At 52.4% G+C, this 264,051-nt stretch overlaps 6 protein-coding genes across 12 annotated transcripts; 4 read left to right on the top strand and 2 right to left on the bottom strand.

Annotated features, from left to right (window-relative positions):
* The first annotated feature begins 3,135 nt into the window (after positions 1 to 3,135).
* On the top strand, positions 3,136 to 8,230 carry ELF3 (E74 like ETS transcription factor 3). Of its 2 annotated transcripts, none has more exons than XM_019431472.2 (9): positions 3,136 to 3,284; positions 3,729 to 3,895; positions 4,235 to 4,456; positions 4,662 to 4,748; positions 4,947 to 5,066; positions 5,260 to 5,349; positions 5,519 to 5,635; positions 6,535 to 6,730; positions 7,418 to 8,230. In XM_019431472.2, the coding sequence occupies exons 2-9, from the start codon at positions 3,733 to 3,735 to the stop codon at positions 7,530 to 7,532; spliced, it is 1,110 nt and encodes a 369-aa protein (XP_019287017.1). In that variant the 5' UTR covers positions 3,136 to 3,284; positions 3,729 to 3,732; the 3' UTR covers positions 7,533 to 8,230. The 2 variants fall into 2 exon arrangements, with proteins under 2 accessions (XP_019287017.1, XP_053765040.1); XM_053909065.1 differs by having other exon boundaries at positions 3,633 to 3,895.
* A 77,619-nt stretch (positions 8,231 to 85,849) lies between these two features.
* GPR37L1 (G protein-coupled receptor 37 like 1) lies at positions 85,850 to 92,765 on the top strand. The gene is made up of 2 exons (XM_019431496.2): positions 85,850 to 86,612; positions 89,389 to 92,765. Exons 1-2 carry the CDS (start codon positions 85,983 to 85,985, stop codon positions 90,199 to 90,201), a joined length of 1,443 nt encoding a protein of 480 aa, XP_019287041.1. The 5' UTR covers positions 85,850 to 85,982; the 3' UTR covers positions 90,202 to 92,765.
* Positions 92,766 to 94,528: 1,763 nt separating this feature from the next.
* ARL8A (ADP ribosylation factor like GTPase 8A) lies at positions 94,529 to 103,383 on the bottom strand. Of its 3 annotated transcripts, none has more exons than XM_053909062.1 (7): positions 103,071 to 103,383; positions 98,491 to 98,571; positions 98,052 to 98,125; positions 96,733 to 96,826; positions 96,503 to 96,570; positions 96,190 to 96,283; positions 94,529 to 95,644 (listed from the first exon to the last, which is right to left on the bottom strand). In XM_053909062.1, the coding sequence occupies exons 1-7, from the start codon at positions 103,191 to 103,193 to the stop codon at positions 95,417 to 95,419; spliced, it is 762 nt and encodes a 253-aa protein (XP_053765037.1). In that variant the 5' UTR covers positions 103,194 to 103,383; the 3' UTR covers positions 94,529 to 95,416. The 3 variants fall into 3 exon arrangements, with proteins under 3 accessions (XP_053765037.1, XP_053765038.1, XP_053765039.1); XM_053909064.1 differs by having other exon boundaries at positions 95,388 to 95,644; positions 96,190 to 96,260; positions 103,071 to 103,382; XM_053909063.1 differs by lacking the exons at positions 98,052 to 98,125; positions 98,491 to 98,571; positions 103,071 to 103,383 and adding an exon at positions 96,934 to 97,171 and having other exon boundaries at positions 96,733 to 96,862.
* A 1,223-nt stretch (positions 103,384 to 104,606) lies between these two features.
* PTPN7 (protein tyrosine phosphatase non-receptor type 7) lies at positions 104,607 to 117,938 on the bottom strand. Its single transcript, XM_053909486.1, has 13 exons — positions 117,830 to 117,938; positions 117,542 to 117,599; positions 115,651 to 115,678; positions 115,107 to 115,178; positions 114,837 to 114,994; positions 114,126 to 114,309; positions 113,742 to 113,823; positions 111,971 to 112,047; positions 110,623 to 110,760; positions 110,133 to 110,243; positions 109,261 to 109,418; positions 107,271 to 107,384; positions 104,607 to 106,364 (listed from the first exon to the last, which is right to left on the bottom strand). Exons 1-13 carry the CDS (start codon positions 117,936 to 117,938, stop codon positions 106,271 to 106,273), a joined length of 1,383 nt encoding a protein of 460 aa, XP_053765461.1. The 3' UTR covers positions 104,607 to 106,270.
* Positions 117,939 to 118,940: 1,002 nt separating this feature from the next.
* LOC109256344 (receptor-type tyrosine-protein phosphatase V-like) lies at positions 118,941 to 140,391 on the top strand. Its single transcript, XM_053909060.1, has 36 exons — positions 118,941 to 120,067; positions 120,476 to 120,566; positions 121,596 to 121,748; positions 122,211 to 122,275; positions 122,625 to 122,673; positions 122,852 to 123,124; positions 123,333 to 123,602; positions 123,798 to 124,061; positions 124,921 to 125,175; positions 125,277 to 125,522; positions 125,687 to 125,962; positions 126,944 to 127,212; positions 129,005 to 129,272; positions 129,471 to 129,737; positions 130,056 to 130,337; positions 130,669 to 130,809; positions 131,092 to 131,302; positions 131,772 to 131,839; positions 132,794 to 132,920; positions 133,042 to 133,089; positions 133,734 to 133,827; positions 134,008 to 134,098; positions 134,207 to 134,283; positions 135,273 to 135,407; positions 136,422 to 136,544; positions 137,111 to 137,271; positions 137,361 to 137,496; positions 137,882 to 137,949; positions 138,112 to 138,199; positions 138,316 to 138,394; positions 138,486 to 138,562; positions 138,701 to 138,829; positions 139,048 to 139,158; positions 139,265 to 139,425; positions 139,799 to 139,934; positions 140,157 to 140,391. The coding sequence occupies exons 4-36, from the start codon at positions 122,219 to 122,221 to the stop codon at positions 140,214 to 140,216; spliced, it is 5,097 nt and encodes a 1,698-aa protein (XP_053765035.1). The 5' UTR covers positions 118,941 to 120,067; positions 120,476 to 120,566; positions 121,596 to 121,748; positions 122,211 to 122,218; the 3' UTR covers positions 140,217 to 140,391.
* Positions 140,392 to 142,871: 2,480 nt separating this feature from the next.
* On the top strand, positions 142,872 to 261,852 carry LGR6 (leucine rich repeat containing G protein-coupled receptor 6). Of its 4 annotated transcripts, none has more exons than XM_019431590.2 (18): positions 142,873 to 143,428; positions 170,478 to 170,549; positions 174,180 to 174,251; positions 182,520 to 182,591; positions 220,118 to 220,333; positions 225,196 to 225,267; positions 243,390 to 243,458; positions 245,517 to 245,588; positions 245,785 to 245,856; positions 247,159 to 247,227; positions 248,484 to 248,555; positions 249,718 to 249,783; positions 250,889 to 250,960; positions 251,345 to 251,416; positions 253,027 to 253,152; positions 254,145 to 254,305; positions 257,878 to 257,958; positions 260,499 to 261,852. In XM_019431590.2, exons 1-18 carry the CDS (start codon positions 143,217 to 143,219, stop codon positions 261,752 to 261,754), a joined length of 2,904 nt encoding a protein of 967 aa, XP_019287135.2. In that variant the 5' UTR covers positions 142,873 to 143,216; the 3' UTR covers positions 261,755 to 261,852. The 4 variants fall into 4 exon arrangements, with proteins under 4 accessions (XP_053765030.1, XP_019287135.2, XP_053765031.1 ...); XM_053909056.1 differs by lacking the exon at positions 142,873 to 143,428 and adding an exon at positions 160,206 to 160,426; XM_053909057.1 differs by lacking the exon at positions 142,873 to 143,428 and adding an exon at positions 160,545 to 160,661.
* Positions 261,853 to 264,051: the final 2,199 nt, after the last annotated feature.

Here is a 264,051-nt window from a genome sequence, read left to right as displayed (position 1 = left end):
TTCCTGTTCATCCATTCCATTGCTTAAAAAATGTGTATTATAGTGATTTTTCTCCGGCCTTCTCACAGTCCCTGGGGCTTCACCGGGACTCCCCTGCTTTTGATCCTGGATAAGTATTTTAATGATGTGGTAATAAATAGAGTCTGCCCAGAACTTTGGCACTAAGTTCTGCTTTCCTGGTTTCAACATGGGGATCTAAGCAGTTAGCAGCTTGGATTTGGGGTGTGGGATGAGGGGAGAGGCGTGAAAAAATATTTAAATATATTGAAGCTGCCTTTCAGGCACAGGAATATAAGGCACTCCTGACCATTGTGGCTGTGTCCTTGGCTTTGAGGTTGTCCATTCGGGCCTCCCTTCCCTGCACAGGGGTTGGGAAAGAAAACACAGCGTAGCCACTGCAATAGATTTGTTCTTGCTCTTAACCAGAGTGAGGGAATGGTGGTGACCAGGTGGCGGGCCAGTGAGGCCTCTGTCCCCTGGCACACCCAGAGCTTCACCAGCAGAGAGAGAACTTTGGGTCTGAGGAGAGGGATTTGGAGGCCCAGGACTGTCAGAGCTCTGGTAGGCCCTGACACTTTGATGGCAGACTGTCTCCATGGTTCTTTCGAGGCTGTTCCTGGTGCTATGCTATCGGCAAGGATGATTTTAGGGCCATCCAGATGCCCCCCTTACCCCCCAGCTCGGAGTCTGCTTTACCAGCTCTGAGACCAGTGGCTGTCTTTCCTAGTTTGCACAAGAACGTATGGCATGATAGTAATGGCAAAGAGTCTCCGTGGAAGCAGAAGGCTGGAAAGGTCTTCCTCTGATGGCTGCTCTTTGACCCCACTAACTTTGTGAGCCCTCACATTGCACAGCATGGGGATCCTGACTTGTGTCGCCTGCCCTGCTCACCACCTTTGCCACTCAGCGGTCCTGCCGGATGTGCCTGTCCTTTTATAGGGCTGCGAGGCAATGCTCTGGCCATCCCGTGTCCGAGAGATGAGGCAGTGCCATTGTCCCTGCAAGCTCACGGGGAGGGGTCTTCTTGCCATTGGCAGGGAAGGCCTCTGCCTCCTACTCCAGGGCTCCTCTGACCACTATCCTAGAACCTTCTCCCACTCCACCTCCAAGGCACTGACCTCAAGCTGCAGTCTTTTCCCCCTACCATCCGCAATAACATCACCTGCTATTGGGCTATTGAAGGCATTCGTACTTGGAGATAAGGCGCTAGCCTATAGAGATTCCTTATCTCAGCCCCATTTCTTTTGTGAAGCCCTGGGAAGGCAAAGGAGCTGATATCCTTTCTTATTCTCTCCACATCCTTCTCATCCCACCCTCTGGAGCCTTAGCCAGGTGTCCTCCAGGGCAGGGGAGCATGTGAGCAGTCCTGGGGCTAGAAGCCGGTTCTCCCACATTCCAGGGTGACTGGGTGGAGGGTGTGCCCGCCCCCGGCTCCTTGGGGGAGGCCCCCTGAAGGGCCGGGGAAAAATCCTACCACCAGAGCCCCAGGCTTTCCTGCCACCCCTGGCCTACTGGAGGGGGCCCTGGACCCTGAGCCCCTCTCCTAGGTGCCCAGCAGTTTCGGACAAAGAGGAGAAGATTCCTGGAGATGGACTTCTGAGTCCTCTGGCTGTAGAGTCAAAGAAGGGGCAGCTCTGGAGGTGGAGCCACCATTTGTTTGAGTAACCATTTCACCCACTGAGGCCGAGCTTGGTCACCAACCACCCAGGGTTGTGGCATTAACAAAGGAAGTGGGGAAAGAGATACTCCTATCCCTACACTTTAGATGCATAAAAAACTAGAACTGGAAGAAATCTTAGGGATTATGAAGTCCAAAAAGCCTTGTCTTTACACGTGGGGAGACCAGCAGAGTCGCACAGCTGGGGAGTCACCTGAACACAAGTCTCCTGCTTCCTGCCCATCCTATACTGCCCGTGCTCAGGCTCTCCAGTGGGGTTTGCATTCACAGACGGGACCACAGACATGAAGGACTCACTGTGCCCGTAGGGAGGGCAAGGGTCTGGCCGAGCAGCTGAGCGGGAGGACCCTGAAGCCAGGATACACACGGTATCTGGAAAGAGCCCCAGCCGGTGGGTGACTGACTCAGCCCCACCACTTAACCAGCTCTGTGTGGCCTGGGCAAGTCATGAAACCCCTGTGAGCTACGATTTGCTCATCCACAAAATGGGAACGATCATACATTCCTTACAGCGTTTCTGTGAGGAATAAGTGGAGACTATGTTACAAGTGCCTTGCAAATGGTAAATACTGAGCGGTCCCTTCATGGAATGCCGTGACCCAGGGAGCCAGACCTCTGGCCACTAGAGGGTAGCAGACAGGTACTAGTCAACTGGACCGAGGGTGTGGAGCCCAGGAGACTGGACGGAGGAATAATAAACAGGGCCACGAGGATTCCAGCACCTGCAGCAGCCCCGAGGCTCCAGGGACTCCGGCAGGGGCTTAGGGACAGCCAGGCCTCTCCAGAAGTGGCTGCAGCGACCCTGATGATTGCATGGGGCCCAGGTAGGCAAAGCAAGCCAAGACTTTACCACCAAAGGAGATGCCCGTAGGGTGGGTCCGACGGGAACTTTGGGGACAATGGGGCCCTGAGGCTAGGCTGGCAGTCGCGGCCCCCACCCGGTATGAGCCCATGAATATTGCCTAGGCCTGGAGAGGCTTCCTGCCCTAATCCTGTGTGTTGTAGGAAAATTCCCTAAACCACACAATTTGCTCTCCCTGCTAGGCACCCTTGTCCACAGCTCTCCACCCATTTGGGGGACCAGCAGCCTTCCGACCCAGTTCTACCAGGTTCCCCTCCCCCTTCCCCTCATAGCCCATCCCTGGCCTGGCCCCCCTGAGGAATTTCCTGCGCCAGGGGATGGCCGAAAGTACAGATGCCCACCCCAGCAACTCTCCTGCCACCCGCCCAGGCCAGTGCCCTGTGCCCAACCCCAGAGGGTGCGACATGACAGACTCTGACAATCATTAAACCAGCCGGGCCTGATTTCCCAGCACCGCCTGCTAGGATCCGGGCCAAGTGGCACAAAATATGCAAATCACCTGGGGCCAGAAGCCCAGTCTAAAGGCCAGGAAATCCCCTCCGTCCAATGAGCCACCAGCTCAGGTTACCGCCAGGCGAGCTATAAGGGCCCGGCTCGGGGAGGAGCTCCCACTCGCCTCTATTTAGGGCGGGTGGGGGAGTGCGGGCCAGACCTACCTGGTGCAGCTTTTAGCCTCCTGGATTTCTCGCCGGCCCGCTGTCCCTTAATCCTGCCTGCCTGCCACACCCACACCCCACCACTCAGGTAGGACCCCCCACCTGTCGTATTCCCCAGCCTGGGTCCTGAGAGGTCAAGTGGATGGTTAGTTCTAAACCCACCCACTGCAGCTCCGCATTATAGAGCCCCCCTGAGCAGGAGTGTAGGGCAGTGGGGGTGTCCTGAAGGTCGCCGAGGCACCGTCTCTGGGAGGGACAGAGTGGCCCTGACTCTGCCAGTCCCACTCAGGGACCCAGGTGGGCCGAGGCGGGGCGGGGGGGGGGGGGGTTGCCCAGCAGGCGGCCCAGTGCCCACACCGTGCTCTGAAATCTTGAAGCCCTCTTGAAGAGATGGTGTCCAAAGAGATACTGACCCTCACGTCCCCCCCGCCCCTAGGGGCTCCTTCTGCCCCAGGCTTGGCTAGAACAGAAGAGCTAGAGGGGAAAGGGAGGACCCTGGTCCTCACCAGCCTCGGCCTCTCTCCCCGGGTAGCCTCATGGCTGCAACCTGTGAGATTAGCAACGTCTTCAGCAACTACTTCAGTACTATGTACAGCCCGGAGGAACCCGCCCTGGCTTCTGTTCCCGCTGCGGCCACCTTTGGGGCTGAGGACCTGGTGCTGACCCTGAGCAACCCCCAGATGCCACTGGAGGGCCCAGGTGGGTCTCAGCAGGTGGGATGGGGAGAGACAGAGACATCCCTCTAAGAACCTGTTAGATAAATGGAGACTTCAGGCGGGGAGGAGGGTCCCCCCAGCAAATTCCAGCGCTAGGGGTGGCTTGTAAGAGGCCGAGGTGTTGGGGTTGAGGGGCAGTGCCCGGCTAAGTGAGGTGCTGGGCGAGGGTGCTGCGAACCCCATCTCCCGGCCCTCCTCCTGGGAGGCTCCTCTGAGAGGTGGGGGTGGGGGGTCCACACAGAAACCCAGATGGGCACCAGAAATGGGCTGTGAGGGGCCGGGTGGCTCGAGCTGACCTGACGCTGTGCCCGGCCTCTTGCAGAGAAGGCCAGCTGGTCGGGGAAGCAGCCCCAGTTCTGGTCAAAGGCCCAGGTTCTGGACTGGATCAGCTACCAAGTGGAGAAGAACAAATACGACGCCAGTTCCATTGACTTCTCACGGTGCGACATGGACGGGGCCACGCTCTGCAACTGTGCCCCCGAGGAGCTGCGTCTGGTCTTTGGGCCTCTGGGGGACCAACTCTACTCCCAGCTGTGGGACCTCAGTGAGTCCAGGCCTCCTCCTGCCCTTGCCTCCCTCTCGGTTGGGAGGCTGCTCTAGGGACCGGCCCACACCCTAGGCTGAGGTCAGCATGGCTGTGGGAAGGACCCGGAGCCCCAGGCCAGCGGGCACAGATAAAGAACCGCTGAGGGGCGAGGGGATCGTGCGATGCCAGCCTGGGCTCTGACCCCTCCTCCCTTCCTCATCAGCTTCCAGCTTTCCCGATGAACTCAGCTGGATCATTGAGTTGCTGGAGAAGGACAGCATGGCCTTCCAGGAGACGCTGGGCCCCTTCGGTGAGAAGCCATTTTCTCACTCCTTCCCCTAGCTTGTCCCATCCCGTCTCTGCCTCTCCCTAGAGCACTGGAGCTGACCCTCTGTCACCAGACCTCTGTCTCCCCTGGCTAGAAAAGCAGCAGGTCATTAGACCTCTGGGGAGCTCAGTGTCCCTGCCTGTTCCTCCGAGCTCTGTCTGAACCCTGACCTCTTCCCAGACCAGGGAAGTCCCTTCAGCCAAGAGGTGCTTGAGGAGGGCCGGCAGACCAGCCCCTACTTCCCCGGCAGCTACGGCACCGGGGCCCCCTCCCCCGGCAGCTCCGATGTCTCCACTGCAGGTAAGCACCCTCGTCTGGGCCACAGCCTCCCTTTCCCCCAAACACTCCTGAGCCCTTGGTTCCCGCCACTAGAGCCCAGGCTTTCTGGGGCAAGTAGGAGCTGGCTGGGTAGCGTGTCCTGAGACCCTCAGTGGCCCATCCCCCGGCAGGCGTGGGCTGGCAAGGGGACTCACTGTGACCCCGCCTCCCCTAGGGACTGGTACTTCCCAGAGCCCCCACTCCTCAGACTCCGGTGGAAGTGATGTGGATCTGGATCTCACCGACAGCAAACTCTTCTCCAGGGGTGAGTGGAGGGAGCCTCCTGGTCCCCGGGAGAGTGTCCCAATGGGCAGTGCCCACGGGGCCCGTCCTTGCCCTCTTCCCTGCTCTCCTGTAGGGTTTTCCTCCGCAGAAGAGCTGCCCCTGAGAGCCCCAGTTCCCTGCCCTCTGACCTTCCACCTCCCCTCTCTTAGACGGCTTTCCTGACTATAAGAAAGGGGATCCTAAGCACGGGAAGCGGAAACGGGGTCGGCCCCGAAAGCTGAGCAAAGAGTCTCGGGAGTGTCTGGAGGGCAAGAGGAGCAAGCACGGTGAGCTTCTGGGGTCACCCCCTTTGTGGTGAGGCCTGGGGGGCGGGGTGGGGGGGCGCTGCTGGTGCTTTTTTCTCCCGTGATGGCTGGCCGTCCACGCTTCTCCTCCCTCCCGCCGTCATGGCTGTGCGCAGGCCCAGGGCTGTGTGGCACCTAATGGCAGGGCCTAGGTTGGTGGTCCTGGATAGGAGGGGGAAACTGAGGCTCCTGGAGGAAGGCCCATAGGACCAGAGCCCAGGTCACCTGCCCACCCACTCCAGTTCTCTCTGCACTTGGCTCTGTCCTGCCTGCTGGGACACCCTTGGTGGTGTGAGGAGGCAGCTGGTGGGTGTTGGGAGGGCCCAAAGGGCCCCAGGGGGCTCAAGCAGAGGACTGTGCCCCGTCTGCAGGCTGGACGCGTGGGCCTCAGGCACAACTGGGTGATGGCCCCGAGCTCCTTCTTGCCTCTGTGCTTTCGCGCATGCAGTCAGTCTCCCCCTATGCGCTAGGCCTGGCTTGCTTCTTGTCTTCAGGGAGCTATTTTTTCCCGGGAAGCTGTCCCCTTGTCCCCCGGGCTGGGGCCGGCTCCCCGGTCCTGTCCTCACCAAGTTCTCACCACCTGTTGGCGTGTTTGCTTTTTAACGGCGGCCCCCACTGAACCGTGGGCTCCTCAAGGGCAGTAGTGCGTCTCAGTCACTCTCCCATCCCAGCCAGATGTTTGATCAATATTTGAGCGAGTAAGACATCTGTGCTGTGTGAGACGTGCTCCCCGTCTGGTGGGGGGGGGGGAGGGAGGGAACCAGCCCTTACACTACACAGGCATCAGGAGGCTGTGTGCCGGGACAGACAGGGCCCCCCGGCCTCGGAGGAGAGGGGTCACCCCCTGGACTGCTGACTGATGGATGCGTCTGGCCTTGTAGCCCCCAGAGGCACCCACCTGTGGGAGTTTATCCGGGACATCCTCCTCCACCCGGAACTCAATGAAGGCCTCATGAAGTGGGAGAACCGGCAAGAGGGTGTCTTCAAGTTCCTGCGATCAGAGGCCGTGGCCCAGCTTTGGGGCCAGAAGAAGAGGAACAACAGCATGACTTACGAGAAGCTGAGCAGAGCCATGAGGTGAGCAGATGGCCGGGGTCCTCGTGACCCAGCCAGACCCTGGGGGACCTGCTGAGGCTGCCGGGGACAGCTAACCTGTGCTCCCACGGCCCGCTCTCCGACCACTGCCATAGTCTGGCAGGTTTGCGTCCTGTAGAATGAGGATAAGAGCAGTGTCCGCCGCTGTCACGGACTAAAGGAGGGCATGGAGAAAGTAGGCTGGTGCAGCAAACACCAGAAACTCTCTGCGACAACATTTCTTTGCGCTCTCTGCAAGCTTGTCCTGAGAAAAGCTCTCCGTGGTGAAAAGAGCGTGAGCTGAGGCCCACACCAAGACCTGGCTCTCCTTAAGTTGCCTGTCCAGACCTCGGTTTCCCCCTGAATTGTCACTAAGGGCGCTTCCAGCCCTAAAACCATGTGGTTCCATGATCAGCCCTGGGACCCAGCCATAAGATCTAAACGAGCAAGGGTAAGGCCAGGTGCTTCGGACACCATTCTAGGCCAGAGTGCCACGATGGAGCAGAACGGCTCCTTCTTGCAGGAGGGAAGGAAAGAAAAGCTACAGGAAGTGGATCAGACTCCTGTTGCTGGGGCTGGAGCCCAGGGGGACAGGTCACCTGAGGATAGCTGGGCCAGGTGGAGGAAGGTATCCGCAGTCCAAGACGGCTCCCCACCCGGGTACCTCTGACCACCCTTCTTCCCGCCCAGGTACTACTACAAACGGGAAATCCTAGAGCGGGTGGATGGCCGGCGGCTGGTCTACAAGTTTGGCAAAAACTCTAGCGGCTGGAAGGAGGAAGAAGTTGCCGGGAGTCGGAACTGAGGGTCGGAACGAGACCCAGGACCAAACGCAAGGACTCGAGGCCTGCAGCCCCTCCTGGGAAGACCAGCAGGTCCCAGCATCTGGGCAATGCTCCGGCTGTGCTGCGGAGAGAAGCTGTGAGGCTCTGGTATCCTGTCAGCCACCGTCCTCGGATCCGGGGCTTGTGGCCTCTCCTCTCTGCCCTCTTCTTGGAATTACAAGCCCTGGGGTTTGAGGTGACTCGTCTTGCTGACTTGTCCGCAAGTGTAGCTTCTTTTACCTGGTGCCTCCTCAGACCCAACCCAGACACCGGCTACGGACAGCACCTTCCTCCTCCAGATGCCCGGACTGAGCCGAGGAGGCCAAGGGAAGCACCAGGAGTGCTGTGAGAGGGGACAGGACGGGGTCCTCCTGAACCTGCTTTCTGGACTGCCTTCCACCTCCGTGCTTGGACTCTGCAGGCAGGGGTCAGAGCACTCCCTAATTTATGTGCTATAAATACGTCAGATGTACATAGAGATCTATTTTTTCTAAGACATTCCCCTCCCCGCTCCTCTCCCACCACGTGTTAGTGGCCAGACTGACTGACTGTTTTGGCCCTTGGCCGGGCCGATGAGGGGCAGGGAGATGCCGGGCCCCTGAGGATGGGGCTCCTGGCTCCTTTTTCCTGTGAATGGAGGTAGAGACCTCCAATAAAGTGTCTTCTGGGCTTTTTCTAACCTTTGTTTTAGCTGCCTGTGTACTGAAATTTGGGCCTCTGGATTGGATAAGGTCATGGGGTTGAAGGAGAGGAGCCAGGACAGGAGGTCTACAGGGCTAGAGGTGAAGGCAGAAGCAGACTTGCAAGATAAGGATGGATTTCCTAGATCGGGAGGGTTGGGTTTACAGACCAGCTGCCTGGGGGCTGGGAGGAAAGCAAGGGAAGCAGGCCAGGCCGTTGAGGGCTGAGAAAGCTTCGCAGGATTTCTGCAAGCTAGGGCGTGAGCTCAGCCTGCTGAACACTGGGCCAGTCGTACTGCAGTGACTCGTTCCCCCAGTGACCTTGGCCATGTCAGCCCCCTGGGCTCACTTGCTTGCTATAAATCTGGGGTTTGGCCCCCGGTGCTCTCTAAGAAGTCTAAAATTGCATATCCAGCCTTGTGGGATAGATGCTTCAGCATTCTGGGCAAGTTGGCCACAAACTGGGAAAACAAAATGAATCCTTGATGAGGAAGAATGGGGGAAGGAATAGACATTTGCCAGCCTCGTGTATGCCAGGCACTGAGCCAGACAGCACTTTATCGCACCTAATCTTGCCCACTCCCCGCCCCAAATGAGATTTGTCATTCCCACTTTACAGATGCAGAAGGTGGGGTCCAATAGGGCCAGTGTCTCGGCCAAGGTCACTAGGACAGTACTTTGGTGCCATAGTAGTAGCCTGTCCTTGGGAGCATCGTCAGGGTTCGGGCTCTGCTGACGTAATCCTCAGTAGATTCCAGAACTGTGTTACTCTGTCTCCACAGTGATATTGCAGCAGGTTTTAGAGAGGACGTTTTACTGATAGGTGTATGTATGGTTCCTTATAAAGATTATCTTCCAGTGGAAATTTCCTTAAGTCTGAGGCTTCAAATTCCACAGAGCACAACAAAAAGGCATTTTGTAAGTTTGAAATGCTGTTTAGTTGCCTTCGAAATAACCGGTTATTAGCTGAAGGATGCGGGTAAGGAAGGGAACTTAGAAAACCGGACGTGTGTGTGCGTGTGTATGTGTGTGTGTGAGTGGGGCTTGCTCTGGAGGAACAAGGAATAGTAGAAAGGAAAGCGGAGAAGTTGGCTGGAGAAAGTAGTGGGGTCCTTAAAGAAGCTGGACTCTTCTGGAGCCATTTTGGACAAAAATTTTCCTTTTGCTGTGCCAGCAAGTTAGTCGAAGAGAGTAAGGGGAAGGATTAGCCTGAAACCGACCTGGCTTCCGTGCTGGCCAGGCCACTTCTCAGCCGGGGAGCCTTTGGCAATGTCGCTTAATAATCTCATTTCTTGGAGAGAACGATGCTCATCGTGCTAACTTCACCCGTGTTATCTTGAGGGTCCTCACACCCTAAAGAGAGGTGACTCTGGTTGCCTAAAGCCACCTAGCCCAGAGTGGAAGATGACCTTTAGGAACCTAGAGCACACGGCCCCGATCCTCAGTTTCTTCAGCTCTAAAAAAGGAAACACTGATGGTGGGTGCTCACCCGTGGGTGGGTCTGAGTTGGGGAGGGGAGCTTGGAACTATGGGGGGGGGGCTGTTTGGAGGAGGGGAGCTGGGATGGAGCTGGGACTATGAGGCCAAGCCCCTTCATCCTCTGCCAAAGGGCTGGGAGGCGGCTATGGGCCCAGCACTACACTCTGACCTTTGTCCTGCTGTTTTCGGTTTATGAGGTGCTTTCCTCACCCCATTATCTCATTTGATCCGCAGCCACAGCCCTTTGAGGAGACTGGGCGTCCCCATGTGCCTGATGAGGCTAGAAGCTGGTCCAAGGTCACCCCGCCTGGTGAGCAGAGACCAGAACCCAGGGCCCCTGCCTCCAGGCAGTTCTCCCGGGGAACCCAGGAGAGGCAGGGAGAGTTCCTCTGCTCCACATGAGGGACATGTTTCTTTCTTCTTCTTCTTCTTTTTCTTTTTTTAATGTGTATGTATTTACTCGAGCGGGGGAGTGGCAAAGAGAGGGAGACGCCGAATCCGAAGCAGGTTCCAGGCTCTGAGCTGTCAGCACATGGGATTCGAACCCACGAACTGCGAGCTCATGATTTGAGTGGAAGCCAGGCACTTAACTGACCAAGCCACCCAGGCGCCCCAAGGGACATGTTTCTTATTCAAGAGGTCTTGGCCCCAAAATTGCTCTCCACCTTCTTTCCCTTCAGGACATGCAGAGCCCAGGCATAGGCCCCAAGCCTGGCCTCTCTCATTCCCCCCTCCTTGGTGTCCTCTCTGTCAGGGGTCAACCACCCTCGCTCCCAACTCTCACCAGCTCCGGACTACCCCCTCCCCCAGAGATGGGCCCCGTCTCTGCCCAGGGCTTTGGGTCTCCTGGGGTGGGGCCGGGCTGTTTAGGTCCTGCCCCGGGCTGCTGGTCACCTCTTATCTGCGTCTGTGGGATCGGGTGTGCTGCCGGGCAGGTCGGAGGGAGGTCACCCCTCCCATGTTTGGGTGTGTCTGCTGGGGGCGGGGGGTGGAGGTGCTGGGCCTTGGCCCTGAGCCTCCCTGGGAGAGTTCCCGGATTCTCCCCACGGCCACCCCCTCCCCCAGTTCAGGGGAAGTCTGACTTCACCTGCCCTCCTGGGTGAAGCCGATAAAGTGGTTGTATTTGCGTGAAGGGTTTATTTCAGTCTGCTCTTTCCTTCCAGTTACCGGTTTCTAAGTCTCTCTCCCCTACTGGGTTGTGAGGGCCTGTGGGCAGGGACCGGGCTTACTCATCTCAGCACCGTGCACAGCGCCTGGCACACAGAAGGTGCTCGATAAATATTTGTTAAACTGCCCGGTGACTCTCCCTGCCTCTCCCTGCCCTGGCCACCACCTCCCCCTATGCACACACTGTCACATACACGGAACACGGGCGCACACAAACATACACACTCGCCCAAGCTGGCATACGCTGAACACTGACACCCCACGCCCCACACACGTTCTCCAAACCCCCAGGCTCGCCCTGCCGAGGCCTGTGTTTACACTGCTCATCTCTTCCCTCACGGACAACTGAACCCCTTTGGGGAGCATTTCCTGCCCTCCTTTCTTTTTCAACGTTTTTTATTTATTTTTGGGACAGAGAGAGACAGAGCATGAACGGGGGAGGGGCAGAGAGAGAGGGAGACACAGAATCGGAAACAGGCTCCAGGCTCCGAGCCATCAGCCCAGAGCCTGACGCGGGGCTCGAACTCACGGACCGCGAGATCGTGACCTGGCTGAAGTCGGACGCTTAACCGACTGCGCCACCCAGGCGCCCCTCCTGCCCTCCTTTCTGCCCTCTCTCCCCACCAGGTGGGCTCCGATCTTCCCACCAGTCAGGACCAGTTGCAAAATTTGCAGGGCCCAGCGCAAAATGAAAACTTGGACCCTTGTTAAAAATTAGTACCAATCCCGAAACAGCCAGAGCAGGGCGTGGAAGCAGGCGTGGGGCCTTTCCTAGCGAGGCCCTCTGAACCACCGCACAGGTCCCCTGCCCATGCCTCTGTGCCCCACTGGTCTTTCAGCGCTCCACTGAATTACCAGCTGTGCAGCAATCAGAAACACATGAATAAGTGGCCAAGTTTTTGCCATCGGGAAAGTTCTCACAGAATAACTCGGATTTCTGGCTTCTCTTAAGAGATCAGAGCATCTGGGGACGCCTGGGTGGCTCAATTGGTTAAGCGGCCGACTTCGGCTCAGGTCATGATCTCGCGGTCCGTTAGTTGGAGCCCCACGTCGGGCTCTGTGCTGACAGCTCAGAGCCTGGAGCCTGTTTCAGATTCTGTGTCTCCCTCTCTCTGACCCTCCCCCGTTCATGCTCTGTCTCTGTCTCAAAAATAAATAAACGTTAAAAAAAAGATCAGAGCATCTGGCAGAGCTAAGACAGCTCCCCCACTGGACCACAGTCTGCAGAAGCAAATCATGCCTTCCCCTATATGTTCTCAAGTTCACCACTATTGCCACCGCAAAGTACCCATGTGGACCCAGAGGCAAGGAGTTTATAACCCCTGGTTGAAAATATCTAGGGTGCCTGGGTGGCTCAGTCGGTTAAGCATCTGACTTTGGCTCAGGTCATGATCTCATGGTTCAGGAGTTCAAGCCCCGCTTTGGTAAGCTTGAGTCCTGCTTCAGGTAAGCCCCGCTTCTCTCTCTCTCTCTCTCTCTCTCTCTCTCTCTGTGCCTCTAGCTCACTCGAGCCCTCTCTCTCTCAAAAGAAAAAAAAAGGAAGAAAGAAAATATCTATGCCTGCCCCCCCCCCCTTATTGGTCCCAGACTAGGAGCTCATTCTAGGAGCTCATTCTGTACCCCTTCTACCTGGCAAAATGATGGCTTCTTGCAGATGTCGGTAAGTAAATGGATGATGGCAGTGGGTGTGGATGGGGAGAGTAGTCATCCTCACAAGTTTGGAAAGCAAGCCAGCTCCTACTATGAGAGCCTGGGGTGGGGACAAGAGCCCTCCGAGACTTGCTAGGAGGTATCCCATTTTCTCACCTCCAAGAACATTTTCAGTCCAGTCCAGTGCATGGCATATAATGGGCACTTGTGCACACTGGAATATCAGCGCCTGACCCTCTGGGCTGGGCATGGCTGCTTCATCCAGAGTGCCCCCAAATGCCAGGACTGCCCAGCAGTCTTGACCCATCCAGGTATCCTTCTCCCTGCTGAGAGAGAAGGAGACCTGGCAAAGCGTCCTTTTCTTTTCCTTCCATCTCTTTTCAGGAAGAACATGCCCTATATCAGTCCCCACATCATAACCATGTACCAGTGATTTGTAGAGTAGAGCATAAGATCCAGATGGACAAAGCCCCATCTTATAGGTGAGGAAACTGAGGCTCAAAGAAGGAAGGTGGCTTGCTCAAAGCCACACAGCTTGCTGGTGCAGAACCTGAGATCAAGGTCGACAGCTGACCCCTTATGAGTTACCTACCAGGCGCCAAGCAGTGGGTCACGTTCGTGCTTAGCATACCACATTCATTCATTCTCCCGGTGAGTGCTCACTGAGTGCTGTGTGCCTGGCTGCATGCTGAGACACCCAGCTGGGAAGAGGTCACCCAGGGAACGGGAAGCCTGGGCTGCAGCCTCAGAGATCCCAAAGTCGTGTACATAAGCCTCCCAACAAGTCTGCAAGGCAGGACGAGCCCCTCATTTCACAGATGAGAAACTGAGGCTCTAGAGAAAGAAGTTTTCAGAGCCAGTAAGTTTAGGGTATCAGGATTTGAACCCTGACTTCCTGACCCTCTTCTCTCAATCCCACAAGTGACTCTGTTTTGAGAGGTGCTGAGCGATGCAAATGTCTCACTGCTCACCCGAGCCTGAAATCCTACCATCAGACGCACACTTCCAGAAGTGCTCTACTGACACACAAACACGCCGTGGGGGTGGGGTGGGGTGTGGATTCAGTTAGGGTTGCTTTTCAGGAACTGCTTGATCCCGTGGGAAGGATGGAGAGTGAGTTTTCAGGTTTTCCAAAACATTTTTTTAACGTTTATTTTATTTATTTAGAGAGAGAGAAGAGTGTGTGTGAGCAGGGGAGGAGCAGAGACAGAGGGAGAGAAAATCCGAAGCAGGCTCCACGCCCCCAGTGCAGAGCCTGACAGGGGCTCAAACCCGAGATCCATGGGGTTACCACCTGAGCTGAAATCAAGAATCAGACGCTTAACCGACTGAGCCAACCAGGCGCCCCAAGTTTTCAGTTTCTGAGATCCTCATGGGGCCCCCTCTTGGGAGTGTTGCAATCCTCATTCTTGGGCCCTCCTCCTCCTGCTCCTCCTCACCCTCCTCCTGCTCCGTGCAGGGCCGGGCTCAGGCAACAGCAATTAGCCCAGCTCGGCTGCCCGTTACTGGAAGCTTTGTGTCAACTCTGGAGCCCATCCAGGAAACCATGCCCAGTGTCCTGCATGACTCAGCCTCACCTGCCCACCTCCACACCTGCGCCAGCCTCAGTGACCCAGGCTATGACACTGGGGGGAAAGTCCCGGCATCCTTCGGTCCATCCCTCCCTTACGCTAGGTGTTTGCAAGGCACACTGGGATTTAGTCTTTGTAACACAAGCGTGGTTCCCTGGCTGATTTCTAGCCAAGATGAAATGCTCCAGGCAAGGCCAATAGTGGGGTTCGGGAAACTGGAATCTATGGAGACAGAAGCATTTATACCCTTCTCTATCATTGTTTGATACGAGAGCAGCTTAAGAACATGGAAGATACTCCCTTTCATATGTCAAACTGGCAAAGAATAATAAGAACGTTCCTGATGTCTAGAGCTGGTGAGGATGTAAGGAAACTCAAGCTTGCCATAAACCGTCGGTCTAGGTGTGAATTAGGAGACACTTTCTTTTTTTTTTTTTAAGCTTATTTATTTATTTTGAGAGAGAGAGAGTATGAGCAAGGGAGGGGCAGAGAGAGGGAGAGAGAGAATCCCAAGCTCAGTCTCACAAACTGTGAGATCATGACCTGAACTGAAATCAAGAGTCTGACGCCCAGCCGACTGAGCCACCCAGGCGCCGCGCTGTGTCCATTTCTTAATTTCTACCATTCCTCTTTGACTCTTACAACTTTCCTCTCTCTGATGAAATTCCCTATCTCTTCCTGCGTGTCGCTCACCTTCTCTACTAGAGCCTTTAATTTAACATTTGGGTTATCTATGAATCTGGTTCTATTGGTTACATTGTTTCTTGAGAGTGGGATTTTTTTTCTTTGATACTTTTGTATGTTTCGTAATTTTTTCTTAAATGCTGGGCATCTGTGTAGAACAGGAGAGACTGAGATAAATAGTCTCTCCATATCGCTGGGAGTGGGTAGGCCTCCTCCTCTGCTAGGCGATTGGCGTGTGTGTGTCTGTCTACATGGAGGCATTGAGTCAACCTGGTCAGGGGCTTAGTTTAGCTTGAGCTCTGCTGTTGCTCCTGTTGGTTGTCTTCCATGTACCACCGGCTTCATGTTCCTCCAGCATTACCTTGCTCTGGGTGCTGTGTTTTCTCAATATTTCTGCCCAACCCTCAACTTTCAGCCTTCCCTATGCACCTGTGCCCAGGAGGGCTCTCTCTCCGTACTCTCTTACCATCCCCAATAGTAGACTGCTATTGTTTGTTACTGCAGACCTGTTAGCCTGGTGGCATGGAGACGAGAGGGGGCAGGAGGGTTTTGTTGTCCTAGCCTAGTCTCCATGTTAAGCAGGCCGTGTGTGTCTGAGTCTCATAGGTGGGAATTTTTCAACCATCCTGTCTCTCCTTCCTGTGGCAGCCAAACTCTGCCTTGTGTCTGTGGCAGATCTCGTATGGGGAGGAATTTTCTGCCTCTCCTTCCGCGGTGGGAGACTGTAATACAGGGCTTCTTAACCTTGACACTATCTACATTGTGAGCTAGATAACTCTTTGTTTTGGGGGGCTGTCCTGGGCATTGTAGGAAGTTCAGCAGTGTCTCTGACCTCTTCCTACCAAATACCCATCCCTTCTCCCCAAGTTGTGACAACCCAAACTGTCTCTAGATAGCCAAATGTCCCCTTGGGGCAGGGGGCAAAATTCCCTCCCCCAGAATGGCTGCTTTAACAGGATTCTGTTCCTTATCAATATCATGCCTTTTCACAAGATGAATAGTTGTTTCTTTTACACTTCCCTTCCTGTGCCCTGGGGGCAACAGAATTGCTGCTGCTTCCTCAATAGCCGAAGGTTCTTTTCCACTTCCTCTTATTTCCCTTCCTCCCTCCCCCATCTCCTCTTCTCCTTTTTCTGCTTCTTCTTGGGGAAGGGTCTGGGTGGGGCTTCCTGCCTTCCCTTAGTGCCAGGCCTCCTTCCCACCACTGAGGGAGGCTCTCTCCAGTCTCTTGCCTGCCCCCACTCTCTCCCCTGAGCCCCTGGGGAGGTCTGTGAAGAGCCCACAGAGAGAGCTAACACTTGTGGATGTGCAGCTCCCAGGGACACTATCATGTCCCTCACTCGGCCCTCACTCGGCCCTCAACAATTTGTTAAAAAGATCAGCAATGTTCTTCCCCACCAGTGTGGACTGGTGTGTGTTCCCACTCGCTGTGCCTCAGACTAGTCTGTTCTCACATCCCATCTCTCCTTGGACGGGCCCATCCCTCCTTGGGTTCTATGTTACTTGGTGGCCCTGTGTCCCTAGCTCTCTGGTACGTTCAAGAAAAGTTCTGATTTTGTAGCTGATCTGTTTGTCTTTAGGGTGGGAGCAATGCCCTTTTCAGCTTTCTAAATCCTGCATGGAAACACAACCTCCCCACTCATTCTTTATCCATATTGAGGTGGCCCTGTATCATATGCTGTGCGTATTGGTTCTTTGAGGGGGGTTTTAGACTTCTTTGATAGTGTTAAGAAGAAAAATCCTTTTCCCACCCCCACCCCAAAATGCACACGTTCATGTAGTCTTGCCTACCGGTGAATCCTCCCCAATGGACTCACGAGCATCTTTGTTGTTACTGTTGTTTTTTAAATGTTTACTTATTTATGTTTGAGAGAGAGAGAGTGCAAGTGGGAAAGGGGCAGAGAGAGAGGGAGAGAGAAAATCTCAAGCAGGCTCCACACTATCAGCATGGAGCCCGATGTGGGGCTCGAACTCACAAACCGTGAGATCAGGACCTGAGCCGAAATTAAGGGTCAGACGCTTAACCAACTGAGCTAGCCAGGTGCCCCCCATGAACATCTTTATTTCATTTCTAGTGACTCATCCTCCAGGTAAACTCCCATGTTGATCCAAGGATAATCGCTGCAGAATTGGGGGGAAAATAATAAAATACTGGAAACAAAAAAATAAGTCATTTTACGGAGCGGCTATCACATGTCAGATGTTCTCAGTGTTTTACATGTGCAAACTCTCTAAATCTTCCCAACCACCTTTTGGGGTGGGTCTATATCATCCCCACTTTATTGATGAGAAAACTAAGGTGCAGAGAACTAAGGCCAATTACTCAAGGTTTCTCGGCCATTTTGAAAGCAGTACTCAAACTCAACAATGGATTCCAGAGCTTAAGCTCTTAAGCATATCTACGTGTCTGGTAGGAGTGTACCGGTTAGATAGATCAAACTGAATTAAAAAGAATACAGACATTTATGTGGACCAATTTCCAAAACAGATTAAGTGGAAAAAGCAGATAAAAGCAGATAATCATGTGTACAATTTGTTATCGTGCGTTTGGGTGTGTGTGTGCTTGTGTGTGCACGCACGCGTGTGTGGAAGAAAGAGAATGAGGGAAAGAATCTCTGGAAGGACACAAAATGAGCCGGTAACTTGCGTTACTTTTGGAATAGGGATGGGGGTCAGTGTGGATGGGAAGGAGACTTTATTTTATTTTTTTAAAATATTTATTTATTTATTCTGAGAGAGAGAGAGAGAGCGTGAGAGGGAGGGATAGAGAGAGAGAGGGAGAGAGAGAATCCAATCCTCTGGGCTGGAACTCATGAACTATGATATCATTACCTGGACTGAAACCAAGAGTCAAACACTTAACCGACTGAGCCACCCAGGTGCCCTAAGGAGACTTTTTATATTACTTATTGCACTATTTGAATATTTAACTGTATATAAGTATCCTTTTTAAAATGCTTTTAACACTGTTTTTGTTTGTTTATTTTGTTTTAGTAATCTCTACACCCAACATGGAGCTCGAACTCATGACCCCAAGATCAAGAGTCACATCCTCTTCTGACTTGAGCCAGCCAGGTGCCGCCCTTTGTTTAAAGCACAATATCTCATTAACCTCACAATAGTCATATGACTTAGGAATTATGATTTCCAATTCACAATTGAGTAAACCAAGATTTAATAAAGCTAAGTGACTAGTCTCTGATTGTACAAACATTAGGTAATGGAACCAAGATTTGAACCCAGTGTGTCAGACCCAAGTCCACAGCTTATCCTGTATGGGGTTATCTCCACGCGTCTATCTTCACTCACCTATTCCTTTTTAATTTTTTTTTAATGTTTATTTTTTTTTGAGAGAGAGACAGAGACAGAATGCAGGTGGGTTAGGGGTAGAGAGAGAGGGAGACACAGAATCCGAAGCAGGTTCCAGGCTCTGAGCCATCAGCACAGAGCCCAACGCGGGGCTCAAACTCACAAGCTGTGAGATCATGACCTGAGCCAAAGTCGGCCTCTCAACCAACTGAGCCACCCAGGCGCCCCATTCACTCACCTATTCTTTTATTCCTAAAATACTTATTAAGCACCTACAGTGCGATTATCTGGGGAGTTCCTGGCTTCAGCCTGATTAATATTCTCTCAAAGAGAAAAAAACATTGCTCCCTCCATCCCAAGTTAGCAAAGAGGAAACTTACCATAATGCACAATATTGGCCAGGATATGGGGAGATTGGCAGTATCGTACATTCCTGTTGAAGTACAACATTGTCCAATCCTCCCAAAGAACAATTGGGCCAAAGCACTAAAAATATACAAGACTCACCCCAACTATTCAACTTCAAGGAATATACTTTATTATTATTTTTTTAATGTTTATTTTTGAGAGAGAGAGAGAGTGTACACACAGGAGGGGCAAAGAGAGAGGCGGGCAGAGGAGAGGCGGTGGACAGAAGATGCATAGTGGGCTCTGTGCTGACAGTAGAAAGCACGATGCAGGGCTTGAACTCACGAACTGCAAGATCATGACTGGAGCCAAAATCGGATGCTAAACCAACTGAGCCACCCAGGCAACCCAAAGAATATATTTTAAACAAATAATCAGATAAGTATACAAAGATGTGTCTGTAAGGAGGTTCATGGTATCTTGATAACAACCAAAATGCCCATAGACAGGGAATTTGTTAAATAAATGGTCATATGTGGGGGCACCTGGGTGGCTCAGTCGGTTAAGTGTCCGAATCCAGCTCAGGTCATGATCTCACGGTTCGTGAGTTCGAGCCCCGCATTGCGCTCTGTGCTGACAGCTCAGAGACTGAAGCCTGCTTTGGATTCTGTGTCCCCACCCCCCCCCACCCCTCCCCCACTTGTACTCTGTCTCTGTCTCTCTCTCTCTCAAAGATAAATAAACATTAAAATTAAAAAAAAAAATAAATTGTCATATACATACAATGAAGCACTATGCAGTCACGAAAGCCTGATATATGAATATTTAATAATATGGAATTTTGTTCATCTTGTTCATGTTTTACTGTTAAGTAATTTGTTATAAAATAATATGGACAATGTATCTCAATTTTGTTTTTTAAATGTAGAGATAAGTCTAGGGTATGCCTGCATAGAAAACAGCTTGGAAGTAGGTACATCTGCTTGATAACAAAGGCTACCTTTGGATGGTTAGATTAGGCATGACTTTTCCTTTTGTTTTTACACTTTCCTGAACTGGTTGGATTTTCTTTTCCAATAAGCCTGCATTGCTCCAAAAATAAAATAGGAGACAAATGCCTTTTCCATTTTGAAAAATAAACATTAGTAATTAAAAAAAAAAAAAAGTAAAACAACACATCTAATATATGGGATAAGTTCACTGAAGTATGACTCATCTATTTACAATCTAAAATACTATGCCTCCATTAAAAATGATGATTCATTGAAGAATCTGCTGTGTGCCAGACATTGATGATATAAAGGAAGCAAGGACGAGGTCAGCACTCTCCTCCCGTCACGAAGTCATATGAGTAAGCAGGTGTTTACCACACATTGGGATTCCTAGTGTGATGAAAGTACTCACCAAGTGATATTGAAACCACAGAGCAGAGCACAGAATCTGGAACTAGGTGTGAGTGGGAAGAAGAGCGGGAATTTGCCAGGGCACAGACATGGGGCTCATCCAGGCTAAAAGAACATCATGTGCAAAGGTAAAGGTGCACGACATGGTCCCATTTATACAGAGACTGGTAAGAAATTAGGTAGGATTGGAGCAGAGTATTCCAGGCAGGCTTGGCCAAAAAATGAGGCGCAGAGGTTTGTAGATGATGAAATCCTTTGTTAGATCCTGAGGGTAATGGTAGTTACTGAGGGGGTTGAGGGATTTGTAAAGGGTGACGGAGTCATAATTGCTTTATGAAAACATCCCAGCAAGAGTGGTGTAAGGGGTAGATTGATGGGGTAGTATTGAAGACAAGGACACCAGGTGCATGGGATCAGGAGATCCATGGACGTCTACTGTGCAGGACCATGAGTGATGAATATAGGAGAGCAGAGTTGAGATAACACAAAGGATCTGACTTAAAGGATGGGTGGATGGGGCTGCCATTCTTCAGCACAAAGAGCCGATGGGCTGGGGAAGGCACTGATCTGACCCCTGCACTTGTTAGTTTGAGCGACTTGAGATGTTCAACGGGCAGATGGGCAGGCTCAACATTCTTGAGCCAAGAATACAGGTTTTAGGGTCATCAAACATACACATGATAGTTAAAGCTAAGGGTTTGGGTATCACTCAGGGAAAATGTGTAGAAAATAGAGAAGAAAAAAGTCCAAGGATAGAGTTTCTGGATACTTAAAGTCCAGATGGAAATGGAGGAGAGGCACCTGGGTCATTCAGTTAAGTGTCTGACTTCGGCTCAGGTCATGATTTTACAGTTTGTGAGTTCAAGCCCCACATTGGGCTCACTGCTGTCAGCACAGAGCCCACTTAGGATCCTGTCTCCCTCTCTCTCTCTGCCCCTCCTGCACACGAGTGTGCACTCTCTCTCTCTTTCAAAAATAAATAAACATTAAAAAAAAAAAAAAAGAAAAGACCAGATGGAGGAAGAAGGGCTGCTTGACTGAAGAGGTGCGATCAGCAAGGTAGGAAGAAAAAAAACCAGGAGAGGATAGTGTCACAGGAGCCCCAGGAGTAGAAACGTCAAGGTAGAAATGGTCAACTGTATCAAATGTCAAAGGAAGCTTAAGTAACATTTTATCAGAAAAGTGCTTCTGGTTTGGAAATATGGGTGAAGAGTGGTTTCATTGGAGCTGTTGCGATTACAGTAGTTAAGAAGGAAACAACATGAGGAAATGAAATCGGGGAGTGTTTGTTCATTCAACGAAGGTTTATTGGGCATCTTCTAGGAGTTGGACACTGTTCTGGGTACTGGGAATATGTAGGCTGTGAACAAGACAGAGAAGAAGGCTACTGTACTCATACAGTGCACAGTCTGTTTCTTCAAGCTCTTCAAGGATGTGGACTTCTCTAGTACACTTATGGTGATGAACACTGAGTAATGTCTAGAATTGTTCAATCACTACCTTATACACCTGAAACTCATATGACACTGTACGTTAATTATACTGGAATTTTTTTAAGCATAAAAACAAGAACATGGACTGCTCTTAGAGAAGTTGAATGTCACTATGCATGAGAATATAGATAGGTTTTAATTTTTAAGATAGGGACATTGGACATGTCTATAGATTAAAAAGAAAAACTCAGGGGATAATAATATGGAGCATTTCCATATGTATGAGAGATTGGGTTTTCCCAACCAAATTCTGAGAAATAAAATTCACATTTTACAAGAGCAAGGCAGATGGAAGGGCAAAATATCATATGTATTCCTGATAAGTCTGAAATTGGAGAATATGCATTTTATCTGTAGGCAGAAATACTGAGCTCACAATTAGACAGACCCATGCATGCAATCCTGGAGGCAGCAGACACTCTCTCCTCCACACCCCAACCGTGTTGAGGCCTTGCCCCATAAAAATTAGACATATAAAAGCAAAACAAGGCTTGTACTCTCTCACTCCAGAGGGAAAGAGGGAGGAAGGGTCTGGGCTACGTGTATTCTGTTCATGCTCCCCAATTTACCAAACACTCCATCTTGCCAGGAAAAGTGAATGAGAGGCACAGAAAGGTCAGGAATGTTACCCTCCAAAAGAAACAGCAGGGATAGGGAATAGGTATTCCCCTTAAGTCCAGGTACTCTACTCATGGATAATCTGATTTAAACCTCCACAACCCTATGAAGCTGGGATTACCATCATCCACATTTTACAAATGGGAAAATGAAGCCTAGGTAGGTTAACTGCCTGGTATCCAGAGCCAAGTAGGTGACAGGACCAGGCTCTGGACCCAAGTATCCTGAACTCCAGAAACCTGAGTCTTAGCTCCTAAGCATTAATGTCATGGCGCCTTGGTCTTTCAGGGGATAGAGAGGGTAAAGAATGGCTGATAGATCAGGACTGTATGAGAAGGAAAGAGTATGGAGTTAGAGGACTGATGGAGGTGTAGCTGTGGGGCAGGACTCAGGCACCCTCTCACTGACTGAGGCAGGAGGGGAGGGTACAGATGGAGGAATTGGAGGGCCTTCTCTTTTGATGGCTTGTTTCTCAGCTAAGTGAGAGGCTGGGTGCAATTGTTCGAAAACATGTGTTGTTCCGGTAACAATCAGATCTTAGTAATTCTACTGAAGAGAATGCAGTGGAAGAGACTCTGTGTCTTCTGAAGCTGGATCATAAAAGGCAATAGAGTTCTGGGCTGGTTCATTTGCTTGGACACTTGCTCCTAGGACCCAGCCACCATGCTGTGAGAAAGCCCAAGTCGCATGGGGTGGCCACAAGTAGGTGTTCTGTCCAAAAGCCCCATCTGAGGTCCCAGACAACAACTGACATCAAAGGCCAGACATATGAGTAAGGGAAGAGTTCAAGATGGCTCCAGCCACAGCCACCATGTAATTGCAACTGTATGAGAAACCCTAAGTGAGAACCACCTGGCTGAGTTCAGTCAACCCCAAGAACGATGAAAGGTACTAATAATAAAGTGGTTGTTGTTGTTTTAAGTCACTAAGTTGGGGGGGGGGGTTATCAGATAACCAGAACAGAATTGGAGGTATGGAGCTATTGTAAAAACAACAGCCTTAAACCACAAGCCATTGGCTCTAGGACCAGGTTGTGGGTAGAAGCTAAAAGAACACTGAGGAGACTTTTTTGAGAGAGAAAGAGAGAGAGAGGGCGGGGCAGTGAGAGAGAGAGGGAGAGAGAATTCCAAGCAGGCTCCATGCTGTCAGCGAAGAGCCCAACATGGGGCTCAACTCTATAAACCGCGATATCATGACCTGAGCCTAAATCAAGAGACAGTCACCTAACCGACTGATTCACCCAGGTGCCCCAAGAATAGTGAGGAGACTCTTAATGAGCATCTAAAAGGTGGTAAAGACACTGTTAGTAGTAGCCCAATGGTCCTCTCTGTTCTCTCTCCCCTCTTTACCCAGATGAAATTCCACGATCGGTCATTAACATCACTCTCCTTCAGAGACCCTTGACTCTCTGCCCTCCTTTTACTTATTTATTCTCCTTACTTGGCAAAAACACAATCTTGATTTAATTCAACTCTCAGCCACTCCAAGTCAGCATTTATGCTGATTAACACCCTCACTGTTCTCAGTCTCTGTCTGTGGTTCTTCATCGGAGCCAATTTTACTTCCCCCACCCCCACTCCCACCCTGGGGTCATTTGGCAATGTCTGGAGACATACTGATTGTCACAACTGGAGAGAGGTGTGCTGGCATCTAATGGGTAGAAGCCAAGTATGCTAAGTATCCTATCCAGTAATATCCAAGACTGCTTCCCACAGCCAACTTAGCAAGCCTAAAATGTCAATAATGCTGACGTAGAAACTCTAGCCTCAATTCCTGATCATGCATCTCAAGTGGGCCTTGGGGTTACCAGACAATCATACTGCCTTTCCTGAGTTGGCTCATCCTCCTGTTCTCTTAGAGGTTCAGCTCACACCTTCAGTCATGTCAAACCTCCACCTCCTTTCCCACTCCTCACTCTCATCTGAGGACCCTGTCTCCTGTGTCAGCGAGAGAAGGAAAACAATCAGAAGAGAACCCCCTGCCCTTCCACCTCTCACCACATCCACCACGAACCACCGTCCATGCCTACACCCTCTGCCTTCTCTCCCGTTACGTCAGATGAACTGTCTGGGCTCCTGGTTGAGGACAATCCCTCCACTCATGCACTCAATCCCCTCTCATCTCACCTACTCAAAGACATGCTCCAACAAATCCCTCTACCCTCCTCAAAATTTCCTTGTTACTTGATTATCCCCACTGGCATATAAATGTGCTTGAATTTCTTCCATCTTAAAACAACAACAACAACGACACAACATTCTCTCTTGACCCACATTCTCATCCAGCTACTGCCTATTTCCTTGCTCCCCTTCACGGCAAAGAGCTATCTACATTTGTGGTCTCAACTCAGGCTTTGGGAACACCCACTGACAATGCTCTTACCAATGTTAGCAGTGACCTTCGTCATATTAAATCCAAGTCTCAATCCTGATTCCTTCGATCTAGTAGTGGACGTGATGTCCCTGATCATGTCCTCCTCGAGACACTGTCTTCACTTGGACACCACCTCAGGGACCACCCTTCTCAGACTCCTTTCCCAGTGCTTCCTTATCTCCTTGACCTCAGTGCTGGAGTGCCCAGAGCTCAGTGCTTGCTCTTTTCTATCTTCACTTCCTGTCCAATGATCTTCCTTAGCTCCATAGCATCACATTGCCGTCCATGCACTGATGGCTCCCCTGGCCTCCAGACTCGCAGTTCCAACTGCCTCCATGATGTCTCTAATTGCAACTCCAACAAGATATGCTCCAACCCAACTCCCAACCTCCCTCTACACCCTTCTCCCATAATAAATGGAAACTTGTTTCTTCTAGTTGTTCAAGCCAAATACCTTGCAGTCATCTTTGACTCCTCTCTTTCTCTCATGCTTCCTATCCTATCTGGACTCAATCCTGTTGTCTTTACATTCAACATATACCGAGAATACCCCCATGCCACCCATCTCCTCTGCTACCAACCAGGTCTCTTATTTTTTTTTTTAAATTTTTTTTAACGTTTATTTATTTTTGAGACAGAGAGAGACAGAGCATGAACGGGGGAGGGTCAGAGAGAGGGAGACACAGAATCTGAAACAGGCTCCAGGCTCCGAGCTGTCAGCACAGAGCCCGACGCGGGGCTCGAACTCACGGACCGCGAGATCATGACCTGAGCTGAAGTCGGAGGCTTAACCGACTGAGCCACCCAGGTGCCCCCAGGTCTCTTATCTTAACACAAGTCTCCTAATTGTTCTTCTGCCCTTGGGATCACGTCAGTCCTTTGCTCAGAGGTGTCTAAAGCTTCCCTCCCATTCAGAGGAGAAGCTGAGGTCTTCCCAGTGGTACGTCAGGCCTGACTCCCTCTGTTCCCTCCCCTCTCTGGCTGTACTTACTGCTTTCTGCTCCGCTCGAGACACCGACCTCACTACTCTGGAACATCCTGCACCCTCAGAGCTTTTGAACTACCACTTCTTTCTGCCTAGAGTCCTTTCCGTAGCTAAATGCTTTCATCTCTCCCATCCTGTCTTTGTTTAAATATTACCTCCTCTGTGAAGTCCCCCCATCTCCCAAATTAAAATTGCAACCCCTTCCCTACTTCAGCCTTGCCAGCACTCCTCATCTGCTCTCCCTGCTTTATTTTTCTCCATTGTATTAATCATGACGAGACTCACCAATGTGTTTATTTATTTATTTTTGTTAATTGTCCTTCCCCAGTGAACTTGCATGCTCCCCAGTGAACTTGTATGTTTGGGTGTGGCGTCACAATGCCCATCACATAGAAGACATCCAATAGATAATTCATTGAATAAATGAATGGACCCACTTCATACTTCATAAAGAAATTAATGGCCATTAGTTATCACCTTTGACCTTTCCCCCTTACTGGTGACCTCTGGCAAGGCTGAGGACCTTTAGCTTTAACCAGTGAGCAGAAGGTTGGCGTCTTTGCTGTTGATGGACTTTTGTTGCGTCCTCGGGAGGGATGGGGAAACTGTGTGAATCAGCTCATCACAGGCCTTCCTCTCGGAACTGACAGGGGTTGGGGTTTGCCAGGGATCAGCAAAGTATGAAAAGGCAGAGGGAGTGGGAGGGGAGGGCATGGAAGCCAGGCTAGGGGAGCAGACAGAGGGGGAGGACCACTGGGGGTACCAGGCAAGATGGCAGCGGGATTCAGAGCCCTAGAGCCAGCCTGGCTGTGTCGGAGTCCTCAGTCAGTCTTGTTGCTGTGCGGTCCTGGTGTCCGTGCTGCTGGCTCCATGTCTCAACTTTCTGGCCTTAAAAATATGGCTAAGACTCATACCCACCTCCTGGGGTTGTTCTGAAGATTAAATAGGATCATCAGTGTAAATCACCTGGCACATGCCAGGGACTTACAAGCAGAGACAGGAGGCGGAGGAATTTAGGGTCTGTCCTCACTGGGGAACAAGGATATGGAGTTATCCAGTGGGGCATGGGGTGTGGTATGGGGGAGCCGGGACTAAGCATCTGCAGACTCCGAATGCAGGCCTTTCTCCACATTTCCTGTGCTGTCTCCAACTGTAAAGTCTCTTGCCCTGCCACACAGCCTGCCCCCCACCACCGAGGCCCCTCACAGTAGGTGGGAGGGCTCTTCTAGATTCTCTTTCCCTTAGTCCCCGGTTCCTCTTGCTGCACCCAGACCTGGGGCTGGGTTTATGGGAGGGGGTTTCACGAGACAGCCGGGGTGGGGGGAAGGGGTGACTTGAGTCTGGAATGTGCCCTTAGTTCAAGAAAGCGCCCCTTGTTCCCCACCCACTCGAATCCTGGCCAGGGCAGCGGCCTCAGTAAGGGTCAGGGTGACATCAGCCCTGTCATGCAGGCTGGGCTGGTCTGCGGGCAGGTACTCAGCTCTCCTGAGTGAGCTCGGATTACCTCATCCGGAGCAGAGCAAATTGTTAACCAGAGTCAGTTGGAAACAGAGGGCCAGCGGCCAGGACACGCACAGCCTGAAAGACTGGCCTGGGCGGCACGTCCATAGGACAGGGGACAGAGGAGACCCCTCGGCCAGAGCTGGGTATGTGACAGCCCTGTTTTATTATCTGCATGACTGCTTCTGAGTATTATAAACATTTGACCACGGTACCTATAAATATACATATGATACAGAAGGTTTCCTGATGGCAAACCACACTTTACGTTTTGCCTAAGCTGAGGTAGATTTTTATACATCTAGCATTGTTCAAACAGTATATATCTGCATCTACTCCGTGTAGGATATATCATTTAAAAAATACTTTTTACCACCTAAGATCTCAACACCGTCTTCGGCTTGTCATTCTTTAGATTTTCCATGACACCAAAAATACTCCCACTCCACAAGTAGACCCAGGCATTGAAATAAAATATTGAAATAGGATTAGCAACCTGGAGCAGAAAGTTCTTGACTGGGGGGGAAAAAATGCAATTTCTTTCATGAAGAAATACCGTTCCCACAAGAGGAAGGTTGCATAGAAAGGAATTTGGCATTTGGCAGGATCTCCACCCCCCTCTCCTCCCCCCGCCCCCCACCGTGATGACTCCATTCGCATTTGAATTGTGTCCTTTTTCAAAAGAAGATTTCTTAGGATTCTTGTAAATTTTAAAAAGAAACTATCCTGTGGTTGTTAAGTGGCCTCTGTTTTCAGAGGTGGATGTACTGACTGTAGGAATCGGTACGTGGTCCTCTGGCAATGTAGACGCAAATTATATTTTAGAAAGCTAATTTTTTTCCTCAAGAAATATCACAAGGTTCTGGATGCTTACAAAGCCAGATATATAAAGCTAACAAGTTATATGTTTACACAAACATACACACTTTACATATATACACACATATGTGTTGCATACATACTTTTATATCTTTATAGATAATATATGTCAATATAGTATATATCTTTTAAAGAACACTGGAGAAAGACGGAAATTCAATAAAAGATATCAGAGCTGATGATCATGTATCCCGCAGGTGTTTAATGAGCTACCATTATCTATCTATATATATATATATTGAGTCCTGTGCTAGACAGAGGGTACAATGAAGGAAGAGAACAGAGGTTATCCCTTCTCTCAAGGGTTTATAGCCTGTGGAATAAGGAATAATATCCTATAAACCGCACAGCTGGGTGAGGCCTGGCTGCTAGTTAGAGCTAATGTGAGTCAGAAACTGATCAGCTTGCACAGAGGTACCCAAACCACAGACGAAGCAGTCGTACCTCCCATAGATGTGAGTGCACATACCTACTCAGCACAAAACACCTTATAGCATACACGTTATAATTTATTCAGAAAATTCCAGGCGGTGGATGTGTTTTTCCGAAAGAAATCACACTCCCTGAGGTTTCTGGTTCATCGGGCCATGGTGCTAGGAGTTTGCCCACTCTGACCTTGGGTCTGGACTCTGCCGGGACCCCAATCCTCAGGGAAGAATTAGCCTCCCTCTCCATTCTGAAAATGCTTTCATTTGTTTTAATCTCAGAAGTCTAGTCCCTGGGAATTTCCCAGCCTGTCTTCTTTCTGCTCGGGTTCTGCCCTAAGTATTCTCTCCTCTACTAACTCAGATCCTTGAGATATGTGTCATCCAGTCGTTGGTTTCCACTTGGTTTCTTGGACATACGTGGGTTAGCAGCAGTTCGAGGTCTCTTGGATGCCGTTGCTTGGGTCCTGCCCAGTTAGATAGGTGGGAAAAAATGGTACCAGAAAGCCTAGAGTGGAGCCAGATGTAACCTGTAGACTGGGCCATCTAGCAGCTGCCCGGCAGACATTCAGAGTGGACAGCCAATCCCAAGGCCATGGGATTAAAAAGTCCCCCAGAATATCCAAGTGATACCTGGCTGATTCTTTGGATGAGGAGTTTACACTTGACTCCTTTTCTGCTTCCTTCACTGCCTCCTCTTCCTCATGTCCCCGACATGTTTCCTGCACATCTGGGCATAGCAGATGTAGTTCTGGCTTCTTCCCAGAAGACAGGAGGAGTGAGAAGTCCTCTGCCCTCCCAGCCTGACAATTTCCCAACTGACTCACCCCCATGCCATTGCCACATCTGCAGACCAACTAAACTATGTATGATTTATTCTGATATTTTCCTCTACTTTAAATAAGCTCCCCTTGACAATATAATTGAAAGAAGCCAGACAGAAAAGGAAACGTACTGAATGACTCCATGATATGAGGTACCTAGAATAGTCAAATGCATAGAGACAGAAGGTAGAATGATAGTAACCAGGGGCTGAGGGGAGGGAGGATGGGAGTCACTGTTTAATGGGGACAGAGTTTCAGTTGGGTTGGTGAAGAAGTTCTACAGAGGGACAGTTTGATGGTTACAAAATTATGTGAATGTACTTAATACCACTGAACTCTACACTTGAAACTGGTAGAATGGTCAATTTTGTTTGTAGATCTTACCAAAATTAAGAAAAAAAAAAACCCAGTTGATAGACATAACATTTTTATGTGATACCTGGAAGAGTTTAATTAAAAGGGGATTGAAGGGCACCTAGATGTCTCAGTCTGTTAGGCATCCCACGTCAGCTCAAGTCATGATCTCGTTCGAGCCCCGTGTAGGGCTCTGTGCTGACAGCTCAGAGCCTGGAGCCTGCTTCGGATTCTGTGCCTCCCTCTCTCTGCCTCTCTCCAACTCATGCTCTGTGTCTCAAAAATAACATTTTTAAGAAAGGGGGGGTGGATTGAGACCTTGAAAACAGGCTCCCACTTTTATCTAAATGAATCTAATTCAGAAGGAAATGTTACACTTCTGTGTCTCATCAAAGGCTTGACGGGCTAGTTACCATTTTCCTAGCATACCGTAAAATGAGTTCACATCTACTGAATTTTTAGAAATGCTTGTCCTTGTACCACCCAGGGTGACCGTGTGAATGACAGTGAATCAGCAGCAGTATGCTTGCCCACACCTCGGGATATCTTGCCTTTCGGAAGGCAACCTGGGGTACAAGACAGTGCTCACTGTGGAGGTCTTGCAGACCCTTGGATCCCCTTCTGACATTGCCATGGAGGAGCTATGTATGTAGTCTTGAGCAAGTGGCTGAACTTCTCTGAGCCTTAATTTCCTTACCTGTCAAATGGGGAGGCTAAGAGTTCGTACCTCGTGCGATCAGTGAGAAGATTCGCTGATGTAATACAGGTAAAGCAGGCAGTGCAGGACGGGGCATCTCTCCTAAGCTTCTACTACTGTTATAACTGAACAGAAGAAGGAACAATATTTGGTCACCTTTTACAGGAAACCTTCACTGACACCCTCCACCACGGACGGCCCTGACTGGGTTAGGTACTCCTCTGTGCTCCCTAAACTCTTTTTTTAAATCTTTTTTTTTTTTTTTTAACGTTTATTTATTTTTGAGACAGAGACAGAGCATGAACGGGGGAGGGTCAGAGAGAGAGGGAGACACAGAATCTGAAATAGGCCCCAGGCTCCGAGCTGTCAACACAGAGCCCGACGCGGGGCTCGAACTCACGGACCGCGAGATCGTGACCTGAGCCGAAGTCGGCCGCTTAACCGACGGAGCCACCCAGGCACCCCTGTTCTCCCTAAATTCTTTGGGAATGTCTCCATCATAACATCGGTATCCAGTAGCAGTTAGGGGGAAGTTATTGGTATGGTTGCCCAGAGGGATGTCTACACTGGGGTGACACTAGGGTGACCAGTGGCCTTAGGGAAATGTGCAATGGGTGTCTCTGTCACTACTGCAGGGTGGCAGGTGTGTACGTACAGTGAGCAACGCAGATCCAACAGGTGAGGGATCTTTAGCATCGGGGGCTGTAGGAGAAGTTCACTTCCGGTCACTCATTGGGGTCAGCACAGCAGGCCCCCACCCCCAGCCAAGGGCAGCAGAGAGAGAGGACCTGGCAAACCGCAACCCGAGGGCCTTTCCAACAAGCCCCAGACTGTTGGCTCAGAGATAGCAGTTTCCCATTTTCCCAGTGCAGGGTGAGCCCTCAGTATCCCTTCAACGTCTGGAAGGAAGCTCAGAGATCTTTCCAGTACACCATGTCCTAGCTCACCTCCAGCTGGGCAGACCTGCCTAGGGAAGAACAAGAACAACAAATCCTAGCATCGGAGTTGGGTTTTACCATTTACGAAACAGCTTCATGTTCATCACCTACCTAGGTCTTCACGCGACAGTTCTCAGGTAGTCAAAGCAACTGTCATTATCCCCACTTTATCATGAAAGAATAAAAACCCAACAGCTAAGTGAAATAAGCCAGATGCAGGACAAGTACTCGATGATTCCATGCACATCAGTTACCCGGAGTAGTCAAATCAGGAGAGAGAGAAAGTAGAAAGGTCGTTCCTGGGGCCCGGGGGTGGGAGAGTGGGGTGTTAGTGTTTAACGGACACAGAGTTTCAGTTCAGGAAGATGGGAGGGTTCTGCAGATGGATGGTGGCAATGGCTGCATGACAGTGCAAATGTACTTAATGCCCTTGAACTGTGTGTTTTAAAATGGTTAAAATGGGGGCGGGGGTGTGTGCCTGGGTGGCTCAGTCAGTTAAGTGTCCCACTCCTGATCTCGGCTCAGGTCATCGCCTCATGGTTCATGAATTCGAGCCCCACGTCAGGCTCCGGGTTGACAGCGTGGAGCCTGCTTGGGATCCTCTGTCTCCCTTTCTCTGCCCCTTTCAAAAATAAATAAATACACATTAAAAAAATAAAATGGTAAATTGTATGCTACGTATATTGTGCAATTTGAAAAAATTTTAAATGGCTAACATTTAATAATAATATGCATGTTATTATTATAATAACATATTGCCACGCAAGCTCACCCTTTGAGGCCTTGTGTACCCTCTTTGCTATGTCCCCGTGCTGTCCCCGCAGGATTCACCAGGATGGTTCCCTCACTGTCTTCAAGTCTTTACTCAACCTCTTCTGGAGGCTGCCCTGGCACCCTGTCCCCACACCTCTCTGCTACGTCGCTCTCCACAGCGCTTACGATTTTCGAATGTACGATATACTGATGTGTTCCTCTTTGATGTCTATTGTCCCATGAGAGTGGAGACGAACGTGGACAGGTAGGGTCTGTGTTCTGTCTGCTGATATATCCTGGCACCTAGAAGAGAGCCTGACCATGGCACGTAGTCAATCAATGTCTGTTGAATGCATGGAATTTTTCTGAATTTCCTATGGCCCCAGTGCTCACAAGCATCTGAGATGGATTCACCTTGGGAAGTAGGTAGCACTATTAACCTCTCTCTGTCTGGGCTCCTGGCTGATTATTGCTGAGGCCCTTCAGGAGGTCCTCAGCCTTCTGTCTTCCTCCTCCTCTCAACTCCTTGGAGGGGGGAACTGAAATCTAAAGGGCCTTCTTGCCTCGGGGCAGGCCACGTGGCAAACCAGTGACTCAGCGCCTGTCTAGCCGTGTCCTGGCCATAGGCTGTGCGGTAGGGCCTCGGCTGAGGCTGAGGCTGAGGCTGAGACGATGGGAGGACCGGTGGGCCAAGGGCAGCCCAGGAGAGGGGAAGGGGGAGTGGGGGAGGGAGAGTGAGGACAGCTCCTGGCACTGCGTGCTGCCCCTTGGTGGGCAGGGCCCCAGGTCTCTGGTGCCAGGCCCCCCTGGGGTGTGCTGTGAGCAGCCTCTGGGCTGAGAGAGACTCAAACAAAAGACCCGGGTTGCCTTTGTCCTCTACCCGCCCCTTGTCCTCTGTTTACATCCTTCCTTCCCGTAAATGAGTTAGGCACTGGGCCTCACTGGCTCTGAGCCAGACACACCTGTAGGACAGGTTGGGCAGAGCTCTGGGGGTGGAGAGCAGACAGCAGTGCTGGCAGGTGACTCAGGCCCTTGGGGAGCAAGCTCTGCTCCTTTCCGTGGTGTCAGGCTCTTGCCGCCTTGGGCCAGAGATTCTTCACCAACTCCAAGAGGATGAGATGCCTCCAGGGGGGCTCCCTTTGCCCAGGGAGTACCAGGAAGTTACGGCCAAGTCCCCAGAGGCCGGAGGACCAACAACTCAGTGGGCATTTCCTAGAGGGAAACTGAGGTCGAGGGAGGGAGAGAGTAGAGTTGGCAATAAGATCCCTGCTTGAGCCACTCCACAACTTGGTGAGAGACCCCCACCCCCCACCCCGCCCCGCTTCTGTGCCCTGGGTGAGGTGGCTGCACTGGGGCTGGTCTCAGTCCTGCCTTGGAACCAGGGGAGGCTCTGCTCCTCTCTGGGCTTTGTCAGGTCAGTTGAGCCAGTGAGGGTGAACCTGGAGTTCACACCTGTGGAAGGAGCGAGGGGAGAAGGCAGGCTTGGGAAAGGGGTGTAGGGGGAGGACCAAAGGTGTCAGGTGAGGCCCATCTGGTGGAGACTTAGGAGGTGGAACCTCTGTCCCGAAGGAAGAGAGACAATGGATGGCCAGCCCCCGGGTTTATATCCTCCAGGTCTAGGTAAGGCCAGGGCCTTGGGTGGGGGTGACTCAGTGGGGAGAAGTTTCCTCCTCACAGGGAATGATTAGCTGACCAAGTTCATGTAAGATGTGTTTTCCCCATGGTCTCTTCTGTCTCTGGGTGGTGATGACCGAACACTCAGTCACCAAATACGTACCGACTGCCTACTACACGCCCAGCCCTTTGAGGGCGATTGGATCACGGCCGTGTTCATTGGTGGCTCTACCAATCCCTGGTACCCCATCTGGTGGGGGCCGTCCCAGTCAGCTCCCCCCCTCTCTCCCCAAACCCCCCATTCTTCTTTTCCGGCTTCTGTATCCCCACCTCCTCGTTTCCTCTCACCAAATGGTCTTGCCTTCTCCCTTACCAGAATAGTCAGGAAATCAAACAGGACACCCTTTGGTTTCCTGTCCCATTGAATCTGCACCCACACCACCTTCTCTCCCAGCACAGTAGGGGTGACGCTTCTGCCCTCTGTGCTGGGTGTCCCATCCCTACTCAACTTCTCAGGATGCGGGGAGGTGGTTAGCACACAGAGGCTCAGCCTGAAGACCCTCAGGGGACCTACTTCAGGGGTGCTGCTGTGCAAGCAGGAGGCGCAGTGTGCCCCAGCTGAGAACCGGCTCAACCCGCCTGCTGCCTTAGGATGCCTGTGCTGAGGCCTTGCAGCCCCCATGCGCGACCCTCAATGTCCTCGACACAATTTCTTGGATTTCATTTTCACCTGCCCTTTGTCAAAGACCTATACATAGGGTGTGATGGTGGGACTCCCTAATAGGTCTTTGGAAGTGAACTTCTCTCTTTTCCTCCACTGCAGCACCAAGAGGAGGTTCTGGGGAGCCTGGGGCCAGAGGTTCAACCCCGAGTGAAGGGGTTCCCACCACTCAGGGAGTGTCTTTTCTTTTTTAAAAAATTTTTTTATTTATTTTTGAGAGAGAGTGAGCGGGAGAGGGGCAAGAGAGAAGGAGAGAGAGGATCTGAGGCAGGATCTGCATTGTCAGTGGAGATCCCAATGCGGGGCTCGAACTCATGAACCGTGAAATCATGACCTTAGCAAAACTGGACCCTTAACCCCTTAACCGAGTGAGCTACCCAGGTGCCCCGCACCTTAGCCCTTTTAAGCTCTCAGTTATGAGCACAGTCTTGGAGACACTTCAGTGGCTCACACTTAAAGGCCTGGGGAAAGGGGGCACCTGGGTGGCTCAGTTGGTTAAATGTCCGACTTCATCTCAGGGCATGATCTCCTGGTTCACGAGTTCGAGCCCCGGGTCAAGCTCTGTGCTGACAGTTCAGAGCCTGGAACCTGCTTCGGATTCTGGATTCTGTGTCTCCCTCTCTTTCTGCCCCTCCCCTACTCACCCCTCTCTCTCTCTCTCAAAAATAAACAAACATTAAAAAAAAAAAAAAAAAGCCCTGGGGAAAGATCTTTGACCTCTCTCAACCTTTGTTCATTCAATGCAAAATGGGGTGGATAATGCCTTCTTATCTATTGACATTCAATAGATGTTTAGGAAAACAAAAAGGAGCTGAGGCACAGGAGATGCTTTATAAATTCTAAAATTACCCAAGTGCAGAAGGCAGATGATTTATTATTTTTCCCAACCTCGGAGACTCTTGGGACAGCTGCTCCAGGGTCAGATTTACTATTTAATTTAATTACTCAGTTTATTTATTAAGTCATTCTTTTTTCTTTTTTTTTAATGTTTATTTATATACTTTTGAGAGAGCACACAATCAAGGGAAGGGCAGAGAGAGAGAGGGAGACACAGAATCTGAAGCAGGCTCCAGGCTCTGAGCTGTCAGCACAGAGCCCGATGTGGGACTCGAACCCACAAACTGTGAGATCATGACCCGAGCCGAAGTCGGACGCTTAATTGACTGAGCCACCCAGGCGCCCCTAATTCATTGTTTTTTCATTCATTTAATAAACATTTATCTAATTGTGCATGCTTCCTGCCAGAATCCTGGAGCTCTGGAAAAGCAACTAAGACAGCAGGACGCGGGTCCTACCTCTAAGAGTTCCCTTGCTCAGTGGGTTCTCTATCCTGGGAGGAACTTGGAGACCAGGTGGAAGCTTGACACAGGAGTGAGTGGTCCCTAAGACTTCCTAGAAGAGATAGAAGGTGTTACGTAGGTCATGCAATGTCCATACAGTGGACTATTATGCAGTTAAAGATTGGTGTAGAGCTCGGCATGTTAACATGAAGAGCTTTCCAGGATGCAGGGTTGAGTGAAAAAAAGCAGGTAAGAGCAGATCATCTGTTCTGTCATGCCATTTATGTAAGATTTCCAGTGATTCTTTAGTATATTAGAATTGCCCCGCGAGTCCCTATGAACCAGACCATCCCCCACCCCGCCAACACAGTCCTATCTTCCTTTTTTTTTTTTTTTTAGATTTTATTTATTTAAAAAAAAAATTTTTTTTTAACGTTTATTTATTTTTGAGACAGAGAGAGACAGAACATGAACGGGGGAGGGTCAGAGAGAGGGAGACACAGAATCTGAAACAGGCTCCAGGCTCTGAGCTGTCAGCACAGAGCCCGACGCGGGGCTGGAACTCACGGACCGCGAGATCATGACCTGAGCCGAAGTCGGACACTCAACCGACTGAGCCACCCAGGCGCCCTAGATTTTATTTTTTAAGTTATCTCTACACCCAACATGGGGCTCGAAGTCATGACCTTGAGATCAAGTCATGACCTTGAGATCATGACTAGTCCTGTCCTGGTATAACCCCTTAGCAGAGCATGCTGCTGGTGGAGACTTACTCTAACTTAGCCCAGATTCCTGAGATGTGTGTTATGGTCTTCCGATAGTTCCATTTCAAAAAAAAGGTTGAGAGTAACTATCTGGACGTGCACTCCCCAGTAGGTTATCAGTTGTTATTGCTAAGATTTCTAGATGAATTTTACTTTTCGGCACTGTTTGAATGATATAATAATCGTGTACTATTTTTCCAAAAAAATTGTTTTATTGAGATTGACTTTATATACCATAAAATTCACCGTTTAAAGTATATAATGCAGGGGCGCCTGGGTGGCTCAGTCGGTTAAACGCCCGACTTCGGCTTAGGTCATGATCTCACGGTCCGTGAGTTCGAGCCCCGCGTCGGGCTCTGTGCTGACGGCTCAGAGCCTGGAGCCTGCTTCAGATTCTGTGTCTCCCTCTCTCTCTGACCCTCCCCCGTTCATGCTCTGTCTCTCTCTGTCTCAAAAATAAACATTAAAAAAAAAAATTAAAAAAAAAAAAGTATATAATGCAGTGATTTTCAGTATATTCAGACTTGTGCGACCATCAGTACCATATCATTATATATATATATTACATATATATATATATAATATAATATATAATAAATATTAATATAATATATATGTATATACTTTAAAGTTTATTTTTATTTGTTTTGAGAGAGATAGAGAACAAGCAGGGGAGGGGCAGACAGAGAGGAAGACTGACTCCTATGCAGGATCCACAATGTCAGCGCAGAGGCCCATGCGGGGCTCGAACCCACAGATCATGAGATCACGACCTGAGCTGAAATCAAGAGTCAGACCCTCAACCGACTGAGCCTCCCAGGTGCCCCAGCACAATCTCATTTCAGAATATTTTCATCACGCCAAAAAGGAATCTAGTACTCTGATAACCACGAATCTACTTTCAATTTCTATGGATTTGCCTACTCTAGACATTTCCTGTAAATGGAATCATACAGGGACACCTAGGTGACTCTGTCGGTTAAGCATCCAACTCTTGATTTCAGCTCAGGTCATGATCTCAGGGTCATGAGATCGACCCTCGTGCTGGGCTCTGTGCTTACAGTGTGGAGTCTGCTTGGGATTCTCTCTCTCCCTCTCCCTCTGCCCCTCCCCTTCTCTCTCACTCTCAAAAAAATAAAATAAAATAAACATTCAAAAATTATTTTAAAAATTAAAAAATAAATGGAATGATATAATATGAAGTCTTTGTGACTGTATTCTTTCGTTTGGCATAACGTTTTCAAAATTCATCCATAATGTTGCATGCACAGTTGACCTTCAACAACATGGTTTGAACTGCATGGGTGCACCTATATGTGGAATTTTTACAGTCTGGTACTGTAAGTGTATTTCCTTTTCTTACGATCTTCTTAACAACTTTTTTCCCTCTAGTTTACTTTATTGCAAAAATGCAGTATAAATACATGTAACATATAAAAATATGTGTTAAGTTTTGGGGAGTCAAAAGTTATATGCGGGTCAGTGACTGTATGGGGGGGGCCGGTCCCCAACCCTCATAATGTTCAAAGGTCAATTGACTGCCCCTCATTCCTTTTTATTACTGAATAATATCTCAACTATGTATTATTATTTCAAATATTTTACAAAAGACCTGGTAGGCCTTGAGTTTGTCATGGAAATGAGAAGACATCCAAATTACTAGCATAGCTCATTTCTTAAAAATATTTTTTTATTATAAATGTTATGTATTTATTTATTTTGAGAGAGAGAGAGAGAGAGAACATGAATGAGGTGGGACAGAGAGAGAGGGGTGAAAGAATCCCAAGCAGGTTCCATACTGTCAGCACAAAGCCGGATGTGGGGCTCGAACTCACAAACATCAATGTCATGACCTGGGCTGAAATTAAGAGTCAGACGCTTGGGGCCCCTGGGTGGCTCAGTCGGTTAAGCGTCCGACTTCAGCTCAGGTCATGACCTCACGGTCCGTGAGTTCAAGCCCCGCGTCGGGCTCTGTGCTGACAGCTCAGAGCCTGGAGCCTGTTTCAGATTCTGTGTCTCCCTCTCTCTCTGACCCTCCCCCATTCATGCTCTGTCTCTCTCTGTCTCAAAAATAAATAAACGTTTAAAAAAAAAAAAAGAGTCAGATGCTTAACCAACTGAATCACCCAGCTCCCCCTCAAAAATGTTTCCCTTGAGCATCTCTCTTTTGAAACACTGTAGATACACATGTGAAATGACAACAAGGATCTGTGCCCTCAAGTACCTTATATTCAAGTCAGCAAGGGAGGGGTAACAACCAAGGAAAGAAAGACACCAAATAATTTCAGGTGAGGGTAAGTTCTCTGAAGACAAGATGTTAGGGTGTTGGGTGAAGTCCTCTCTGAATAGGTAGGATGAAGCTAAGACCTATCTGAAGACAAGTGAACCATGGGAAGAGGACACAAGAGGTGGGCCCTGAGACTGAGGCAAGCTGGGTTTTTTTGAGAAGCAGCAAAGCTGTGTGCTAAACCCAGTGAATGCATGGTGCTGCTAGATGAGACTGAAGGGGTAGACTTGGAGAACTGGAATGCACCGGGTCTTCTAAGCCAGGGTAAAGAGTGGATTCTCCATTCTACGGGAGACAGAATGCCCCAGCTTTAAATTGGGGAGTAACCCAATCTGATTTGTGTTTGTAAAAGCTCACTCTGGGAACCATGTGGAGAACACAGGAGTAAGCATGGGGGTGGGACACCAGTCAGGAAGCCATTGCAATGGTCCTAGGCAGAGGTGGTGGTCCAGTGGCCTGGAGTAGGGATGATGAGAAAGGGGAAGTTTCAGATTATATTCTGGAGATAGAATGGAAAGGGTTTATTGATGGATTAGTGTAGGCACAAGAAATAGAGGAACCAACAGTGATGTCAAGGTGTTTGCTTAGGGGATGGTAACGCAGCAGTGGGTCCAGCCAGATGACCAGTCACCATTAATGCTGCTATTATCTGGAACTCTTTTCCCAAGCCTCATGGGGTCAAGATAGGGAAAGGCTAAGACTGGCACAGAAGTTAGACCTAGGTGTGCAGGGCAAGTATGGACAAGCCCTAAGTGGCTTGATGAGGCACTAAACAGTGAAACCTGGGAAAAGGAAAGTGAGACTGCCCCAAGATTCTGGTATCTATGACAACTAAGGTCACCGCACGCCCTAACTGTTCTCCCAGAGACCTCAGACAAGGCCCTGCTATGTTCCTCAAGCATCCAAGCTACGTGGGGGATGGGGTGAGGCCCTCCCACCCAGTCCTTGGCCTCCTTTGTAACCATAGGCACACTGATGTAACCTGAGCTGGTCTCACTTGCGTGGGGGCGGGTGTGGTTGTGTGGGCCTGGGGCCAGAAAATGAAGCTGAAAAGCTGAACATCAGATCTGTTGGCCGGCTGAGCTGGGTGCCAGCACTCTGCAAATAGACTTGAGTCACGAACTCAACCAAGCACCAAGCTGCATTGTCGTCTCAGCGCTAAGGGCAAATGTAACTGCAGAGGGTGGGGCTGGTCACACTGCACTGACCAAAGTGTCCTTGCTCTGGTCTGGTCAGGGTTATCCTCGGAGAAGGACTCCTCGTGAAGGCAGATCAACAAGATTGGGGGCGGGGGGGTGGCCTGGGGGATCCTGTGATCCTTACTGGAAATATATCTTGGGGGAATGAAGGTAGGTGGGGAAGCTAGCAAAACTGCCTTTTCTGGTTTCAGGAATGGAAGAGAACAGTGGAGCCCACATGTCTGGTCTGCCACAGGCTTGGATAGCAGACCCCAATGTATCTGGCCACAACTAGGGGGCAATTTTATATTAATTCAACAAGTAGAGCACTTATTTATGTGTAAGACAAAGCTGAATCAAGCATGGGTTTTGTCCTTGTGGAGCTTAGAATCTAGTGAAACTAAGCCATAGACATAAATTCCTTAACATCATATACCTACCTACCTACCTCTCAGTTTCTCTCTCTACTCCCTCTCCACTCTTCCCTGATCCATCTATATATTTATCCATCCATCCATCCATCCATCCATCCATCCATCCATTCATCCATCCACTTATCAGAGCCCTTACCACATTGTTTCATCATTGTCGGTTGATGTGCCTCTTCTTCACCAAAAGTAATCAAAGATTGTGTCTTGGGACCATTGGGTACTCAGCGCTTAGCACAAAACCTGGCACTTAGAAGGTGCTTGGTAAGTTTGTTGATTAAATAAATAAATGCATGATTGGCTATAATATGACACAGTCAGAGATAAGTGCCGTAAGAGAGATGTTGTGTCTTTATTGCTCACTATCAAATCTCAGAGCCTGGAGCATAGTGGTTGCTCAATAAACATTAATTTTAAGAAATGAGCAAGTGAAAGACAACAACAAAAAAAGTGAACAAGTGAATGAATGAATGAGTGGAGATATGGAGAGTTCAGAGAAGGGAACAATTAGGTTTTCTGGAAAAAGGGGCACATGATCAGAGAAGAAAGATCTGGTATCTGAGAAGGCTTTCTGATGTTGGATCATCCGGAGGACCCTATGAAGGTCTTTGAGGTGGCAAGAATACCTTGAAAAGCAAAATCACATTTTTAAAAATCTGGACCTGGTCTTTGGGACCCATTGCAAAACTGATCCTTCTCACTGGTGGCTTGTGGAATTTTTCTTGCCTTGGCGTCACTAGGAAAAAAATTTCAAATGTTTGAGGTGAGGAAGCATGAAAGTGGGGTACTCTGTGCTGTAACTGGACCAGAGGACAAATCAAGGACCAATGAGCATAGGTCATTTGAAGGTCATTTGAAGGCAGATGTTGTCTTAGTAGAAGAATTCCAACCAGAAGATGGGCAGTTTCCTTCTGAAAAGGGGACACGGAGGTGTGCGAGCAAAGGCTGGATGTCAAGAGGGCAAAGTTTTGGGAACTTACTACTCTCATGAACAGCTACCAATGTGGACCAGGTCTGCTGTGGCTAAACCCACAGTCCTCTTATCCTCAGTCTGTCTGGTCATCTCTGCCTTCCTGTACACTCATCCTCTCCATGTGAGGGGCTTTCTCTCCCTTGACCTAACCTCCCATTCCCTCCCTACCCCCTACCAAACCCTCCCTACTTGCTGGCCTCAGTGAAACTTGGGTCCACTCTGTGGGTGCTTCTCCCTGCAGTCTGGTCACACTGAGTGTTCAGTGGCCCGTGCCCTCAGGAGCCCGTGGGGAGGTAAACATAGCTTCCCTCTCAGCTCAGTAACTGGCATTTCCATAGTTGCTGTGGCCTCAAATCTGGGAGTTATCCTGGGCTTTTCTGTATCCTTCCTACTTCATATTTAATTCATCAGAATAGTCTATCAAACTTCAAAAATATTTTCCATTTCTTCAATTCTCCCTATCTTCACTCCTCATACCCTCGCTTCACTGGCCTCTCAACTGGTCTCCCTGTTTCCAGCCTTGACCAGCTACAAGCATTCTCCACAGATCAGCCGAAATGTTTTTAAAAGCTCTTTTGAAGGAAAAACATTTCCTACTTAGATTTCTACACCTAGCTAAACTATTGGCCAAGCGTGAGAGCGGAAGGTACATTTTCAGCTGATGATAATCTCGAAAAAGCTACCTGCCACATGTTCTTTCTCAGAAAGCTGCTGGAAGATGCACACCACCAAAGTGAGGGTCTGACACCATTTTGATTCTTGGTCACTTGAATATGTTCTCTGTCTCTCTTTTTCCCTCTAACACCATTTATATAAGCTTTATGTAACATTGTCTTGGGTTTGCTGCCCTGTGAACTTGGAAATTAAAGGATATTTCAGTTCAGTTTGGGAAAATTTTCTTGGACTATGTCAGTGATGATATTCTTACTCCTATTTTCTCTCTTCTGTCTTTCAAGAACTCCTGTTTTCCAGACGTTTAACTCTCCAGGATGCATTCTTTAATTTTCTCATCTTCTTTTATTTAATATCTCATTGCTTGGTAGTCTATCTTCTGGAAGACTTCCTCAGTTTTATTTTCCAAATATTTTCTTTTTTTTTAAAATGTTTATTTATTTATTTTTGAGAAAGAGAGAGAGAGAGAGCATATAGGGGAAAGGCAGAGAGAGAGGGAGACACAGAATCTGAAGCAGGCTCCAGGCTCTGAGCTGTCTGCACAGAGCCCGACACGGGGCTCGAACTTGTGAACTGTGAGATCATGACCTGGGCCAAAGTCGGACGTTTGACTGAGCTACCCAGGTGCCCCATTATCTTCCAACTATTTTCTAACTACTATTTTTATAGCATTCTCTTCTTGTGCATTTGCATTCTATTGCTACATAGCACATTATTCCAAATCTTAGAGGTTGAAAATAGTTTTTATAAAAATTTGTTAAGTTTATTTTTATTTTGAGAGAGAGAGAGAGTGCGGGAGCAAGCACGAATAGGGGTGAGGCAGAGGGAGGGAGAGAGAGAGAATCCCAAGCAGGTTCTGCACTGTCAGCACAGAGCCCAATGTGGGGCTTGAACCCACAAACGATGAGATCGTGACCTGAGCCAAAATCAAGAGTTGGATGCTTAACCAACAGAGCCACCAGGGTGCCCCCAAAACTGAGAGTTTTAAATCAACAATAAACCTCTATTGTCTCACAATTCATTAGGGTCAGAAATTCTGGAAGGGCTTGGTGGGTTGGTTCTGGGTCAGAGTCTCCCATAAGGCTTCAGTCAAGATGTTGACTGGAAGCTTGAGGGGCCTAGAGAGTCCATTTCCCCGCGTTCTATTCTTGTACAGTGAGTTGTCTCTGCCCTTTCCCACTGCTGTCTTAGGATTCTGTCAGCTGGACACAGGAAGGACCCAACTGAAAGACCTCCCTGTGGCCAAGGCTGGAACTATCTGAACAACAAAGTAAATAAAGTAGCATTGGGCTGGGGGCCCCTGGCTGGGTCAGTCAGTTAAGCATCCAGCTCTTGGTTTCTGTTCAGGTCATAATCTCACGGTTCGTGGGTTCAAGCCCTATGTCAGGCTCTGCACAGGCAGCATGGAGCCTGCTTGGGATCCTCTCTCTCCCTCTTCCTCTGCCCCTTCCCTGCTCATGCTCTTTTCTCTCTCAAAATAAATAAATAAACATTAAAAAAAATTTTTTTAAGTAGTATTGGGCTATAACAAAGTACATTAAGTAATATCCATGCGTCCATACTGATATAAATAGATGCTTGTCCTCCTAGATGGCTCTTGACATCCAGCCCTGCCTTTCCAACTGCAGTTTTGATCTTGAGAGAAACAGATAAAAATCTCATTTGAGGGCCATTTCCCAAAATATCTGACCCGGAGTCCTCAAAACTGTGAAGGTCATCAAAGACAAGGAAAGCCTGAGAAACTGTGATAGCCAAGGGGAGTCTGAGGAGACATGACAATGAGATTTAAGGGGGTCTCCTGGACGGGATCTTGGGACAGAAAAAGGACACACCACATTCACATAACTTTTATTACAGTATATTGTTATGCTTGTTCCTTTTTAGCATTAATTTGTTTTAAGTTTATTTATTTTGCATGAGAGAGAGAGAGAGAGAGAGAGAGAGAGCCTGACTCAGGGCTCAATCCCACGACCGCGAGATCATAACCTGAGTTGATATCAAGAGTCCGATGCTTGTTGTGATGAGCACTGGGTGTTGTATGTAATTCAATCTGACAATAAATTATATTCATTAAAAAAAAAAAGTTCAATGCTTAACCGACTGAACCACCCAGGTGCCCCTTAGTATTAGTGATAGTTGCCTTAGGATTCCTAATTTACAAATAAAACTTTATCACAGGTATGTATGTCTAGGAAAAAACGTAATATGTGTCAGGTTGAGTGCTATCAGTGGTTTCAGGCATCCACTGGGTGTCTTGGAACACATCCTCTGTGGATACGGTAGGGGATTACTGCACGGTCGGGAATTTAGTTAACAATACTGTATCAGTATTGGTTCATTAATTGTGACAAACGTACCATACTAAAGTAAGATGTTAATAATAAAGGACACTGGAATACGGAGTATTTTTGGTATCTTCTTGGTATTTTGTCAATTTTTCTAGAGATTTAAAATTATTCTAAAAAAAAAGTTAATTCCTTGGGGCGCCTGGGTGGCTCAGTCGATTAAGCGTTGGACTCTTGATTTCGGCTCAAGTCATGATCTCACTGTTCGTGAGTTCAAGCCCTGCGTTGGACTCTGTGTTGACAGTGCAGAGCCTGCTTGGGATTCTCTCTCTCCCTCTCTCTCTCTCTGCCCCTCCCCTGCTCGCTGTTTCTGTCTCTCTCTCAAAATAAATAAATAAACAGGGGCACCTGGGTGGCTCAGTTGGTTGGGCGTCTGACTTCGGCTCAGGTCACGATCTCTTAGGCCTTGAGTTTGAGCCATGTGTCGGGCTCTATGCTGACAGCTCGGAGCCTGGAGCCTGCTTCGATTCTGTGTCTCCCTCTCTCTCTGCCCCTCCCCCACTTGTGCTCTGTCTCTCTCTCAAAATTAAATGTAAAAAAAATTTTTTTAATAAATAAATAAACTTAAAAAAATTAAAAAAATAAAATAAAAAGTTAATTCCATAAAGAGAAATATAAACCAGCCATGTCACTTTCCTGTTTAATCCTCAGGTACTTTCTATCACACTTGAAATAAAATCTAAATGCCTTATCCTGACCCATCGAGGCTAATAAAATCTGGCTATTATCAACATTTCCAGTCTTATTTCCCACCATGCTCCCTCATCCAGTCTGCTCCAGTCTGGGCAGTGGGAGGAGCTCCTTGAGCAGGTTGTGCTGGGTCCCAGCAGAGGGCTTTTGCGTTATTTCCTCTGACTTCTGGTCTTTCTGGGGGTCCCTGATGTCCTAATCTAAAGCAGCCACCAGTCTTCTGGAAGTCGCTCAGCCACTGCCAAGCCCTGATTACTATCTGATGTTTCTCTTTTGTTTTTCTGTGGTCCACTTCCATTTGTAGGAATGTGAATCTCATGAAAGTAGGGCCTTGTCTGTCTTGTGTACTGCTTCAATCCCCAGAACTTAGAAATTTTGGCATATAAAAGGTACTCAATCTTTGTTCAATAAAGGTAGGATTGGGGCGCCTGCCTGGTTCGGTCGGTGGAGCATGCAACTCTTGATCTTGGGGCTGTGAGTTCAAGCCCCATGTTGGGTGTTGAGATTATTTAAACATAAAATCTTAAAAAATTAATAATAATAAAGGCAAGATCTTCAGAAGATATTTCAGGGTCAAATAGTCTGTCATCAGATTCTGCAACTCTGTTTTGGTTAGGCAAATATGAAGGCTAATACCATTCATTTAGATTGATCAATCACTTCCCTAGTATTTCCTGCCTTGTCTTATCAGTTATCTTGTGATGTTTGTTGCCCTAATCAGTGATTTTCAAAGTATGCTTTACAAAGTTGTGATAGTTTCAGGAGACTTCACTATTAGGGGTTTCCTCTGGGGAAGACACTGGACAGAGCAGTGGCTCAAGCCTTAGTTCCTTGTCACCCTTCTACCAATCCTCACCCCTGTCTTTGTGTATTAGACTTTCCTGTAAACTCTCATCTGGAAAAAGAGTTCTAAGACTCAAGCAAGTGTGAAAAACCCTAAACAGGATCCTTTTGATTCTGAGCTCAAAGTATTGAGGCTGTCAATAAGCTCGTGACGCGATGCTAATAACATCATTACGACATCAGGGAAATGCAAATCAAAACTACAATGAGACACGCCCTAGGGTGGCTATAATAATAATAGTAAAAAAAGGCAAACAATAGACGCAGAGAAATTGGAACTCTCATACATTGCTGGTGAGGTTGTAATGTGGTGCAGTCACTTTGGAAAAACAGTCTAGCATTTCCTCAAAAATTAAACATAAAGTTATCTCCCGACCCAGAAATTCACTCCCAGGCAAGAGAACTGAAAACGTATGTCCACAGAAAACTTATACATGAATGTTCACAGCAACTTCATTGATGATAAGCAAAAATTCTTCAACTGATCAGCGAACACCCAAAATATGGTGGATCCATACAGTGGAATATTATTCAGCCATAAAAACGAATGGAGTACTGATACATCGTATGTGGAGGAACCTTGAAAAGATTGTGCTAAATGAAATAAGCCGGTCACAAAAAAACACATATCGTATCATTCCATTTATAGGAAAGGCCCGGAATAGGCAGAGCTATAGAGACACAAAGTGGAGTAGTGGTCACCTAGGGCTGGGGGGTGGGGGAGAAGGTGAAGAAACTGCTAACTTGTGTGGGTTTCTTTGGGGGTGATGAAAATGTTCTAAAATCGATTGTGGTGATGGTTGCATAAGTCTGTGAATCTACCACAAACCACTGAATTGTATACTTCAAATAGGTGAATTGAACAGTATGTGAGTTCTATCTCAGTAAAGCTGGTTAGCAATAGAACAGTCAAGGCCATGCTGCATGGTGTGTAACTTTGGGGCCTCGATTCCTCATTCCTTCACACATGAAAGCAGGCCCATAACAATCAGTAGAAGAATGTTACCCCTGGTTGAACAGAATGTTAAGTCACAGGGCTTCATGAGAGAGAAAGAGAGAGGCTTTGTCCCCACCCTACTGTATCTGGGGCACCAGAACCGTGCTTGGCAGAGAATGTTTGTTGAATGAGTGCACGTTGAACCACTCCTTGGTAGATACAGAGATAGGGTGCCCAGATCCCCTCTAGGGAAAAACTTACAGTGTGGCGCGAGGAGTGAAGTCACCTAGGAGCTCCCAGTTCCAGGACCGCCTGGGTCCAGACCTGGTGAACTGAACACAGTGGTATAAACACCTGCCACGTTGGCCTGGTGCAATGACTCTGACAGCCAATACTCCCTCCAGAATTGCCTGCTAGTTGGCCCTGGTGTTCGCAGCAGTGAGACTTCTCTGTCCTGGCCTGCTTCCCCTCCCTTCCCTTCAGAAGTGTGGGTCCCTGATGCATTTCTTACGCTCCAGCCCTGCCTCAGCATCTGCTTCCAGAGAACGCAGTTGGGAACGGTCCAAGAAAGCAGGTGGGGAGATGGGTATGGGAGCTAGATGGCAGCGAGGACCCCATTGCTTATGATAAGCAGATCATGCGGCACCTGTGGAGCAAGGTGCATCACTGACACTTTCACTGGTGGAAAATGGATGGGGTGCCAAGGGGAGAGAATGCGCTAGTAGCTGCGACAAGTGTGAAATCTGACAGGCGTCAGGGAAATGGGATCTAGGAGGAGAAGAATATTGACGAGGCCACCGCTAAGGTATTGATGCTGCTGCCCAGAAAAATAAGGAACGGCTGGGGGAATAACAGGCAACTGAAAGTCAAGTGTGAAAGCCCAAGGGCCCCTTTACTTGGATACAGGGAAGTACTCCAGTGGGAAGGCCCAGAAAACCGAAGACAGGCCCAGGATTTAATAGTCAGAACGTCTGGATTTCAAAGCTTAAAAACTCAGTAAAGACAGGTCTGTAATACCAAAGACAGGACCCTGGTTAGAAACGCCTGGGCCCCTGACACATAGGAAGCAGACATCTGTGGATGGAGACATCTGAATGAAGGTCTCCAAAGATTTCGATGCCCCAGTTCCTTCTGAGTCGGCAGATGTGGTCCATCCCTCCAGACTACGAGCTAGCACTATCCCTCCCACCCCCACCCCTACCTGAACTCAGTGACGAGGGCTCTCCCCAGCCAGGCAGCGTGCACCCCATCAGGACTCACCTCCACCTCTTATTCTGGCTGCTTGGCCTTTGAGTCTTAACGTGATCCACCTGGGGAGGTGCTGGGCCTAGTGACAGAGCAAAGGGACCATATTTCAAATGAGCCACAAGAACCAGTCAGCAAATCCCACAGAGCCAGGGGAGTTTGCCAGGAACTGGATTCTGAGGCTGCTGGACTGAGGGGCTGGAACCTAAAACGGGATCAGAAGAATTTACTGACTTCTGGAGCCACCCGGAGATACCTGGCAAGGACCTCAGGAGATGGTACGAACTGGCTACGACGATGGCTTCTGGAAGCGTGCGGAAAGTGATGGTACCAAAGTTATTGTGCAGATGGTGAAGGAACGGATTCAAAGTCACAGGGAAGGGGGCGTATTGAAATGGACACACGGTGCCCCATCAGAAGACCCACCCCACTCGTGTACCATGGAAGGCCCCACGGACACAACCTTTGACCAAGACCACAGGAACGCGCTGCTCAGAGGGGCGAGTGGGACTGTAAATGGATAAGCGCAGCAACCCCAGTCCACGAAGGGCGTGATCACCAGGGGCTCAGTGACCCTGGGAGTCACCGTACCAGGTAAGCCAGCCTCGGAGGCCCCCGGCCGGCTGGAGGTAAGCCGATCGAGAATGGATGTTGGAAGGGGGAGAAGATGAGCGTCTATGGCCAACCCGAGAACAGATGCAGCAGCGGAGAGTGCTGTCTGTCCCTCTCGCCTGCCTCCCGGGCTCCCCATCAGGAAGCAAGGTCCACCAGGATCCCAGAGGAGCTGCGGCCCAGACACACACGGAGGAGGGACAGCAGGAAACTCAGGCCACGCTGGGTGCAGAGACACCACTCAAATCCCCTTCTGGGCAGGACTTCCTGCCCAGCTGTGGGGGGTGCAGCCTCCAGCCGCCAGCTCCTTCAGGCTCAGCCTGGGCACCGACACCCCGTAAATGAGCACTGTGGGGAGGGTGCAAAGGCCTGACCATCTCGGCCCTGTGGGACGACCCTGAGAGGCGACCCTCACTCCCGAGCTCCCCGCCAGCTTGACCCAGGCCTTATTCGACCCTCACTGCAATTCAGCCTCTCCCTCTGCCTGTTCATGGGAAGCATCTTTCACCCCAAACTCTGGCTCAGCGGCTGCCTTTAGAGAACCCAACTGATGATGCACTGACATGGCTATTGTCAGAAAACAGTTTCTACCTCTATCGCTTAGCTGCCCAGTGGCTACCAGGAGCTCTGCCGAGAGGAAATATTTAGGACAGATCAGCTCATCTATCCCTCTGGTCTAGAGAGTCTGCCCTGAAGTACCCTGGACCCTGACAAAGGTTATCTCGGCCCCTTCCAGGGTGCCATGGTTGAAGAAAAGTGACCCCAGACATGCCCAGGAGCCCCTGGATTTGCCAGTCTGGGGCTCCACAGAGAAGGCTGGGCTAGACACGAGGTTGGGAGACCTCAGCCAGTAGCTGAGTGTGTGTGACTGGTCAGGACTACCCAGGGAATGGGCTCAGATGATGAGGAGAGGGCTCAGGGGGAGAAAATTGCCATGTCTTCCAAGAGAAGGGACACCCCCCAGCAAGGGACACCCCCAAGGGGCAAGCCTGCTCCAGACGGGGCTAAGGCCCATTGACTCTTGGGGATCAGTGTGGGATGGCTTAAAAGGGAGGATAATGGCTCTCCCCAAGGCTGAGACGGTACAATACCGCACACGGACTCCACATTGACTTTCTGCCTCCACCATGGCCCTGTGGGTGACTGGAGACACGCTACCTAGCTGCTCTATGTTTTGATTTATTCACCTGTAAAATGGCTGCTTTCCACCTGCAGAACAGGTAAACTATCTACTGTGGGCATCAAATGAGGGAAAGCATTTAGAACCTTACACGACACATAGGAAGAGCCAGAGAATGCCTGCGACGGTAGTTATCCCGGGCTCCAGGCGCTTGTGTACAGAACCTGGGACAACTTCACTCCCCAATGTGTTCCGGACGGTGCAGGTTCACACCTGTTGTTCCAGGGTGATCGCTAACACTGGCCCCCTTCCACTCTCAAGTATATCCTGGCTTGGATAATAAATGATATGATCACCGCCACATTATCCAATTTAATCACTGGTGTTCCAAGAGATAGATATTGCCATCCCAATTTACAAACAAAGAATTATGAGGCCCGAGGAATGTGATAATTTGCCAGTCGGTCAGTCGGAAAACCTGATGACAGTTCTGTCCTTTGCCTCCCAAGGCCCCCCTCCCGAATTGGAGAGCAACTCCAGAAAATTCACGGCAGGTCTGTTGGGGGAGCAGGAGAAGGCAGACCTTGGAGGGGTGGGGGCAGAGTGCCCATCCAGCCTGGGCCAGATGAGCCTCCCAGAACCTGGTTGCTGGGCAAGCTGGTGGCCGGCCCTTGACGGTTGGCCTTGCCACACCAAAGCACACGGGCACTCCCCGGCAGCCCGGAGGTCCCTCCCATGTCACCACCCTGACCGGCCTAAGTTTTTTTAAATTTTTATTTTCTTGCTTTTCTCATCCTTCAGCTTTATAAATTAAAAAAAAAAAAAAATGTTATCTTCAGTTTGAATCTCTGTGACACCTAGGGCATCTTATCTTCCTAATCGGTGCTAAATGGCTGGCTTTAGGCTTGCGGGGAGTGAGAACACTGTGGGTGAGGCCAGAATAACAAAGTTACCATTGATTTGACATTTGCCAAGCCATGAATTGCCTGATTGTATTCTTCCATTCCCCTAATGGAGTATGTACTATTCTTGCCCTCAATTTCCCAAGGGGAAACTGAAACCGAAGGGATGCCCCAGGTCACCTTTAAATAGTGCAGCCAGGATTTGGAGTTGGATTTTCCTGAGGTCCCTTGGTGAGCCAGGGGCCGCAGCAGAGTCTGGTGGGGAACTCAGAAGAGAGCATCCATGCACTGGTTACTCAGGGCCATGGAGAAGGGCTCAGAGAACGTGTTAGCCATTCACTCCACAAGCACCTACTGAGTACTTACTGGGTGCCGGGCAATGCGGACACCAAAATGAAAAAACAAAACAACAACAACAACAAAAAACCCAAACCAGTCCTGGCCCTCGAAGAGTGCACGGTTTGGGTGGAGATGTCAAATAAACAGGTTACTGCAGGATAACCTGAGTGCTATATTGGAGGTGTGTGCTTCACACTGGGGGAGGTGAAAGAGGGAGTGATTCACTCTGCTGTGCATAAAACAAACAGACTGGCTGAGAGTTGGCCCGTGTGCTAGGCACTGCGCTGGGTGTTAGAACAAGACCCAAGAGGGAGAGGGGCCCCCTCAGCAGAAGGGACAGCTGCACCGAGGTGTGGAGGCACGGGGCACTGTGGTCACGGTGGGGGGGTGTCAGGGTGAGGAGAAGGACACACGGAGCCACATCACAGAAGACTGTGCAGGTGCATGTAAGGGGTCTGCAATTTACCCCATAGCTGGAGGTTTGTCCAGCCTTTTGGGATATAAAGACCCTTTAAAAAAATTTTTTTTTAATGTTTACTTATTTTTGAGAGAGAGAGAGAGAGCGCACAAGCAGGGGTGGGGCAGAGAGAGAGAGGGAGACACAGAATCCAAAGCAGGCTCCAGGCTCTGAGGGGTCAGCACAGAGCCCATGCGGAGCTCGAACTCACGACCTGTGGGATCATGACCTGAGCCGAAGTCGGATGCTCAACCAGCTGAGCCACCCAGAGGCCCTTATGAAGACCCTTTTTATTTTATTTTTTAATGTTTATGTATTTATTTTGAGAGAGATAGAGCATGAGCAGAGGAGGGGCGGGGGGGGGGGGGGAGAGAAAATCAGTCCTGTCAGTCCAGAGCCCGACACAGGGTTCAAACCCATGAACCGTGAGATCATGATCTGAGCCAAAATCAAGAGCTGGACGCTTAACTGACTGAGCCACCCAGGCGCCCCAGGATATGAAGACCCTTTTTAAAAAAACAGTTTGCAAACTTCTGAGGACCTCTGCCTCCTAGGAGTTTGGCTTTCAGTATCTTTAGATTGAGAAATACTCGTGCACGTGTGCACTTTCTCAAGGTGTCCTTTTCTCTCCTGCACTCAAATGTCTGTCCTGCAAGACTGTGTCACTCCCCTCTGAGTTCCCTCCCCCAATCTCTGCAGCCAGAGGATCTTTCAAACTTGCATCTGGTGCTGATCTAGCCCTTACCGAAAGCCCTTGACAGCTTTCCTTTGTCCCTAAGGTCAAGTCCAAGCTCCTCAACCCAGCTCAGCAGGCCGCGGGCGACCTGAATTGTGTCCGTCTCCCCAGCCTCCTCTCGAGCCTTGGGTCTTTCCCTCTGTTCCGATCATCCCGGCCTTTATTTGCTGATAAACTGCTCTGTAGAGGTGCTGACAAGGTGTTCCTAATTCTACTTCTGTATAGGCGCCCCCTACTTCAAGGTGTAAGGGAGCAAGGAGGTGAGGGGTCTGGCCGACTTCTACAGATGTTGCAGGGCATTCCCATGTCCTAAACTGATACATATCCCTACAGCTAATGCAAGGAGGGCAGCGGTAGAAGGCAGGAGGCACACGTCCTTCAGGGCATGCAGCGCTGTGCCCTCCCTCGTGTCCCCTCTCCTGCCCCTGCTCCAAGGTGTAGGGAGAGTCAGGGCCCTGGCTCTCCTATCTCAATGGGGCCTGGGCCAAGGCACCACCTGGTGTGAAATGAGGTGAGGCAGATGTCAGCCTTGGCCTTCTGGACTTTGTTTGAGCCTCGTGGGGAGTCCGTGTTCTGCTGGGGATGATGAGGCGGAATCCCAAGGGCCTGGTCTAAGCTACAGCCAGACCCAGTCTCCCCCTCGCTCATTTGACTTCAAAGTCCTGAAGGTGATTCCGGCAGGTGCGAGGTGATTTCTCAGGGCAGGGTACGTAGACCAGACCTGGCCTATTTCTTCTCCTTGACAAACTTCTCTTCCTTCCAAAGGATGTTGTGGGTTGGGATGGTCTTAGAGGAAGCCCAACATCCGGGGCCTCTTTTGACATTCCTGTCGCAAGATTTGAACCCCTGGCCCAGGTTGTAAGAGGGGGCCTAGTAACTGTCCCTTAACAGCTTAGTCAGGACCAACTGGACCCCTGGCTAAAATTTTTAGCTCTGATCCTACCTCAGGTGGCTTCATGGAGATTCAGCCTGCCCGTCTCTCCCCAGATGGTGATAAAGGCCTGGGGGCTGGGAGGATGGGGCCCTGATGAGTGAAGAGAGGGTAGACACCCAGCAGCCTTCCCCATGCCAGGCTAGAGACCTGGCACTGGGCTCTTAGCAGCCTGGAAAGCTGTTATTCTAGAACCTGATAACTGCCGGGGCTGGGCCGAAGATAAGGGGCAGCTGTTTGAAGTCCAGAGAGATAAGAACTTCAGAGAAAGTTGATAAGAGGAGTGAGATGCACAGGGTTAGGCTCCCCTGTCTCTCCGGCTTGCCTTTTGCCAGTTTCGATGCCAGCACCCCGCCCCCACGTCACATCCCCCAGCACAGCACGGAGCCTCCATGGCACTGGTCTCCTGACAGGTGGTCTGAGCATCTCTCCTGGTGTCTGTCTGGGCCTGCAGGTCTCTGCTCTCGTCCTACAGATGGCAGCCAGCCCTGCCTTCCCAACCTCATTTCTTTGCTGCCCGTGGGGCCTTCTTCCCGAATGCATTCACTCATTTAACATATATTTTATGCGTGCCTTGTCAGGCACGGCTCTGGGCACCAGAGATACAGCAGGGAATCCACCGGACACGGTCTCTGCTGTCATGCGGTTTATGCTCTGGGTGGTTGGGGACAGACCACGAACAGTGATTGCAGCTAGTGGTGAGTGCCATCGAGGAAGCGGCGGGGACAACGCGGAGGGCACCTGGGCATGGCGACCGGGGGCTTGAGACAGAGTGGTCAGGATGGCCCTTCTAAGGAGACCTGGAAGATGCAAATTGGCCAAGGGAAAACCTTTCTGGAGAGAGCAAGTGCAGAGGCCCTGGAGTCAGAGGGGGTTTGATCAGTCTGGGGGACAAGTAGAAGCAGGACCGGGGCAAGAGCGATAGCAATGGCGAGGGGAAGGTGACCAGTGGAGTCACATATAAGAAGTTTAGAGATGGTTATATGCACCGTGGGAAGTCATGGGAAGTTGAATCAGAGGGAATCTGATATATTGTTTGGAAATTTCATTTTTGCTGCCGTATGGAGACCGGATGGAAGGGACAGGAGCGAGAAGCAGGAAGCACAGCCTGGAAGGATGAATCCTGGCCCTGCCACTTGCTGTCTGTTGGACCTTGGGCCAGTCACTTAACCTCTCTGTGCCTCTGTTTGCACAAGTAGAAAACCAGGCTTTGTTTGGCCTGTTTTTATTGAGTGTTACCTGTGCCCAGGTGCTGCTCCAGCGGTGCCTGCAGTGGTGAACATGGCAGGGACCAGGCTTCTGTGGGGCTTGCATCCTAATGGGGAAGTCAGACGTGGAAGCAGAAAGTGAGCAGGGAGTGGCAAGTGCCTTGTGGGGAATTGAAATAGGACACTAGGGGCACCCGGATGGCTCAGTCCGGGTTAAGTGGTTAAGCATTAAACTTCAGCTCAGGTTATGATCTCAGGGTTCGTGAGTTCCAGCCCTGCATCGGGGTCTGTGCTGATGGCTCAGAGCCTGAAGCCTGCTTCGGATTCTGTGTCTCCCTCTCTCTCTCTCTCTGCCCCTCCCTGCTCGTGCTCTCTGTCTCTCAAAAATAAGTAAACATTAAAAAAATAATACTAAAATAAAATAAAATAAGACACCTGAGGGGTGCCTGGGTGGCTCAGTCGGTTAAGCATCTGGCTCTTGATTTCAGCTCAGGTCCTGATCTCACAGTTTGTGGGATCAAGCCCCATGTCAGGCTCTGTGCAGACAGTGTGGAGCCTGCTTCAGATTCTCTATCTCCCTCTCTCTGCCCCTTCCCCTTTCCCACCCTCCCTCTCTCTCTCTCTGAAAATAAGTGAATAAACATTAAAAAAAAAAAAACAAAAACAGGCCACCTGTTAGAAGGTGACTGGGTGTGGTCAGAAAGAACACTGGAGGAGGTAATAGCCAGCCGAGACCCACCTGCCATGGGAAGGGCCTTCAAGCATCCAGGGGTCTGAGGGAGGGAAGGGGCTTGAAGGAAGGTGACAGAAGCTATCTCGAGGGCTGTCAGGGTTGCGTCCAACAAGTTAGCGTTCATGAAGGTTGCTTTCTGGCAGGAGAGTTGGGAAGAATTGGGGTTTGAGAGCTGATGTGGGGACTGAGGGAAAAAAGAATCCAGAAGACCCCCAGGGCTTTGACTTTATGGTAAATAGGGGTGTTTGTTGACATTTACTTGCAGGGTCCCTTGCCTTAACCACAGGCTGCCCTCCCCTAGGCCCTATCTCATTCCGGCGAAGTCTGAAATGTTCTGGCTAGATCCTTACCAAGGTCCACCTGCTGCCCCTCCCTGCACACCCTGCCTCGCCCTGCGGCGTATGGCCCGGTTCTCCTCAGAGCCCGGGAGCAAGCTGTCCCTCACAGCCGCACCGCGGCCACCCGCACAGCCTGAACCTGCAGACCCATGGAATCTTAGAGGTCTAGTTCCATTCCCTCCTGTTTTCCGTGTGGAGGAACTGGGGCTGCGTGATTTATCTAGCACTCCTTTCCCTACGCGCTTTCGCCACTAGTCATTCAGATATTTATTGAGCTCCCACTGTGTGCTATTTTAGGTCCTGGAGACACAGCAGTGAACTGAGCAAAACAGACAAAAATCCTATCCTCAGAGGGCCAACATTCTGCTTGGGGAGACTGACAATAAAAACAGAGTTAGCAATCAATAAACAAATAATTAGGTCATGTGCTGGTATGTTCCTTGAAGAAAAATAAAGCAGGGCAAAGGGACGGAAATGAAGCCCCGGGTAAGGGTGTGGGCCCCCTGCAGAAAGTCTTCTTGGTTAAGGGAGTGTTAGGTCAGAGACCTGACTACGTCAGCCTTGGGGCCAGCAAGGGGAAGAAAATCTGGGCAGAGAGAATTAGGGGTGCCAGAGGCTGAAGAGTGAGGCTGCTGTGAGGAATATCGAGGTGACCCATGCAGCTGGGCAGGAAAGAGGCGGAGGGCGGGAGACGATGACGTCCAAAGCGGAGGCAGATCTGGTAGGGCTTTCTTAGGGCTCTGGCTTTCGCTTTAAGATGAGAAGCCAAAGGAGCGTTTGGGCCATCTTGTTGCCGCGTGGGGAATAGAGTGTGGGGGCCTCTCTTGAACAGGACGCCACATATCTTTGGGGGACACTGTCTTCAGAGTCCAGGCTACATACCGGGGTCCAGTCAAGGGCTCAGTTCGTGAGTGGTCTGCTGGCAGGCCGGCTGGTCTGCTGTCCTTGACCCCTACGTGGGTCCCTCAGGTACCTCAGCTGGGAATCGCCCAGAATGCCCGACCAGTGCCCCCATCAGGTGGCAGAGGTATCGATCGGCTGCCCCCAGCCAGCTTGGCTTGAGGATGGCCGACCTCCCTGCAGGTACAAGTTTACATGCGCACCGTGGCAGGCACGGTTTTGATGCAATCTCGTGCATTACAATGGACCATGGTTTACTCGTATCCCCACCTGTCAGCTTTTATCTGTCCCATCTCTGCCTGACTGTAAGCTTCCTCAGGGGAGGGACCGGGTCTCCCTGACCTTAATTCCAAGGTCATATCGCAATTGTAAAAGGTCATCAACCCCTATGGGTGGCTGCTGGCAGGGAGACAGTCATAGGAAAGAGCAGGGATTCACATCCAAGGCCTGGGAGTTAGGAGACCTGACTTGTAGCCTCCGTTTTACCACTAATCTTGCTGAGTGATTTCCCCTCTCTGACCCTCAGTTTCCCCATCTGTAAAATGATGTGGACTGGGCTAAGTCAGTGATTCTACCATTATTTTGAAATAGCAACAAAATCTATGGTTCTCCCTAGAACACAGAATAAATACATAAAAAGCCATGTGATCGGGAGGGGTGAGCTAACAAGATTCTAGATTTGTCCCTAAGGCTTTCTCCAATTCTGATATGTAATTTTTTTTTTTTTTTTTTGAGAGAAAGAGAGGGAGAGAGCAGGGGAGAGGGGCAGAGGGAGAGAGAAAGAGAATCTTAAGCAGGTTCCAGGCTCAGCGAGGAGCCCCTTGCTGGACTCGATCTCACAACGGGGAGATCATGACCTGAGCTGAAATCCGGAGTCTGGATGCCTAGCCGTCTGAGTCACCCAGGCACCCCCTGATAATGTGATTTTTTTGTGCTCAGATTGTAACACTGGCTCAGGGGGGCTCCAACCTCGAGGGAGGGACTGGTTTTAATCTCCAGGGGATACAGGATTTGTTTTTACTGGTTTTTTAAAAAAGGTACATGGGATCCATTCATGGAGGCAAAGGAATTTGTGTGTCCTCAGCCTCCTGCCCTGGACACATGGGGTGGTGGAGAAAGGACCCCCCCCCCCCCATCAGATACTGGCTCCCAGTTTTTCCCATGTGGGAGATGCAGGGAAGGTGAGGAGGGCCACAGGGTGTGGTGGGACAGAGAGGGGAACTGGGAGGAGGCAGGGGTTGGAGGTGGTGACCAAAGGCAGAGGGCTGCAGAGCTGGAGTAGGAAAGGGGACCTGGGCCCATGTGTCTCCGGAGAGAGACTCACCCTGTGCCAAAGCAAATGGGAGAAGAGGCCCCTGAGAGTCTGAGGCATTGCCCTCCCTTGACTGAGGATCTGGGAGATGGGGGTGGCTCTGGGCCAAACCAGCCCCACCCTTTCTCACCAGGTAGTGCCTCTCCGCACGTTCACACCCAAGGCTACGCTGGCAAGGCTGTAAATTGAGCTCTGGGTGCCCAGGTGGAGAGGGGAGGGGACCCACCCTGTCGTCCTGGGTCTCCCGCAGCTCTCTTCCATCCGGGGTTCACACAGGCCCAGCCCGGGGAAGAAAGTGTGTTCCCAGTGGGCTCCCGACAGGTACGGATTAGGGCTGATGACAGGTTGTCAGCGGCTCTGAGGACAAGTCCATAATCCCCAGCACCCTGCACCACAGTGCCCTTTGATCCAACCTCTGAAAGCTTGATTATGAGACACAGCCCATGTTTCCATAAAGGGGAGAACAATTGTTTCCAACCCAGACAAAGGACTCTTTGTACAGCCCTGGGACCCGAGCCCCAGGGGCCGCTGGGGGAGAGGAAGGACGGCCCCGCCCCGAGGTGGGGGGAGTTGGGGCAGGGCAGTGCTGGGTAAGGCAGCTGCTGGCTCCCGCTGAGCCTGCCCCTGATGGGCAAAGGGCATTAGTGACGTCTTGCCGCCTGCCTGAGGGGCACGCCCAGGCCCAGATGGGGTGGAAGGGGGCTCCTATCAGAACTGTTTCAGCCTTGGGCTCCAAACGCGTGCAATCTCTACCCCTGCGAGGGCTGGCATTGGGGTGTTCGGCTGCTCCCCTCTGTTTGAGGGAAGGGCTCCTTCTTGTTGCCAGTTTCCCACACCTGAGCAAACGGGTGTCGGAATAGGGAGAGAGGGATTTGAAATACAGAGTATCTGGGGAACTTGGAGAACATCTGGAAGTAGGAAGGAAGAAAGGGGCATTGGGGGGAGGCAGTAATTCTTGACGCAGTAGAATCCGTGCAGTCTGGAGCTGCCTCCTACCCTTCCTCACCTGCTCTTGCGGTTTCCCTGGGGCCCAAGGATAGAATATCTTCAGATTTTGCAAAACAAATCAAGCCATCGGAGAGGGTGAGAGTTTTGCTCTCTTTCCAGCGCAAGGCAGAGACGTCTGGATTGGTGGGGCTTCTGTCCAACCCCAGTTGCACCCCTCACCCATTTGTTAGTTAAATCCACCCCCTGCCTTCCCTTTCCATCTCTTCTGTCTGCATCTGACAAGACCTGGGGGTGGGCCTGGCTGTAGACTGGCGTCCTGGTCAGGGGCAGCTATAGGGCAGGGAGCTGGATTTGGCCCCCAGGAATTCCAGAGACAAATTCTTCAGCGGGACCGCAGGCCAGGTTTGGGGTCTTCTTAGGGCTGCACCTGCAGAGACCAGAATGGCTCACCCCAGGGAGAAGATAACCAGAAAGCGCTGAATGTCTACTCCGCAAACATTACCAGAACAACCTACTGATAACACAAAGCCGAGCTTCCCGTTCGCCTTGGTGAGGGAGAAGGCCACCTCCGCAGACGTTTGGTAGCCTCTTGAGCAGGGACAGGAAAGTTTGAATGTATTGAGAATTGGGAGTTCGTCACCATATAACGGTCAGGGATTGGTAGAAACAGCAGGGCGAGCGTTTTCGAAGCAATCGATTTAAAGAATTTGAGGGAGCAAACTGCGGGAAGTCTTTCCCTGTAGATCCTATAGTGAACAATCAGGCTTTTTACCTGGAATCATAATGTTAGGCTAATGGAGACAATGGGATAGTACAATCCTAGTAACGTGACGGTAAATTGTGCAGGTAGATAGTCTCCGTCTTAGGTGTAAGTCGAGAGGCTAAATTCTCTAGGGGCTCTTCGGAGGTTTGAGGTGGAGCGACTGGCAGTGCTATGGTCCTAAAGAGCAGCGACCAGACTGCATAATGGAGACAGAGAAGCTTTAAACTTGCAGAACTGGGGGAAGGTGGGGGGGGGGGGGAGGGGAGAGGAACTCCAGCTGACCCCAGAAGAGGCCAAGACCCAAGTATGTGGGCTGCAGGTGCCAAACCAGTCCCTGCCCATTGAAGCGGACTGTGTTGACTTTGGCAGCCCCACCCTGAGCCTCCTTCTACCCCAGGAGGGCCTGAAACTGACACTGGGCCCTGCTGAGACTGGAGATGTTCCCAACCCAGTCCTGCTCGGGCCGGCTACGGCAGGCTGCGGCCCTGGCAGAGGAAGCCAGCGGGCATAACTGGGGGGAGGGAATCTGCCCCCAGAGGTGCTGGTGTCTGGGCCCCATTGGTTGAGGCCAGGGCTGGGGAACATCAGAACTGTATGAGTGGCCTCTTGTTGGTCTCAGACTGAAGATCTGGACAGACAAGGCAGGGGAAGGAAAGAGATGAGTTGTGGGGCCATCAGCTGGCATCCTATGGGCCTCTCCTTATGGTGCACCTACAATGAGCTGAAATCTATAGGGGCACTCCTCATTTGTCCCTACAAACCATTTATGGATGAAGAGACAGGCATGGAAAACTTCGGTGACTTGGACAGTCAAGATGGAATTCGAGGTCAAGTTTCTGTGGCTTCAAAGGCCAACTCTCTGCCGTGCCACCTGGCAGCGTCCTCTCTGGGCTCTCCCGGATCTCGTTCCCACAGATACTGAGAGGGCAGCTCGGATCACTCATGTCTTTGCTGAAGGGACGAGGCAGCAGCCAGACACAGAAATGGGAAGAAGAGAGAGAGAAGTGAGGAGCAGGGCAGTCAGTCCAGCGGGGTGGGCAGGAAGAGATGGGAAAGAGAGGATAGGAGGGGAAGATGGAGAACGTGTGTGTGTGTGTGCGCGCGTGCACGTGTGCAAAACTAACTACATCCCAAATTTTGAAAATGACCCTCACGTCTACTGTCCCTTTTCACAAGGAGATCGGAGCAGGAGGAATGGGGCCTTAAGAGAGCCGGTGGAGGACAGAGGACGAAGACACGTGCATAGTTGGGGACAGGACGGTGTAGAGGGAAAGGCAACTGGGAAGATGAGGTAGCGGGGCAGAAGGAGCGGGTGCTGGAAGTAGGCTGTTCTCCTCTGGGCCAGCTCCCACAGTGCCCTCCGGTCTCCTGCTTGTCACCACGGTGACGGGGATGGCTGACCAAGAACTTTGTGTCCTGCCTCTGCTGCCCATGGGCAGTCCGAAAGATTCTGCCTTGTTGCAAGCTGAGAGCTGGGTGGGAGTGGGCACTAACTAACCCCACTGCTAGTGGGTCTGAGATACTGATAGGAGGAGCCGGGTGGGTGCACTGGGTTCTGAACAGTGGGGTGTGAGGGATGGTCTACGCCACAGAGACTCTCTGGTGATGGGGGACTCCCATTTTCAGTACGGAGAAAGCCTGGGTCCTACGAGAAGCCAATGCTACCTTTCTTGAGGAGGCCAGTTGAGGGTGAGGAGGGGAAGGGAAAGGAAAAGGGGAAGACATGGGCTGGACCCCCAGTTTTCTCACACCCTTGGACCTCAATCTCCTATCATCTCTCATCCATGCCTCAGCCTTCCCAAAGGGACTTAATTATAACGACAAGAAACATAATAGCAGCTACTGTTTACTGAAAACATACCTCGGCCAGACACTTGGTTAAGTGCCTTATTTTAACTTTATTTCTAAAATTTGCAACCACCTCGCGTGTTAGGTATTCTAATACCCATTTTACAAATAAAGAAACCGAGTCTCAAAGAGGTTAAATAACTTTCTCACTTGGTCTAGGATTCCTTTAAAGCCCACTGATCTTGTCTGGGGCTGATTTCTCCTCCAGAGGCTAATCCATGCTCATTGCCAGCTTTCTATGGAGACTGTCCTCCCCAGGGAGGGAGGCCACACAGCCACCGAGCCCTGTGCATCCCCATCAGTCCTGCAGATTATCAGCTAAAATGTCAGCCCCTTCAGGCACAGATTCACTCCCCATATGCTCATCTCTTTGCCGGTCTGAGCTTCCTTTCTCCAGACCAAGCCTTCCACTGCTTCCCTTTGTTCTAGACTTTTCCATTTTGCCATCTAAAAGTCTTGACCCATGAAAAATTTCTGCATGCTCAATTTAGCCCTTTCATGGATTATTCCCAGCACCTATGGCCTCAACAGGAACCTGGCTTCCCTGAGGACCCCACGTCACGGCAGCCTCCCCAGGGTGGTCATGACTCCCTTACATTCCAGGCACTGTGGTGCCTTTGCGGGGAGGGGGGAGGACTTGCTCACTAGTGTCATTTTCAGAGGTTCCTGTAAGGCCTCTTCCCTCTCTGGCTTTGCTATCTGTCCCCTCTTTGGTCATTCTTCTCTGCAACCTGCTGGTTACGTGGCCTCATTCTTTACGGATGGGGGGACCTGCACGGGCATCTCCCCTCATCCCGCCATGATTCAGGGTGATTTCAAAGTCCACAGAGACACCCCATCCAATGCAGTAAACTCCTTGTTCCTTGACCTCAACCCCGAAGATCTTCCCTCCCCTCTATGTCAGCCCTATGACCACGTCCTGTGTTTTGTCCTCACTAGGAATTGCCCTATGACTTCAGTCTTAAATTCAAATATCTTATGACCTCCTCTTTCCCTCTACAGCGTTTCTAGTCTTTATTTATAATACACAAGTTTGATACCTTAAGTCCTGTGGTGCTTCTGCCTTGTCCCTGTATCCATCAGCTACTTTCTGCTTTTGTTCCCTACAAATCCGATTCAGACCTCAGCCTGTCATTCTAACCCCTTTCTAATCCCCCTGCTCATTAGTTATTCTAGTGCATAAGTTGTAAGTGCTCTTACCTGCAAACAATAGAATCCATTCTATTTTGAGCAACAGCATTTTTTGTTTGTTTGTTTGTTTGTTTAAGGGATAAAATTAGCTTCCAGAATTGTTGGAAGGGCTCAAAACACAGAATCTAGGCTGAGCTTCCAGGGAAAAAAAAAAAACTCCCCAAAACATATCACAGAATTAGGCTGCCTCTGTGCTAATGCAGGAGCTGTATCAGCAGGGGTTCCTGCCTTGGCTGATGGCTCAGTGCCTGCCCTTCTGTTGAGATTCCCACCGGCCAATTCCCACCAGCCTGTTAGGAGTTTACGCCACCATGTTGGGAATGGAACTGACCTTTGGCCTTTGCTTTAAGTGTTTTTGTGTTGTGGGGCGACTGGGTGGCTCAGTGGGTTAAGCATCTGACTCTTGATTTCAGCTCAGGTCATGATCTCACAGTTGTGGGATCAAGCCCCACATTGGGCTCTGTGCTGACAGCATGGAGCCTGCTTGGAATTCTCTCTTTCTCCCTCTCTCTCTGCCCCTCTCCTGCTTGTGCTCATGCTCTCTCTTTCTCTCTGTCTGAAAAATAAATAAAGTTAAAAAATTTAAACATCTTTGCACACTGTCAACCTCTTTTTTATTATATTATTAAAAAAAAATTTTTTATGTTTATTTATTTTTGAGAAAGAGAGAGACAGAGAGTGAGCAGGGGAGGGGCAGAGAGAGAGGGAGACACAGAATCTGAAGCAGGCTCCAGGCTCTGAGCTGTCAGCACAGAACCTGATGCAGGGGCCGAACCCACGAACCGTGAGATCATGACCTGAGCCGAAGTCATCTGCTCAACTGACTCAGCCACCCAGGCACTCCATCAACCTCTTTTTTTAAAAAAAATGTTTAGGGGCGCCTGGGTGGCTCAGTCGGTTGGGCGGCCGACTTCGGCTCAGGTCATGATCTCACGGTACGTGAGCTCGAGCCCCGCGTCGGGCTCTGTGCTGACAGCTCAGAGCCTGGAGCCTGTTTCGGATTCTGTGTCTCCCTCTCTCTGACCCTCCCCTGTTCATGTTCTGTCTCTCTCTGTCTCAAAAATAAATAAACGTTAAAAAAAAATGTCTACTTACTTTTGAGAGAGAAAGAGACCATGAATAGCAGAGAGAGAGGGAGACAGAGGATCCAAAGCAGGCTCTGCACTGACAGCAGAGAGCCCAATGCAGGGCTCAAACTCACAAACCGTGAGATCGTGACCTGTGCTGAAGGTGGAAGCTTAACGACTGAGCCACCCGGGAGCCCTTGTCAATCTCTTTCTATGTCAATCTCTGTCTCCATCCAGTGCTACTCCTTTCACGCAGACCATCAGCACCTCGCGTCTACCCCACTGCAACAGCCTGTTGACTGGTTTTCCAGCCTTCAGCCTTGTGTCCCCTCCGCCGTCTCCCTCCCATTTATTCTCCACTCTGCAACAGTACTCTGATCTCAGTACTCTTACTTAAAATCCTTCTGTGGCTCTCCATTGCCCACAGGATGAAGCCAAGACAAAGCGCATCCTGGGCTGACTGCAGATCTCGCTTGGCATCCCTCCCTCCCCAATCTCCACTCCCCTGTGGGCTTGTCAAACCCCTCTCCGTGCCTCTGGGCTTTTGCAATTGTATTTCCTCTGCTGGGAAAACTCATCTTTCTTGTCCTTGCCTGATTAACTTCTACCCTATCCCTGAGGATGTCATAGCATAGATAACACCTCTTCCAGGAAGCATTCCTGGATCACAACCCCCTGGATGAATTGCCCCTTCTGGTTATTCTGAAGAGCTCTGTGCCACTCTTTTGTCACTGCCTGTCCCCCCAACCAGACTGTAAGCTCCTGTGGGGATTTGTGCCTTGTTTGCTGCTTCAGACCAACTCCTAATAGAGCTTGATGACATTCAGTGCATAGGAAATGATGAAATAATATGTCAGTTCATTAATTGAAGAGTGCCCCAAGTTCACATAGGTAGGAAGTGACAGACAAACCCAGATCAGATGCTTTCCTTCATGCTATGCTGCTTCTCTGAAGAAGTCAGGACAGTCTGGTTCTCAGGGTTTTTCTTTTTTAACAGTTTTATTGAGTAATAATTGGCATACAATTAACTGCACATATTTAGATTGTACAATTTAGTAAGTTTCGACGTCCGTATACACCTGTGAAACTAACAGCACAATAAAAAACAGGGAACATATCCATTAGCTCCCAAAATTTTTCCACAGAGTGAAAGATAGAACAATGGATTTTAATGTCACAGAGTACAAAAAGTACACTGATATGGTTCCAGATCCCACAATTGCAGCTAACCTCTAAGAAACTCCATTTGTTGAGTTTTGGTTTAGTGTCAAAGAAAAGCCACAATACACAAAAAAAGCTATTAAAGTTCTCCTCACTCGTTCGACTACGTTATCTGTGTGAATCTGAGTTTTACTCATATCCTTCACCCAAAACACATCATGATTGATTGAATGCTGAGGCAGATATGAAAATCCAGCTGTATTTTATTAAGCCAGATGTCATAGATACTTGGGAGAAAATGTAAAGCAATGCCATATTCTCACTAAATTTTTTGTTTGTTTTAGAAAATATGTTTTTTTTTTTAATTTTTTTTTTTTAACGTTTATTTATTTTTGAGACAGAGAGAGACAGAGCATGAACAGGGGAGGGTCAGAGAGAGAGGGAGGCACAGAATCTGAAACGGGCTCCAGGCTCTGAGCTGTCAGCACAGAGCCCGACGCGGGGCTCGAACTCACGGACCGTGAGATCATGACCTGAGCCGAAGTCGGACGCTTAACCGACTGAGCCACCCAGGCGCCCCAGAAAATATATTTTTTAATTAAAATGTTATTTATCTTCAATATAATGAGTTTATTATTGTTATTTTTTTCAAATGTTTATTTATTTTTGAGAGAGAGAGAGACAGAGAGAGTGCATGTGCATGAATGGAGGAGGAGTAAGGAAAGAGAGAGAGAGAGAGAGAGAGAGAGAGGGAATCCCAAGCAGGTTCTGCACTGTCAGCATAGAGACCGATGTGGACCTCGGACCCACAAACTGTGAGATCATGACCTGAGCCAAAATCAAGAATGGGACACTTAATCAACTGAGTCAGCCAAGCGCCTCTATTATTGTTTTTTTTTTAGTTGATATTTTTAATTCTTCTGTTTTCATTTCTAATTTAATAAATAGCCATAGATGTAACCCACATAAACAAACAAACAAAAAAAATCTTCGGAGCTTCAAATAAATTTTAAGATAATAAAGAGGTCCTCAGACCAAAAAGTTGAGAATGGCTGACATTCAGACCAGAGGTTAGGAGAGCAGACTCTGAGGTTAGATATCTATGTTTGAATCTGGGCTTTACCCCTTAGCAGTTTATAGTAGAACTTTGGGCAAGTTCATAATCTCTCTGATCCCTAGTTACCACATAACATAAAATGGGATGATTATAATGGTACTTACCACAAAAAGGTTTTGAGGATTAAATGAATTATCGCATGGGAAATATTTAAAACAGTGCCTGGCACATAAAAAGTGCCCCATAAATGTTAGAAGGGGATCAGAATATGCCACCCCAAAACATGCCACTTTGGCATAAAGGCTTTTTGAGCTTAAGGCAACTGAGAAAAAGCAGACACAGAAAAGCTCTCTGCCCTTCCCCTATCTGCCTAAAAGCAGGGCATAAATTTCCCTTGTGAAGGTGTCCCCCTCTCTGGTACCAGGAAAGGAAGAACAATCTTTATCACTGGAGATGAAGACAGTGCTGATAGGAGTCTGCACAAAACGAAATCTTACTAAATAATCCTCATCTTCCATTAGTTTCACACATATATTTACCTTCCCACCATTCACCACCTCTAGAAGCCCCAAACCCTTTTCCTTTGTTTTCTCGTGCCCACAGTTTATCCCTGTTTGTCAAAATGGTAAGTTTAACTTGTTCTTTTCATCTTTAATTCTCTCCTACGAAGGCCTGCATGCACATAAATGTTAAAATAGTAACATCAAATAAGCGTTGATACTTGTATGCCTTTTCTCCTGTTGTCTTTTATTAGTTGAATTCACAGACCCTAGACACTGAACCTAAGAGGGTATAATATGGAAAGTTTTCTTCCTCCTCTACCTCATCATCATCAGTGGCGGCAGCAGCAGCAGCAGCAGGCCAAACAGTCCAGAAAGGCAGAAAAAGCCACCAAGAAGAGCCCTCAAGGTTTAAATCCTTTACTTTAAAGACCTCCACAGCCATCAAAAAGAATGAAATCTTGCCATTTGCAACAACGTGGATGGAGCTAGGAGGCATTATGCTAAGCAAGATAAGTTAAACAGAAAAAGACAAATACCATATGATTTCACTCATATGTGGAATTTAAGAAACAAAACAGACGGGGGCACCTGGGTGGTTCGGTGGGTCGAGGGCCTGACTTCAGCTCAGGTCATGATCTCAGGGTTTAGGAGTTCAAGCCCCACGTGGGGCTTGTTGCTGTCAGCACAGAGCCCACTTTGGATCCTCTGTCTCCCTCTCTCTGCCCCTCCCCTGCTTGCACTCTCCCCAAAATATATAAATATTAGAAAAAAAAAAAAAAGAAACAAAACAGAGGAACATATGGGAAGAGGGGAAAAAGAAAAAAGAGGAGAGAGGGAAACAAAATACAGGAGATTTAAAAAAAAATTTTTTTTAATGTTTATTTATTTTTGAAAGAGAGAGAGAGACACAGAGCACGAGCTGGAGAGGAGCAGAGAGAGAGGGAGACACAGAATCTGAAACAGGCTCCAGGCTCTGAGCTGTCAGCACAGAGCCCGACGCGGGGCTCGAACTCACAAACCATGAGATCACGACCTGAGCCAAAGCCGGACGCTCAACCGACTGAGCCAGCCAGGCGCCCCACAATACAGGAGATTTTTAACTGTTGAGAACAAACTGAGGGTTGCTAGAGAGAGAGAGAAGCAGGTGGGGGATGGGCTAGATGGGTGATGGGTACTAAGGAGGGCACTTGTTGTGATGAGCACTGGGTGTTGTACGTAAGTGATCAATCACTGGATTCTAGTCCTGAAAAGCAGAGCTGGGGCCTGCCCAAAGCCCGCTCCCACCTGCAGACACCGGAGAATTCCACCTCTCTTATCTCCTTCCCACCCATCCCAGCAGAAGAGGAACACTCTCTTTTCCTGCTTTGCTAACCCTCCCTCCAGTGCTCTCAGGGACCTTTTCCCTTCTCCCCTACTTTTTTTTTTTTTTTTAAAGCAGCTTACTGGTGATATCAGTCCCATACAACAGAATACACTCATTTTATTTATTATTATTATTATTATTTTTTTTTTTAGAGAGAGAGTGCACGAGCAAGGGAGAGGAATAGAAGGAGAGAGAGAGAATCTTAAGCAGATCCCACGTTCGGCTCAGAGCCCTAGGTGGGGCTTGATCCCACAACCCCGGGATCACGACCTGAACCGGAATCAAGACTCGGACGCTCAACCGACTGAGCCAGCCGGCCGCCCTAAGACACATTCATTTTAAGTATACTTCTGATGAGTTTGGCACATGCATGCAGCCCTGTACCCACCACCACTATCAAGTTGAGAGCATTTCCATCACCCCCTAGATTCCCCTAGAGCTCCTTGTATATCTCCGCCTTCTTCCCCCAGCCCCAGACCAACCATTGGTCTTATTTCTGTCACTATGATTTAGCCTTTTCTAGAGTATAAATAGAATCATGCAGTCTATACTATTTTGTGCCTGGCTGCTCCTACCCAGAGTCATATTTCTGAGATCTGCCCATGATATTTTATATACCAGTAATTTATTCCTTATTCTTGCTGAGTAGTATTCCACTGTGTGATATACCATAATATGTTTGTCCGCTCAACTGTTGGTGGACACTGATTCCAGTTTTTGGCTAGTATAAATAATGCTTCTCTGAACATTCCTGCACGTGTGTTTGGATGGACATAGGCTTTCCTTTCTCTTGGGTAGATACTAGAAATGGCATTACGAGGTTGTATGATAAGGGTGTGTTCATAGGAAACTACCTTAACAGTCTGTTAGTATACTATGAAGTTAAATGTACATTCTCACCTCTGTTTTATTTATTTTTAATTTATTTTTAAAGTTTATTTATTTATTTTCAGAGAGAGTGCAAGTAGGGGCAGGCAGGGAGAAAGGGGGAGAGGGAATCCAAAGCAGGCTCCGCACTGTCAGCGCAGAGCCCGAAGTGGGGCTAAAACTCACGAACTGTGAGATCCCGACCTGAGCCAAAACGAAAGAGTCGGATTCTTAACCGAGTGAGCCACCCGGGGGGGCCCCCCAGCTCTATTTTAATGTGACCTACAAAGTCCTCCTTTCCCACCATGACTTCATATGCACTCCATCAAAGTACAGTTTTCAGAAGGTTAAAAACATGAATCTCCTATGAAAAGTAAGGATACGTCAAAGCTTTCTTTAGTTTACCTAAACGTGAAGGGTGTTTAGCAAAGAGTGCAAGAGACCACATGTATATAGTCCGAGGGAAGCAGGATGCTGGAAGAAGATGGTCAAGTTAGATGCAAAATTGGTTAACGTCCTATAAGACAAAAATACTGCACCCTTTGACATGATCTTTTCTACCAGATGAAAACTACTTGCAATTTACCAATTTCCCACAGATTAACATCTTAATTTATAGAGCCCTCTGGGGTCCTACTCGGTAATAAATAGTAAATCAAACAGAGCTATCTTCCTTAAAGTATCTGATGATCTTTACATCAGCTTGTTAACGCTGTTGGATAATTTTGAAAGACCACACAGTCATCCTTGGCCTTATTTCCAATTTGGGAGTAATTTTTCTTAAGAAGGCATATTAAAGGGAGCATCTCTTTACTTACTGGATGGGATGCCGTCCAATTCATGAATCACTTAATAAAGCCAATGACATCTTCCAAAAAAAAAAAAAAAAGAATGCATACTAAAATCCTCCAGGTTCTATAAATAACCTCACTCCTCTCCCAGTCTCTTTCTCTGTGAGCCTCTCTCCTCTTGGCCCTGCGGACTCAACTTCTTCTTCAGGCCTGAGGTCAGATGTCCTGTCTCTGACATGTCCCCCCCCCCCCCCCCCCAACAGCTTCCGGGTTTGGGCACTTCCCGGCCTCCACCAACACCGCTGGCTTCCCTCCATCCCAACATGCCAGCCAGCATGCCTGTTGGTCTCCTCCGGAAGCTCCCCCGCTTTCACAGGGCGGGACTGTTTTTTCATTTCTGTATCCCCAGGGCCTAGCCCAGTGCTTGGCACCCCGTAAAGCTAAATAAATGTTTGCTGAATAAATTGAATGAGGCGCTGGCTAGATGCCTCTTCAAGGTCTTTTCCAGACTTGATGAGGCTTCATTTATGGATTGGTTACCATGGTTACTCTAGTCTCCCTACCCTCCTCTCTCTCCCCTTCCCTCTCCCTCTCCCTCTTCCCTGTCCCACTTTTCCCTTCTTCCCCTATTGCAAAGGAAACAGAAAAGATCTTCGTATCCCCTTAAGCCCTTCCCCTGAGGGGGTGGCTCGGCCAAGCACCCATATGGACCCATATGTGCATATATTTGGGATGAGTTTCAGGTCTCCATATCTCCCCCCTCCCCCTCTGTACTTTGGGGCTGAGAGAAGTAGCTGGTCTCCTTGAGAACTCTTGGAGCTTTAGAAACACAAAGAGCTTGATTGTATGGTAATTTACTCTTTACATATTTATACTGGGACTATTGAATTCGTCTTGGAACCTTCACTGACTTTCAGTCTTTCAGTCTCGGCTTCCTTAATTAAATAAGGGCCAGATGCCCCTGAGAGTCTGAGGAGAGCGGAACTTTCCTCTTGGGGAGGTATTGCCCGACGGCTCACTCTGGTCTTTCTCCCCCACAGGCCTCCCGACCGTTCCCCCTTCCCCGTCCATTCCTCTAAACCCGGACCCAGGCTGGGACAGAGCACTCCACCAATGTCCCATAGCACAGCTGGGAAAATGAAGAAAGGAAAACCACAAAACGAAACCACAAAATTTTGGGTTGGCAAGACAACCCTCCCAGTCCAGGGTTCTCAGGCCTCGGGTGACTATAACATTTCAAACCTGGACACTCTGGCACACGAAGGGGTCACAGTTAATAATCCTCTTGGGACAGGGGCGCCTGAGCGGCTCAGTCGGTTAAGCTCCCTCTTGGTTTCGGTGCAGGTCATGATCTCACAGTTCGTGAGATGGACCGGCGTCCCACGGACCTGCCTGGGATTCTATCTGCCCTGTCCCTGCTCACGTGCACGCGTGCTTTCTCTCAGAATTAATAAACTAAAAAAATATATATAATCCTATTGGGACTACAGCATAAACTGCACACTCTGAGATGGACAGTCGGTCGGGCCCTCTCACCGACACAGACCCAGAGAAACACATCACGGAGAGCCTGTTTTGTCCCTGCATTCATGGCGCAAACGTTTACTCTTATCTCTGTTGGGAAGCTTACAGTTGGGATGACAGCTCATCACAGAGTGTGCGGAACGCCTGGATAAGCATTGTGACAAAAGGCAAGAAAGAGGAAGTCCAGCGAGCTGTGGGAGGAAGCTCACCTGCCCCTCCCCCCTCCCGCAGGGGGGTGTTGGTCTGTGTCAGCCTCTCAGGGGTTTTGAAGGAGGAGTAGAAATTAACTGGGAAAGAGGTTGAGAGTGAACGGCAAAGAGTTCAGAAAACACAGCCTGTTGGGGGCACCTGGGTGGCTCAGGGGGTTAAGCCTCCAGCTCTTGATTTTGGTTCAGGTCATGATCTCACGGTTTGTGGGTTCGAGCCCCGCATGGGGCTCTGTGCTGACAGTGCTGCTGAGCCTGCTTGGGATTCTCTCCCTCTCTTTCTCTCTCTGCCATGCTCTCTGTCTCATAAATAAATAAATCTATATAGATATAGATATATCTATATATCTATATAGCCTGGAGCACCGCACCTGGTGTCTCAGTGGGTCTGACTTCGGCTCTGGTCGCGATCTCACAGTTTTTGAGTTCGAGCCCTGCATCGGGCTCTGTGCAAGCTCAGAGCCTGTAGCTTGCTTCGGATTCCGTCTCTCTCTCTCTCTTCTTTCTCTCTCCCTTCCCCTGAGGGGGTGGCTCGGCCAAGTCACTCACACACTCTCTCTCACACACAAAAATAAACATTAAAAAAAAAAATACAGCCTGTGGATAGGCGAAGAGAGGAGATGGCGTGTTGATTTTTGGAGCAACCAGAAAGTGCCTGCCTTTTTCTGGCCTTCCTTTTCCAATGCCATCCCATGCCCTCAGCTCCTGGAGGAGCCCCACATTACTTCCCTTAGCCATGGTGGTCAGAGGGGCACCTTCCCCCTGGCTTTCTAGAAAATGTGTTGAATAAATGAGAGACACTATTCTTCTGTGATGTAAACACGAGGCTTAGCACGGTGGCTTATTATTATTCATACTAGAGTCCTCTTCCATACGATTTTCATCTTCCAAAAACCGAGCCCACCTTGCAATAGGCCAGGACTTGCACCAGATTTATACTCCGGGTCATTCCATTTAATCTTCACAACAATCCCGCGAAGTAGGTGTTCTCATCCCCACTTCGCAGATGAGGCTCAGCGAGGCCAGAAACTTGCCCGGTCTCCGCTGACCCGACGAGTGACAAGCCAGGACGTCCTGATACTCTGCTTTCTCTCACTTCTACCCTCTTAACCACAATACTAAACGTAGCCAGGGAGGGCCGGACCTTGTCATTCATAACTTGGCCCCTGAGAACTGACTCAGTTACCCTTGGGCGCAGTACCAAGGATCCTGGGCTACAGGGGCAGGGGAGGCAGGCAGCAGGGAGAAGGCGTGGGGAGTTTTCGGTCACCTGCCACTGGGTTTGCTGCCTCCCGCAGGGCAGGCAGAGTCAGGTCTTGCAGGCGGCCACAAACCCAGACCCGGATCCCTCCTCCCCCCCTTCCCCACCCCTCACCTTGCGCCAGCCAGGGTGGAACTCCTTCTAGCAGAGCAGGTCCGGCTGCGTGACGTCACATGCTATTGGGCAGGGCTTCCGGGGCTTGGTGAAACCTGGTTGATGGCAGAGAGGCCGAGGGGCCTCGTGTCTCCCCTGTCCCCAGGGCAGCTTTGGGAGGGGCCTGCCTCTTTTCCAATGATTATAATCACAATTCTGCCTCAGAACCCCTTCCCTGTAGGCTGTGGGGTCCCCTTCTAGGCAGAGCAGGACAAGCGAGTTCTATTCCTGGCTCTGGGATTTGAACCCACAGCTCTGAAGTCCCAAGACCAGTAATATGCTGTGTGTCTCTAGATAATCCCTTGTCCTCTCTGGGCATTCTTGAGGACACAGCCTCCTAACACAATACAATGAAGAGGTTGGATGAGAGATTTCTGAGGACATTTTTAGAAGTCCCAGCGAGGGGCTTGTGGAGCCCGGATCAGTGTGGTGGCCCGGATTTGTCCTTCCCCCAATCCTCACTCCCCATCTCATCCCTGGTGGCCTCTGAGTGACAACATGACTCATCAGGCTCCCAGCACCCAGTTTCAGCCTTGCCCCGCCCCTGCTCCGGGACTGGCATTTGCCGTTTACTCCCAGGAGCATGTGCACCTGGGTCATTTCAACGGGAGAGAATGGGGCCTGGGGACAGGGGGGCACTGTCTGACTCCTTACCCCTTCAGGTGGCCCAAGGCCAGGATGGGGTTTGGGGCTCCCAAGTGAGAGATTTGAGGGGCCCACCAACCCCTCTCCCGGGCCTCGGAGGCTCTGCCACTCCTCAGAGGCCCCAGGTTTCAGGCAACCCCCCCACCAACGCCCCGCTCCCCCTCCAGCTGCTGAGTCCTCAGCTATCTTCCTCTAATCTCTTCCCCAGGAATCTTCCAGCCTCCCCTGGTCATCAGTGGTTTCAGCATTCGTCATTCACCCGCTACTCCTAGGGCAGTCCTGGCCCCACCCTTGACCCCAAGGTGCCCAGGCGGGGGGGGGGGGGGGGGGGGGGGGGGGGGAGGTGGAGTTGCTGGTGGAGAACCCTGAAGGAGGTGGGGCTACCGAGCTGCTTCTCACATTGAGGAGGTGTGGAGGGGAAGCGGGCCCCACAAACCCTGTGTCAAGAAGAGAGGACAAAGTGTGTAAAGAAAGTGGGGCTGGGACACGGCAGCCCGAGTAAATGTGGCATGGAACAGCAAGGTTAGGGGAGAGGACAGCTCCGGGTGGGGCAGGGGGTGGGGGGGGAAGACTCGAAGGTGTGGTCAGACTGGATTGTGAGACTGGAAACCTGACTTCGAGTCCTGGCTTGGCCACCACCTCCCTCTGTGACCTTGGTCATGTCCATTGCTCTCTAGATGCCTCGTATCCCTATCTGTACAAGGCAGGGGCTCAGCTGGGTGAGCCAAGTCCCCTAACCCTGGCACACTCTGGTCACCCAGGTGCGTGTCAGTAGCAGTGGCAACTTAAGCTCCTACATCTCGCTGTAGGAGGAGAAGAGAGACCCGGTCAGCTGTCATGGAACAAGCCAAGAGTTGGCCAGTCTTGTGTGAGGTCGCCCCAGACAACCTAGGAACTCTTTCCCAGGTTGAAAAGAGGTCTGTCACTCCCCATGCCCAGGCTCCAGACCACAGAGCCGACAACAAAGCCAGGCAGGTGGAAAATTCCCTCTGGCATTCTGCCCAGGCACCCTGGATGGCAACTGTGCCAGCCTGGGTGGGCAGGAGCTGGGAGTCCAGGGCACTAACAGCCTGGCAGCCACAGGGAGCTGGCAAGCGGCCCGCCAAGGCCTCTCCAGCTCCCCTGTCCCCTACCGCCCAGACACAAAAACTGTGTTCTGCTCAGCTACACAGAGGGAGGAGGAGCGATAGGGAAGCTCATGGTTATTTGTTGAAATCCTGGAGTTTCTCAGAAGTCGCAGCCCTGACTTGAGCTGATGGTGCCGGCCGGCTCCAGTGCCCAAGCCGAGTGGTCATGAAGGGAGGACCGAGTGTTGTAGCTGTTGCCGTGGCCAGGCGGAAAGAGGGCTTTGCTAAATGACGTTGGGGCGGATGTCCCTGTGTTTGCTGCTGGCTGCTGCTCTCCATCTTGTGACCTGGGCACCGTGTATCCCTGTCAAGGCCTTGCTGTGTCCCATCTCAAACATGGGGATAACTCTATGGGCCGAGCCCCAGCCACACCCACAAAGAGCCTAGGAAAAGTGAGAAGCTCTGTGTGCGCACGTGACCTGAGACTGGGAGATAGCACGCTTCTCTTGGCCTGCGTGTCCAGGGAAAAGTCTGAAAAGTCAGGGCAGAGAACCTTCCCCCACCTCTCTCCTCCTCTTTACCAGACCCTCAGGAGATGGCTGACTTACCATGGCCACGCTTCCCTACCTGTCTCCCTGGACGCCTTTCCCAGAGTCTGTAGTCGCTTTCTAGAATGTTTACCCACAAACATTGTTATGTTGTCAGTCAGTTCAGGTGAGTCTTTCAGACCTGAGGAGCCCCCTCTGTGGCTTTGCCTGGTAACAGCCATCTGGCAAACAAACGTGTCCCTCTAATTAACCCCACGGTGGGTGCCACTGGGCAAGGAAGGCTTGAGGTGTCAGGGCGTGGCAAGGTCAAGGTGAAACCGTGGACTGCTGGGAAAGCTACCCAAAGGGCTCGTCCCATGCCCCGAAGTCAGCAGCCTGAGAGCGTCATTACCGATACAGGGAACGTTGTCCGTCTAGGCTGGCAGGAGAAGGCTCTAAAGATAAGGCAGGGCATGAACCCGACTCCCTGACAGCCAATTAGCTCTGCTCCAGGAACCCAACTACAGTGACTCGCTGACAGCCAATCAGGAGGCGCTGGGCCAGAGACCTTTTTCAGCCAGACACACCTGTAACCTGCTAGCCATCTGTTGGGCCACACCCCTGCCCCAGCCATTCCAGAAAGAAATGTAAATCTCTGTATATAGCTGCATTTGGGAGAGCTCTGTAACTCTAAAACGGAGGGAGATGCACACTGGAATATACTGAGTACAGAGACATATACACAAATGCCACCCACCTGGGTTAGAATTGGCAAAAGAGGGCACCTGGGTGGCACAGTCCACTAAGTATCCAACTCCTGATCCCGGCTCAGGTCATGATCTCACCGTTCGAACTCAGCCCTGCATTGGGCTCTGTGCCATCAGCGCTTGGGATTCTGTCTCTCCTTCTTTCTACCCCTCACCTGCTGGTGCTCTCTCTCTCAAAATAAATAAATAAATTAAAAAAAAAGAATTGGCAAAAGAGAAAAGGTCCAGGAGATTGCAACAGACTTGACTATGTCTCTCCAATGTCCGCTGACAGCTTCCTATGAACCATCTAACCCTAATCCTCACCCTCTGCAAAAAAAAAAAAAAAAAAAAAACAAAAGCAAACAAACAAAAACATCAACTAGGTGTCATCCATACAAGTTCTTCTGCGAATACTGGGCTTTGAAGGGGACTGAGAGCTCTCCTAGCAAAGCTTAGTGTGGTAGATGAGGGCTGGGGCCCAGCCAGAGGAGTTCTCTATCCAAAGGAAGGTACAGTGCTTATTATTGGCAAGGGCATCTTGCCATAGTTTCGGGTGCTAGGTCAGACTTTGGCCTCGTGGGCCCACCCCGGAGGATGTCCTAAATGGGTGCCTCCTAAGTGGCAGTGATGGGTCAGACATGCCCAGAAGAAGACCTGGGGAAGGGGCAATGTATTTTCTTCCCAATCTTCCTACCTTGGAACCTGCCCAAGTGCTGAGAGGTCTGGGATCTCCTGTCATTTCTGACGTGGGACAAATGGCCGAGCCAAAGAGCTGTTGTAGTAGGATAATAGGCACTGGAGCTCAGGGCTGTGTGCTAGAGGGACCTCGACAGAAGGAGATGGGGACGATCTGTTTCAGGGTAACCCTGGAGGAGGCATCAGAGGAAATCCACACATTTTCAAGCCCTCCAGAGGCGGGGTGCTTTTGTTGCAAGTGCTGAGCTCCTAGGCCTGGCCTTAACTGAAGACTATCACACCCTCCACACAGCCAGGCTAAGAACAAAAACAGTGAATATGTATGAAGTGCATTCTTTCTGTCGGGGGCTGTGTTAGGTACTGGGGAGCCAGAGGTTAACCAGGCCCTTGCCTCCCTGCAGTCTGTCCCCATGTAGGAGGGCTGCAGCAAAGGACTTCCCATCTCAGCTCCCTTGGTCACAGGACCCCAATTCAGGCAAAACCATGAGGAAGTCCGGTTGGACTGCAGGACTTTTGCACAAGTTTAGATAGGAAAGAAAAAGCACGAATCCCAGGAGGATTCAGAAGGGGAAGATTTGACCTCTGTAGCCAAGGACAGCCAGAGGTGGGAGGGGTTTTGCCTGTGGCGAGAAATCATTCTATCCATCCCTGGGTCAAGTCTCACCCGAAATCTTGGACAGCCAGCTTGGCCTGCTAGTTCCAGGGAACAGGCTGGCTGCAATTCCAGGGCTAGACAAGCCCAACTGGGGTGGGGTCTGTAGTCTGTCCTTAGCCTCATTTGCTAATTTGGGGGAATTTCCTCCATCGATCCTACAGGGAGGTGCAGCCAAGGACTTTTGTCCTCCTCCCTTTGAAGCATTCTCTGCCTCTTCTCCACCCCAATCTTGGAGAATGATTAAGGTGGGCATAGGGTAAACTTGTCACCCTAGGAGAAGGAAACCCTCTATCTCATTCCAGGGTCCCTTGGACTCCAAGATCTTGGCAGCCTGGCGCGAATTCCCCAGCAATCCGACTCAGGGCTTCACTGCCAGGCTGGTTGGAGAGCAGGGCCAGAGGCCTCAGGACATGAAGATTCCAGGGGGCTTCACATAGTGAGCACAAAGGCAGAGTCACTGGATGAGTTCATTTAGTGGGGGCCGGGGGATGAGGCAGGTGTAATGGAGAGGGAAGAAATAAAGGGAGAGAGGAAGGAATAAATAAGTGACATTTATTGAAAACCCACTTTGTGTCAAGAATGTCACTTTACTTATATAATTCAATGTTCAGAAGAACCCTTTGAAGTTTCTGTTACTATTCTCATTTACAGTCAGGAAAACTGAGGCTCAGACAGGTTGAGCGGCTTGCCCAAGACTATGGTTAGGAACTGCAGAAATAGTGATTTGTGTGAAGCTAATTTCATGCTATGTTCAAGACAATCCACCAACCCCAGAGAAAGAGAGGAAGATGGTGCCGCTCTTGGGCTCAAGAGTAGAAGTTCAGGGGCGCCTGGCCGGCTCAGTCGGTAGAACATGTGACTTTTGATCTCAGGGTTGTGAGTTTGAGCCCCATGTTAGGCCTGGAGCCTTCTTAAGGAAAAAAAGAAAGAAAAGTAGAAGTTCAGCTGCCTTTTCCCTCAACACCTACCCAACAGCGCCCTGAATGCTGCCCAGGGAAGGGTTAACCCCTCCTCCTTGGCTCTGCATTCTTTTGTGCTGAGCTCTGTCTGGCAGCTTGTGTCAGGACATCAGGGCAAGAAAGCAGAAAGGACATGGCCAGGGCACCTGGCAATGAATAATCGGCTTGTTCTCGCCTGGCCGCCCTGAGGCTGTGTAGTGTGCGGTGTAGGAGGGGAGATGGCCACCAGAGCCAGCACCTGAGGGCAAGGGGCTCGGGGGCCAGCTCGGGGAGGAGGAGTGGGGGGCAGGACCCTGAAACTGAACTGTGTCTAGAGCTTGATTTATCTCCCAGAGACAGTCGCTATTTAAACAGAAACTTCAGCGGCTTTCCCCGCTTGCCCCGGTCGCAGCCACACCCCTAATCGTCACAGCCTGGGGCTTGGCTCTCCCCTAAGATTTTATCCCAACCAGGTCCCAGGCTCCAGAGAGCCCTCCAGCCTGCTTGTGCAGCTGCCCAGGGAAGAGAATCCGGGTAGAGGTCTCTTAGGGAACAGCCCCGTGTGTCAGGGACTTAGGTGCCCTCGTGCCTGGGATCACCTGGGGAGGAGCAGACAGAGGATTGCCCTCTGAGGGTTTCCAGGCTCCTTCAGCCTCACCCCACTGCTGCTCGGCTCCTCAATTGCCTGGTCTTGTGATTCCAGGGCCGGGTTCTCTCATCCAGCTGGGTGATACTCTGCTTCACCCAGCAGGCTGGATCTGCCTGGGATCAAACATTTCTCCCCACCTTCCTGCTGGGAAATTTTGCCCCACCTCCTTTCTGCGAAACCAGCTCCCTCACATCCCTCCAGACCCTGCTCCAGAAGAAATCCCTTGTAAGACTTCTCTCTAGGAAGCCTTCTTTGACTCATCACAGATCTGCTGACTGCCCTCGAGCACTCTTGTTCTGCTGGTCTTCACACACCTTATGGGGTTGATTTTATGTCTGCTCTGTGTGTGTGTGTGTGTGTGTGTGTGTGTGTGTGTGTGTGTGTGATCCATCTCCTCCAGGGGACAGATCCAGAACCAATGGGTGGGTCTTTTGGGAATCACATTTCCTTTTTTTTTTTAAGCTTATTTATTTATTTTGAGAGAGGGAGAGAGAGAGTACAAGCAGGGAGGAACAGAGAGAGAGAGGGAGAGAGAATCCCAAGCAGGCTCTGCGTTGTTAGTGCAGAGCCTGATGCGGGGGCTTGACCTCATGAACTGTGAGATCATGACCTGAGCCGAAATCAAGAGTCAGTCGCTTAACTGATTGAACCACCCAGGAGCTCCTGGAATCCCATTTCTAATAAAGAAGCAACTTCCACCTTATTACAGCATCTAAAATGGGAACGGGCTGCCTTGAATGGTAGAGGGTTTCAAAGAATGGCTCGTTCATTAATGACAAGTGTTTTTGCGCATTAATTATGTCTGGCACATAGTGGGCATTCAATACACATTTGTTAAACAAATCCAACGCTACTTACGCCCCTTCTACACTATGTAAAAATTTGGGATTTTATTCTGATGGGGCCAACCAGTTGGCTCCTGAAAGTTAGGCTGATCTTGAAAGCATCCTGATGGGGGGAACCCTAACCCAGAGGGTGGTCTAGGTAAGCCAGAGATGACTGATCATCCCTGGAGGAGAGTAGTGTCTATACTGAGCTCCTGGTACTGGCTGCCTGCTGGGAGCCACAGTGAAGGTGATCTGGGATCTGGAAGGTAGAATCTTGCTGGCCAGATTGTCGGATTCCTTGCAACTAGCTCGCTTCTATCAGTGTGGCATCCCAAACCTTTCCTCGAGTCTGAACACTCCCAGCTTGCTTCAGCTGTGCTGCAGAGGAGTAAGGAAAGGTGAGATGTGTCTGGAACATGGCATTCTGGGGGAGCCGGCGGCCATGGCTGGGAGGGAGCAGTAGAGAGAGATGCCCCAAGGAAAGGAGCATCTGGGGATGGTTGGAAGGCTTCCTTTTGTTGAGAAAGCCAGAGGTTTCCTCACCTTCCCACCCCCGTTGAAGGGATTTGGGGATTTTGGTATCACAGAACAAGTAGGATTTGGTGAGTAGTTTTATGCCTCTGCTTACCATTTATTTGTTCTTTTTTTTTTTAATTAAATTCTTTTAAGTTTATTCATTTATTTTGAGAGAGAGACAGCACAAGCAGGGGAGGGGCAGAGAGAGAGAGACGGAGAGAGAGAGAATCCCAAGCAGACTCCACACTGCTAGCACAGAGCCCGACCCAGGGCTCGAACCCATGAAGCCATGAGATCATGACCTGAGCTGAAACCAAGAGTCAGATGTTTAACCAACTGAGCTACCCAGGCGCGCCCTCCCCTTCTTTGTTCTTAAACACATATATCAAACATCTACTGAAAGCCAAGTGCTGAGGAAGCAGCCAGGAAGATACCAGAGTTCAGTGAGTCTGTGATCTGGGAGCCCCTCAGGGTCAGTGTTCCATCCCCCTGCCCCCTCTACAAGCACAGCCTGGAGGCTTTACAGAGAGACACTCCCTTCCTCCCTCCCCCCCCCCCCCCCCCCCCCCGCCGCTCCCCCTCCCCCCCCCCCCCCCCATCACTGGGACTACTTACCTGCTGGTTCTCCAAGTACAGCCTGCACCAGAATCCTTGGCAGGATTTGCTAAAACATGGATCACTGATCCCACCTCCAGAGTTTCTGACTGGGCAGGTCAGGGTGGGGCTTGAGAACATGTAATTCAAATTAAGTTTGCCAGTATTAGTGAACCACTGAGATATATTATTGTAGAAGTCTTACCTTTGAAACAATTTTTAATTTATTTTTTTAAGTTTATTTATTCATTTTGAGAGAGAAAGAGAGAGTGAGAGTAGGGGAAGGGCAGGGAGAGAGAGAGGGAAAGAGAGAATCCCAAGCAAGCTCTATGGTACTAACGCAGAGCCTGACGTGGGGCTTAATCCCACGCACGGTGCGATGACGACCTGAGCTGATATCAAGAGTTGAATGCTTAAAAGAAAAAAAAAAAAAAAAAAAAGGAGTTGTATGCTTAACCGACTGACCCACCCAGGAGCCCCTTGCCTTTTAAAAAGAATTTTTTTTATGTTTATTTATTGAGAGAGAGGCGGGGGAGGGGCAGAAAGAGAGGGAGACAGAGAATCCCAAGCACCTGCACTGACGGTGTAGAGACCTACACAGGGCTCAAAAAGCTCAGTCTCACGAATCCTGAGATCATGACCTGAGCCAAAACCAAGAGTTGGACACTTCACTGACTGAGCCACACAGGAGCCCCAAAGTCTTACCTTTTTAAAAAAGTGTTTATTTATTTTTGATAGAGAGCACCAGTGGGGGAGGGGCAGAGGGAGGGAGACAGAGGATCTGAAGTGGGCTCTGTGCTGACTGCAGGGCTTGAACCCAAGAACTTTGAGATCATGACCTGAGCCGAAGTTGGGCACTTAACCGACTGAGCCACCCACTGCCCTCTGAGGTCTTACCTTTTTACAATGCCTTTACAATGCCCGTATTTCATTGCAATAGAATCCTTAGGTCCTAGATAATACTCCGTACCTTTTCCCAAGGAGAAAACGGGAGGACAGAGAGGTTCCGTGACACGATGGCACCCTCCTCTTTTCCTCCTTGTCCTCACAATTCATAGTTATGTTGGGTGGGGGTTGGTTTTTTCAGTGCCTGCCTCCTTCACTCGAATGGGAATTTCAGGAGGGCAGAGGTCATGCCTGTGTTGTCCACTGATTCCTGAGTATCTGAGATAATGCCTGGCACATAGTAGGTGCTTAAGAAGTACTTGTAAAATAAATGAATGCTTGATTATTGATATTACAGTAGGGCTAGCTCGTGGCAGAGTTGGGACCAGGTCTCGGATTCCCTGAGAAAACACACTTTCCCATTTGTGGCCTGTCCTCCAGAGTAAGCCCGCCGTGCCCCTTGGGCCCAGGAGCCCAGAGCATGGAGAACTGGCCCAGTGGGACCCAGTGGGGTCAGAAGTGTCTACACTTCCCCTGCCCCTAGTCTGGTGCCAGCTGCAGGCCAGAGGGAAGTCCCTATTCAGGCCGAGAACCCGGCAGCGGGGAGACCTGTCTCAACACTTGCCCTCCCTGCCTCTTCGTCTGCCTCCTGCCTCTCTGTGCTGCAGTTTCCAAATCTGTACCATGGAGAGAATAGCATCCTGCTTCTAAGGTCGTGGCAAGAATTAAATGAGGTACCACGCCCACTAACACATACACAGTACTTACCATACACAAATGAACTCCTTTAATCTCCACGACAAGCTTGTTAGTATCAGATGAAGAAACTGAGGCACAGAGAGGTTAAGTGCTTGACCAAAGCCACACACACACACACACACACACACACAACTAGTAAGTGATAGAGCCGTTTAAGGAGTTACATCCAGACAGCCTAGTTCCAGAATATACTCTTCATGGAGAATGCATGATGCATGGAACTCACTCAGCAAAATGTTAGCTCCTATTATTTTCCAGGGTGGCACTTCCACGGCGGCCCAGAGGCTCTTACCTCATTCACTGCCATGGGACAGTCCCAGCCCTCTCTCTTCTACCCTGTCCCACTTAACTACCTTTTCTGCCAGCACTGGGGAAATTCCCAGGGAGAAGAATGGGAAATTCCTGGAATCAGGGAGAGGCATTCCTAAGGGCTAGGGAAGACTTTGTCTTCTGCTTGGTATGCTTAATGAATCAGGGAGGTGCTTCTGGCTGGTCCGAGGAGAAGACTCCCCTGAAGCAGAAGCAGAGAAGGGAGAAGAGCATCTCTGGGGGGGGTTTTGTTGGGTGCCCTCAGGAGGGGTGGGGTGAAACGGTAGGTAGGGGATAAGTGAGACACCATCCCCCTTGGTATCAGCCCCTGGGAATGCACCCAGTCATGTCGTCAGACTGCCCCTTCAGACCTCTGCAGAAAGTCATGCGGACCGGGCTTGGGCAGGGTGGGGTCGGTAGGATCGAAGGGAGAGGCCTGCCTTCACTTCCATCACTGGACATCTGGTTCCACCTAGTGGCTTCTGATGTTCCAACTGTCCTAACAGACCCAAGGAAGCTCAGGACCAACAGAAGGGGGGGCGGGGGGGGGTGTCTTTCAACTGGTCAGTGTTTCTTGAGCCCCTACTCTGTGCAAGGCACACTCTGTGTTACAATGAGGCATATTCATGAGTATAAGAAAGGAGCTGAGGGCTAACAATTTCCCAGCTCACCACAGGCCAGCCCTGTGCTGAGGTCTACACTGTGTTGGCACATGCCTGACCATGGAGCACTGGGGATCAGGGCCTGGCCTTGACTTCTCTGGATTTCAGTGTCCACTTCTGAAAAATAAGAGAGCTGGTGTAGATCATCCTTAGGGTCTCCTCCTGGATAAAAATTCTGTAAGGTTACACCACAGAGTGGTTCAGAGTTTCAGCTTTGGAGTTGGGCAAACTTGCATTTGGATCCCATGAGCTATGCATGCTTGGACAAGTTACTTTACCTCTCTGAGCCCGGGGTAATAATGTAGAGATAAGTATGATAATTCTACCGAGTGTTTAGCACAGGGTCTGGCACTTCCTGAATGCTCAGTGAATGATGGTGATGATATGTGTGATGACTCTATTTACCAAAATCACTGTATCACATGGCAGCAGGTGGTTTCAACACCAACAGCCTGAGTGCCATGGGCGTTTGGAAGGATCTGACTCACTCAGGGGCCGATCCGGGAGTCAGTTCTGCAGTGGGATTAAGAAAGCACAATTCCGGGGCACGTGCGGGTGGGGGCAGGGCGGGTGGCGGTCAGTCAGTTAAGCATCTGACTCTTGATTTCGGCTCAGGTCATGGTCTCTCGGTTCATGGGATCGAGCCCTGCGTCGGGTTGCACGCTGATGGTGCAGAGCCTGCTTGGGATTCTCTCTCCCTTCTCTCTGCCTCACCCCCACTTGCACTGTCTCTCTCAAATAAAGAAACTTAAAAAAACAAAACAAAACACAAAACCCACAAGTCCAAGGGGAGACCACATGACGTTTGGGCTGAGGGCTAGGTGACCCATCCTCCAGCTCTTCTTCCACCCCTTCCTGAGGATATGGAACCTGAGTCTTGGGCTCTCCTCTCTGCTGTGGGGGCAGGGGGTGCTGGCAACAAAGAGGACAGTTGAGTCCTCGGCCTAACTTCTCTGCAGCTTCGTTGTGACATTCTGAACTGCAGACAAGGTCAGTCCTGCAGCCACCTGGGCCTCCTGTCCCCACAGAAAGAGTGGACAGTAAGAAGCCAGAAAGATAAAAATGTCATGAATTTGTTTTACAATTTTTTAATGTTTCTTTTTGAGAGAGAGACAGAGCACAAGCCAGGGAGGGGAGGAGAGAGAGGGAGACACAGAATCCGAAGCAGGCTCCCGGCTCCGAGCTGTCCGCACAGAACCCCACACGGGGCTCGAACTCACCAACCGTGAGATCATGACCTGAGCCGAAGTCAAACGCTTAATCGACTGAGCCACCCAGGCGCCCCAGAAAGATAAAAAAATTTTTAAAGCCAAAGATGCTCCCTGACCTTTTCTGAGGGTATGCCAGTCTTTTCTTTTCTTCTTCTCCTTTTCCTCTTCCTTTTTTTCTTGGGATTCCTCTTTTTGCTCAGTAGGTTGGGGCCCCTCTGGGTAGGACGGAGGCTTTCCTGGTCAGGAAGTCTTCCAGGGAAGTCACTTCCAGGTTGATCTGCTCCTACGAGGCCCTGGCTAATGTTTGCTGACTGCAGAAGTGACTTTCTTTCTTTCTTTCTTTTTTTTTTTTTTTTAACATTTATTTATTTTTGAGACAGAGAGAGACAGAGCATGAATGGGGGAGGGTCAGAGAGAGGGAGACACAGAATCTGAAACAGGCTCCAGGCTCTGAGCTGTCAGCACAGAGCCCCACGCGGGGCTCGAACTCACGGACCGCGAGATCATGACCTGAGCCGAAGTCGGCCGCTCAACCGACTGAGCCACCCAGGCGCCCCTGCAGAAGTGACTTTCAACTCCAACCACAGCGGTCCAGTTCTTCTCTTGCTCCAGCTCCGAGGAGTGGGACCACAGCAGCCTGCCCTCTCCTGGTTTTTATTCCATTCTCTTCCTGCACCCCTTCCTCCACCCTGCGCCTTCTGCTCTGTGTGCTCTGTGATCTCGCCGGCCCCCTGGCCCACCCACACCTTCACCCTCCTATCTCTATGTCCAGCTCTAGCCTTTCTCATGAACTGCAGATAATTCCTTTCAGTCAAGGCTTTCCCCCACCCTCACGCCAGGTTCTTCCCCACACAGGTGAGTGTCTTGCTGTCCACCCCAGCCCAGGGGTCAGCCTTGACCTGTCCCTCCTCCACTGCACAGCCAAAGCCCCGTGACGCTGGCCATTTCCCTGCACTCTGCTCTTTGCCACCCTCCGGACTGCCCCTGCCTCCTGTCCTGCATGCATCCTCCTGCTCCAGCCTATCGTGACCCCAGCTGCCCGTAAGGGAGCCCTCTAAACACCCTGCTCACGTCCCTGTTCCTCCGCTTAGCAGCTTGTAACACTGTCCACTGCCTTTCAGATAAATGTAAACTCCTTGGCCTGGCCTACACAGTCCTTCCTGGCCCTGCCTCAGCTGACCTGTCCAGGCTCCTTGTTCCGAGCTCCCAGGCCCTCTCTCTGCAGTCCCTTGCATTCCAGCCTCCTTGACATTCTTGCTGGCTCTCAGGTGCGTGGCCTACTGTCACATCGCCAAGCCTTTGTATGTGCTGTGTCTTCAGCCGGGAGCACTTCCCTCCCTGCTGTCTGTCTGGCAGGCTCACAGTCATTTCTCAGGAAGCACTCAAATGCCCCCTCATCTGGGAGGCCTTCCAGATCCCTCCAGGCTCCTCTGGGTTCAGACTTGTCCTTTGCCTTTCACAGCATCTATCACACTGAATTGTAATTATTGATTTACATATCCCTTTCCCCCTCTGGACTGAAAGCTCCTTGGTGGCAGAGGTCTTTTACGTATTTGTTTTCTGACTGTCTGGAGCATAGCAGGTGCTCAGTAAATACTGGTCATTGCAAATGTCCATCCATCTCGTGATCTCGTGTCTGGATCAGAATGCGTTTTTCGATTTTGATTTTTGCTTTCCGCGAGGAGTTCGGGTGGTTAGAAGGCAGGCGGATGGAGTTGCGCTTGTTGAGTTCAGAGCTCTGGAGTCAGATCCGGGTCCTGGGCCTGGCTCTGCCGTGTATCAGCTATGCCGGTACGTGACTGAAAGCCTGCAAAGGGGTGATAATAGCATTTACCCCATAGAGCTGTTGTGAGTGTTCGTCAGCTGAGTGCTAGGATCTAGGGAGTGTTCAATAAATGACAGTTTCAAACGTAGGAGCTGCCTGAGCATTGCCTCCCGAGGCAGAGTGTGAAGGCCTGTGTTCCAGTCCCCGGTCTGCCCCTCCACACCGTGGGACCCTAGGCCAGCCACGTCCCCTCTCTGGGCTCTAGCCTTCTCTTCAGAGGCTGGGAGCAGGTGGCCTCTGAGGCCTCTGCAGGTCTGACCTGCCGTTGCCCTGTGGGGCCCGAGGAGGAGTGTCCTGGAGGGCAAGATGAATGCTCTATGTCCAGCAGAGGGCCTTGCCCGGCCCCTGGCCAACGGGGTGGGAGGGAGAAGCTCGGGTCCACTGGAGCAGGCTGGTGATGCCAGACGCCTGACTGGAGGCGGACCAAGCGGCCAGCTGCCTCTCTCCGGTCAGCCCGGCGCTTGGACCCCTCTCTCTCACCTGCTTTTCGTGGGGCAGCTGCCTCCTGCTCGTCCGGCCATGCAGTGGCCGTGGCCGCTGGCCGTCTCTCTTGCTGTGGTGTTGGCCGCGGGGCTGAGCAGAGTGTCTGGGGGTGCCGCCCTGCACTCGGGCGGGCACAGAGCCGAGGCCCAGGAGCAGCAGAGCCGGTCCAAGAGAGGCACTGAGGATGACGAGGCCAGGGAGGTGCAGCAGTATGTGCCCGAGGAGTGGGCCGAGTACCCGCGGCCCATCCACCCTGCTGGCCTGCAGCCCACCCAGGCCCTGGTGGCCACCAGCCCCAACCCAGACAAGGATGGGGGCAGCCCAGGAGGCAGGCGGGAGCCTCGGGGCAATCTGACGGGGACGCCGGGTCAGAGGCTGCAGATTCAGAACCCCCTGTACCCGGTGACCGAGAGCTCCTACAGTGCCTATGCCATCATGCTCCTGGCCCTGGTGCTGTTCGCTGTGGGCATCGTGGGTAACCTGTCGGTCATGTGCATCGTGTGGCACAGCTACTACCTGAAGAGTGCCTGGAACTCTATCCTCGCGAGCCTGGCCCTCTGGGATTTTCTGGTCCTCTTTTTCTGCCTCCCTGTTGTTATCTTCAATGAGATCACCAAGCAGAGGTTGCTGGGTGACGTTTCTTGCCGGGCCGTGCCCTTCATGGAGGTGAGTGTGTGATCAGCTCTGGGGCTGCAATCCGTCAGGCTGTCGGAAGTGGGACATGTGGGTGTGCGGGACCCCAGAGGCCCAGAGCTCCGTCTTGCTTCTCCTCCAATTTGGGCAAGGAGACAAATGCGGTATTGGCTCCCAGGGAAACCAAGGCATCTAGGGGGTGCAGGAAGGTGTGTGGGAGCCCTGGGGGCCAGCCTTAGCCTGGTCTCTTACTTCAGGAGCAGCCTCGAGGCAGATCTCTCCCCCTTTCTCTTTACTCTGAGCTGTCCCCTCCCTGCCTTAACCCCCCTCCGTCTTTCCACCGCAGAAATTGCTCCGTCGGCTGTGTGTCTCCTTTTTCTCCCTTTTTGCCACTGCTGCTGCCCTGCACCCACAAGGTATTGACTTCTGAATATCCTGCTTCCCTAAGCAGTATGTAAAGGGAGATTCCAGTCTTCTGCAGCTCCCCCAGGTCAAGTCAGTATCTACTCCCCTTGAACGCAAACGCCAGAAGAAGGAAAGTCCCTTCCTTACTGTGACTATTGTCATCCCTCTCTAAAAGGGAAGACCTAGTTCTGGATGCTAGAGCCTGGGGGCGAGGGGCTTAATGTGAACTTATGTCTCTGACATACCGGGTATCACTGGGGCAGGTCACATCTCCTGTCCAATTTGCTTATTGCCCCACCATGGGGTAGACCAGATGGCCCCACTGGTGGGTTTATTCTACAATTCTAAAATATATCACCAACCTCATTTCTGGGAACTCCCACCTAACGACAGGCACATGAGTGATGATGGATGTATAGATCCTACACAGAGAGCCTAACCCAAACATTACAAAAATATACCAATATATGTGCATTTATGTGAGACACAGCAAGGCCACTGTGTCTATATAGGGGCACAAAATAAGCGAGCAGCCTTTTAAATTTTGGCTACGGGCGGGGCGGGAGGGAGGCTACTAATGAGGACTGGAGTAGCTGTGGCCTCCCCATGAAGGCTGCTGCTCCTCTCGAGAGTGGATGATGCTGTGGGACGTGAGTGGCTTGCCGGAGTGGAGAAGGAATCAGGATCAGGCGTCTGGACGTAGGTTCTGTTCCCAACTCGGTCCCCAGTTCACTGTATATTAGTGATGATTTCATATTTGGACAGACTGAGGCTCAGCAGTTGGGGCAGCCCTTTGTGTCCTTCCCGACCCAGGGAGACCGCCTCACCGTGGCCCAAAGGTACCCAAACCTGACAGAAGGCCCTATGGTTGGGGCTAGCCCCGGCATCTTCGTTATCATCTGGGGCTTAGGACCCAGGTGCGCTGTGAAAGGTTGGGCAAGAGGACTAGATTAGAAACCAGGCTTTGCCCCTCACTAGCTGAGTGACCTAGGTCTGCTTAATCTGTCTGAACCTCAGTTTTCCCCTCTATAAGTTGGGAATAATAATAATAACTATTTGAATGAATTCTTGAAGGATTAAATGGGAAATATCGACAAAGTCCTTAGAATTAAAATAATTCAGTAAGTGCTGGGTTTCACCAGGGAGGGTCTAAGAGCAGGAGAGGAGGAGGGCAGATGCATGTGAACTCTTGTCTGCACGAAAGCCTGCCCTGCCTGACTGCGGGTCTCAACATACCTAATACCTAGGCTGTGGCTCACAACCTCCTGGGCCACCCGCTCCACACCTCCTGGAGGATGGAGATGGTTCATGAGCTGACAGAGCCCCCCTTTAGGCTGGGTGATGGGGAGGAGTTGAGGGAAAAATACCCTGTCCCAGAACACTTCCGTAGGGGGGATCTTAGGAAGGCCCGCAGGAGGGAGCAGGAGAAGGCAACTTGGAATTTTTTTGTGTGTGTTATTTTTGGTTTTGTCCAAGCCCCAAGGCTGCTCTTCCGCAGGCCCGGGCTCCCCTGCCAAGGGAGTGGGGGGTGCCGGTTCTCACAAAGATCACTTGGTGGCTGTGCTAATGAGCCAGAGATTGTGTTCCCCCAGCCAGAAGAGGGAAGAATTTGGACAGAAGGGGGGATCTGAGCACAATCCCTGAGTGTGGTTGAGCATCATCTGATAGCTTGGGAGGGTTCTCCTCTTCCTCTCTTCTCTCTGGCACTTTCTTCCCCTGCTGCTCGGGCTTCTCTCTCTTGGCTCACAGGGTGATTTTCCTGTGTGCTCAATGAATAGCATCAGGGAGGGTGGGCCCAGGCTGTTTTGGAGGAAGGCTGCTTCCTCCCGCAGCCAGGCCCCTAGCTTTCTTGGATAGGATGAAGAGACAGAGAGAGAGAGAGAGAGAGAGAGAGAGAGAGAGAGAGTGTGTGACTGAGCCATGTTTCAAAAACCTTTCACCTGAGGCACATAATGGAATAATGGGATCTGGGGATGGAAGGACCCACAAAGACCCAGAACTGCTATGTCTTTGTCTTGATTCTTCGTTAGGGAAGATATTCCAGAGTCTCTCAGAGAGCATATGGGTCTGTGGGACCCAGGCCATTCATTCCCTAGCCCAAGAGGCAAAGAAGCAGGGTGGAAAGAGTCAGGCCCGTCTGTGTGTGGATCTCAACTCTGCCATCCACCTAGGGCACTCATCCTGCCCGAGCCAGTTTCTTCGTCTGTACGATGGTTGGCTGCAAGGATGTGGCGACGTACGTCAAGTGCCTGACTCGCGGAAAATACTCACTAAAGGGTGGTTGTCATTACTGTTGTTTCTACACTTACCACCCAGTTTCCCGTCTGAGCCAGAAACGCAGGCCTCCTCCCGCCTCCTGGGTTTGACCACGTGCTTCTCTCCTCCTCTACACCTTTGCCCACAGGTCTCCTCCCTGGGAGTCACCACCTTCAGCCTCTGTGCCCTGGGCATCGACCGCTTCCATGTGGCCACCAGCACCCTGCCAAAGGTGAGGCCCATCGAGCGGTGCCAGTCCATCCTGGCCAAGCTGGCTGTCATCTGGGTGGGCTCCATGATCCTGGCTGTGCCCGAGCTCCTGCTGTGGCAGCTGTCGCAGGAGCCTGCCCCCGCCACAGGCACTGTGGACTCATGCATCATGAAACCCTCGGCCAGCCTGCCCGAGTCCCTCTACTCGCTGGTGATGACCTACCAGAACGCCCGCATGTGGTGGTACTTTGGCTGCTACTTCTGCCTGCCCATCCTCTTCACGGTCACCTGCCAGCTGGTGACGTGGCGGGTGCGGAGCCCTCCCAGGAGGAAGCCGGAGTGCCGGGCAGGCAAACACGAGCAGTGTGAGAGCCAGCTCAACAGCACCGTGGTGGGCCTGACCGTGGTCTACGCCCTCTGCACCCTCCCGGAGAACGTCTGCAACATCGTGGTGGCCTACCTGTCCACTGAGCTGACTCGCCAGACCCTGGACCTCCTGGGCCTCATCAACCAGTTCTCCATCTTCTTCAAGGGAGCCATCACCCCCGTGCTCCTCCTGTGTATCTGCAGGCCGCTGGGCCAGGCCTTCCTGGGCTGCTGCTGCTGCTGCTGTGCCGAGTGTGGTGGCGCCTCGGAGGCCTCAGCCGCCAGCGGCTCGGACAACAAGCTCAAGACCGAGCTGCCCTCCTCCATCTACTTCCACAAGCCCAGGGAGTCGCCCCCGCTCCTGCCCCTGGGCACGCCTTGCTGAGGCCTGGGTGGGGGTGGGGGGGCGCGGGAGCAGGGGCCAGGTGGGGCAGGGCGGGTGCCCCCCAGCCTGTGTCTGGTGTTTCTGGCCCCATAGGTCTTGCTTCTCTGCCCGTCTTGCTGTCTAGAGGTGGACTTGGTCCCTCTTGTGGGGGTTCGGGTGTGCCAAAGCCCCTTCCCCCAGCAGGGCCTTCCCCGGCTGTCTCTTGGCGTCTCCCAGCCCTGTCCTCGGTGGGTGGTAATGCTTCCAGGTCCTTAGAACTGCCTAGAAACTCTCAGTCCCCCAGCTGGGAGCCAGAACTTCACCTGCCTCTGTCTTGGAATCTGCTGTACTTTAGTTGGCTCTTCTCTAAGCGTTGCCTGCTGACTCTCATTCATCCTAGAACAGGGGGCCTTTTGGGGGCCAGTCCTGCCTGGCTCTTCTCTGGACCAGGTCTGCCCTAGCCTTAGACATCTCCTCCTCCCGGCACCTTCTCTTCTTCCGGAGGATTTCTCTCTCTTTCTTCTTCCTTCTCTGACATCTCCTGGGTTGCCCTGTGCCAATCCCCCCTCCCCCCGCCCCTGCCCCGCCGCCATCCGCCCCGTGGTAGGTACTCCCTTGTAGAAGGCCCTTCTTCAAAAACAATAAACTAGGTAGAACTATCCCTGTGCCCACTGGAGTTTCTTGTGCCACATCCTGACAGTGCCCGGATGCACCTGGCCCTTCTCCAGGACAGGTGGCGCCCTGGGGGGATTCCTCCCAGCCGCATTTGGTCCTTTATGGCCTGTGGCTGATGTCCTGCCCAGCCTTATGGCCCTACGGCTTTTGAGGGGCAGAGTGGATGAAGGGCTTGGGAGGTGGAGTGCTAAGTGTTTGTCCTAGCCTGAGCCCGAGCATCCTTGGGAAGTCAAAAGGCGCCAAACTTATCTCTTCTGGAGCCCCCACTCTGTTCCTCCTCCTCCACAAAGCCCCCATTTTAGAGAAACCAGCAGCCTTGCTCGGTGAGCCTGGGGCCTTCCAGCCTCTCTGACTCTGAGAGCTGCTCTTTTTCAGTTTCTTAGAACAGACTGTTTTGCCCGTAGACGGCCCAGCTGCCTGCTCCCGGTCTGCCCCCACCCTGCCCCCACCACACCCCTCCCTGGCAGCCAGAGCTCCGTCCTGTGCCCCCAGAAACCCCTCAGCTCCTCCCGCCGGTCTTGCCCCGGGTGTCCCACTTCCGCCAGGTACCCCTCTGGGGTCCTTCCACAGCCCCCCTTAACCCTGTTTGGGCCTCGAGGAGCTGGCACAAGCTCAACCAGAAGGGACACCTCGGCCTAGGCCACAAATCACTCCCTGCCTCCTAAGCCCAGCTTTGTCTCAAGTGCAGCTCTGGGTCCCAGTGGCGACTTCTGCCCACCAGATCCACCTAAAACATCTGCACGGGGCCTCGGAAGGGATGATGAGGGACAGAGGTTGCTGAGTGCACTGGGCTCCTTTCTCCTCTGACCACCCCACCCACACCCCTTGGCCTCAGCCCGGCCCCGACCCAAGCCTCCTTCCCCCCCTCTCTTGGGGATCTTAATGGCCTTGTTCTCTCTTCCTGGCACCCACCCCCAGGACGGGTGACGCCAAGAGAGAGGGAGGCCGTTGCTAAGTGATAGAGCTGCCATGCACACACTCTTTGTGCTGGGGAGTGACACCCACCCATTTCTCAGCAGACCTGTTGCCACAGTGACCGAAGCCCTCAGCTGTGTCCGTAGAAACTTAAGATGGGTGGGCGGGGGGCAGGTTGGAGAGGGAGCCAAAGGCAGGCTTGCGGCACTGAGGATACGGGGGCCATTTTCTCCACCCCCGCCCAACTCCCTCTCTACCCCCGTCCCCACCCTCGTTCTAGACGCACCAGTAGCTTCCTATGGGGTGTAGGGAGGGGGCCCGGGGTGAACTGAGGTGAAGTCTGGCACGGGGAGAGGGCCGAGGATGGAAGGCTGAGGGCAGGGGAGGGGGCACCTTGACATCCTGTTTGGGGGGACTTTTCCAGAGGGCACCCCCCCACCCCTGCTTCTCCCTCCTGTTGCTTGGCCAGCTCAGGGCTGATGAGAGGGGGAAGATGGTGTCTCGAGGCCCTGCCACCAGCCCCGCCTTCCATGCCTGCCAACGTGAATGGCTTGCAAGATTAGTCAGCAGGCCAGCAGGGCCTTGGGAAAGAGCCACTGTCCCTCCGGCCTGGGCCAGCTGGGGGAACAATGTGGCGTTTGTTGCTCAGGGGTCCCAGGCTGCTGGTGGGGGGGCGGGTTGGCACACTGGCGGGTGGTGGATTTGAGCTGGGATGCTCAGAGGCAGCACAGACATTCTCCCTCCCCCTCGGGGCAGACTTTAGACCAGCCCTCAGACCCCGAGGCCAGGTGGGGGGGAGAGGGCAATCCACGGAGCCTCCCCCTTCAGCTGGGAGTGGGGGGCAGAGAGCACGAGCACTTTGCATTGAGAATCACCTCCCTCCAATGGGACCGGACGTGGTCATTGAGCCTCTCAGTTTCCTCATCTGTAAAATGGGAACAACCCCTCTCTCACAGAGCACTACAGTCATTAAACGAGACAAGATATATAAAGCATGTGGCATGACGCCTGGCACCTTTTCTTCCTTCCTTTTGGGAAATGAATTCTCTAGTACTACAGACTAGGCTTGCCAGGGTACTCTCAAAACTCATCCAGGCTTTGGGACTTGAAAGGACCCCGAACGATGATTTACATATATACGCACAGTCTGTTCCTGGTCCAACTTCCACAAATTCTTTAGGTCCTATTAGGCACCTGCTGCGTGCAGCCACTGTGGTAGGATGATGCCTGCTTGCTGGTAAGCAGCTCATCCTGTCTAACCTCCAATGTCACCCCTCATCGGGGGATTCAGGACCGGGAAAGGCAGGTCTGCCCTGACACCTGCCCCGTCCTGCTCCCCACATGAGTGACCATCAGGCCTCTCCAGCCTCCTAGGCCAAGGGCAACTCCTGCCACCTCTGCAGCCAGGAGAGCACGGGGGCAGCCTGGTCCCACCTTCAGCCTCCTTAACCAGGGTGCACGTTTCCTATTTCTTAGGAGCTAGAAGACACCTTAAAACCACTTCACTCCATTTGCCTAATTCCATCCACATTCTTTCCTCCAACTCCTCTGGTAAAGGGGAACTGCCTTTCCAGGCAAGTCATTTCTTTCTTTTAAAAAAAAAAATTTTTTTTTTTGGACATTTATTTATTTTTGAGAGACAGAGCACTAGCAGGAGAGGGGCAGAGAAAGAGGGAGACACAGAATCCGAAGTAGGCTCCAGGCTCCAAGCTGTCAGCACAGAGCCTGACGCCGGGCTCGAACTCACAAACTGCGAGATCATGACCTGAGCCGAAGTCTGACGCTTAACCGACTGAGCCACACAGGCACCCCCCCCCCCCCCCCCCGAGTCATTTCTGACTATAAACTACCTTCAGGAGGAAGCCCTGGGCACCAAGAAGTTCAGAGCCAATAGGCGCCAATAGGTGAAGTTCAGAGCCAATAGGGCAGGCCCAGGACCCTTGAGGCCAAGGCCCTGGGATCCCTGCTCCCACATCTAAGGGAACCATGCCTCCTTCTTCCTGCAGAAGTGACTAGAAGTGACTTCCAGCAGAGGCAGGACTAGAGGACGAGAAAACAGCTGCTGTAGGGGCCTGCTCTGTTCTCCAGGGGGACGGGAGACTGAAGGGGGCGGAGCAGGGGAGGGGCGGGGCTTTCCTGCGAAACTGGGTCAAGATGGCCCCGGATTGGGGTAAGCTGGGCCTGCAAGGCTCAGAAGCCGCAGCTGTGGGCAAGGAGGAGGGGGGACCAGCTCTGAAGGCTGGGGTCAAGTAGGGAAAGGACTGGGATTGGGCAGAGGAACAAGGGTACGGCCTCTCTCCCAAGAAACCGGTGGCACAGACACCAACAGAGAAGCAGGGAAGGGGGGAAGCCGTCAGGCTCTGCAGGCCCGGCACCGCCCCCTGGAGGACAATTCGCTGTGGCTGCAGGTAGGGCTCTGAATGGACTCGAGGGAGGCGCAGCCCCGCACACATCGGGATGCAGCCCCACACTCCCGCCACGCTGACCCCAGCCCCAGGCAGGTCCTTAAACAGACTTCCTCTTTAGCTCCACTTGGCAGCTGGAAGCTCAGAGCCGACCGCATGCGAATCTGACGAGGGAGGGAGGAGGAGGCCCGGCGAGGCCCGGCACACGCGCGGGAGGCTGCTGTGTGAAGTGCCATTGTGTGCCCGGTGTGAGCGCGTGCCTCCCTCTCCGTGGCTGTTTGTGCCCAGTGTGCGGGCCAGCCAGTCATTCCGTGGCATCTAACGGACAAATAACCAGCCCCGTACACCCCCCCGACACAAAACTGGTCATTTATTCGTGTTGTTAGGAGGCAAAAAAATGTACAGTTACAAGAATCATTTTCCAAACAGAGGTTAAATATGAGCTGAAAAGTGTAAAAAAGGAAGAGGAACATCACTTTACAAATCATTAAATTAAACACATAAACCAACAGAAAACAAAACCCAAAGAACCAACCCCCCATGCTGAGTTCTCTCCTTGTGCAACTCTGCAAAATGAGAACAGAAAATGAGGTGGCCCATGGAGTTGGGGGCCCCAGGAAGGGGCAGGAGCTGGGAGCCAGGAACGGGCAGGAGGGGCTGCTGGGGCGCCCCGGGCGCTGGCCTCCTGCCCCTTCCGCCTGGTGCTCTCTGGCACCTGGTTGTGCCTGGTGGCCCTACTGAGGCTAGGGTGGGGGTGGGGGGGCAGACAGGGGCACCTCCGGAGGTGGCAGTCAGCCTGTGACGTTCAAGCACTACGGGGACAAGCCAGATCGGGAAGTGGAAATGAACGCGACATGGGGATGGCCGCCAGTGCCCTGGCTGGTACCTGCCCCCCAGGTGCCAGCCTTCACTTTCCTAATCTGGACCTGCCCCAAGCCCACCCCGCATCTCTTTCCTTCTTTCCAGACCGCCCCCCTCCCAGGTCCTGACGGGCCCCTGCAGCATCAAATGGTTGATTTTAGTCTTTGCTTAAATTAAAAAATTAAAATATATATACATATATATACTGTACACACAGGACGACAACAGAAGAGTGTTGAAAAGGGCAGTGTAGGAGTGGGGCACGGGAGAGAGGAGGGCTATGGGGCCAGGGCTGTTAAGGGGCCGGAAGCAGGGCCGGCAGAAGGCAGAGGGAAGGGGAAGGGCGAGAGGTTAGGGGGCCAGAATGGGAACGGTTTATTTTACAATAAAATCAGGAGTTCAAACCTCAGCAGAACAGGACTCTGGGATCCCCAGAGGGCCCCTCCCCACGCTGAGTGAGGAGGGGCGGGCTTAGGGGGGACGGCAGGGTGGGCGGGGAGCTCGGCTTCGGGTTTGGATGACAGCAGGTCCCTGGTCCGAGGGGGAAGGACCGCAGTCTCAGCTTCTCCGTGACTTTGAGTGTTGAATAAGCCACTGTAGGGTGATATCTGGGTGGGGGACGACAGAGAGGTTTATAGGCCTTCTAGTTTGTGCTGGGCCGACTGGGGAGGTGGAACAAACACCTTAGGGAGTGGCCTAAGCCCAGGGCTTCCAAAACTGCAACTGGGGATCGACTCTAAGGGCAGCAAAAGCCCAGAGCCATCGAGCTCCAAACAGCCCCAGATGAGTGGCGGGGGGCATCTGGGTGGCGTGAAGGACGGAGCCATGGGACGTCACAGCCAGAAGGGGCCTGGGAATCGCCTGATCTAACCCTGTGACCGTTATAGTGGGGGAAGCAAGGCTCCAGGAAGGGAGCGATTTGCCTAAGATCACACAACCAGTAGAGGGCAGAGCCGGGTGATGCTCAGATTCTGAGCTTCCCCGATGCCTGTCCTACCCCAGGAGAACCATAGAGCTTTGGGCTTCAAGGAAGGTTGTGGAGTGAAAACCTTTGAGAGTCACTGCCCCAGAACACCCAGAAGTGCCTCTCCGCTCCTCCCCTTGTCCCAGGCTCTTCCCAGAATGCCAGCAACTCCCCCATACCCACGCGCACCAATGTTGTCCTTTTCTTTGCAGGAAATGGAGTAGCAGCAGATCTCTCGGTCCTGGATGGCAGAAAGATTCCTGGGGGGAAACCAGAGTAGAACCTGCTGAGGCTAGGACTGCCCAGGAGGCCTGGGGCTGGGGGCGCCAGAGTCCTTTTCTTGCTCAGGAGCTACAATGGGGAGGGCGAGGCTCCGGGAAAGGTAGGCTCTGCTGCCACCATGTGGCGAATACTGAGAGCAGCAGCAAGCCGTCTCCCTCTCCCGTGGCCTGGGAAATCGGGGGAGCAGGGAGGAAGGACAGAGAAGAGTAGCCAAACTCACATTTTCTCAATCAGCTCCTTCTCATCCAGTGCTCCTGGAAGGTCTCGCTTGTTACCCAGGACTAAGACCTACAGAGGAGGACAAAGACTAGGTCCAGGGCTGCCGGGCCAGGCTGTCTGTTTCCTCTCCCCACCTCAACCGTGCCTGGCCTTCACCTGCCTCTGGCCAGGCCCCCATTGACTTCCCAGCGGGCTCCCTCCCCCCCGCCCCCACTCCAATGCGCTGCTGACCGGAATGCCCTGCAGCTGGGGTTTGTCCAGTAGGTTGTGCAACTCATTCTTGGAGGCCTCAATCTTCTCCTGGTCAGCGGCGTCCACCATGTACCTGGGGGACAGCAGGGTGGGGACAAGCAGGTTGACACTACAGGCTGAGAGGTAGGAAGAGAAGGACCTGCTGCTTGCAGAGCAAACCTCTTGTTTGGGCTTGGTCACCTCTTGATCTGTGGGCTATCTAGGCCTCCTTCAGGGCCTGCCATTATCCCGTCGTCCAAAGTCCCCTCCGAAGAAGCTGTCATGCAGGGGGTGAAGCTTGGCTCTTTGAGATTATGTGTAAATCCCTCCCAAAGTGACCCTCTTAAGTGTTCAGGGAAAGACTAGCTATGGGTGAGTGAGAAAAAAGCAAAGGATGCCCCAGAAGATTTTCTTGCAGCAAGATACTTTTAAAAAATGAGGTCAGGGCCACCTAGGTGGCTCAGTGGGCTGAGCGACCGACTTCGGCTCAGGTCGTGATCTCGTGGTCCGTGAGTTCGAGCCCCGCGTCGGGCTCTGTGCTGACAGCTCGGAGCCTGGAGCCTGCTTCGGATTCTGTGTCTCCCTTTCTCTCTGACCCTGCCCCGCTCACGCCCTGTCTCTCTCTCTCTCTCAAAAATAAACAAACATTAAAAATAATTAAAAAAAAAATTTTTTTTAATGTTTATTTATCTTTGAGACAGAGACAGACAGAGCATGAACAGGGGGAGGGTCAGAGAGAGAGGGAGACACAGAATCCGAAGCAGGCTCCAGGCTCCGAGCTGTCAGCACAGAGCCCGACGCGGGGCTCGAACTCACAGGCCGCGAGATCACGACCTGAGCCGAAGTCGGTCGCTCAACCCACTGAGCCACCCGGGCGCCCCCCCAAAAAATGTTTTTTACATGAGGTAAAAAACAATGAAAACAAAACAATCTTTTGTTTGGGCATACACATGTGAGATAAAATTATTTTTTAAAAGCAAGGGAATGAGCCATTTAAATCGCACAAAAGTCAGGAGAGCGGTGACTCTAAATTGGGGGGAGGCAGGGAGACACAGGTACTTTGAGCCGGTTGATGCTCTGGTTCTCAGATTGGCCGGGAGGTGCCCAGAGTGTTTCACAGATATTCTTATCTGCACACAAAGTAAAGGCCGGCCGTGTACGGACAGTGTGTTGCGAACCCAGCACTTTGATGGATCCAGTTCTGGACCTGTGGCTCCTACAGGTAGTGAGGTTGCGGGGGCCGGGGCGGGCGGGGTGGTGGTGGGGGGCGGGGAGCCAGGTGAGGCTGAGTCCTGCCACCAGCCTGGCCCTGCACTTACACAATGGCACTCACTCCTCGGCAGTAGCGCTCCCACATGCTGCGGAATCGGGGCTGTCCCCCAATGTCCCAGAGCTGAGCGAGAAGAGGGTGACACGGTCTCAGTAGCAAGCAGGCAATCGAACCCATCTTGGCTCCCAAGTCCCCCTCCCCGCTCCCCTACTCCCTGCACATACCCCCCCCCCCTGCCCGCCCCCCCCCCCCCCCCCGCCCCAGGATTCACGTGCTGTCCGGTCCTCCTGTCTCTGCACCCCTCTGACTGCCTCAGAAGTCTTGTGCTCTTTTCCGCACTATCCAAGCCTCGGCTTTCCTTCAGCTTCTCCCCCCAGGGGTCGCAGATGCCCTCCCCAACTCCCTTCCGGGTGCCCGGCCCCAACAGGCACACACGGGCTCTTCTGTGACCCCAGCTGTGCCCAGAGTTTTGGCTTCCTGCCGCTCACCTTGATGGTCACGTTCCCTTTGGTGATTTTGCGCATGTTGAAACCCACGGTGGGGATCATGTCCTCATTGAACTGTCCTGACTGGGAGGAAGAGTCAGAATTGGAAAAGGGGTAACAACTGACAGAACCCAGATACGCCACCTCTGGTGGCCATGGCCACAAGGCTGCAAGAGTGAGGCAGAGGCCAGGCCCGAGCTTCACAGGCACCCCTCTGCGGGGGGGCATGGGGCCATCTCCTGAGTGTCCCTTGGTTTCAGGGGGCATGGCCATAAACAACTCAGGTGTTCACCCAGTTCCTGGGGCTCTCCCATGAACACGAGGCCTGTCTCCTTCAGGCAAACTCAAAGTCTCGCAGCCCAGACCGGGGAAAAAATTCCTCCTAAAGTCTAACCTACATCTCTCTGTTGGAACAGGAGCCCCTTTATTGTACTTAGTCTCCAGTGGAGCAGAAGAATTACCTCCCAACAAAAGAACTTCAAGCAGCTCGTGATAAGCAGTGAGGGGGGATCTCAAGGGAAGGAGACATATCTTCAAACTGGCAGTAAATGTTTTGAGGGAAGGTAAAGTGGCCACCCCAACGTGCAATGCCCACCAAGTAATTTCTGGATTGTCCGGTGGTTGTGGTCTATTTGTACTACACTCCATTTGTTAGGATGGATAATCCACACTCTGTACTCCCTGTTGACTTATGTGTCTCCCCACTGGACTGAGAGCTTCTTGGGGAGGGGAACCACGCCTCCATTAACAACATTAGCAAATGTTTGCTGAATAATTAGGAGTTGACTATAACTCCATATCCCATGACCCACTCTCGAATTCAAACGATCGTCGTTTCTCCCCCCTCTAAATGGTCTCCAAGATGTCTAGATTGCTCTAAACTAGCCCAGGCCTGCAGGCCAGACCAAACTTGCTCCAAGGTCATTTCCATGTTCACATGTAGGACAATTTTGCTTACAACCACCCCCCTCAGGTGCAGGAGATGGGACTTGCTTAACCTTGAATCTGAGGGTGACAGCCTTGTCTCTCTACCATGCCATTTGTTTGTACTAGGTGGTAGGAATAATTTGCCTCAGGTCACGTAAGGAAGTCAGGGGCTCTGACCCTTAGCCAAGGTGTAGGAGATGACGATTTCTTATCCAGAGCCTGTAGGCCTGAATGAAGACTGCCTGAGGATCCATCCAAATGAGAGTGAGCGATTCCCTTTTATCCAGAGGAATCACCCAAACTCATTCACCAAAGTTCTTGCAAGTGAGAACTGAGTCCTTATGACTCATGCTCATGACAAAGTAGAGTAAGGGTTCCCACCCCAAGGGTCACAGATGGACTGCAGAGAGTCCGTAAACCCCCTGAAATTGCTCCCGATGTGCATGTACAAAATTTTTGTCTGTATGGACACTTCTCTGGGGAAAGGGTGTCTAATTTTTATCAGTTATCAAAAGGGTCCCAGAGCCCTAAAAGTTAGGAATCACCGAGGGAAAGGGAGCATCCTGAAGGAGGACGGCTTTGCTTCCAGCTAAGTATGGAGGCCCTAAATACATGTGGTCTAATATCCAAACCCCAGCAAGGTGCCAGGGTGGGGGTGGGGGCACCCGCTGGACCAAAGTCCACTCCTCCCCATCGGGGCTGCTGAAGAACATAAGGGTCTAAAGAAGAAAGCCCAGTTTTTATTAACCATTCACATGGAGGAGCGTGGGCAAGACACTTCAACCTCATCGGGCCTCAAGGCTTCCTCCCGTGAAATGGGGACCAGGGTTTTTGTTTCCTAGAGACTGGCAAATAAGGCTCGCAAAGTGCTTGGAAATGGAAATGGTCTGGGTGTCGCATGAAGAGCCATCTGGCATCTCTGGCAAATAGAAGATTCATAGGCTCCCATATACATGAAAAAGCCTGGCCTGGCACAATGTGATTTGGGGCTAGGAAAACGTTCGGGAAACCAGGCTCCCCGGTACCCAAATAGCCAGTTCAGCTGTGAATCAAAGCTAAGCTGCAACCAGGTTATGACTTCATTTCCCTGCTAATGCCTCCTGATCTCACAAGCTCCTCACTTAACGGCCGGAAGTAACCTTTTGTCTCAGCCTCGAATACCCCCTGGCTCATTCCCTCTTGGGTGGGCTCCCACTGTCTGAAAATTCTGTATAATGAGTCAAAAATTCATCTTCCTAGAACTTCCATCCCTTGTTCCAAAGACTTGGGTACCCCAAGAGTAGTTCTTCCATAGGACAGTCTTTTACACTTTTAAATATTTGAAAAGGGCTCTCTTTTTTTCCCTCAGGCAAAACATCTCCTACTTTCTCCATCACAACTTTTTGAGAGGAACTCAACAGAACACTTCTAGGTCCTTAGGAGGACTGTGAAGTCTCTGTATAATTTTTTTTTTTTTCCAGTTCACATTAGCCTGCTGAGTAGCTAGACACATAAACTCAACTTCTATTTACAGTCAGACCTCATAGGGGGAGTAGAAAAAGCCAAATGGGAAACAAGCTGAGACCAACAGATGACAAATGAGCGGGCAAAGGTGATTCAGAAAGTCAGCGGTGGGCATAGGAACAAAGGCCAGGGGTCCCGATTCTTCATTTCCTTCTGAAAGACATTCTACCGTGGTTATACACAAGGTGGGCAGAAATGCCAGTGCGGGAGCCCTGGAGGATTGGAGAACACCAGTTTCCCTGATCCTAAAACTCCCGCGGAAGTCCACAAGGGGTGATTTTTCTTGGAAGGCCTCTTTAAAGGGAAATTTTGCTGGCACTTTTAGGATGGTGAGCCCTTCGGGTGAGCCGAAGTGGCAAGTTGAGTATCGAACGGGGAAATGCATGGGCTAAGATCTGTACATCACCCAAGCTCTGACCTGGCAGTGTAATATGTGACTCTTGGGTTCTGTTCCTGGGTCTGATCCTGTTTTGGATATGATGCAGGTCTAGAGGAGGCCCTCCTGACGAGGAACTGGAACCCACCTGGGTACCTGTGCATCTCTGCCCAGGCGCGTGGCTTCCCTAGGGACTGGAGGTGACACCTAGGGTGAGCTGTTAGAGCAGCAACAACTTGGTCCTCCTCTTGGCCTTACCCTGGAGACGTCTCCCAGATCTAAATGCCTAGAAGCCAAGCCACCCAGGCCTGCAGGATCAGAGTCCAGGTGTTATGCTCCTGCCCAAGGGGGCCCAAGAGCCCAAGTCAATGCCAAATCTAACTAGGGGCCAAACTCTCAGACAGGAGCCCAGGGGCACATGTCGGCTAGGAGACTATCATGCCAAAAAACCAGCAGGGGCCTGAAGGTCCTGGCCTGTCGGATGAGGAACTAGGAACCACTGGGTGGAGAAAGGGGCAGGAGTCCTCTGCAAAACATGTTTGGAAAAGGAAGCCAGTGCCTAAATATGTGACCGTGGGGTACCCGCAGCTCCAGCCTCCAGCCTCCCCTCTGCCCTCCTGCCTCAGGCCATGCTCCTTCTGGGATGCTGAGATCCATCAGGGGGGCCCTCTTCTTCCGGGATGGGCCACAACACAGAGAAGTACCTGGGCTGACCGGCCATACTTCTTTGCTAACCCACATCATCGGCATTTTTGGCCAGTGTGTGGCCAATCCACAATTCTCAGAAACCCCAGTATGGGTACTGGGACCGGCGGGGGGCAACCCCAGCACCTGCCCCAAGCCTCCCTCAGCCCCACACGCCCAGTCCAGCCAAGCTCTTTAATGCAGGCCGCAGCCATTACCGCAGCCTCAGCTCACACACCCATGGAGCCCATCTTCCCTTTTTGTAAGACAGATTTTAACTCCTTCCCCACCACTCCCTGGCAGTGAAAGACTTACAATTGCCCATCTCCGTCTGGACTACCCAAAGCCCTCAGAGCCACTCTCTCCCGTGTCCCTAGAGTGGGCAGCGCCCCTCCAACTCATCCTCTGGTTGGGGCACCTCCTGCTGCAACTTCTGAGCCAGACGGAGACTCCAAACTCCCTTTACGATGCCATCCTCCCCGGACCCCCAGCTAAGACGCCGCGGGTTCCTGGAGAGGAGGAGTCTGGGCTGGTGCCAAGGGCCTCAGCTGATGCCACTACCCCCAGGGGACACCTCCCCTCCCCCTCAACAGCGCCGGGGCTTCCCCTTCCGGCAGAGAGGGGTTAAAGCCTCGGGGTGGGGCTGGGCTTGCCCAGGCCCCTTCCCCAAGCCGCTCCGGCCGCCGGGTCCCGCGACCCTCCGCACGCGGGGCGGGAAGGCCCGGGCGCTTTCGCCCCGTCATGCCCCCTCGCGCGGGGACCGGAGGGAGCCTGTCTCTGCAGGCGGCGGATCCCGCCAGCCTCGTGACCCCCAGGGGCCGCCAGGCCCAGGGCCCCAGTCGGTGTCCTCGCCCCCCTTCCCCCGCCCCCAGCCGTGCCATCCCGGCCCGGGCGGGACAGCGGGTCGCGCGCCACCCAGGTCTCCCACGGGCCGTGCTAGGCCCCAAGCGCTCGGGCCCGCTCCTCCCCCGCCCGGCGCCCGGCGGTGCCCGGCCATGCCAGGCGGCGACCCCGGCTCACCAGGGCGCGGCGCAGGCCGACACAGGCCCGACCCTCGGCCGGCGCCCCGGGCCCGCGCCCCGCGCCCCCGTACCGCGATCACGTTGACGAAGGTGGTCTTGCCGGAGTACTGCAGCCCGACCAGCGTGAGCTCCATCTCCTCCTTCCAGAACAGGGCCTTGAACCAGTCCAGCAGCTTGTTGAACAAAGCGATCATGGTCGCTGCGGCCGGCCCCGCCCGGTGCCGGCTGCCCGCCGCCCCTCGCTGCCCTCGCGCTGCGGCCCGGAGCGGCCCCTCCCCGGTGCGGCCCGGGTCCCGCGGCTCGGTGCGGGCGGAGGCTGGAGCGCAGCGGCCGACGACTCGCTGCCCCCGGATCCGCTCGCCGATGGGTGTGGCTTCGGCGCCCTCCTCCCCCTCCTCCTCCTCCTCCTCCTCCTCCTCCGCCGCCGCCGCTGCCGCCGCCGCCGCCGCCGCCCTCCCGCGCCGCCGCTGCCCGGCCGTGTCCGGCTCGCACCCGAGCGCGCGCCCCTCCCTCGCCCCTCGCCGGGCCCGCGGGTGGGGTGCGCGGGGAGCCCGCGAGCCTCCGGGGTAGGGCCTGCGCCTGCTGGCGTCCGGGGACACTGGGGAGAGAGGTCCCCTTCCCGGGCTGCGGCGCCCTGGCTGGCACCCCTTTCCTTCTTAAAGGGCGGTGGGCCCGAGGTGCGTGGGGTCCCCGTTAAGCAGGGTGGAGAAGGATGCTTCACCCACTTTCCAGGACGCGGAGATGAGCTCTCTATGAAAGGGAGAGAAATGGAGGCTTTTTGTTGCCTGAATCCTTGGCCTCTGAACATCTCTGGGGACGGAGTCTTATCCTCTCAAAACCTAACGGGCGGAGAGTCACAACCGTCTTTGGGTGTTTTAATACTCCATCTTGTTTTGTTAACCACAGTTTACCTGGACTGCGTGTTTAGGAAGCCTCTGGCCCAAAGTGAAACAGCTGTTTGAGGCTGAGGTTGATTTTCACTAGTATCACCATAATTCGTAGATAAAATCCTGCCGGGGTGGGGGGTGGGGGTGCCAGTGAGGGAGATCTGCAGCGGATGAAAAAGTTGGCCTGTTTTGGTAAAAGTCAAAGTTTTCTTCAGGAGGAGAACTGATGGTGGGAGATGTAAGGCAGGCAGAGATGCCTCCCTAGCCACAGGGCTGCTGAACCCAGGGGCTGGGTGTTCCCCAGTAGTTCCAGGCATCAGGGCAAACCTCCCACCTAGGAGGAGTGCTCTTTAGAATCAGGTTTTCAAACACACTCAGGTGTAGTCTCTTGTTCTGGCTAAAGGTGCATAAACTGTCAAACCATATGTCAAACCTACCCAAGATGACCAAATGATCATTTGATCATTGGTCTTGAAGCAGAGGGATCACAGAGTATCATCTTTCTAGCTTCTGCCCTTTATAGGTTCCCGTCCAGCTCCGAAGGTGCACCTCTGCCCCATTTCTTAAACCGACTACTGTGTCACTTTGTTTGATGTGTCTCAAGAAGTTGCTAGAAAAGTGCATATCCTGGGATAAGGATCGGCAGCCTATTCCTGGGTCTCTGGGGTCTTACTCTCTTGCTATAAAGAGGCCTGAGAAAAGATGGAAAGAAGGAATGAATCAGTCATCCAAAAGGTTTTTATTCTCCCACTTGGTTCCTTTTCCAGAGCTTGTACTCTCTAAGTTCTAGAATGGGGTTGGGGCCACAGTTATAGGGTGGGGAGCCTGTGGGTCTATGGCCACGCACCTGCTTCCCTCCCGGTTGGGTCTGAGCTCAGGGCAGGATCAGGCACTTGAGAGCTCTGTGCCCTCCTTCACAGGCACAGGCTGTGAGTGCCTCCCAAAGGGGTTAGGAGCAGGTGAGCCATTCCTGGGGCTGTAAGGAAGGAAGAATTCCATTGTGAGACCAAGCGGAGGTGTTAAGAAAATTAACCTCAGTTTCAACGTTGCACGTGCTTCAGAAGCGATGTCATGAATAAGGAGGCCCGGCTGCTCGCCAGGATCCAGCTTCTTGGGGGGTTCCACAGAGAGCTGGCATCAGTCAAGGCAGACCCCAGGGGCTGAGTGCCCGGAGAGATGGTGCCTTTCTTCATCCCCACAGGCAGCTCATTTTGGATTCAAGGACGAAGCATCTGGATGCCTTCCTGGGGAGTGTATGTGAGCCCTGAGATAGATCTTGGGTGCCCTGGAAATTGTATTGGTGCCGAGATGATGAAAGGAGTTAGTTTTCTGGGAGAGGCTATGAGGGTCCCAACTCTGCGGTCCCAGGCTGAGGCCCCTGGTCTGCGTGCGGTGCTTCACCCAGATAGTTCATGGAAACAGCCAGGCTCTCCAGCTGTACTCTGCAAATGCAGGGGTGGATGGGGGCAGGGCGCAGGAGTTTCTTGTTTCTTGCTCCTTGTTTCTTCCTCACCGTTTGTTCTTTTATACCTCCTGGTACCCAGGGTACCTTCTGAGGTCATGAAAGGAAGACAGAAGATGCTGGGCCTCTCTCGGGAGTAGCTGGGGTGAGTGGCTGGCAATAATGGAGGCCGGGGCAGCCCTCTGGGCCTCTGAGGGGTCGCCACACTTTCCCTCTTCCAAAAGTCTCAAATGCCTGTCCTGGTCACCTCTGTAGCCTGATCCCAGGACACAGGTGTGGGCACAGGGGTAGTCTGGGTCCTTGTTCTCTTTGGGGGGTATCCAGCCCTCACAGATGTGGGGTGAGGAAGCGGAAAGTCACTGCCGGGATGTTGAGAACTTGGCCACGGTCCGGACCAGACTTTTCCCAGCTCCTGCATCTGGCCAGTTCTTGGGCAGGGCCCAGGTGGAAGATGATCTTGGGATCACTCTCTTGCCAGGCCCAGGAAGGGGATACAGCTGGAGCGGCTTCTGGGAGCTTCTCTGATTACTTTTCCCTATGGCAGCAAAGCACTTAATGCCCATGTCGTAGACGGAGAGATGAAGCTCACAGAACACTTTAGACAAGACTGGGACACTGGTCCTTTCTCGGCTGTCTCATAAATGCCAGTTCCTAGCTCGAAGTTCAGAGAGACACGGGAGGTTCCCCCAAGTGTCCACTTGGGGCTACTAGAGGAAACAGAAGAGTGGCCGGTGGTAAAGACCTGGAGTCTGGTCCCAGTTCTTGCCAATGCAACTTCCTGTGGCCGCACGTGCCCGCTGAGGAAGCACCCCTTCCCCATGCCTGCCCAGGGGATCCCTCAGATCACAAGGCCCACTTTCCCCAGAACCACCTGCCCAGGCGTGGGGGGATCTGGCACCTGGGCTGGTGGAGGTACCAGCGGTCAGGGGCAGGGCTCCTCCGGTAGCTGGGCTGCATACAGGGCCAGGGTGTGGTGCAGGAACTGGTATTGCTCTGTGGTCTGGATCATCCCGCCCCTGCAAGGAGAATATGCAGAGACCATGAGCACAGGAGGGGCGAGTCAAGCATCCCATAGTTCTGCAGGGAGAGTCTCCCAAAGAACCTGTCGACCCCTTCACATATGTTTATCCTTTGGGCTTTCTCCTCTTTTTTCTGCCCCTCAGACCTTCCCCACGAGCGAAGCCCCGCCCCTCTCCCCCGCCCCTTACTCAGGGCTGGGCCCCATTGCTAGCTGTGCCCAGGAGGAGAACTTTTTCCTCTCTGACCCATCGGCTCCTGGGGCAGCGCCAGGCCCCTGATTCCTCAGGCCAGGCCAGGAATATTCCTGAGCCTCAAGGTTTCTTCCTCCCTGTCTTAAAAGTAAAAATAATAATTCTGTGTATTTGTACAGTAGGTTCTCATCTTTGAAAAACATGTTCCCTATGCATTAACTCATTCCTTAACGCGGCTCCTGGGGAAGGAGCCGTCGTTTCTCTCTAGATGAAGAAACAGGGGCCCAGAGAAATACAGTGATGGCTCAGTGAGATGCAACTCAGAATCGGCACCGCGGTTCCCGGTCTGCAGATGCAGAGGGCTTCTGTGCAGTATCTGTGCTTGCCTGGTGTCTAGAACCAACCACACCCTATCCCTCCACCTTTCCCTGAGCAGGGGATTTGGAAAACCACAACCAAAAACCAAAAAAAGATACAAGGCTCAGATATCCGCAGAGTGGCATATTTAATTCTAGGCCGCCAAGCTAAAATTTTAGATAGAGATTCTTTCCTGGGTGTTAGTTGCACAAGGAAACCGCTCTTTAAGCCATGGGCCCTTTCCTTTCTGGAAGGAAGTGCTTGGTGGTGATGAGCCTCTAAGTGCCCTGGTGCCCAGGAAGCACTGATGCCACTCCTTCACGTCGTTAGGCCTATTTACGTTCATAGACCCACCTGTCCAGCCGCAGTTGGCACACGATACCCAGAATGTCCACTTCCCCTCGGGCCTTCAGCTGTTGACAGCCAATTCGGGTGGCGATGAAGCAGCCAGTCCGGCCAATCCCTGCACTGGGTACAGCCAGGGAGGGGACAGGGAGGTCACAGGAGACCAGAGAACATGGGGGCCAGGCCTCAAACTACAGAGAAAGCCGTAGGGACTTAGGGCCCCCTATTTTGGGGGTGGGGACATGAGGGCGGAGGAAGGTAGCAACACCTTCACAGGTTAGAGCTGGCACTGGTGCAGTTTCCATTTCGTCTGGCCTCACCATAAACCTATCCCAGGTCACCCTCCAGCCCCCGTGGACATTTCGAGGAGCTCTCTTCTGCTCAGCGGCAGGCAGTGGTTTCCAGCTGTCCGCGTTGCCTTTGACCTTGTTGAGCCCTTGAGCCCTGCTTGTCTGACCAGGACACCATCTCCACAGCTGCTGACACTCAGCCCCCTTCTCCCACCTCGGGTCCCTCCCACAGCTGTCCCCTCCACGCTGCTGTGTCTTGCCCTTTGTTCCAAAACCTTTTCAAGGACTCCCCGTCTTTGGGAAGGCTTCTTATCTGAAGCCCTGGTAGAAGCCACTCACGACCTCCCAACACTTATGTCCAGGTGCGCCCTGTGGGGAAGAGGCTCATGGGCCCCCTCTGTCTATACTTGTGCCAGTATGTTCTATTCAGGGTAGGTACCCCCAAATGGTTACCTTATCGTAAGCTTGTCCCCCGTGGTACCCCCCCCACCCCCCCACCCCACTCCACCCCACCCCAATCGGATTCTTAGTATGTAGCCAAAGCATTCCTTTGAAATGGCACTTAGCTAGTCTTATGAGGCCCCTTGTGATCTGGCCTTCCGGACTGCTTTCTCATCACTCTCCTTCCCTTCCCCCACATGACCTCCAAGGCCCCATCTTCTAACTCTGCTTCCAGCAATGTCCATTTACAAATTTCATCTCAGGGGGTGCCTGGGTGTCTTAGCCGGCTGAGCATCAGACTCCTGATTTCAGCTCAGGTCATGATCCAAGGGCATGGGATCGAGCCCCATGTAGGGCCCCTTGCTGAGTGTGAAGCTCCTCTCCCTCTGCTCCTCTCCCTTGCTTGTGCTCTCTCTCTCTCTTAAAAAAAAAAAAATTCGTCTCGGAGCCTTTGCACATGCTGTTCCATCTGCCTGGAACGCTTCCTTTTTCCACTCTTCACTTGATGAATTCACCTTTCAGATTTTAGCTTAGTTTGGTGTCCTTTCTCCTGGAAAACCTTCTCTGGCCAGTCTGGGATGGGCGACTTGGTTCTGTGCTCCCCTACACCTCCCACTGTGCTGTGCTTAATCATTTGATCTGCTGTCTTTCCCACCAGACTATAAACCCAGCAGGGCAGAAACTGAGCTGTCTCCTCAGCATCTAACACTGTGCCTGACAGTAACTCGTTCTCAATCAATAGTTGTTGAATAAATGAGTTTCTCGGAGCACCCGCGTGGCTCAGTCGATTAAGCGTCCGACTTCAGCTCAGGCCATGATCTCACGGTTTGTGAGTTCTAGCCCCGCATCGGGCTCTGTGCTGCCGGCTCAGAGCCTGGAGCCTGCTTCAGATTCTGTGTCTCCCTCTCTCTGCCCCTCCCCTGCTCACACTGTCTGTCCCTCTCTCTCAAAAGTAAAACATTAAATTTAAAAAAAAAAATTAAAAAATAAATGAATTTCTCAACACCGGGGACCATGTTTATTTCCCTCCCCAGAAGACTGGGAAGCTTTCTGATGTTCTGTCCCCTCTCTGGCTTGTACCTGAATGTCCAGCCCAGATGGCCAGGTTCTGCATGAAGGAGAGAATGAGCTGAATGACCTAGAGATTCCCATCCTAGGTAAGACTTGGGCCTGCCCGGTGCTGTCCTTAGACCCCTTCCAAGAAGAGACCCAATGGCAGGGAATGGGGCACCTGCTCATAGGCTGCTGGGGAGGGCGGGGCCACATACCTGCAGTGGACTACGATGGGCCCAGTGTTGGCAGCTGTCTCTGGGCTTTCCTCCACCTCGGCCACCAGGCGCAGCAGAGGCCCAGCCGATTCTGGGGTCTGGTGATCAGGCCAGGCAGAGAAGAGGACATGTTTCACTACCCGGCACTCCTCCTGGTGCTGGCATAGGAACAAGGGATGAGAACCAAGGTCAGGGTAGGGGGCACTGGCAGCCTTCTTCTCTGGCACCAGAGGAGGGCAAGGGCTAGAATCCCCCCCTGGGTCAGTCATGGACCCTGAGCAGGCCAGGTCAGCCCTTCTCCTGCTCATCATACTCCACCATTCCCTCCTCTGAAATGCTGGAGGGAATGCTGTCCAGGGAGCGGGGGAAGACCCAAGTTCAAGTCCTGGCTGGGCTTCTAACTAGCATATGACTTTGGGCAAGTCCCTTAACCTTATTTACTTAGAAGAAGGAGACCGTGATATCTTATTGGTTTGCTTCTCAGGATGCTTGGAGGATAGGAGTTGAGAAAGAAATGCTTTGAAAAGTATAAAATGCTATATGATAATAGAAGGCATTTTAAAGCACTTCACATGTGTCATTATACATCTGCCTGGACTTCCGGTGGTGCCTTCAGCATGACTCTGGGACCCCTCCTCTCCTCTCCTGGGCCATTCAGCACGGATGGGCAGATGGGCCTTCCTGGTGGTTTCTGCTTGGCTAGTTGGCTCTGCCCTGTTAGACTAGGGCAGTACCCACGTTCTCTTGCTTTTTGCCTCAAGCTCTTCTTCTAGACGTGCGTTCAAGAAGGTTTCGATGAATAAACCCTTGGATCCCAGTAAAGGTCAGGCCTGAGTTTCAGCGATGCTGGAGACAGCCTGACCTCCCTGTACCTGGATGGTGAGCTGCCGCACAGTGTATTCTGGACATTCTTTTGTGCCTTGGATGCGGATCCGGAAGGGTCCATAGGTTTCCTCTTCTGTGGGCCAGTAGTGGACACATTTCTAGGAGGGAGGGAGCTGGGAGTCAGAAGGGGGAAGTGTCTATCAGCTGGAGCGGGGTCCAGGACAGCAGAGAAGGAATTGGGGTCCCCTCCCCATTTCCCTCCCCCATCGGAGGGGCTCCGCGCTGCCTGGGTCAGTACCCAGGGGCTGGGCTCTCCTGCAGGTGAAGTGCTTACCCCACCCCCCATTCTGGCTGTGGAGAGCCCCGATGGTGTATATCTCAGAAACTTTTCTGGGAAGTTCAGGCTGGGCCTGGCTATAGGTATCGTCAGCTTCCAGGAGAGGCCCTAGTCCCAAGCTGCCCTGAGTCGGGGCATGTGTTGTGGGGTAAGAAGTAGCCTTTTCTGGGTTCACTAAGGACTGTGACTCCACCTCCTACCTCCTTGCCTTCTCGGAGCTGAGTGAGCATGACAATGAGTGACACTTCTTCCTGCCACACCATCTCCCAGAAGTCTGATACGGTGTTGGGCATGGGGCCCTGGGTCGCAATGTAGACCTTCTCCTGCCCGTCGTAGCCCTGGGGAGATGGATGCATAAAAGGAAGGGTGGGAAGCAGTGAGAGTAGAGCCCCAGGGAAATCCTGGACTCTGGGGGTCCTGGGGTCAGGCTGAAGACACTGAACATACACACCCGGACATACCCGTGCACACACTGGAAGGCACGTGGTGGAAAGGACACAGGCTCTGGAGGGAGGAACACGTGGGTTCAAATCTCTGTTCTGCTGCTTACTAGCTATGCCACCACAAGCAGGTTACCTAGCCTCCGTTAAGCCTCAGCTTTCTCATCTGTAAATTGGGCACAATAGCTATCTTGCAAGAATGTAGCACAAACCACATTCAACAAATCATATTGAGAGTCTAGCGCTATCAGGTCCTTTGGAAATGTTTGTTCCCTTCCTCCCCTATTGCTTTCTACTAGCACAAAATAAGAAAACGGTGTTCAACATTGGTTGAGTGAATGTTTCACTTTTACTATTACTTTTACATATATTTAGTAGCAAGACGTGGCACATTCTTGCTAGCCCTTTTCTCTCCCGGTCAGAATCTCAGCTCCTCAAGATGATGAAATCCAGACAGACCACTGTTCACTAAATTTCTGCCAGCAAATAGGAGATTTGCAGAGTCCCGGGCTAACAGCTTTCAACCTCTTGGCACCTCTGACCTCTGGCCTAGCCACTTGGAGCCACTAGAGGGCGCTACTTTTACATCTACTTCGGGCTAGTAGAGGTGGGAAGCTGGGGTAGAGAGGCCGCCTTGCCTCCCTGGTTCCTATAGTTTGATGTTAAACCATTTCCTCAAAGGAGGGGCTGTTTTGGGAGGCAGTTAAGGGTAGAGAGAGAGAGAAAAGGGAGGCAGGGGAGCATTCCTATTTGTGTTAGCACCTTCCATGCAGACCTAAGAGCCAGGAGCCCTGGGGCTACGAGGGAGTGAGTTCAACAGGGCAACTTCCTCCATGTGTAAAGGGTTGGCAGGGATGATGTGATAACGTGCGTTAAGGAGACTGGGTGGTTTCTTCTTTTCAGCCTAACATCTGCTCTGTTTTCTCAGCTGGTGTCTTGGGGCCTCTTCGGTGTCTGTCCCATCTGGGGGGGGGGGAGGGGCATGGCAGTAGTGATTTGGAGCAGGAACCCACAGCTGGACGATATTCTCTGGGGATGTCCTCAAACACAGCGCACCCCCCGACCCCACCCCCATTCCCTGCACGGCAGCCCCAGCTAGGCCACTCACACGGATGTAGTTGGCGTTGATGTAGTCTCCGTCTTCTTGGCTCTGTGCCCGGCCTAGACAGACACGGCTCTGGGGATCTAGGAAGTTAAAATCAGCAGAGGTCAGAGGTCAAAAGGGGACCAACTAAGGCGCACTCCCAACAGGGTCAGGAAGAGGTGAGTTCCTGTGCTTATCACAGTACCCCGTGTATCGCAGGTGGTCAGAGACCCCCTAAATTACTTTATATGCAGACATTAAGGAGCCACAGAATGTTTCTGAGCAGTAGAGTGACATGTTCAAAGGAATAACTGGGGAAGGCTTACTGCGTGGTGCTGTGCAGGACGAATGAGGAAAGGGAATGGGGCCGCAGAGACCCTAATGGGCAGTTACTGAAATATTCTAGCCTTGAAGTCAGGAAGAGGATAGAGCACAATTGTACCAATAAGGCAAGGGAGGAAAAAGAGGGGTCATGGAAGAAGAGTTTTTTTCCTTTCTAAATTTATTTTAGAGAGAGAGAAAGCATGAGGCAGGGAGAGGGGCAGAGGGAGAGAGAGAGAGAGAGAGAGAGAGAGAGAGAGAGAGAGAGAGAGAACCTTAAGCAGGTTCCACGCTCAGTGCTGAGCCCAACACTAGGCTCCATCCCACGACCCTGGGATCATGACCTGAGCTGAAATCAAGAGTCAGACGCTCAACGGACTGAGCCACCCAGGCGCCCCAGGAAGAGTTTCTTTCTGATGGTGAATATGAGATTTGGATGAGCGACTAGCCCCAAATCCCACAGTGGTGACGTGGGACCAAAAGTCGGGTTTCATTCTGCCACTGGGCGTGCCAGCCTCTCCCTCGAAGTGGGGAGATCCAATCCAAGCTAGAATGAAGAAGTTAGCTTGTAAGGAAAGGAGACGAGCTCTGCCAGTGCTGGCTTGGTTCTGGACGGAGGAGAATTGCAGGGAGACTTCCCTCCTGGCCGGGAGTGGGGGGGCGGGGGGGGTGTTGGGGAGTGAGGGGGGTGAGGGGGGGGGATGGGCGGTGGGGGGAGGCTGGTTAGACTTAGATCAAGAACAAGGGCCGCTCCCTCCTCCCCCCCCATTCGATGAGTGCTGAGCCACCCCTGCGGGCAAATGGCTGTCACCGCAGGAGCCGGGAGTGGTGAGCTAAGGCCTCCAGACAAGGAGTTGCTGGAGGTGGGTGGGCCAAACAAGGCTTCTCTGAGTGGGGGGAGGGGGAGAGTCTCTGAGGGTCTCCTGCTTGCCTCTGCAAAGCAGGAGGTGCTGATCCCTGGGCCCTTTGAGCTTGCAGGGTCAACCCCTTACAGCCCCAGGACTCCCATCTCCAAACTCTCTCACTGCTCTCTTGCAGAGTCCCTGCATTTGACTTGCTCGAAGCCCTCTCTCTGGGAGCCATCCTGATGGTGCCTTTGCCACTGCAGACCTCTGCTGGGCATTTCCCACAGTGGAGGAAGAGGAGAAAGAAGCTGTGACCTCGTGCAAGTTATGCCCGAGGCAACTTTTCTGTGATTCCAAATCTACTCCCTGGGGTCGTTTTGAGAAATGAGTTAACATCAGCAACTCCCAGCACCGCCTGGCCCACGGTAAGCATCTGCAAATATGAGTTGCTGTATTCGCACTGTGGTTATGATCCCTGCCCAGCCCGGGGATGGTATTGGTGTTTCTCTGCTGAAAGAAAATGCTCTATGTGAGGGAGCTCTTGCCTGGCTGAGGCTGTGTGTCGACTCCTGAACCTGTCCAGCCCCAGGGACAGCATCACCTCCCTTGAAGCCCGCCGCACTTCTTACTTGGCAAGATGGTCTTATATCGGTCCTTGGAGGCGTGGCCAGGAATATCCAGGTCTTCAGAGTTGACAAAGTTTGAGGGGATCTTCTGGCAGAGGGAGGAAATGAGTGAATATAGCCGATATATCTTCCCAGCCTCCTTTGCCCCCTTCCCCCGCTTTATCTAGTAGAGCTGGGCCCTTGCTCTTCTCTCCCGGCTTCAGTAGGTCTGGATGGGGTGGAGGGCAGAAGAGGGAGCATGGGGCAGTTTTCTCCCCTGATCCGAGGGTTCTCTTTCCTGAGGTCCCAAAGAGGAGGCACCCTGCAGTACCCAAGATAGTGCGGTGCCAGCTGGCTGTCTCTGATTCAGAAGGGCGGATGGACTCCGAGGAGACCCCAAGTTCTTACCAGGAATTCCTCTTCCAGCTGCTTGGGGCTGGGTGGCTGGTGCTGCAGGGCCCAGCGGGTGAGGGGGTGTCCAGCTGTGCGCAGAAAGTGTAGGGTGACCTCCCGGGGTGTGTTCACTGAGCAAATGGGCTCTACAGCTCCCAGGGACCGCACATCCAGCATCAAAGCCACATTGGAGCCTCGCCTGCAGGCACGGACAACCAATGCCTAGTGAGTGCCCAAGAACATCGCTGCTCTGACCATTATTATTGTTATAGGACACGCCTGAGGAGGCTGCTCCTTGTTTCCCCCTTGACCCACAGGCCCGGTGGGCTCCAGGTTCAGGACCCTGCTACATGCGTCAGATCGGGGTAGCCTTGAACCCAACTGTTCTCTCCACCTGCCCACCCCTGCCCATTCCTCCCTGGCCTCCAAAGGTCAGACCTACATCCAGACCCAAGACAGCCCTGCTCCAGGGGCTGGCTGCTCAGCCCATCTTGGGGTTTGGGAAACAGGCACGAGGTTGCCGTGACACTTTATGCCCCAGACATGTAAAGGACATGCAAAGGACATGCAAATGAACACATGTGGTTTCCTTTTCCAGATTGGAGTCAACAGCTGAGGGCCCTCTGGACTCAGCTGTCAGAGCTGGAGAGGCAGATGGAAGGAACGGGACACAGTCTCAGAGCTGGGAAGGCCCCCCGCCCCCTCCACTCCCAGGAAAGATCTCACCTCTCCTGCAGTCGCACATGCTTCTTGGCTGGTGCTTTGGTGGGTGGAGGCTGGGTCATGGCTGCCCCCAAAGACCAGGTCGGCAGCCGTGCTCTGGAGCACCCCCTCCACGGTCCTGGACCATGCTGGGTGGGGTGCTGGGCCCAGGGGAGGCTTACTCAGCCATGAGGTTCACCTGAAAGACAGGAGCCCTCAGCTGTTGCCCTCTGGCCTGTCTGACTGGCCAGGAGAAGGCTCCCAAGTCCTGGCCAGCTGCCTGTTTTCTGGTACCTCTGTTTTTACTGAGGTGTCTTCTGTTCTCCGAGCAGCAATGTCATTTTCACTGCGGGAAGGCCAGGATCTCTATGGGGGGGACCCAGGGTGGTGGGGAGTCTGAGATTGGAGTAGGGGCCCAACAAGGGGTAGAGACTGTGGGGGAGGGCAGGAAAGCCTCCAGAAGGAAGGAGAGAGGGGAAGAGAGGCCACTCAAAGCAAGAGTACAAGGGGCTCTAAGCTGGGACCCAAGTGAAAGAAGGCAAGGGAGGAAACACAAACAATTTTGTTCTGTGTAGAAGGGAGAGAGAAGGCTCACAGAAACCACCTCTAGTCCAGGCCTTCTCTGAAATGAAAGGTTTAAGGCTTCTCGAAGCGTTGGAGCCAGTTGGGGACCCTTGTAGACCCTGTCCTAACCGCTGGCAGCTTCCGAGTTCATTCTGGCTTCTGGGGTCTCTGTCCAGGGAGGTAGGCTGGGGGTGGTGGTGGGGGTGTGTTTCCTTCCTCCTCTGCCCATCCCCCCATCTCCCGCCTCTGTAACTGTCACAGGAAATGGCCTCACCAAGCCCTTGAGCATGGTGAGGCGACAGCTGGGGGTACAAGAAGGGGCATGGAGGTGGTGGGGCCATCTCCTCTTGGGGGACAGTCCCTATCTTCCAGAGCCAGGTCACGCTTCTGAGGAGCGGGGGCGGTGTTAGAGTTGCTAAGCCCGCAGGGACAGAGGTGAGGGGACAGAGTGGGCCCCGTGCAGATGTGGATGATAGAGGCTGTCCCGAAGCAGAAAGGGGTTCATCGGCCTCTGCTCTCCTTGCAGCCCCCTGCGGCTCCCCTGCCCCCCCCCCCCCCCCACCTCGGGGCTATCAGCTGGGTCAGCACCCATTCGACAGCCAGGCACTCTAGCACCCAATGCGACGTTACTCACACCCTCCGTGGAGATGCCCTCCCGTCTCCCCAGGGTTCACACCACCCCAGGACCACAGGGACCCCTCCTCCCCCCTTTCAGGTACTTACTGAAGTAGCTGTGTCCCCCAGGCTGCCTCTTGCCAGCTGTCTGTCTGTCTGTTGGTTGGTCTTTGAGGGCTGAGGAGGCTTCAGGAAGCCAGCTTCCTCCCTCTGCCCCTCCTTGTTGCCACCCACGCACACCCCAGCTGCACGCTGCCCTCCCGCGCCTGCAGCCACCGCCAGGGGTCGGGTGGCTCTTGCCTGTGCCCCTTTGGGTGTGGGCTGGCTGTGTGCCAGCACTTTTGCCATGGGTCTAAGGCCCTGCTCCCTGGGGATAGACCAGGTCCTGTGGGTCTTTGTCACATTCAGCCTCTGCCTGCTTACTGGGCAGAGCTCAGCTGTCCCACATGGAACGCCTCATTGTTCCTGTTCAAGCTGGCCCTGTCCACACAGTGATTTCTACTCCTCTGCTTTGGCCTCAAAGCCCTAGTCCTGGAAGCCCTTGCCCTCTCAAGCCTTGGGAGTTGACGGTCAGGCACAGGTTACGCCTTCTCAGAGCAGAGGTGGGTGTGGACTTGGAGTAGGGTGGGGGAGAAAGGAAGCAGGAATCTTTGCTCCACAAAGACCCAGGCCAGACTAGAAGGGTCGGCTTCAGGACCTGAGCCACACCCCAGCTCTCAGCTGCCTCCGGTTTGAGATGGACCAGCCAGCCCGGAAGTAGATGGCAGAGGCTGCTCGTAGAAGAGTCTGGGGGGCTTTCCCCTTGCGCGCAAGCCCTCCAGGCCTCGTCCCCAAATCCTAACATCTATTGAGAAGACTTACAGATAGTGGACAGTCTCTGGCCCTCACATGGGGGGACTCCCACGTCTTCTTCGCCTCTGGGGCATCTGGATGCCTGGGGCCTAGGAAGTGGCCCCCACGTCCAAGATTCCACTGCCCACCCCCCCATCCCCCACCCCCCACCCCCCGCCTTGCCTCGGCAGGCCCCTTTCTGGCCAGCAGCCCAGCTGGTTCATGCTCGCTGCGGCTTCTTCTCCCTTGTAACATTCCAAACACCCTTCCTTTCCCAGCCCCAACACGCGCAATCCTCGTCCTCTCTCTTCCTCCCACTACTGATTCAGCTGTCAAACGGTGACAGCAGAAAAGGAATGATTTACAATAGACACAGGGGGTGGGCACACTGGAGGGGTGGTGGGGAGGGTGCTGGCCTGCTGCTGGCCTAAGGGGGAGGAGGGTTGGGATAACCCTCTGGAGCTCTGGAGGCTTCCCAGCGCCTGTCTTTTCTCCTGGAAGTGGGGACCAGGAACCGGCTCTCTTCGGAGACCCTCCAGGGCCAGCTGGTCCTGGACCCTTCTTTACTCTGGGGAGTGGTTTCCCCGAAAGGAGGCTGATCAGAGCTGGAGTAGTAGTTGGCTGTGGTACCCAGAACAGGGTGTGGTGTGTCGGTGGGGGGGAGCGCAGGAGAGCCTGGCAATCCCTGGTCAACCTGTGGAAAGCGACCCGAGGCTGGCCTCTGCTCCAGCTGTTCCCCTAAGCCCACTGGGATCTCCACTAATGGGCAGTGGGGCCCTGGGGATCAAAGAAGGGGGCAGGAGGGGATAAGAAAGAGGGCCACCCCCACTGGGCCAAGCTGTCGATTGTTATCAGGAACAGGAAGCTAGGATACCACAGGGGTGGGGAGGAGGAAGCAGGCAGAGCCTTACCCCCACTGGTCCGCCAGTGCCTCCAGGTTCCCACCAGGTCTCCGGGGTCTGAGCCCCATTGGCCTCGGGCACACCCCCTACCCTCCCAAGGCTCACCCGGCAGCAGTTTGAGGAGCTGGAAGCTGAGCTCTTGGGTGAAGAGCAAGGAGGCTGGGGGCCAGGAGATGGGAGGGGTGGTTGGTGGTGGGGGTGGGGGTAACGGCATTAGGCAAGACCCTGCGGATCTCTCAGTTCCCTCTGGGTGTGTTTGGAGGTGAGGGAATAGTCACTCTTTGCCTCCTGCCTCACCCCTCTCGCCCTCTGCTTAGAAATGCCTGGATACGCATGGAGGTGTGGGGCTAGAGCCCAGGAGGGGTGAGGGCACCACCCATAAGCCTCAGATGGTCCCAGATACCCTACAGCGCCTCCTCCCCAGACTGGCCAGGCTCCTGGAATGGGGAAAGGCCTGGAGTTCTCTGGGAGTGACTCTACCTCCAGAACCTTCCCCGTCCCCGGGGTGGAGTGACCCCAGACAGCTCTGAAACCTTCATCACTCCAGCCACTGCTTTGCCTTCCAGAGTTGGGATTTAGCTTCCAGCCACCCTTGACTCCAAAAAAAAAAAGTATAGCAATAGTTGAAAACCAGAAAGACCCGTGTGCAATCTTAATTGTGGCCCATTAGCTGTGTGACCTTGGGTGCGTTACTGAACCTCCCTGAGGCTCAGTCTCCACATGAGGGTCCTCCCTGCCCAGGGGGATGTGCCTAGCACCTCTCTGGTCTGTCCAGTGGTGCCGGGCTGTGAGCTGGAGAAGCTGGCCAGGGCAGGGGGCCAGGGGAGTGGTGTCCGGTGGGAGGGTCTGTGTTTCCTCTCCCACAGACCCCCGTTTTGTCCAGCTAGCCTGCAGGGACAGAGCTTCCTGGGCACACTGCCCTCCTCCTTGCCATCCCCCAGTCCCAGCGCTGCCAGCCACAACTCGCTGCTTTCAGGGTCAGAAGCCCCTTGCAGGGGCAGCCGTATCTGGAATTCTCAGAAGTTCTGGTTTCTTGGAGGCACCTAGGGAGCAGGCCAGGCCGCTGCCAGCCCCAGAGGCAAAGGCTGCCACCCTGTAAAATTCCAAATTCCAGAAGGGAGGCTCTTGGGTATGGGGTCTGCTGCTGGGGGCCGGGACTCCTGGGTCCTGCACTCTCCACAGGTCTTGCTCCCCTCCCTAGACCTCTTCATTCTTCTCTGGAGAAGCCCTAGGATCATATGTCCTCCACCACCCCCACCCCCAAATCCTGGGCCAGCCTAGGCCCGCTTCTACCACGGTGTTACAGGTGCCTGCTTGCCTTTGGCTGAGTGGGGGAGGCAGAGAGGCTGGGAACTGGGAGGCCTTATCCAGGAGAAGCCAGGGAGACACTGGAGGAGACCCTTGGTGGGTGGGACAGAGAATTGCCGTTAGGAAGAGTGGCCGTGTCTGGGCCAGCTGGTGTGAAATCTGAAGAAAGAAGGAGACTCATCGGGCATGCCCTGGGGCCCTGACTCTGTCCTGGCCATCCCGGAAGCCCATCCCCCGCCCGACCCAGTTTCCCTGACACCTTTTGGGTACCTGCCAGTGAAAGGGACTTTCCCATACCCCCTGCCCCCGGTGCTGAAGGACCACCTCAGCATCTGGGGAGCCAGGGCCAGCCTGCCTGGAGATCCAGGAAAGAGCCCCATTCTTTTCCAGGTTGCTGGAAGTCGGGTCCCTGACTTTAGGACAGAAGAGAGTCTCTCCCTTTCTCCCAAGCCTGGAGCTGGTGAAATGGACATCTATTTTACAACGTGGGCCTTTCTTCCTGGGGCCCTCCCCTCCCCCTCCCCCTCTATGATGTCCCTGGATGCCCCCATGTACACATCCATCCAGATAAATATGTACACCCTCGCGGCTCATGCACGTGTGTGCGCATGCAGTGTGTCCATCCACACACGTGCCCAGGCTGCCGACACACACACACACACACACACACACACACACACACACATCTCACCAGTCTGCTGCCTCCAGCCCTTTGCTGCCTTCCCACAGCCTGGCCAGAGGGATCTAGGCCTACCCTCTCCCTGGTGACCTTCCCCGAGGTGTGGGAGGAAGAGTGGGAGACTTGGCTGTCCGGATCCACCCTGCCCCTCTCCTGCCTGGTGATTATCTTCCCCCGGGTGTGGGGGGTGCCCAAGGCCTGGCTTCAGGCCCCGGGAGAGGAGGGGGAGGGCCGGAAAGGAGCTGTGTGGGACAGCTGCAGGAAGAGACCAGGCTGGCTCACATTTGGGAATCAGGATGCCTGGACCTGTCCCTCCCCTCCTCTGCCTCCTGGCTGGCTTTCTCCAGAAGGAATCGGTAAGGTGCTCTCAGATCTCAGGAGGACCCCAAGAGTTCTCTAGGGAGAGGATGTGGGTTTGTCTGTGGGAGTGGTTGCTGGGCAGGAGACACAGCCCTTGTGGTACTTTTTTTGCTGAATGGAGAGGCTTGGGCTGGGGAGGCTGCATCTTGTCTGTTAGAACCTTTCTACCCCCCTGGAGCTCCCTCTTCTGTCAGCACGGCTGGCGGTGGGGGGCGGGGGGGGGGGTGGTGGCTGGCAGGCGTGCTTTCTACGGCCAGGGACCTTCTCCAGGACTGTCCGTAGGACTAGCTATGGAGTCTGTGCTGTCCCCCACAGGCCCCTATTGTGGCGACTCTCAAGCAGGGTCTCAACGTCCCCCCCCTCCCATTACCTACAACCACGTCTTGACACATCGCTTCTCTTAGATTCTGAATTAGGATGTTTCCACCTCACTTCTCCCCTTTGCTGCTGCTGATTGAGACTCTGCGAGAAAGAGCAAAGAAAGAGGTGCCCCAGGTGAGGTGGATGGGGGAAGGGACAAGGGTTGGCCCTTTCTTGGGGCCTTCTCCTTTAACGTCAGTTTCCCCAGTTGCTCTCTGCACCCCCCCGCCCCGCCCTTTGAAAGAGCACATGCATGAATGTACACACGCGTGCGTGCGTGCGCGCGCGCACACACACACACACACACACACACACACACACACGGCCTGGAAAATCTGATGAGTCTGCAGTGCTCAGTTTCCAGGCCCCTATCCAGAGGCTGGGTGGGTGGCTCTGAGGTTTGGGGCTGGGTGGAGTGGGGGAAGGGCAGGCAGCCCCTGGCTCTGAATTGAACCAGTGGGAGGCTGAGTGGGTTTCTCTGCGGGCCTGCCACCCCTCCCCCCCCCCCCCCCCCCCCAGGCTGGGGCTGGCCCCTGAGAGCCTGGCTCCCAAGAAGCAGCCTTGCCCTTCACTTTTCATACCTGCCTGTTTTCTGCGTATTCCCCCTCCCCACTTCCTGAGTTAGCGGCCGACTCCTGGGCTCCTTTCCCGGGGGCGGGGAGGGGGGGGTGCCCAAAGCCATTTCTTCCCCTTCTGTTCTGCCTCCCCCTCCCCTCGCCACCATCAGCTGTCTTGAGGTGGGGACACATGGGTGAGCAGTTCCTGGTGAGTAGCTGGCCTTAGGCTGGAACGAAGCAGGCCTGCTTCTAGGCCAAGTGCCAGGGAAGGTCCCCTTGCCTGCAGCCTGCTGGGGGCTGGGGGGCGGGCAGAGGCTGGGGTGGGCACCACTGATCTATGTGGACAAGGGACTTAAGTAAGCAAACGTCCTAGGGACTTAAGTAGCTCCTCAGAGAGCTCTGAGCTGAGAGGACCCTAATCCGGGGGGTTGGGAGCAGGACTGGCCTTCTCGGACCGGGCTCTTCCCCTCTCTGGAGACCAGCTTCCTCATCTGGGCAGTGGGGGTGTGGGAACAGATGGGTCCCAGGGGCCAGGTGGGCTCTTCTAGATCTATAATCGCTGTGACTCAGGGCCTTTAGGATGTGTTCCTGTGCCTCTGTCCACAAGGGCATGGTGCCACGTGGGTGCACAGAAGGGGACACACACCCACAGCTGTGGTCCATCCGTTCCACAGCAACACACCCACGCGATGTAACCGGGACCCTCCTTTCCCTCCGCCGACTGGACAAACACTCTATCCATCTGCCACGTATTGATAGGGTCGGCAGAACCACACTCCTCTCTGGGGTCGGGGAGTGGGGAGCCAGCTGCCTTTGCTATGTGTGCCCACTCGAGAGGCCATCCCTTGCCTTGGTCTTTCCCGAGACCCCCCCTGGAAGGTCAACTGCTGGAGGAGGGGTGGAGGCAGGGGAGGCAGAAGGAGAGATGGCCTTGTCTGCAGCCCACGGGGTGCAATGCCCTTCTACTTTCTGGGCCCCGGGGTCGCTCTCCCCTCGTTGAATCTTGCCAAGGCTGGGTGGGCAGAGGGGTTAGGGTCCAGACTGAGAGGCACCTCCTTGGTCTTTGGCTGCCTGCCACCTGCCATCTCGCTGAAACTCGGCCTTCCCACCCTCGCCTGCCTGCCCGTCAGTCAGCCAGCCAGCCAGCCAGCCAGCCAGTGGGGCAAGGGGAGGGTTGGGGGGACTGGCTCCACCCCTGCTGCCTCTTAACTTTCCTTTACAGACATCGGGATGAGGCCCTCAATCCTGTTTGCTGTCTTCCTCTGGCTCCGGGGTTTCTTGGTCCAGGTGAGGTGGGCACAGGGGGCAGGCAGGCAGCTGGGGAGCTGTTCTCCAGGGCCCGTCCAGGCTCCCACCTCTCTGCGGGGCCCCACAGCTGGTCTGCATTAGGCAGAGCAGAGGCTGTTCCTTCCCAGCCGCTGGCTCAGAGGACAGAAAGAACAAACCGCTTCTGCCTGCGTGGGGCTGCCTCCTGAACTTGGGGTGTGCCTGTGGGTGATGCCCTTTTGTCCCTGTCTGGGGGAGTGCCAGACAAGAGGACAGCCTTCTCTCTGATCTCGGCCCTGTCCCCTGCTGGCTTCCACGGACCCCAGAGCCCTCTGCCCATCTCCTCCCCCCTCCTCCCTCCTTCCTATAGGGACATGAGTGTCACACTCTGGCAAGGAGCCCAGACGGAGAGAGTGGAGGTAGGTGTCTTCAGTGGGGGGAAGGAGGTCTGGGAGGTAGGAGGGAGTGGGGGTGCAGGGTTGGTTTCTCCATGCCAGGCCTTGCCTCTGCTCTGGCCCTTTTTTTTTTCTTTGCCTTTCCTCCTTCTTTAGGGGAGAAAGGGTATCGGGAGACTCTGAATGCACCCCTTTTCCCCAGGACCGCCTCTGAAAGTGAACGTCAGCAGCCAGGGGCGGCCTACTAGCCTCTTCCTGAGCTGGGAAGCCCCAGGGCCAGACAAGTTCAGCCATGCCCTCCGCCTCACCCACCTGAGTCCCCTGGGCTCTCCCGAAGGGCCGCAGCTCCAGGCCCACACCAACGCATCCAGCTTTGAGTTCCGGGACCTGGTGCCAGGAAGTCGCTACCTGCTGGAAGTGACTGCCCTGGGACCCTGTGGGCAGAATACCACCATCATCCTCACTGTCCGCACTGGTGCGTGGGGGCGAGTAGTGTGCAGGCATTGCAAGGGGTCCGAACAGGAGGTATCTGTCCTGCAGGGTTGGCACAGGGCAGGGTAGCCAAGGAGGGCAACGTCTCTGAGGACCATGCCTGGTACCGTGACCCATTTAGAAGCACTTGAGGCGCAGGGATGATGCCCCTTTGGCCCTGAACTTGGCACTTCTCTCTACCCCTGATGCAGCCCCATCACCTGTCTGCAACCTGCAACTCCGTAGCCCTGGGAGCCCGTCCAGCCTCGAGGCCTCGTGGGGCGCTGCCCCTGGGGGGCAGGATGGCTACCAACTTCTCCTCTACCACCTAGAATCCCAGACAGTGGCGCGTAACATCTCCCTGCCGCCGGGCAGCCTGGCCTGCAATTTTAGCAACCTCCTACCAGGTAGCGAGTATGTTCTGGAGGTTACCACCTGGGCTGGCAACCTCCAGGCGAACACCAGCGCCCACCAGTGGACAGGTAAGGCAGGCACCTGGCAAAGGCCCAGACCAGGCGGTTGGTGTGGGACGTGGCGGGGGCAGCCCAGAGCCTCCTAGGGAACCCTGCCCCAACATAGCTGGGCTTCTAGTCTTCCTTGCTGCCAGGGCTGGCGCCAGGATCCCACGCCAGGGCTCTTTCTCAAGCCTGACTTTGCTCTCTCCATCCCCCTTCCAGCCCCCGTGTCTCCCCACCAGCTGGTGCTGCACGCTCTGGGCACCCGTGCCCTGCGAGCCTCCTGGAACAGCTCTGAGGGGGCAGCCTGGTTCCACCTCATGCTCACAAACCTCTTGGGCGGCACCAGCCTGACTGCGGTAGTCAGACGGGGAGCCTCCAATCACACCTTCCTTCACCTCTCTCCGGGCACCCGCTACGAGCTGACGCTCAGTGCTGTTGCCGGGCCCCAACAGGCAGCGGGGCCCAATGTCACCGAGTGGACCTGTGAGTGCTTGGGGTGGGGGTGGGGGGCCAGGGGGTTACAGCGGAGGCTCCTCGGCTCTTCTGTGGCTGAGTGGGTGGGATATACGTGGCGGAGGCCGGGGTTCCTTTGGAATCCTGTGGGGAAGGGATGAGGCACGGAGGGAGCGCGCCACCTGTTGGCTGGTGGCAGGTGCCCACCTGAAGAGGTGATGGCGGTGTAGTGGTCACCCCTCGAAGCCTTCGTGTGCCAGCCACAGATGATCTCATTTAGTCCTCAGACCGGCCCCACGCAGTCATGTCATCCCCAGTGTATGGTAGAGGGAGCCGAGGTTCAGAGACAGGAGGGACCCAAGGTCAAGCAGCTTGTGAGTGACCAGGCCAACCTGAGCCCGGGCTGGGTGCCTGCAGAGCCCATGTTGACGTTGCCATGTTTTTGCTCAGAGAAGCACTGTCTTGCATGGGCTACCGGTGGAGGAGCCAGACTGCCTGGGTTCTGAATTTCATCTCTGCCTCTCACTGGCTGTGGGTCTCTGGACAAGTTACTTAGCTTCTCCGTGTCTCAATTTCCGTTTCTTTAAACGTGGCTGGTGACAGTAGCACCCTCTTCGCAGCGTTGTGGGGAGTAGACGTGAGATACTGCGCGTAGGGTACTTCGTGCCCTGCTGGCATCTATGCACTTGGTACTTGATGCGTTATTATTTCTGTTATTGTTGTCCGTGGCCCGATCCCAGAATTCACCCAGAACGTGGCAAACGGTGGCTGCTGGCCTCTGGATGAGACGTGGTCTAGTGTTGGAGGAAGAAGCTAGTGTGAGGAGGGTAGGATCTTTCTTATCCACCGTTTAGGTCTTTCTGCATATGTTTTCTCCTTTTACCCATAGATCCTTCTGCACCCTTGGACCTGGTGGTCATTCCCCTGCCCTCGGAGCTCTGGGCAAGCTGGAAGGCAGGGTCTGGTGCCCGGGATGGCTACCTGCTCAGGCTAAGTGGGCAGGTGGAGAAGACCATCACACTGGGTCCCGGAGCCCTCAATGCCACATTCCCAGGGCCCCTGCCTGCTGGACCCTACACTCTGGAGCTGAGGGTCCTGGCCGGGCCCTATGATGCCTGGGCCCGGGCCAGTGCCTGGCTGAATGGTGAGTCTGGGCTGATGGGGAACAGGATGAGGCCCTGCCCAGGGGCACCTGCCTTGAGTGGCAGCTGGGTTCTCACTCTCCAGAATTTGCATCCTCTGCAGATTCTGCTGCCCAGCCCAGACAAAGCAATGGGACCACACTGCAGCTGGATGGGTTGGGGGCCACCAGGGAGCCCAGGAGGCGGGCACTGCTCTACACTGAGGGAACCGCAAGCCTCCTCGGAAACATCTCCGTGCCACCTGCTTCCACGCAGGTCGCTTTGCGTGAGCTGGGGCCTGGGGCCAACTACCAGGTGGACATTGTCTCGTCTCTGGGAAACACTACCCAGAGCCCCACAAGCCATACAAGTGAGTGTCAGCCACTGTCCCCTGACCCTGCGGAGCGGGGGCGGGGGAGGCCTTGCCCTGGGGAGGGAAATCTGGGTAGAGGGGAGGCTCAGAAGAGCTGGGAAAGGGCTTCACAGGGCCACAGACGCAGTATGGCCCCCTTACCAAATTGTCCCTCTCTTCAGAGCTCCTGGCACCACAGTCACTGGATGTCACTGGCAGAGGCAGCCCCTCTGACCTGACCATTGGTTGGGCCCCAGCACCAGGGTGGCAAGAAGGCTACAGGGTCACCTGGCATCCGGAGGGCAGCCAGAGGTCACCAGACAGTCTTATTGACTTGGGACCAGACAATTCCAGCCTGACTCTGAGGGGTCTAGTGCCCGGCTCCTGCTACACTGTGTCAGTGTGGACCTGGGCAGGGAACCTCAGCTCTCCCATCCAAAGGACCCGTGCCTGCACCCGTGAGTTCCCTGGCTTCAGCCTCTGGGAGGCCAGCCCAGGACAGTGGGGGTGGGGGCCCAGCTTCCCTTACTGTCCGCTCTTCTGCGTGCCTCCTCTTGACTTAGACGGTCCCGTGTCCATCCAAGGTGGGCCTTTCAGGAATCTATTGGCAAGCATTTTCCACCTCCTACCATTTGGGCGGCCATCCGCCCATCTATCCATCTATTCAACACACATTTAATGAATGCTTCCCATTTTTTAGGTATGGGGCTAGGTGCTGAGGCTAAACATTATGAACAAGACAGTCTAGGAATATTGACAAGTAAACAGAGGCTATATAAATATATGTATAAATACATATATGTGCACACACATATATAACGTGTATTATTTTACAGATCATATAAAAAACATAAATGTATGATGGGAATATGTACAACGTATTTCAAATCACATGCAACTGTGTTCTTATAGGTTAAAATTGATGACTAATGGGAAGTTTATGTGGTTCGGTCTAATCTTGTAGCACTTACAGAAGGGAAGCCTGCTTAGGGAATCAGGGAAGGCTTCCTGAAGGAGGAGGAGAAGGAGAGTGAACTGAGAAGCTTGTAGTCTGAGTTGGACAGAGAGGGGCTTTATGGAGAGGCTAAGCATGCACCAAGGCCCTCAGGAGAGAGAGGAAGAGGGAGGAGGAGAGGGGAGAGGGAGAGACAGAGACAGAGAAGGAGAGAGAGAGAGAATGAGCTTGCAGGCACTGAAGGTCAGCAGATGAGCTGGAGACCAGGACCCAAAGGGTTAAACATTTAGGTGGGTCCTGAGCCTTGTGGGGACCCTGTGAGCCAGACATCACACTGTCAAGGAGCTGACCGTGTGGGGAGGGAGCTGGATTTGTAAGCTGCCAGTGTTTGGGGCTCTCTTGGTGCCCAGGGGAAGGGGAGGCAGGGAAGACAAGGGCAGGGGGTTTGCGTCATTCCAAATCTATTTCTTCCTTGACCTTGCAGTCCCTGCTCCTCCTGCCAACTTGAGCCTGGGCCTTGCCACCCAGCCTCCTGCCCTGACCGCCTCCTGGAGTCCCCCGCCTGGGGGCAGGGATGGCTTCCAGCTGCGGCTTTACCGCCTGAGGCCCCCGACTCTGGAAAGCAAGGAAGCTCTGGCTCCCGAGACTCAGAACTTCTCCTGGACCCAGCTGCCCCCAGGCACTGCGTTCCTGGTTCAGCTGGCCACCTTGAGGGGCCCAGATGAGAGCAGCAGCACCAATGCCACCGGCTGGATGCGTGAGTGCCCCCTGCACACCCCTTCCTTCCTGGCCACCCTTGCTGGTTGGATTCCCCAGCGGGGCGAGGGGGGCTGTGTGCTCCCCTTGACCTCTTCATCATCTGTGCGCAGGCAGCTGGGTTGACTGTGGTTGATCCCTGATCTCTAGGCACGAGGACATCCCTAACTGGGAATCCCCAGGGATCCTGGAAGGTGGGCAGAACCCAGGGGCTTGCTCTTGTACAGTGGCTGGGCCGTGCCACTCTCCAGGCTCTCATATGGCCAGTGCGGGAGTGGGGAGCAGTGGGGAAGGGACCCAGGACCCAGCCTCGAGCTCCCCCTGGGCTGGGAGTGTTTGATAGCGACAGCAGTGACTCGTGTTCACTGGGCCCTTTGCTAAGTGTTCTCCCCATGTTCTCTCATTTCCTCCTCATGACAACCAGCCTAGGAGGTGGCTACTATGGCTCTGCCCATTTCACAGATCAGGAAACTGAGGCGCAGATAAGCAAAGTGACTTGTCCTGGGTTCCTCAGCCCTAAGTGGGGAGTCGGGATTCCATTTCTGACACTGTGACCCAGAGTCTGTGCTCCTAGCCGCACGCTAACCTCCAGAGAGGAGCGGGGGAGGGTGTCGGCGCTGGACAGGGTCACGCAGTTACCGAAGCATGGGACACACTGAGCAGCACACAGCGGAGCTCTCTCCTTCTCCCGTGGAGCCTCCACAGCCATAGACCTGGGTTTGGAAGCTCCCTCTCACACCGGCCTCGTTCCTTCTGCCTTCTCTGAGTGCTGCATTCTTGCTAGAGCCAAAGTATAGCTGCTGTCACCCCTTCCCCCCACCCTCAGAATCATCCTTCTCCAGGGTGGTGACTCCCCCACCCCCTGCTCTGTCCTCCTGATTCCTCCCAGGGGCCACGTGACCTCAGACAGGTCTGAGAGGAAGCTGGAAAGAGCACCGGCCTAGGAGGCAGGAGACCTGGGTTTTAGCTATGGCCCAGTCCCTAGAGCAAACGTTGTCCCTCTGTGAGCCTCAGTTTCCCCATTTGCAGAGGAGGTGTTGGCTGGGTGACCGGGCCAGGCTTATGTGGCTCCAGGGCCTGGGCTCCAGCTGAGGGTGAAGGGGCGCAGCTTGGGCCCCCAGACTTTGCCTGTCCTTGAGAACCTGCCCAGTCACTCAGGGGGTCTTGCAAAGCTGTTTGGGTACAGGGGCTGGTGCTGCCCCGTCCAGCCCTGCCTCCGAGAGGTCTGGCTGCTTTGGGAGGGGGAGGGGTTAATGTGTTCATGCAGTACTGTTTGAGCCTGAGCTGGTGCTTCCCGGCCTGGGAAGGATGGAGGGACACAGGAGGGAGGAGGGAGCCAGAGATGTGGTTTGCATTCTTTTCTTCTGTATTCGTTTGTCCGGGCTGCCATAACACAGCACCACAGGCTGGGGGCTTAAACAGCAGAAATTTATTGTCTCACAGTTCCAGAGGCTGGAGATCCGAGCTCAATGAGTTGGCAAGATTGAGGACGGCAGTTTCTGTCCCAGGCCCCTGTCCTTGGTTTGCAGACGGCCCCCTTCTCCCTGTGTCTTCACACAGTCTTCCCTCCGTGCGTGTCTGTGTCCAGATTTCCTCTTCTTATGAGGACCCCGGTCGTAGTGGATTAGGGTTCCATCCTCATGACGTCACTTAATTACCCCTTTGAAGATCTTATGCCCCCAAACAGTCATATTCTGGGGGTTAGGACCTCAACATGAATTTCGGGGGGACATAGTTTGGCCCACAGCACCTCTCTTCTTCTCCACCTTCCCATATCTTGCTCTCCCCACAGCCCCCCCTCGCCCCTCCTCTGGTGAACGTGACCACTGAAGGTCCCACCCAGCTCCGGGCATCCTGGGTGCATGCTCCCGGGGCGCGAGACGGCTACCAGGTGACTCTGTACCAGGCGGGTGCCCAGGCAAGCGCCAGCACCGTGGGACCCGAGGTGGACAGCACAAGCTTCTCAGCTCTGACCCCAGGCACTCAGTACGAGGTGGAGATCATGTCGCAGGCTGGGCCTCTCGGCACCGCAGCGGCCAATGTCTCTGGCTGGACCTGTGAGTCGCGGCTGGGAAAGGCAATGAGGGGAGGAGAGGCGGGCAGGGCTGCCTCTGAGACCCCTGGATTCTTTTCTTAGCCGCCACTCTAGTCCCATCTCCCAAATTCCGCACCCGAGGGCCTTGCCTGGAGCCAGCGAGCTTGCGGCCTCACGCACCCCACGCAGCTTGGTTCACCGGCTCTCTTTCCCTCCACAGCCCCGCTCGTGCCCAATGAGCTGTTGGTGTCGATGCAGGCGGGCAGTGCCGTAATCAACCTGGCCTGGGCCGGTGGCCCCCTGGGGCAGGGGGTGTGCCATGCCCAACTCTCAGAGGCCGGCCACCTCTCCTGGGAGCAGCCCCTGGCTCTCGGCCAAGCCCTCCTCGTTCTAAGGGACCTCACACCTGGACGCCATCTGTCCCTGTCAGTGCTGTGCCAGGCGGGGCCACTCCAGGCGTCCACTCACCCCGTCGTGCTGCCTATTGGTATGTTGGCGTGTGTCGGGGGAGGAGGAGCGGGAGGCTCCAGTCCGGGCTGCGACGCTGTCCATTCTATTCAGAGCCACCTGCTCCCCTCCGGTGGGGGCTTACCCACCCCTTCCCCGGGGATATGCTTCCTGTGCTTCTCCAGATGGGCAGTGATGCCCAAAGGAGAAGTTGTTTCTCTGTGTGGCCAGGGCCTCTTCCTGTGAACATAAATGCCCAGTCCCTTTGTACCTGCTGATTCTGACAGCTGCCGCCCCAGATGCCAGCCTCTTGGGGTGCACCAACCCCCACACAGCGCAGAACCTTTGCTTCCCACAGAGCCTGGCCCCGTGGAGGATGTGCAGTGCCAGCCCGAGGCCACTCGCCTGGCCCTGCACTGGATGATGCCCTCAGGGGATGTGGACACCTGTCTGGTGGTGGCAGAACATCTGGATGTGGGAGGGCATGCTCACATCGTCTTCCAGGCTAACACCTCCGGGGATGCCCTCCTGTTGCCCGGCCTGCTGCCCGCTGCTTCCTATCGCATCAGTCTCACTGTGCTGGGCCGGAATGGTCTGTGGAGTCGTGTGGTCACCCTGCTGTGCGCCACTTCTGCAGAGGGTAAGCCCTTTCCACCTTCTCCGGAGCCCCCTCCGCTCCCTTAGCCTTCCTCCAACATCACCGCTGGGGTTCTCACTGCCGTGGCCCTCACTGCCGGGGACTCTCCCTGTCCCCCAACTCCCAAGCCTTCCTCTGGCCCTGATCCAGATACCATAGTATGAGCCTCACCGCCGGCACCCCGACCCAGGGGTCTCCTGGTTCTTATTTAGTTGCACCCATCAGGCACTGGTTGCCAGGCACCGTAAGAGGTGCTGGGGATGTGACAGCATGGCCCCTGCCCTTGGCCACTGGCACCTAGTTAGGACCTCACTCTTCTCCTCTCCATCCCCAGGCTGGCGCCCCCCGGACTTAGCTGCAGCCCCCCAGCTGGAGCCTGAGGCAGGGATGGGAGTGATGATCACACGGGGTATGTTTGGCCAGGACGATGGGCAGATCCAGTGGTACGGCATCATTGCTACCACCAACATGTCACGTGAGTCCTGGGCCAGGAGGGGATGGGAGACCCTGGCTATTGCCTGGCATGGGATGGGGCGGGGGGGAGGGTCCAGATATGGACCGCTAAGGTGAAATGCCTGTGGCTGGCATGAGTGCTGGAGTAGGAAGAGAGACCCAGAACATTCTTAAAGATAGGGCTGATGTTGTGCTATGCATGGTGGGAACATGCTAGAGAAACAGGGTAGCCGCTTTGTGGGCAGGGAGAGAGGCTTCAGCCTCACTGCTGCCCTTGCGCTGCCCCTTTCTTGTTCCTCTGTAGTGGTGCGGCCTCCCCAGGAAGCCATCAACCACATGTGGTATGACCACTACTATGGAGGACAGGACTCCTACCTGGCCATCCTGCTCCCCAACCCTTTCTACCCAGGGCCCTGGGCTGTGCCGAGATCCTGGATGGTGCCTATGGGTACAGAGGACTGTGGCCAGACCCAGGAGATCTGTAACGGGCAACTCAAGCCAGGTTCCCAGTATCGGTGAGGGCTAAGACTGAGGGGGCGGGGGCTTTTAACTTCCACTGATGGGTTGTTTGCACATTCCCTCTGCAAAAGATCTGGACTGACTTACGAAGAGAAAGCATTTGTTGGCCCACAAATGGGTCCACAGAGTTATTTCGACTGGGCTCCCTGGTAGGCAAGGCAAAAAGGAAAACACCCATCTGTTACATGGTTCTTTTTTTCAGGAAAAAAAGGGGGGGGGTGGATTCTGTTTCAGCTTTCCAAGGATGTTTAGGTACCTATGTTAGGGCTTCTTGCTGTGGGAAGGGAAGATTGAGAAGAAGTCAGGGGTAGCTTGTTCAGGTAGCGTGACACATAACCTCTTAACAGGTGTGGAGAGAGGCTCTCACTCTCTGAGTGTCTATTGTTAATGACTCAGTGTCTCGGGAGGGGCTTTGCCCTCTTTGTTTGCCCCTCCAGAACAGAAGGTCCTGTTTCTCTGCCCCAGGTTCAGTGTCGTGGCCTTTACCAGATACAGCCCTCCTGAGACCGTTATCTCCTTCTCAGCCTTCTCAGGTAGGGTGGACACCTGGCTAGGGTTCCAGCTGGGCCCCGGGGCAGGGGAAGAGTGCTGGGACCCCCTGTTCTGGGCTCGTCCCCAACCGGCAACGGGTAGGATTGAGCTTGGATTCCAGGGAGGGCACGTCCTGCCCAGCAGAGCTGGGAGACCCAGAGCCAATGCTGAAGGTACTGCTAGCACCTGACTTGGCCTGGGTGGGCTGAGTGGGGCGGGGGGGGGGGGGGGGCGAGGCATTAATGAAAGGGGTTGTCACTGCCCGCGATCACACTACCTTCCTGCACTGCCCCACTCTGCTGTCGCTCCCAGGCCACTGAGATTCTAGAACAGCACTGTCCAATAGAAACATAAGGCAAGTCACAAGGGTGAACCACATATGTATGTTAATATTCCCTAGTAGCTATGTTAAACAGGTAAAAATAAAACAGGTGAAATTAGTTTTAGGAACATTTGATTTAAACCAAGCTATCAATGTTATCATATCAACATGTGATCAATTAAAAAAATTCTTAATGAGATATTTTACATTCTTTTCTTTATTACTAAGTCTTCGAAATTCTATGTGTATTTCATGCTCATAGCAAAGCTTAATTTGGAGTAGCCATATTCAAGTACTCCATGGCCCTATGTGGCTAGTGGCTACCATACTGGACAGTGTAGTTCTAGAAGGTCCAGGAAGCCAGGTCCCTACCCTCTTCTTTTCTTTGAGGGTGTCAGGGAGGGGAGTAGAGCCTTTGGGGCAAGCTCAGAAGCCAGGGGCAGGGAGAGCTTGCTGGTCATTTTCAGTCCCCATGCAGGATGGTCCCCCTGGCAGCCATTTCTGGCCTTGAGTGGTATTTGGGACTTCTGAGGGGGGTTGTTACTGTGCGCTCCTCCCAGAGGCTCTCAAGTCCAGTCACCGCAGAACAGTGGGACAGGGCTACTCTACTCTACTCTCCCTTTGCACTTCATAGAGCCCAGGGCCAGTGTCTCCAGGGTAGCCATGTCCCTCCCAGTGGCAGTGGGCATCATGATGGGCTGTGTCCTCACAATCTGTGCCCTGCTGGGCCTGCTGTACTGGAGGAGGGTGAAGGGACAGAGGTGAGTAAGAGCGAAGGCTGGGGGCCAGCATGGCTGGGGGAGGAATGGCTTCTTCCCCAAGAAGCTCCCCGTGCCCCTGCCCCGTTGGGCTCCCTCCCACACGCCTCTTCATCCTTTGCAGGGCAGAGAAGAGTCGGTTTTCCCAAGAGCTGACAGCTTACAACCTGCGGTGAGGGCACTTTCCCATGTCTCCTCGTGGTGTGCTGGGCAGTGTGGCCATGCCTGGCACGGGTCATGGTGGCATCGCCCAGTCTCCCCAGCAGCCTGCGCCTCCGGGACTCCCTTGTCCGTCACCTCACAGCTCTGTCACACCTTCACGAGGCCTTTTCTCCAACCCTAGAGCTCATGTGGCTCCTCTCTGCCCGTTCAGCCTCCTCCCCCTCCTCCCAATTCACCTACTCCAGTCCTCACCTTACCCCTGACAACTGGGCGATATCAGGCCGAATCTCTTTCTTTCCCCGGTGGTGTTAGATCTGTAATTCTCTCCTCTGGTCCCTCCTGTGCTCCCCTACACCGACTTCATGTCGAACCCACATCGGTGAGCATCGACTATGCACAGAAGCCCTCCTCAGAACCGGTGATGGTGGCAGGGGCTGAAAGCCTCGTGTGTGCCTTCACATGTAGATCCTGTCTGCTCTGCCCTCCTCCGTCTGTCCCCTTGTCTGTCTTTCTGCACTGGGGGCTGGCGGCCCAGGCTGTGCATCTGCGTGTGCGGAAAAATGCGTGCCGGCTCCATTCCAGGGGGTGTTCCAACTATCCACTGAGCTCAGGGCAGGACCCTACCGTGGGCCCACTCCCTCCCTCTCCCACCAGGCGGACCCATCGGCCAATCCCTATCCAAAGCTTCCGGCAGAGTTTTGAGGCCAAGAGTGCGCACGCTCACCAGGCTTTCTTTCAGGAATTTGAGGTAAGGCCTCTGCTGCCCTCGGGCTCGGAGCAGAGAGGACCTGGGCCATCTAGGTTGGGCTGGGCCTGCCCTGAAGTCTGGGGGGAGCTCCCAGCCGTGCACACCCCACCCCTGTCCCTCCCCTGGTGTGGGGAGAGATGGGTCCACTTCAGAAAGCAGAGCCTGGCCCGATCTCTGCAGGAGCTGAAGGAGGTGGGCAAGGAGCAGCCCAGGCTGGAGGCGGAGCACCCCGCCAATGCCACCAAGAACCGTTACCCGCACGTGCTACCCTGTGAGTGCCGGCGAGCAGATGGCCGGGGCTGGGCCTGGACGGGGGTGGGGGGCGGTGGGGGGTGCTCCCTATGCCCGGGCACTGCACACACAGTTTTTCCCTCTGCAGATGATCACTCCCGGGTCAGGCTGACCCAGCTGGAGGGAGAGCCCCACTCCGACTACATCAATGCTAACTTCATCCCGGTAAGGGCCACCTTCAGAGCTGGCTGTGGGTGTGTCCGTTCGGGAGACTGGCTGCTTTGCAGGACACGCTGTCCTACCCTGGCTGTAGCAGTCGTCCATGAAGATCACCAGCTTGTGTTCCTTTAGGTCGACCTGGCACGTATTTATTGAGGGCCTACTGTGTGCCAGGCACTGTGCTGGGCCTGTCGGAGTCAGAGCTGGCTACCTGTATTCTTGCCTTCAAAGCAGCACACTGTGTGTGTGTGTGTGTGTGTGTGTGTGTGTGTGAGACAGGCACACATGCGCTGCCTGTGTGTGTCACATCTACCACTCAGTGTGACGAGTGCTGTATTAAGGGGAGAAGAGTGGTATTCAGAGAACATGAAAGAAGGAGAAATTCAGTCCACTCGAGGAGTCAAGCAAGGCTTCCTGGAGGAGGGGACGTGTAATCTCTTGAAGGATGAGTAGAATTTTGATAAAAGACGAAAGAGGGGAAAGGTTGGAAAGAACAGCCAGAGAACAGCTGGGTGCATATGCACAGACAGCGTGGGGCTGGGGTGCCGGGTTGGGGGAGGTGAGACAGCACAGGTAGATTGGGCCCGGATGAAGGAGGGGCTTGATTGTTAAGCTAAGGGCTTTGGATTTTACTTGCTGGGCCATGGGAGCTGCGGAAGATTTTTGAGCATGGGAGAAACGTGGAGTTTGGTTTCAGAAGGGGGTTGGTGAACAGGTTGGACTGGGGAGACTATTTCTGTCACATTAGTACCTTCTTACTCTCATGTGGGCTTTTCTTGCCCCTTCAAGGTGGCGCTGGGGTGCTGGTGGTGTCTCTGAAGCCACCCCTCCTGGTTTGGATTCTTGGCGCACACATGTGGTCATGTGCACACGTGTAGGCACACTCTCCTCCCTCCTGGAAATCTCACACGGGACATTTACTGCTGTGTGCCCGGTGGGGCCTGGGGGACCGAGGTGTCACCAATTAACATGCTCCTGTCTTCTGCACTCCCCAGGGCTACAGCCACCCGCAGGAATTTATTGCCACCCAGGGCCCTCTCAAGAAAACTCTGGAGGACTTCTGGAGGCTTGTGTGGGAGCAGCAGGTCCGCATCATTGTCATGCTGACCGTGGGCATGGAGAATGGGAGGGTGAGCATGCCTTGCAGTTTCCTAGAGTGGCCACGGGGTGGCGCATGTTCTCCTTACAGGAGTTGTCCCCTTGCCATCTTAGGTCTGGTAAGGTGGGTGAGGCCTGAGAGAGGCCAGTCCTGGAGGTTGGTAGGGGTCCCTAAGGCCACCCAGAATGGGAGGCAGTTAGAGGGACCAGGTACTTAAGCTCCCCGGTTGACTCCGTTTCCTCTGACCTCTGCTGTTTCTTTCCCCCCCCCCCTTTTTTTAAGTTCTTATTTATTTATTTTGAGAGAATGAAAGCACAAGTTGGGGAGGGGCAGACAGAGAGAGGGAGAGAGAATTCCAAGCAGGCTCAGCACTGTGAGCGCAGAGCCCAATGTGGGGCTTGAACCCATGAACTGTGAGATCATGACCTGAGCCAAAATCAAGAGTCTGGTGCTTAACTGACCGAGCCACCCAAGCGCCCCTCACCTCTGCTGTATCTCATTATTTCCACTTGCTCTTGTTCTAGGCAGAGGGGGGCAAAGGCGTTGGGGGGGAAAGAATGGGGTACGGACTGTCTCAGGATGGGCGTTCTGCATCCTTTCTTTCAACAAGCCTGGTGGATGGATGTCTCTTCTGTGCCTGCTCAATGCAGAGCCCAGGGACAGACAGAGCACCTGCTGGGTTTGTCCTCCAGCTGAAGCAGTGAGGCAAGGCCAGGCAGCCCTAAATAAAGGCATCCAATTTTGTAAAGGAGCCCAACAGCTGCCTTGAAGTCTTAAGGGTCATATGGGAGGTGTGGGGGTGATGGTGCTGGAGGCCAGCCAGAACAGAGAAGCTTCTGGATGAGGTAGCCGGGGACTCGGGTTTGTACAGAGAGCAGAATTTCAACAGGGTGGCAGAGACCAGAAAGATGAGTGTGTGTGTGTGTGTGTGTGTGTGTGGCGGGGGGGGGGGGGGGGGGGGGTTGGTCCGGATAAACCAGGGGTGGCAGTAATGAGGCTGGGCCCACAGCCACCCCACACCCTTGCTCTGACCCTCTGGCCCTAGGTGCTGTGTGAGCATTACTGGCCAGCAGACCCTACCCCTGTCACCCATGGTCACATCACCATCCACCTGCTGGCTGAGGAGCCCGAGGAAGAGTGGACCAAGCGGGAATTGCAGCTGCAGCATGTGTGTGCCCCAGGGGACACGGCAGGGTGGGGCGGGCATTCGAGCTGAGACTCTGAGAAGGTTGCCTCACCTCCTGCGTCCCCTGGCCTCCTTCCTTCTGAGAATTGCAAGCACTCAGCCCCTGCCTGTCCAGGGAAGTTGGTTAGGGAGGGGGTAGGGAGGCACAGGGAAGGTTAAAGTGTTATCCGAAGCGGCGCAGTGCGTCAAAGGTAGAACAGGGTGAGGCGACGGTTTCTGCCCTGCCCTCCCCTGCCCTGCACTCAGTTCGGGGCTCCCTGCTTCACCCCTCACCCCTTGTGCCCATCAGCCTTGCCAGGCTGTGACCTCCTGGGGCAGGAGAGCCAGGGACTGGCCTCACCCCTCTGCCTGGGCATCCCCTATAGGCCGACGCTACTCAGGAGGCTGGAGAACGAAGGGGTCAAGGGAAGCATGCGATCTGAGGGGCAGGTTTAGCTGTCACCCCCGCTGAGGGTGGAGGAATCAGTCGCCCTGCCCTCAGGGATCTGGTGAAGAAAGCCGAAGGGCTGAGGCCAGGGACCCCTGCTCCCGTCCCTTCCCGTTCCCAGATTACCCAGCAGCAGCAGCGGAGGGTGAAGCAGCTGCAATTCACCACCTGGCCTGACCACAGCGTCCCTGAGGCCCCCGACTCCCTGCTCTCCTTCGTGGAACTGGTACGGGAGCAGGCCCGGGCCACCCAGGGCACCGGCCCCATCCTGGTGCACTGCAGGTGAGGGCAGGTGGGCGGGCCTGAGGGGCGGCAGGGGAGGCGGGGCTCTGGGACCTCGGGCAGGGCTCAGCCCAGGGCTGTCCCCACAGTGCGGGCGTGGGCCGCACGGGCACCTTCGTGGCCCTGTCAAGGCTGCTGCAGCAGCTGGAGGAGGAGCAGGCGGTAGACGTGTTCAACGCTGTGTATGCGCTGCGGCTGTACCGGCCCCTCATGATCCAGACCCCGGTGAGGGCTCGGCAGGCTGGGCGGGGCAGCCAGGGTCCTGAAGGAGTGGGCGGGAGGTGGGTTGTGGGGGGCGGCGGGGGGGGGGGGGGAGGCCACATCGAGTCTGGAGGGGACAAGGAAAGGAACTCTGGGGGGACACTGAGGACCTGGGGGGCGGGGCTCTACCGTGTCGCCATGCTATCTGGGCTTCTGTTTCCCTTTCTGTCAAAGGGGAGGTGGGGCAGGCCTCTGGCGGCTTTGATGCTGTGCGACAGCGACAGCGTGGGCAAGGTCCCAAATGGCCCACCCCCCCTCACCCCAGCCCTGTCTTGCCGGTTGGGCCCTTGGAAAATCTCCCTGCTGGGCCATACTGCCTTAGCAGACTGACTCCTCCTCCTCCTGTCAGACCCAATACATCTTCCTGCACAATTGCCTCCTGAACAAGATTCTGGAAGCGCCCTCTGACACCCCTGAGTGAGTTGCAGCTCCCCTGGGGCCCTTGTGGGGTGGGGGCACAGGTTCCCTGTGCCCTCCCACCAACAGGCCCCTGATCCTATCCATGGGCAGAGCTGAGAAGACCAGAAGCGGGAGCTGGGGAACCCCGAGTGCCTCCTCCCCTCTCCGCCCCTCCCCCAGGTCCCAGCCCATCTCGGTGATGAACTTCGCAGAGGCCTGCGCCAGGAGGGCGGCCAATGCCAACGCCGGCTTCTTGAAAGAGTACAAGGTGTGTTTCAGACCAGGGGGTGGGTGACAGCTGAGGGGGCTGTCCTTGCCCAGACAGCACTTTCTGTGGGTTCCGTCCCGCGGAGCGCCCTAAGCGCATCTCCTTCGCCCCCGCAGCTCCTGCTGCAGGCCATCAAGGACGAGGCTGACTCTTCCGCGCCCCCTCCTGGCCATAAGCAGGACAGCACGGTCGCCTGTGAGTGCCCGCGGACTGTGGGTGGGCGGGCGGCCCCGGGGCCCCGGGGAAGAGGGCCTCAGGCAGCCTCACCCTCGCCATCTTCCCTCAGATGATTCTTCTCAAGTGCGGTTTTCTCCGGTGGAGGAAAGTCCCCCTAACGAGATGCTCGAAGCCTGGCTCTTCCCTGTGAGATGATGCCCTATTACTTGCCCTCTCTGATCATTTGCGCTTATTAAGCTGGAGCTGGGGTCTCTGGGGGCCCTAGAGCTGTGGTGAGCAGGGGGCACCCTCAGTCCCTGGGAGCCAATGAGCTGTGCTCTGCAGGGTGGGCCTTCTGGACATGACCACGTTGTGCTGACTGGCCCTGCAGTACCCGAGGAGTTCTGGGAGCTGGTGTGGGAGCATAGGGCCCATGTGCTGGTCTCCCTGTGCCCACCTGACACCTGGGAGAAGGTGAGGGGGGCAGAAAGACCCCTAACCCTAACCCTAACCTAAGGGTTAGGAGACACAAGGAAGGCCTTCGGCATCAGATGGCAGTCAGGGTGGAAGCCTCGGGAGCTGGGACAGGGGTGGGGGGGTGGAGGTCGTGGTGTGGCGGGCCTGTGGGCAGGGTGTGTGGGCAGAGAGCTCGGGAAGCCTCCTGAGCAGCCCTGACTTGGTCCCGGCGACAGGCGTTCTGGCCGACGGAGAAGCAGCCCGTTGTCACAGACATGGTGACAGTGCACTGGGTGGCTGAGAGCAGCACAGCGGGCTGGCCCTGTACCCTCCTGAGGGTCACACATGTAGGTGCTGGGGCCGCAGGGTGTGGGGTGGTGGGTTCTGTGGAGGAGTCCTGTGCTGTTTTCCTCTGCTCCTCCCTGGCACCAGTGCCACTGCCTTTGTCCCCAGGGGGAGAGCAGGAAGGAGAGGCAGGTGCAGAGGCTGCTGTTTCCGTGCTGGGAGCCAGGGCGTGAGCTCCCTGCCACCACCCTGTTACCCTTCTTGGCCGCCGTGGGCCGGTGCTGCTCTCGGGACACGATGAAGCCAGGCACACTGCTGAGCCACTCCAGGTGCTGCGGGACAAAAGCCTGGGGGGGTGTGGGTGCCAGGATCCCCTCACTGCCTCTCCAGCAGGGCCTCACATCTATCCCACTGAGCCCTGCTTGGGTCACGGGTCAAAAGGGACACGGTCTACACAGTCTCCCAGTGCTCCTGTCTCCTTACTCTGCCTGGATATCTTCTGGGAATATGACATCTTTTAGGAATATACCCCCTCCCTGCTTGGGCCCAAGCTGGCTGGCTCACCAGGCACCCGGTGTCCCCTTCCCAGTCCCCAGGCCCGCATTGGGTTTCCCCATATACCTGGATACCCCCAGCTTTCTCTGCACCGCCCCCCTCCCCCACCCTGCTCCCATGCCCTATCTAACTCAAGGTCAATTGCAGCAAGGGTGTGGCTCAGCTGGGCACCTTCCTGGCCATGGACCAGCTGCTGCAGCAGGCGGGGGCTGAGTGCACCGTGGACATCTTTAACGTGGCCTTGCAGCAGTCACAGGCCTGTGGCCTCATGACCCCAACGCTGGTGAGAGGCCACCAGGGCTTAGTTGTGGGAGGGAGTGAGGAAGGGGGTAGGGAAGGTTCTAGGAGCCATCTCTAGGCAGCACTGTCTGGGGAGTCACCAGGTGGTGCTGGGGACCACGATGCTCCCAGATGGAACCCTAAGGGTTAGGAGACACAAGGGAGGCCTTCGGCATCAGATTTGGGCAGTCAGGGTGACGCTCCTTACCCCGACGTCTGCCACCAGGAGCAGTACATATACCTCTACGACTGTCTGAACAGAGTGCTCACGGACGGGCTGCCTTGAGTCAGCACTGGTGGCTGTGCTGTGCGGGAGCAGAAGAGGTCTGTGCCCTGTTGGTCAGTGCCAATCAGCCTCAGCAAGCCCGCTGGGGCCTGGTTTCACTGGGAGGGCCTCCTGCACGCTGGACCCTGTGGCGTGAAGGGGGAGAGGTGAGCAATAAAGAATGTGCTCAACCTGAGACTGAGTGTGTTCCATCCGTCCACCCTCCAAGGAGGAAAGAAATGGCCTCAAAGACTTGCCCGACACGGGGCCCAGTGCAAGGGCCGGGTGGGCAACCATGAGCAGGGGTCTGGCTGAAGTGGCTGCCCCACAGCCTGCATGCCGTGGCTTTTCCCGGGGAGCAGCCCCGATGCCCCACCCTCCAGTTTTCCAGTTGCCTCAGACTTCAGTCTCTCCACTTGGTCCCTAGTGTCCCGGCGTGCCCCAGATCCAGAGCCCCAGGTACTCAAGGTTCTCCTGCCCCACCTACCGCCCCCCCCCCCCCCCCCCCCCCCCCGTGTGCAGCAAGGACCAATCCTTGCCTTCTGTTCCCTTCTCCTTGCCTTCGCTTGCCTTCTCCCGCCATCCCCAGCTGTCTCCACCTGCCGGGGTCCCCAGGGTCCTCCTCAGCCACTGTGTGCTGCCCCGTCAGGGTGCAGGCGTTGTAACCACACTGACGTGGAGGGCAGGGGCCGGGAGCTTTGCTGCTTCCACGGGGGGCTGTGCCTCGAGCCAGAGTTGCTGAGTTTTCTCTGCTCCTTTGCTCCCAGCTTCCTCCCCTCCGCCACAGGAGGGAGGTAGGAGAGAAGGCAGTGAGGGACTTTTGGAGGAGAGAAAAACCGGGAGGGGGAACAGAAAATAGGGTGGGGTTGAGGCCCCCCCAGAGGTATCCCACACTCTTTGGGACTCAACTGCACACCGTGCGACATGATATGGTCTCATAAGCTCCTGTCTGACTCCCTGATTAGACTGCACAGTATTGGATGGCAATGTGCCTGACGCTGGACACCAACTGTCCCTGGTGGAGGGCCCTCGGGCGGCGGAGGGGACACAGAGAAAGCCTGGACAAATCGGAGCAGGAGGCCCTGAAATGCAGTTAGGTCCCCAAATGAAAGGGGAGCCACAGCTCCCACTGGCCAACCTGAGTTCCTACAAGAGTACAAGGGGTCAGAGGTCAGAGAGGGCGTTTCTCAGCCCTGGCTGGAGAAGGGCGACAGAGGTAGGGCTTTCTGCTCCATCAGGACCCTTCCCAAGATGAGGTTAGACCCTGGTGCTCCCCGCCCCCTCCCGGGGGAATGGATATGGTGTTCTCTTCCAAATTATGTTTATCAAGAGTCAGAGGTTGGCCCCATAATGACCCTCAAACTGGAAGACTGGAGACTAGCTCTGAGCCCCCCAAGCCTACCATGAGGGGCTGCTGCTGAGGTCCAAACAGGGCACAGCCATGGCTTTTCCAGTCTGGGCCCCTCACACTGGAGCAGCGGGAGCTGCAAAGAGGCAGGGGAGTGGAGCCAAGCTATGGGTGAATGAAGCCGGAAACTCAGGCAGACCTGGGAAGGCAGGGGCAGCTCTGATTTGTGGGTCTTTCTGGTAATGGGAGCCCCTCAGTCCCTGGGAGGTTAGCAGCAGAAGAGAATGGGAGGGTGTGTGGGGGGGGAGAGGGTGATGTGAGGTATGGAGGGGTATGGAGGTATGGGGTGGAAGGAATATTGGCTGCCCCTGAGGTCTCCAGACTTCGGGTACACACTCTGGATGGACCATGGGAAGAGGGCCCAAAGGGGGAGACAGAGCCTAGTTCTAGCTCTGCCCTGGGGCTTGGCTCAGCGTGGGAGAGACCACAGAAAGCAAAAGGCTACACGAAGGAAGAACAGCCAGCCCCAGGTGGTCTAAGAAGAGAAGAGGGACTTGAACCCACCTTTAGCCACCATCCGCTCTGCCCCTCAAAGCCCTGGGCCGCTGACCAGGAAGGACCCTGAGATTCCCGCCTCAGGGTGGTGGTTGAGATGCAGCTGCAGCGCTGGCCTCCAGGTGGCGCCAATCCGCTGACTTTCAGGAAGCCTCCGACAACCAGCCCGGCTCAGTCTCCAGTCCATCTACCTAGCTCCGTCCGGGGACAGGATCAAGGCGATCCCAGGGCCTTAGACGTGACTGGGGCTGCCTGCATGCAACGTACACTCGGTGGGTGGAAATCCGCACCCCTGTCTTTGGTGGCAGGGCATGGCTCCTCAGTGAGAAGACCCCTCTTCGTTGCCTACCACTTTTCTCTCTCCATACCTTTCACGGCCTGATCCCTTTGGGGCAACGCCTCACTGCCCTCCTCCAGGAAACAGGGTGACAAGGACAGACTCTGAATTCCAGTTCTGGGGCTTCACCCCCCCCCCCTCCCCCCCAGCCGTAAGACCTTGAACAAATCACTTCCCTCTTGGGTCTCAGTGTGGAAAATGTGGTAGAGGGTTGGGGGCCTATGGGAACTCTTAAGGTTGCTTGCATAGGGCCTCCTCCAAGTCCCATGTGACCGGGTGGCTGACCCTGCAGGCAAGAGGGTCCCCAACCCACAAGTGTAGGCCCTGGGGACATCACATCCTTCCAAACAAGTGCAAGTGCGGGTCCCTGATATGCTCTCTCCGCTCTTTCTCTTAGGGTTTCTTTGCCTTTTTTTTTTTTTTTTTTTTTTCCTTTCCTGGATGAAATTCCTGCCAGCTCCGAAGGAAGGAGGGAAGGGGAGCGAGCCGCAGCGCCGAAAGTTTCCTTGACTCCTCCTCCGCCTGTGTCTCCCTCCCTTGCCAAGCCCAGCCTGTGAAACTGAATAACGAAGATCACTCAACAATGCCTGCCCCTCTCTGACTGCACCGACCCGCGCTCCCCGCCGCTGCCGCCGACACCCAGCAGAGCCCGCGGGGCGGTCCCCACCGACGGCGCTGCCCGCCGGCCCGGCCGCGGGCCCCAGAGGCGAGCAGCGGCTGCCACCCGCGCCGGTGCGCTCGCCCGTCCGCCCGCCAGGTGCCTCGGCCGCCGGCCGCCGAGATGCCCAGCCCCACCGGACTCAGGGCGCTGTGGCTTTGCGCCGCGCTGTGCGCCTCCGCGCGCGCCGGCGGCGCCCCCCAGCCCGGCCCGGCGCCCGCCGCCTGCCCGGCTCCCTGCCACTGCCAGGAGGACGGCATCATGCTGTCTGCCGACTGCTCTGAGCTCGGGCTCTCCGCCGTGCCCGGGGATCTGGACCCCCTGACGGCTTACCTGTGAGTACTGGCCCGCACGTCCCTCCCTGGTCCTCCCTGGCCGCCCGCTAGCGCCGGCCTCGGTGTAGGGCACCTGCCAGGCTGGTGCCGGGAGGCGCGGGCATCCGGGGAGGGCTCTTCCCCTGACAAGTGGACTGCTGCGGGACTGGGGTGGGGCGCGGCTGTGGGAGGGGGCGAGTCGGACTGAAAATCAGGCTGGCCTGCCTTGGTGTCTCAGTGGCTCCCGTCTGGGGGTTCACTGTGGGAGCTCAGGCTTGGTGAGAGGTGGGTGTCTGGACCCTGGAGCTGGAGGGCCCCGGGGCTGGCCGGCTCTCCTCTTGCTGCTTTCGCCTCCAGCACGGCAGTGCCCAGGAAGGTGGCTGAGGACAAAGCTGACTGAATTGGTGGTGGAGGAGAGGGGAGGGGCTCCAGTGGGGTGCGGAGATCCTCCTCTCCTCTGCCCCGCAGGGAGAGCACGGCCGTGGTCGTGGTGAGGCTGGGTGGCCTTGGTGGGGGGACCCCAGAAGCTGGGAGGGGGGACCCAGAAGCTGGGAGGGGGGCCTTGCTCACTCTTGGCTTCTCCAAAAGGGACCCTGTCAGCACCATCTCCCTCTGCTGAGGCCTCCTGGCTCCCCCAGGGGCCTCCCTGAAGTCATGTCCCAAGAGGCCGTGTTGGAGACACTAATTTGTGGGCAGGCGCCGAGGCTGAAAACCAGAGAACCATTTTTAGAGCTGAGTTGGGGTGAGATGGCGTGTGAAGGGGACCCTGTTGGGGGCAGCTGTCCTGAGGAAGGCTCAGAGGCTTCCCCTCAGAGCCTCGGGGCTGGGGGCACTCACTGCTCCCACCTGCGCAGGAGGAGGGTGTGAGAGCACATTCCAGACTACCTAACTCCACCTCCTCCCCTGCTCTGGGGAAAGGAAACCTGCTCTCCACCCCCCCACCCCCCCCCCCCCAAGGCCCAGCCCTGCCCAGGCTCCTTCACCTTTTCTTAAGGAGTTCAGGTGGGAAAATCTGGGACCATCTGTCCCAGGCGTAGGCTGTGGGGCTCCAGGACCTGGGATCTCTGAGGAAGAGGGGGCTGGGCTAGTTTTCACAGGGGTCCAGCACGTGTTTGTTGAGCTCAGGGTGATCAGTTGTGATGGTGTCCTGGCAGCATGTGGAGGGTCCGAATTGCAACCCTTCATGGGGCTCCCCTCCCAATCCTTCTGTCCTTAGTTGGATGTCCCTGTTCATTTGAAGAGACATAGGCTGGGGACCAGGGCAGGGAGTGAGAGGAGAAAATAGTGTCCATATTCCAGAAGGGCAAATTGAATCCTTCACGGCCCAGGGGGTGAAGGCAGGGGCAGATACTCTGAGGACTGGAGGGCTGTGAGGGTGTCCCTGCAGCTGCCAGAGGAGGACTGACAACCTCCATGCCTGCGACAGCTAGGGTGACCCCACTTTTAGCCATTTTATATATTGGGGGTATATGACATTGTTTTATTTGAAGGCAGGATTCTGTGGCTAGAAAGAGTTTGGGAATGGCATCTGTAGAGTCTTTCTCTGGGGGTGGGGGGAGCAGAAGGAAGGTCCCTTTCCTGACTTGAAGGAGCCTTCTTCCAGAGATTGGTTGCTCCTTTCTCAGCACCTATCTTTCCAGATGGACCCTTTTTCTGGAAGAACTTGGGGAAGGAGAGGTACAATGTCGTGGGCTCCGGAATATTGGAGGGAGGTGGTAGAAAACCATGTCCCCTGCCCTGGGTGGCAGAAGGATCCCATGTGGAAGGTGGATGAAGAGGTCTCTGCTGGGGGCAGCTGGCCTCAGGGGGGCTCAGGGGAGGAGCCTTCTTTTTTGCTTCTCAGGAGAGCAGTCTGGTCACAAATGCATTGAAAGTGGAGCAGGCATGAGGGTTGTCACTGAGAAGAGCAAAGACAGAGACATTGTGGGGCTCCTTTCCTTCTTAGCAATGATAGGAAATGCCCAACCTGGCCTTGCCTCAAGGAGCCCAACTCTAACCGAGGCTGGTGCAGATTTGCATTTGATGATGGAACCAGCAGTGCCTTTCTGTCTGGGCCCCCAAACCCTGGTTCCTTCCCAGTTCTGCCACCCACTGAGTCACTGAGCTCCTCTAAGCCTCGGGCTCGTCATTTGTATATGGAAGGAAGTGGGTGGGTAACAGGGAGGATTAAATGAGATAATATGCCTGTGTAAATTCCCCAGCGTGCCTGACACACGGGGGGGTGGGGGTGGGGTTGTAGAAATAGTGGCTGTTATTATAATGCCTGCTGTTGGGTGGAGATGGATGCAAGCTCCCAGGACCCTTCACACGACAGGGAAACTGAGTCCAGGGAGGATGAGTATGGAACTCAAGGGAATGGTCTGTGGCAGGAAGAAAAGTGTGTGCTAGGGACTCAACTGTGGGTGCTAGTCTTGGTCAATGCTTGGTTGTTCTAGGGGCCTGGGATCCAACCAGTTGGTTGACAGTGGGGGGGGGGGGGATGGGAGAGGAGTGGACACTTCAGTCTTCCTAACACAGGGTCAAGAAGGAGAAAAGTAAGATTAAAACACCTGGTGTCCAGAGCAGGCCAGACGGTTCTTGAAGATCCCTAGAAGGAGCCATAGGTTGAACCCTAGGAGGCACCAAGAAACTATGGGCTCCAGAAGATACCTGCGGGTCCTTGACCTGCCCCGGTAAAAAGTACTTCACATCTGTTTCCCCACCCTGGAAAGGTGAGAGTCTCTCCTTCTAGCCAGCTACCCTTCATGGTGCACACACCTCCACCTTCCTCCACCTTGGTTCTTGGGAACACTGGAACGTCTTCTTTACACCCAGCTGCTATCCTCTGCTTTGACACCCAAGTCCAAAAATTATGACTCTTTTGGGGTCCGATGCCAGCCCTGTTTGATCAGAGTTGGGAGGACAGACTTCAAATACCCATGGTCTTTCAGGCATCTCTCATTAAAAAAAAAAGAAAATCTCCCGAACTGAGTCTCCACGAGCCTCACTGGAGTTTGGACCTTGTCCCTGGGTAGGGCCTGTTCTGGGAGCCCACCTGGAGGAGAGGGAGCTTTGGCATTCTAGTCTGATGGTGACGTGAAGACATGACGCCTCTTGCCGTATTCCACCCCCCAGACACACAGCGAAGGGGCGGGAGGGTCCGGACGGCAAATACTTGTCCCCGAGCGGGAGAATCTGAGTAGTTACCCTGAGCTCCTCCTCTTGCTCCCAGAGTCAAGCGGTATCAGGGGCAGACGGTGGGAGAAAAACTGCCTTGGGAGATTGTAAAAGGCCCTACACTTGCGGTTACCCCTGAGTACCCCTAGCCATCTCCCACTTTTCCTGCTCCCAGGGCTAAGGGAGGGGCTGCCCCTCCATGCAGCCTTAGTCAGACCCCTTATCAGCCTCTTGGGACTTCGCTCCCCTTAAGACCACCCGTGTTAACCACTAAGCTTGTTTGAAAGGTCAGATGGTGTGTGTGTGTGTGTGTGTGTGTGTGTGTGTGTGTGTGTGAATTCTAGATAATCTCCATCCTCTTCATCACTGCCTGGGGGATGTCCATGACCAGATGGAGGCGAGCTGCTGGGGGAGGGCAGAGGGATTGAGAGCATGGGCATTGGCCCCAACAGACCAGGGGAAGAGTCATCACGAAGCTGTGTGAACCTGGACCAGTTGATCTGTGACTTAGTTTCCGCACCTGTAAGTGGAGGAACCTCATAGGGCTGCTGTGTGGATTCGCTGAAGTAATGTTTGTAAAGGGTTTGGCACAGTGTGTGGCTCGTGGGAAGGGCTCAATCAGTGTCAGCCAGTGTTATTAGGGTGACCAGGGCCAAGAAGTGTTAGCCATGGAAGTCTTCCTGGAGGGGGAAGTCCTGGAGCTAACCTTGGGAGGAGAGGAGGAGCACTGTTCTGTCGAAGAGTGGAATGGTGTGCGCGCGCGCGTGTGTGTGTGTGTGTGTGTGTGTGGCCATGAGAAGGAAGAGTGGCTGGCAAGGAGACAGAAGTCGCTATGCTGGGAACCCAGAGTAACTGTAGTTTTCTGCTGGCTGGTGCGGTCTTAGAGTGTCAGGGGCAGGAGGGGGGGCAACGGGTGAAAGACCCCAGCCTACTCCCAACATGCCCAGATGGGCCTTGCAGGGCCTGTCACATGAGGACACAGGGAAACGTGCAGCCTCAGTGGACGAGAACCGGCCTTGGGCAGCATGAACCCCGGGGGCGCAATGTGCCAGTCTCATTTCTCACCTCCAAGGCTACCTTTCCTAGGTGGGGCCTTGGAGCCCGAAGGGAAACTAGAAAGTCCCCCTTTCTAGTAGATTCTAAGAGCCTGAGCTGTGCCCCGCCTTTCTGAAACTTGGGATTTGGGAGTTCCAATCCTCAGTCCCTCAGTTGCCGTGATGCAAGCTCCCAGACGTTTCTGGACCTCAGTGTTGACACATTTCATTGAAAACCTAGAAGAGGAGAGGCAGGGAGAAATCAACTCTGAGCCTGCTCTCCTGATGCGGGAGGGAGAAAGCCCCCAGGGAGAGCTTGGAGGAGGTGGGCAGTAGGAGAAAGGGACAGAGGGAAGGTGGGGGGTGGGGTGCGGAATCTGGGCAGCACGGAGACCAGGGCAGAGAGAAGGGCGAAGCAGGGGAGAGTGATTCCAGGAATGGGCTGCCAGCCTTGTTCCAAAGAGGAGCCTGAGGGGCCGGGCCCATCAGAGGGCAGTCCTGGGGGGGTCGCCGGAGGAGAGTGAGTATGTGAAGAAGCCAACACCCCAGTTCAAAGGAAAGGCAGGAAACAACCCTAGGCAAAAGAAAAAGGAAACCTCTTTGCTCTGGCAGCAGCGGGCGCTGGGCGCGGCCGGGTGGGGCGGCTGGCGGAGGAGAAGAAGGCCTGGCTCGGAGCAGAGCTGGCCCCCCAGCCCGCCCCCCGCTCGGCCCCCCCGCCATGTCGTGGGCCCTCAACCCTGATGGCCCCACACGTGCCGCAGCCCGCTTCCCACACTGACCCGTGCCCACCAGGCAGAGACACGCATAGGGCACAGGACAGGGTGCCACGTGGGGAGGCCCTGCCCGGGGACCGCGGGGCTCTGGCTCTGCATGCGGGCTCCAGTCCCCGCCCCACCGTCTATGAGCCGCGCGTCTCTGGACAAGTCACTTAACCTCTCCACCGTTAGTTTCCTGCAATGATCAAATGAGGCAAATGATCTACTGAGGCCCAGAAAGAGAATCAGAGAGCCACCTGTGACAGGGTGGGGATTTAAGGTGCCAGTGTGATCTTCTTCAGTCCCATCAGGTGGCCGGCCCACCTACCTTCCTGCCTCCCTCCCTCCCTCCCTCCCTCGCTCCTTCTGTACTAATAAAGTCCCCTCCCGCTGACCTGCAGGGAAAGGGGCCTTTCACAGAGCCTGGTCTGCTCTTGGGCTTCCAGCCCCGGGATGATGGAAGAAGTGGTCCTCCTCACAGGGACCCCTGAGGAGATGCACCCTGGCCTGGCACCTGGTGGGAGACTCTCCAGAGAGGAGAAGTCTAGGCTTCCAGATCACTCCCGTCTGGAGAGTCCAACTTGTCCCCGGAAATGGAAGTTCCGTGAAATTAGAGCCTTCTCTGGTACGGCCTTAGGAAAGGAAGGGATTTCTGCCCTGGAACATGCCCTAAGGGACCGGTAAGGATTCTCCTCAGAGCTCTCAGCCCTACTGGGCTGTGTGACCTTAGGCTAGTAACTCATTCTGTTGGGTGCAGGGCCAAGGACAAGGAGTCCTAGTGGCTGGGGCTTTGGGAAGGTACAAGAGACGGGGGTGGGGGGGGGGTGGGGGAGAAATTTCCAACCCTCTTCCTCATATTGGGAGTGATTTCTTTCAGCCAAACTGAAATGGATGCATTGACTCAGGGGCTGTCAGAATTGTGGGAGCCCCTTCGTGCTAAGTAGTCCCTTGCTTAAAAAAGGGGGTGGTCCCTGATTTCTAATGACAGTTCACGTCTTTCCTCCCGCCCTTCAGACATGGGAGAACAGGTCTCAGGAGGAGAAAAACACCCAAGAGGCCAAACTTGGGCAGGGAGCAGAGTTATTTTGGAAGCAGCAGAAGGACATGGTGGGGGGAGAGCTACGGGGTTGGCAGTGCGCCCCCCGGAGCCATGCCAGAGCAGGCCACGGGCGGGCTGGCAGCGGGCAGGTGGGGGCTGGGCCTGGCTGCTCAGCGACAGGGCACCTCCAGAGCTGAGGTTTTCTTTGTGCCACTGTCTTCTTTCTCCTCCAGAGCCACTAGAAAGTCCTGTCTTTTGAATTCCCTGGGACCTGGGCCCCCTCTGATTAATTGGGTGAGATACAGAATCTAAGGCTGAGGCCAGGGAAACATAAAACCTGTGCCCAGTTTTATGCCTCTCCTGTCTGCTGGTGGGGATGCCTTCACAGCTGATGTTTTCATTCCCTGGACTGTAACTTTTCTTCTAGGAAGAAACCAGATTGTCAGGAAGGTCATTCTTGGGGCCCAGACAGACATATCTAGAAATTGCCATTGTGCCGGTGTCCCTGCCTCCACTGATAATGGTAACAGATGGCACGTACCGCGTTTATTTGAGCACTCCCCCGGCATCGTCTCATTGAAACGCTGGGAGAGAGGTACTGGTGTTATCCCCATCTTATGGATGGAGAGACTGAAGCTTTTAGATGTTAAGGGTCCGGCCTGAGGCCACCAGCCAGTGATTGCTCGTACCAGGATTTCAACCCAGGCAGTCTTTGCCCTGACCACTGTAGTGCCCTGCCTCTCAGGGGGTCAGAGCTGGGGGCTTCTGAGTCCTGAGGGGATGGGCAAGACTCTGGGCATGTTAAACTTGCAGGCTGAGCCGTTCCTCAAAGCCTATTTCCAGTTTCTTGTCTTTCTCAAGTGCCAGTGGCTTCGTTCCCCTCTTATTGGCCAGCAGTGTCTCGGGGCTCCTCTCTGGGGCTGCTTGAAGGGAAGATGTTGGGTCCTCTGTGAAGCAGTCAGGATGGGGATAGGGATGTGACGGCAGACGGGGTAAGTTGGCTCACTGTACCAGATGGTCATGGGGCGCGTCCCCCAAGGACCAACAGTGAGGTCAAGAGCATTTCCAGGACAGGGAAGACTGGGCTGGCCAGGGGAGGCCCTGGAGAGGGAGGAGAGGCCCATCCTGAGTCCTGCAGAACCGGGAGATTCAGCCGGGGAGTGGGACAGGGAAGGCTCTCCAGGAGAAGGGAAAGCATGGGCCTCGAACACAGAACACTGTGGCTTCTGTTCCTTGATCACGACAGCCTTTTCTGTCTCACTCCTCAAGGCAGGATATTCCAGAGCAGGGCTCTCAGCCTTTTTCTCCTTGGGCCACACTTAAACACACACACACACACACACACACACACACACACACACACTCACTCACAACTGATTCAAGGTGTTTAGCAGCTGGGATAAATCAACTAGCCTGCTCCCAGCCAAAGGCATCTAGCCAACCCCAGGCAGCATCTGGCCCCCCAGGGGCCGATACCTTCTCAACACACCTGGAAACACTGCTGTGGAGGAAGAAGCTCTTGTTTGCAGGCTGACTGCACAGGTTCAAATCGCATCTCCAGCACTAACTCGCTGGATGGCCCTGCCTGATTGATTCTTCACTTTCCTGAGCCTCCACTTCTTAGCTTCGACATGGGCGTAAGAACACAAGCTCTTTGAAAGATGTTCCTAATCTGGCAGCGTGCTCAGCACACAGCAGATGCCCAATACGTGGGAGCTGTTGTTATTACCCACTCTGATCTCTCCGGGGAGAAGCACCTGGCAGGAGAAACTGAGGCAGGCACAAGGTGGCTCTGCGTCTCACCTAGGCACCTCTGTCAACCTAGGGCTTTGGTGGGAATGAGACGCAGAGGGTTGGCTCTAGAACACAGTTCTCTGCATCCTCTCCTCCAGTGTACCCTCCCCTTTGCCCTTGGAGGTGCTGGAGGAGGTGGAGCGTCCCTGAGAGTGTCCAGACAGGCGGATGGGAGGAGGGTGCTGAGTGCCTTCCATTACACTGGTGTCAGGGATTTGGACACGGTCCCTAGGCTCAAAGCCAAAGCAGTGAGACCACTGAAGGGGGGCGAGGGCAGCAGTGGTTGTGCACAGGAGGTGCCATCACCGCTCCCATCTATCACCCCAGCCCAGTACATTGCTGGGGTCACCACAGGGCAGGGAGGGGGTGCTTGTTTAAGTGGTCTACGGAGGACCAAGAATGTCGAGGTTTATTCCACTTCCCCGTATGATTTGCAAGCCTGAATTGTCCCCCGACCTGAGTTACCATTGACTCCTGGGAAACGGGCCAAAGGCAGCAGCCGCTAAGGGGCTTTTAACACCTCCTGTAGGAAGGAAGCCTTCCCAGGTTGACCCAACCTAAGGATTCTTTTCCCCAGGTCTCTGGGTCTCTCGCAATTTGCTTCATGTTCCTTTGCATAGAAGACTGTGCAGGGCAGTGGGGATATCTCTGTGGGTAGAGTGCGTTCAAGCCCCGTCTAAGCACTGTTGCCAAGGAGCGCTGTTCCAATTCGGATAATACCCTCAACCCCAGCTCATGTTGAGGTCTCCCTGTCCCTTTTGTTAATGGTCAGTGATAATGCCGCTCAAACTGTCAAGCTGTGTGGGGAGCGAACATTCATTTGTTCACTTAGCGGACGTGGGCTGTCTGCTGTCTGAGAGAGCGCCCTGCTGAAGGCTTCCTCCTGCATCCACCCTGTGGGGCTGGTGTCCTCCTTCCTCCCCTTTCAGACAGGGAGCGGGAGAGGGGGGACACCCAGTGAAGAGATAGAGCCAAGGTTGGAGGTAGGCTTGGGGGCTCCAAAGCCCGTGCTCTTTCCTCTGCCCTGGGGGCTCGGAGGAGGAGATAAGACAGACACACGGGTAACTGTGACACATTTCAGGGAGTGAGGCGTGCACCACGCAGGTCCAGATAAGGAACAGCGGGGCAAGCGCACGGAGGAAGGAAAACTCATGCCTAACTGATGCCATCGACGCAGAAACCCCTGGAGGGGCAGTTGTGCAAGGGAAAAACCACAGGGGTGGGCGTTAAAAGCCCTAGATTGACGCTCATTTGCAAAACAGAATAATCATCTCTCCCTGATGAAGTGGTTGTATTAAGCAAGGTCCTGCCTGGAAGAGTGCTTAGCACATAGAGGATGTTATTTCCCCTGCTGTGAAAATATCAAGTAGGACTGCATAGTTGTGTGTGTTTATGGGGTGTGTGTGTCCATCTGTCTGTCCACCTGACAAAGGCTGTCTGCCTCATCAGATTCAGGGCGCCTGAGGGCAGGAGCCATGTCTCTTTGCATTAGAAGTTGGAGCTCCTAGGGGAAGAGGGGCCATACCTCAGTCTGCACACAGGGAGCTTCCAGAAGGGCAGGATCTGTGCTCCTGGTTTCCTTCCTCTTAAGACCACATCACAACTCTCTTGTTCAAATGCCAGCATACACACACACACACACACACACACACACTCTAGTACCGGCCCCTACCTGCAGGGGGCACTCTGAACAGGGCCACAAACAATACAGGAATATGCATTCAGTCTTTCTCCCTCCCCCTTAGCTCCAGATCTGGGGCAGCCCAGGGGCGGGGGTGTCTGAGGATGGGGAGGTGGATCGAGTGTCCAGGGATTGCGAAGATTGAGGCAGGAAGGGGCCGTAAACGAATCCCTTGCCTTTGTGGTGGACAGAGCCGATTAGGAGGCTGGGAGGAGACAAGAAAGGAAGGGGACTATTGTCTCCGACAAAAGCAAGAGAGAACCAGAATTGGGACAGGGCCTGGGCTGCCCGCCCTCACTTACCTGGGGGCAGACCCAGGAGAGTCTGGAGCCAGGAGCCAGCTCGGTTCTCAGCCCAGACTGGACCCCAGCTCTCCCAAACACCAGCCTTGCACTTGTGAGCTGGGTGACTAGGGCGAACCCCCTAAACCAAGGCCCGCTTTACAGACATGCCTCCTCTTCAGTCACACAGGCCCTTGTCTGGGTTCACGCTTTGCTGCCACCACCATACAATTCGTAATAATTTTGTAACTAGCAGCCCTGCATTTTTATTTTGCCCTGGGTCCTGTAAACTGTTCCACGCTGACCCTCTCTGAGCCTCCTATTTCTAGTGTGTAGGATGAGGAATCTCTTAACCAGCCTCTCTTTCCAAGTGGTCATGAAATCAAATGAGACCCCTTCTCTGTGCTCTGTACTATGATCCCTAACATGCCAGATACGGGTCTTCTGTTCTCACACTCATGACGGACGTGGGGACAGGGCAGGAATGGGTGGGGGGAGGGGGCGCCTGAGGGACACCACAGGGTAGAAAAGGCAGCCTCTGTCCAGAGGCACCTGAGGTGGCCTCGGGGCTGGAAGGCACACTGGGTATCACTGGGCTGGAGACGATCTTTGGCCTGAGCGTGGCATCTGCAGGGGGCGAGGCTGAGGGGGTGCCTGTGCCGAGGGGAGGCACAGAGACCACCTCATCCTGGATGAGTCACTTGTCACACTCTGGTGGGCAAGACCATTGTTTGAACTGGGAAGGCCTCTGTGTGTGTTTTCCCCCTTTCCAGTTTTTCATAGTTAACATTTTTTTTTTAAAAGAGATGGAGACAGAGCACGAGTAGGGGAGGGGTGGAGGGAGGGAGACACAGAATCCTTAGCAGGCTCCAGGCTCTGAGCTGTCAGCACAGAGCCCGACGCGGGGCTCGAACCCACGAACCGTGAGATCATGACCTGAGCCGAAGTCGGACGCTTAACCGACTGAGCCACCCGGGTGCCCCAGTTTTTCACAGTTTAGCAGAGTAGTTAAATGTATGAGCCCAGCTCTCCAGGGCTCAGACCCTGCCTCTGCCTTTTACCAGTCTTTGGGGAAGGATTTACTCTTTGGTGCCTTAGTTTCCTCACCTGTACATGATATGGATGTTAATGATACCCACCTCCTAGGGCTCTTGGGAGGGTTGAATGAGTTAATAAATGGAGAGTGCTTAGAACGGTGTCTGACGCATAGTAACCTCAATGGGTGTGAACTATTATTATTCATTTATTCACCTGACAGACGTTTATGGAGTGTGTGCTCCCTGGCAGGACAGCTGTGCTCCGCACCCATATGATATTAAGAGTTCTCCACCTACAAGCCACAGCGGCTGGTCCAGGGGGGAGACAAAGATTTAGTGCCACCCTGTGTGAGCCCCCCTCAGGATATGCTCCCACCCCGCTGCACTGCCCTGTTCTCCCCCCCCCCCACCCAACTGTCCCACCCTTCTGCTGTGGTTTTTCTTCCTACTGTGCGGTGAGGGGCTGCACATTCTGGAAGAATGGGGGGGTGTCAATAGGTCTCCTCCTCCGATTTTGTCTGAAACTCCCCTGCCCCCTGCCCACCTGTAGCTGTAGGTCTGCTCTCTGTTTGGTGGAGTTGAAGTCAGGAGACCCTGGGCTAAAATTCTGTCACGGCCGCCAACTTGCTGAGTGCCTTTGGACAAGTCCTCTGGTCTCTTCAGGCCTGCTTCCTGTTGGGCTGGCAGTCCCTGATCCTAGGATGTCGTAGAGAAAAATGATCACGTATAAATACGGAGGCAGAGGGAAGGGAGGGGGAGAAGGAGCACAAGTGAGGCCATGTCGAGACGGTGGGATGAGGAAGGTGCCAGGGTCCCCGGAGATTTGCAGCTTCACTCAGTGAGACTTGAGATCCCGGGGGCTGGGACAAGGCATGGCCATCACCAGCACCTCCAGGGCTGCGTGCCCAGCCAGAACAAGGCCCCCCATTAACTATGTGCAGCCAGCGGAAAGAGGAATGCCCACCCCCCCGCCAGCCGACGCCACGCCAACCCTCGTTTCGCTGCTGGCTCCCCTGATCTGAATGCAGAAGCCCAGGGTGCCGCCTCTCCCTCTGCCTGCCCTGCCTCTACCTGCCAGAAAGTATTAGCCTCACCCTCCAGATTGGCATGGGGGTGCAAAGGCACCATGCTGCGGGGGCCCGGGGGACCTGCTGGGGGTGGGGCTTGGGGTCAGGAAATACCTGGGCTAACCCCTAGAACCCTGGTGTGCCCAGTGCTGATGGACAGCCCCGGAACCTGTAGGGGGGCCGGGGGCGGGGGCGGGGGCGGGGAAAGAGCATAGTAAAAGGAAGAGGTTTGGAAATTCAGACTCTTGCCCCGGGAGCCCTCCTGAAGTTTTGCTGCAGCCCCCAGCCCCTAACCCTGGCTGGAAACCACCGCACACGGACAGACCAAGTCCTTCACCACTCCACCACTCGTTCAGTGTCGCCCCTCAAGAGCGTGATCACTGGGAAGTTCTTCCTGGTGTCCCTCCTCCTTCCTGCTGCACTATCCCTGAGTTTCCTTCCTGTTTTGGGCAGAGGGGAGAGAGCCAGCAGCTACCCCTGCTTTGTTAGCCTCAAAGGCCCTGGTGGATGGACTGGAGGAACGTGAGCACGGAGGCAGCCTCAGAGGCAGATGTGGTGTGGTCCCCAGGGATCCTGGAGGGGCTGCTGAGGCCGCGGAGGGTCTCTGCCCGCCCCTCCACGGGGACCACAGAGCACTGCAGCTCCCTGCCCCACAGCACTCAGGGCTGCAGTCGGCTGTCCAGTGCCCCTGTGGCCCCAGCGTGCGGGGAGGGGGCAGAGTTGGTGAGTGGAGCGAGGGCCAGATTTCAGCCTCTGCTTGGCCTCTCGGCCAGGCCACAACTGGACCTCTCTGTGAGTCAGTCGGATCAATACTTAGCAAAAAAGTGATTGAAAAACTATGAGGGGCTGCTTACAGAAGATTTATGCCATCTAGTCCCTTGGATCTCCCAAAGCCTTTTTACTCTAAGTACGTGCTTTAGACCAGCAGTATATTTAGACCACTGGGAACTGCGAGAGTGTGCGAAAGCTCAGGCCCTACCCCAGACCTACTGAGTCGGAATCTGCATTTCAGAGCGTGCCTGGCACTTGCCCTAAAGCTTATCCTTGCAATAACTCAGGTCATCAGTTCAGTCTCTGGCCAGCCACTCTCCCCCCACTCTCCCACCCAGAATTGCTTTAACCTCATTTGTACTCGGGTGACGCACCGTTGGCTTACGTCTAGGGTGATAAGAAAGAGCCCCTAGGACATCACTGTGAGTTACTGCAAGGATGTGGTGGAAAAGTGGGTCCAGACAACAAGTCTGCAGCTCTGGGGGCCAGTCTTCGGAGAAAACCAGGGAAACAGCAGCTTGATTTAGGATGCAAGGGGCTGACTGAGATGTCTCTGCTTCAGGAAAACCTTCCCCAATCCCTCAACCTGGGAGAGGGCTCCCCATGGTGTCCTGCTCTGCCCCAGGGCTTGTCCCCTCTGGGTTCTAACTTCTGTCTACTTGTCTGTTTCCCAAACCACGCTGGGTGCCCCCAGGAAAGCAGGGCCCCAGCTGCCAGTGCCCCCTGGCATCCTCAGCGCTGGCATAAGCGCCTTGCACATAGGTGCTCAAAAATATTGGTGGAATGAATGAGGAAAAGAATGAATGGATGAATAAGCTAATGAATGGCCAGAGGCAGGAGGCACAGAGCAGAAACCAGCCTAGGCTGAAGCAGATGTGCTCGCCTGAGAGAGTGCCGGGAGGGAGGCCACCCTCGTCAGACCTGGTGATGGCCCTAACCTGGCTCCCCCACAGGCCGGAGGTGTGGCATCCAACCCAGACGGCTGCGGTGAGCACGGAGCCGTGCTGGGGAGCCTCTTAAGCTGCCAGTTAGCCAGCTCGTGGCCAGGCTTGGGTTTCATTAGAGTGAGGCATCTGTTCTATAAACCCTTCTACTTAGAAGCTTTTGCCTTTCCTGTTCGTTCTCCTTACTATTTTTTTCTTTTTAAAGAACACTTCTTTTGAAAATTTCCATCCAGTTTCAAACAAGCTAAGACAAAGGTATGTGCCTGCCCCTGGGCTTGGATGCAGAGAGGGCTCCAGTAACTTGAGGTTCTTCAATCTCCTGTTGCGTATCCGGTTCTCACCTAGGCTCTGAAGGTCCAAGATGAGTAAGCCCCGTGGTCTGCGTTAAGAGAGATCTCAGGCTGGTGGGTCAGAAAGTTACCACCTTGGAAGTGCTTAGATGAGGATATGCACAGGTTGGTTGTGGGGGTACTCAGGAGGTGGGGGGCAGCAGTGGAGAGGAACGTGTCCCACCATGGAACCCTGTGACAATCCGGGCTGCTGGGGCCCATGGCCAGGGAACTCTGGGAGGGAAGCATGAGAACACCAAAGCCCTTGGCCATGCCAACAAATGTCGGCGAGTGTTTATTGAGCACCTACTATGTCCCAGAGCCTGGGCAATGTACTAGGGATACACAGATGAAAATGAATCATGGAACTAAATTTCTGATTTAAATTCAATAAGGTAGAGGGGTGCCTGGGTGGCTCAGTCGGTTGAGCAGCCGACTTCGGCTCAGGTCATGATCTCGCAGTCCGTGAGTTCGAGCCCTGCGTCGGGCTCTGTGCTGACAGCTCAGAGCCTGGAGCCTGTTTTGGATTCTATGTCTCCCTCTCTCTGACCCTCCCCCGTTCATGCTCTGTCTCTCTCTGTCTCAAAAATAAATAAACGTTAAAAAAATAAAAAAAAATAAATTCAATAAGGTAGAAAGTTGAGAAGTGTTGACAAGACACCATGGGCATCCAGAGGGAACTCTTAGCCAGGGTTAGAGCTGGAAGCCTTAGTCAGCTTAAGGTTCAAGGAAGAGTCTTTTCCAGAATGAGTCTCTCTCTTTTTTTTAAACTAACTTTTTATTTAAGAATAATATACAGGGCAGGGGCGCCTGAGTGGCTCAGTCAGTTAAGTGTTTGACTTCTGCACGGGTCATGATGTTGCAGTTTGTGAGTTCGAGCCCTGCGTCGGGCTCCATGCTGCCAGCTCAGAGCCTGGAGCCTGCTTCGGATTCTGTGTCTCCCTCTCTCTCTGCCCCTCCCCTGCTCACGCTCTGTCTCTGTCTCTCAATAACAAATAAATGTTAAAAAATTTAAAAAAAGAATAATATACAGGGCAGAAAAGACTACCTGTCACCTGGTAAATGTTTACAAGCTGAATACACTGGCATCAGCAGCACTCAGAACAAGAAACAGAATGTCCACAGCTTTCTCGAAGCCCTCCACCTGCCATGCCTTCTAGTCTCTACCTGCCCCCACAAGGGTAACCGCTGTCATGATTTCTAACAACATAGGTAAGTTTTGCCTGTGTTTTGCACTTTATATAAACAGAGCGCTATTTTATATGTGGCTTCTTTCCCTCATTGTGTTTGAAGATTTGCCCAGGCCACACTGTTGCTTGCAGCCATAAGTCACTCACACTCGCCTGCCGCACGTATTTGCTTTGGGAGAACGCAGCACGGTCCATCCATTCTACCGCTGATGGGAGCCTGACGCTTCCCAGTGTGGGGGCATTATGGATAGCGCGGCCATGGTGGTTTTGTCCAGGCATCGGTGAGCATATGGATGTGTTTCTGTTGGTTATACACCCAGGAGTGCAAGTGCTGGGTCACAGATCCCGCGGTGGGGTCTTCAGGGTCAGGATGAGTTTCCTAGGTGAGGTGTGGGAAGGGTCACCAGCTTCGTCTGTGGCATCAGGAGGGAGGCCAGTGGCGGAGGAGAGGGACGGGGCAGGGAAGCCCGCAGCAGGGCCACAGGGACCAGCAGTATCCCGAGACCCTTCTGACTACTTACTGTATACTTTCCAGTGGCTCCTATTACAAACTACCGTAAACCGGGTGGCTGAAAATAACAGGAATTGATTCTCTCACATGCTGGAGGCCAGAAGCCCAGAGTCAAGGTGCCAGCAGCACGACACTCACTACAGAGGCTTTAGGGGAGAATCCACCGCACCCCTCTTCTAACTCGTGGCGGCTGCCAGCTTCCTGGGCTTGTGGCCACATCACTCCAATCTCTGCCTCTGTCTCCCCATCAGCTTCTTCTCTGTGTGTGGCTTATAAGGGCACTTGTCAAGGGCCCACTCAAATGATCCAAGATGCTCTCCTCATCTCAAACTCTTTTTCTTAATTACCCCTGTGAGGACCCTTTTCCTAACTAAGTATGGTCACATTCACAGGATCCGGGGATTAGGACACAGACATCTTTTGGAGGGGCCACCATGGAGCCTAGTGTACCACCCCTCACTGCCATCCTCTGTGTCCCAGCCCAGTTCCCCCCTTTGCAAAGCTCTCAGGCCACTTTCTAATGGCCAACCTGTCCCTGCTGGCCACCACAGGCCAGGCTTTCTCCTGATCTTCAGGCACTTGAGATTCTTCCAGCACTAACGTCCAAGGCTCTGTCCAGCTGTGTCTGTGGTCCTGCAACTCTCCTCAGGTTGAGGTGTCCTCCCTGTCTGCACACACGGGCACACATATGCCTCCTCCGTGCTCAGCGAGGCTCTGCACACAAGGGCACTAGGAACAAGGAACTTAGGCTGAAGACATCTTTCCAGCAGAGTCCGGTCCAGCCCAGGGCACCTTGCCCATGGCATGCCGGTGGCCAGCCCTTCTCCATGTCCCCTCTCCCCAACATCACCACCTCAGAGGGAACCTGGCTATTACCTTGTCCCAGGGCTTCTGTGGTAGTCCTGATTACACACACACACACACACACACACACACACACACACACACCACAGGGAGGAGGGAGGAGCTTGGAGGAAGGGGAAGGAACCCAGCCCTTTGCTCTTCCTTGGAGGAGGCCTGGGAGACAGGAATGCCTTTGGCTGGGGGACCCTGGCCAGAGATCAGAAGATCAAAGGATGCGAAGATCAGGGCTGGGGCAGGTGGCACTCACTTGGAAGCATCAGAGAGAAGCAGCAGCTGGTGCCTCCTAAGGGCAGGGCTGACCCAGAATGCCCTCCCCCTCCCCTCCCCTCCCCTCCGCCTCCCTGCCCCATTTCCATTGTGACCCTACTGTGCTGCTCCCCCAGGAGGCAGGGCTCTAGGGGTTGAATGCGGGGGAGAGATGCTAACTAGCATCTATATGCCACTTGGGAGGCACAGCCACTACCCCCGACACACAAGGACACTCTCACGCAACCCTCACAATTCCCGTAAGAGAAACCGTTGCATAACGCGTTAGAGATGCAGAAACCGAAGCTCAAAGAGGAAAGGTAACTTGTTCAATGTCAAACAACTGGTAGGTGGTGGGGCCAAGTCACAAACTCAGGCAGGCTGACACCGCAGCCCACTAAACTACTACACCCTAATGGAAGGCGCGGAACTCTGTTCAGTTCAACTGCAGCATGATGGAGTGAGGCTAGACTTCGGGAGGGACTCCTTGCCGGGCAGGGATGTTAGATCCAGCTCTTGTATCTAGTCTTTCTACAAGTCTGACGAACCAAACAGGTAAGGGGTTGGAGAAGAGAGTAGGTTGTTGGGGCACAAGCCAGAATGTAGGACACAGGCAGCAGGACAGGAGAGAATCAGCAAGAAGGAGGCAGGAATCGCCCTGGGGACCGGGCATGCGGGACCTCAGGGGCCTGACGGGACTCTGGATGGCAGGACTGCCCTCCCACCCCCACCGTGGCCGACTGGTGAGCAACAGCAAGGTGAGGCGAGCCAGCCCAGGTGGGCTTGGAGGAGGGGAGCTGAGTTCCAGAAAGTTCCACTGGTCCTCGAAGCCCCTGGGAGTGAGACTCAGAGCAAGACACTTCCCGAGGGGTGGGGCCCTCCTGGGCAGACCCTCATCCCTCTGCATTGTTCCCAGACCTGCGGCCTTGGCCCTGTTTCTGGGCCCTTCCAGCCCCAGGGGCTCACGCTGCCAGTGCCCGCGGGGGACCGAGCTGCCTCGCAGTGCGCACCAGCTCCTGTGTGCAGCTGGGTTCAACAGAGCAAAACGGTGGGGGGTTGGCTCTGCCATTTATTAACTGTGTGAGTAGATGTGAAGTAACTTAATATTTCCCAGTCCTCCTTTCTTCATTTAAAACGGGAATGAATAATGCTTCACTCCCTGGCTTGATAAAAGGATTAAATGAAATGAGACCGAGGACGTGCCAGAGCTCTATTGAAAGGCATTCAAATAGAGGGGAGCTGGAGAGGCAGAGGGGAGGGGTTGGACACGATTTGGGACTTTGGCATCAGAGGGATCTTGATTTTGCTGGGTCTCATCTGTAAAATGGGTCTGTAAAGCCTTTGGCACAGTGTCTGTCACAGCAAAGGTTCTGAGCTTGGCTTCTGCTCTCTCCCACTAGATTCAGGTTGAATCTGGGACTGGGTCCAATTTCGAACGCCTCCTGACTAGGGTCTTGGTGCTGCCCCTGGCCGGGGTGGGGGTAGGTGGCAATTGGGTGCTCCTTCTTGTGTCTGTCCATGGAGGTAAGTGGAGTTGCTGGGTTGGGAATAGGAGGAAGGGATCCTAATGTGAAAGGAAAACTTCCATTTGGGATGTGAGGGTTGGGGGGGGTGGGCAGGGGAGGGAATGTGGTTCTTAATAGAGGGGCCTTTCCTCTGTTTTCCACCCCCAGACACACCCTGCCCCTTTATCAGGTAAAATAAAGGGTAAACGTAAAATAAAGGGTAAACGCAGCAGGATCTCAGCTAAACAAACAGGGCTCAGGGCTGTGGTCTGCACACAAAGGGGACTCCCGCCCTCTGGCGGCCCTAGTCCTTCCCACCTGTGCCTCCTCAGCTCCCCACCCCACCCAGCCCTTCTGGGGGCCCTGGGGGGGAGCTCAGGGATGTCCAGTTCTGAGGAGGGACACATAGTTCCTCCCCTCAGGGAGGTCTTATCCGATGGAATGTCACAGTCCTCTTTAAGGTGCTTCCGGTCTGATAGGGCAGATAGAAGTCACCCGTACACTCCCACGTACAGAAATGATGCCCTTCTAGATGGAGCCAGAGATCAGAATAAGGGCCAGAAAAGATGCTGGATGGTGAGTGGAGACCAGAGCTTGACCCGATTAAGTGGACAGGTCCCCAGATGCATAGCCACTGCTGCCTTCCCTTGCTAGGTTTATGCCCTACCCTCCTCCTGAACATCTGTCTTACATACCTCCTCAGTCTTCCTGGCCAGGGTCTACCCATGGCATGCTCAGCCATCCTTGCTGCATAGAAAATGGACCTTGAAGCTGGTGGTGGCGACGGCGTGTGTGTGTGTGTGTGTGTGTGTGTGTGTGTGTGTGTGTGACAAACACAGGTAACTGGGAGTCATGGAGAATCTCCCAGCCTGTGTGGGGAGACCAGGCACATGAATGAGCAATCTGAGACTAGGAGATGACAGTTTGTAGTCTAGGACAGGATTGTGTGGCCCAACTCTGTGACTGAACCCTCTGAGACCGGAGTCAAAAGGCTGTACGAATTAGTCTGAGGAGGCCCTGTGACATCCAGCTGCTTGGTCCCAGCACTCGCCACTCAGGCTTGTAATTGTCCACGGTCTTGTCCTTGTTCCAACTGGACTGGGCTCTTTGAGGTCAGGGATCATACATTGGCCTCCTGGCTGTGCCGTCAGAATTTGAGGAGACCTACACCGTACAGATGAAATAGCAATGCCACCCTGGAGTGACATTACCTGACTTCTGTGGTCTTTTCACCCGGGGCTAAAACTAAAACCAAAAACCAAACAAATGAAAAAAACCCTTCTACTTTTCTCTCACCTGACTTCTAAGAATGTCTCCCGCCCAGGGCACCTGGGGGGCTCAGTCGGTTAAGCGTCTGAGTTTGGCTCAGGTCACGATCTCGCAGTCATGGGTTCGAGCGCCGCATCAGGCTCTGTGCTGACGACTCAGAGCCTGGAGCCTGCTTCAGATTCTGTGTCTCCCCCTCTCTTTGTTCCTCCCCAGCTCGCTCTCTCTCTCTCTCTCTCTCTCAAAAATAACTCAACATTAAAAATGTCTCCTTCCCTTGCCCTTATCCCTCCCTGCCCTACCTGAATTAATTGGGTCACCTGACGATGATGCTCTGGGTTTCCTGTATCTCCCTGGTTCAGTCTGACTTGAGCAAGTCTGGCCGTTGCTTAGCAACCACAGGGGAACCTTCTCTCCCCTTACAAATGAGCTCCGAGTCCAGGTGCCAGGACCTCCCCGTCCAGCTCTCCAGCTTCTCTCTTACTGTCCACGACTCGCCTCCGTTCCCTGCCCTCCTGCCACTCCAGGCAGGCTGGGAGACATGGTTGTTATAAACAAGGGAGCCAGAACATGACACGATGAAGCAATAGCCCTTTTATTTAAAACTACAGCACTTTTCTCACTTTGTGTAAAGCCTAAGAGAATGTGCTGTGCTGTCATGTGTATGAAGACAGATACACTTTATCCTGATTGGAGTACACTCCCTTGTTTGGAAATCTGGGAAAATTGCAGAAATCCAAGAGAACTTTGTGTTAACGAGTGTGCTTAGAATCTCAAAGACAGCAAGTACCACGTCATCTCTGATAAGGAGGTGCCATCTAGGGGAATCAACTGGGCAGGGAACGCTGCTTTAGAAAACCCAAGACCAATGTGGTGGGGTGGAAACAGCATCGCCCTGGGGCTTAGGAGACCTAGTTCTCACTGCCATTAACTTGCTCTGTGACCTTAGGTAACTTTGTCCAGCTTTGGATATTTCCTCATTTGGAAACTGATATCGAGCGCAGGGAGAGGGAAGCACCTTTCATTCGTGGGGTGTTTCGAAATGCATGGGGTGTTCTGGAGGGTCGCAACAACTGGGAGATGCTACCCGCATAAGGAGGGATGCTAACAGCCCCGCAGTGAATGACCAGTCCGGTCCTCCCTGCCGATGAACCCCTTCCCCCACTGTGTAACTCGGGGCGGTCTCTGGATGCCTCCCGCGCCGAGCTCAGTTCTGCAAGCTACTCATGTCTCATATACACCCCACCCTCATTTCTGCCCCAGGAAGCCAGCCTGGTTTACCCTATCCCCCTTCTGTGCTTCTCTCTTAGTCTCGAGTCTGGACACACACTTTTAATTGGGATAGTGGCTGCAGGAGCAGCTTGTAAACCACAAAGCAGAGTACATATGTGGGTTTTTTGTTGTTACTCTGTGAGTAAACAATCCTTCCCCAGCAACACTGTAAACTCCTCCAGGGCCCAGACCCTGCCCTGTGCTTTGTCTCCGTCCCCTGCCTAGCACTGTGTCCAGAGCACAGCCAGTCAGGAAATAATGACCTGTAGGGCTGGAAGAGACCTTGGTACTGGCCTAATTGAACCAGGTTCCCTGATTCCAGATTCCGTGTTCTTTCCTCTTCACCCTGTCACCTGCCTCTCTTGTTGACAGAAGAATTCAGCAAGTATTCTCTGAGCACCAGAGGGTCCCCGTGGCAGCCAGCCTATCTCCCGGCCCTTTTCGGGGGGAAGGAACCCCCTCCCCATTGGGCTATTTCTACACTGGCTTGTCCTGCTCCCTACCACCCCCCGACGGTTGCCCTGAAGGGAAAAGGCCAAAGAGAAACCTGATGGTCCACTGTAGGTATCTGAGGGATCCTTCAGAGGAGGGCCCCACTCTGGCCTTTTCTAGAGGATGCTGAATTAAGAGACGAGTGAACATTGTTAGCGACAGGTCCCATGGATGGTGCATCAGATTGGAACTAAGCACCGACTGGGTTCTTTATAGAGGGTATGCCCTCAAAGAGCAGTGGGAGAAAGTCAAATCAGACAACAGGAAGAACTCCCCGAGAGCGAGGGTTGTCAGCCCCGGGAAGAGAAGCTGGGGAAGGTCGCGTCATCTATCTCCGTCGGTCATGCGATCTTTGGATGTTTATTGCACACTCTTATTTGCCAGGTGTCCCGCTAGGACTGGAGGATACAGAGAGGACTAAGATTAAGTCCTCGCCTTGAAGAGGCTCATAGTCCTATGGGTCATTATATACTAATCATTATAATTCAGTTAGATGAGTGGAATATTAATAAGGCATATTTATTAAGTACTATGTTTTCCATTTAGTAACGGGTAATTCTCACTACAACTAGTGTGAGGCAAGTACTATTATTAGCCCCCTTTCCCAGATGGGAAAATGGAGGCTTAGAGATGTCAAGTGGCATGGCCAGGATCACGCAGCTAATTAGCCTTGTGCTGGGGTAATAATGAAGGCGGGTGCCATGCTAGGTGCATGGCAGGAGCTCAGAAATCATCGCTGAGGGAGTGTGGACAAAATATTGTAGGCGCACAGGGGGTGCCACACTAGCTCTGCCTGAGGGGGCTGGGCAAGCCCTCATCAGGGAGGTGACCTTGGGGCGTAGCCGTGCCTGGGAACAGGGGTTCGTCTCCTGGTCACTCTACCCGCCTTTTCCCCGGCTGCAGAGACAGGCAACCTTAGCCCACAGTGGAGACAACACCAAAGGGGGCCCAGCTTCCTGAGCATCTTCTCCAGCCAGGTGGGGACAGTCCTCCAGGCCTGTCCCAGCAGAACCCAGGGGCTTCGCCTTTCTCTGTTTCTTCTCCCAAAGGAAAAATGCAAACAGAACAATTTGCCAGCGCCCTTGGGTATCAGCCAGATTTCCGGGGGGGGGGGGGGGGGGAGGGAGGGTCTCCTGTTACCCCACCCCCCCTCCAGTTTCCGGTTTTGCTGCTCTCTGTCCCCTCAGTTCCCCAGCATCCTCCCTCTTATCAAACCCTGTTCCTTGTCTCCCTGGTGACACTGCCTCACCCAGCTTCCTTGGGTGGTCCGGTTGCCTCACAGGGTAAAGCTCTGAGAACATTTTCCTAAAGTGCAGCCAGAAACTTCCACTTCCTGTGCCCAGGGCTGCCCCTCACTTCTCTCCCCTCCCTCCTCCTCCTGCCAGCCTCGCCCCACTGACCCTCTCCTGCCCACTCCCCCCCTCCCACGTGTGGCTGTGTCCAGCTACAAGAACATATAGCCCCTCTGGATACCGCAAGAAAACTTCTGAATGGGGCTGTAACCCATTCTCTGAATCCCCTGGCATTTTGATTGAGAGAAGCAATTTGCAGGGCTCACTGCAAAATGAAAATGTGGTGCCTCTTTGTTCAAAATGTATTAAGGATTTCAAAATGACAACAGGAGAAAATTGAACTAAGCCGGACCCTTCTGAGTGTGGGTGTCTGTGCGACTGCACAGGTTGCACACCCACACAGGTCACACGCCCAGGAAGCCGGTTCTGTAGAGCTGCAGTGTGTGTGTGTGTGTGTGTGTGCGTGTGCGTGCACGCGTGTGTATTTTTAGTAGCGATGGGGTGAGAGTAGTGGAGCAGGCATCGGGATCTCAATCAGCCTCATGTTAGACCCCCAAACAGCATCACTGAGCAGCCTGTGTCCCTTCCTGGGGCCAACAGCACGCTGGGATAGACCAGAGAAGGGACCTGAAGCCAAGAGAAGGAACTGGGCTTGCCAGAGGTCACACAGCCAAGAAAGGTTTTCCAACCACAGGAGTGAGCCTTGAGTCAGGCTCTTTGTTTCTCCCAAGGAATATCTTTTTTATTTATTTTTAAACATTTTTTAAAGTTTTGTTTTGTTTTTGACAGCGGGGAGGGGAAGGCAGAGAGAGAGGGAGAGAGAGAGAATCCCAAGCAGGCTCCATGCTGTCAGCACATGATGTGGGAGGCTTGATCCCACGACCCTGAGACCCATGACCTGGGCCAAAATCAAGACTTGGATGGTTAACCGACTGAGCCACCCAGGCGCCCCTCTCCCAAAGAATTTCTATCTTTATAACATGTGATGCTCTGAGAAAGTTTGTGACTTTTAACAGTACAATACTCTAATGTGCACACGGACAGATACACACGTGTGTCCTCACACGCATGGCACACACATGCCCAGCACCCTACAAGACAAGCACATCCAAGAACTCATGAGCCCAATATGTGCCCCCGCCCTTGTAGATGCTTACAAGTTCATACAGCCGAGCAAATGCAGCCACAGCCAAACCCTAGGCACCCCCAGGATCAGAAGCCCTCTTATTTCCCCTGGGTGCAAGTATGGCCTGAATGTGCTCTCTGGCTTGCACCAGGACAGCTGAGCCCCCAGGAAAGTCATATCTCAGAACCACCATTGCACAGGACAACCCTTGTGTTGAGAGTTCCTGCATGGTGACTCCTTCCCGGAGACGGCCCAGGCACCACCGCCCCCCCCCCCCCCCCCCCCCCCCGCCACCACTCTAACGCCAAGCAGGGCCCAGCGCCTCTTGCCAGGGCCCTTCGCCATTCCCAAGGCCTGTGGCATCGGAGGATCTCCGCTTTGAAACTTGCACCTCCCTCTCTCAGCTGCCACATTCCTCTTCCTTCCCCTTTCCTGGGCACCAGCCCCACCCCTTGCCTTCTGTGAAAGGGCCAGGTCTGAATGGAGCTCCCCCCCACCCGAATTTGAAATCCACCCTCCCGGCCCCCCCCCCCCCAACCTTACAGAGCCCTGCAGCTGGGTCATGTGTTGTCTTGGGCAGGATGTGGGGGCAGGCGGGGGGGTGCAGGCCCCCTCCTCCCCAGGGGAGAACAATGAGGCCGCTAGCTAGTCGGGGTGGTGGGGCGGAGGGCGTGGGGTGGGTGCATGGAGCCACATCAGAGCCTCTGAGGTGCGGCCCCTGGAGGGACAGCTGAGTGATGAGGCCTGAGTCACATGCCCCGTGTGCTCCTTGAACTCCCGCTCCCGCTCCTGTGGAGACATGTCCAGAAGTGCGCAGTGTAAATATTTAGAGGTAATCGTTTTTTGTGGCACCTTGTGCCTCCCTGCCTGGCTGAGAATGAGCCAGGCCCAGGACGCGAGGGGGAGGAGTCCAGTCAGATGCAGGTTCCGTGGGCCTCGCCATTCTTTCCCTGGCCACGGTCCGGTGCACCCCTACATCTTTACCTCTCTGCCGGAACCCTGGGCTGGCGGAGCCTGGAAACACCCTGAGAACCAAACTCTGACATGAAATCCACCAAACACCCTTCTTGGTTCTGCACCATCAGCACCCCAGCAACACCTTCTGCCTAGCCCTCTTTCTGGATGGGGCAGGCCCAGGGATGGCCCTCCTGTCCCCACATGGAGCGGGGAGCGAGCTGCGGACAAGAAGCAGCCCAGAGCTCAGTCTGCCAGTTCCTTGGCTCTACTCTGAACAGAATGTCTTCCTTCTTCAGAGGACATGGCGTCCGGAGGCCAGGCGTTATCAAAGATAAAACATTTGAGACTAAACAGTCTTTTTATAGACTGGAACCGAGCTCCCCAGCACACATTTCCCCACCATCTCCAGCCTGCTTTTCTGAGCACACACAGAAAGCGCCCTCATTTCTTGGGGGAAAATGGAGACACTCAGGTTTGACTGCAAAAGTGCATTCCTAAGGAAGGGAGAAAGCAGCAGGAAGGCCTGGGGGCGGTACCCAGCAATGCGGTGGTCTGCTTTGGGCCCACATCTATACCCCTCGGGGAGGGTGCTGGCAGAGGCGAGAAGCAGCTGTTAAGAGTTTGAAATAGGATGGAACCCAAATGTGAGACACACGCGTGCACTCCGACATTGCTACTCAGCCAGGCACAACCAAGAAGGAAATGCTAACAGAGCAGGGCCAACAAAGAAGGCACCGACTCCTTCCCACCTCCTCCCCCCACCCCCCCTCCACCTGTTGGTTTAGGACACTTGCCCACAGGTCACTGAGGGACAGACGGAGGGAAGAAGGCGTATTTATTGTGTATGTACTATTTGTTAGGCAGTCTGTAAGCATTGGCTCATTTAATCCTTACAAGGACCCTAGGAGTTTAGTGTGATTCATCCCATTTTTATGGATGAGGAAACGGAAGGTCATAGTGGTTAAGAGCCCAAGATCTGATAGGTAAGTAGAGGAGAGAGTTGACCTCAGGGCCTTTAACATTTTTTGTCTTTAATGTTTATTTATTTTTGAGAGAGAGAGTGAGCATGCGCACAAGTGGGGGAGGGGCAGGGAGGGGAGGGGCAAAGAGAGAGAGAATCTCAAGTAGTAGGCTCCATACTGTCAGCAGAGAGCCCCATGCAGTGCTCAAACTCACTAACCATAAGATCATGGCCTGAGCCAAAGTCAGATGCTTAACCCACTGCGCCACCCAGGGGCCCCCACTTCAGGGCCTTTTGACTCCAAAGCTCAATGCTTTTTCCTCTTTGTTTTCTTGAATGTGAAATGGAGATAACAGTGGATTCTACCTTGGGGCCGTTGCAAGAATTACGTGGAATTCTTTGGTTAAAGGTTAGCCTGTGCCTGACACAGTAGGCCTTGCATGTGTGCAAGGCATCATTAGAGGACAGTGACCCTGAAAGCACCCACTGGATCTCTCAGATAATATGGGGAGGATGGACTGATCCAAGGTGGGAATCCACGGAGGGATCAGGATCTGCATCCCACGGCTCAGGAATCTAGGCATCTTCTGGAATGTGCTCCAGGTCGGGTCCTCTGGCCAGAGAAAGGCAGGAGTCTGCAGGAGGAAAGTTAACAGGAATGTGGCTGGCAGAGAACTCAGAGGGCAGCAAAATCGCGCTGGTTCTGGGATTGAATAAAAAGATGAACCCTCATGGACACTGCCGGGATGAGTGCGTGAATATTGCATGAACCTGCTCTACAGATCATTAGTAATGTCAGGAATCTCTGGGCTTCCGTTTCCCCTTTGGTTAAAAGAAAGCATGAGGTGTTACTTGTATTCAGCGGCCCCTCCCTTCTGCTCTGAAACTCTATGAGTTGTTCTCCAGCTTCTCCCCTTACCGGAAGGTCAGCCTCCTTCAGAGTCCTAACGACAGCCATTCCTGGGGGAGTCTGGCAGAGGAAGGAGAGAGGCAGAGGGCAAAATTGGAAACCATGGAGGGAATGCCCATATGAACCCGGAAGGCCTGACTCCCAGCCCAGTGCTCACTCTTATTTTTTTTTTTTAATGTTTATTTATTTTTGAGAGAGAGAGAGCACGAGTGGGGAAGGGGCGGAGAGAAAGGGAGACAGAATCTGAAGCAGGCTCTAGGCTCTGAGCTGTCAGCACAGAGCCTGACTCGGAGCTCGGGCCCACAAGCAGTGAGATCATGACCTGAGCTGAAGTCGGACCCTCAACCGCCTGAGCCACCCAGGTACCCCCTCCCCGGTGCTTACTCTTAACGAACGCACCTGCTGTGTGTGGCCAGGCTGGCTTTGGAATTAGACGGCATGGTGTGTGTGTGTGTGTGTGTGTGTGTGTGTGTGTGTGTTGGGGGTGCTGTGGGAATGATGGGGGCCCTCTGTGGGCGTCTGGAGCTGGACAGTGCGGGTTGGGGCCGATGGGCAGCTCACGGCTCCCTTCGCATTTTCTCTCCATGCAGAGACCTGAGCATGAACAACCTCACGGAGCTGCAGCCTGGCCTCTTCCACCACCTGCGCTTCCTGGAGGAGCTGTAAGTAGAGGTCTCGTGGGGCTGGGGGTTGGAACTTTGGGACCACTGAGAGCTGTAGGAGCCAGGGCTCCCCGGGAAGAAGGCTGGAGCTCAAAGGAAAGGGGCTTGGGATGCTGTTCTTGATAGCAGGGTATTCGGCCGATGCCTGGGCCAGCTGTGGACCCCGGATGCTGTTGTGGGGCCACATGGTATAGGGACTCTGAAATCTAGCTCTTGTCCTCCCTGCCGTCGGCTCTTATTTGCACCTTCTCCCTCTTTCTGTCAATGGCTGCGTCTCTTCCTGGGGGTCATCTTTGACCTGCTCCCATCCCCCATGTCCGGCTACCAGCCACCATCCTGGGGGTTCTTTCTCTGCAGCACCTCTCACCTCTACCCCTTCTTCACTATTCCCACTGCTACTGCCCTGGGTGTCCACTCACAGCTGGAGGCTGCACCAGCCTCCCAGCTGAGATCTTCTGCCTTCTTACAAATGTACTCTGCACATCTTCAAGGTGCATCTCACCAGCTCAAGAACCTTCTCTGGCTCCCCATTGCCCAAAGGATTCACTTTTTTTTTTTTTTTTTTAGAGAAAGAGAGAGTATGAGAGGGGGAAAGGGCAGAGGGAGAGAGAGAGAGAAACAGGGAGAGAGAGAGAGAGAGAGAGAGAGAGAGAGAATCTTAAGCAGGCATGGAGCCTGACATGGGGCTCGATCCTACGACCCTGGTATCATGACCTGAGCAGAAATGAAGAGTCGGATGTTCAATCGACTGAGCCACCCAGGCGCCCCTAAAAGATCCACTTCTAAGACCCTCCCCCAACCTGGCCTAAACCTACCTGGCCAACTTTGCTCCACTGAGACAAGTCACGTTCACCATCCTGGTTTCCGCTCCTGCATTTGAGCAGGAGACTTCCGCTCCCACCTGGCATGCCCACCGTCTTTTCCTCCACGGGGGCACAAACCATTCCTCTATCATTGCCAAACACAAGGCCCACTTCCTCCACAAAGTACCCCCTGGTTAACGCCTTCCCACGGCTGTTGTTCTCGCGTGTGTAAATCTTCTCTTTGGTTGGAGTGCCCAGCCTGTCTGCTTGGGGAAGCCAGGCCAGTCTGCTCCCCATCCTTGCATTCATCCCAGCCCTGTCCCTGACCTCCACCCACCCCCCCCCCACCCCGCCCCCAGCCTGCTCTTTCTTGGTTTTGCACCACTGTCGATCCGCGGGGCTCTACTAAGGTTTGCTTCAACTGTGCAAAGCGTGGGCTCCTGGCTCTGAAAACACTCGCAGTTCCACCTCCACCCCAGCCCCCCTGCTCCCCTAACAGATTTCCCATCTCCACCCTCGTCAGTACTCGCCCCAAAGGCAGTCAGCCTGGCCCTGCTGCAGATAAGATCCCATCAACCCCCCAGGGCCACCGCAGGGTTTTCTAGACCACATACTTACTGAGCTCCCCCTCTGTGTGAACGACAAGCTCAAGGTGCTCGGGAGGAAAACAAGATAGAAGACCTGCCCGCTGCCCTTGGGGAGCTTCCCGGTGAGGCAGCAGATCTGTGCCCAGGAGCTAGTAGGAGGGGTGGCAGCTGAGTGTGGGCACCTGGGGCATTCTGTGTAAGGAAGGGCTCAGGGCGCGGGTGCGGTAGGCTGGCCCGCAGAGAAGGAGCCTTCTTGGTGGGGAGTAGTAAGCCAGTTTTCTTTCTTTCTTTCTTTCTTTCTTTCTTTCTTTCTTTCTTTCCTTCTTTCTTCTTTTTTTTAAAAAAAATTTTTTTACATTTATTTATTTTTGAGAAACAGAGTGAGACAAAGCGTGAGAGGGAGAGGGGCAGAGAGAGAAGGAGACACAGAATCCGAAGCAGGCTCCAGGCTCCGAGCTGTCAGCACAGAGCCTGATGTGGGGCTCAAACCCACAAACGTGAGATCATGACCTGAGCCGAAGTCGGATGCTCAACCGACTGAGCCACCCAGGCGCCCCATTTCTTTCTTCTTTTTAAGTTTATTTATTTGTTGGAGGTGGGGAGGGGCAGAAAGAGAGGGAGAGAAAGAGAATCTGAAGCATGCTCCCGAACCATGAGATCATGACCTGAGCCGAAATCAAGGGTCCAACTGAGCCACCCAGGGACCCCAAGCCAGTTTTCAAAGGAGGTGACAGAATGAGGGGCAGCCAGGGGCCTTCTAAGGTGGAGTGAAAGGCAGGTGTGAAGGCTGAGGAGCTGGGGCAGGTGATCTACACACCCTGGGAACCGAAGGCTGGTCCTTCCAACTTTAGGTCCCTGCAAAGGGCTTGGGCCCATTTTAAAGGTTCCATCTCTAGGACCCTTCCATGGTGAATGCCCACCTCTAGAATCCAAGGTTGGGGACCCCAAATATCATGATGTCTTTCCACACATTTTTGTTTTGTTTTAAAAAAAATTTTTTAATATTTATTTATACTTTTGAGGGGGAGGAGGGGCAGTGAGAGAGAGAGGGAGACAAAGAATCTGAGAAGCAGGATCCAGGCTCCAAGATGTCAGTACGGAGCCCGATGAGGGCTCGAACTCACGAACCAACCATGAGATCATGATCTGAGCCGAAGGTGGACACTTAGCCGACTGAACCACCCAGGCCCCCCTTGTTTTGTTTTTAAATTTTTTTTTTAACGTTTATTTATTTTTGAGACAGAGAGAGACAGAGCATGAATGGGGGAGGGTCAGAGAGAGGGAGACACAGAATCCGAAACAGGCTCCAGGCTCTGAGCTGTCAGCACAGAGCCTGATGCGGGGCTCGAACTCACGGACCGTGAGATCACGACCTGAGCCGAAGTCGGCCGCTCAACCGACTGAGCCACCCAGGCGCCCCTTGTTTTGTTTTTTAAACAACAAATGCCAAATAACAAGATTCTTAACAAAGATATATTTTAAAAAAAGAAAAAAAAACAGCTTTAGAGGTATGTCAACCTGTATATCGGCAGCCTCTCTGTAGGAACTGAGGTGCATAATAATGTCACTGGGGACTTGGGAGCTCCCAAGTGCCTTCCGCATCATCCACGGTTCAACTCTGTTCAGTCCGGTTTGGGCATTAAGTATATTCCGTCACATTTGCTCCTTTTAGAACTGGCGATCACCCCATGACAAATGTGGAGACGCCTAATTAGACTCGAATGTTAAGCTAATTCCCAAACCCCATTTCCTAACCCTCCTGGATTAGCGTGGGTTAGCTGTGTCGCTGAGGGCATGGGGAGACAAGGTCCCACCCTGTCTGTGCCCAGCCCTCCCTTGGTGACGGGATGCAGTGCAGTCCGGCAGGTGAGGGCAGTGGTGGGTAATCCAGGTTAGCAGGGGACGGGACGGGACACTGTGGAGCGGGAAGGACGGGACCGTGGAAGTGAGTGAGGTCCGAGTGAGAACACCAAGTTGGGCCACTGCCTATCTCTGTCACCCTTAGAGGAAAGAACTTGACCCCTCAGAAATTCCTCCTTTGAAATTTGGGGATAATGCTAGGCACCACGCAGGGTAATTGTGAGCAGCGAGAATGGGTGTGAGGTATCGAACACATTGTAGATCTCAGCAAGTAGTTTTCACCCCTGCCTTCCCCTCCCAGATCCCCGAGATGCTGACGAAGGCAGTCACCCCCTGTGGGTTCCCTGCCGACATCACTGACCCTTCTTCCTGATTTGCAGGCGGCTCTCAGGGAACCATCTCTCACACATCCCAGGACAAGCATTCTCTGGCCTCTACAGCCTGAAAATCCTGTAAGTATAAGTAATCCCCATTTTACACAGAGATGTGAGTCTCGATTCGTCACAAGCTTGCTAATTTCCTCATCTTTACTTTTCATTTTAATTGTGATTTCCCTAGCTTTGCTTTCACCTTTTTTATAACAAACCTTCTGATTTGTGAACGAACATTTAATTGCACCGGATAGTTATGGCAGCCTTCCAGGGAGGTGAAGTGTGTGTATGTGTATGCATATGTGCGTGTGTGTGCGTGCGTGTGTGTGTGTGTGTGTGTGTGTGTGTGATGTGAATAGCGGCCAGCAGCATAGGTCTTTGCTCTCTCTGAGACATCTCAGGCCAGGGGAAGAGGAATCCAGACTGGATTTCCTTGGCTGTTCTTTCTCCTGAGACCCAACCTTTCTCTGCAGCTACAGCTCTGAGTCCCCATTCCCGGTGTAAATATCTCGCTGCCTTTGGTTTTCAGGCTCCTTCGTCCCGGCTCCTTTCGCCTTTCCTTTAAAGCAAAAGGAAGCTGAGAGTTGGAGAGGACCTTATGTTATTCCACTAACTTTGCCCCTTGCTACTCAACCACTGGTTCCTTCTAGAGAAGGGAAAGCTGAGACACCTATCTCCTTCCATCCCAATCCGTGGCTCACTTTGTCCCAGCCAAGACTGTCTTCCACAAGGCCCCCTTCATGTTCGTACGATGAGTGAGGCTGAGAGGACGTAGAGGGAAGTGGGTGCACAGAGTCTGATGTGGGTAGGAGAGGTTCCTGGGGAGGCACATCACCACAGGGGCTGTTGAGGATCTGGAAGGTTGATCCTGGAGTAGTAGAATGAGCACTTGGAGCTTTCCCATACTGGTGAGCCATTCCCCAGTGCTGCTACTCCCTCGGCCCTCACTTGACCTACGGATCTTCTTTGTACGGTTGAGCAGGCTGTTGCCTGCACAAGAGCATCTGGCTGAATGGGTAAGAAGGGGGCTTAAATACGTCCTGTGCCTGGGTTGGGGCCATATCCATCTAGAAAAGAATATCTTTTCTAATTTGTTGTTTATGGGCTAGTAATGGCCCCGCCCCTTGGCCTATGGCTTCAGGCTTTTCGATGATCAACTAACAGTCCATGGTCCATGGCTAAGCACTTTCTTCTTTTTTTTTTTAATTTTTTTTTTAATGCTTATTTGTTATTTTTGAGAGAGACAGAGCACAAGTGGGGAGGAGCAGAGAGAGAGGGAGACACAGAATCTGAAGCAGGCTCCAGGCTCCGAGCTGTCAGCACAGAGCCTGACCCGGGGCTCAAACTCACAAACTGCAAGATCACGACCTGAGCTGAAGTCAGAGGCTTAACCAACTGAGCCACCCAGGCGCCCCTAAGCACTTTCTTCTTTTTCATGTTGTTGGTCTCTGACACCTCTGGCCTTTAGCCTCTCTCTGGATCCGCCTCTGAGTCTCTGACTCCAGGCTTGTCCTTCCCTCACCCTCTGCGATGCCCTTGGGTCCTCCAGCGTCTCTCCCCAGCCTCAGTCTCCTTGTCACTGCGGCCTTCCTCTTCTCTGTCTCAGACCTTGCTCTCCCTCCCTCCGCCTCTCTGTGCCCCGCCCCTCACTTCTCCTTCTTCCTGCTCCTCCTCTCAGTCTGTCTTGATCCCCATCAACATTGCTGCCCGGGGGGTATGGGGAGGCATCCTGAACCAGACGCACAGCGCAAGCAGCCTGCTTGGTGGCGTGTCTGTGCCCAGTGGCAGGCTCAGACCTGCAGCCAGGATTAGAGAGCGGGCTCTGTTTGCTGGGCCTTCAGAAGATGTGAGACTCCTGTCCCGTTCCTAAGTCTCCGGCTTAGAGATGAGCCTCCTCTTTCTTCTTTGCCTGCATTAGGCAATAAATCAAAGCCTTGGAGAAACCGCAAGACTCCCGCCCCCTTTCTGCAAACTGGCGCCCTTGGCTCAGTGAGCTGGGCGGCCAGGAGAGGCTGCTGGTTGGAGCCCAGGAAAGCCAGACCTCCCACACCCCGCTCTGCCATTGACCCCCACGTTGCCTCCTCCTTGAAGACCCACCTGGTCCCCCCAAACTTTTGTGTCAGGACTTTGACTGCAGAGTTCTCTACTTTAGAGATGAGTTGGGTGGTCTTGGGAGCTTATTCTCTGACCCGAGTGCTTCACAGCAGGGGATTCTTCGTGCATCTGGGCAGGAAGTACTTTCTGATGTCTCCTGTTGTTTCTTTTGCTGCAGTGTCCTTCCATTTCCAGACCCGTAAGAAAACTAGAGCCGTAAAGCCCACCATCAGCAGAATAATCCCTTTTTGTCCCAGGAGACTGTCACTTTAGCTGCTGCCCTGTCTTCTCTGGGTCTGGGACTCTTACCCGAACTGCGTCTTCCTTTCTCTGAGGACTGACTCTCCCTGCGGGACACTCTGCCTCCTTGTTCTCAAAAGCAAAGGACGAAAAAGGGAAGGGGGGCTCCCTCTCTGGTCTTCTCTTAAGTGACTCTGGCAGATGCCTCCCTCTGTCCTTCCCACCGCAGCCCCACGCCTGACCTGGAGGTATTACTCTTGGATCTTCTCCTTCCTCTGCTGGCTTTCCAACTCTTCAACCCCACAGGCTCTGGTCACCAGGCTGGCACTGAGAGAACCAGCGCTGCGGGAATTTCCAGCCTCAATCCTTTTCTCAAGACTATACGTGGGCAGGGGCACCTGGGTGGCTCAGTCGGTTGAGCGTCCGACTTCAGCTCGGGTCACGATCTCACGGTCGGTGAGTTCGGGCCCCGCGTCGGGCTCCGTGCTGACAACTCAGAGCCTGGAGCCTGCTTCGGATTCTGTGTCTCCCTCTCTCTCTGCCCCTCCCCTGCTCATGCTCTCTCTGTCTCAAAAATAAATAAAAACATTAAAAAAAAAAATAATAAAAAGACTGTATGGGGGCATGTGTGTCCTGTAGAGTTATGAAGGCCCAGACCCTGCTCCTGCATCTGAGCTGTCCTGAGGGGAGCACAGTTTTTGTTGCTGCAGGTGTGTGGGAAAGCGACTGCCCCCCTGAGGGCACCTGCCCTGTGTGCCCTGTCAGGGTAAGGGCACAGCTGAGGCCAGAGCTCCTGTATCCTGACCCACAGTCTCAGGGTATGGAGCTGGCCCCTAGGAGGCTGTCATGCCCTAAATGGCTCCTGCCTCATACAGAGGAAGCAGAAGGGGCAGAAAGAGAGAGAGAGAGAAGGGAGAGAGGAAGGGGGAGAGAGGAAGAAAGGGAGAGAAAGAGGGAGATAGAGAGGGAGGAAGGGAGAGAGAGAGAGAAAGAGTGAGGGCAGGAGGGAGGGAGAGAGAGAAGAGAGAGAGAGGGTGGGAGAGAGAAAGAGGGAAGAAGAGAGGGAGAGAGGGAGGGGGGTAGAGAGAGGAAAGAGGGAGGGGGAGAGGAAAGGAGAGAGAGAGAGAGAGAGAGAGAGAGAGTCTATGTGTGTGTGTGCCCCAGCTGCCTCTTCCCTCACAAGTTTCTTCCCCCACAGCTGCCCCCCTCCCAGAGAGCTGCGTGAGGCTTGAACCTTGGTGTCTTTGCTGCTGAGGCCTGCACCCCTGTCTATGTTAGGCTGGTCTGGGCCATCCAGAAAGACTCCCGTTGGGCCTCGGTTGCTTCTCAACAGACCCAGACCTGGGAAACAGAGGGGTTTGACAGTTCAAGGACTTGCCTCCGCTCTATGCCCTCAAGAGGCTGGGCGAGAGATTTTCCCCAGACTCTCTACTCCTGGTTTGAGCCCCCAAATCTCTGGGAGGCTGTGGCTTGGGGTTCTTGGCTCATGCCATGTTGTTAAAGATTGAGGCTGGAAAAGGGCATCGGGCTGCCTCCAGGAGCTCGGGCTCAATCCCAACGGAAGCCCTGGCCTGAGGCCACAGAGGGCTGGGGAGGAGTGAGTACCTCTCAGGCCCCGCCCCTGAGGGCCTCTCGTGTTGCCCTCACCATGCTGTAGTGAGCGGTCTTAGTTGACGCTGACTGTGCTTACTCTCCTGGCTGGACAGCAGCCATGCCTGGCCCAGAATTGGGGCTCCACTGGTGTTGATGAAATGAACGAACGGACCTAGGGAGGAGAGACCTGTGAGTTGTTTTGGGGGACCCTTCCCCTTGGCTCACGGGAGAAGGCTGCTGGAGGCTCCAGGAACCCAGGGAGACCCTCTGAGCCTTTCTTCTCCAGCAGGTGGGGCCTACTGCCCTTGTCCTGTCAAAAGACTGGATGTCTGGAAGTGGGTCTCGTGAGCAGCAGATTCCAGAACGGGTGCCATGGAGGACACTCAGACTTCCTCTCCCTGGGCATCAGTTTTCTTACCTTTAAAAAGCAGATGCTGGAATACATTTTCCAACATGTTTACCTGCAGAAACTTAAAACACAAACACCTTGTGTGGAAGTCCTGAAAAATAAGAAAGGGGAGGGAGGATATAAACTGGATGAGGGGGGGTGAGTAGAGCCCAGGCTCTAGCTTGCCTGCCCACTCCAGTGACCCCAAGGCCCCTCCACAGAACCAAAGGAAGGACCTTTGTCAACCCACTGGTGGATCGCCTCTCTGGAACCTTCTAGCTCTTCACACTCATGGTTCCTGTCCCCAAATGCCTCTCAGGCCAGACAGGTGTTTCCCAGTGGTGCTTCCCAGGTGACCCAGGGAGCAGTCTAAGGGGTAGACTTCCCCTAGACTAATGATTGTTCATTAGAGGCGCCCTTGCAAAACTTATGCCTAATGTCCCCTCACCCAGAGATTCGGCCCCGGAGAGTAATCGGGCTGCACTGTGGTCTGGACACTGGGATTTAGGAAAAGCTTCCCAGGTGGTTCTAATGCACAACCAGGGTTGAGACGCAGTGCGTTAGACAGACTCTGGCTCACCAGACAGAACGAGGGCCAGTGAGAGAAGCAGGGAAATGTGCTCCCGAAAGCAGTGGCCTAGGAGATGGAACATGGGCCCTACGCCTGATGCTGCCATGAGTTTGCTTTGTAACTGAGGGCAGGTCACTTTTTTTTTCTTTTTTTTTTGCCCGTGTGAATTTGGTTTTTATGAACAATCCATTTTCTGTAAACATCGCATCTAAATAGCCCCTGCCTCGTCATTTGGAAAGCAAAAGGGCTCTTCCCTTCTAAAGGTACTTCCAGCTTTGACAATCCACTTGTGGTTCAGTAGAGGGGTGATGGCTGGGAAATGAGGCCAGGGACAGCAAGGGAGAGAGCGGCAGAACCGCCAGCCGCCATGGCGACCTTCAGCTTAGTGGGTTTTGGTTCCATGAAAGCGAAGACTTTCTTGACACACAGACCAGACTGCCTGGCATGGGATGAATCGTCTGGAGAGGCACCGATTTCCCTGGCACTTGGAAGGGTGATTAAGTGCCCTGTGAAGATGCTACAGCATCTGGGTTGGGAGGGAGGTACAATTCGGGGAACTTCAAGATCTTTCTGGATCTGGGATTTGACAGAGGAAAGGGCAGGGGGATCTGAGGGGGTGATGGGGGTAGAGATGCATTGCCAAGCTCAGGGGAGGCCCGGTTCTGCCTGCAGAGGGGCTAGATGCAGCCTCTGGGGCCCCTGGAGGGGGTGGGCGTCCCTTCCTGTTTGCCCAACCATCATGTCTCTTGTATCCTTGCTCCAGGCATCCTGAGGCCTCTGGGTGAGAATCAGGGCAAGTCAAGTGAAGTTTCCACTCCTTATTTTATTTATTTATTTTTTTTTTTTTTTTAAATTTTTTTCAACGTTTTTTATTTATTTTTGGGACAGAGAGAGACAGAGCATGAACGGGGGAGGGGCAGAGAGAGAGGGAGACACAGAATCGGAAACAGGCTCCAGGCTCCGAGCCATCAGCCCAGAGCCCGACGCGGGGCTCGAACTCCCGGACCGCGAGATCGTGACCTGGCTGAAGTCGGACGCTTAACCGACTGCGCCACCCAGGCGCCCCTACTTATTTATTTTTTTAAGTTTCCACTCTTGCGATGCCAGAGGTCAACATGTCTGGAAGAAGTACTAAGCAGGGCAGAGGGCAGGAAATGTCCTAGGGCACTGAATATTGTAACTGAGTGAGGTTTTCTGCATCGGTCTGGTAGCCTCTTCCTTTGAAAGGTGAGGAAATTGAGGCCCAGAGAGGGCAAGTGACCTACTCACGTCATCTAGTACGTGATAAAACTATTTGATCAAAGTAATAACAGCTGACACGTGACTGAGCTCTTCCTTTGTGTGAAATAAGTGCTCTACAGGGGTTATTTGGTTTAATCCGTTTAATCGGTGCCCACGGTCATTAGCATTATCCCCAATTAACAGAGGAGGAAACTAAGGCCCGCAGAGTTTAAGTAGTAGCTTGCAGCTATCACACAGCTGGAGAGAGGCAGCGTTGAGGACACAAATCCAGGGCTGTGGGACTTCAAAGCCTGCAGTGTGACTGTTATACTGTAAGGAAGCCCGGGAGGCACAGGTTTAAGTTCTATCTTTGAGGCAACACTGTAATTGGAAAGGTCCCACCTTGTGCTGTGTGGAATCTGGTTGGAGGGGCCAGTGGAGGCGAAGAGACCTTCAGGAGCACGGGGTATGAACAGGAAGGGGCCCTGCTTGGCCCTCTCTTCAAGCCACACTCACCCAGCCTCGGGGCAGGGAGGACCCCACTCCCAAGCCCCCGGTTCTCCGTGCTCAGGGTCTGTCTCTTCTCTTCTTCCCCCTTCCTCGGCTTTGCCTGCCTCAGGGGCTCTTCTCAGGCTCCAGGCCGTGCCCACAGCGAGGGCAACGGTCTATTGTTCTTGTGGTGCTGTGGTTTGGTGCATGTGTGGGATTCTTCTGTATCTAGAAAAGGAGTTCAGGAGAGATAACAGGTGTGGCTCTGACCAGGACAGTCACAGAGGAGGCATCGATAACTACTTAGGCGCATCATCTTACCACTCGGTATTTTCTGGCTGTTGCTGTCCCCTGCCGTCATGATAGAGGCCATGTGTATAACGGTTAGGGGCTTGGACTCTGGGACCAAACCCTGTGGGATAAGTTTGAGTCAATACATACAAAGCTCTACGACCAGGCACATTAGCTGTTACGGTTTTTCGGCTTAAAGCTTAGGAAATGAGCTACTTTTCCGGAAGCGCGGTGATCGTACCTGAGCGATCCTGAGCAAGATGCCTCTCTCCTCTGAGCCTTCCTCTCTGAAAGATGGGTTGACAAGTCGCCTAAATGGGAGGATGGGTGACATAACTGGCACGCAGTAGGACTCACTGAATGCTCATTCGCTCCAGGTTCCCGAGGCACCCGGCCCTAGTCTCTGGGGCCATGCCTGGCCCGGGTGGCACAGGGCAAGGTGCTGTGAGGACAGCCCAGGTTGGGGGAGGGCCCACTCACTCTGCCTGGGGCACTCGGTAGCTTCCTTCCTTATTCCCCCCTATTTCCTGGACTCCAGAGCGCCTGCACCCTATGTGCCCCCCTCGTCCTCATTTCTGGGGCCCAGCTCTCCAGGCCTACAGGTAAAGAGCGTTCAGATGGCAACTGCCAGGGGCTTTTTTCCCCTCCCTTAGATATAGGCAAGCAGGATCCTTGCTCAGCTCCCCCTGTCTTAGATTCCCTGTGCCTTGCTCAAACCTTTGAAGGCCAGCTATGATGCCTGGGGAATGCTGGGGTCAACAGTGCCACCCAGAGGGACAACCCAGGCCTCCGTTTCTCCCCTCTGCGTGCTCCCTGACCCTCTGCCCTGTGCATGAGGTTTCCCAGGTGCCCAGAAGAGCTCCAGGACTCTTAACTATGGGGTCGTCCTGGGGACCTGCGGCCAGACCAGTTCCAGAAGAGCAGCCTGCCGCTGACATGCTGATCCGGAGCGCCTCAAATTGTTTCTGTAGACACGGATTCCACAAAAATATATTTGCCTGGGCCCCTGCCACCCTGGGGGGGGGGGAGTCTTGCCTTCATCCATATCCTCCCCTTCCCCAAAGACATCTTCAGTTTTCCAGGTGCATAGACAGGGAAACATGCCTGGGGAGAAAGCGGACATCTCCCAGTATCCTTCCTGACCAAATCGTGACAGAATTGCAAGTGTGCTGACGTCCGCCTCTCACTGCTTCCCCAACTGTCTTCTCTGCTTCTTCTCCAAGGTCCTCTTCAGCCCTGCCTCATCCCAGAAGCCCTCCTGAGACACCCTCCCAGCCCCCTGCATGGCCCGCAGTGCCTCAGCAGCCTCTGACACCCGACTAACGGGGCAGGGCACAGGGCACTCTGGGGCACGGCAGCTGGGGCAGGAGGGAGGGGTGTGGCACGGGTCAGGGGTGCAGGGAGGATCCCCCAGCTCCGCGCACGCTGTGTGGGTCCTCCAAGCCCTTTCCTCCCCTTACAGGATGCTGCAGAACAACCAGCTGGGAGGAATCCCCGCAGAGGCGCTGTGGGAGCTGCGGAGCCTGCAGTCTCTGTGAGTCACTGGAGGGCTGGGCTGGGGCGCCAGCTTCCTGGGGCCTGACTCACAGTCCCAGGCCCCCTGCCTCGTCTTCCCCTCCTTTCTGTGCCCCCCCCCCCCCGTTCTCATCCCATGTTCCAGACAGAAAGCTGCTCCAGGCTTTGGATTTTTTCGGGGGTTTTGTTGTCGACAGCGTGTGTATGTGTACTCTTGCATTCGGGAAGGAGGGCTCTAGGCCCCCACCGGAGGACTGTGGGAATGGGGCCTCCCTAGGTGGGGCCACCGGGACAGCGGTCCTGGGGTGTCTGGCTTTCTGCCATGGAGCCCCGGGGCGGAGGTTGGAGATTGCCGCCTCAAAGAAGTGTCAGGAAGGAGCTCTCTCCCCCCACCCCACCTAAACTGCTCTAGCCCCCAGGGCTCGGGGGCAGGGCTGGGCTCAGACACCCATTTCCCCTACTTGGGGGTGGGACTGCATTGAGAGTCTCGCTGGCCACCCAGGACAGAGCCATCTCTTCAAGGAGCCCTGCAGTTCCTTTCTCACCCAGTAGGGGCATCATGGAGGCAAGACTGAGTCCAAGGGCGGAAGCAGAAACAGGTGCTATCTAGCGATTTAAGCCCGCCAGCTGTGATCCTCTGGGCCAGGTGCTGCCTTGTATTCACACAGTGCACGTCGCAGGGCCTGGGTCATAGCCGGTGCCTAATACGTGCGTGCTGAGCCAACTGTATTTTCAAGTACATCCTACATCTGATGGGAGAGTAAACAGATGTTTGGGGAGAAATCATAATTGAGAGACAGGAGTGGGCCTAACATTTAGCCATGAGGGAAACTGAGGCACAGTGAACCTGCACTGTCAGGACGAAGGCCTCTGGCATCCTTGGCCTGTGGGTTCTGTCGTGGTCCCTGCCCAGTCCGTGGGTGTAGGAGTCAGACAACTCTAAACTGTCTTGATTGTCCTCAGGTGGAAGGACAAAGGAGGTGGGAAAGGTGGCTTTCCTTCCCATAACCCATATTCAGGCCCCCTTACACCACAGACAGAGGGGCCCAGCCGTGGGGGCCCTGGCCAACCCTCTGTGCCACACCCCACCCAGAGTCAGGGTTTCCCTCCCCTCCCCCTACCCTGGACATTCCCTACCCTCCTGCTTCTGTGTCTGCACCCCAGTGCCCCCAGCTGCCTGATGGGCCCGCCCCTGCCTCCCCTCATTCTCTCACCTTCCCACCTTCCATCCCAATAAGTGCTGGGCCCCTGGCCCCAGGCACCTTTTCTCCCTCCATCTAGGTCACCCCTGAACAGGGCCAGGCAGCCCAGCATCAGAAGATCAAAGGCCAGCAAAACCTGTGCTTGGTCTCCACACCCGAGGGCAGACTAAACATTTACTTAGGGCACCAGCAAGGCAGGGGCAGCCAAAAATGGAGGGATGCCTGTGTGCAGATTCTGACATTTCATCCAAAGCATCAAAGAGGTATTTATAGGGAAAAACATTAGACTTTTGCTGGACTTCACACTTATTTTAAGGTTAAGTTTTGTTGGTTTGTTTGTTTAATTGTGAATCACATCCCAAAGGTCTCATCTTTCAGACTTAGGCATGATGCTTTGGGGCTATAAGGCAGTTTCTTCTGCACTTTCTGAGAAATGGGCAGACCCGGTGGCTGGGGGAGCTAGGTAAATGACTTCCACCTGCAGCGCTGTCACTCCCCATTGTCTGGGTGGGTCAGGGCAGGGGACAGAGGCCCAGTCCCCTCCTCCCACAGTTTAAAGGCACATGAATAGATTTTTGCCCCTTGCAATCCACCCTGTGAGAGAGCACTGGCCTGTGAGGCAGAGAACTTGGCTTCAAGTCCTGGCTCTGATCCTCACTATTGTGTCACTTACCCTCTCTGTGCCTCAGTTTTTCCACCTTCAAGTTAGGGATAATTACCTTCCCTGCCTATCTCATGGAGTTGTCAGGACGATCTAATATGTAGTAAACTAATATGAGAGGGATTTGTAAACAGAAGCCTCCACACAGCTGCAATGTGTGGTGATGCTGTTATGCTCTCATTCATTTACCTAGCCAGTGATCCATTCATTTTATACACATTTTCGAGGCTTTGCAACCTGACTTGCCTCTTGAAGGATTAGTAAGCATCAACCAGCTGAAGAGTCAGGAAGGGACATTCCAGGCAGAGAGAACAGCACATGCAAGGACACGAAGATAAGGAACCAAGTAAATTCTAGAGACCCTACAAGGCAGTGAGTTTGGCTGCACTGTGTGTGTGTTGGGAGGCCGGGGGTGGGGGAGGGCAGTGGTGGAGAGAGATCTGGAATGAGCAAGAGGTAATGCCTCACCAGTAGCCATGAACCTTGTGAAGGATTTGGCCACTGGTGAGCCACAGAAGAATTTCTAGCAGGAGAGCAAGGCGATAGAGTCTGCATCGTCGAAAGATTACTTTGGCAGCAGTTACGGAGGACAGCCTGGAGGTGTGGAGCCAGTGAAGGGGCTGGTAAGCCAAGGGTGCCCGATAGCAGCTGAAGAAAGGCAGGGGTAGTGGGGGTAAAAGACGTTGATGGACTCTAGAGTCAGATGTTCTGGGCCGGCTCCTTCGCTCACCACCTGTAGGACCTTGGGCGGGTTAACTTCTGTGTTCTCATTTCTTTGTTAGTAAATTGGAGGTGGCGTCTCTGTACCTCGATAGGCCAGGAGGAAATGAGTTAATATACATTTAAAAAAAACCAACCAGTATCCTTTGTTGCTACTACTACAGTTATTATTGCTAGTAGTATGGACTAGATGTGAAGTGGGGGTTGGAGGAGAGGAGGAATCCATTTGATAGCCGTGTCTCTGGCTTTCACATCTGGGTGGCCAGACAGGCTGGTCGCTGAGAGCCTGGCACATAGTAAGAGCACAGTAAGAATATGAGTGAGTCGTGAACCCCAGAGGATGAGCGCTCTGGGGAGGGGCACAGGGAAAGGGGAGACACCGAGGTCCTTGTGGACCTATTGAATTTGAGGTACCTGTGAATAAGGTGAGTAAGCAACTCAGACAAACTGGAAAGGGGTCACTCTACATCTCTACATGTACGACATCAGTGTGTGTGTGTGTGTGTGCACGCTGGGGAGAAGAGGGAGAGTGCATAACCCAACTCGAAGGTTCTATTGGTAGGGGTTATATCCTGAGCTGTTGGAAGCTGGGGACCTCTAAATGAGGCTCTGTCCTACTAATTCAGGCCCCTCTGTCTCAGATAGAGACAGTAAAACCAGCCCACGTGGCTAGGTTGAAAGGAGAAGGTGAGAACAAATGACAATTGTGGGAGGCCCTCCATGTGTCAGTGCTACATGACATGTTTTATGTACGTGATCCGATTTCCTTCTCACCAAACCTCCTCTTTAATATGGGCCACCTCTGTTGGCAGATGAAGAAATAGAGGCTCACGGACTCTTCCAAGGTCAGAGTTAGCGAGTGGGAAAAGCAGGGCTATCCCTCGGGGTTGTTAGGCTCCAAAGGCTGTGCCCTTTCCATCATGGCTGCAAGGAAAGCAAGTCACTTTTGGTGGCCGTCACTGGGTGGTCCTCCCTCCCTCCTGACAGATACCAACAACTAGAAATTTCCTCCTTCCTGTAGGAAGTCAGTGGATCAGGGAGGTAGTATACAGGAGACACATCCCTGCCCATGCCAGGTGGTACGTCCTCCCCAGAGCACCTAGGGGCTCAGGTCCCTGGAAAGGGCTGTTCCTCACCTCCGAAAGGGAGGGTCCCTGCACAGACTCTTGTGGACATTCCTGGAACCACAGTGAAGGTTCCGTCCCGTGGTTCGCTTTCTACCAGCTAGAACCAGATACCGGGGAGTAGAAAGTGGGTTTGGATTAGTCAGGAGTGGGGTTAGGTTAGGGGATAGGGCCCTAGGTAAGCAGTTGCACATGGTGCATGGGCTGTTTGGCTTGGCACCTGGGTGGGTAGGACCCAGCCCCACAATACCACCTCCCTGGATACACTTGCTTCTTCCCCAACCAGTGTGGGAGGGAGAGGATGGCAATGCCAGATGTGTCACGCCAGGCTTGAGCCAAGGCCAAGAGAAACCACGGGAAGCCAGTGGAGCCTGGGGGAAAATAGAAACTGAGTGGGGGTGAGGCAGGGCAAGGGGGAGAGTGCATGGAAAAGCAGAAAAACAGCCCAGAAAGACCTCAGGACTGGGCTGGGGCGGGGCCCAGGAAGTGCAGGCTGGCGGGTCCCTGGAGAAGAATCAGAAAAGCACAGTGGCAGGAATAAAGGGGAGAAAACAGGAAAACAGCCCAATCTTGGACACCCTACGGGGAGAAATGCATAATTGCAAAGGACAGCCACATGAAACTGGCCAACACTGTGCCGAGCTGGGGAAATTAATCAAGAGCAGTGCCAGACTCCAAACTGAAACCCAAGTTAGAACCACCACAACCCTCTCAGCGCAAGCCAGCCAATCTAAAACACATTGGCTGCCTGCTTCGGAGGGGGAAGAGGTGGAGAAGTCAGAGGTGGACAGACGTCTCTGGGGGTAGGGGCGTGCCTGTGTGCATGGAAAGGCAGCTGGGCTCAGGGTGATGTGGGAAGGGAGGGGCGGCTCCCACTTATCACACTTCAAAATGCTGAGCACATTCATATCTCATATAATCCTGAAATCCCTATAAAGTAGCTTCTATCATTCTCATTGTATAGATGGGGCAACTAGAGTCCAGAGAAGTTAAGCAACTTGCCCAAGATCACACAGCTAGAATGTCACCGAGCTGGCATTCTACTGCCCTACAGATTCCAAAGTACCATATTCTTAACCTCCATCTCTTAAACACCGCCTCTAAGACACGATGCTTTAGGATCCAGAGACCTGGATTTAAGTCCTGGCTCTGTCACTAAGAAGCAACGAGGCCATTGGCAATTCTCCTCCCCTCTCTGAGCCTAAAGTTCCCTCTCTTTAAAGTGGGAGGGTCAAATGAAGTGACTGGCAGACAGGTGTCCCCAGAGGAAGGGTGTCATGCTCCAGAGATCAAGAATGTCCTAATGGGGTTACTGGCCCTGTGTCTCCATCGCTTATGATTGCTGTGTGCTTCCTCTCTCCGGGTCTCTGTTTCTCTCTCTGTGCAAATGGAGAGCATCCTTCTGAACGCTTCTGGCCTCCTGGGAATCTGTGAGGGGGAATGAGGAGGAAAGGCTTGAGCTTCTCCAGGAGAGAACGGTGAAACCATTCTGGCCAGTGCCAGAGGTTCTGTGAGGACAAGGATTAGAAAAGGTGAAACAAGGGGCTTTTGAGCAGGTCCCCCTCATTCCATACCTCTGACCGCCCTCCAAGGGACAGTTGTCCCCCCAGACAGACGACCACAGCCAGACTGATAATAACCAGCCCTTAGATGGCACTTTGCATGTGTGAGGGGCTCCTACTTCTTACGTCTCTTACCCCTTACGGCACTCCTTCAGGATGCTTACTCGTAGCTGTCTCATCGCCCCATTTCATAGATGAGCAGACCACTGAGGCACAGGGGGGTGATGTGACTTGACGAATGTTCTCGCAGTGAGTATAGAGCAGAGCCATGGGCAAAACTCAGGCAGCCTGGCCCAGCATCTACGCGCATAACTGTGGTTCTGGGCTGCCTCTCAAGACCCGTTCTGAGGCTGCTGAGCAAGCGGATGACAAGCCTTCAGGAATGGTCATCTCCGGCGTTCTGGGGACCAAGATGTTTCCAGAGCACCTGCTCCCAGGGTTGGATTTGGGTTGTGCGCTCTGCTGTTGCGGGGGTGGGGGGGGGGGGCAGCGGGAAGCCTGGATTGGGCTGTTTCAGTCCTTACTCTGGGAGTTCTAGGGTTGAATGGAGCCCAGTCTGGGCTGCTCTAACAAAGCCCCATAGACTGCGTGGCCTGTAAACAGTGGAAATTTATTTCTAACAGTTGTGGAGGCTGGAAGTTTGATATCAGCTTGCCAACACGGTTGAGCAGGAGGGTGAGGGTCCTCCCCTGAGTTGCAGACGGCTGACTTCTTCCACCCTCAAGTTTGGCAGAGCAGAGACAGGACACAGGCTCTCTCCTGACACTTCTGGGGGCACTAATCCCATTCGGGAGGGCTCAACCCGCATGAACTTACCGAATCCTAATCACTTCCTAAATCCATTACTCTTCAGCCCATAACAAGGGGAGAGTGTTGGTTGCCTGGGGAAACTGGGGCTGATTATTTGGCTTCAGCATTGATCCCTAGAGACCCTTGGCTTTGATCATAACCCCCAGACTCCTGGAGAGAGGGCCTGAGGCTGGTTGTGCCTAATAACAATCTACTTGTGTGGAGACTTAAGATCTTTCTAGGGGCCCCTGGGTGGCTCACTTGGTTAAGCGTCTGGCTTTTGGTCTGGGCTCAGGTCATGACCTCACAGTTTGTGGGTTCAAGCCCCACATTGAGCTCTGCACTGACAGCACAGAGCCTGCTTGGGATTCTCTCTCTCTCCCTCTCTCTTTTTGCCCCTTCCCTGCTCACTCGCATGCTCTCTCTCTCAAGATAAATGTTAAAAAAAAAAGATCTTTCTAGAAGCTTTTCATGAGGAACAGTTTTTTTTCTATGTTACCCTTGCAAGGAGTTGCATCTGCATTTATGGCCCATTTTACAGACACACCTGAGAGGGAAATTGCTCTGCTCAAGATTCCCCAGTGGGGTAGAGTTAGAGTCCGGCATGGAACTAAGTAGGGTCTTCTTGTGGTGAGGGTAGTAGAGCCTGACCATGACTTACCTTACCACTCACAGCCTCGCTGAAGCAGATCTTTAAAAGGCCCCAGTGGAAGGCCTGGGGGATTTCAAAAGAAAGAGCCAGTTACACATAGGACTGGAGAATTCCCTCAGGGAGGCATTTTCTCAGCTCTCCTCAGCACCCTGGGAAGGAGGAGGCCATCACTAGGGGAGGGGGGTTGTTGAGGAAGGTGCTTTTGGGGGAGAGAATGGGCCAACACAGTCATGAATAGAACTTGTAGAATAGTGGTTCTCAAAGTGTCGTCCCAGGACCAGCAGCATCAGCATCACGTGGGAACCTGTTAGAAATGCACATTCTCAGGCCCCACCCCAGACCTACTGAATCAGAATCTTTGGTCCAGAAGGACCAGCAATCTGTGTTTTAAGAAGTCCTCCAGGGCACCTGGGTGGCTCAGTTGGTTAAGCATCTGACTTCAGCTCAGGTCATGATCTCATGGTTCGTGGGTTTGAGCCCCGCATCGGGTTCTGTGCTGACCGCTCAGAGACTGGAGCCTGCTTCGGATTCTGTGTCTCCCTCTCTCTCTTGTTGAAGAAGGAGGAGGAGGAGGAGGAGGAGGAGGAGGAGAAGGAGGAGGAGGAGGAGGAGAAGGAGGAGGAGGAGGAGGAGAAGGAGAAGGAGATGGAGAAGGAGACCTCCAGGGGATTCCGTGCGCATTGAAGATTAAGAACCAATCCGGAAGAAAAGAGATATATTTGTTTCCTTGGGCTGCCATAGCAAATTGCGTGGCTTAAAACAACAGAAATTAATTCTCTCGCAGTTCCAGAGCCCAGAAGTCTGAGAGTAAGGTGTCAGCAGGGTCGCTTCCAGCTTCTCTTGGTGTCTAGCATTCTTTGGGGCCGCATCATCCAATCTCTGCCTTCTATCTTCACGTGACCTTCTCTTCTCTTTGCATCTCTCTCTGGTCTCCTATCAGGACACTTGCCATTGGATTTAGGGCCCACCCACATAATCCAGATGATCTCACCCTGAGAGCCTTAATTACATCTGCAAAGACCCTTTTCTCCAGGGAAGGTCTCATTCACAGCTTCTGGGAATTAGGACATGGGCTTACATTTTAGGGAGTCGCCCTTCAACAGGCTACAGTGAGGAAGGTGGACAGTGGAGAAGAGAGAGCGAGCCTGCATCCTATGGGAGAGTGCATGGGGTGAAGAGCTGAGGGTTGAGTCAGAATGAAAACAGAGGGCTTAGAGGGAGCAGTAGCCCATGGGCCAGCCCATGGGCATCTGGCAAAGTAAGGTCCAAGGCTGACAGCCTGCGGGGAGAATAAGGCCCTGAGGTCAGGGCAGTGCTGATCCAAATCCCATTCTGAAGACGTCCAGTCTGCCATGGAGAAGCCCCCAAGCTGCCCCTGAGCCCATCAGGTGATCTAGTGAATATTAGAAGTGCCACCCAACTTGCCTGCCGGCCAGAAAGGGCCCTGAGGCCCAGCCATGCTGTGGGGCCCAGCTGAGGGGTCCCCAGAGACGCACCGAGATGGCAGATGGCCTCCCTGGCACAGCTATTTCGGTCTCCGTGATTATATGCTACTGTATTTGGATCTCCTCAAGGTTCCGGGAGTTGATTACTACATTCGTCTGGGGCAGAGGCCTCTCTGAGGTGGGTGGGTGGGCGGGCACGCGGGCAGCCCCCTGCATATGATGAAGCTCTGAACATGGGTAATTTGGCTCCTGGAGAGTCTAGGAGAGTGTCCGTGGTGGGCTGGGCCCTGGGATTCTGTGGAGGTTTTTTCGGCCGTAAATGCTGGTCTGGGATAGAGTTGGCCCAAGCGGGGCCACCCAGGAGCAGTGTGGTGCCTTGGCCCCATGGGGAACACCTCAGCCCAGACTTGTGGGTGTCCTCACCCTCCTGCCTCCTGAGTCCCATGGAGCTCTCCCAGGCTTAGGCCTGAGAGATCTGAAAGAGGCAGGAGCACCCCAAGTGGCGGTGTGGGAGCGCATAACTCAGAGGTGGTTTAGGTGCACGTGGGCCCCAGGTGGAGCCAAGAAGTGGGTGACCCCTTCCCCCATGGAGAGAAGACAGAGGCAAGTTTCCTTCCTCCTGTATTAATGCCCTCACTGAGCAGCTGGCATCAGGGCAGAGCCCTGGCCTGGGTTCCGGGTATGTCTAGAGGAAAGAGGATAACCAACCACTGGCGTCCATCCATCCATCCATCCATCTGTCCATCCATCCATTGGTTTGTTTATTTAGGCTTTGCTGAGTGCCTAGAACTATAGCAGAAAAGTTCCTGAGACCAGTCCTAAAACAAGGGCCTGCCTTTCAGTGGCTCGTGGTTTGTTGTGGGAATATCACACACACACAGACACCCATCTTTACCCTGCCCCTCCCATACACTGTGGTCTTAAGCTTCTAAGACAGAAAGTCAGTGCAAGTGAACATGATATAAAATTAGTGTATGAAAGCAAAGCGGGAGTTGACGAAAATGATGAAAACCAGGTGAAGCCCAGTAGGGGCGTGATAAGAATCGTCCTGGTAGTTAATGTTTGTTGAACACTTACTATGATACCCGGTTCTAGGCTAATGCTTAGCAGACATCACCTTTGTTCCTTGCAACAAATCTCTATAGGAGGTACCGTGATTTTCATTTTATGGAACAGAAAGTTAAGGTTTGGGGAGTTGATCACAGAATTGATAAATGGTTTGTCTGAATTCCAAGCCGATGTGTGTTCTTAACCCCGATCCTAGACTGTGCGGAAGGGCAGCTGTGAGGGATCTCAGAGGTCTGTTCCTACGGTCATCTGCCCCACGACACTGAGGCAGACCCAGATCTGGGAACTGCGGTTCTGACCCTCACTACTCCACGTGTGGCTCACGGGCCAGCAGCACTGGCATCATGGAGCCGTGGGAGAATGTTAGCTCTCAACCTTCACTCCAGACCTAGTGACTCGGAATCTGCATTTTAACAAGACCCATCCTTTTACCTTCTAGGCAATTGGTATGCAATTAAAATTTGAGCATCACTGTTCTTTTTGTCCAGGAGCTCCTAGGGCTTGCTGCCCCTCCCTGGACCCCAGTTAAGTTGGGCCACAATCATTCTAAGCCTTCCATTCACCACGCCCCGCCCCCGGCACTGCCCACCATCTATGCAAAGTCCTCAAGCCTTAAACCACCCCCCCCCCTTTTTTTTTGGTCCCCTGCAATCCCTTGCACATATGGGGTGGAAACACAAGGTTTGGTTGTGGACCCACCCAGAGGCAATGAGACGTACCAGATACTCTCTTGGAGGATGCAGGTGGAGACATAAAGGTTAGACTTTGAGAAGAACTTCCTGGCTCTCTAAAACCACAGGGAGGGGGAAAGGCTAGAGCACTTCCTTCTGAAAGTTCCCTGGAATCACACTGCCTACATCTGGCTGGGGGCAGGAAGGGGTTTGACCCCATCTCACTCCAATCCACTCTCTACATTTTCTGGGAGCTCACAACATCTTGTTCAAATTCCGTGCCACGGAAGCCTTAGAGTAATCCAGAGAGGAGGTAAGAGAAGGTTCAGATCACAGCCAGGAAGAGGTGGAGAGAGCGCCCGTGTGCCTGCGGCCTGCCTTCCCCTGGCCGCACCTCTGCAACAGGCTGCCTGCTTCCCATTCCCCCAGCCTGCCGCCATCCTTCCATCCCGCCATCCCGCCATCCCGGTGAGAGAAGACTGTCCGGGGCTGGGAAAATGTGGTCTTTTCCGAGAGTCTATGAGTCATTTTCCACCCATTTATGAGCCTTTGGAGCCAAGGTGGCTGTCAGCCGCTTGCTGGAGTGTGGAAATCCACACGCCAACCGGAAAAGGCTGTGAACACACCGGGCTCCTGCTCTGGCCACCGGCAGAGGCTGCGTGGGTGGAGGCTGCCCACCCCAGACCACAGGACCTTGGAATACCCAGCTGGAAGGCGCTGTTGGGGTCAGCAGGTCCAACAGCCTCTTCTGCAGGTGAGGAAACCAAGCAGCAGAGAGGGGAAGTGACTTTCTCAGTGTCACCCAGCGAGTCAGTGGTAGTGCTGCAGCCAGCAGGAACCCAGGCCAGGCCAGCAGATGCCGTTTTGCTCTGAAAGGGGACTGTCTATTTATGAGCTTAGGTGTCATCTAGGTGGCTCTAAGATCAGTTGTTCTGGAATATGACCCCCTGGGGGACTCTCTCACAAGCCAAGGTGGCTTTTCTTCCTCGCTAGTCCTAATGCCTGTTTCTGGACTTGGAGCCCGTTCCTTTCCCTGTCACCCTTAAATAAAACAACTCAAACAAGGAGCTGGTCACGAGGACTTTGGGGACCTTGGAGGGGTCTGGGTGGTAGGGAGGGAGGAGAGAAGGCCCACGGTGCTTGGTGGGGGCAAGCTGCTCTGGGGTGGTGGCTGTTAAAAGCATGCTGAGCCTTGGTGGGTGGGCCCTGGCAGCCCGTGGAGAGGAGGTCACTTCTGTCCCCTTGTGAAGTTTGGCCACCCCAGCTCTCTCCCCAATCCCCATGCCTCCTAGAAGAAATTAACTCTTTCTCCGGGGGATTTTTCAGGGGGTCCTGCCTTAGTCACCCTGTGAGTAGAGAATGAAGCACCTTTCTGGGGCTGGAGGCCACAGAAGACCATCAGAAGAGGTGACCTTGGCCCCATGCCTCACCTCAGTGTCAAGGCAACCGTTTGGGAAAGACGGAGGGAAGAGAAGGAAAGAAAGCAGGAGATAAAAGAGAGGGCAAGAAGGAACTTTCTTTGAGTTTCTCCCATGTGACAGACATCACACCAGGTGCCTTTAACCAACTGATACTCATTCAACAGCAGGACCACCCGTACGTTATTGAGGCTTTGCCCCAGGCCCCTTCCAGCTACCACTTTCTCTCTCTCCTCTCCTTCCAGTCCATACCAGATGCCACCATTTTGTCCCTTCCAGTCTGGCTTCTGTGGCCCTCTCAGACCATCAGAATGGCTCTTACCAAGGTCACTGGACCTTCACCAAGTCCAGCAGGCCCCTTCCAGGCCTCACCTTACATGATCTCGTAGCAGCATATGCTAACGTTGACCACTCTCCCTGAAGGCCTCTGTTCCCGGGGCTTCTATCCACGGAACTCAGATCTCCTGGCTCTCCCCCACCTCTCTGGCCCCTCCTCAATTTCTTTGCAGACTCCTCTTCCCCTGCCCATCCTATAAATGGTGGAGTTCTTTGGGGGCTCTTTCCTTGTCCCTCTGTTCTATCTGTTCCTCAGTTTGTCCCCCAGGAAGTTTCTTATCTGCCCGTGGACCCAGTTAGCCTACATGCTGATGGCTCTGGGTCTACCTCTCTAGCCCAGATGGGCGCATGGCTTGCCCATTGGAATCTCCAGCTGGATGAGCCAATGGTACCGCAAACTGAACATTTCCCCAAACGTTCACCATCTTCCCTCCTGTGAGTGCTCCTTCTCTAGTATTCTGTCTCAAGAAATGGCACCACCATTCATATGGTTCCCCCATCCAGGGATTTGGCAGTCATTTTTGACTCTGTCACCACTCCCACATCTCATCAGTCCCAGCGACTGTCCATCCGGATTGCTTCGGAATAAATCCTCCTGCCTTTACTCCCCTGTGCACTGTCATCTGCCCGCCATCATCCATTGCCTGGCTCGTTGCAACAGCCTCTGAATGGTCCCCTGCTTCCACTCTTTTTTAAACTTTTTTTAATGTTTTTTTTTTAAATTTATTTTTTGTGAGAGAGACAGAGCTCTAGCAGGGGAGGAATGGAGAGAGAGGGAGACACGAAATTCAAAGCAGGCTCCAGGCTCTGCGCTGTCAGCACAGAGCCCGACGCGGGGCTCGAACTCATGAACTACGAGATCATGACCTGAGTCAAAGTCGGACACTTAACCGACTGAGCCACCCAGGCGCCCCCCCTTCCCCACTTCCATTCTGAAGTTGCCTTAACCTGTCCCCCGTGCTGCTGTCAGGTGGGTCTTAAAACGCAAATCTGAACACATCACTCCCCTCCTTAAAAATTTTCAGGGAGTCCCAGTTGCTCTACGACAAAGCCCAAACTCCAGGGGCTAAGCTACCCCTGCCCTCCTCTCCCTATTTCACCCTCCCAGCCTTTGCTGGGGTCAGAGGGAGCGACTTGTAACCCTCCTAGGCTGCAGCCGGTACTCCTGCTCTTTGCTATCCCCTCTGCCTGCAACACTCCCTCCTATTTCTCCATCTGCTTGCCTGCCCAAGTCCCACTTGTCCATCAGGCCTTGGCTGAGATGTCTCCTCCTGCAGGAGGCCTTTTCTGACCCCACTTGCATCCAGGGCCCCTGTGGTACAGCCAGGTACACACGGTGATGTGGCTTCGGCCGTGGGCGGGGACTCTGTGTGCGGTGTATCCACAGATAGAAGGTGTGAGCGGGGCTCTCACCCTCCATCATCAGATGGTGTGTTATTGGGGCTGCACTTTAGTACGTGTCCCAGTCTAAATACAACAGAGATGGGAAATAAACTTATTTTTTAAAAAGCCATGTCATACCTTCCAAAGCCAAGAATAACATTATTTAGAACGACCTGCTACTTAGGGTTGATCTCTGTCCCTGCAGCCCTTGGCCCTGTCGGGCATGGAGCTCTAACTGAAATAAAGAGCAGCGGCTGGGGTAACACCTCCTAAGGCTGACTACCTGGGGGGCATTCATAATTTCCGGAGCTCCAGGTGGGGGTGGGGATGAAGAGGAAACCCCGGATTCATCCCAGCCAGGGAGTCAGGAGGCTCTGTTCCCCAGCTGGGCCAGCCCCCCAGCCCCTTCCCCTTTCCTTCCTGCTCTGTCAGCTGCAGCCGACAGGAATGAGTCTGCTAGGCCTCCTCCGGGAGGCACCAGGCCTTCTGGGCCAACGCAGCTGCCTCGGCCCCCAGCCCCAGCCCCAGCCCCAGCCCCAGCCGCCTCCCCTGGCCCCAATTAACCTGCCTCTCAGCTGCACATCTGCTAACCTGGGGCCTGCAGGGCCTTATAGTAGAAAACCTTTCAGAACATCTGGAGAGCAGGGGAGGGGCCCACCTGGAAGGGAGAGGGGGCGGGAGGGGGAGAGGGAAAAGGGCCTGAATAGGAGAGTGTAGTCTGGTGTGTGGGGTAGGGGAGGTGGCGGGGAGGCTGGAAATAACGAAGCGGTCCCAGGATTCTTAGTTCTGTTTGTTGAGGCAGAACGGTCAGAGGGGGCGTGGTGAAGGGGGGGCTGCACCCAAGCTTCCTCCAAGCCGGCAGGTGGCACCACTTAAGTAATCCTGTTCCTCTGATCAGAAACCACCCACAGACCCCCAAGGCCTGGCTGGGGCAAATCTTCCTTTGAGTTCTGTCTGCTTTCGTGTTGGTGTCCCTGCCTTCCACTCATTCTAGCGAAGTCACTGACCCCTATCTTTCCCTAGTTCCCCAAGTCTGTCCTCTTCTACCTCCAAGCTTTGGCTTAAGTTCTTTCTCAGTCAAGGACCCTTTGTTCTTTCTTTCTGCCTAGCCTTGCCTCTCTACTTCCTATCTCAGTGCGACACTCACCTCCTCCAGGAAGTCCTCCTAGACTGATTCCATCTGACTCTGAGCCCGATGGGCACATGGGGAGCACTAGGTACCCGAAGCAGGGATCCTCAATCTTCATAACCAAGAGGGCAGGAGGGAAAGCCCTAGCCAGAGCAGAGCAGGAAACATTCAGGCAGAACTCTCTTGTCTTTGCAGGACCTAGAGGAGAAGCTGATCAGAATTCAGATTTGTGGAGGGGGACAGGGTGTGGGCACAGACAATAAATACTCTTCAGATATTGTCTAGAGACCTGGTTTCAGAACTAGGGGGTTGGGACACTGAGTGGTGACCTTCTGGCAAGTCTGGAAAGTTCTGAGAAAGGGCTCCATGCCTAGCCCAGGGCAGATGGCTACCCTTCTTGGTTCATCTCTCTCCCTAGTATGACCTGACAAGTGTTCTGAATCTGACTGGGCCCAAGCTGCTCTGAGTCTGGGAAGTCCGAGGGCAGAAGGAAAGTAAGTCTCAGGGAGCATTTGCTGGCTTCCTGGCACTGTGCCAGGCACGTGCATGGGCTCTCTCACCCAACCCCTTAATCAAGACTCTCACCCGTCCAGCCTGGGAGGGGCCTGGCAGAGGTCTATCATCCTCTGAGTCTCGGTTCAGTCTGGGGCTTTAGACTGTGACGACCCAGAAAATCTGTCTCCTTTCTGCTGAAAGGGTGGTGTGTGATTTTAGCTATTTCTTTGGAAATAGAGGCTGCCATTTTTTTTTTTTTTTTTTTTTTTTTTTTTTTGGAAGCCAGCTTTGCCATTTTCTAGATGAAGGATCACGGGCAAATTGTCTAAATGTTCCAAGCCTCTTGGTTTTATAATCTGTAGACTGGGGAAAATAAAGTGATTGTTAGGAAGATTTATGAGAAAATGCATAGATAATGCGTAGAATCTATACCGGGTATATCCTAAGTACACAATAAATGGTGTTCCTATTATTAGACTAAACTCCAGAATTGTCTCCCACTGTGTCATCACTTGCACTAGTGAGGGGACAAGAGGAGGAGGATTTGGGTACCTCAGAGAAACCCTGGCTGTCAGGGGCAGAGTCAGGCTCTGGGGGCTAGGCTGTGACCTTTCACCCCCTGCCAGGGTCTACTGGCAGAGAGGGATAGATTCTCCCCCACGCCTGACCCCAGGAATGATCCCTTCAGGTGGTCGGTCACCCTGAGTGAGCATGTATCACCCATTCCATATCCCTTTCACCGTGCAGATCTACGGTGAGTACCAAGTGGGTGCAGTGGCCTTCAATGAGTTTGCAATCAGGACACACAGAGCACGTTCACAAACAGTGCCTGGTAGAATACGGCAGGTACAAACAAGAGGTCCAGAGTGCAGCGGGAAGGGGGCAGCTGACAGCTGCTGGGCTCCTGCAAGGTCAGGTGCTGTGCCTGGTACCCCATGGCACCGAGCATCAGAACTGAGATTTCAACTCCGTATCTGTCTAACATCTAACTCCTACCGTTCCGCATAGGTGAGAAGTTTGACAACCCGGTTCCTTTTTTTCTTTTTTGGTTTTATATATTTCTTTTCAAAGGGCTAAACACTGAGATAATGGACTGATTTATCTTAAAATGTTTACTAATTTATTTTTGAGAGAGAGAGAGAGAGAGAGAGAGAGCACAAGCTGGGGAGGGGCAGAGAGAGGGAGTACACAGAATCCGAAGCCAACTCTGAGCTGTCAGTGCAGAGCCCAACGCAGGGCTCGAATCCATGAGCTATGAGATCATGACCTGAGCCAAAGTCGGACGCTTAACCGACTGAACCATCCAGGAGCCCCCACTTAGATCATTTAAATACAAGTCCAACAGAATTACTCTGTCCAAGTCAGCAACGATGCCAAAATGCGTCCTCACTCCCAGACACTTGCCAGTATTGTCTGAGACTTCTGTCAGTGAAAACAGGGGACTGATATCTTATTCCTAAACAGCTTTCCTATCTGCAGTGTAATCTACCATTTACTGTGGACACCTTAACTTCTCCACATCCGTCTCAGCAATTTCAAACCTAAACCTATCATCCTCCGAGGCCATGGTAATCTCCACTTGGTTCCGTTAAGCAGGGGGTTTTCATAAAATGGGAGTCTACTGAGACCTTTTCTGGGTTAGTCTTGTCATAAAGACTCAACACACATAGAGAACACGGTCCTTGATTCCCTCAAACCTCCAAGGGGCAGTGTCACCATGCCGGTGGCACCGTGACTCCACCTGGAGCCTAGAGCAAGGGCAGGAAGGAGACACTGTCACTGTACATAAAGGGCCTCTAAATACACACACAAAGCTGTAGCTATCTTTCCCAAAGTGTTTAGGGCTTTGGAGAACCCACATCATCTGATTCTAATTGTGGCCACAAGGACGCACGGAGTCACCACGCTGGTAGTCTCAGCAGCCTGACAACCCAGCTTCTGAGATGAGAGGGCAGCTTCATGGTGTGTGGGGATGCCTTCCGATTGGGAAGATCAGCAAAGCTCTGTGGAAGAGACAACCTTTCCATTGGGTTTTGAAGGTAGAATAAAGGGCAGACAGGTGGAGGTAAACGGACAGCTTTTGCTGGGAGAGGAGGGGCCTGAGCAAAGCATGGAGGCAGCGAATTGGAGGCACGGGAGGTGGAACACTGGCTTGGGGGCCAGGGGGGTGCGGAGGCAGGACTCGTTTCCCGAGGTTGTAGCACCACACACCAGCCTACCTGAGAGAAGACCTGGAGAGGGGGCCTGAGCCTTTGATGACCAGCCAGGGACCGCCTCGGAGGCGGTGGAGGCCACTGCAGGGTTTTAACAAATCTATGCCTTTGAGAGGGCACAGGGGACTTAGCCAAAGGGGGACAGTAAGCCGGCCAGGAGGCCACGGCCGGAGAGAACCGAGGCCGTAGCAATGGCCCTCGGGTCAAGAGGAGGAGGCACGACCTTGAGATTCCATTGCTGGGGCTTGGCGATTGCTTTGGTGGAAGATCCAGGGAAAGAAGGGACACAGAGGCAGACGTGAAGCAGGGAGTGTCCTTTCGTTGCTCACTCTCAGATCTTTCCCTCGCCAGCGCCCTTCCCCATGCAGGCTCCGCAGAGAGCTCCCTTGCTGGCCTCCCTCATCTCAGCAACTCCGGAGCCTGGGACTTAATTATACACTGACGCACTTTGTTTTTAAAAAACATGTTTATTTTTGTTCTGACTCATTGTAGAAAATTTAGAAAATACAAAAAAGTAAAAAGAAGAAAATAAAAATCACCCACAAGTCTACCACCCAGACACAATGCTTGTTAACATTTCTGTGTAATTCTGTATGAACACACATGTTCTTATAAACAGACATGCTTCCTTTGTGACACGTTAAATCTTTACAAATTATTTGGGATCTGTTTTGTTGTTTCGGCAAGATTGCACTAATATAGTGCTGATGTAATCATTTTGGATTTAAATATTTTTTTTAATGGAGATTAATTCACGAAGCATAAAATTCACCCTTATAAAGTGGAAAGTTCAGTGGTTTTTAGCAGGTTGGCAAACCTGTACCTCCATCACACTATCTACTTCCAGGGTATTTTCATCATCCCCAAAAGAAAACCTTTGCTCATTAGCAGTTATGCCCCATCTCTCCTTCTCCCAGCCCCTGACAAGTGCTAATCCACCTTCTGTCTCTCTGGATTTGCCTGTTCTGGACATTTCATACAAATGGAATCATACAGCACGTTGCTTTTTTGTGTCTGGTTTCTTTCAGTTAGCATGATGTTTTCAGGACTCATCCATGTCTGTATTCATGCATGTATCAGTACTTCATTTCTTTTTGTGGCTGAAAAATATTCCACTGAATGGACATACCACATTTTGTTTACCTATTCATCAAGCTGATGGACGTTGGGTCATTTCTACTTTTTAGTTATTGAGAGTAATGCAGCTATGAACATTGTGTAGACATATGTTTTCATTTCACTAGGAATATTTAACTAGGAGTGCAATTGCTGGTTCATATGGTAACTCTACGCACAAGTTTTTGAAGAACTGCCAAACTATTTTCTAAAGTGGCTGCGCCATCTTACGTTCTCACCAGCACTGTATGAGGAAGGGGTCTGATTTCTCTACATCCTTGTCAACACTTGTTACTGTCTTTTTTGATTATAGTCATCCTCATGGGTATGAAGTGGTATCTCACTGTGGTTTTTGATTTACATTTTCCTAATGGCTAACGAGATTGAGCAGTTTTTCACATGCTTATTTGGCAATTTGTTTATCTTGTTTGGAGAAATGTCTTCTCAGATCCTTGGCCCATTTTTGACTGGATTGTCTTTTGTTGTTGAGTTGTAACGGTTCTTTACATATTCTCGATACAGTTCCCTTATCAGATATATAATTTTCAAATAGTTTCTCCTGTTTTGTGGCTTGTCTTTCCATTTTCTTTCTTTTTTAATGTTTATTTATTTTTGAGAGAGAGAGACAGAACATGAGTGGGGGAGGGACACAGAGAGGGAGAATCCGAAGCAGGCTCCAGGCTGTGAGCTGTCAGCACAGATCCCGACGCAGGGCTCGAACTCATGACTGTAAGATCATGACCTGAGCCGAAGTTGGATACTTAACTGACTGAGTCGCCCAGGTGCCCCGGTCTTTCCATTTTCTTGATAGTGTCCTTTAAAGATTGAAAGCTTTTAATTTTGATGAAGTAAAATTTATCTATTTTTTCTTTTGTTTCTTGTTCTTTTGGCGTTATATTTAAGAAATGATAGCCTAATCCAAGGTCCGGAAGATTTATGTCCATGTTGTATTCTGAGCATCTTACAGAGTTTTAGGTCTTTGATCTGTTTTGAGTTAATTTTTGTATATGGTGTAAGGTAAAAGTCTGACTTCATTCTTTTGCTAAGTTGTTCCAACTCAACATTTTCATCACCCCAAAGACTATTCTTTGAAAAGACTATTCTTTCTCCTGTTGAACTGTCTTAGCACCCTTGTTGATATCAACTGGCCACTAAAGAACGAATTTATTTTTGAACTCTCGATTTTATTCAGTTGATCTGTATGTCTATCTTTATGCCATTACTATACAGTCTTGATTACTGTAGCTTTGTAGTAAATTTTGAAGTTGGGAACTGTGAGTTCTCTAACTTTGTTCTTTTTTGAGATTGTTTTGAATATTCTGGCTCCCTCCTATTTCCATATGAATTTTAGGATCAGCTTGTCAATTTCTGAAGAAAAAAAAAAGGACACTGCGAATTTAATGAGGGTTGTGTTGAATCTGTAGATTAATTTGGAGAGCATTGCCATCTAAATAATATGAAGTCTTCTAACCCATGACTATGAGATGTCTCTCCATTACTTACGTATTCTTTAATTTCTTCCAACATTTTATAGTTTTCAGAGTATAAATTTTGTATTTTTTGTTAAACTTACTCCTAAGTATTTTACTCTCATCGATGTTATTGTAAATGGAATTTTCTTAATTTCATTTTTGGATTGTTCATTTTAAGTGTGTAGCAACACAATGGATTTTCATATATTGATCCTATAACCTGCCATCTTGCTATACTCATTTATTAGTTCTAATAGTTTTTTATTAGGTATTTTAATGTTTGATGGAGGAGTTCTAGTCTATTTTTCTGTTTTATTTTTCTCATCTATTTATTTTATGACATGGACTTTAGTTTTATTTTGTGAAGATACTCCCAACCCCTGCCAAAAAAATCCCACTGGGATCTTAGTTGGAACAACACTAAATCTATAAATTGAATTGTACACAATTTACATATTTATAAAATTTATTCCCATACAGGACTTATTTCTCTTAATTCAAAACATCTTTTATACATCCCAGTAACCTTTTGTGGTTTTTGTTTTTTCATGAAGTACCTATGCATTTCTTGCTAGAGTTATTCCACAATGTTTATTTCATTTTGTTTGTTCATGAGCTTCTTTTGGTGGTTACTAGTAATGTTAAGGAGATGCTTTCAGCATTCCATCTTCTGTTATTGTTAGAATTTAGGAAAATATTGAGATGTACACATCCATTTGTATCTTGGCACTTTACTGAATTCTTTTATTAATCATAAGGGTTTTACCACTGGTTCTCTTAGATTTTGGAGGTATCTAATGTTATTTTCAGACAATAAGTATAACTTTTATTTCTGTTTTCTGCCTTATGAATTAATCAGAATTTTCAGAAGAATGATTATGATTATTAACAATTATGGCAACGAACATATTTATCTTGTTCTGGATTTTAATAGGAAAATCTCTAACATTTTCTCATAAAGTATGATGCTTGACTTTTTTAAAGTTTATTTATTTATTTTGAGAGAGAGAGAGTGAGAGAGAGAGAGAGAGAGAGAGCACATGAATGGGGGAGGGACAGAGAGAGAGGGAGAGAGAGATTCCCAAGCAGGCTCCACACCATCAGCATAGAGCCCCATCTGGGACTTGATCCCACAAACTATAAGTTCATAACCTGAGCCCAAATCAAGAGTCGGACCCACTCAACTGACTGAGCCACCCAGGTGCCTCTAAGTCTTTAAAATTAGGATTTGCGGATGTTACTGAGTGACTTTTCAGAATATATGGAGATTACATGTACTGAATCCATTATACTGTAAGAGAATTCATTATTTTAATTACCATAGTATTCTTGGGATCATTCTGTCTTCATGGTGGTAGATGGTAGATTATACTTATTGCATTATTCTGTTGCCAGTGTTATACTTAGAATATTTATATCCTAATAAAATATTCATGAATGAGAATGGTCTATAGCTTCTTTTCTGTGCTTTTATTGATAGCTTTTGCTATTAGGCTAAACTAAGTTCAAAGAGTGAATTGAGTATGAATACAGCTTTTTCTGTTCCTGCAACAGTTTATAAAGCATAGAAGTTATTTTTTACTTGAAATTTTGGAAGAACTCATTGATAAACCGTCCGGTTCCAGACCGTTTTTTGAGAAGTGGATTCTTTGATAACATTCCTCGTTTCTTCTTTACAATTAAAAATTTTGGCAGAATATGACTAGGTATGAATTTCTTTTCATTCAGTTTACCTGGAACATAATAAACATTTCTTAACAATATATTTTTTCAGCTTCAGAATGTTTTGTTTTGTGTTTCCCCCAGGTAAAGCTGTCATGCTTCTGCTCTATTCACTCTGGGTTTAATCCTCTGCAATACCTGTAGTTTTCAAGTTCAAATTCAATTCTCTCCTATTTACTCATCTTCATTTTCATAACTTTTATCTTTTATTCTGACTTCAAAGATCGGGTCTTGTATTTGTTCTCCCCATTGCTGATTCAATGTTCTGTGGTGCCAGTTCTACTCATTATTACCTACAATGCAAATCTGAATTCTGCTCTTTCAACTTTACTTTCCTTGCAACATTCCCATGTCCCACCCAGCTCCCTTTGCATTTCAGTTTGTCTTCCAAATTTATCTTTATTTTTTCCCATTTTATGCTGATGTTCTTATATCTCAGCTTTTTTTCTTCTTTGGATTTTTGCTCTTATTTCCTAGGGATCAAAATTTCTTATACATTATTGAGGATGCCAAATAAGCATCTACTTTTTCCCCCCTCATTGTAGTAATAAATTGTATTCAGAGGTTTGATCTTTTCCTGGCTTTCAAGATGCTATTACCATCTTCTTGTTCTTCAGAATTAAAAAAAGAGTACCTTAAATTTTTTTTCTGTATCTTTTGAAAACATTTAAAGAAATGTGGCAAAATACAAAAAAAACCCCATAAAATTTATTAACATCTTAACCATATATAAGTATACAGTTCAGTAGCATTAAGTACATTCATATCATTGTGTAACCATCACTACCATTCATCTACAGACCTCTTTTCATCTTGCAAAAGTGAAACTCTATACCCATTAAACAACAATCCATGTTTCCTCCTTCCCCCTAGGCCCTGACAACCACCATTCTGAACCACCATTCAGAAGTCTATAGACTTCCTGTCTATAAATATATTACTCTAGGTAGCTCTCATGTAAGTGTGATTGACTGCCTTGTTTCACTTAGCATAATGTCTCCAAGATTCATTTATGTTGTAGAATGTGTCAGAATTTCTTTCCATTTTACAGCTGAATATTCCATTGTATTTATATACGTATATACCATATTTATTTATCCATTCATCCGTCAATAGATACGTGGATTGCTTCCACCTTTTGGCTATTGTGAATACTGCTATGAACATGGGTTAACAAATATCTCTTGGAGTTTATGCTTTCTCTCCTTCTCTTTGAATAAAGTTGATTTTATCTAGGTGCAGTGTTTGTCATTAGGGAGGTAATGTGAGTTAAATGGTTTGGTTTTCTAGCCTTTTGGTGCTAGTTCAATCAGCTTCTCAGATACATAGATGAAAAGCAGGTTGGTGTGTACAATTCCCAGGCAAATCTTTAGCATCTAAGCAGATATTCATCTAGCGTAGCTCTGGTATCCTGCAGTGGAATCTTACTCCTCACCCAGTGAGTAGTTATCTGATTCTGTCAACCAAGGACTATCTGAAAGGCTAAACCGGTAGTTTGCTAGCCTGGCTGAACATTAGAATCACTGGAGGAAATTTTGAATGATAATATGTCTAGGCCCGAACTAATTGACTTGGGAATTCTGGAGGTAGGCCTAGGCACCATGGTTTAAAGAAGCTCCTTAGGTGATGCTACTATGGAGCTCTGTCTCAAGATGCATGACTACTAAGGCTGCCCTCCATCTGCCACAGGAGGGTCCTTTCATTGGGGAAACTCACCTCCCAGGATGAAGGTGCCACTTCCAGTCCTTACCTTCCTGCCATGTTATTTTCAGGGAGTTGAAATCTCTGGATAAATATAAAAATAGGGGTTAGGGTGGTGGTGGTGGATGGCACATTTGCTACCTCAAGTGTTGCTTTTGGTTAAAGTCGAAGTTTTCATCATGTCTTTCTGTGTCTTTCATCATGTCAAGTTTTTCTGTGTCTTCGCAGGTGTTTTAGTGAGAAGGTGGTTAAGTTTTTCTCCATTTGAACTGAAAACAACTTAAGTGTGTTTTACTTGTTTCTTTCATTTCTCTCCTAGGCTAAAGGAGAGGGATTATGGCTAGCCTCTCCGTGTCAGTGATCTTAGCATGGATTCAGGGTATAGTAAGTACTTACAGATCAATCAGGAAAGACTGAGAAGATGATGCATATAGGAAGGACCAGCACCATGAGGGGTTAGGTCAGGAGGCTCTTGAAGGAGTTTAAGTAGAGCTTTGAAGAGAGGAGGGAGAAGCATATTTCAAACAGTGGCACCAACCTTGCAAAAGAAGAGAGATGAATAAACCATGAGCTCCAAGACAGGGAGGTAGGTAGAGAAGTATATTTCCCAGATGAAATGGAGAGTGGGAGACCTTCTGAGAAATGAGGTTAGTGAGAGAGTCAATCCAGGGAAGGAATCCTGAAGCTCATGCTTAAACGGTTTAGAGTTTACCAGAGCCATGGATGACTGATGAAGAGAAAGACAAGACCACAACATGGTGGTGGAGGGGTGGTGGTTCTCTAGTCTATAAGGATGGATAGATGGGTGCATGGATGGATGGATGGATGGATAAATGGATGGATGGATGCATCAGTGGACAGATGGATGCACAGATAGATGAATAGATGGATAAATAGATGGATAGATTGATGGGAAGTAGAGACGTTGGGGAGGAGAGGATTGATACCACATATCTATAACCTCCCTAGTTCTCATACTGGTCCATAAAGAGCCTTGGAGCCCCTAGAAATGAGGAAAGAAAAAATAGACTATGGGAAGGACTGGAACCCTGTGTTAGGGAAACCAGATATGATATACACTTTTTTCCCTTCCTTCTTTTTTCCCTTCTTCCCATGGTACATTTAGAAGTATTAACATGTGGCTTGGTTTTCCCTGGTACCTATTACCACAGAGTCTGCTTGGATGACTTTTAAGTATCTTCAAAGTGCTGGGATGTTGCTTATATTCCCTAAACCTCTGACATCACTGCCCCCTCTTTGGAGAGGCAAGTTGGGAAAATCCCCATCTGCATCTTCCTCCACCAACCACAGTGCCTTTTGCCAAGGGCAGCCATCCAGGCCCCAGGCAACCACAGGATCCAGATCTCAAACACATCCCAGGAAGCCCAGGAAGGTCCCCAGAAGCCAGCCTGATGTCTGGAATCCAATGGCTAGAGGCTGGGGGATGGATAGGATGGCTTTTTGTGGTCCCCACCCGAGGATTCCGGGATCGTCACCCACAAAGCTGGCTTTCTGCCCAGATCTCTAGGTCTGTGTCTTCTGGGGAAGCTCATAAAGACTATACACAGAGTCTTCTCCCTGACTCCCTCCTGGAGGGCTGGTAATTATTTTTATATATTGCTGCCAATTAAAACACAAGGAATGGCTTGGAGGAATGCTCAGGTATCATCCTTTGATGTATACAAAGGAAATGCTTTCTCTGCCTCCTGGGGTTCTTGCACATCCATCAATTCTCCTGACAGATGGAGAGAAAGGGTGATTTGGGCATTAGCATAGCCTGGAGAACGAGTTGAAATTGCCTTCGTTTTAATATCCCACCTTTGATCTGTTGAAAGGCTGACAGTGAGAGGGGAGAGATCTTATTAGGTGGCATAAATCAGAACTGATGAAATCACTTTCCTCCAATAAACTCAGACCTTCCCCTGCGTAAGGGAGAAGGAGGAAAAAGCATTGCTGTATCTCTAAGCTGCCCTTTGCCCTTCAATCATGAGCAGAAGCACGAAGATTAATTGAAGGCTCCATCTGCCCCCCCTCGCCCCCGCAGGGAAGCTTGAGTTCTCTAAGTTTCTGGTGGCTCAGTCATGGTCCTCTGCTCCCCATGCTCTCTGTCACCATGGGATCCATCCATCCCCCCAGGAGTGTTTGGGTTCCAACTCCCAAGAGTTTTAGTTTCTGGACTCTCAGAAGTTGTGCACACCCTGTGAGGGCCTGGTAATGGGTTCTGGGTATATAAAGGCATGGCTAGGACCCAACGGGTGGGACCCAACTGTTGGACTCTGCCAGAAATGGCTCTTGGAGACCAAGCTCTTCATAAGGCCTCAGCCAGCAACATAGGGAGAGAAGCAGACATCTTCCTTTGTGGGGTCTCTGGGGAGCTATCCCCATGGCACTGTCTATGGGTCAGTGGTTAATGAATACCTTCTTTCAGGTGAACAAGGGCAGGAGATAAGTAAATGCTGGACTCAAAGCCAAACACCTTCTTTGGCTCTGCCATCTCTTCACTCTCTGACCTTGGATGATCACCCCTTTTCTCTTGGTTGAGTGTGGTCCCTTTCAGCTCCCACTTCTATGACTGGTTTCTCAGCAGGCAGTTCTTTGAGCAGTGCTGGAAGCACTCATGACTCCATTAATAAACAAACGAACAAACAGATTGAATGCCCACTGTGGGCCAGTTTCAGGGAAAGAAAGGACAAAGCCCATGCCTTCAGGGCACTTCCAGTCTAATGGAGAGAAAAGCCACTTAAGTGGGGCTTACTAAAGTTGTTCAAAGGTCCAAAGTTGGCCTTAGCCTTTCTCCCACCTAGACTGATCATCCCTCCCAGCTCTTTCTGGCCCAAAGCTCTTGCATTCCAAGTCTGTGTTCCATTTCCAGAAGTTTCTCTCAAAAAGCTGTTCTCCATTAAAAGACTACCTAATAATACTTGCCAGATTTAAAAAAAAAATCGTTAATAGGCAACTTCTACACTTTAAGAAGGAACATTGTCCAATAGGTAGAATTTTAGTCATCTTGAAATGCTTGTGGATCATGGGAGTGGGGATTGGCTGCCCTAAGCCTCTGCATGACACCACATGCTTATAAGTTGGCCTGCTCAGTAAGCCCCTGTCTTGGGTACACAAGGATACAACACAGAAGACTTGTCCAAAGAAGGCATACACATCTAGAAGGACAGAGTAGGAAAGACACTTAAAGCTAACCCTCCCTTTTCAGGTGAAGAAACTGAACGCAGAGAGGGGAAAGAGACCTATCTGAAGTCAAGAGCTCTGTGATTCCATAGGACAAGATCTTTGCCAGCATCCCTTCCCCAACCAGAGTTTTGTTTCTCAACCATAGTTGAGAAATGCCTAAGCCATCTCAATGCCTACAAGTTAAAGTTCAGATTCATAAAGCCCCCAAGAACCAGCACATTTCCTTCCCAACTACCTTTCCCATCTTACCCAAGCCCTTGCTCCTGGCACACACAGCTAGTTCACATGTTGTACTTTGGTCAGCACCTTGGCACACACTCCTTTCTGTGCTCAAGATGCCTGTTCCCTTGTCCACTTGGTGGAAATTCAGTTATTCCTCAAGGCCCAGTACAAATGTACCTCTTCTGGGAAACCTGTCCTACCTTCCCTTCCTTGGGTGAATAACTCACACCCTTCTATTTGTTCCCCCAACTCTTGGTACACACCACACACAGATTCGCTCTCTCTCTCTCTCTCTCTCTCTCTCTCTCTCTCTCTCTCTCACACACACACACACACACACACACTGCATCACCATTGGTTGTTTATTTATTCATCTTCATTACTAGACTGTAAGATCCTTCAGTCAGGCATTCATGCCTGTATCCCTAATGTCTTGCATTGAGCCTGACTAATTTCTTTTTTTTTTTAATGTTTATTTATTTTGAGAGAGAGAGACAGAGAGAGAGAGAGAGAGAGAGAGAGAGAGAGCTAGCAGGGGCAGGGCAGGGAGAGAGGGAGACACAGAATCTGAAGCAGGCTCCAGGCTCTGAGCTATCAGCACAGAGCCCGACGTGGGGCTTGAGCTCACGAACCACGAGATCATGACCTGAGTCAAGGTCAGACGCTCAACAGACTGAGCCACCCGGGTGCCCCGAGCCTGACTAATTTCTTAAGGCTGTGTTGTCCAGTATGGTAGCCACTGAGCACATGTGTCAATTAAAATTAAGTAGATTTTAATCTACTCAATGGTAGATTGCTCAATGGTGTTGCTCAGCCACACCAGCCATATTTAAACTGTTCAATAGCCACGTGTGCCTAGTGGCTACCATTTTGGATATTGTGGATATTGAACTTTTCTCTCATGTCAGAAAGCTCTGTTAGACAGTGTTGTCTTAGAAAGTTACAGCACCCAAGTTGGAGGAATCATGGGTCTGGGGAGTCCTTAGCTGCCCAGACTACATATATGTCAGTGCCTTGCACAGAGAAGGTGTGTGAAGGAAATTTCCTATAGGTGGGTCTGGCGTTCAATCACTTGGGTTTGAAGCTTGGTTGCTATTTCTAGTGTAGACACACTGCCAACACCTTTTCTGACTATAGCCCCAAGTTATCAGCTGTCTAAGAGCATCTGCTGGACTATTCTCCTTAGCTAAGAGATTTCTTTTTGTTTGTTTGTTTTTTAACTTTTAATTTATTTTTTTTTAATTTACATCCAAATTAGTTAGCATATAGTGAAGCAATGATTTCAGGAGTAGATTCCTTAGGGCCCCTTACCCATTTAGCCCATCCCCCCCTCCAGTAACCCTCTGTTTGTTCTCCATATTTATGAGTCTCTTCTGTTTTGTCCCCCTCCCTGTTTTTATATTATTTTTGTTTCCCTTCCCTTATGTTCATCTGTTTTGTCTCTTAAAGTCCTCATATGAGTGAAGTCATATGATTTTTGTCTTTCTCTGACTGACTAATTTCCCTTAGCATAATACCATCCAGTTCCATCCATGTAGCTGCAAATGGCAAGATTTCATTCTTTTTGATTGCTGAGTAATACTCCGTTGTATATATATACCACATTTTCTTTATTTGTTCATCCATCAATGGACATTTGGGCTCTTTCCATACTTTGGCTATCGTTGATAGTGCTGCTATAAACACTGGGGTGCATGTGTCCCTTCGAAACAGTACACCTGTGTCCCTTGGATAAATACCTAGTAGTGCAATTGCTGGGTCATAGGGTAGTTCTATTTTTAGTTTTCTGAGGAACCTCAATACTGTTTTCCAGAGTGGCTGCACCAGCTTGCATTCCCAAAGAGATTTCTTTTCATGGAATGGAAAGGGCCTTTCAGGACAAGCACTGACATCTTGCCAAGGGGAAGGCTCATCAATAAACCTGGGCTGAGCGGTGTCTACTTCAAGGTGAAGAGCTTTGGCTCAAGGATTGTCTAGGTTCTCTCTTCCCTCCCCTGACCTTTACCATCCTAGACAGGAATAAAAGTTGTTAGCTGAGGCAAAGGGTGGACTTGCCTAGCATTCACTTCCTGCAGCCCCCGTGAGCTAGGGGATCAGGATGATGGGGCAGCCTGAGGTCCCGCAGGACATGAGCAACATTGGAAAGACTTCTAGAATTATGTGGCTGGCCCTGGGCCCCTCTGTTCTATGCAGCTGAGGGATATGAGGCGTTTACATCAGAGTTCCTGGCCTGACAGTCTTGGAAAACTCAGTTTGCTTTCCCTTGGTGCCTCACACCCCTCCTGTCTGTACCTTTTCTGATTTCCTGGGGCCTGTGCCCCAAGAGCCTTACTTTTTCATAAGGAGAACTTGGAATTCTGCACTAGAGACAGACTCCCAACTCTCTCCCTGCCCTCTGCTTTCACCCATCCCTCCCAATCCAATCCCAACATGGGAGCCTCAGTGATCTTCCTAAAATGCCAATTTAACCTGTGACCCACTATAATCTGCCCCTTTGCAGCTTTCATTGTCTCATCTCTGGACCCTTCTCACTCATGTGTACACCATTGACTATTCACCAGACACCCTCCCTGCCTCTGTGGTTTTGCCCTTTCTGCTCCTTTGGACTTGCATCCCCTTTTCTAATACTGCCTCTTCGGAAAACTCCTCCTCCTCCCTTGGGAGCCAGCTCAAATGCCACCTTCTCCTTGAGGTCTTCTGGATTTCTCACAGACAGAAAGAGTGGGACCCAGCTTCCTGAGCATTTTCTATACACTTGACTGAAGTACGTATAGCTGTGGGTTTAAAGCCACAGGCTTTGGAGTCAAACAAATGGCTTCACCTCCATGAGCCTCCTTTTCTGCATGTAAGACGCAGGTAATAAGATTCCTACTCCATCGGAATGGGGTAGAGATTCAATATGAAAATATATGTAAGATGCCAAACACAGCTGGCAATCAGCTAACTCTCAATAAATGTTAGCTAAAGAGTTTATATTGTTTTTATTAAATAATAAATAGTCTGAGAGCTTCTCTGGAGAGGGACTATGTGTTATACTATTTGAATCCCAGAACTGAGAACAATACTGGCCTAACAGTAGGTATTCAGTGAATGTTTAGTGGATTTAATCCAATCCACCGGATTGAATTTTTTAATCCTTTTTGATTGAACTAAATCCAATCCGACTGAATTCAAGACCAAAGGAATGACAGTGATTGAGTTGAGACTAATGTAATGAGGGGGCATTTCAGGCAACCCCGTGGGTAGTGGGGAAATATTTGGGGGTAGCAGAGACCTTACAGGGTCCCTCATGGAACCACAAAGGGCCTTCACAGGAGGCAGGCTGTGGTCTCTACAAAGGGAGCCTGGGAGGGTGTCAGTGTGTCTGAAGGTAAAGTCATCTGAGTACTGGGGCCAAGCTGGTTGAGTGTGCCTGGTCCCTAGATGCACTAGCCCTCCATAAGCAGGGCCAGAGCATTCTATGGGCAGGGAGCACCCCCCATACACACTGTTAGAGCCTCATGGCCCTCCATGCGGAGGCTGGTGGCTGGCACTTGTGGCTGGTGCTGGGGCCTGCTGCCTGTGGAAGGCCCTGGAGCACCTCCTCGCCACTCTGCAGGTGCCAGCCTGCTCTCTGCTGGAACCCTCGCCTTCCCTGGCAGGCTTTCCGTCAGGGCTGTTGGTCCCTCCAGGCAATGAACGGCTCCCACATAGAATATTTTCCCCACAGAATAACCATTTCCATAGTGGCTGCTTTTTGTTCTTTTTTCGCTTTCAATATCCTCCCCCTTCTACCCTGCCTGTACTCCACTCCAGCCAGAGCCTGAGAGTCTCCCTGCCCCTGTACTGCCCCCTTGTCCTGCTGAAAGTCACCTCTGTGCCTGTATGTGCTGGGGATGGGGACTGGGGCTTTTGAGGTGAAAATCCAGACTGGGTTTTGCTCAGAGCAGCTAGTTGACAACTGGGTGACAAATAGTCCTTGTCCTCAAGGTACCTCACCCCCAACCTCTTCCTTACCCTCATACTCACAATCAGAAATTGAGAACAGAAGGTCTGGCCCACAGCTTTTGAGGGTTTCTGAGCTCAGGAGCAGTACTGGCTTCGTGGGCATGTGGCCTGTGCAGTTATTCAGGACTTTGGCTCAAAAGATTTAGTGCTCTGCTGTTGCCATCTTGAAATTCTCTCTATTTTTAAAAAATGTTTATTTATTTTGAGAGAGGGTAGAGAGAGAAATGGGGAGAGAGAGAATCCCAAGCAAGGTCTGGCCTGTCATTACAGAGCCGGACATGGGGCTCCATCTCATGAACCATGAGACCAGGACCTGAGCCAAAATCAAGAGTTGGATGTTCAACCTACTGAACCACCCAGGCTCCCCGCCATCTTGAAATTCTTAATCATTTTTGAATAAGGGTTTTCCATTCTCATTTTGTGTCTATCCCTGTAAATCACAAGCCCATCCTACAGGGGAAGGCCTGCATTGTGAACAGGTTCAAGCAGAGAAGCAAGTAGCTAGGTAGGAGTGAGAGTTGGGGCAGAGAAGCACACCAAACTCAGTGAGCCAGTCACAGGATGAAAGCTGTCTCTGAACCTCTGAAATGGCACCTTGGCTCTCCTCTCCTTCTCTGCAAAAATCTGATGGGCTGACAAAGGAAAGGGATACTCCAGAGCCTAATATGGGCTGTGGATACTTTCTTAGGATGGGGGACCACATCACAGAAGGGACCCTAGAAACACAGATTCTGTCTAGATAGATGAGAAACAATAGTCTTCCCTGAATGTCCCCAGCCTTGTGGAGCCCACTTCAAGCCCATCTATCTTCATGGATCCTGGTTTCTAGATTCTCTTTGCTCCTAAGGATCTTGTCCTATAATCACCATAGCCTCTCATATCACATGGCTCCAGCCTGGAGAAAGGACTCAAGTCACACATGACCTGAGTGTAATAGAACAGAAAGACCCTTGCTTTCTTCTCCCTGCTGGCCTCTTGATCCTTCCCTGGGACACGCTGACCTTTAGATTCAAAGCCAGCCTGTGTTCAGGGAGCAGGTACTATGTGACAGGCCCTGAGCTTGGAACTTCACATTCATGGTCCCTTTTAAATGAATACCTGGTGACATCTGTGGATCAGCTGGTGGTCCACTAGGAGCCCTGAATCTGTCCCTCTAGTCTTGTATGTGACTAAGATCTGGTAGGAAATAAGATGGATTAAAGAAGGAAATTCCAGAAAGAATCCATTAGGTCAATCTAATGCCCTATGGGCTGTAAGGGACTTTGGTTTCCAGATATAAATATGCTTCCTGCAGCTGAGAGAGATGTGTGTCTTTCTGTCATCCTATCCTTTTAGGGAAGCCAGGCTGATGGAAAGAAGTAGAAAGAAGCCCTGAGTTTGAGTCCCAGCCCTGCTACTCCCTTTGGGCATTTCTCTTTATCTCTCTGGGCTTCAGGTTCCTTATATAAAGTGAGTGAGGCTGCCAGGCTCCTTTAGGCTGATATAATGTGGTTCTGAGTTTACACCATTGTCCTTCTGGGTCACTGTCAGTGAGCAACTTCTTGCTGTCTAACCCAAATATCTTCTGCTGCTACTTGCTTCCTGTTAGGTCTTTATCTCCTTTTAGTCCAACAGGACCAGGCCCCCAAGTCGCCAGCTCTCTGGAATGTCCTATGGCCAGGTGACTTTCAGACCACCTGCTCCTTGGGACTTGGACTTGGAGGGAAGGGCCCCCAACCTTCACTTAAGCTTTTCCTGCCCCCTTGCCTGCCTCAGCCTCAGCTCTGGGTCGGGGGAGTGTGATAAGCCCTAGAAAGGTTAAATTGTTTCTGCAGAGCCCAAGCAAGCCCAAACTGGCCTGTGAGGTCCCAGCGAATCTGCCCTATTGCCGCAGGTAAGAATTATAGTCAGGAATCATTCAAGCAGGCTAGGCCCACGTGGGAGAAAGAGAAGGGCTGTTGGGGGTTGTTGATTTTATTCCAGAGCTTAATTGGTATAATTGCTCTTTTCTTCCTGCCAAACCAGAGTCCGTCTGGATTGGCCCTCCCACCTGTGGATGGGGAACAGCTCAAAAAGGTCCATTATTCCCAAATGGAGAATTCTGCTGGTTGCTTACAGGTTCCTTTGTCTCCCACCCAGATGCACGGGAGCCTGGCCCACTTGCCCTAGAGGGACCTCAGGACAGCCTGAACCCTGACTCAGGGGGGTCAGGCAGCTTCCTCAGACAGCACCCATCCTTCCAGATCTGAATTTATGTTTAGGGTGAGCTGGAAGTCCAGGCACATCACTCAGGCCAAGGTAGGCTTGGGCTGGGATGTGGACCCAGCATAGCGTTGCTGGATTTAGCAAATAAAAAGACATGTTGACCATTTAAATTTGGATTTCTGATAAATAACAAATAACTTTTAGGATAAGTATGTCTCAAGTAATATGTGGGTTGGAGCCCAGGTAAACCTGAATTTCAGATACAGGAAGAGAGTGGAAGGGACTTCTTGGGGGCTCCCCAAAGTTCAGAGGTCCCTGAGGGAGGGAGGGTATGTCCCATAAGAGGAGAAGGAGGAAAATAGAAGCCAGTACTGCTCCATTTTCTTCCCTGCTACCTCCCCCACTCTGCTCTGGGCTCCTCAGGAAACCCACCTCAAAGGGGGTGCTCTGTCCACACAGCCAAACCCACCAGGAGGATCCATAATTGCCAGATTCCCAGTTTCTCCCTTGGGTCCCCAGGGCCCCTGTGGATAGCCTCCTTGTTAGAAGGAAAGGTAATTCTGGGTAGCAGGCCTCAAATGGGGCATTTTGTCTGCATTTAACCTCAGTCTCTGAGATGAGCAGGTAGTCAACCTATATAGCTGAAGAAAGCAACCCAAAAGTGTTAAGAGAGGGGCTTTGTGACTAGATCTGATGGCTAAGCTCACACTTCCTTCCTGCTCACCAGAGCCCCTGGGTTAGAGTCACCACATAAAATAGGAATATTGCATGGGACTTACTAATTTTAAAAAGTTATTCCTTGTGGGTGTGCTTCGGTGGCTCAGTTAAGCATCTGACTTTCAGTTTCGGCTCAGGTCATGATCTCACTATTTCGTGAGTTCAAGCCCCGTGTTGGGGAGAGAAAATCTGCTTGGGACTCTCCCTCTCCCTCTCTCTCTCCCTCTCTCTCTACTTCTCTCCTGCTCACATTGTCTCTGTCTCCCTCAAAATAAATAGATAAACATTAAAAAAAAATTTTTTTAAGTTATTCCCGTGTATCTGAAATTCGGGTTTACCTGGGCTCCAACCCACATATTGCATGGGACATACTTATCCTCAAAATTATGTGTATTTGTCTGAAATCCAAATTTAAATGGGCAACCTGTCTTTTTATTTGCTAAATCCAGCAACGCTATGCTGGGTCCACATCCCAGCCCAAGCCTACCTTGGCCTGAGCGACGTACCTGGATTCTGCTCACCCTAAACACAAATTCAGATCTGACTGATTTCTTCCACGTGTTCATCCCACCTTCTTCATTTGTCAGTTTGCTTGATTTCCCTCTCTGGCACGTCCCTGTCCCCAGGTATCAGGAGCAGGGTTTCAGGCACCTTCCTTCTAACATGCTCTACCACCCCGCTCCAAGAGATCTACAAGCCCAGCTGGGAGAGGCATTCTCTCCAATAAAGCAGAAAGGGGCCCCGGGGGTTCATCCAGCCCAGCCCTTTCCTGGGGAAGTATCATCCTGAGCCAGGCTTGTGCTTGGCCCAGCCTGGTAGAAGTGACCCCTCTCGGACCCTCCTGCCTCTGGGTTGCACAAAATGCAGGAGGTGGAGTAATCAGGGCCATAGGTTACATGTGAAAGTGTGCACATGTGCATGCATGGGCACACGTGTGTACTCACACATATGCATATGCATGAGAGGTAGCTTCCAAATGCCGCCAAAGCCACAGGGTAAGAGACGGTTTCCCCCCTGCCCTGCCCCAGCGCCACTTTCTGTCTGCCGCATAGCACCTTCCCTCTGTCCATATACCCGGGGCCATCGTCTACCAGGGGCTCGGTCATGGCCTCTGCCCTGATTCTCAGGCTTTGTCAAATAGAGCAGCAGGTTCCCGCCCTCCTCATGCCCCCCGTTACCAGCATCACACAGCGGTGAGGCACATGGCTTTCGGCACCAGACAACCTTGGTTGGAACCCCAGCTCTGTGACTCACTGGCTAAGGGACGCTGGGTGGCTTCATCTCTCTGTAAAATGGGGCTAATCAGACCTACGTCGTGGAATTGCTACAAGAGCACAGATCACACACTTGCACCTGGCGTATGACAAGGTCTCAGTAAGCAGAAGCATCGGTTGCTATTGGTGTCACACTTGTCACTATAGGATTGCTCCCAGCCCAAGGCTTTAGAGAGAGAGGGAGCACCCCCACCTTGGGTATTCAGGCCTCCTGGGTCTGTTCTACCCTTTAGGTAAGCAGTTGCAGAGAGCAGGACGCAGGCCTGTCTGACAAGCCATGCCCTAGCTGTCCTGGTCCCCTATATCCAGTGGGTTGTTGGGCCTTATTGATTTGACTTCCTAAGGATGTCTAAAATCTGTGCCCACTTCCCCCATCCACATTGGCCCTGTGTTGTCCTGCTTTGAGGCCTTCACTCATGATACCCCGCTTTCTACCTCTCCTTGTCTGAATCTTATCTTTTCTTAAGTCTCTCTCAAAGGTCACTCTGCCTGTGTAGTTCTAAGATTCAGGGCTTGGCTGTCTGTCTGTGGTCTCTGAGAAAGCTGGGGCCAAGATGCTGCCCTCACTGAGAGGAAGTAAGTAGGGCAGTGGCATTCTTTTTTTTTTTTTTTTTTTCAACGTTTTTTATTTATTTTTGGGACAGAGAGAGACAGAGCATGAACGGGGGAGGGGCAGAGAGAGAGGGAGACACAGAATCGGAAACAGGCTCCAGGCTCCGAGCCATCAGCCCAGAGCCTGACGCGGGGCTCGAACTCACGGACCGCGAGATCGTGACCTGGCTGAAGTCGGACGCTTAACCGACTGCGCCACCCAGGCGCCCCAGGGCAGTGGCATTCTGATGGGGTGCTGAGAAGACCCCTGGAATTGCTGGATGACTTTGTTGTGACAGGGAGCCTGCCAGGCCAGCAGCGTACTCTCCCGAGTCAGGAGCAACAGGGGTCACCATCAGGAGAGGACACTTTTTGGGACTGAATACCAGAGGGGCAAATTTTACTTCTCAAGCTTTATGGGTACGGCTATCCCTTTCTGGACCAGGAGGTTGTGTAAAGCAACTATCTCTTTGCCTGTCTTCCGGCCTCCAATATGGCCCTTCTCCTATACCAACAAGGTCAACAGAGGAATCTCTCTGAAACAGAAATCTGGCCGTTCTTCCTTCGCTTTAAACCCTTCAGTGGCTCCCTGTTTCCCTGAACATAGCATTGCTCACAGGGCCCAGCAAGCTCTGGCTCCGCCCACCTAGCTAGCTCCACCTTACATTTTTCTCTCCTGTTTCCCCTCTCTCCCCTCCTGCGGCCCTACCTGACCACTTTCAGTCTCCTACAACGCTGCACCCTCAATTTCCCATATGTCTTTGCTCTGCTTGGAATTCTTTTCCCCATCTCCTCCCCTGACCGGTTCCTCCTTGGCCACCAGGTCTGCATGTAAACATCACTTTGTCCGGGAGGCCCTTCCTGAGGCCCACACACCTGTGCTTCCCCCGTATCACTGCACTCTGAATATGGCTGACTTTCCCACTGGATTGTAAGCTACGTAAGGAAGCACAGGGACACTGTCTTCTCGGCAGCTGATACTTATCCAATGTTTCCTAAACCTGTCTGTGCAAAGAAGCATCTAGGGAGTTCTTTAGAAACAGATTCCTAGGCCCCACCCCAGACCTTCTGAACTAGACTACCCTGGGGAGGGGCTTGGGAGTCTGTATTTTCATAAGCTTCCAGTCAGACCATTAAGGGTATGGTGACCACCATTGGTATAGACTATATCTGGAGTGACATGCCTTGCCAGCAGAGGGCACCTACTGAAAGGTTTTTGGTCCCATCAGGTGAGGTTTCATGTGGGTGGGAGGTCTTTCCTAATCACAGCTTTCAAAGACTATCTCAGTCAGTTTGCTTTTCCATCTAAGGTTCCAGCATTGGCCTGCCCACCATTCCCCTTGATGGTAAGCCAGGGAGTGTCTCCAAGTGGCGCTTAAGATGTTTGGCAAGAAGAGCACTGGTGAAATGGCTTAGGGAAGAGATAGAAGCACTTCTGGACCTTCCTCTGCACACCCTGAACTCCCAGTCACATCAATTGTCCTTTAGGTTCAGGATTAGGGAGTCTTAGCGCCTTTGTGGACAAAGGCTGGGTTTCAGTGACTTAGGTGCCATATACCGTGTGGGAGAACCATGCCTCAAGGCAAAGCCTCTCTTCAAGATAGAAAAGTCTAGGAGTAGACCAATGGTCACAGGCCAGCTTGTCTGGTCCCTATAGGACCAACCACCCAGGGTGATCTGATTTCAGCCCAAGAGACCAGGAGGCAGAAGACAGTAGCATATTGGTAAAGGACATCACGGATGGGATACACCTGTAAAAAGCTAAGATGGGCTTGCCTTGCTGGGCTGAACTTCTAGATCTTTTATAATTTACATTAGAAGTTCTCATGAAACCTAAAAATCTCTGGTTTTGCACAGACAAGATCACCACCATCTGTTCACCTGTTCTGAAAAGTAGCATATCAAGGACTTCAACTGTATTATATAGGGACCTCCCATAGGTCCCATAGGTTCTAAGCAAGAAGCCCCAAGACCTTGTCAGGAGCTTCATATACTAGGAGCAAACGATACTAGGGTTGGGTGACAGGGAGTGGCTAGTGTCTTTGGGGAGGCGTTTTCTTTGCTTAGGTCCAGAGGGAGAAGATTTCCCTCTGCAAATGGTGGGAGCATCCCCACTATATGACCTTGAACCGGACAGGGTTGGGAAGAAGAGTGGCACACCCAAAGCAGGGGAGCTAGGCCATCAATTTAAAAGCCTGAGGGTATGAGGGAAATACTGGTTATCCACAGATGGGCTATGGGTTCAACATTGGGTCTGAGAGGAAGAGTTGGTATCATAAATAGGAACATATGGCATAAAGAATCAAGAATTCTGGGTTGGAATGGAGGCAAAATATGGGAGCTTGAACAGGTGGGGTATAGGATAAGTGGTGGCCAAGTCGCAGCTTTAGTCCTAGGGTACTTCAAAGGCCCTGTTGGGGTCCTGGCTGGCCCAGCTCGGCCCAGTCCCAAACCTTGCTCTGCGTCTTGCCCTGGATTGATCTTCTCCATCCTCTCTTCCACCAGGCGCCTAGATGCCAACCTCATCTCCCTGGTCCCGGAAAGGAGCTTTGAAGGGCTGTCCTCCCTCCGCCACCTGTGGCTGGACGACAATGCACTCACCGAGATCCCTGTCAGGGCCCTCAACAACCTCCCTGCCCTACAGGCCATGACCCTGGCCCTCAACCGCATCAGCCACATCCCTGACTACGCCTTCCAGAACCTCACCAGCCTTGTGGTGCTGTGAGTGCTGCTCTGCCTCCCACTCTGGGGTGGTGGGGGGAGGGGTCCTGTTGGGGGCTGCATGTTTACTCCAGAGTTGGGCTGGAAGCCTGGATTGTTTTGCTCTTCCCTACATGTTACTGAACTGTCTGGCTTCAGTTTCTCCTTTATAAAATGAGGATGATCATCCCCTATTGACCCCATGGGGATTATCATGAGGCCAAATGACAGTAGAGCTGTAGAAATGCTCTTACACCATCATCAGTAAGCAGAAATTAACCTATTTGTTTCTCACTATGCAAATATAATAACTATACCAAGCTAATTGGAATACAAGTCAAGAATCTCTTAAATGATTTCTACCATATTCAACAATCAGATGGTGCAGTCTGATGCTTTGGCACCAGGATAGGATAAATTCATCTCAGTTCCCAGGCCTGGAGAACCAGAGAAATGCCATCACTTGTAATTAGACACCAACACCCCATCAGGGTAATTACCTGGGAGATAGTATCCCTGGCAGGAATTGGGGACTGGGGTTACCTCTGCCTCCCCAGTGAGAACTTTAGAGTGCAAATTAGTTCCCAGCTAATTGCTATGAGTGATTGGTAAGTTCATAGGGTAATTACTAAGGGTTTGGAGGTCATGTATAATTGCTTTGGGTTACACACTAATTGCTAGGGAACATATCTGTTAGTGGCGCTGCTAAAATGGCAACCTTGACTCCCCTACTCTTGAAAATCTGGTGTGATTTTCCAAATCAGAGAACAGTTGATGCTTAGATCCATTTGAAAGGTGAAAAATCAGGCACCAATTTATCTAATTCTCTGTCCTGGGAGACTAGAGAACCAAGATGAATATCCTCATGGATCATGTTTTTCTATCAGGATGGCCATTCCATCTCTCCTTCTGGAAGTCACTGAGAGTATTTACACAAGGCAAACAGAGCAAGGTGATTGATCCTAGTTTTGGTGACATCCCTGTGACACCCTGAGGGAATGGGGTCAGATGTCTGCAAGAGACAAGACTGGGAAAATGAAGATCACATGATGGGTCCCAGACAAATGAACAGCAGCAGGCATTTTCAGAACTCCTATGTGGACACTGACGATTCTAAGAAGTATGAGAACAGCTGCTGCCCTCCAGGGAGGGGTTGACACTCTAGTTGAAACAGCAGAATAAATGTGGAAAAAGACAGTTAATGATGTAATGTAATGCATGCCAAGATAGCTGATGATAGATACAGGTCCATGCAAAGTAGGAATACTGGGGCGGTAAAGCAAGTGTAGAGGGTAAGAGGGAAGGCTTCAGGGGGAAGGTGGGTGGGTCCTGGACCTGGAAAGATGATGAAGAATGAGATGGTGAAGACAATGACAGTGTTCCAAGCAGTGTCGTGAAGACACTGAGGGGAAGTTGGGGTGTTTGGTGGCCGGCGAATAGGCCAGTCTGGTGGGAGCAGAGGATCCTCATGCAGAGTGTTGGAGAAAAGGCTGGAAAGGTGGGTTGAGGGACTTACAGTGTCAGAGCAGAAGGTGTGGCTTTTTTCCATCACTGGGGAAGGGGAGCTTGAAGGTTTTCAGGCAAAGATGAGAAGGAGGTATTTTAGGAAAACTGATTCAAAGGGATGGGAATGGGGAGACAGTTAGGAAGCTCTCGTTTATCAACCAAAGTCTAGTTTAAGGAGGTGGCAGAAGGAACAGAAGGGAAGACACGACGGAGGGATGTTTTGAAGGAAGAATCAATCTGATTTAGAGATTTTCAGAGGGTACAAGACCAGGAGGAAGGGAAATCAGAAATGACTCCTAAGTCTGGTTGGGAACCAGAGAATTGGAACAGTTGGCCTGCTGCAGATCCAGGAGGGGTGAGGGCCCCGCTGGGCAAAAGGAAGGACAAGAGACTAAAGAAAGAAAACCTACTGGGGCAGGAGCAAAGCTGAAGGACAGCTGGTCCCTCTGCGTGAGACAGGGCCAGAAGCATTACCCCTTTGTCCTGCCTCCAACTCACCTGAGAGGGGAAAGGAGGCTGGAGAAAGCTATCCAGGGACTATGGGACGAGCTACAGAAAGACCCAGGAGGTAGATAAGGAAGACCGTGTGATAGGAAGTAAGAAAGTTTGGTTAAACCCAAGTGGTGCCCAAGGGTCTGGCTGGAGGTGTCAGTAGATAAGTGGGGTGGAGGAGGAGGGGCTTCTCTTCAACCTGAATCCAGGGCTTGTATCAGGCTGCTCTGATATGCATGCAACTCCTTCCTATCACCGCTCTAGCACTGACAAGACCCCGGGAAAATGCTTAATCGGGTGGTGTCAGTGGTACAAATCTTGTCTCTTCATTTGAACCATAAGCCCCAACAGTCTGCCCCAGCCTAGGCTGCTGGATGTGTCCAGGATGTCCGGGCTGAATGAATGATTTGGGACAGCAAGTTGGAACTCTGGAGCCAGATATTTAGGAAGCTGAGATGGTGTAGACCAGAGATGCTGGGGGAGGTGGAGGGGCCTGGAAAATGGAGACCAGAGTTCAGCAGGAGGCAGAAGAAATGATAAGAGTTTGGTGACAGTCAGGATACAGGCATGGAGGAAACGGAGAAAATTAAAACCCCTTGGAAAGGGGCGATAGTGTATTCCCAGGATGCAAGGAGCTGTGTTTTCCCTATCAAATCAGAAACTCCATATGGGAGGGGTCTGTCTCCCCTTGGAACCTGGTGGTGCAGGTGGACAAGGATGGGGAAGGCATACAGGACCCATGACTCTCTCGACTCCCATCTCTATCCATCTGTGTTGGATGGGGTTTTCTTGTTTTGAACAACACCTTGCAGGCCTGAGGGATTTCTTCCCCTTTTAAGTGACTTCCTTTTTCTGCCTGAAAAGGCTTTTTAATTCTTTAACTTTGATAAATTAATTCGAATATGTCACAGTGTAGAATGCTCTGCATCTGATTTTCCTGAGACAACGGATGCTTCTGAGCTGCAGATTCCCTGCTTTCTCCACTTTGGAGAATTTTTCTTCTGTATTATATGTTTGAAAATATCTCCCATCTCATTTTTGGATTCTCTCCCTCTGAGACATCCATTACCCCTGTGGTTGAATCACCTTTATGTCTCCTACATCGATCCGTTACGGTTTTAGCCTTTTTGTCTCATTCAGCCGCCATTCACCATGTCACCATTGGCATTCAAAAGCCAAGTTTTTTCTCTGACACCCACTCAATTTTCAGCAGTGTTTACCCTGTTCCTTGGCTCAAATCTCTTGACTAGTTTTTTTTAATAATGTAGTTTGGGTCCCAAGTTTGTTTTTGTCGTCCACGATGCCATTTCTCTTTCATTTTTAACATTTCGGCTTTGGAATATTATTTTGGGAGATTGTTTTGTAGCAGGAGGCCACTGTGGTAAATTTCCTTCTGCCCCCCTCCATTAGTTATATTTTTTTCCTTGGCTTGGAACTTTACCTGCTTTTGGGTGCTCTCTTCTTCCCGCCCTCGGTCTCCCTGGTACATCCATAATTGCCATGTGAATCCTTTGTTCTGGCCTCTGCCTAGAAAGCTGTCAAGTTGTTCTCAGTCTGTCATCTTTGGGCCCCATAGGTTCTCCCCTCCAAGCTAAAGTTTGTGGGCTAGTATTGTGGGTAGAGGAGGTTCCGTCCGCTTTTCTGTAGTAGAAGCAGGGGGAGTGTGCTCTGAAGGGGGAGCCCAGTCTTTGTTAGACAGCCTGGCTCTGCTCTGTCTGCAGAGTCACAGTGTGTTAACTGTGTGAGTTCACTCCCTCCACCCAAGAATCCCCTTGGGCTTCAAGTCATTTCCTCCATTCAGTGAGTAGCCTGGAGCCTTTATTTTACTCCCCTGTTTCACCTGTTTCCTCTGGAAGCCAGAAGTAGGGAGGGGAAAAGAACATTATTTAGATTGGGGGGTTTTAAGGGAAATTCTCAGGATTTTGTTTTCTTGCCAATTCAGTTCCTGAAGAAAGGGGGAGATTATTAGGAGTTCCAGAGTTTTCCTTGGTCGCCAGTTTGTGCAGTTTATTTACATTAACTTATGTCTCTGTCTTTGCTTTGTTGCTACTTATATTTGGGCTGGAGACAGGGGTCTCTGCTATTTTTGCTTCTTTCATTAGGAATTAGGAGAAGAACATTCTGTCACTTATTTTCAATTCGCTATTTACCTTGGAAGTGTCTTCCAAATGGATCTTTTACATCTCGGCAACCTGTGTGCACTCTGGCCAAGCCCTTCACCATCTTGCACAGACACACGTGCTCATCTCTACCTCCCCACCTTTGTCCCCCTGTTAACTCTGCCTGGAATGTCCTTCCCTCTGCCTGTCCAGATCACCTATCCTTCAAGGCCCTGCTCTGGATCACCACCTCTATAAAGCCTTCCCTGACTCCTCTGGTCTCACCAGTCTCCCATCTCTGAGCCTGTCTACAGCCCTCTCCAGCTATAACAGAAAGCTTAGCCTTTAATTATATGTTGTCTGCAGTGGTTTGCTCTTGGCTCCCATAAGCGCGTCTGGCCACTGAGTCAGGCAGGCTGGGTCCTGGGGAGCAGGACCGTAGAAGAAGCCTCAGACTGGAGCCCTCCTGACATCAGGCCTCTCTCCAAGAGCTTAGTGGGAGCCTGCCTTGGCCTTGGCCTTGGGCACTCCTCTTGCATCTTCCTTCAATAGGCAGTTAAAACCGTGTAGCCCATGGTTAATCCAGCCTTGGAGATCGTAACTTCGGAAGTCAGTCTTGGCCAATCATTTTGTCCCTGGAGATAAAGGGCTGGACCACTGGGGTCACTCTGTCCATGCTTCTGCCTCCACTTTGCTGCTTAAGCCACCGTCTGCTCTCCACCCCCACCCCACCCCCCGCCCGATGCTGTGGGCGCCCATTCTGACGTGCCTTTCCTTCCCACACAGGCATCTTCATAACAACCGCATCCAGCATCTGGGGACCCACAGCTTCGAGGGGCTGCGCAATCTGGAGACGCTGTGAGTGCCCAGGCTGTGGTAGGGCTCTGTCCTGGTGAGGAAGGCCCGGAGGCCCGCAGGAGGGAGGGGAAGCTGGCGGAGGGAGAAGCCAGCGGGACTGGGGTGCTGGGGCCTGGCTCCAGGCCTGGTCACCCACGTGCCCCTCCCTGGCATTTTCCGTAGGATGTCACACAGAATGCATTCCTTCCTCCTGCAGGTGGGTGGGAATGTGCCCTCCGGGAGTTCAGGGTGGCCCGCGGAGGGGGAATCCAGGATCTCTGCCAGCAGAGACCATCGAAATAGTGAACACTTTAGATAGATAGGAGAGCCAGAAGAATAAGGATATCGAGCCTGGGGAATGGAAGGCTTGGGGGTGGGGCTGGGGCTGATTTGATGGCAGTTTTGACATCTGTTTAAGGGAGGCTGCTGACAGAAGGGAGGGTAATACCATGGAGTCACGCCGGTACGGTTTGCCAGTGGATCTAACTAGCTAAATGATTAATGGGGGGATGGCCCATTCAGCACTCCGGCCTGACTATAAAAAGCACCCAAGTTGTTGACGCTTAAAAAGCCATATTATTCACACATCATCATCCTGGAATTCGGTTAAGGTCAGAATGCACCCAAACCCTCCCATCATTTCCTCTGGCGTCCCGCCAGCCCCCGCAGAGTGGGCTGAGTGGGCCCCATTTGAGCAAACAACTGGCTGGGCTCTCTAAGTCCGCCGGCCATGCCAGCTGGGGTCCCGCAGCTGCCATGAGGGAGCTGGCTGCCACGGTCACCTGGTACAGGCCAGCAGCGCCCAGGAGAGGAGGACCTCCCGGGTCAGGCGTGAGCCACTGAGGTTGGGGCAGGGCTCACAGTGTCAGGGGCATGGCCACAGTGCCTTTGCCTCCCCTTCTCCACCTCCTCCCTCCTCCCCCGACAGCAAACGCATACCCGAGCTCCTGAGGTGAGAGATTTTCAAGAATCCAAAGCAGCCCAGGAGAAAATGCTGGGAGACAAGCTGCGACCTGAGGAAAGCAACGGTTTGGGGAAAACCGTTTGGCAAATCTAGCCCAGGAGGCCCGAGCTGTCTGCATTTGTGGTTGCGGAGGGGAAGGGAATGGGGGAGGCCAAGACCAATGCTCCATTTGTCTTTCCTGTGGGCGGGAGACCCAGGAGGCTGGTTGCTCTCTGGGGCTCGGCTTGAAGCACGACAAACGGCAGAGCTGGGTAGAGCTCCCCCTGTGTCCCCCCCCCCCCCGCCCCTGCAGCTGACTGAGTGCCCAGGAGTGGCATGTGGGAGGATGTACCCCAGCCTGGGGTCGGGAAAGTTGGAACCTCTCCCTGCCACTGTGCGTGACTTGGGCTCTGTGCTTCTCTTCTCTAGCCTTCAGAGACAGCTGGGCAGTTCAGACTGGACACTCTAGCCTGCTCCATCAACATACTAGAAAATTGAGGCCCAGGGAAGTGGCATACCCAGAGTTACTCCCTCAGTAAGGGACAGAGCAAAATCTAGAATGTGTTAACTGAGAAAATACCATGGAACCTTCCTAGTTTAAGACTCTGCTATCCTTAATCATCTGTGGGTGCTAGGTATTTGGGGGATCCAGATGTAAGGGAGAGCCATTGTCCTCTTAAGGCCCACACCCTCGTAGTCACCCTCCCTCGGGGGACACGAGAATTTTGGAGGCGGTGTTTGGAGGCTGAGCTACCAGGCATCAGCAGGGCAGGAAGGAGTCCAGTGTTACCTGCCCTGGAGTGTGGGGGCTGTTGGTTCTGCTGGGAAATCCAGTGGGGAGGGGACATGTATACCGGGTGTGGGTTGGCACCTCTAAAAAGCCACCTAGCAGCTCTTTCTTCACTTTTGGGGCACACTGCCTAATTCTTTCTCAATTAGCCACTGGATGGCTGCGCAGGGCATTTGGCTCAGCTCGTACTGGCTTCGTTACAAAGCAATCCTGCCGCTAAGTGCCCACTGTACCTTTCGTCTGGGAAAGTGCTTGGCTCGGTCACACAGAGCCCATGCTCTGCACCCACTGGACAGATGGGACAGGCGAGGCCAAGAGACAGGAAAAGATTTCCCGGCTTTACACTGTGGAGGCAGAATAGCCTCATTGACGAAGTCTACAGCTCGGAGCATCAGCCAGCCTGGGGAGCCTTGCCAGTCCTGCCAGCTGTGTGACCTTGGTCAAGGCGTTTGCCTTCATGAGTCTTTGCTTTCCGATCTACAATATAATACCACTAATCACACTGATCTTCTGGGGTTGACATGTGGGTTACATGAGATGATGTGTGTAAGTCTCATACAGAGCCTGGGAAACTGTGTTAGGAACCTGCCCCGCACTCCGTTCTCGTCCCCATCCCCTCTTCTGAGGGCCTCAGTCTCAACGACACCCCTTCCCTCCCCACCCCTGAGGGATAAGTTCTTCTTCCAACTTTTGATCTCCAATTAAAAGGGGGGGAAGTGTGTTCTTTATCCTCTATCCCTCCCCCGCCCCAGCATTTGCCGGGGAGCCTGCAGGGGCACCCAGATGTGGAAAGGGGGAGGAGTGGCCGGGAGAATAAAAGGAGAGAGAAAGATAGTCAAACCTTTTAATTGTTGCATAATTAGCACAGTTTGCAGCCTCAGTTATTACTTTGGAGCTTTTCATGTGAGCGTCTTACTGGAAGGGTATTTCTCCCTCGGGCCCCGTAAATCTCTGCCACTTAGACCTCTCTCATCTCCGCAGCCGAGGGGAGATCAACCCCCCTCCTCCCCCCGCCCCAGCCCAAGCTGTGGTTTGGCTCTGTCTGCTGGCTTCTCTCAGGAGAGAGAGCAGCCCCCGGTCATGCCACCTGGGGAGGAGGGGCCAGGTACAGGCACTTCTCCTCATACCTTCATCATCGTCCCGGACCTTGTCAAGAAACCCCAGCCGGAGGCAGACAGGAAAAACTCTGCCCTGCACCCGCCACCTCCTTTCTGCTCCCGCAGTGAGGGTGTCCCACCGCTGCTGGGAAATTCAGAATCAGAGATGAGCCAGCTCTCTGAACCCTTGAAGTGCTGTTTCTTCGCCTTTCCAGATCAGACCAAGTCTGGAGATTTGGGATGAGTTGCCCAAGTTTCTATAGTTTGTTTGTAAAAGCGGTGGTAAGCCACTGGCATCCAAACCCCTTGCCCCCTAATACGCTGCCCCACTTAGCGCTAACTCCTGTGAGGGCAGCTTGATTACAGGACTTCCCAGGTTGACAAGAGAAAGTGTGACCAGCAACAATTCTGAGAAGGTTCTCCCCTGGCGTCCCAGGGACGTGAAACCAGGCCTTCATGCCCTTAGGTCTGTGCCCACAAATTCGTGCTCAGAGGCCACAGGGTGCTATTCAGGCGCTATCAGATCATGATCCTTGAATCCCTAGTTATACCTACCAATAAAATAAAAGGCGGTGGGGGCGGGGGGGAAAGCCTAGCAAGTGCAATTACAACCAAAGGGGACTGCCCCCACTTCCTAGATCTGGGAAATTGATGTCTGCGTCTTAGCTAAAATTCAGAGAAGTGAGGCCTAGAATGGATCTGGGGACAACACCTCACCTCCCTCGCGCCTGGACTATGATATCCGGGCCCTGTTATCACCTCATAAAACACATCAGAGCTATTGGAGTTCATGTACTGGCTGGACCTTTCCCCATTGGAGGGGGGCCCGGGATCACAGTGGAACAGAAACCTACTGGCTCTAGCTCCCTCTATAAAGCAGGACCAGCATTCAACTGAGGTCTGGGAGGAGAGGAGGGCAAAGCAGGAATTTATAGGATTCTGTCTTATAATACAAAATTGTGCATTCCTTGTAAAACCTCCTTTGGTGCCAGATGCCCCAGAGATGTGCTTCTGCAGAATATTTTTACCTCAATAGCTGCTACGGCTGCAAAGTGCGCCCCTGTCTCCATGTCATTGAAACCAGCCACACCAACAGATTTTGCTCTAACTTAGTCCTGAGAGTATCCGACCACCTCTCAGTCCTGGGCCCAATCATCTGCCCTCAGCTGGAATGGAAAACCAGACAGGTTTTCACTGGCAGCTCTTCCAGAGCTCAGGGGCATCCTAGAGTAGAAAAAGGACTGGGCTTGAGTCAGCACACCGGCATTCAAATTTTTTTTTTTAATGTTTATTTATTTTTGAGACAGAGAGAGACAGAGCATGAATGGGGGAGGGGCAGAGAGAGAGGGAGACGCAGAATCGGAAGCAGGCTCCAGGCTCTGAGCCATCAGCCCAGAGCCCGATGCGGGGCTCGAACTCATGAACCGTGAGATCGTGACCTGAGCTGAATTCGGACGCTCAACCGACTGAGCCACCCAGGCGCCCCAGCACACCGGCATTCAGATGCTGGCTCCTCCAGCAGCATGTGACGTGCCCAAGTCACCTGACCTCTCGAGAGCCTCCGTTTCCACAGCTAGAAAATGGGGGTGATGTTCTACAATTCACACAATGATATTTACAGGGCCTGGAGTACTCTAAGTGCTCAATTTGTGTTGGCTTTCTCTTTCTGTCCTTCCATTTGATGCTGGATAGACAGCAATGGGCCTTTTCCCCCCGCCCAAGTTACTTCAATAACTTTTCTTCTTTCCTTCCCTCTTTTCCTTCCTTCCTTCCTTCCTTCCTTCCTTCCTTCCTTCCTTCCTTCATCTCATTCTCTCTCCTCCTCTTCTCCTCCCCTTCTTTTGACAGTGTGTCTTAAGGTGGCAGGCAGAGTGTTGCCCAGAGGTGTCATTCCATAGCTATCCATGGTGTGACTCATCTCCTCTATAGGGTGGCTAGGAATTCCCGGGGAATCAGGGCATGGCTACTATATTAGTTTCCTGTGGCTGCCATAACAAATTACCACAAATTTTGTGGCTTAAGAAAACCTCAGAAATGTATTCTCCCACAGTTCTGGGAGAGGCCAGAAGTCCAAAATCAAGGTATTGGCAGCGCTGATTCCTTCTGGAAGTTTGAGGCAGCATCTTTTCCCTGCCTCTCTTACCTTTGGTGGCTGCTGGCTACCCTTGGCATTCCCTGGCTTGTAGATGCGTCACTCCGATCTCTGCCTCGGTCTTCACGTGGTCTTCTCCATGTCTTCTAAGGACACTTGTCATTGGATTTAGGCCCATCCTGTTAATGCAGGATGATCTCACCTCAAGATCCTTAGCTTAATGACATCTGCAAAGGACCTTTTTCCAAATAAGGTCATATTCACAGGTTCCAGGGGTTAGGATGCAGACAGATTTTTGAGGGGGCTACAATTCAACCCACTATCGCTACCCACTGGCAGGTTCCCTGGCAAAGTGCTCTTGGGCAAGCAGATGGGTGGAGCAGAGGTTCACATGAATCTTGTCGATTTTCTTGCTAATCTTAAGGCAAGTGCTGATCATCCCACTGATAAGTTCCCACAGTTAAGAGACTCAAAGATATTTTTTTGCAGGCTGTTGGGTCTCATATCTCACTTCTCCTCACCCCCAACCTCCCCCACAACCACTTGTTGAGGAAGACGAGGCAGACATTGTGTATCCTTGTGTTACACGCGAGGAAATTGAGGCAGAGAGTGGTTGACTTGCTCAAGGTCATCCAATTCATTAAGAACCAGGACGAGAACCCGAGTTTCTCTGCCTTTGGCCTGGCTTCAGTCCGTCAGACCACACTGCCTCTCCAGGCTAACCCTGTAAGAATTGAGGAACTCTTTCCTCGCCAGTTCTTAATCATCTTACATTTGTGGGTTTATTAGCTGCAAATTTGTGGGGTTTTGTGGCTTATAGAGGAATTTATTGTTCCATATAAAACTTTTTTTCTGGCTTTCCACACAGAACCACTAATGACTTCTCACAGGCAGAAAATCGAGCTGCCCAATGAGTTTGTCTTGTGTTCTAATACCATGGCAAGTTATTAATAGTTCTTCCCGGTACAACATTCCCTTTCCCATCGCCCTGGTGCTTGGGGTAGCCAAGGTCACCATTCTTGTCACTGCTACCCTTTCCTCCTCTGCTGGCAATGGGGCCAAAGCTTCCGCTCTGAACTTCCGCTGCTCTCACAGGCACCCTGGCCAGCCCATCTGCAGTGGAGGGTGATGGGAGGTTAAGGGAGTGGGGTGGGGAGATGGGCACTGATGGAGCCCCGGGAAACCACTTGGCAGCTGGTTCTCTGGTAGACACCATAGAGAGGAAACGAAGATGTTCAGGTCTGGCCCTTAATATCTGTGGGAAGGAAGAGCTGCTAAGAATCAATAATTACCACTCTCTTTTTCTGTTTCGTTCGATTTTCTCATTTCATAAATATCTATTGCGTTTCTAGTATGTGCCAGGCCACCATTATGAACACGAGGGAAACATTTATGAACAAGAAAAATGCAGTCCCTGCTATCACAGAGACTGAAGGGTTCTAGACCAGGAGTCCTGAGTTCTTTTTTTTTTTTTTTAAGTTTATTTATTTATTTTGAGAGAGAGAGCACGCACACATGCACAAATGCGTGAGCAGGGGAGGGGCAGAGAGAGAGGGAGAGAGAGAGAGAGAGAGAGAGAGAGAGAATCCCAAGCAGGCTCCACACTGTCAGTGCAGAGCCCCACATGCACGCAATGTCATGAACTGTGAGATCATGACCTGAGCCAAAATCAAGAGTCAGATGCTCAACTGACTGAGCCACTCAGGCGCCCCTAGATGGACTCCTTTAAAATACAAATTAGGTCATGTTACTCTTCTATTCAAAACCCTCCAGTGGCTCCCCATCATACTCTTGGAAAGAAACCAAAGTTCTACAAAGTTCTGGAAAGAAGCCTACAAGTTCTGCAAGGTGTCGGGTGATGTGACACCTTGCTACCTCTCTGGCCTCACCCCTCCTTCAATCTACTCCAGGCACAGTGGCTTCCGTGGATACACTAGATAGATATGCTCCTGCATCAGGACTTTGTACTGACTGTTTCCTTTGTCTGGAATGTTCTTTCTACAATTATCTACCTTCTCCGAGACTGCCCAAATGTCACCTTTTTAGCGAGGTCCTCCCTGATCACCATTTTGCAAGCACTTCTTATCATTTGCCATCTCCTTTTCCTACTTAATTTTCTCTATAGCACTCACCAATCTGATATTTATGTTATTATTTATTTATTCAGGTTGTTTGTTATCTTTCTCCCACCTTTCCATGAGTTTTTTTTTTTAATTTTTTTAACATTTATTTATTTTTGAGACAGAGAGAGACAGAGCATGAATGGGGGAGGGTCAGAGAGAGAGGGAGACACAGAATCCGAAACAGGCTCCAGGCTCTGAGCTGTCAGTGCAGAGCCCGACGCGGGGCTCGAACTCACGGACCGCGAGATCGTGACCTGAGCCGAAGCCGGACGCTTAACCGACTGAGCCACCCAGGCGCCCCTCCATGAGTTTTTTTAAGTTTATTTACTTTTGAGGGGGGAGGAGAACAAGCAGGGGAAGGGCAGAGAGAGAGGGAGACAGAGGGTCCAAAGCAGGCTCTGTGCCGACAGCAGAGAGCCCAAAGTGAGGCTTGGGAACTGCGAGATCATGACCTGAGCCAAAGTCAGATGTTTAATTGACTGACCCACCCAGGCACTCTCTCCATGAGTTTTTGTAGCACCTGACACAGTGCCTGGCATGGCGAAAGTGCTCAATAAATATTTGTTGAACAAATGAATGGATATATGGCCCCTGGCAAGTCTCTGCTCCTCTTTGAGCTTCAGTTTCTCCATCTGAACCATGAGAGCATTGGACTATCCGATCTCTAAGATTCATCCCAGCTCCGGTCATCCATACTAAGTGCTGTGCAGAGTCTCCAGACCAGACCTCTTCTAGTAAAGATGGAGAAACGAAGCCCTGGACATGGGCTGAACTCACAGGGATGGTCCCTCATCCTTGCCTTGGGGCAAGGTCCTCTGCCCCAGTTGAAGCTCAGGATCCTGACATTCGAATAGTGAGTTGAAGTCACTAGGACAAAACCTCAAGCTACATTCCGCCCAGACCAGGGCAACCTCAAAGACCTCAGGTCCCCTGCATTAACGGGCCCATGGCATCCAGGTGAGGGAGGTGCTGCCCACGGGTCTGCCCACATCTAGATGATGGGATCCTATTATACCATTTCTTTTTTTTTTTTTTTTAATTTTTTTTTCAACGTTTTTTATTTATTTTTGGGACAGAGAGAGACAGAGCATGAATGGGGGAGGGGCAGAGAGAGAGGGAGACACAGAATCGGAAACAGGCTCCAGGCTCCGAGCCATCAGCCCAGAGCCTGACGCGGGGCTCGAACTCACGGACCGCGAGATCGTGACCTGGCTGAAGTCGGACGCTTAACCGACTGCGCCACCCAGGCGCCCCCCTATTATACCATTTCTAAGTGTGGCTAAGGCTTTTCTGGGGGAGGGTGGTGAGAATATGAAATGTTTATGCACCTTGTCTACACCTTCAAAGAATGTGGGAGAAGACTTAGGTGGAATGTGATGATTGTCTTTGAAAGATCACACATATTTTATGGTCTTCCAGCTGACAGGATGAGGGCTAAGAGAGGAAGTAAGGGTGGTGCTCTAGCTTGGGATGAGGAAGGCTTACTTAATCTGCAGAATAGCCCGACTGTGGCCCCCTTAACGCCCAGTATAGTCGGTGAGCCCTGCCATTTGCATGGTCCGGGCAGAAACTGGATCCTCGTTCCCCTGGAATCTCAGAGATGAGTCCCGTGCGGGGGCAGATTGGACTGTTGCCTTTTACCTCCCTTCCGGTTCTGGGCTTCTCTGATCCCAGGTGCTTTATTCGGGCAGGGCAACAAGTAACCTCAGTGTCAGAGATCGGCAACTTTCATTAAAATTGGCGGGGTTATTGCTTCGGATATTTTCTGAATTTACTTTCTGGCGGAGAAGCGAGCGTAGGTGGAGGGAGGGTAGGAGGAAGGCGTGTCTGTATCTCTCAATAGAAACCGATGACAATTTTACTAATTGCTGCATTTATTAATGGGTGGCCTTTTATGTAGGTTGTTTAGAAGGTAAAACAATGCTATTAGTCATAAAGTCTTTGTTGGTTCCTGGCTTGCCAGGTTATCTGCCCCAAGCATGTGAAGTCAGATGGAGATAAAGGCTCAGTCTGCAATACAGGAAGAGCAATTAAGTCATGTATTCATCGTGCCTGCCCGCTTTTGTTACGGGCCCTTTGGGAGAGAAAAATGGTTCAGAGTTTACAATCAGAAACGTCTGTGTTTTGTGTTTCACGCTGGGGAGCTAGGCTCACCCACATTCCTCCGTGTGCCCTTATCTGTGATCTGGCAATAAACATAAATATTAGCCTTGAGAATAAAAGTGTAAGCGGAAGCCCAATTAATTATGTTAATCTTCCTTTATTGTTGTGAAAAGTAGATAGACCAACTTGTGTGTCTGCTGTTGCAGTGTCGGATGAATGGAAGTGCCTGTTCTGGTGTCTAGTGTCTAGTAAAAGAAAGAGGGGGAAAGAATTGGCATTATTTGAGTATCCAGACCAGGGTCTGGACCGGATGAACAGAGTAGCCTTATGTAATGGGCATCCCTGATGTACAGGTGAGGAAACGACTGAGCAAAGTTAACTGGCTAGTTCGAGGTGATCCTGTTGGTACACAGCGGACAAAGCTGTTTCACTCTAAAACATGTAACACACAAATAGACATCTAGCCTAACAACCAATTGGTTTTGACATGCTTGTTAGCACCCAAAGAGACTCCCACAGGAGTTTCTTCCCTTGGGAGGAAGCCTGGTGCGCCACCCCCCCCGCCCCCCGCAACCCACCCCGTTTATCCTTCTTCCCACTCTCCCTAAAACTTTTTTCTCAGCCCTGCTACTTGGAGCCTAGCCAGGCTGCAACTCTGGGTGGTATACAGAAAAGATGTTAAACCAAGAGCCAACAGGCCTCGGCTCTGGGACTTGCAGTGATTTACCTCCTGTCTCTGAGCCTCAGTTTCCTTATCAATGAAAAGAAAGGGCCGGACAAGATGACTGCTAAATCCTGCCAGCTCTGTGCTCTGAGTCCATCGTGAGGCTCCCCAGAGATCTCAGGAGTTGGCCATTCCTGCACAGCCAGATGGAATGGAGAACACTGGGGATGTGGGTCCTTGAGCAGCTTGGGGCTTGGGTCACCTGCTTAGCTACTTTTACCGATTGTGTGGGTCTACCATCAGTTTTGATTGGATTTGGCTGGAAGCAGCTGAGCAGATGAAGGGGCATATCAGCCATGGACAGCTGCAGCCTCTGGACTGAATTCCGGCTGGAGCTGGGAATGGTTTTTCTTTAACCTCAGCCCTCCCCTGCCTGCTCCCAGCTCCTGGGAGCAGCATACAGAATAATTCTCTTCCTGGGCTTCTGGCTGATTCTGGGCTATTAAAGATAATAAACTATAGAGCCATGGATGAGCTTTTCCGGGGAGGTTTAGGGCATCATAAAGCACCTTGCAATGGAGGAATCGGATCAAATCAGCTTGTGGCTTGACGCGGGTCTTTCCTGCGATTGCCGAGAGGCTGTATGTTGGCTTCTGATCCCGAGGGGCTGAGACACTGCCCCAATGTGGCCAGCCACAAAGGCCAAAGCAACTCCCATCTCCAGGCCTTGACAGTGGCTCAAATGATCATTCTTGACAATGACCATACGCATATATGGCCTTGTGCCTGGGCTTCGGGAGACTCAAAAGGGAGCTCATGTGCTTCCTGATAGTGGCAAGCTTCCTGTCTCATGGGGAAGGCACTCTGTACACAGATAACCCCATTCTGGACTCAAACTGCCTGAGCTTCAGTCCCAGCTCTTTCATTCATGGTCAAGTGATTGCCTCTCTCTGTGCCTCAGTTTCTCATCTGCAAAGTGGAGATAATAATAAGTATTTACCTCAAAGGATTGGCATGGGAATGAAATGAATTAATATATATAAATCACCCAGAATCGTGACTATTACCTAGTAATTACTCTGATTATTATCGTTATCACCACCACCACCACCACCACTATTATTATTCTAATATTAAGCATGTTTCTGGAGAAAACATCAGAAAAGCACTGAGAGAGTGAGTGATTCATTCTGACTGCAGGGATGGGGCTGGGTACATGAAGGAAGGTATATCTGAGCCTGGACTTCAAAGGGAGCTAGGATTTCGACATCTAAGACTGGGGTTAAGGGCATCCCAGGCTGAAAGCGTGAGGGGCACAAGGAAACACACGAGGCTGTGAAAACACATGGGGCTGAGATGGTAGACGGAGCTGAAGGTGTATAGCATCAGAGCCCATTGAGGACTTTGAACTTTGGTCTGTAAGTAATGAGGAAGCCTTTTCAGATTTCTCAGCAGGTGAGTGACACAGTCTGTTTGGCATTTCAAAAAGATCTTCCTGGCAGATGTGTAGTAGCGAAGAGTGTGGACTCCGGACTCGCACTGCCAGGGTTCAAATCTTGGTTGTGATGGTGAATTAGTTCATTTCTGGATCGTGTAATAGTCCAAAGAGGGTGTTTCTTCTTGGCAAACGGCCCTCCTCCATATGGTGACTCAGGGACCTGGCTTCTTAGGATCCTGCTATCCCTATCTCCTCACTGTCTTTGGCACCTAACTAGTGAAAGAGTAGAGAGACCGTGGAGGAGACAGGCTGGCTAGTTAAAAATCCTGCACTAAATGTAGGACATACCACTTCTGCCCACCTTCCATGGGAAAGCACACATTGCAAAGGAGGCTGGGAATACACTCTAGCCACATTTCTGGCTATTCCTCCCATTACCATAGGATAGCGCTGTCCAACAGAACTTTCCACAATGATGGAAATGTTCTAAATCTGTGCTTCCAATATGGTAGCCACTTGCCACATGGTATATCGAGCGCTTGAAGTGTCACTAGTGAAACTGAGAGCCGAGCTTTTATTTTACTAACTTGTAATTAATTTACATTTAAACAGCTGTGCATGGCAAGTGGCTGAAGGTGTTGGGCTTTGCTGTTGTAGAGAAAGGAGAGGGTGGATTTCGGTGGATAGTGATGTCTAGCATGACTGTTTAATAATTGGGCAGGTTATTGGACATCTCTGGGCCTCACTTTCCTCAACAGTAAAATGGGTATAATAGTGGTAACTACTTCTTAGGCTGTCGTGAGGATTAAGAGATCATTCAGGCATAGCATTTAGTGCCCGGCGTATAATCCGTGCTCAACCAAGGTTATTTTATGGGTTACATCCAAACAGCACCAAATGAAGCAGGGCTTTGCCAATTATCCAAGTCATTGAATCTGTGTAGATATCCAAATGGGAAAATTCAGGCCACCCCACCCGCGTGTAGTTGGCAGAATTCCTTTTGACATTTGCACAGTTTTTATTCTCCACATTGCTCTACAAAAAATGGCCTTTGAGTTCACATGCCTTTTACTACATGTCTTTTCCCACTGTCTGTCAGGCCATTTCTGGAAGGATTCCTGATCAGGAACTGCAAAGGAAAGCTAGAACCACTCACTTCGGCTGCCTGGACATGAGTCCAGTGAACTGTATAAGGGCTCAGTGATAGCAAAATCACAGGTGACCCATCGTCCCATGGCCCCTGTGGCCCTGGGCAAGCCTAACAGTGAGTGCCCCTCAGGATTATCTTGTACCTTTCTTGACATCAACCTCAAAATCCTAAGGATGTTCCACCAAATATTGTAGATACTCTTAAGAGTCCATTAATGCTTTAAGAGTCCATTAATTCATTCTTTAATTTATCTAGACCCGTTCATTTATTCATTCAACAAATATTTGTTGAGCTACCGTTCTGTGCCAGTATTTTGGTGTTTAGAATGTGAAACAAAGTTTCTATTTTCAACCTTCATTCTAGTGGGTGGGAAGAAATTTAGCAAACAAATATATGTCAGATATATTTATATATATTTTATATATATATATTTATAATATGTATATTTATAATATATATTTATATTTATAAAGGAAAGCAGGATCTCTCGTTATCTATTGCTACATAAAAACCACCCTAAAATGTAACGGTCTAAGACAATAATGTACGATTTCTCATGAATCTGTGGATCACCTGGGCTCATCTTGGGTGCTTTTCTGCTGGAGACTTTGCCTGGGCTCCCTGACCAGGTTGCAGTCTGCTAGAGGTTCAGCTATGACTAGAGGCTCTAAGATGCCTCATTCACATGTCTGTGAGTGGGACCTAGGTTCTGGCTGTTGGCTGGCCCTCTCCACAAGGCCTTCATTACCCAGGAGGCTAGTACGGGCTTCCTTGCATGGTGGTGGGAATGTTCCAAAGGAGGGCAGAGGTTGTGAGTCCTCTTGTGACTTAGGATTAACTCACACCATGTCAGCTCTGCCTTATTCTGTTTTGGTTAGTGCCAGTCACAAGCCAGCCCGGTCTCAGGGTTAGGGAGGCAGAAGCCATTTCTTTTTTTTTTTTTTCTTTTAATATGCTTTATTTATTTATTTATTTATTTATTTATTTATTTATTTAAAATTTTATCTAAATCTTAGTTTACATATAGTTAGTTAATATATAGTATAATAATGGTTTCAGGAGTAGAATTTAGTGATTCATCACTTGCATACAACAAGTGCTCGTACCAACAAGTGCCCTCCTTAATGCCCATCACCCATTTAGCCCATCCCTCTACCCACCTCCCCTCCAGCAACCCTCAGTTTGTTCTCTGTATTTAACTCTCTTGCGGTTTGCCTCCCTCTCTGTTTTTATCTTATTTTTCCTTCCCTTCCCCTATGTTCATTTGTTTTGTTTCTTAAATTCCACATATGAGTGAAGTCATATGATATTTATCTTTCTGTAACTGCCTTATTTCACTTAGCATAATACATTCTAGTTCCATCCACGTTGTTGCAAATAGCAAGATTTCATTCTTTTTAAATTTTTTTAAATGTTTATTTTTGAGAGAGAGAGAGAGAGAAAAAGAGAGAGAGAGAGCATGAGCAGGGGAGGGGCAGAGAGAGAGAGGGAGACACAGAATATGAAACAAGCTCCAGGCTCTGAGCTGTCAGCACAGAGCCCAATGTGGGGCTCGAACTCACAGACCGCGAGATCATGACCTGAGCTGAATCAGAAGCTTAACCAACTGAGCCACCCAGGCACTCCACAATTTCATTCTTTTTGATCACTGAGTAATATTCCATTATATATATCACATTTTCTTTATCCATTTGTTAGTCAATGGACATTTGGGCTCTTTCCATAATTTGGCTGTTGTTTATAGCACTGCTATGAACATTGGGGTGCATGTGCCTCTTCAAATCAGCATTTTTGTATCCTTTGGAAAAGTCCTAGTAGTTCAATTGCTGGGTCGTGTAACTCTATTTTTAATTTTTTGAGGACCCCCCCCATACTGTTTTCCAGAGTGACTGTACCAGAGAAGCCACTTCTTTTTTTTTTTTAATGTTTATTTATTTTTGAGAGAGAGAGAGAGAGAGAGAGAGAGAATGCAAGTGGGGGAGGGGCAGAGAGAGAGAAGGAGGCACAGACTCTGAAGCAGGCTCCAGGCTCTGAGCTGTCAGTGCAGAGCCTGACGTGGGGGCTCGAACTCACAAACCATGAGATCATGACCTGAGTCAAAGTCGGACGCTTAACCGACTGAGCCACCCAGGTGCCCTGAGAGGTCACTTCTTAATTGGAGAAGCCACAAAGGACTTGTGGCTACTTTTTCTCCTCCAGCTTTATTGAGATGTAATTGACATACGGTACAGGTTTAAGGTTTACAGCCTGTTGATTTGGTACACTTACATATTGCAAATGATAAGACTTGGGACCACTTTCAATCTACCACACAGAGTAAAGGAACAGCAAATGAGGGGCCATGCTGTATTAAATAGAATGGTCAGACAAGGCCTTTCTGATGAGGTGTTATTTGGGCAGAGACCTGAATGAAGCGAGGGAGAAAACCAGGCAGATATCTGCAGTGTTCCAGGTGATGGAATCGTGAGCTAAAGCTCTGAGATCAGGCCAGTGCAATTCTTTGCATTTACGATAACACTGCAACATTAAGGCTTTAAGTGAAGGTGCTCTTACGTTACTTACAGGAAATCCGGTTCTCCTTGGGCAGCACTGGAGAATTCCTGAATGGGCTGAGTCAAGTTAAAAGGAGGTGGGGGGGGGCACTTGATTTGGAGACATTGAGATGTGAGGGTGACTCCTTTATAAAATCTAAGACCAGAAAGAGTCCAACTACTCGCCCCTGCTGCCTCTATTCTCAAGCCTTGCAAGTAGAGTGTCCAGGCACCTCCTACTGCCACCTGTGGTAGAACTCCAGCAATGTGGAAATTCCCTGGTCCCAACTCCAGTATCTTTGGTTTCCATGAAAGTGCTTTGCACGTAGCCTGCCCTCAGCCTGCTCTCGTCCTTCCCCTCACATAGTCTGTGGGGAGCCTCTCCGTGAGTGAATCAAGGTTGGAGTCATTGGAGGGAAAGGTGTAGGATTCATGAAGGACGAGAGCAGAGCAGAGCAAAGCAGGAGGGTTTATGCTATAATTACCCAAAATCACCAGGGGAGTCGGAGTGTGATCGGGTAATTAGTGTGTGTTGGGGGTGGTGTGGGGGGGTGCAATTATCCGGCTCACTGGCTGCCAGACTGTTGTCACTGTTCTTCTGGCCCTTGGGCCGGGTTCCTGGCTCTACCTGTGGACTATTAAGTGTAATGACCCTGTCACGCAGAGGAGCCTGTCATTATGTCTGTGTTAACATGGTATTTACCCACAAAACCTGCCAAGTCACTCTGTGATTAAAGAGCCTCAGCATGGTCCCCTGCCCTGGCATTGGATAGTCTTCTCATGAAAGTTGTCAGGGCAGGCGTGGCTTTAAAAGGCTGAGAGAGGGGCGCCTGGGTGGCGCAGTCTGTTAAGCGTCCGACTTCAGCCAGGTCACGATCTCGCGGTCCGGGAGTTCGAGCCCCGCGTCAGGCTCTGGGCTGATGGCTCGGAGCCTGGAGCCTGTTTCCGATTCTGTGTCTCCCTCTCTCTCTGCCCCTCCCCTGTTCATGCTCTGTCTCTCTCTGTCCCAAAAATAAATAAAAAAACGTTGAAAAAAAAATTTTTTTTAAAAAAATAAAAGGCTGAGAGAAGTTGGGCTGGGGTCATACCGGGGGGCTCAAGAGGGACCCTGTACCTGAGCCCTCCCTCCCCGCCATTGCCAAAGCCTAAGACCCCATACTCCAGCCACAGGAATCTGGAAACACCAAGACAACCCCGTGCAAAATCAGGCACATCTCCACATGGGGCTAACCGGTCGGCCACTGAGTGAAACAAAAGTCTACTTTGTTTTTTTAAACTACATGTTCACAGTAATACCTGCAATCCAGCATCCTCACACAGTTTATTCTAGTTTTTTTTTTTTTTAATGTGTATTGATTTGAGAGAGAGAGAAAGTGAGGTTCCAACTCATGAACCACGAAATCATGACCTGAGCCGAAACCAAGAGTGAGTGGGATGGGCACTCAACCGACTGAACCACCCAGCTGCCCCGAAACAGAAGTCAACTTTAAAATCTTAAAGGCTGGGGGGCACCTGGCTGGCTCAGTCAGTGGAGCACCACAGGCGACTCGATCTCAGGGCTGTGAGCTTGAGTCCCGTGTCAGGTGTAGAAATTACTTATAAATAAAATCTTTAAATAAATAAATAAAATCTTGAGGGTTGATCATCTTTTCTGAAGTCTCTCCTAGGAGGGGTAGGAAGGGAATCTGGTCACGTAACATAGAGCAAAACTCCCCCGAAAGTCTTCTGTGGCTCTTCCTCCCTACTTCCCGATCACATTTTACTGTCTTCCCCCAAACACAGGCACTCTCCCCACTCTTTGGCAGGGCTCCCCTGCCTTTGGGCCTTCTTTGTCACAGGCAGTTCCAAATCTTTTCTAATGAGAATCAGGTTTGCTCTCGGTGTTTTACATTTCTCCTCTCTCCCTTCCCCCTGTCCCCCTTGTGGCCTCAAGGGCACAAACACAAAAGACCCCTTCAGAGAGTGGACAAGCAGGGCTGTGAGCACCTGTGGGCCAAGAGTTTGCCCCTGGTGCCTAAACAATGCTGCCGTGAGCATCCTTATACAAATACCTTTACAGGTGGGTGTGGACTTCTCCCCAGGACAAACTCCTGGCCTTGAGGTGACTAGGTATGAATCTTGTCATTTCAAAAGATGCCGTCTGGGGCGCCTGGGTGGCGCAGTCGGTTAAGCGTCCGACTTCAGCCAGGTCACGATCTCGCGGTCCGGGAGTTCGAGCCCCGCGTCAGGCTCTGGGCTGATGGCTCGGAGCCTGGAGCCTGTTTCCGATTCTGTGTCTCCCTCTCTCTCTGCCCCTCCCCCGTTCATGCTCTGTCTCTCTCTGTCCCAAAAATAAATAAAAAACGTTGAAAAAAAATTAAAAAAAAAAAAAAAAGATGCCGTCAAATTATGTCTAAAAGATAACACACATTTCAATTCCCACTAATCACTTATGAGAATGCATGTCTCCCCACATTCTTTCCAACTTGGGTTGCTACTACTTTTTAAAAATTGCCTCCATTGTTTTCTGATTATACGTGTGATACATGTTCATTGTAAAAAAAAAAAAAAAGGGAAACGAAGAAAAGCCTAAGAGAAAATAAAGACTAGCTGTCATGCCATCACCCAAAGATAAGAAGCACTGATCCATTTTTTAATGTTTATTTATTTTTGAGAGAGAGAGGGGGGGGGGAGGGGCAGAGAGAGAGAGACACAGAGCCCGAAGCAGGCTCCAGGCTCCAGGTTCTGAGCTGTCAGCACAGAGCCCCACACAGGGCTCGAACCCACGACCTGTGAGATCATGACCTGAGCTGAAGTCAGGCACTTAACTGACTGAGCCACCCAGGTGCTCTTGCTGGTGACAAGGTGCTAAAGATGGCCCCATTCTTTCCTCTGTCCCTCCCCCAGCCACTGACTGTGTGTCCAAAGGCTTGAGGGATTTTCCTCAGCCAACGGGGACTCTTCCTGAAGGAGTCAGTTGCAGGTATCCACATCCCTGAAGTGTCTCCTCAAAACAGTGCTGTTGCCAGGAAGACTTCCAGCCTGAGGATTTGTGGAGTAGGAATGGAATATGAACGTTCCAAAAATGTGTTTCCAGGCATTGACAGCTGGATCCGACAGATTGGAGAACGCATCTCTCCGGCCAATCCCAGAGCCAAGTTTCTGTTTTTCAGGGGCCCTGACGTGCCCTGTGAAGCCACCCTTCTAATGACTGCTCTTGCTTTCCGTCCCAGAGACCTGAATTATAATGAGCTGCAGGAGTTTCCTGTCGCCATCCGGACCCTGGGCAGACTGCAGGAACTGTAAGTCCCTCTGCTGGTTTCTGTGGGTGTCCTCCTCTCCCAAGGGCAGGGGCTGAAGCCAGTTCTGGGCCTCCCTCGCAGCCTCACCTCCCGGGGTCCTTGTAAAAACTGTAGCTGCGTGCCCGCTGCAGCCCCCCCCCGTGCAGGTCTCAGTAGTCGCAGACCTCATTAGTGTGGCACTGAGCATTTCCGAGAGGTGTGTCATCGGCAGAAATGGCTCTGAGCCCTTCCACCCTAGAGAGACACATGGCACAAGACACCTCCTGGGAGGCTGGGCCTGGCACTGCCCCTGCCTTGGTTGGCGTGTGTCTGGAGATGAATGAGGAGAGGAGCTGGGGGCTGGTCTCTGGGCTCATTCCTCAGCACCTGATCTCATGGGGAAGATCAGAAGCCCGATTTTGTTCCCCACAGTCACTACCTATTAGTATTCTATTTTAGCATCGACCGTGCCCAGCACTAAACACAAACAAAGAGTAAGATTGCCCTGGACTGTTCCCCCAGGATCCTTCAGGTCTGTTGAGGACACAGAGTAAAGCAGGCACCCGGACAGGGCAGCTTAGGGTTGGTATATAATTCTGGCCCTAATTGTCCAGGGGTAGCTAAAATGACTGGGAATCCAGAGTAATATACGAAGAACCTTGTAGACTAACACATGTGAGATGAACCTTAAGGGGTGGATGGAGTTTCAGTGGCGACAGTGGAGGACGAAGGAAGGCATTTCAGACAGAAGAACCATGGAGGCAGAGACCCAGATTGGAAGTTGAATGCGCAAGAGATGACCCCAAGGGAGACCAGGCTTACTAGAGGAGAGGCTCCCGGCAAACAGTAGGAGATCTACTGGGGGTAGAGTGGACTAGATTAAGGGAATCTGAGGTTGGTGAACAGAGCCCCACACTTACAGGCAGCCCAACATCTTTACTCAAACCACCGCCTGAGACCAGCCCAACTCCATGCCACCACCCCCCCCCCCCCGGTCCCACCCCGTCCGAAGTTGGCAGGTGGGAATTCCAGGTGTGTGTAACAGTTGAGGAACAACCAGACCGGTTGGAGGGAAGGGTCTGAATGGGAAACTATTGTAAGTCCCCCTCCACTGCCATTGGGGTCCCAATGGGTATAGATGTGTGTGTGCACGTGCGCATGTGTGTGTGTCTATCTGTCTCTATCTTTCTACATCTATTGAGAGAAAGCTGCTTGAGGACAAGGCCTCTGTCCTATGAACTTCTAAACATCTCAAGGCTTAGCTCAGCACTAGACACAAAGGAGGAGTCCCAAATCATATAAGAACAAATTAACAAAGGAATGGAAGGTGGAAATGATAAGGAGAAGGGAAGAAGGAGAGAGAGGGGGTGGACGCCCAGAAGGCATGAGGAGACACTAGAAGTCTCCAGACAACAAGAAGTTGGCCTGGGGGTGCTGCTCAGCATGGATTATGTGCTTCCCAGTCCAATATTTATCTTGAGATGATCACCCCGACTAACCAAATGCATAATTCCCAGCTTCCAGAGCCCTGGAGATTAGCGGGTGCCTCCCTCCTCACTTCCACACACAGTAGGCCAGTCACTCAACATCCACTGTATCTCCCTGCTCCTGCTGCTGCTGCCTTTCTAGGTTCCTTAGTCTCCAGGCCTGGAGGCCAAGCCAGCCTCCATTCGGGGAGCAGCTCTCATCCCTGGGACCCTCAGAAGCTCTGCTTTTCCCACAGGCCCTCAGCTTCCTCCTTGGGGAACCTGTGGAGTTCCTGCCACAAGTGACTGAGGAGAGGAAGCCTCTCTTGGGATCCAAACTCAGCCTCCTGCTCCCAAGTTCTCCCCCCTTACCACCCCCCTTGCTCTCTGAGGCTCCACACTTTACTCCCTTCACAATTGTCAGAGAAAAGGTTGGGTGTGTTATCAAATGAAGCAGAGACTTCACAGGCAGGAGGTGAACCTGGAATCTGGACTGATGTCTCTTCGGTCCTGTGGCCTTTCTGGTCAGCTTTCTGGAAGCTTCACGGAGTTCTGTGTCGCCCTCTCCATACCTTTCTCCAAGTCCTCACTGACTCATGGTATTGCCTTCCAGGGGGTTCCATAACAACAACATCAAGGCCATCCCAGAAAAGGCCTTCATGGGGAACCCTGTGCTGCAGACCATGTGAGTACTCGTTTCTCCTGTCTCTTGGTGCTGTGCGGTGTTTGGGGGATGGGCTGGGGCAGCAGAACTCTGGGAGGGGGTGCCTTCCCCTGTGTGCTCTTTCCTGGTGCCAAGGGAGGAGAAAGCAGAGATCTGCCTGGGTCCTAGCTCAAAGGGCCAAATAACTAAATTTGGTGTTTGGGTCTTTTTCTTCCAGACACTTTTATGATAACCCAATCCAGTTTGTGGGAAGGTCGGCGTTTCAATACCTGCCTAAACTGCACACGCTGTAAGTTGGGCCCTAGAGCCTGCCACCGTCTGGACCTCTCCCATTCCTCACTCCTTCCGCTGCCTCCTGCCTCCCATCTGCAACTCTCTCACCCGCAGGGCACAGCACCCCCTGCCAGGCCTGGTCTCCTTCGGGGCTGTGGCCTCTGTTGGGCTCACACCTATTCCCAGCTCTGGCTGCACTTAACAGCCTCCCTTCACCTTCCTGTGCTTCTTCCCAGATCCCAAATGAATGAAGAGAGCCCTTCTCCATAGTCCAGGAGTTTAGTCTGGCCTCTTCAGAATCCTGCTCGGGGCAGCTGTTTCCATAAATACTTGCTCAAGAACCAATGACTGGGATAAGGGTCTGGTTCTCCAGTGACCTGGGAGCATGACTCCCTGGGCTCTTTGTGGCACTATCTTCATTGCTTTGGGCCCGAAGGCATTCCCTTGTTTCCTCTCTCCCATTGTGTTAAACCCCAGCCCAAGTTCCACTTCTGCAAAAAAACTTCCACTGATTACATTCCACCTGTGGCATCATAGTAACATAAGGAACATCTCTAACGCACATACTCCCCTTTCTTGTATATTATCACATTTCACTGTCATCCTAACCCTGTGAGGTGAGTGGTGTTAGTACAGTTTGTAGATGGATCCTGAGGCTCCCAGGCCCTGGTCAGCCTTGAGCTAGAACCCTTGACTCCAGATCCTAGGCTCATTTCTGGACCCTACTGCCTCCTTGTGGTCCTGTTGAGCGCAGACCTGTGTGGGTCCATGTCCTCATGGAGATAGAGGATGGTGGTGATGGAAAAAGCCAACAGTCTAAAACAATTTACGAGAACCAGTGGAGAGGTTGATAAAGCTTTAGCTGATGACACTTTAGGGGAGACTCTAGCTCAGGCTATAATAAGCAAACCCCAGCAGCCAAGGACTTTTTCAGTAGCACCCAAGCAGTAGCCTTTTAAACAGAAGCAGTTCCCATGCTCCTGTCCTGTGTTCTTTCTTTGTTCATTTGTTTTGTTTTGTTTTGTTTTGTTTTGTTTTGTTTTGCATGCTGGGGTCCTAGTGCCGGGTTGCCTGCTCTGTCTGGGCTACAGTGGGCTGAGCCAACTTAAGGAAATGGTGGTTTAGACCCTGCTGAGCCAAGCTCCCCCCCCTACCAGGGCCTGAGTAGCTGGAGTATTTTGAGGTTGGGCAGTGGTGGGGGAAGGATGATGTTTCCCAAAAGGGTAGAGTCTTGAGGGACGGATCAGTGATGGTAGGGAGCCCAGATTATCAGGATGCTCTGACTTCACCCTTCAGACGTTGTTGCTTCTGTTTCCAGATCCCTGAATGGTGCCACGGACATCCAGGAGTTCCCAGATCTCAAAGGCACCACCAGCCTGGAGATCCTGTGAGTGGATACACTTACCTTCTACCTCATCTGTGTCCCTCCTTTGCTCCCAGGAGGTCTTCTGTCTGCCTGTCTCCTGGAAGTCTGTCCAAATTCTTTGCTTGCCCCTTATCTGGCCTGCTTCTGCTGCTGGCTCCAGCCTGGCCCAGAGGTCACCTGGCTCAGCCCCAGGTCACTGCTGCTGGCAAGGCAAGGCCAGGAGTGGCAGGTGGTTTGGGGGTGAGGAGGCTGGTCTTCTCTTTACTATGCTTGCATTTTTCAGGCATGACTTCAGAGTTCCTAACCCCAAGTCATGAGGGTGCTGAGGACCCCGCCACAGGGGGAGAAGGGTTGTGGAAACACATCTTCTTTGCCTTTCCGAAGCGTGATTCCAACAAGGATTTCTCATATGTTCTATCATTATAGACTGCCGGGTGGGGGAGGGGTGTCAGAGCGTAGTAGGCCCTCAATACATTTTAAAAGGATGAATGGAACAATCAAGCAAACACCCAGAGTGGGTGTTAGGAAGCCAACTGTCCTGCCCCACGTCACATGGCTCATTCATGGCATGGCTGGGACAGGAACTCTCCTCTGTGCCTCTATTGTCTTCCCCTAGATTTGCTGGCATCTGGAAAATTTTCCATGAGGGAAGTAATAGGTCCCCAAGAATGACCTCGGCCTTGGGTCTTCCTTGGGACACCCTGTCCCCAGCCAAACCTGCCCCCACAGCCCTCTCCGTCCCAGCCCCTGGTCCTCCCCTTCTTTCCCATCCCATCCCCCTTCCCCAGGGCACAGGGAGCAGGCTCTGTGCGTGGTTCCCATGGCTCCACTAGGGTTGTTTTGTTTAGTCTTTTCCTATCTACTCTGTGCCCATGGCTATCCCCCTTCTCTAAGGAGAGCAGACCAGATTCTAGTTCCTGTCCTACATAGCCAGTGTTGCTGGAGACCATTATGAGACAATGGGTGGGGACACGATGGGTGGGTGGGGTGGTCTGGGCACGCAGGAACTGTCTGCCAAGCAGAGAGCCCCTGGGCTGTGTCCCTCTCTGTCTGTTGCCCACACCTACCCTCCTCCAGTCCCAGGGGAGCCTGGTGCTCAGATGCCAGGCCTGCTGCCTTCTCTCCCTGCAGCCCCACCCCTGCCCTGTGCCTCCTGCCACTTCTCTTTTGTCAGCTCTGTGCTCCCATGTCAGTATCAGGCCCAGAGCTGGAGACGGGTGGCTGGGGATGGCAGGGCCCTGGGCCTGGTGCCAGCCCTGTCTCTGTTCTCTCTACAGGACCCTGACCCGCGCAGGCATCCGGCTGCTCCCACTGGGGATGTGCCAACAGCTACCCAGGCTCCGAGTCCTGTGAGTGGTTCACGAGCATTCTCCAGTCTTGGCATTGTGCCCTTGTTCCCATGGGCTGGCAAAGGCCCCTCCCGCTCCTGTCCCGCTTGGTTACCTCTCTTCCTGGAGAGTGGGACACATTGGGCTGCTGCTGAGATCCTGCCCGAGAAGCACTGGGCTGTCCTCTCTTGTTCAGGGTAAAAAGACAACGGCCTTTGGAGTCAGACCAGGGTTGGAGGCTTAACTCTGCCACCTACTAGCTGCATGAACTTGGACTCACTCTCTAATGTCTCAGGGCTCCAATTCCTCACCAGCAAAATGTGGATAAATGGGTGAGGGTTGAAAAAAAGTTCATGTACAGCACATAGCGCTGGCCATGGTAGGTGCTCAATAAATGGCATTATTTACCTAGTAACAAGAAGAAAATTAGCCCCTTCTGCAGCCACGGAGGTATTTAAGTGGCCTATGAAGTCAAGGGGAGTTTTTCTTTCTCCCCTGAATCCAGCTGGAACCTGAGGCTCGTCCGCACGGACCGTAGCCCACAGCCGAAGATGGGGAGACTGACAGATGACACTCTGCACGCGAACAGAGCTAGACTGGGTGGAGACATGGGCTCCAGACCCAGCCTTGCCACTGACTGGCAGTGTGTCCTTGGCAGGCTCTGTCCCCTCTCTGTGCCTCAGTGTCCTCATCTGTTAGATGAAGGGGTTGGGCGCCAGATGACCCCTAAGGACCCTAGCCTGTCCTCCCTGTGAACTCTGCACGGGGACGACGGGTGATGTTTACACAGATTGGCGTTGGCCAGCTTGCTCAGTAATGCTCGATATGTTCCGTGCGTTCAGTTTCCGAAAACCCTCACCCTCTGCTCCTTTTCTCGTCTCCATGCCCCTCTCACTTCCTGTGCCCTTTCCCCCAGGACCCTCCCAGGGTCCCTCAGGCCTTCATATAGATGAGGCAGCCCTGTTGGAAAAATGCCACATCATCCCCATCCAGGCCCTGCAGCGAGGAACCAGACTCAGCAGGGGGAAGGGGCGAGAAGTCCAATTGCCTTGAGGTGTGTCAACAGCCAAGTCCCTGCAGGGTCCTCCCAGCCCTCGGCTGCCTGACAGGAAAGCCCGTCCTGGCCAGAGCCTCTTCTCCTGGCCCCCAGTTCACCCTAACCTGGTCCTTCTCTCTTCCCCAGGGAATTGTCTCATAATCAAATCGAGGAGCTGCCCAGCCTGCATAGGTGTCAGAAGCTGGAAGAAATGTGAGTGGGGGCCGGGGGAGGGCAGGGGTGACGGCAGGCAAGCCCAACTCTGGGCAAGTCTGAGGGAAGGGAGTCAGAGAGTCTGAACTTTCTCCCTTCTCTGAGCTTGTTGAACTCGGAGGTTCGGGCTGGGAGCTCAGCAGAGGCCTGGGCGAGGCCCCTAGGGACCACAGAGCTGACACCCAAGCAGAGTCTCAAGGTGGCTCATTGGGGGTCACTAATAACAATGAAAGGCAGTAGTGATTAGGGCCAGCGGAGGGACAGGGTCATATCAGGGCTAGGAGGCTGGACAAGGGAAGGCCTCAGAAGACTGAGAGCATGCTCTCTCATTTTCCAAACCCCCTTAAACACACACACACACACACACACACACACACACACACACACACAGGTGTATGTATGCACCTGCACACTAATACACTGGAGAAGAAACCTAGGATTCAAATTTGACAAGGAAAAAAAATCACTTAAAAAAATGCTCTAAGCTCTAAGCTTCTGGTTTTGTTTTGTTTTGTTTTGTTTTGTCCTTCAGTGTCTGCTTTTTCAAGCTAGCAGTGTCTCTCTTGTCTCCTGTGTCTGTCCCCTGTCTTGAGGCAGGGCAACGCCTTTTGGGACCAAGGCAGAATGGGGTCTGAGGGTCTGTCCTGTTTGTCTATATGCCAGAGGAAAGAGGGTCTGCAGCATTGCTGAGGCCCAGGGTCTATCTGCCATTCAGACAACCAGTCCACTGAGCTCTGCTCCGCAGCTTAGGCCAGTCGTCGGGTCATCCAAGGGTGGGGCAGAGCTCCGCTGCTGGGCTAAGGTCTGGAGAACCCAGGGGTGAGGTTGGCTGGGCTGGGAGCCAGCCCCGGTGGGAACCCTGGAAACTGACTCCCTTTTGGGCCACGGGGATGGTTTTGTGGCTTTGTCTCCTGACCCACTTACCCAAGGCAACCGGATCCCCTTGTGCTCCCTTTAATTCTGGTGACTTCCGCGAGCCGGGTCCTTTCTTCGCATGCCAGGAGAAGTGGGGGGCTCTCCCTTCTTCCTCCTAGTGCATGGGGGGTGTGGAACTGAGCCAGGATCCGAGCCTATTGGCTCATCTAGTCTCTTCTTGCTGCCCCAGTGGCCTTCAGCACAACCGCATCTGGGAAATTGGAGCTGACACCTTCAGCCAGCTGAGCTCCCTGAGAGCCCTGTGAGTATCCTGCCGCAGCCAGGGGTGGGATCCTCTCCCAGGCACGCTCCGTACCCATAGCATACATGGCAGTGACATGCCCACAGCTTCCCTGCCCCCAGCACACGCACAAGAAGAGAGGTGCCTCCCGGTACGGATGGCTTCTGAAGCCACTTCTCCAGCTGGTACCCAGGGGGGTGATGAGACTCTGAAGCCAAGCGGCCAAATCCCTCTTCCTGTGGCCACAGCCAGGTTGGGAGCCGGGCGGCAGGTACCTTCCCCACGAGCCTGAGGGTTCTGCTACCGGGGGCAGCTCAGGTGGGGAGTGAGTGAAGAACTCAGGATGGGCAACAGTGAGTCCTCCAAGTGTCACTGGTCCCCCCGTTACGCCCTCTCTGCTCACAGGGACCTGAGCTGGAATGCCATCCGGTCCATCCACCCTGAGGCCTTCGTGACGCTGCGTTCTCTAGTCAAGCTGTAAGTGCCCACTGCCCTCTCCTCCCGGATGGTGGAGACCAATCAGGACTGTGGGCTGGCCAGCGGGGGCAGGAGGGGCCACCCCAGAGCGGGGACATGCATGAATGTCTGACCACACATCCCGGGGAGGGGGCCTCCAGCCTAATCAATCATTCTGACAGTCCGTTTGACAGACTGTGGGGCCCGATAAACAGAGAGCCTGCCTCCTACAAGCTCTGGAACATCGTCTGCTAATGTTCTGCAACATTTTGGCAGCCTCAGCCCTCCCGGTGCCCCCTTGTCCCGGCCCTTCCCCCAGCCTCTACATGTCCCAGTAAAGAGGATGTACGAGCCTGAAACTCCTTTACAGCCTGGGACGGTGGCAGCAGATGTGGGAGCCGGGGTCTCAACTCAGCGGTCCCCTACATGAGCATTAACTCTAGAGGGCTGCCATTCCGCGGGGTGGCGGAGGACCCCACGATCATAGCGTGCTGGCTGCGTGGTCGCTATGTCAGGGCTGGAGAGGACCTCTGATGGGGCTGTCACACACTGTGGTGCGGGCTGTGTACTGCACAAGGGCTCCCACCCAGTGGGGAGCCAACTGCCTGCTTGCTTGTCCTAAAGTTGTTTCCACCCCAATGGGACTCTTTTCTGATTAACACCCAGAGTCCTTCTGGGCTAGCTCCAGCCCTGGCCTCAGAGATTATCCAGCCCAACCCCTCACTTCACGTCTCCAGGCCCAGGGGGAGAAGCTCGCTCGAAGCAAAGGCCGGAATGAAAGCCTCCCAGGAGGCTCACCGTGCCCCTCCTGTCTGCCACTCTCTGGGCTCTGGGCCGGAGCCTGGCAAAACTCGCACCTCGGTCTTCCCTCTCCTGTTTGCTCTACTCCGGCCAGATAGGTAGGGTGGATATTTTTATCCCTTTGAAGGATGAGGACATTGGAACGCAGGCAGATTTGTGACTCCCCTTGGTTATGCAGGGAGTCGGTGACAGCTCCAGGTTTCCTGCCTTCCAGTCCAGGCTGTTTCCACGACGTACAGTCTGTGGTCCTGGTGTTTGGTTTGGAGCCCTGGCTCCTGTGATGTGTCTCCAGTGGATAGAACATGCATGTCCTCATCCCTGGCTACGGAGCCGGGCCTGCAAAACAGAACGGATGACCAAATCCCTGAATGTAGCCAGAGGCCAGCTCTGCCCACCCCCAGCTCTGGCCTCTTACGTCATCAGAAAAGCAGGGGAATGGGGACAGGCACCTATAGGCAGATGCCCTAGTGGGGTGGACAGGGACTCTTGGATGGGACTGGGACCTGGGCATAGGAGCTGTGGTTAAGGGGCTCTCTCACGAATTGGGATGGCTTGACGTCACCTTGGAGGAGTCCCTGGTATAGAGTTGGCCCTCAATATTTGATGAATGAATGAATGAGTGATGAATGAGTTATGGATGGTGCCTCTAGCCACCCTTGACCATCCTCCTCCCCCAGCTTGTTATGCTTTCGTCTCTCTATGCTGATTTCCTGTCCTTTGCTCCTCTCCTCTTGCTTCCATCCCAGGCACACTGGCCACACCCTCAGCACAGCCCTGCCCCTTCAACAATCCCACTGACTGCCAATAACCCTGACCATCCACTGTCCTAGGGACCTGACAGACAACCAGCTGACCACACTGCCCCTGGCTGGCCTTGGGGGCTTGATGCATCTGAAGCTCAAAGGGAACCTGGCTCTGTCTCAGGCCTTCTCCAAGGACAGTTTCCCAAACCTGAGGTGAGGGCCTCGCTTTCCCCCACACCTAGACAGGTTTGTCCCAGAGCAGCTGGAGAGGCCATGGAGGGACAGGGAGAAAGCCACAGGGCTTCACCTCAAGAAAAAACTGATGGCCCAAAGGCTTAGGGTTTGGCCACTACTGAATGGGAAGGGCTTGCTCGTGCCTCCCCTCCCTCCTCATCTCGTTCATAGCGTTTCTTTCTGTCCCAAGTACCAGCCCGGGGGGACCCTGAGATCTCCTGTGAGGACAGAAGATGATGTAAAGGCCCCTGGACCTCCTCGCTCCTTGCCCCATTCAGTGCACCCAGACTGCCCGTCTTCACCTGGGCGGCATCTGGGCCCCTGCAATCAGGGCAGAGCCCAGGGCACTGATCACTGGAAAATAAGCCGCCCAGCCCGTCCCTCGCGCTAATGACATCCAGGCCTTCTGCTTGCAGCAGCAGCACACAGCCTGTGTGGCCCAAGCCCCATCTGCTGCAAGCTAACGACATGCCTGGAGGCATCTGCCCTCACCCTCAGAGGGCACCAGATTCAGCTCTGATGTACCCAGGGGTAGGGGCGGGGGGATAGGGCGTGGGTGTTACTGAGGGCAAGGGTAAGAAAGAGTCACGAGGAGAATCCCTGTCTCCTTAAATATAAAAGAAGAGTTGCTGGCTGGGAGGGAGGGGAGCAGAGCACCGGAGTGCTGTGTGGCCTTGGGGAAACTGCTCCCCACTCTGAGCCTGCTGAGGGGACTCCATAAACAGTGGGCAGAAAGTAAATCTTCCCATCTCAATTCCCAACATGAGTGAGGAAAAGATTAGACTATGCTCAGAGCCCTTCAGAGGCAGGATCCAGGCTGTAAGACCCTTACAAAGAAAGCCCAGGGGGCTGACTGCACTGTCAGGGAGCTTTGGGGTTGAAAGGCAGGCACCAAGGGCTGGGTCCCTGGGTTGATGGCCGAAATGTTGCTAAGGCAGCCCGTTTTACTCCTGTCTCCCCTGAACCCCCAGGATCCTGGAGGTGCCCTATGCCTACCAGTGCTGTGCCTATGGTGTCTGTGCCAGCTTCTTCAAGGCCTCTGGGCAGTGGGAGGCTGAGGACTTTCACCTTGATGAGGAGGAGCCTCCAAAGAGGCCCCTGGGCCTTCTTGCCGGACATGCTGAGAACCAATGTGAGTGATGGAGGCCCTGGGCAGGGCAGGTGGGTGGCTGTGGAGAGGAAGTTAGGGAGGAGGCTTGGGGGACCCTGGGAGGGGTTCTGGCAGGGGCTGCAGAGGGAAACCCCAAGGGTGACCTGGGAGGTGCCTCTGCTTGCACCTTGTCTCTCTAAGGACATAGCCCAGAAGTGGTTGGGGAGAAAATAACGACGGCGACAACGACGGTAGAAATGTTTCTATATTTGTCAAGTCCTTTGCGGATCACAAGATGCTTCCCAAACTGTATCTTATATAACACCCCTGCCCTGGTGGCGCACGTGTTTCTTCTCCAGGGCTGCCTCCTCGCCACCTGGGCCCTTCAACGTCAGGGCATTCTCAGAGAAGACATCCACTTTCTAATCAACCTGAGCCAGGCAGGATTGAATTAAATTAATTAGATGAAATCTGCTTAAAAAAAAAAGTCCCCTCGCTATATGTGCTAGAGCCAAAAGGAACAGCATGGGGATTATCACTGTTCAAGTTGTCCTGCCCTTTAGAGGCCACTGGTTGCAAGAGGACCTTGCTGAGAAGGGCCATCTTGGGCCACATCGGTCTGTTTCTGGAAGAGTTGGGGTAAAAGGAAAGAAGGGTGGAGGTAGGCAGCGAAGGGGATTCAGGGATGGTCTGCCAGCTGGTGTCTCAGAAAAAGGGCAGAGAGGAAGGCTTCCATTTCCCCCTCACCTTCACCCCATGTGACAGAACACAGGTAGAATTAGGAGGAAGCAAAAAAGGGCCCCTGATATTTAGATTTCTTTCAGTCTCTAGCCCCCTTTGCACAATATACCCATGGAGAATCTAAACAGAAAAACCAGATCTAAACATGTAAGGAAAACATCTTATGGTGGTGTAGACAGACATGGGTTCTAAGCCCGACTACACCATTTACCAGTTGAGTTGCCTTGGACAAGCCATTCACCCTTCCTGAGCCTTGGTTTTTTTTGTTGTTTTTCTTTTATCTGTGCAATGAGAACAATATTACATATCTCATAGGCTATAGAGGGCAGAGTATGTTCACTGCTGCTGTTACCAGTGGAACTGGGTGCCTCCTGGTGTGTGTGTGGAGGGAAGGTGTATTGTGTAGTCCGGGACGCAGCTTATGGAGCCCAGTGTTGGGCAAGCAGCTAGGGGGTCTCTGGGGTCTCCCTCCTGGTGTACAAGCCCGTCCCCGGGGGAGGGTGTGAGGACCCCAGGAGGAGCCCAGCAGCCAGGCTGGCTCTGGGCCTGCAGACAGCTGTCCCCAGGGGACATTCCCGGATGTCTGTCTGCGGTACACTCCCTCAGGGGGCTGGAAGGAGGAATGGAAACTTTCCTTCCTCAAGGTGAAACTTTCCACCAGGCTTAGGTCTTGGAGAGCCACAGGGCGTCAGAATCGTGGGCTGCCTGCCGCCGGTAACGGGAGCTAGGGCAGGGCCCCCCACTTCCTGTGGGAGCTAATAAGCCTTGAGGAGGAAAGCCAGGAGCTGCGCTGCAGCCAGATTTGATTTCCTCCTCGTTTGAAGAGTGGTTACTTAACACCTTGGCTGTGACTTTCCCAGCCTCAGACGGAGGCCACGGGCCTCACCCCTTACATTTCATTCATGCATTCTGATTTCAAAGAATTGCTGAGCTCCATTCTGGAGAGCAGGGGTGGGCAGGGAATGAAAGGTGGAGAGGAGAGGAAATGCCAGGACCCTGTGGGCACACCTCGGCCTCCTGCCCGCCCTGATGTTGTCTGGGCCAAGAGCAGCTCCACAGAACCTTCCTGCCTCCTGGGAAAATGCCCAGCTGAAGGTGTTTACCCTTTAAGTGGGGGAGGAAGGAAACGAACCACACGAGCCAGAGATGGGGACGAGCATGACACAGAGTCACCTCTCCATTACTTGTGTGATGAAGGAAGAGCCCACAGGCCACTGTCTCTGAAGCCCAAGTAAATGTGCAGGCATCCCTTGCAAGAGAAGCAGTTCTCTCACACGCCTTAGGGCCTCAGACACTCTTCCCAGTCTCAGCAGAGACACTAAAGGCTTATTCTTTAAAAGGTCTTTCGATGCTGAATTATCACCACAAACAAGAGTTTTGTTTTTGTTAAGTTAGAAGAGGTTTAAGATTATCATTTCAAAATTCTTGAAGAATTTATGGACCCCCAAGGTATCTCTAACACCCCTGCAGTTCACAGCCTCTGGTTTAAGAAACCTTATAATAGTGAATAAGAGGTGGGAAAAAATCCCATTTTGATTCAGACAAGTTACAGAGTTTCTTTAACAATGGATTTATCTTTCTAATCCTATTTTCTCCGGCTAATAGGATTGCAGAGGCTACACTTAGAATCGGAAAGATCGGTAAAGATGATCTAGTCTGGCCTCTAACTCAGCATAGAATTGCCCTTTCTCCCATCAGGGACTTTCTGCTTCCTTCGGTATCTCCAGCGACAAATTATGCCCAGCTCCTGCATCTGTAAAGCTCCCCCGACCATCTCCTCCAGCCCACCCAGATCAGTTCCTCGCCAGGGAAAGCCTAACAGTTAAATATCTGGGCTCCGTAGTCAGACAAACCTGGGTTTGAAATTCGCCCTATCGCTTGCTGGCTGGGAGACCTGGGGCAAGCCACTGACCTTCGATGAGCCTCGGTTTCCTCGTCTATCGAATGGTGTCAAAGGACACCTGCTTTGTGCGGCTGCCACGAAGGTTGATGAGACCACGCAGATGAGGGCTCGCTGGGCATAGTCTGGCACAGAGAAAGAGCTCAGGGACTCTTGGCCCTTTGTGTTAAATAAACCTATTAGTTGACACAGTATGCTTTGTCAGGACAGCTTGATTCTCTTCTGTCTCCATAAGCCCCTTGAGGGCAGGACCATGTTTTATTCATCCCTGAGCTCCCCTGCACTTGCCCCAATGCCCAGCAGGTGGCAGACATTGCATTCAGCACACCTGGACCTCAGTCCCACCTCTTTGTCGGGTCAACTCTAAGTGTGGGAGCTTATTTGTGTTAGTAAGAACTAAAACTTCTCCATCTGAATTTGTTAGTTTGCCTCCTTCTATGACCCATCCTGATTCTGACGTGCTCTGCATGCAGGAGTACCGTGCCTTTATGCCTAACGGGGACTTCAGCTCTTCGAGGACAGCCATTGTATCCGTACCTACTCTTGCCTTTCCTAAGTTAATCCCCCCAGGGCTTTGACTGCTTCTCAAGCAAATAAATAGCTTCCGCTCACTCACTATCCCTGGTTCACCTCCTCTGAACACTGACCAGCTCCCTACTCTAAGCAGCACGTACGGACTAGGCTGCCTGGAGGAGACACGAGCGTGCTGAGTTATAGGACGAGGTCAGCAAGGCCCAGCTGAAACATTTGCTGTAAAGGACCGACCATGCAGATAATCCACGGGTGCATAATAGGGAGCTGACGGAATGTTTATACCTAAGAGTAGAACAGATGTGCCGGGCTGCTGGGGTGAGCCGTGCTGGGCAGAGTGAGTTGGAGATGACAGCTGAAAGGGGTGGGCATTTGGAGAAAGGTGGAGCTTGACTGTCACCAAGACCGGGGCCCCATGCCACTTTCTGGCCTCACCCCTCAGATGATCTGGATCTGGACGAGCTGCAGCTGGAAATGGAGGACACAAAGCCACACCCCAGCGTCCAGTGTAGCCCCGTTCCAGGTGAGATGAGCGCCTCGGTGTGGGGTCGGGGGCAGGGCTGAGGAAGGAGCACCCAACTATTTGATGAGAGAGAGGCCGGTTCAGCCTGGCGTGTTTGTAGCCATGCTTCGGGCAGCTTCTCTGCCTAAGAACCAACATTCTGTGGGGAGGACCGCCACTTCTGGTGACTCCTGGGGAAGGAGCTGGCGTTCTTCCCTTGGGTGTCTGTCTGGAGCAGCACTGGGGGGGGGGGGGGGAGGGAAGGGAGGGGTGGCTGTGGGGAGAGGGGAGTCAAAGAAGCCTTCACAAATCAGCTAATCAGAAGCTAACCAGGAGACCAGAGCACCTGGGTGGCTCAAGTCAGTTAAGTGTCCGACTTCGGCTCAGGTCATGGTCTTGCTGTCTGTGAGTTCGAGCCCCACGTCGGGCTCTTTGCCGACAGCTCAGAGTTCGGAGCCTGCTTCGGATTCTGTGTCTCCCTCTCTCTCTGCCCCTCCCCTGCTCGCACTCTCTCTCTCTCAAAAGTAAATAAACATTTTAAAAAATTAAAAAAAAAATTAACCAGGAGAAAATTTCTCTCATTGAAGAGAGAAGCAGGAAAGACTGTCTTTTTTACCGCACTGTTCAGGGTAGAGTGTGGCACTGTTTTTGCACACTCCTAGAGCCAGATGGAACTCTGAAAGGTCCCCTTCTCCATATCTCTCTGCTCATTCCCAGGAAGATTGCAGTCTCTCTTTCATAAAACTCTCCAGGGTGAAAAAACTCCACAGTACCTCTGGATAACTCCTTACAGGATTGTCCAAACCTTACAGCTGAGAAAGCCTCCTAGAGTCTAACCTGAATCCATCTTGCTGTGAAGAAAGAAAGAGAATTCTCTTTCTCTTCGATGCAATGCAACCTAACATGTTTAGAGCAAAGAAGTCCCTTCCCTTGGGTATAAAATGCTAACAGGCTACCCCACCCCTCCCACCGTAGTCCATTGCTTAAGTCAGGGCAGGAGCTGTTCAGAATGAACAGAAAGCAATAAACAATGTGCTTCTCCATTTCGCCTCACCTCCATTTCCCAGTTTTGCATCTCTCTTTGGTTTGCGCCCCTTGGCCTTCTCTCCTTGTTCTAAGCCAGAATAGTGTTTGCTGACTGCCAACACCTGCTTGTAGCACTTAGTGGCTACAGCGCGCCCTCTAGTGCCAGCCCAGAGCAAGACCACTAACAGTCTGGAGGAAACAGGTGGTGTTTTTCTCCTGACTTGGAAACCCACATGCTTCACACTGCCACAGAAATTTCACTTGTGAAAACCAATAATCAGCAGCGATGAAGTAAAAGAGGAAGTTCCAGAAGTCAAAGCCCAACTTGAACTTGCTTTTAGAATAGCTCATATAAATGGTCAAATAAATTATGGTACATCCATATGGAAAAGTATTTATTATGCAGCCACTGAAAACATGTTTTGGAGGAAGATAAAGGTATGGGAAAGTCTGCATAATAAATTGTAACTGAAAAAGAGAATTAAAAACTATATACAGAAAGTCCCAATTTAGCTTAAAAACTTATCTGTATGTATTTTTTTATAGGAGACCTACCACAATGATGAGTTCTTTCTGAGAGGTGGGATGATAAGCAGTTTTAATTTTTCTGTCTTATAGTTTCCAAATTTTCTACAATCACCATCTATTATATAGTAATCGGGAAAAAAATATGTTTAAAAAATGGTTCCCACAAAAGCCTCTCAAATTCCCAAGCGACTAGAAATACATTGCAGAACAGGAGTCTGAAGTCAAAAGAATGAAGACATAATATGTCCAAAGTTACGGGGTGACTTAAGGACAGAATCTGAGGAGAGAGGTGGAAAACACCAGGATCTCACCCATTTGTGCAAAACCAGGTTGGAAAAACCCAGAGGCATCTGCATTTTAATTTACTTATTATGCTTTTCTTCCCAAATACTGATGGACTCTGTGAGTATTAAATGTGGTCTGTGTCCCCATCACAGAGAGAGGGAGAGCCAGCCCGGTACAATACCTGATCAGGGCTCATCCACGGTGGGGTCCCTAGTGGATCACTGGGCACTGACTGGGAGAAGCAGAGCCTTGGGACACAGACTGGTCACTCTCTGGGCAGCCCCTCCCATCTCTGTGCCTCTACCCCAGCCATATCCCCAGTTCTGATGCCCTCTCCACTCCTTTATCCCACCTCTCCCCCTCCTTTCTTCTAAATGCTGCTGCTTTGGAAAGACTGCTTTGCTGAACATTTCCTCAATGCCTGGGGTTGCACTGTACCCATTTGTACTTTGTGCACAAATCTGTTCATTATGTGTTTCTATTTTGTACGTGTATTGCGTGAGTGTCCACTCCATCGGCAGTTCCTTGGAAGAAGGGCTGTGTACGTCCCCACTGTTCCTCCCCCCAACCCCACCTGAGAGTTCTCAGAGATCCTGTCAGCCTCCGTCAGACCGGGAGTTCTCGGAGAATGGAGGCTGCATCAGCCTCCCTGGCCTCATCCCCAGGACCCTGTGTCAAGCAGCCTCTGACCCAGGGGTAATGTCTGGTCCTCTCTCCCACAGGCCCCTTCAAGCCCTGCGAGCACCTCTTTGAGAGCTGGGGCATCCGCCTGGCTGTGTGGGCCATCGTGCTGCTCTCCGTGCTCTGTAACGGGCTGGTGCTGCTGAGTGTGTTTGCCGGTGGCCCTGGCCCCCTGCCCCCGGTCAAGTTTGTCGTAGGCGCGATTGCAGGTGCCAACGCCTTGACTGGCATTTCCTGTGGCCTCCTAGCCTCAGTCGACGCCCTGACCTTTGGCCAGTTCGCCCAGTACGGAGCCCGCTGGGAGATGGGACTGGGCTGCCAGGCCACAGGCTTCCTGGCAGTACTCGGGTCCGAGGCCTCCGTGCTGCTGCTCACCCTGGCCGCCGTGCAGTGCAGCGTCTCCGTCTCCTGCGTCCGAGCCTACGGGAAGGCGCCCTCCCTGAGCAGTGTTCGAGCAGGGGCCCTGGGCTGCCTGATGCTGGCCGGGCTGGCCGCGGCCCTGCCCCTCGTCTCAGTGGGAGAATACGGGGCCTCCCCGCTTTGCCTGCCCTACGCCCCGCCCGAGGGCCAGCCGGCTGCCCTGGGCTTTGCCGTGGCCTTGGTGATGATGAACTCCTTCTGCTTCCTGGTAGTGGCCGGTGCCTACATCAAACTCTACTGTGACCTGCCGAGGGGCGACTTCGAGGCTGTGTGGGACTGCGCCATGGTGAGACACGTGGCCTGGCTCATCTTCGCAGATGGGCTCCTCTACTGCCCTGTGGCCTTCCTCAGCTTTGCCTCCATGCTGGGCCTCTTCCCCGTCACCCCTGAGGCCGTCAAGTCTGTCCTACTTGTGGTACTACCCCTGCCGGCCTGCCTCAACCCACTGCTCTACCTACTCTTCAACCCCCACTTCCGGGATGACCTGTGGCGGCTCTGGCCCTGCACGGGGACCTCAGGGCCCCTAGCCTACACTGCTGCCAGCGAGCTGGAGAAGAGCTCCTGCGATTCTACCCAGGCCCTGGTGGCCTTCTCTGATGTGGATCTCATTCTGGAAACTTCTGAGGCTGGGCGGCCCCCTGGGCTGGAGACCTATGGCTTCCCCTCGGTAACCCTCATCTCCTGTCAGCAGCCAGGGGACCCTAGGTTGGAGGGCAGCCATTTTGTAGAGCCAGAAGGAACCCACTTGGGGAACCCACAACCCTCCATGGATGGAGAACTGCTGCTAAGGGCAGAGGGAGCCATGTCAGCAGGCGGGGGCTCGTCAGTGGGCAGGGCCTTCCAGCCCTCTGCCTCGGCCTTCGCCTCACACTTATAAATGTCCCTCCTCACCCTTCTCTTCCCATCTGTTCCCTTCCCTCTCGTCCCACTCCATGAATGATGGCTGCTTGTAAAATAAATTCAACCAAAACTCAACAGCGTGATCCACAGCAGGGACTGGGCCATGGCTTCCATTGGTCTCTCTCCCGTGGCCACCACCAGTGTGTGCTTCTTGGCTTGGTTTCCCCTTGGCCTTCCTCTAGGCCTCTTCCCTGTCATGTCTGAAGCTGTGGACCAGAGATCGGGAAATTTCTCTGCCTAAGGAAAATGAGTGACTGGGGTAGAGGGCTGAGCAGGTCAAGGATCAGGGTACAATGGGGCAGAGGGACCTCACAGAGAAAGACCTATTGGGGAACTGCCAAAGGGCACTTGAGCATCTACCCTGTGACTCATGGACTACATACAAAATGTGTTCTGTGTCCTGTTAATCTTGAGCTATGCCATGCAAAAAGACTCTCTGTCAAAAGAAGTTTTAGAAGATACTACACAATTTGTCCTTTCTTGGAGAGTCACAGTACATATTAGTATAGTAAAGGCTATGAGAATTCCTGCAGCAGTAAAATCCGTTGAACTTTGTTTAACCCAGTTCCCCCAGATTATTTGACAACAGGTGTTTGTTTGGTTGTTGGTTTTGTGGGATATCTATTAACATCTCACAGAATTTAACACTGCTGTCTCCCAGGGCCCTCATCTCTATACCACCTAGTGCTACTCAGTGACATTGCAAGATGCCACAAGTCCTAGAAAACCCCGATCCTGGGAGTTTCATCTGGGGTAAAGTTGGTGATTCCATCAACCAGAGAAGATTCTCCACACTCTCTACCTTGCCATCCCTCTTGCCTTTGGAAAGATGGTGAAGAGGCTGCCTTTGTGGTTCTAACCTCTATCCCCCGGAAATGGGGCAGGGATAAAGGGATCCCACATTGGCTCCCACCTCCTTCCTAAGCCCAACCACCAATGAAACTTCTGCCCTCAGTAAAAGAGAGGGTTCCTGGATCCTGGCAGGGTATACACAGGGAAGTCCATGGCTGTCTGGCTTCCTCCTGGCTTTAAGTTGCCTTCCTGTGGTTCTCCACCATATGACCCTTGCCAACTCCTGCCACAAGCCTAGTTTTTTCTTTGCATCCTAGGTCCTGCCTTCTCTGTGGGACAGGGGGGGGGGGGGGGGGGGGTGGGTCCCTGGCCAGCAAACTGGAGGGATATTTGCATTGTATGTATTGTTCAGTAGGAAGCATTATAGGAATCTGGGATTCCCGGGTGCCCCGAATAGGCCTGACCCTTCCATCTCCAGTCATAACCTTCCTGCCTTATGGTTCACCAAGTGCCTCTGAGCATTCCAGAGTGCTCTCCACCCCAAACATATACACATTCAATCTCAGGAGGAGGAGGTGAGAGCTAGGACATTCTCAAAGACATAAAAAGGGAATCCAAGACTCAGAAAAGGGGCTCTACTATTAAGACAACTCTGAGAAGGTCCTTGACAGCCTGAAGTTTAGCTTCTGTTTTCTCTCTCTGCTGCCCTCAGGGCCCAGGGGAAATTCTGACATGAGTCAGCAAGGCTGACCAGGCTGGGGTAGAGGGATGAGGCAGAGACGACGAGTGGAACTTGGCATATTTCTAAATCTCATTTGACCCACTAAGTTGCCTGGACTCTGACAGGCTCTGAAGCTAAATGTGCCGAATTTGTAATCATAGAAGGACCTTAGGGTCCTAGCACAAGGTTGACCTCAGAGTGGGCACTCACTAGATGAGGTGAATTCATTTATCAATTGGTTGAGAACCCCTGGTCTCCCTTTCTCAGGGCTAATCAAGACCCTCTCATGGAAGGAGTTTGCCCTGCTTTGGGTACTGGGAGTTGGTGACTATTATGGGGAAAGGAGTTCTCTGAGATGCCCCAGGGATGACAGAGTTGGTATGATTTCGGGGAGCTTTGACTTCTAGGAAGTCACCCAGTCCCCTCCTCACAGCTACCCCCAACTCCACGTGACCATTGTCCACCTTGGAGTCAGGGAGCCAGTGTTGAGCGGAGCGTGGAATGAAGTGGCCATGTGTTAGAGGTTTAGGGGTGATGGAACAGTTCCCTACAGGTGGCCTCTTCTGTGAAAAGGGTGCCAGTGTGTTTTGGCTGCAAGCTCTAGGTGGTACCGCTGTCATCTTATCATTTACCCCTAAAGATCTGGGCATTTGCCAAGTCTGGCCCTTCTGGACAGAGGAGAGGTATAGGGGAAGGGAGTGGAGGTGTTTGCCATGAACGATTTCCATTAATCAAAAAGCCTAGTAGATGTTGTACATTTA

Source organism: Panthera pardus, unplaced genomic scaffold, assembly GCF_024362965.1.
Source record: "Panthera pardus isolate Hobbes unplaced genomic scaffold, ASM2436296v1 HiC_scaffold_21, whole genome shotgun sequence".
NCBI classification, from domain to species: Eukaryota; Metazoa; Chordata; class Mammalia; order Carnivora; family Felidae; genus Panthera; species Panthera pardus.
Note: the sequence above shows the minus strand (reverse complement) of the source record. Positions and strands in the feature narration are given on the sequence as shown.

Bases quoted from the DNA above. Each gene is read 5' to 3' on its own strand.
- GPR37L1 (XM_019431496.2), top strand. From the start codon at position 85,983: ATGCAGTGGCCGTGGCCGCTGGCCGTCTCTCTTGCTGTGGTGTTGGCC. The intron at 86,613-89,388 runs GTGAGTGTGTGA...CTTTGCCCACAG, and splicing joins GGGCCGTGCCCTTCATGGAG to GTCTCCTCCCTGGGAGTCAC.
- LOC109256344 (XM_053909060.1), top strand. From the start codon at position 122,219: ATGAGGCCCTCAATCCTGTTTGCTGTCTTCCTCTGGCTCCGGGGTTTC. The intron at 130,338-130,668 runs GTAAGCCCTTTC...CTCCATCCCCAG, and splicing joins GTGCGCCACTTCTGCAGAGG to GCTGGCGCCCCCCGGACTTA. The intron at 135,408-136,421 runs GTGAGCATGCCT...CTCTGGCCCTAG, and splicing joins TGGGCATGGAGAATGGGAGG to GTGCTGTGTGAGCATTACTG.
- ARL8A (XM_053909062.1), bottom strand. From the start codon at position 103,193: ATGATCGCTTTGTTCAACAAGCTGCTGGACTGGTTCAAGGCCCTGTTC. The intron at 98,572-103,070 runs GTACGGGGGCGC...TCTTCCTCCCAG, and splicing joins CCTTCGTCAACGTGATCGCG to TCAGGACAGTTCAATGAGGA. The intron at 96,827-98,051 runs GTAAGTGCAGGG...GCTGTCCCCCAG, and splicing joins CGAGGAGTGAGTGCCATTGT to GTACATGGTGGACGCCGCTG.
- LGR6 (XM_019431590.2), top strand. From the start codon at position 143,217: ATGCCCAGCCCCACCGGACTCAGGGCGCTGTGGCTTTGCGCCGCGCTG. The intron at 220,334-225,195 runs GTGAGTGCTGCT...CTTCCCACACAG, and splicing joins CTCACCAGCCTTGTGGTGCT to GCATCTTCATAACAACCGCA. The intron at 254,306-257,877 runs GTGAGTGATGGA...CTCACCCCTCAG, and splicing joins CGGACATGCTGAGAACCAAT to ATGATCTGGATCTGGACGAG.
- PTPN7 (XM_053909486.1), bottom strand. From the start codon at position 117,938: ATGCCGTTACCCCCACCCCCACCACCAACCACCCCTCCCATCTCCTGG. The intron at 115,179-115,650 runs GTGAGGCCATTT...TCCCCCCCATAG, and splicing joins TCACCATGCTCAAGGGCTTG to AGATCCTGGCCTTCCCGCAG. The intron at 109,419-110,132 runs GTACAGGGAGGT...TTCCTATGCCAG, and splicing joins TGCGGCAGCTCACCATCCAG to CACCAGGAGGAGTGCCGGGT.
- ELF3 (XM_019431472.2), top strand. From the start codon at position 3,733: ATGGCTGCAACCTGTGAGATTAGCAACGTCTTCAGCAACTACTTCAGT. The intron at 4,749-4,946 runs GTGAGAAGCCAT...ACCTCTTCCCAG, and splicing joins GGAGACGCTGGGCCCCTTCG to ACCAGGGAAGTCCCTTCAGC. The intron at 6,731-7,417 runs GTGAGCAGATGG...CTTCCCGCCCAG, and splicing joins AAGCTGAGCAGAGCCATGAG to GTACTACTACAAACGGGAAA.